At 43.3% G+C, this 288,358-nt stretch overlaps 1 non-coding gene across 1 annotated transcript; it reads right to left on the bottom strand.

The window, feature by feature from the left end:
• Window positions 1-285,727: 285,727 nt before the first annotated feature.
• Trnat-ugu lies at window positions 285,728-285,802 on the bottom strand. Its single transcript has one exon. It is a non-coding gene; the product is annotated as a tRNA-Thr (tRNA).
• Window positions 285,803-288,358: the final 2,556 nt, after the last annotated feature.

Raw genomic sequence — 288,358 nt, 5'->3', positions numbered from 1 at the left:
ATCGCAAGCGGTCGCCTCACCCGCTTCGGCTATCCGATTCAGACTGCCATATGTCACGGAATCTACATCCCTTACGCTCCCACATTTTGTGATTTCCACACAGTGAGACACTTTAAGACAAAGAAAGAAGCAAGAAAGACTTTGCACCATGAAGGAATTATCTGAATAGGAAGGAAAACGGTATCTGATGAACACTTAGAGACAAACAAGTGATTACAGCTTCAGATAAATTGGATGATTTATTCAAGAGAAAGATCTTCACAAATTGAGAAAGTCAATAACGTGTTGGTCCACCGCTGGCCCTTATGCAAACAGTTATTCGGTTTGGTACTGATTGTTAGAGTTGTTGCATCTCCTCCTGAGGGATATCGTGCCAAATTGTATCCAACTGACGCGTTAGATCGTTAAAATCCCAAACTGATTGGAGGGCTCTACCGACAATGCTACAAACGTTCTCAATTGGGAAGAGATCCGGTGACCTAGATGGCCAAGGTAGGATTTGACAAGTACAAAGACAGTTGCAGAAACTCTCACACTGTGCGGGTGGGCATTATCCCGCTGACAGCTACGCCCAGGATCGTATGCCATCAAGAGCAACGAAACGGAGCGTAGAATATCGTCGACGGACCACTGTGCTGCAAAGTTGCCGCAGGTGGCAACCAAAGGGGTCCTGCTATGACAAGAAACAGCAATCCACCAAATGTTTTAGTTACTCCAGTGGTTGACTGAATAATGAATGAAAACGATACTATCGCTGAAACCAGAATTAACGGTACTCTTGCAACGGTATGTTCCATTCGCAAACATCAGTGCCCACCTCGTGCCAGTGCCGATGCCTACTGTTACCAGTCTACTAAGAGTTTAACTGGACCATGCATGGCCGTATGTGAAGAATCAGAATCTCACTCGTCAGGATTCAAGACACCCTGAAGTCCCATCCACTGTCTGAACTCAGTGTTCCCGACGTCTACAACCAGCGATCTTTCATCTTCCATATCCAAACCAAGAGTGTTCGTATTTACTAGTCCTTGCTCCCGATTTTGCTGGTTGCGCCGTTCCGGCCACAACTATCCGTCAGGAAACATGTCAGTTTCCGTCACTAGTGTGAAAACTATCACATTCAATAAATTCCCCCCACAGAATTTCTCCAGCTACGGGCCAACCAGAGCACATCTTACTCTCCAGTTTGCTCTACAAATTCCCATTTGATGCCAGTAGGCTATGGGCGAATCAGAGCGTTTTTGTGGACTTCTGAATTCCCAGAAGCCTAAATAACATGATGGGGATTCTATGAGGCATCCGTGTCCACCATGTAGGCCCAGACATTCCAAGACTTGCCACTACCGCCGTCTGCCGTCTACAGAGCCGACTACTGCGAACCCCACATTAGCCTGATTGACATGAGAGTTCGGTGAGCGCTGTCAGGTGGCTCCTCCACTCGCTTAATTTGGAACAAGGTCTCTGAATGCTGTGTGGTCTCCCCTGTTGCTCTATGAGATCTGTGCAAACTGAGCGGTTCTCACGCATACTTAGAATTGGACTACATGCCTCGACTGAGAACAATTGCATTTTTATAAAATACATTCCCCAGCATTAAATAATGTCATGAACCTTTAAGCACTAAGTTGTCCTACCTATCACCAGTCATGACAAGGGGCAGATGAATTTAGCATATAAATAGAAGGCAGCCGGACGGCTTGTAACCTTTCATAACCTCACACTTACACTGTAATTTTTCGTGGCAGTTGTCCTACTGAAGCATGGTAGAGAGGCAACTCTAAGCACATTTCTAGAAATTACCATCCATCATGATTGAAATGTCCAGCAGGGAATGGAATGACAGGGACGGAAACATAATACGCACTCTATGTCCAACTACAGGATAGCCCTCTCGAGCACACAGCTGGAATAAATATAAACTGGTCTAATGTTAATTATACGCAATATACGCAACAGAAAACTGCTTAGAGTTACAGTTTAATACAGAGTTATCAGCAAAGACTCTGGCATGGTCACTGCGTTGGAAATACGTGTATACTGTACGAAGGTGACAAATAGCTATTCACATATGACTTCACAATCCAAGTTATTCTTGCTTAATTAAGTTATAATTTCTGCCTCTTTCAAGTAGAAGAACGACCGAAAAATGTTTTGATAAGCTTTAAGACCTACGGCTTACTTGTGATTGTGATACTGATTAATGTGCGCATGATATGATTTAGGTAAATGAGACATTACTGCCGGCCGTTGTGGCCGAGCGGTTCTAGGCGCTTCAGTCAGGAACCGCGGTACTGCTACGGTCGCAGGTTCGAATCCTGCGCCGGCCGGAGTGGCCGTGCGGTTCTAGGCGCTACAGTCTGGAACAGAGCGACAACTACGGCCGCAGGTTCGAATCCTGCCTCGGGCATGGAGGTTTAATTAGTTCTAAGTTCTAGGCGACTGATGACCTCCGAAGATAAGTCGCATAATGCTCAGAGCCATTGAATCCTGCCTCGGGCATGGATGTGTGTGGTGTCCTTAGGTTAGTTAGGTTTAAGTAGTTTTAAGTCTAGAGGACTGATGACATTAAATGTTAAGTCCCATAGTGATCAGAGCCATTTCAACCATTTGAGACATTACTAAACTAACAATGTAATAAGAGCTAAGTTTAAAAAATGGCTCTGAGTACTATGGGACTTAACTTCTGAGGTCATCAGTCCCCTAGAACTTAGACCTACTTAAACCTAACTAACCTGAGGACTTCACACACATCCATGCCCGAGGCCGGATCCGAACCTGCGACCGTAGCGGTCGCGCGGTTCCAGACTGTAGCGCCTAGAACCGCTCGGCCACTCCGGCCGGCAGCTAAGGTTACATCAGAAACATACAGGAAACAGCGCCTTACTAAAGCAAATTATTGGTTTACGATTTGTGTATGAAATGGTCACGTATTGGTCATGACGATTGGATGGAGTTGATAATGACAAGATTCATGAGCCTTTTGAGAAGTGTATGAAGGAGATTAGAAGTGTGTCCCCGTCACTCGATAACACAATGGGGCCTGGTTCACTACACTTAGGGCAGTGTGTCTTTTCACAGAGTGTGGTGTTGGAGTGAGATCCAAAGCCTCTATTAGCTGTTGCGTTGTGTAAAGGGCTGGACAGTGGTGGGCGCGTCCTAGGACAGCGCTATCACGGCAGCAGTAGCCATTGAGCAGCTGTGCCCATCAGCCATGGTAGCCGGCATGCACATCAGGATTGTCATCTGGTCTCTTTCCTCTCGGCAGGTAGAGGCTCACCCAGATCGGCAGCACTTAAAAGGTTAGCTCATCTGTACTGACAGAGTTGCTGAGAGCACAGGTGCAAGTCAAATAGGTTATGAAATACACCAGGGTCTTTCCAGGGGCGGTCTCATACAGATGAAATAGGTGGACATCATTGAAAGCACAGAGCTGCAGGGCCGCAACCTGACTAGTATAATGCTCCATAAGGGAGAAAGAAAATATGGGCATCCCTGCGTCATTTATGAATGCCTGTGATCGAGTCGCACTGTCCTTGCCAGCACGTGAGACGGCTGAGGGGCCTGACGTAGTCGGCTGCCATTGTCGCTGTTCATTGATCAGCAACATCTGTTTTTTGAAGGCGGGGGCAACCCCGGCAGCCGCTGGCTGCGCCGCTGCATCCATTTGTCCTCCCTCTACTCTGTGTTCGGGCCAGATTAGTGTAAGTCACCCATGCCGGCACAGCCCTTGGGCGTGCCATCGTCTGGCCAAATCTAGCCAATACGGTAGTTATGCATTGCGATACGGCAACGTTATACTATACATTATCTGACAAACTACTTGAGAAATAATAGAATTACCAAAACCGTAGAACTTATTCTAAAGTTACATAACTAAACGAAGCCATAGCTACATTAGAAGATGCACACGTTCACTCACACATCATTCATACTACTTGGATTATTACTACAGTTGTGATACAAGTACTTACTACTTACATGTTAGACATAATATAAATGCAGCCTTGTAAATAGTGCGACTTGTGGGCAAAGACAACTCAACGAACAACTTTCGTAACTTAATTCAACCTTGTAATGATCCTGTCTTCTGTTCTGACGTTACTATGGAAGAACCTAAATAGAATATATGTTAAAAAATATAATTAATAAATTTCTTAACCTAAGCTGTTGTGAACATGGGTGGACTGATCCAGTAATAAAAACAGATGTAAACGTTGGTGTCTCGTTTCTTCTCATAGGCCGCATCTCCTCACTTACAGTACTGCATACTCTGTCCACCTACAATAGGGATAAAACTCATTTCTATTACATATGATAAGTTCCAATCCTCCCTAGCATCACACTACACAAAACAAGACAAAATCTCCACTCTCCATATATGCATCCATTCAGTGGTGGCATGAATTCATCCCAAATCAGAAATGAATGCCCTGAGAACGGGCCAGCCGCGCGGGATTAGCCGAGCTGTCTCAGGCGCTGCAGTCATGGACTGTGCGGCTAGTCCCGGCGGAGGTTCGAGTCCTCCCTCGGGCATGGATGTGTGTGTTCGTCCTTAGGATAATTTAGGTTAAATAGTGTGTAAGCTTAGGGACTGATGACCTTAGCAGTTACGTCCCATAAGATTTCACACACATTTGAAGATTTGAGAACGGGCTACAGGCGTGGACGTCCACAGCAAACGACGCCTAAACTATAACCTATGATTTAGGAAACTTCCTTTTCGTTGTAAACACAAAGTTTCATCAGTATTATCTACAGGAATCACATGGTCCACTCTTCCGTCACAGCCAACTCAATGATAAATGTTTTACAATCACTGTTATGCACAGTAAAGATAGCGAAGACATCAGACAACACAGCTTCTCTCCTCGTTCATTCTTTATAGCTACAACTGGCACTCCTTCCCGGCACATTATAATGAGGAGACATTATATGGACCCCTACACTTTACTAGTAACTATCTATTTACGTGGACGGCAAACATATATCAATATTCAACTAACACAAGATATATGATAGACACTGGAAAGACAAAATGTCACAAAATTAACTACTTAACATAATTGTACATTATACCATGGATTTTTATGGTTCAATACTTTGCCATTCAATGAAGGGTTTCAAGTGGCTGGTGGATTTCCCTGCTGATGATTGCTGGTCGGGTTAGTGGGGCAACACTCGGAGACCTCCCTCCCCTTTGTACTCTGCCTTTTTCAGAAGCAAACCCATTGTGCCTAAACTGTCTCCTACTACCATAATATTTTTAGGGAGTGCTGGTTGTTCCATCCTCTCGTTTGTCGTGAGTGCCTGCTGTTTTGTCCATTGCAACTTGAAGTTCTATCTCCATTTGCATGCACTTCTTCGTAATTTTTTCTCTTCTGCCAGGTGTTGCATCGGTGATGAGATACACATTATCTTTCAATCGTACTCTGTTCATCCAGCCTGAATCCCAGTCCTCATAGGGTATCTTTAAAGATTCAAAATCGTTACCACATTTACCTATCAATATTTGTTAGTGGTGTGGTGGCAGCTTCATATGGGAGAAGCAGATTATTTTGGTATCACTACACCGATCAAGGAACTAGTTCTTTTTGACCATAGCCTCGAAGAATTTGACAGGACTCAAACCCGGGGGCCACCAGATCTCGGGAACCTTGCCACGGTTCGCGCAGCTTCCCCCCATCGAAGGTTCGAGTCCTCCCTCGGGCATGGCTATGTGCGTTGTCCTTAGCGTAAGTTAGTTTAAGTTAGATTAAGTAGTCTGTAAGCCTAGGGACCTATGACCTCAGCAGCTTGGTCCACAAACTTCCAAATTTCCTTGCAGTAGATAATTTCGTCTTTGATGCATTCCTGCTTCTTGGTTTACCAGTAGTTCACCAAGAACCCATCCCTGAATTCTTTGTACAAGGTGCATGTTCCAGCGATCATACACACTCTTTCTGCTACACTACCCTTGAGATGCCCACATACAAAATTTAATTTGCACTCGACTGGCCGCTGTGCAGCTAGCGAGGGGTCAAATTGTTAGGTGAAGGTGTTGGGATGCAAGGTGTTCCCATTATCTTTGTCATTCTGACCTTTTCTGACAGACACAGAGTGTCTGAAGTCGAGTGTATCGTCCGTTTGTCTGCCCAGTGTCTATCCTGAAAGACCATACGGTGCTGATTCCGCTCTCACAATACCGGCGTCGCTTACTACGGGACTCACCGCATTGATCATGTGCTCGTCGCTTGTTCATCTTGCGATATCTGTTCATAGCACTCCAGTAATTCTGTGAAAGGATTTGCAATTTCGTCACTACAGACGATGCATTTCACGCTTGCCTCATCTATGGCTTGCTCTAACACCTAGTGACCTGCTCTTAGCTTCTTGATGACCATCTGCGTCTTTTTCGCCTCACTATTCGCTCTCATTGCAAACAGTTTAGCCTCTTGTGGTTCCTTCAATGCACACACAGCTAGTGTTCAGTCTTTTTGCCTTCTTTCACTGTTGTTCTAATTTTCTCGATCCCGGCTGGTGCTTTTGTGTCACCCTATTTTCTGCTTCTTTTTCACTCTGTGTCGCCCTTCTCTTTGCATCTTTTACCTCCTTTTTTAGTTTTTCCTTCAATTCTAGTTCGCGCCATATTACCCTTTCTTCCATTTTTCTCGGTGATGTTAACAGATCATCACTGCTCTGTTCGATTTCAATCCTATTGTTGCATGGGGATGTGTGTGAATTTAATCGGGAGCCAGGTCGGGTACGCATACCATAACTAGCTTCATTCTGCTTCATTCTGGCCCTCACCGTCTTATCTATCGACTAGATCATTCTCGCGTCATGATGCGACCGCATCATCGTCCTTGACCACACCATCGTAACCGTGCTGGGCATCGGCCTCACCTTGCATCTGATCCCAACCAGTCGCGTGATTGACCCCCTCATCTGAGCCTGGCTGTACCGCAAGAATGATCATCTGACCTACCCCTGTGTTCGGGACACAGTCATCCTGACTGTACTCTATATCCGCTCCTGCACCAGCTTTTATTAAAGTTTCCTATCCCTGGGCCTTACTACATGGGATCATATGCACTGAACACTAATATTCAAGATTCGTGGCATGACAAAAGATTTGCCCAACAATTAATAACCTTAGAGGTATCTAGATGCCATAAATGAGTGGAGAATGCTTAGCATATCCTTCTAATCATAACGCGGTTATGAAGGCCGCCAAACGACATAGACACACGGGACAGAACCCACGAAACCAGACACGTAGCAAAGATAGATAAATGAAAAATTGGTACCTGAAAACTAAAATGAATCTAATACTAGCACGGATCTAATAAAAACTGCTACAGTTGGTCGCAAAATAGAAATAACAAAAGAACCTGTATACTTGATCTGTTAACTAACTTGATCTGTTAACTAACAATGTTTTATAAAGCTCACAAAATCTCCCAAGCAACAAAGACTAAACAGGTTTCGCCAGTTAGTCCAAAATCCAACAGCATGTGAGTGTGAAAGCGTACCAGGATGATGGAACTGCCCTGACTCCGCCTCAGAGCCCCTTAAGACCTGACGTAAAATTTTAATTGCTCAACGGAATCGCTATCTCAAAAACGATCCTAATGTTGAATCCTCAGGTGCGGAATTGCTATGAAATCCTACTGATTGACTCAATTTTTATTCAATTGAGAAACAACAGTAATAATATTAATTAAGTGAATAAAACTACAAACTACTTGAAATTAAATACAAATAAAATTAGGTTGATGTTTTATTATCTTAAAAGCAGTGACATAGTAACAGACTGGTAGAAAAAATGATTGCGATAAAGGTATGAAGAAAGTGTGAGAACACTACCTTATCCTAGCTGCACAATCAATCACTAATACGAATGCAACCCACCCAATGTTTTAGTTATTCCAGTGGTTGACTGAATAAATGAAAAGGATAATGCCACTGAAACCGGACTTACCGCTACTGTGTCAACGGTATATCCCCTTCGCAAACATCAATGCCCTCCTATTTCCGGTGCTGATACATGCTGTTGCCAGTCTACTAAGAGCGTAACTCGGCGTGTGTGGCCGCATGTGAAGAACCAGAATCTCGCTCTTCGGGACTCAGACATCCCACCGCTTGAATTCAGAGTTCCCGATGTCTAAAACCAGCGACTTTTCATCTTCCATATCCAAACCAAGACTGACCGTTTTCAGTTGTCTCTGCTCCCGACTCTGCTGGTTGTGCCCTCCCGGCCGCAACCACCAATTAGGAAATAAGTTACTGTTTCCGCCAGTAGCGTCAAAACTGTCACATTTCATAAATTACCACCATAGAATGTCCCCAGAAGGAGGCCAATCAGGTCAATCTTTCTCGCCAGTTTGTTCTAGAAATTCCCATATTATGTCAGTAGGCGATGGGCGAATCAGTGTTTATAGATTTCTCAATTTCCAGAAGCATAACTAACACGATGGGAACTCTGTGAGGCTTCTCTTTCCACCGTGTAGGCCAAGACGTTCCAAGACTTGCTATTTCTCACCATAAATTATTGGGTAGCAACTAGCACTTGAGATACCGCTGTCAGCCTTCTACAGAGCCGAATGGAGCCAAATACTACGAACCCCATCTTCAAAATGGTTCAAATGGCTCTGAGCATTATGGAACTCAACTTCTGAGGTCACTAGTCCCCTAGAACTTCCAACTAGTTAAACCTAACTAACCTAACGACATTACACACATCCATGCCCGAGGCAGGATTCGAGCCTGCGACTGTAGCGGTCTCGCAGTTCCAGAGTGCAGCGCCTAGGACCGCACGGCCACTTCGGCCGTCGAACCCCATCTTCACCTGATTGGCAGGAGAGTTCCGTGAGAGCTGTCAGGTGGCTCCTTGACTCACGTAATCTGGAACAAAGCCTCTGAATGCTGTGTGGTCTCCCTTCTCTCTGTGAGTTCTGTGCAAACTGAGCGGTTCTCACGTATTCTTAGAATTGAACTACATGCCTCGACCGACACCCATTGCAGTTTTATAAAATACATTCTCCATTAAATAATTAAATAACCTCTGCTTGCACCACTTCGTTACTATCAAGGTGAAGTTCTTGAAAATGTTCCTTAAGTTCTGAAACACGTGACAGTGAACCAAGGCGTCCGATTGCTGCAGATGTCGCGGAGTTCATGTGTGGTCCGGCATTGTCAGGCTTAAGGAGAGGGCGCTACGTTTATGACGAACTCTTTCAGTCGTGCTTTCAGTCTTTTGAGGGTCTCTCATGTTCTGACATAGTCGGGTCACACACCACTATGTTACACACCACAATTAGGAATCCTGTAACATAGTTGCAGCTTGGGCCAGCGAAGCCGAAAGGATACGAGTAATATGTATTGCGTAATACTTCAACCGATACTGAGAACAGAATAAAACATTCGGAGGCATTTGATACCTCACAACAAGGGTTGCGATAATTTCAAGGAAAAATACATGGTAGGTGGACTCACATATTTCGTCATTTGTCATTTCAAGGAATACAGTTCATTGCTTAACAATTACTATGACTAAAGATTAAAAACCTTGTAAAAAATTAGTAACAACACTCATAATAATTTAAAGAACTTTAACAGGACCAATTCATAGAAAAAAGCTTTAACAAACCATACCATTAAGGACAGGCCTTAAAACCAGGTATACGTAAGTCCCCGACCGCCGCAGTGGCCGTGCGGTTCTAGGCGCTGCAGTCCGGAACCGCGGGAACGCTACGGTCGCAGGTTCGATTCCTGCCTCGGGCATGGATGTCTGTGATGTCCTTAGGTTAGTTAGGTTTACGTAGTTCTAAGTTCTAGGGGACTGATGACCTAAGATGTGAAGTCCCATAGTGCTCAGAGCCACTTGAACCATAAGTCCCCAAATACAAGTAAGTCACAGCAGCTAGGTGTGACTGCAGAATGGTTCAACAAACTGAGTTTTACCAATAAAATGAATTAAAAGTTACTGCCACTAAAGGTACTAAAATGCCCAGGCATGAATAAAAATTTAAACAATTAGACAACGCTCATCCAAAATACAGAAAGGATAACAAGTCACACCACTGATTGTGGCTATTGTAAAGCCCTTAACAATTCATAAGCCTTAATAAAATCCCTTAAGCGATAAAATACACGATCCCCCAAAATACAAGAAAAGCTGGGAATTCATACAATTTATATAAACGTGACTCCCAGCTGGTACACACCAGCAGAACATTAATAATGACCCTTATAAAATACACAATTGTTCAAAAGATATGAAAGGTAACATATTACGCAACCAGTTATCACAGCAAACTGGCAGCAACAACTCAAGCTTGACAATGAATGAAGTTAGCTAATGACTGTGGATAAAATCGCTCTAAGCACTATGGGACTTAACATATGAGGTCATCAGTCCCCGAGACGTAGAACTACTTAAATCTAACTAACCTAAGGACATCACACATATCCATGCCCGAGGCAGGTTTCGAACCTGCGACCGTAACAGCAGCGCGGTTCCGGACTGTAGCGCCTAGAGCCGCTCGGCCACAGCGGCTGGCACTGTGGATAAAAGAACTGAACTGTTCGCACTAAGAAGTAAAAGCCTTTAAAACTTAATAAGCACCAGAACTAGCAAAATAGGGGCTGCAAGATTGAAACAAATTGTTAAATGGCAAATACAGTCACAAGGAATTTCGGACTTCCAGAACATACCTTAACGCTTGTGTGTTTGCTCGGCTCTCAGTATTGGAATAGATGAAGGGTTCCGGAATTAAATGGGCGACACTCCGCCATGGCACGTACAAAACGATCAAATTTACTTAGCTTGAGCTAACAGGAGGCAGCTGATAGAGGCCCCTGGCTGCGTGCACATACACGTCGTGTGACGACGGAAATGTCTCCGCAGCAAGAAGAAAACACGTCTCTGCTCCGGGCCCAGGAAACAGGAAGGCGATGTCCACTGCCAGAACTACCCTGCCAACGTGCATCAGAAAGAAAACAGTAATCTGCCCAAATAAGGCTACAAACGACATTGTCTAAGATGCAGGAAATATTAACTTATTGCTGAAGTGGCTACACATACAAGTCATGAAATTGACGCTGCTTAATATTACATGAAAATTTACGACGTGAGTTAGAACCACCTGCAGATCCAAATACCAGGGCACACCCTCTTTTAACAGTGCATTGCCTTCCACACAGGATATGTTGCAGATCCAATTACATCAACTCAATCTGCAACAGAGTATTCATACAGTTGCAATGAATATGATCTGTAACAAACAGATTAAAATCAGTTACATTGACTGGTGACCATCCACATAATCACTCGGAGGCGTAATGAATATGATGAGTCTAACTTAACATTAACACAGACGTGGGCTTACGATAGCAAGCACCAATAAAAAAAAATCAACATTTAACTACACTCAGGCGCTAAGGAGCCATGAGTTCCAGGATTACAAGTAGGGAAGTTATTGCATCCAGTCCACGCACGTGATCTACAGGTGCCATATTGTTGAAGCCTCCAGAGTTGGCCCAGTGCCTGCTGACCAGGTTGCACGTGGTGTTAGCTGCCCTTCCCGCAACTCGCCGCTTTAAATACTTAATGCAGATGGAAATCTTTGGTGACAACGTGTATTGTGTACAGTTGTTTGAACTGTCTTGAACAACTGTCAGATGTCCCACCAATGAGAACAATTCCATTTTCACGCAGGACCTTCTTCGCTTCGTCACAACCGAACACCAGGATTGTTTTGCCAGTAAAAGAAAAGAAAAGAAAATTACCTTCACTTAAGTTTAAATATCTTCACTCAGTTACTCAGTTAAATCTCTGAACTAGTGCCAGGGTTCTGGGTCGTTTCAGTAGTTTCCCTTCTTGCTTCACAATTCAAATACCTCTTTAAAAATTTGGCAAACACGCACTGCCTTTTCTTCGTAGAGTCTTTTCCTGCATTTAAACATTCATTTCTTAACCTTCACAGCTGCTTCGTCAGGTGGGCAAGAATGCTGCTGTTCATCCATGATTTTACCATTTGCAATTTTTATACGGCCTCGGCACTTACTACGTTCGGATTTCACGGACAACCATTTCGTATAACGTAGTGTCCCTTAGGCGACTTTTACGGACATTGCGTGTGCAATGAATACAAAAACAGTGAATAACATAAAATAGAGATGACTTAAAAAGCATTTGTGAAGAACTATATTAGTAACATTTATGAAAACCTGTAACGTAAATACTCTGATACAAAAAGGACTTCATCGCTGATGATTAATATCGTAGTGAAAAATATATCGAAATTAAATATTTGTGTCTTGGTGTAATTATATATACGATGGACGGAACATATCTTCTTCTTGTGCTTCTTTTGTTCGTTAGAGATAATGCGTAGCGCTCAATGCTTTCAGATGTACATATTGTCTTCTCTCCTAGACGATGTTAAGGTGCGTACGTAAAGTTTTGCTTAAAATATATGTATAAAAAATAGCTCATGTTATTATTTCAGTGTGAAATAAGCACCTCATCTCAATGTTTCATTTGCGGAGAAAGATTAATTAGTATTTTTCAGCTGCTACGAAGCAGATTCAAATATTAAGCTATTTTGCAGATTTCATTCATAGCAGTGGCTATTAATTCATTTTAAATCATTATTTACTTTGAGTCTGACGATTTCAGTAACTCGCATTTACAAGAGTTCAGATATTTTCAGCGATGTAAGTTAAGGCAGATCAGTGAACTATGGCCTGGAACTTCATGTCGTGAAATTACTAACTTGTAGGGAGCCTGGCGCTCGTCCAAAATAAAATCAAGCATTTATTTGTCCTCGTACAAAGTATTCAGCTTATATATTGGCCCCGGCTATGTAATGAAAATAATTAATGTTAAAGTCTCATATTACGTGGTTTAAAGTTGTTGTTGTTGTGGTCTTCAGTCCTGAGACTGGTTTGATGCAGCTCTTCAAATGGCTCTGAGCACTATGGGACTCAACTGCTGTGGTCATCAGTCCCCTAGAACTTAGAACTACTTAAATCTAACTAACCTAAGGACATCACACACATCCATGCCCGAGGCAGGATCCGAACCTGCGACCGTAGCAGTCGCACGGTTCTGGACTGCGCGCCCAGAACCGCGAGACCACCGCGGCCGGCGATGCAGCTCTCCATGCTACTCTATCCTGTGCAAGCTTCTTCATCTCCCTGTACCTCCTGCAACCTACATCCTTCTGAATCTGTTTAGTGCATTCATCTCTTGGTCTCCCTCTACGATTTTTACCCTCCACGCTGCCCTCCAATACTATCCCTTGATGCCTCAGAACATGTCCTACCAACCGATCCCTTCTTCTTGTCAAGTTGTGCCACAAACTCCTCTTCCTTCCAATTCCATTCAATACCTCCTCATTAGTTATGTAATCTACCCATCTAATCTACAGCATTCTTCTGTAGCACCACATTTCCATAGCTTCTATCCTCTTCTTGTCCAAACTATTTGTCGTCCATGTTTCACTACCATACATGGCTACACTCCATGCAAATATTTTCAGAAACGACTTCCCAACAGTTAAATCTGAAGAAACGCTTTCCTTGCCATTGACAGTCGGCATTTTATATCCTCTCTACTACGACAGTCATGAGTTATTTTGCTCCCCAAATAGCCAATCTCCTTTACTACTTTAAGTGTCTCATTTCCTAATCTAATTCCGTCAGCATTACCCGACTTCATTGACTACATTCCATTATCCTTGTTTTGTTTTTGTTGATGTTCATCCTATATCCTCCTTTCAGGACACAGTCCATTCCGTTCAACTGCTCTTCCAAGTCCTTTGCTGTCTCTGACAGAATTACAACGTCATCGGCAAACCTCAAAGCTTTTATTTCTTCTCCATGGATTTTAATACCTACTCGGAACTTTTCTTTTGTTTCCTTTACTGCTTGCTCAATATAAAGACTGAATAACAACGGGGAGAGACTACAACCCTGTCTCACTCCCTCCCCAACCACTGCTTCCCTTTCATGCCCCTCGACTCTTATAACTGCCATCTGGTTTCTGTACAAATTGTAAATAGCCTTTCGCTCCCTGTATTTTACTCCTGCCACCTTTAGAATTTGAAAGAGAGTATTCCAGTCAACATTGTCAAAAGTTTCTCTAAGTCTACAAATGCTAGAAACGTAGGTATGCTTTTCCTTAATCTTTCTTGTAAGATAAGTCGTAGGGTCAGTATTGCTTCACGTGTTCCAATATTTCTACGGAATCCAAACTGATTTTCCCCGAGGTCGGCTTCTACCAGTTTTTCCATTCGTCTGTAAGGAATTCGCGTTAGTATTTTGCAGCTGTGACTTATTAAACTGATGTTTCGGTAATTTTCACATCTGTCAACAGCTGCTTTCTTTGACTTTGGAATTATTATAATCTTGAAGTCTGAGGGTATTTCGCCCGTCTCATACATCTTGCTCAGCAGAAGGTAGAGTTCTGTCAGGACTGGCTCTCCCAAGGCTGTCAGTAGTTCTAATGGAATGTTGTTTACTCCCAGGGCCTTGTTTCGACTCAGGTCTTTCAGTGCTCTGTGAAACTCTTCACGCAGTATCATATCTCCCGTTTCAACTTCATCTACATTCTCTTCCATTTCCATAATATTGTCCTCAAGAACATCGCCCTTGTATAGACCCTCTATATACTCCTTCAACCTTTCTGCTTTACCTTCTTTGCTTAGAACTGGGTTTCCATCTGAGCTCTTAATATTCATACAAGTGGTTCTCTTTTCTCCAAAGGTCTCTTTAATGTTCCTGTAGACTGTATCTATCTTACCCCTAGTGAGATAAGCCTCTACATCCTTACATTTGTCCTCTAGCCATCCCTGCTTAGCCATTTTGCACTTCCTGTCGATCTCATTTTTGATACGTTTGTATTCCTTTTTGCCTGCTTCATTTACTGCATTTTTATATTTTCTCCTTTCATCAGTTAAATTCAATATTCCTTCTGTTACCCAAGGATTTCTGCTAGCCCTCTTCTTTTTACCTACTTGATCATCTGCTGCCTTCACTACTTCATCCCTCAAAGCTACCCATTCTTCTTCTACTGTATTTATTTCCCCCATTCCTGTCATATGTACCCTTATGCTCATGGGTTTCTACAGTCTTTCTACAACCTCTGGTTCTTTCAGTTTATCCAGGTACCATCTCCTTAAATTCCCACCTTTTTGCAGTTTCTTCAGCTTTAATCTACAGTTCATAACGAATAGATTGTGGTCAGAGTCCACATCTGCCCCTGGAAATGTCTTACAATTTAAAACCTGGTTCCTAAATCTCTGTCTTACCATTATATAATCTATCTGATACCTTCTAGTGTCTCTAGGCTTCTTCCATGTATACAACCTTCTTTCATTATTCTTGAACCAAGTGTTAGCTGCCGGCCGGGGTGGCCGAGCGGTTCTAGGCGCTGCAGTCTGGAACAGCGCGACCGCTACGGTCGCAGGTTCGAATCCTGCCTCGGGCATGGATGTGTGTGATGTCCTTAGGTTAGTTAGGTTTAAGTAGTTCTAAGTTCTAGGGGACTGATGACCTCAGAAGTTAAGTCCCATAGTGCTCAGAGCCATTTGAACCAATTTTTTTGTTAGCTATGATTAAGTTATGCTCTGTGCAAAATTCTACCAGGCGGCTTCCTCTTTCATTTCTTAGCCCCAATCCATATTCACCTACTATGTTTCCTTCTCTCCCTTTTTCTACTCTCGAATTCCAGTCACCCATGACTATTAAATTTTCGTCTCCCTTCACCACCTGAATAACTTCTATTATCTCATCATACATTCCATCAATATCTTCGTCATCTGCAGAGCTAGTTGGCATATAAACTTGTACTACTGTAGTAGGTGTGGGCTTCGTGTCTATCTCGGCCATAATAATGCACTCACTATGCTGTTTGTATTAGCTTACCCGCACTCCTATCTTTTTATTCATTAGTAAAACCTACTCCTGCATTACCCCTATTTAATTTAGTATTTATCATCCTGGATTCGCCTGACCAAAAGTCTTGTTCCTCTTGCCACCGAACTTCACTAATTCCCACTATATCTAACTTTAACCTATCCATTTCCCTTTTTAAATTTTCTAGCCGGCCGGGGTGGCCTTGCGGTTCTAGGCGCTACAGTCTGGAACCGCGAGACCGCTATGGTCGTAGGTTCGAATCCTGCAAGGGCATTGATGTGTGTGATGTCCTTACGTTAGTTAGGTTTAATTAGTTCTAAGTTCTAGGGGCCTGATGACCTTGGCAGTTAAGTCCCATTGTACTCAGAGCCATTTGAACCATTTTTTTTTTTTAATTTTCTAACCTACTTGCCCGATTAAGGGATCTGACATTCCACGCTCCGTTCCGTAGAACGCCAGTTTTCTTTCTCCTGATAACGACGTCGTCTTGAGTAGTCCCCGCCCGGAGATCCGAATGGGGGACTATTTTACTTCCGGAATATGTTACCCAAGAGGACGCCATCATCATTTAATCATACAGTCAAGCTGCATGCCCTCGGGAAAAACTACGGCTGTAGTTTCAGCCGTTCGCAGTACCAGCACAGCAAGGCCATTTTGGTTAGTGTTACTAGGCCAGATCAGTCAATCATCCAGACTGTTGCCCCTGCAACTACTAAAAAGACTGCTGCCCCTCTTCAGGAACCACACGTTTGTCTGGCCTCTCAACAGATACCCCTCCGTTGTGGTTGCACCTACGGCACGGCTATCTGTATCGCTGAGGCACGCAAGCCTCCCCACCAACGGCAAAGTCCATGGTTCATGGGGGGAGAGGGGGGGCGGAGTTTAAAGTAAGGAACCAATATAATGCGCATCACTTTTTCCGTGCACCCAGCGGTGATGATCTTGCCAGATAAGACACTGTTCCCTTTCGTTGTTATAATTATTTCGATTGCTCACTTGTATAGAACTCAAATAGCCTAGCCCTGTGAAACTACGGAAACGAATTGCTGTCGGGGAAGGCATTGCCTGACTGACGGTGACAACAAATCCGCTGATAGAGAACGCCTGGTGTGAATCATTAATGGCGGAGGCTACGGTCGGAAAACCGACTATGCAACGTAACTTGATCGGAAGTCTCGCGGTAAATGTAGCATGTACAGCAGGGCTGGAAACGTGAGCCGTTCCATGACCGATTTTTTCGGTGTGAGAAATATGTATGGCGAGCCCATGTACTGGACTTTAGATATTTAGTGCAAAAAAATGACGAAAATGGTTCTCAAGAAGGTGAAACACTTTAGGCGAAAATGTGCCAATTCCAGATGTTAAAACTTATTGTAGAATGCATGTACATTCTGAACGAAAGAAAAGCACCACGAAGAAATTATCCGAATGGGATGGAAATCGGTAGATGTGATATACACTATTGGCCATTAAAACTGCTACACCAAGAAGAAATGCAAATGATAAACGGGTATTCACTGGACAAATATATTATACTAGAACTGACATGTGATTACATTTTCACGCAATTTGGGTGCATAGATCCTGATAAATCAGTACACATAACAACCACCTCTGGCCGCAATAAAGGCCTTGATACGCCTGGGCACTGAGTCAAACAGAGCTTGGATGGCGTGTACAGGTATAGCTGCCCATGTAGCTTCAACACGATACCACAGTTCATCAAGAGTAGTAACTGGCGTATTGTGACGAGCCAGTTGCGCGGCCACCATCGACCAGACGTTTTAAGTTGGTGAGAGATCTGGAGAATGTGCTGGCCAGGGCAGCAGTCGAACATTTTCTGTATCCAGAAAGGTCTGTACAGGACCTGCAACATGCGGTCGTGCATTATCCTGCTGAAATGTAGGGTTTCGGAGGGATCGAATGAAGGGTAGAGCCAGGGGTCGTAACACATCTGAAATGTAGCGTCCACTGTTCAAAGTGCCGTCAATGCGAACAAGAGGTGACCGAGATGTGTAACCAATGGCACCCCATACCATCACGCCGGGTGATACGCCAGTATGGCGATGACGAATACACGCTTCCAATGTGCGTTCACCGCGATGTCGCCAAACACGGATGCGACCATCATGATGCTGTAAACAGAACCTGAATTCATCCGAAAAAATGACCTTTTGCCATTCGTGCACCCAGGTTCGTCGTTGAGTACACCATCGCAGGCGCTCCTGTCTGTGATGCAGCGTCAAGAGAAACCGTAGCCATGGTCTCTGAGTTGATAGTCCAAGCTGCTGCAAACATCGTCGAACTGTTCGTGCAGATGGTTGTTGTCTTGCAAACGTCCCCATCTGTCGACTCAGGGATCGAGACGTGGTTGCACGATCCGTTACAGCCATGCGGATAAGATGCCTGTCATCTCGACTGCTAGTGATATGAGGCCGTTGGGATCCAGCACGGCGTTCCGTATTACCCTCCTGACCCCACCTATTCCATATTCTGCTAACAGTCATTGGATCTCGACCAACGCGAGCAGCAATGTCGCGATACGATAAACGGCATCGCGATAGACTACAATCCGACCTTGATCAAAGTCGGAAACGTGATGGTACGCATTTCTCCTCCTTACACCAGGCATCACAACATCGTTTCTCCAGGCAACGCCGGTCAACTCCTGTTTGTGTATGAGAAATCGGTTGGAAACTTTCCTCATGTCAGCACTTTGTAGGTGTCACCACCGGCGCCAACATTGTGTGAATGCTCTGAAAAGCTAATCATTTTCATATCACAGCATTTTCATCCTATCGGTTAAATTTCGCGTCTGTAGCACGTCATCTTCGTGGTGTAGCAATATTAATGGCCAGTAGTGTACATGTACAGACACATAAATGCTTACTGTTTCAGAATAATTGGCTGGTCTATTCAGGAGAAAGAGCTTCACAAATTGGGCAAATCAATAACGCGTTGATGCATCTCTGGCCCTTATGCAAGTAGTTATTCGGCTTTTCATCGACTGATAAAGTTGTTGCATATCCTGCTTCGGGGTATCGTGCTAAATTCTGTCTATTGACGCGTTAAATCGTCAAAATCCCTAGATAATTGGAGAGCGCTGCCCATAACTCTCCATATGTTCTCGATCGGGGAGAGATCCAGCGACCATTCTGGACAAGGTAGGGTTTGCAGCCATGACGACAAGCAGTACAAACTGTCGCCGTGTGTGCAAGTGGGCATTGTCTTACTGAAATTAAGCACAGGATGGCTTGCCATGAAGGGCAGCAAAGTGGGACGTAGTACGAAGTCGTTGTACCATTGTGCTGTGAGGATGCCGCGGCTGACAGTCAACGGTGTCCTGTTGTGAAAAGAAATGGTACCCCAGATCACTTTGTTGGTCTGTATAGAGGGCGACAGACTGAAATCGCGCAGGAATCGGCAAGCAATCTTATTGACTGGAGTAGAACTGTCTTCAGTGATGAGTCCCGATTAGAATTGCGCGCCCATAAACAGCGAAGGCATGCCTCCAGGCCGGCCGCGGTGGTCTAGCGGTTCTAGGCGCTCAGTCCGGAACCGCGGGACTGCTACGGTCGCAGGTTCGAATCCTGCCTCGGGCATGGATGTGTGTGATGTCCTTAGGTTAGTTAGGTTTAAGTAGTTCTAAGTTCTAGGGGACTGATGACCACAGATGTTAAGTCCCATAGTGCTCAGAGCCATTTGAATATGCCTCCAGGCGCAGTGGACAGCAATGGCACACCAGCCTGACTATCGCCTGCCATATGGTTCAAAACGGTCTAAGTGTCTCTGAGCACTATGGGACTTAACATCTGAGGTCGACAGTCCCCTAGAACATAGAACTACTTAAACCTAACTAACCTAAGGACATCACACACATCCAGGACCGAGGCAGGACACGAACCTGCCACTGTAGCAGTCGCACGGTTCCGGACTGAAGCTCGGCCACCGTGACCGGCGCCCGCCATATGAGCCGACAATCAGGAGTCATGGTTTGGACAGGATCCCTTTGGTTGCCATTCGCGGCACCCTTATGGGACTACGGTACGTCGACGACGTTCTACGCCCCGTTTTGTTTCCTTTCATTGCTGGGCTTACATTTAAGCAAGATAATTCCCGCCCACACACGACGAAAGATTATAATGCTTGTCTCCGTGCTTGCCAAACCATACCTTGGCCAGTGAAGTTACTGATTCCCTCCCCAGTTGAGAACGTTCGGAGCATTTGGGCATGACCCTCCAATAAGCTCGGGATTTTGACGATGTATCGCTGTAATTGGAGTAATTTGACACGATATCCCACAGGAGGACATCCAACAACGGCATCAATCAATGCCGAGCTTGCTGAACAGTCAGAGGTGAACAAACCCGGTGTTGATTTCCTCAATTTGCGAAGCTCTTTCCCTTGAATAAATCATCCAACTTTTCTGAAACTGTAATCATTTGTTTGTCTGTACACGTACATCAGATGTACTGATGTCTGTCCTCTTGGATAAGTCCTTCATGGTGCGTCGCTTTTATTGTCTTACAGCGTGTAAGACGATAAATCAAAAACCTCCGATAGGAATTTGCTAAATCATTGAAAAATGTGGTGTAACAGTTTATAACGGTACATCCTCCCCCAGATCTCATATGAAATGTCCGATACTACCATTTTTATATGCATCCGGATAGTTATCGGACAATTCAGTGCTTCCTAAGGCCTTGTATGTGGGTCTTTATATGTATCATTCTGTCCTATTTGATAAAAAGCTTGATATTCATTGTGTATGCATGTGGAATGTTCTGGAAGGAAGTGTGTTATCGTAATTACTGGTGGATTGTTGTCATTGATAAAAAAACATATGCTAAATTAAGTAAATAATCAAGAAATTGAAGTAATAAGTCCTCAACAATAAATAACTAGAGACTGCAGAGATGTTAGCATGAAAAATCAATGTTTCTAATTAACAAAATGGTAATCTAAAAATTCAGTAACAGAAGACCTCACTATCTTGAGAAACTGTTTAAAAGTTATTACCAAGCGATGTATTTTCATTTGTTATTTATTTTTATGTCTTCCTCTGTAATTAATATTCCTTGTAATTACATTTCTAATTAACTCTCGAATTGATTACATCTCACAGTTTTCCAATTTCCAGATTTTGAGGCCTTATTTGTGCATTTTAGGTATGTAATCGGACAAAGCACGAGTTCTAAGCTACCATTGAATATTAGTAACCAAATCCAAACTGTAATTAATTACGTAATTAAAATAATACAAGAGACATTATTGTAATTAAAGTTCAGAATGATTTTCTTATGGAAAAGTAAAGATATCGCTATAAAATAATTGTCATTGAATATTGTATTTTATACCTTATTCAGCTGTAACATCAGTTTCTTCACGTTTTGTAAATTTTAATTGTAAAATCAAAATTGTGCAAAATTAATAATGCTTTATTTTGGAAGCTAATGTTAAAATCCTATATAAAGCGATGAAGCGATGCAGCGAGACATTAGTTTTGAAGTTACTTTCGGAAGTCAAAGAGATCAGTCAAGTCTGCCCGTTTTTTGTTTATATGACGAGTGTGCAGTTCGGATGTCAATTAATGTGAATAAATTTTGTGAAGCATGAAAATTTCGCATTCATTCATCAATGGACCAGGCAGAAGAAACTTAAGTAACATTCAACAGGAATCGTTACAAGTTCACTGTACACAATGGCCTTCTGTTATTCAGTTAGAAAACTGTTGGAAGAAATAACATTCAACATTTCCTTTCTTGTATTTGAGACTGCATATGCAACCATACTACAAATATTTAAACAGCTTACAGTGTTATTGTGTTCCTGACACTCTGTTGCATGTCCCTAGAGCTAATCCAGGTGTCAAACCGTGGAGATAGTCTTTCAGACATGCGTTAGCAGATGGCACATGGTCACTGGATTTTCTAAATTTAAAATATATGAGAAGTAGTTTTATTGAATACAGTTCTAGGAGTTTATGACTAATACTGTATTTCTGTACACGTACTATCAGATACAAAAAGTAGAGCCGCAGTATTAATGGCACTTCTTGCGTTTTGTCGTAAACTGACATTTTTGAAATCGTGGCTGTACGCAAAATTGAAGCTGACCCTTGCAAAGAAGGAAAGAGTGATCAGCCACTCTTAATAATGCTGTTGATTTACACATGCAGGGCCATTACCGGCTTCGAATCGACAGGTTGATGTTCAGACCGCTGTTCATATTAATATCACAAACAGTATGTTGCTCTTTACATTAGTTGTGCAAAAAAGTCCAACAGCAAGTAGTGTGAACAACAGCAGTTGTAATACGAGTATAAACATGAACAGGCTCCTGAAGATGAACCTATCGCTCCGAAAAAGGTAACGGCGTTGTTTATGTAAATAAATATCGTTAATCACTGTAGCTGGTTGCTGTTTTCCTATTTTCAATAATCAATTTGTAGAAACCTTCGTCTTGGTTCTTAGAACTAGTCGGTTTCCTGATGCGACGCTTAGGACGGTCTCAATAAAGTATTTATTTTCTAATATTTGTCTCAGTACTTTTTGTGGTAATGTGTTAAGCAGCATAATTCTGTGGTATCAAAATATGTTCTCAATTTTTGTGATACAAATCAGTTGCGCACAAACAGGGAGACATTGAAACTGACAGATTAAAACTGTGCGCTGGACCGAGACTCAAACTCGTGACCTTAGCCTTTCGCGGGCAAGTGCTCTACCAACTGAGCTACCCAAGCACGACTCACGACCCGTCCTTACAGCTTCAGATCTGTCAGTACCTCGTCTCCTACCTTCCAAGCAGTGAGAACGGGTTCGTGAGTCGTGCTTGGGTAGCTCAGTTGGTAGAGCACTTGCCCGCGAAAGGCCAAGGTCCCGAGTTCGAGTCTTGGTCCGGAACACAGTTTTAATCTGTCAGGAAGTTTCATATCAGCGCACACTCCGCTGCAGAGAGAAAATCTCATTCAGGGATACATTGTTTTCTCATTCTCTTAACAAATGTCAGTTTTGGCATGTAGAACCTTTTTTCATTTCCACTCTTATTTGTACATACAACAGGAACTTTTTACATCAATAGACACAGGAGAAGAGACTTTGAATTAAAATGTTAATCAGTGCCCTTCTTACGGGTTACTGGTAAGGCTCTTCTTAATCTTCTATTTTTAATACCTTCAAGTACATCCTTAAAGTTTGTAGAAACGATCCACTGTGCTTATTTCTCAAAACACTCCCCCTCAAGTTTTCCTGTGTGGCTGTGTCAAGAATGATTTTCTATGTGCTACATAAAGTTTGTCTTGTCTTTTTGTTTAACTGATAGTTCTTTAGCATTTCTTACAACCGGAGAATCAACTGGCACAACAACTATACAACTACATTCACCCTGAAAATGATTACAGATAAATACCACAGCTTTCAATCAAATAGCCCACCTAGTGATAATGAGGGAAGTTGGTCAAGAAAATCACATTACTTGTTTGTACTCCTGTATCGTCAGTAAGTTTTTGAAAGATTTTCCTAATGCAAGATACAAATTAGTTTGTGAATGAGCATTTCTCTTTTAATGCCTCATACTTGATGACAGCATGTACTATGTACATGACTTGTGTAAATTACAGATCATGGATTTAATATTATAAAATGCAATTTATATGTAAGACGCTTGATGAGTAGCATAGCAAGGTACGTCCGGCACACTTCACGACGTCATGCAGTATTCCCACACCTCAAATGTTCCTATAATTTATCAAAAATACATACGTTTAAACAGTAAAACACACCCACCCACCCACAAACACACACACACACACACACACACACACACACACATACATACATACACACACAATGGTATTTGTAGGTTTAAAACTTTTATTACATATTTCCGACATACTGTCGGTGGAACAGCGACCAATACGATACTGAGAAGATATATTTTTACTCTATAGTCGAAATTTATTCGACAAGCCTGCTTGGGAAGCGACTGTGACGACGGCGTGGTAGGGGATGGCCTGAGGATGGTACCGTGTACCGAAACCGGTAGCCAACATGCAAAAATTAAATAAATTGTGCCTACAGACTAAAAACATTGTTTTATTTATGAAAAATACATAAAGATACTGACAATACTCCTGCAATGTACAGTATTTCCACATCAGAAATGTTTGTATTATTTATCAGAATATGGTTATGTCTCAAGACAATATCCCCTCGCGGAGGACATTAAAAATTCGTCCAAGTTCTACTTTGGCAGCTGCTGGGAGCCTAAACGCCTGTGTCAATGTCCAGTAGAGTGCCAGCAAGGGGGAAATGCTGATCGAGATGCGGCACACACAGAAACCATTACAGCACGAGGGAAACACCGTGTGCCTCGAATTCAGCAAGAAAAGTATAATGCCATCATTTGTTCTGGTTTTCCCTCGGTGTCAGCTCTCCCTGTGATTTCAGACTTTCGCAACTTCACCTTTCAGATGCTCTTTTCTGCTGCTTTGGCACCTGAAAACTTATTGTTGGTTATACCTAGCCCTCCTTATACCACCGTCCATTGTCACTAGTATGACGGTATCTCTCGCCTACCATGATGTCATTACGCTTTGCTTGCAGACTTGGGCACTCTGTCGTTCCCCTGTGCTGCAATAGCTTACGAGCAACACCACTTATGCAACACAGAATATCAACAGGGTACAACGCTCCAGTTCATATCGAGTTCTGAATTGTATGCAAGTGGTAACGGAAGAATTTATTGACCAGCAGATAGCCGATAGTACACTATTGGCCATTAAAATTGTTACACCACGAAGATGACGTGTTCGTCATCGCCATACTGGCGTATCACCAGGCGTGATGGTATGGGGTGCCATTGGTTACCCGTCTCGGTCACCTCTTGTTCGCATTGACGGCACTTTCAACAGTGGACGTTACATTTCAGATGTGTTACGACCCGTGGCTCTACCCTTCATTTGATCCCTGCGAAACCCTACGTTTCAGCAGGATAATGCACGACCGCATGTTGCAGGTCCTGTACGGGCCTTTCTGGATACAGAAAATGTTCGACTGCTGCCCTGGCCAACACATTCTCCAGATCTCTCACCAACTGAAAATGTCTGGTCAATGGTGGCCGCGCAACTGACTCGTTACAATACGCCGTCACTACTCTTGATGAACTGTGGTATCGTATTGAAGCTGCATGGGCAGCTGTACCTGTACACGCCATCCAAGCTCTGCCCAGGCGTATCAAGGCCGTTATTATGGCCAGACGTGGTTGTTCTGGGTATTAATTTCTCAGGATCTATGCACCCAAACTGCGTGAAAATGTAATCACATGTCAGTTCAGTGTAATATATTTGTCCAATGAATACCCGTTTATCATCTGCATTTCTTCTTGGTGTAGCAATTTTAATGGCCAGTAGTGTATGACAACTTGGGCCAGTGTAACAATTTTTGCGTAATGGATTTAAAGAGGATATCATAAACTAGAAGTAGTTCCAGAGGATCGACCACAGACAGCTTTTCCATTCAGACGGGGGCGGGGGGGGGGGGGGGGGGGGGGGGGGGCGGGGGGTGTCATTTCCAGTATCGTTGAATGCCATTTTGACTCAAGAATGTACCACCCACCTTTCAGAGATTATTGGGTGGTGTACTTAGGGGACTGAAAACAGAACAATGTATGACCTATCTTGATGATATTATAGCGTTTTCAAAAAATTGAAAGAGCGTGTACAACAATTGGATGAGGTATTAAAAGACTGAGAACAGCAGTACTAACGCTAAGTATTGATAAACATCGCTTTGCAGTAAGAGAAGTAAATTATCTTTGGCATGTAATTACCAAGGAATGTGTGATAACAGATCCATATTTGGTCTCAGCAGTTCAGAGTTTTTCGCCACCTGAGACAGTTAAACAGTTGCAATGTTTCATTGGTGTCTGTAATTATTATCGTCAATTCATACAGGACTTTGCTGAAACTGCCAGACCTTTTTAGCCCCTTGTTAGGAAAAGGAGTGAAGTTTCATTGGGCCGGCCGGCCGAGAGGTTCTAGGTGCTTCAATCTGGAACCGAACGACCGCTACGGTCGCAGGTTGGAATCCTGCCTCGGAGAAGGATGTGTGTGATATCCTTATGTTAGTTAGGTTTAAGTAGTTCTAAGTTCAAGGGGACTGATGACCTCAGAAGTTACATCCGATAGTGCTCAGAGCCATTTGAACCATTTGAAGTTTGATTGGCCTACTGAATATCAGCATTCAGTACATTAAAGCGAGCACTGGTATGGGACCCAGTTTTGATATTCCTCAGTTTTGAAAAAGAATTTGTTCTGTGATGTAAGTAATACAACTGTTTGCAATGCCCTATGGGAGAATACAGACAGTAAAGAGCATCCTGTGTTAACACATCTTGATAGAGCAAAATTATTCCACAACTCAGAAGGACATGCAGCTCTACAAACAATGGGCAGGAGCATTGCTGAATGATGAAAGTCTCAAACTGCTGATGCTGACTGACAACAATCCAAGTCGCAACCTCAGTTTGTGATACACGATAGCTTGCTGAGTGCAGATTTCAAGTGGTAGTACTCGCAGATTTCCAGAATGAAGTCCCGGCACAATCACATGACCATATATTCTCAGACCATGGAGGACGAAGAGCAACTAATGGACGAATTGCCGGGAAAGTTTGGTGAAGGACGAAAAATCGAGATATCGAACAATACGTCAGGAACTACATACCTTGCACTCAACGAACTGATCTTAGCCACTGACTGATTCCATTACAACGTCTGGTTGAAGTATCTAGCCCATTTGAAATTCTTGGGATGGACATTTCGGGCCCATTTAATAAAATGGCACAGGAAATAAATACATATTGACTATAATTTACCATTTCTTGTGCTATATAGCAATGGTTGCGATTCCTGACCAAAACTCAATTACAGTTGCTCAAGTGAAGGGTAAATAACTGATTGTACATATTTTGCATTCCAAACAAATTCATTAGAGACGAGGGTACCATTTTTATGTCCGGTCTTATGAAGCAATTCTGGCGATTGATCCGAATTCGCAAGCTGCAAAAACGCCCTTTACAACCTCAAGGAAATGGGAGAACAGAGAGAGTTCATCACATGATTTAAAAGATGTTGAGCTATTATGTTAGAAGTAATCATGGAAACTGGGATGTATATTTAAATTTTGTAACCACTGCATACAATTCTGAAGTCCATACAGCTACCGATCTTTCGCCATACGAGATGATATATGGGAGAAAAATGCCTTCACATTTTGAAGTGATTAGCCTGAGTCTTTGGTCAGATGTTAAATCAGTAAAAAAGCTTGCTGATAAATTACGAGACATTTGGCAACAAGAAAAACGCGCAAAGACGAAAGCCCTAGAACGACAAGGCAGAAGGACAATGCCACGTAAGTTACCACAATACAGAGTTGGCAACGGGTATAAGTATGGAGTCCATAGATAACGAAAGGTAAAACAAAGGAACTCCTGGTCTGATAACATAGATCATACCAAATAAAGTCACCTATCAATGTTAAAATACAGATGCCAAAGACGACTCTGATTACTCACATGGAAAGTATTAAGCCTTTTAAGAGAGTTGTTGACGCATTGCCACTGATACCAGATCTGCTGTACAGAATGTGAAGACTTTTATAACACAAAAGGAACAGACGACTTGTGGAGAGTGTACGTCTAAAATGCTTTACGTCCTTAAGCCACATCGATAGATTAAGATTTGAGACTGTTGCTTGTCTGTATGGCACTTCATTTGTTGTTGTGTAGGTTATTCGGGAGTCATCCAGATTTGTTTTGTTCAATTTATGTTATGTTTTAAAGTGTTTGTTATTTTCAGTTTTCATTATCGTGGGACTGACACAGTGTTGTTTTTGTATATAATTGTGTCTTGGTAATCTCAACATCTGAAGGTATGGGAAGATAGTGATGAAAGATTCTCTCCGGTGGCAAACCAGAATGGGGACCCTGGAAGCGTGTTGTGTCGTGGTGATGCCGTACCTCGCCAGGAGGAGACTAACAGCTGCGTTAAAGACCCAGCTTCTCGAGTCTGGAGTACTGTTCTCCAGGCAACCAGACATCCTGTTGACAAACCATCGGTAGGTGCTTCGATTTACTTTCATTGTGTTGGGATTAGGAAAGAAGTGCGTCGATTGCAAGACACATTTGGGGAGTTACATCAGGAAGCACAGAAAGAGGGAATTTTAACTGAGGTTTACACTCTCGTATGAAAAACTAAGGGAGCAACATACATAGGTAACGGTCCCTGTACCATGAACTCTGGTGCATAAGAAGAGGGTTGCTCAGACGCCTGTGAGAAACTACCAAAAACAGTATTTGGCACAGTCAGCTGCAAAGACATCCGTAATTACAACGACACGACGGAGTGAATGCAAGAATTAGGCTAGTAGATCCAGAGTGGGATGGCATACCACTCATCTGTCAACCTAGAACAGCATGAGCTAAACAATATCATGATAGTGTGAAATTAACTGCTGAACTAGCGCAGAATACACGAGATAAGGTACAGGCCTTAAACATTGTCTTACCCACAATGCAAAATTGACTGAATGCACTGCATGCGAGACTGCCCACAGCGTGGTTGCTCCGGGCACTAACAGGTAGTCTGAATGATACAAGAGTCGGTGTAAATACGCTACAAGAAGTAGCGCATCATGCCATCGATGGGCAAGCTAAGTTCTATGTTATTATCACCACAGCAATTCTTAAGCATCCTCTGCAAAGCGCAGAAAGAATTTACAGCATAATTAGGGCACATAGTTGAACCAACAGAAAGAAATTTGTTACTATTCTGTCTCGCATCCATTGTTGAGTTCCAATCATACAAGGTTACATGTGTTAATTCGATTCCCAGGAACAGGCGTCAAGGTGCGATATCAATGTTTTACCACACACCCCTATCCAGTCAGTGTGAAATTGCGGGGAAATGGGTAATAATATCAGAACAAAGAGATGCTTACGCTCAAATGTCTCTAGAAAACCTACAGAGATGCCATGGAGAAAGTGTTGCGGTATGCCCAAATAGTATGATACAGACTGGTGTACAGGCATATGAGATCCAGTTATTCCTAGGAAAAGCCAGAGCAAGTGAATGTCGAAGGGAAGTGTTAATACCATGTCCACATATACAGGGAGTACGCACCCACTAGATCTACTCAGTTTTTTCACCAGAAGTAGTCACACAGATAACAAACATATGTTAATAGAATAGAATTACCAGGACGCGGAATAATATTAAACGGTACGACATGTGACTTAGCAGGTTCGACATTTCGTCTACCAGCTACGACCACTTGTATAATCACACTGAAATGAGAACAACCTATACTGTACTGGTCCGAAAAGCCGCTAGTGGTGCTGCCCACCCAAAACTTAATCTTCCTAAACAATACCCACAATCTAGACATCTGCACTCAATAGACAAACTAGTAGAAATTGAAAAAGGGAGAAGAAACAGCACGTGCAGGAACACGTGATAAAAATCATCATAGTATCACGACTATAAGCTCTGTTATGGTTCTGATTGCGATTTGTACACCCTACTTCTTTGTTAAACAATAGTCAATACACTACTCAGCAGTATATTACCTCAATCAAGGTGACTGCTATTACCCTGAAAGCATGGTGCATAAGATAGGAGAAATGAGGGTCAGTTGACACAGTGACTACTATTACGTCAGACACTTGATTTTACCGAACAATTAAAAAAAAATAATGTGCTGCCAGAAAGTTTCTGCAATGACCACTCTAACACCAGAAGATGACAGTTTATGTGTGTGTGTGTGTGTGTGTGTGTGTGTGTGTGTATCTGTAGTCACCACAGTGCCTGTTCCTTCAGAGATGCACGTATGTCCAAAGCAACATTGCATCGTCATTCGGAACACAGGTAGTATGATCACTGAGCCGTGCGCGGCTCGCGTTTATCCCATTTATTATTTGTCATCTTCTATTACGGTACTGTCGCCTCATTTTCTGGCGTCACTAACTTCCTGCCTTACTTGCCCGTGAGCGGCAGCAGCAGCAGCGCGTATCGATAAGTGCACTGCGTACCATCTCTGGAGCGACCGATATTATTTCCGGGTCATCGTGTGTCTGCCAGTCAGTTCGGGACGGACCGGCAGTGCAGTCGGGACGCCGCAGCAGTGAAGTTGGGGGATGGAGCACAGGTGAGGGCCGACAGCCAGCGCTCGCCGACTGCTGGCGACACACATGTAGTGTCCGACGGAGGGAGATTGGAGAGGGACGACCGTTGGTTGGTCGTTGGGTTGGTCGTCTCGTACCTATACTTGGTACTTTCACCGTTTCCGGGCCTGGGGGTTGGTCGGTTGGCGTGCAGCAGCGAGGAATCTCCGCGGCGCGTAGTTTGGTCGGGCTCGCTGGCGGCCTCTATACGGCGTCAGAGTGTGTGGTGCTGTTCCCATTGTTACGGGGTTCGTGGCTCACCGATCCTGGACAGTGAAGTTGAGTTTTGACTTAACCTACCAGCAAGTCACGACTGTTCACACTGTGCTGTTTGGGGTTCGTTGTTGGATATTTCCGTGAGCAACAACATGTGTTTTCAAGTTGGCAAATTTTAGCAACCCTCCTGTGGAGTTTAACTGTACTTCGCTATTTGAATTGAAGTGCACCAGCGGAATCTTCTGCCATGTGGCCGTTAACGTTCCAGTTACCCGCCCTGGTCGTTGAGGTACATTCAGGCAGTGTATTTTCCTCATCGTGTTGTCGCTGTCCAGCACGGTGTGTAGTTTGACAGCTCAATGTATAATTGGTTGTGGGCGCCATACCTTCTACGTTGTTCCATTGAACTCCCTGTTGTGTGCTGGTCGGGTGAAGCAGAGGTTAGCTTGTCGGTGGTTCCGTTGACTGTCTGTCGGTTGGGTTGTTGTCGGATTGACAACGGTTGGGCAGACTGCCTGTGTCACCTAAGCGAGCGTTAGTGTTTGAATTCCAGGCCGACCCTTGGAACTTCTGAGCGTCCTTCGGTGTACTGCCTTTTCTTGTTTGTTCTTGTTGTTTGTACTTGTATGGTTTCTAGCCGATTTTTAGATTAAGGTTGTTTTGCCCTTAAGGCGTCAGATGGTTTGGGCCTTCAGCATAATTTAAGAACTGTTTTACGTAAAGCCTTTGGCATTTTTAAAATTAATGTTACTGAGTCTTAAGTGTTGGGCTCTCAGCCGATTTTGAATTTAAGTTGTTTGCTCTTAAACTGTCAGATTGTTTGGGTCTTCAGCCTAATTAAGGAACTGTTTTAAGATAAGGCTTTGCCTTTTAAATTTCTGGTTTTGGTTGAGCTTTAAGTTATTGGCTTTCAGCCGTTTTTAAATTAAAGTGGTGTTGCCCTTAAGGCATAATATTGTACTGCGCACTCAGCCACTAATTAAGTTCCAAAACTAAAGTTGTGTTTCTTTTTAAAAAAATTTCTCGGCTGTTGTAATGTTTGATCAAATAAAATGTTGTATGTTCAAATGTAACTGATAGCCGCTTATTTTGGCCCCTTTCCACAACTTAAACTACCTGTCCTGTCCTGTCCTGCGGGCTTATCAGGGCGTCTCAATCACAATTTCGGAAAAATTGGATGATTTATTCACGAGAAACAAATTGGGCAAGTCAATAACACATTGGTCCACCCCAGGCTCTTATGCAAGCAATTATTCTGCTTGGCACTGGGTTGGAGGGCCCTGCCCATAATACTCCAAACGCTCTTAACTGAGAAGAGATCCAGGGACTTTGCAGGCTAAGGACAAGCACGAACACGAGTAGTAGAAAATTTCGCCGTCTGCGGGCGGGCATTACCTTGCTGAAATGTAGGACCAGGATGACTTGCCTGCATGGGTAACAAAACAAGCCGTAGAATCGTTGAATATCATCGACGAGCAGCCGTGCTGAAGGGTGATCAGATGACAACCAAAGCAGTGCTGCTATGAAAAGAAATGGCACCCCAGACCATCATTCCTGATTGTCAGGCTGTATGGTTGGCGAGAGTCAGGTTGGTGTCCCACCGCTGTCCAGCGCATCTCCATTCAGCCCGGTGTCTCAACGATTGGACTAGAATTGTCTTTAATGATGAGTCCCGCTTTGAACTCAACCCTGATGTCTAACGAAGACGTGTCTGGAGACGCTCTGGACAGAGATGGGATACAACCTGACTGTCGCCCTCTAGAGGGCCTGATAACAAGCGGTCACGATCTAGGGTGCTATTTCTTTTCATAGCGGACCCCTTTGGTTGTCAAAAAATGGTTCAAATCGTTCTAAGCGCTATGGGACTTAACATCTGAGGTCATTAGTCCCCTAGACTTAGAACTACTTAAACCTAACTAACCTAAGGACTTCACACACATCCATGCCCGAGGCAGGATTCGAACCCGCGACCGTAGCAGCTGCGTGGTTCCGGACTGAAGCGCCTAGAACCGCTCGTCCACAGCGGCAATTTACGAAGCTCTTTGTCTTGGATTAATCATCCATTTTTTTCGGAAATTGCAATCATTTGTTTGTCTGTACATGTGAATCACACCAGTCGATTTCTGTCCCATTCGGATAGTTCCTTTGTGGGGCATCGTCTCTTTTTTATTTTTATTTTTATTTTCTTCTTTATTCGTTTGGCTCATATAAGAACCAACACCAATTTCAATGCTTCCTTCTTTGTTGTTTTTTCTTTTTCCTCCAGTATTCTTTCATCTTTTCACTATGTATCCTTTTTCTCTCCTCTGACCATTTTGACCCTGTCTTCTTCTCCCTCTTGCCTTGGAATCCCTCCATTTTTAACACTTTCCTCTTGAAAATCTCTCTTTCTGTTGCATCTTTTTCACTTAAGTTGTTTCTTTCCTAACTTCTTGAATCCAGGCTATTGTTGACTTCTTGTCCCAAAGATATTTAGAAATCTGTTTGGTGAACCTGTTGTTGTTCATTCTGTATAAGGGTCCAAAAAATAGCTGTCGCCTCTTCGTAGTGTTTCAGTTATGTTTTCTATGTTGTGATAAACTTCTTCATTGGTTCTTAATTTCCATACCTCTGTATTTTTTGGTGGTCCAAGTATTTTTCGAATGATTTTTCTTTCTAGGACTTCAAGTTTGTGTAATTTGAAGTTCAGTACTAAACATTCACTTGCATAAAGACATTATGGTTTTATTACTGTGTTTTAGTGCTGTATCTTCAAATTTTTAGACAGACACCTTTTGTTGCAGACATTCCTAGTTATTCCATAAGCTCTCTCCATTTTATGTGTTCTTTTTTCTATAGCGAATTTTTCTAAACCATTTTCTTGGATAATTTCTCCCAAATATTTAAATTTATTTACCCTCTTTATCTGGCCAATATCTGTTGCTAGGGATTCAGGAACATTTTTATATTTGTCATTAATTTTGTTTTTTTCTACAGAGACTCTTAAACCTACTTTGTTGGCTATTTCTTCTAAGAGATTGATTTGTATTCCAGCATTTGTTAGGTTTTCAGAAAGAATGACTAAATCATCCGCAAATGCTAAACAGTAAATTTTAATACCTTTGTTTTTAGTTCCCAGTCTGGTTGGTGATGGCTTTTCTTCTTTTAGTTTTTGTTGCCATTCTCTTACTATTTTCTCTAGTACGCAGTTAAAGAGGAGTGAAGACAGGCCATCACCTTGCCTTACACCTGTTATTATGTTGAATTCCTTCGATATTTCACCCTGAAACTTTACGTTTGATTCTTTTATTTATTTATTTGTCTCAAGGTGTATGATGCGCTTGGAGACTGAATCAATTCACACAACTTGTGGTTGTGGCAATGGAGGTTTCACAATTCAGACATAATATAACGTTGTGAAATGTGCTAAGATCAACTTAACTGGCTTAACACATTTGTCGCGGTTGTACCCAACAAATCACGAGAGACCGCCACCAACACAGGCACAGACACTCGCCTGATGCCTTCCAGTTCGGGGCGGCAGCCGGTAGACGGCGCACACGAATTTTGAGCACTTACTGTTTCCAGGCCGTGTCCATCTGCATGTTCTGGTCAGCTGCCAGTAGTGTTCCCAGTCGCCAAAGAGGGCGCTGTCAACCTGGACTAGGTTGTTTCCGCCTTATACTGGCAGAGATGAAAACCTTTCCGCCGACATGCTCACAACACGAGGCTCCGCAAACACTCAGTCAGTTCCCATCTTGCATTCAGACAGTTCAATTCGATACCTACAATTACGCTACAGAGAGAGATCTAAGAGTTCCGTTGAGAAGACAACATTCCAACCGAGCCGTCGCTATTTACGGAGTAATAGGACAATCACGAGTGACTGCATTATCATATCCGGTCCCCCGGTAGCTGAGTGGTCAGCGTGACAGACTGTCAATCCAAAGGGCCCGGGTTCGATTCCCGGCTGGGTCGGAAATTTTCTCCGCTCAGGGACTGGGTGTTGTGTTGTCCTAATCATCATCATTTCATCCCCATCGACGCGCAGGTCGCCGAAGTGGCGTCAAATCGAAAGACCTGCACCAGGCGAACGGTCTACCCGACGGGAGGCCCTAGCCACACGACATTTCCATTTATACTGACAATATCATAGCCGGCCGGAGTGGCCGTGCGGTTCCAGGCGCTGCAGTCTGGAGCCGAGCGACCGCTACGGTCGCAGGTTCGAATCCTGCCTCGGGCATGGATGTGTGTGATGTCCTTAGGTTAGTTAGGTTTAGTTAGTTCTAAGTTCTAGGCGACTGGTGACCTCAGAAGTTAAGTCGCATAGTGCTCAGAGCCATTTGAACCATTTTTTTGACAATATCATAGACTGCCAAGAGACAGCTAAGATATTTAGGTTTCATTGTGTCTGATATAGGATATCAACTGCTATACCTCGAACTGTACCAACGTAACAAACGCTTAATAAATGTTAATAGTTATTTATTATTGTGTTCCCGTATTCTGTTACAACGCTTCCTTGTAAGCAGATGCTTTAGTTGATAGATGTATCGTACAATGTGCCACCTTTAAAACACTGTATCAATAAACTCCTTTTCTGCTACCGAGAGTTTTGGGCTGAATGGATCTTCAGTAACAACATTCCCAACACTAAGACTTTGTGGTATCCTAGGGAATGTTAGGTAGTTATTGGTCTTTCTTGTGCAATGTGTGGATCTGTATGTATTCTATACATGTCTAATAGGATTAAAAGTTCTGCTGGTGTCGTCCATAACTGTGATGGTACTGTATTTAACGCCTGGTTACTTCACCTGTTTTTTCGTCAATGAGATTTATATGTAAAGCGTCTGCGTCTATATTTTACTAACAGCTTTGTGTCTATGTAGGTTTGGTAACTCTTTGCTTTGGTGTATGAATGACAGTCGTGAGGGCTGGTGTATTATTAGGACTGTATCGTAACTTACATCCGGTGTGTCCATTACTATTATTGTCGATCCATTTTGTTGCTTTCTTAATCTATTCTTTGTGCGAGTTGTGTGCGTGTGAGTATCTGATGCGCCTGTGGGTCTAGTGTGTAATTAGTCTTCTGTGTTTACGTGCTGTATTGCGCTTCACATGAATTACTGATGTTAGTTCAGAGCAGTTGGCTTATCTGAAACGTCCCCGCTGTCTCGTGACCTCACGACCAACTGAACCTACCACCATCGTGTTATCAGAATTCTGTGGTAGACATCCTGGATGTGGGCTAAATGTGGACTGTTCCTGAACCGTCTAGGTTTTTTTCCGAGATAAGTTACTTGACTGCAACAACAAACTGCTCTGCACCAGGTATGCGTCCTAATCCCTAGTGGACCCGCATTGTGGGTCACATATCCTGGGCCCTTTGTATATTCCCGTTACTCTCTCGAGCGTGGAGAGGTGGACTTTTCCGGGGTGATGGGATTTTCCAAGTGAATGTAATGCCAAGCCTACATTGAATCTACTCGATGGCCAGCAACCTAAACGTGAATGCTGATGGAGTTAAGGTAAATGTAGGAAATTCGGAGGTATGCCGTTATCTGGTAAGGTGTCAGGCAAATCCAGTACCTTCCATGAAAACCCTGACATGATAGCAAATCCCGCAGTATGTCACATAGCTACGAATAAATCCTGACGTTAAATTAGCCAAAGTAATACGATCAACGAGTGAGCAAATGGAATACCACAGACTAACACAAGAACGCCTAAATGCATGTCATACCTTCCCACCGTGAAACAGATGCAGTTCCGAGGGGAGAAACGAGAACAGAAGCCGAGAGCAGAGTCGTGTAGGCTAGGAGGCCCTACGATAAGGGACGGACACCCACGTCGCCAGCTGACCGCCAAGACCACCCCCAGTGCATGTTAAAAGATAGAGCCCTCCAGAACAACAGTATAGATCTTACGATAACACTAAGAGGGCCACACCAGCTGAAAGTTTTAGTGTGAGACTATCAGCGTCTCTGTTACGTTGCAAACATTAAAAAACATTGCCCCACCACGTAAAGTATAACGTTTCTCATTGGATAGACAGAATTTTTGTAGGTGGAGCTTAATGTTAACATTGAGACCCTGATTGGTCAGTTGAAAACACAGCCAGATAGTTTTTCTTAAACCAACTTCGGTAAATTGTAGTAAGGAGAGGTCAGAAGAGTTGCTTCCAAGATGGTGAGGTGTGTGGAGCTGCGTCACCCGCCACCCCCTGACGCTGCCAAACCAACGACAAGGTAATGAACACACGCAATGCCGCATAAGTGCGCATAAGGCTTCACTCAGAACTGCAGAAGTCTCATCTGCTACACCCCCTTTTTACGTAATACTAGTGTCGATCGTCAATTAAACGTCGTGGTATTCACATTTGCTATTAGAAGTTAAAAATCTGAAACGCGATGATTTTTCTGTTACATAATTAATGAGAAGCCACATCAGCCACCGTAATTTAGGACAGGTTAAATAAGTTATTAAAGATAATTGATTGTCACTGTAGACCATTTTTGATAGTTTTCTCTTTTATGAAACTTAATTTAAACCTACATTATAGATGTGATATGGCATAGGTCATCCTTCGATCCATTGTAGAACTTGGAAACCCATTCAGGGAATATTCGTTCACATTTTTGTTGAACGCAGTTGGTTTTTGTCATCTTGTATTAAAATATTTCCTTTCATCAATAGCGCAGTTTAATAGCGCAATTTACAAACAATGTTTTGTGAGTAGAATAAAAATTCCAGTGGTAAACTTAACTGCTTTTTCGACGTTATTTTACCTGCTAACTATAAATAGGAAAGCCCTGAACCCCTTCCACTAAATTTAGTTAGTATTAAGATTCTTTTACAGGGAGAGCAGTGGAGCTGACACTGAAATCATTAAGTATTTGATTATATCATCGCTAGTCTCACTGTTCTGAACTCTACATGTCATGTGTGGTCTGGCGTCTCCTTACCAGCAACAGGTCCCAGGTTCAAACTAGTCAATTTCCTTAAAAAACACGCTCAGAGCGTCGTTGCGCGAAAGTGATAGGGAGACACGATTTAGAACAGACACCACGCAGAATGTTAGAATCCGTTGCTGTGAAAGTTGTACAGAGATCGTCAGCTGGTTCATATTCAATATTAGGTATTAGAGATAGAGTTAATGAAGATTGTACTGGCTCCATTGTATATCTCGAAAGTGTGTAATGTCTGAGAGCGTGCGTACATAAATGGAGAAAAGTAACAACTGTATGTAATGCACGCAACCACGCACTCTACTGTGTCTTGTGAAGTACAAAATGATGTTGGCGTATACACGAGTAAGAAATGGAGAACATGAAGCGAGGTATCCTCTGGAGTTGCACAAAACACGAAACATTCGGTATATTGCTTCGCTACAAAACTAATTTTACAGATTGGCACCACACTTACTAAAGCAGTAAACTACACAGATTTAAGGGCGGGAAGTGTAGGATCGTGTGCAAGTTAATTCGAGAGCGGATAGGTGGCGGCGGGTGCGAGTGTGGGTCTACCGAGAGGCATGCCGATGCAGTCCGCGCATTGGCGATAAATACTGTGTGCGGGTGGTGTAGTGGTTACAGCAACTGTCTAGTAAACAGGAAATCCCTGTCCGGCACACACTTTCGCTCATCGCCGCTGATTCCGCGTAAAGTCCCGATGCAGCTGACATCAATAACCCCTTCCCTGCCCTTTCCTTTCTGCACCTACGCCTTCAGTTTACATATAATTCGAAAGCAATAAAGTTGAAAACAATATTAGGAGAGAAAAGGATTCGAGCTGTCGATTCCTTGTTACTCTCTACGTTTCGCATACCACAGAAAATTATTCTTTTAGCTGGTATTCATCGCAAACTGCTTTCAAAAATACACAAGTGGAACAAATGGAAAAAAAGACAGAGTTCTCATCCCGAAGACTAGTTTGAACACAGCAGTGCTTTAATAGGCGTGCTCATACTGCAGGCGGGGTGCCGTTACATTTATCCGAAGTATGATGTTGGCCAGCCAGCTATAGGGTGACGCAAAGCTTAGCGTTAGCTCTGAAAAATGGAACAACTTCGAATTTTCGTGTTAGCAAATCGATACTTGTTATGAAAGAATCGATAAATGATAGAAAATTCCTAGGGACGACTGGAGATTGAAAAATAGACGTAGGCATTTGAAGTCGACAAATTACCTACTGATTCACCACACACACACACACACACACACACACACACTCTCTCTCTCTCTCTCTCTCTCTCTCTCTCTCTCCCTCTCTCTCTCTTTTCCGCCGACCGCGGAGGCCAAGCGGTTTCACACCACACCCTGGCTCGCTACTGACTATGGCAAAATTCTCCTTCCGCAAACTTCCGCGCAATGGCGTGACGTCACATGTTTTAAATACTCGAGCGCAACTGGCCGTAGTAGACTGCCGCCGTCCGCTGTTACTATCATCCCATGGTGGAAGCCTGGTACACATCAGCACCGGAATCCGAATTTCTTCCAATGAAAACATTTCACCATTGCATTGCTCAAGAATTGTTATTCGTTCGCTGAGGTGAAAAGAGCGTTAAGACCACCGCGTCGGAATTATACTGATGCTCAGGCGACGGTGAAATCGTGATTTTTTCCCGCCATTTCATTAAGGACGTGACTGACCGCATAGGAAAAATCTTGGGGAAGCGGAACATCGTGGTAATTTAGACCCCCACGCGGAAGAGAAGAGATCACCTAAAATCGGCCAAGGATGCTCGCCAACATCTGGGAAAAGGTGGAATTTATAGGATTCCGTGTAGTGTAGTTGCGTGGATGTGTACGTGGGTACTACAAAAAAGAATGTCAGAAAACGACTCGAGGAGCACAAGAGCAATTACAGAAGAGGGCACATTGACAGATCAGCTGTTGCGCAACATGCCTTACGGTCAGGATACCAACACATTCATTTAGACCGGCTCAAGTACTCGCAGCGACAAACCGTTACCACGAAAGGCTGTACAGAGAGGCCATAGAGATTGCGAAACACGTTGAATTTTTTATAGGGAGGAGGAAGGTGTGAAATTGAATGAAATTTGGATTCCGGTGTTGGAGAAGATGTGTACCAGTCTTCCACCATGGGATAATAGTGACAGCTGACGACGGCAGTCGACTACGGCCACTTGCGCTCGAGTATTCAAAACATGTGACGTCACGCGGAAGCTCGCGGAAGCGGAATTTTGCCATTGTCAGCAACGAGCCAGGGTGTGAATTGGACATTCAACAATGCTACGATCCCCCTTAAAAATGTCCTCCGCACATGGGGACGAAATGTCGGATTTTATAGTGAAATCCCTTCGATCATGGCATAATAGCCCGGAATATTTTATTAATTGTGACAACTCCGACAGTGAAAGTTTACATTTTACGAATAAACACACTGGTCTGTAACCTCGCCGTCTCCACACGAAATCCTGAGGATGGTGGCATTCTGTTACTCGCGCTACTGTTTGCTAGTTAATTGCGAACAGGAACCGACAGTTCTAGCTATATATTTCTGCTTTCTAGTCTGCGTGAGCATTGTATCTTTGCACGAAATGTACTAAACGTAAACTGCTCATAGACTTCTTATCGATTTACCGATTTTTCACTGTTAATGCGGCTTCCGAAGGCGTCCTGGAAAGTAATCTCTCCGAATGTTTATGTGGCAACGTGTAAAGGTTTTTAAATAAAATTTGGAAATTTGAGGTAAGATACTATGGGACCAAACTGCTGAGGTCATCGGTCCCTACTTACACACTACTTAATCTAACTTAAACTAACTTACGATACGGACAACACACACACACACACACACACACACACACACACACACACACACACACACACACCCATGCCGGAGGGAGGACTCGAACCTCTGACGGGGGGTGGGGGTGGGGGGGGGGATGCCGCGCGTTCTTAAATAAAACAAACGTTATTGACGTTCTACATCTCTATTCTTTTCTTCATGTCTACATATTTATTTTTCAACATAGTCACCCTGCACCCTGGCGACGAAAACATTTCTCCCAACGAGAGACAAGTTTGTTGACACAGCCACTATATAGTGCTTGACTTTGTTGGCGTAGCCACAACCTCACCTCTGCTTGCATCGCTTCGTCACTATCAAACTGAAGTCCTCTAAGATGTTATTCACGTTTTGGAAACAGGTGAAAATCGGATGCGGCCATTGAACTCAAGGCGTTGGATTGCTGCAGGTGTTGCAGCGCTCCTGTGTGACCCAGCATTGCCATGTGTGGACGTTCACTGTAAGATGGCTATTTTTTGATGTTGTTATTGGAAGAGTTAATATTTGTAAAGGGAAAAGATATATGTGAAGAACTTTGGTCAGAGAAACAATTGTTAGGCAACAGTTGGGATGGCAGCACTGTTGTGTCGTAGAATCTTTGACAGTCAGTAGCGGATAGCTGCGGCGTGCAGCAGGCAGGATTTGGTTGAGTGTACAGTGTAATGCATGGACGCTCGTTTGTGTGGTTTTATTACGAGGAGGAATGACGACTCAGAACAGTTGCTGGATAGCATACGGACATAAAGGTTCGGAAATGAAGAACAAGGTACTATTTGATCAGGAAGAAGTTTATTTTTATTTTTGTGGACGTGTATTGTAGTTCCACTTCACGTTCGTCACAGTAGATTTTTTGATAATTATTCTATTGATTGATATTCTGGGTTAATTTATTGTACCATGGGAGTTATTAGTTTAAATGAATTTTCGTGTTAGGGTTTATAATTTTTTTTCTTTGAGACGTTTCTTCGTAACTGATCTTTCAGTACTTAAAGGTTCAGTGATGAGTTTCATTGGCATTCTATGTCAAGATTATAGACCCAATTTCCCTGGACCAACTGCAGTTTTTAGCAGTATTTTTTATCTGTTGTGGAGTCTTCTTGTGTTGCTGTTTCTGCCAGTACTTCGTTTTGCAGGTGAGATTCATAATACGTGATTGTTTAGTTTTCTTTGCGCAATGTAGTGTGTGTCATTTTCTTTACTTTACCAGGGCCACATGTCAGTGCAGAAATTTTCGTGTGTTTCAGGTTACATTCTTATACAGGTCGACATTACATTTTTTTTTGTACAGCTACGTTTCTTTTCCCCTCAAAGAGTTCACACTGACCAAGTCTATTGAGCAGGAAATTATAGGTTTGCTTTTTATTTGCTTGTGAATGAGATCGGTTTTCACACACACAGGATTCGTTTCAGTTTCATGTAAGTGATGTGGCTTTGAGCTCAGTCGCACATTCAGGTTGTCAGTCCACATCCCCAAGTTTGTATTTACGATAACATATACACAGGTAAAGGTTACTCAGTTGCAACCCTTCGAATTCGAAACACTCTTACAGCAAGGTGTTTCTCACGCAGCAACATAGTTACGTTACACGCCATTACAATTCTGAACCCTCTAACGGAAAAGTGCTCCAAATGGTTCAAATGGCTCTGAGCACTATTCGACTTAACTTCTGAGGTCATCAGTCCCCTAGAACTTAGAACTACTTAAACCGAACTAACCTAAGGACATCACACACATCCATGCCCGAGGCAGGATTCGAACCTGCAACCGTAGCGGTCGCGCGGTTCCAGAGTGTAGAAAGTGCTCCAAATATGTAGTCATGAAGACTAAAGATGTAGAACGGTAAAGCAGTTTATTTTATTTAAAAAGCTTTAAGAGTTTTCACACAAAAAATTCGGGGGCATTACTTTTCAGCACGACATCATATATACAATAGTGTAATATTCTGATGAATACTTGCACAATACAAAAGATACTGAGCAGGAAATAAAAGATGGCTAAGGAAACGTAACATACTGGCTTTTCCCGGTGGTAAGATCCTTTCTTACAACTACCTTCCGATCGCCTGGTGTATTCTCACACATGAAGGTGTTTTTTCACCATTTCTACATTTGAATCCCATGTTTAAAAACATCATGAAATCATTCGTAAGCTGCAGTTCTATCAACAGCTGGAAACATGTGGAGTCCTCCTCGGCGGCATTTTGTACAGTCTACGCGCAATTAGCTGTAGGAGATGAAAGGTCTCTGTTGGATTCCTTTCATGTTAATTTCTTAAATCTGTTGTCATTTACGACATAAATTCCTCTTCTAAATTTACTATGGTGTTTCTGACTATCTGGGAGGAGACTGAGCAGTGAAACGTGTTACTTTTACACATAAACAAGAACGATCTGTCACACTACTACACTTTAAAACACAGTTTATATGTAATTCATGTCACACAGTCTCATACGAAACCTACATCCGCTTTCTTTTATATACTGTATATGATAAGATACTGTCATCCCCCTTCCCTCCTGTGTGAGAGGATGAATGAGCAAATGTATTTCTAGTTGCATGCTTGAGGGTAGCAGAAAAGCCTGTCTGCTAGAGAACAGTAGAACCAACGTCGGAACAGGTAGCTACGCTTTCTAAAAGCAGAGAGGTTTCTATCCTTAGTATGGTCCTGTCCATCCCTTGTCATGTTGGTACAGGAAGCTGCCCCTCTGACCACTTCCGTTTGTATTTGTGAGCCGCCCTCAGGAAGGGACCACGGCAGTCTGTCTGCGGCGAGCATCTGAAGTGGTAAGATCTCCGGCTAAGAGCGTGTCTGCTAAGTCCGTAGGACAATGGATTTCTTAAGTTCAGCCTAACTGAAAATTTAATCACCTTTATTTCAGGTTTAGCTCTAAAATATCTAATGTTATCTTAAATTGCAGCGCAGTGTAATTCGAGTGTGAAGTCAGAATATATTCCGGTAGTTGCTTTGTCACTACTTTGTGAGTAAAGTGGAACCACGTGTTGATCAGTAACTCTAACTAAGTTCATCAATCTTAAATGCGAATGTGTGTGAGATTATAACGTCTCGTCTTGACAATATTTTTCAATATAGCAACTTTTCTTTATGTTCAACCCACGTGGGGTGTACTTTGTGAGACCAGTACCACGTGGTTATACAATTGTTTGACCCATCAGGTTAATAGTAAGATGATAGTAACCAGTTCGAGGTTTTTCTTTTGTAAATTGCTTTTCGATCTAATTTATTTTAATTATCAAAATTATTGTGGAGTTACACTCTTTGTGTAAACCAAGTTGACCACGTGAAGCATGTGGTGTAATCATCAAAGTAGCCCTCAGCTATTCTTTTCGGGAAGATTTCACAGAGAGTTTGTATGAATTTAGTATACCAGTGTGTGGTAATTTCATGACGGACAGGATTGCGCTACGAATGTAACTTCTTTGGGTGAAAATTGAATCGGTTGGTTGTGGTTAATTTCCTCTTGCATATGTTTCAACGTTCTTCGTGTGTTATTTTATGAATGCAGTGTTGTATGCAGTCTCCCAGTCTTGGCTCCATATTTGATGTGTTCCGTAAGATTACAAACTCACATTTTCCACAATCCTAAATAAGGCACCAGCTTAGTTATAACTCAAGTTTAATATGCTGAAATTTCAATGATCAATGTTAAAATAAATTTCCAAATATAAACTGATTTATTTCTTATTTCTTTTTACTTAAATTCTCTTATATATATATATATATATATATATATATATATAAATCACTGGTGGTCGTATGACTATTAAAAGATTATAATTAATGTTAGTCTGGTTGGGAATTTGGTAAGCTAGACTGAATACCTGGTGAAACAGTTGCTCAGTAATGCAAGGTTAACTTCCCCAGACAACTCACAGCTTTTAACCCGCTTTCATTGTCTATCAGCACCGCTTACACCACAAATTAAAGCAACAACATTACAGAGACACGGTAATTCACTTTTAAATACTTTCTACGGAGTTATGGAATGTGAAATGTCAGAAACGGTACGCAAATACTGACATATCAATATAGAAACTTACACTGCAACAGTCTCAAAACTCAGTCCTTTCCACTACCATCTGGTCAAACATATAACCTTAAAATATATTTCAGAGATATCTACCTACATGGCCATCTCTTTAGCTCCCAGTTCGTAACGCGCAGTCAACATTCCAGAATACCCGCAGCGGTTATCAGAGAGCAACTTTTACCTTTATGACCGCGTGAAAATGCCAGCTGTTAACCAGGGAGGTAGCCAATTAGCGGCCACTCCAGTATCCCAGCAAACAAAACCAAAGGCGCCGGAACTCACGCTAATGGCTGGTCTTGCTCTTCGGTGCCTACTTGAGTTGGCCTAAATTATTAAGTAGCATCATAAACTTAAAAATGTAGCTTTTGCGTAATTAAAACTATAGACTATGGTCGTCAACATCAGCGCAAATACTGCAACAGTGGAGTCTTTATCAGTTCTAAAGCTTTCTTTTGCATCACCGCCTGCACCTCCCTCTTCTGCCTTCCATCGCACTTCAGGAAGCTGTCCTGCTATAGTTGTAACTTGAACAGCGATAGCGTAACACATTGTGGGCAGTTGTATTGTACTTAGAGGTTAATTATGCTCAATGTATTCTTCATCAACATTTAATGCAAATCTACTGAACTACCCGCGATTTTTGTCAGCTTAAGATGAAGTGCAAGCTCTCACCCTATCGCGCTATATCTGATCAAGAGCTTCAGATGAAAAATTTTTGTAACGTATAACCAAAAATTTAACGTAATAAATGTTGGATCTGATGTAACATAACAGACACTTTCTTCCACTAAACAAAATTGCTTGAAATTGTCCGTCTTTTCTATATAACTCTTTATTGTAGGTAGGCTATCAATTTTCTTAATGTGATTTAAGTTTTCGTATTTTCCGCTTTTATAACTATTACAACTCCCTCTTAAACGAATCTAACGATTCTTTAACGAATCGAACTCGCATGTACAGAACAACTAAGGCTGAGGATTCACCGCATGAACAACGAACATGTAGTAAGAGAAAAAATTTTTTCTTTCATTATTTTATGTGGCCGTAAATGACTAAAAGTTTATAAAAGCTTGGAAATTATGTCTAAAGTATGTTGAAACTCGCTAAGTCCTCTCCTCCTTAAATGTGGCATGAATATATTGCGGATAGTTTGTGTGTCGTGAGTTATGCTTCCTCGAGATGTGCCCAGTTTCTAACTTTAAGAACTGACTTAGTGTGTTAAATATTTGACGTAAGGTTATACGTCTTAATGAGTAGATAGCTGGGAGGTCAGAAAATTCATGAGATACCACCTAATATAGTGATGTAGTGTTGGATCTCCTTTCTCGCGGTGTGATGGAGCATCTCGACGTGGCATGGATTCAACAAGTCAAAGTCCCCTGCAGAAATATTCAGTCACGCTGACTGTATAACCGTCCATAATTGCGAAAGTGTTGTCGGTGCAGGATTTTAAGCACGAACTGGCTCTGAGCACTATGGGACTTAACAGCTATGGTCATCAGTCCCCTAGAACTTAGAACTTCTTAAACCTAACTAACCTAAGGACATCACACAACACCCAGTCATCACGAGGCAGAGAAAATCCCTGACCCCGCCGGGAATCGAACCCGGGAACCCGGGCGTGGGAAGCGAGAACGCTACCGCACGACCACGAGCTGCGGACAGCACGAACTGACCTCTCGATTGTATCCCATAAATGTTCGGTGATAGTCATGACGGACAATTTGGGTGGCCAAATCATTCGCTCGAATTGTCCGGAACGTACTTCAAACCAATCGCGAACAACTGTGGCCCGGCGAGATGGCGCATTGTCATTCACAAAAATTCCATCCTTCAGTGGCTGCAAATGCTCTCATAGTAGCCGAGCATAACCATTTTCACTCAATAATTGGTTCAGTAGGAACAGAGATTCAGTCCATCCGAAGTAAATGCAGCTCATACCATTATGGAGCCACGACCAGCTTCCACAGTGCCTTCTTGATAACCTGGGTCCATGGCTTCGCGGGGTCAGCGCCATTCTCTAAATCTACCATCAGCTCTTACAAACTCAAATCGGGACTCATCTGAGCGGCCCACGGGTTTACCAGACGTCTAGGGTCCAACCGGTATGGTCACGGGCCCAGCTCTTAGCAAAGGCACTCACGTCGGTCATGGCTGCCACAGCCCATTAACGCCAAATTGTGCCGCACTGTCCTAACGAATACTTTCGTCGTACGCAGTGTTGCTTGTCTGTTAGCACTAACAACTCTACACAAACGCCACTGCTCTCGGGCGCTAAGTGAAGGCCGTCGGTCACTGCGTTGTCCGTGGTGAGAGGTAATGCCTGAAATTTGGTGTTCTAAGCACACTCTTGGCACTGCGGATCTCGGAATATTAAATTCCCTAACGATTTCCGAAATGGAATGTCCGTTGGGTCTAGTTGTAACTGTAATTTCGTGTTCAAAGTCTGTTAATTTCCGTCGTGCGGCCATAATCACGTCGCAAATCTTTTCTCATGACAGGTCTGCCAATCCATTGCCCTTTCGCATCTTGTGTACGCGATATTACTTCCATCTGTATGTGTGCATGTTGCTGTCGCTCAAAGTATGGTAGTATTTTAAATTTGTAAGTTCGGTCAATGATTGTATCAAACACTGAAAACCAAATATTTGTGCCTGTGTAGCCGTTCGGTAGCCAGCTTCCAACTGGAACTTGGCGACCGGTTTGGTCGTTTATTATTCCTGATCCCCAGCTTTGCTGACTTGTATTCGAAGTCAGAACTATCTCTTATTCGCACTGCTGTCATGGGTTTTGTGGGAGATAATTTCCACCAACTAATAATGCTTAACGTTATCTGAGAGCAATGCTTATCGTATTTCTCACACTTTTTTTTAGAAAACCCTTTTGAAACAATTAGGGTCTCTCAACCGAGGCTCGAGGTCAAAAATCTCGATTCTGATGACTAGTTTTACTTAAAAGACTGGGCTTTAATTACTATTAATTAATTATAACAGCTACAGGGTGATTCCACTATGATGTTATAAAGTTTCAGGTATGATGAAGAACGGTAAATATATCAATCTGAGGCAATGGATCCTATTCCAGAAGAGTGCCGAAAAGTATAAGCGAAAATCTACTCCAGTTCCGCCTTACCCTCGCGCAGCGTTCAAGTTAAAGATATCAACTTGCGAAAACTGACCGTGAAGTTCAGAATTCCTGCGGAATACTCCTCAATACCGTCAGACAATTTCCCCTGTCGATTGACCAGTAACGACGCACCTAACTTGAAGTGAGAGAGACCGAAAATCCGAAGTCTGCGTTTCAGTAATAACAATTCCATTTATCTGCACAAGTTTCAAGAGCTGCTACGTCTACAATAGTTGTTCAAAATGGCGTCCCCAGTGTCAATGCAGGCATGGTTGTGTCGTACCAGATCTAAAACACCCATTGTCGTTTGAACAGTGTCACAGACAGCGAGAATTCTTGCCGGGAGATCGATCCTTTTCAGCGTCTACAGGCGTTTGTACATAAGACTTTCAACTTGGGCCCATCAGAACCAGATGAACGTGCTAGCCACGAAACAGGAACACCTCTCTCTACCCACCTTCAGCGAGTATGTGTCCCATGTGCCACGCACATTCAGTCCAAAGTGAGATGGGGCTCTATCACATTTGAACAACATCCGTTGACGATTAACAAGTGGAATATGTTCCAGAAACGTGGATAGTAAGTCTCTGATAAATACTGTTTACTGGTACACGTATTCCACTGTCAGAGATCTCAGAAAAATTCTCGATTATAACTTTCGATTCTTCAGTTTCCGGACCAAGTTCCATTATCTAAAACTAATACACTTACCATTCTCCATCATTTCTGAAAGCCTGTATTATCCTCACGGAATAAGCGTGTATGAAGAAACATTGATAATTCTCGTAATACTCTCCAAATAAAAAATAAAGAAAAGACGCCCACAAAGGAATTACTCAAATGAGACGGAAATCGGTAGATGTGGTATATATGTGTACTAACATACAAGATGACAGTTTCAGAAAAAATTGGATTATTTATTCAAGAGAAAGAGATTGATCAGCTGAGCAAGTCGATGACACGTTGGCCCACCACAGGCATGTTCGGCTTGTCATTGACTGTAAGAATTTTCGGATGTCCTCTTGAGGGATTTCGTACCAAATTCTGCCCAGCTGGTGCTTTAGATGGTCGGAATCCCGTGCTAGTTGGTGAGACCTGCCCACAATGCTCCAAACGATCTCAGTTGTCGAGAGATACGACGACTTCACTGGCCAAAGTAGGGTTTGGCAAGACCAATGACGAGCAGTAGAAATATTCGCCGTGTACAGGTGGCCGTTATCTTAGTGAAATGTAAGCCCAGGATGATTCGCCATGAAGGACAACAAAAAGGGACATACAATATCTCTGACGTACCGCTATGCTGTAAGTGAGCCGCGGATGACATCCTAAGCGATTCTGCCATAAAGCGATATGGCACCCCAGACCAACACCCCCGGTTGTCGGGCCGTATAGCGGGCGACTGTGAGGGTGGTATCCCACTGCTGTCTGGGACGCTTCCAGACACGTCTTCACTGGTCTTCGGGGCTGAGTTCGAAACGGGACTCATCACTGAAAACAATTCTACTCTAGTCGATGAGTAGTCCTGTTGACTATGCTGCAAATGATGAACTCTGCTTTCATCTCGCAAGCAAGACTGTCAGCCTTCACGACATTAGATAGCCGCTAGAAACCAGAGAATCTTTCTCAATACAAATACACAAATTAAACGACCAAAGCACACTAAATAATTCGCTACTGGTTAGGAACTCGTAAAATGCCACAAAATCGGTTACTTCTCTGTTGCTCTTGTTTCTTGGCCGGCGACTGCTGCCTAACTATGACACATTATGTGCATCGCCCTCCAACCAGCTCGGTATTTTGACCATCTAATGCACCAACTGGACAGAGTTTGGTGCAGTACCCTTCAGGAGAACATCCAACAATTCTGTCAATGGTTGCCAAGCCGTGGAACTCCTTGCATAAGCCTAGAAGTGGACCAACGCGTTATTGGCTTGCGCAGTCTGTAAAACTCTTTCTCTTGAATAAAACATCCAATTATTCTGAAATTGCAATCAGTTGTTTGTCTATACATGCACATCACATCTGCAGATGTCAGTCCCATTCGGATAATATTTTCGTGGTGCGTCGTTTGTCGTCTTAGAGTGTATTTTGCCTAGACCAAATCCAATTTCCGTTTCGTATTCCCCCCATGAACCATGGACCTTGCCGTTGGTGGGGAGGCTTGCGTACCTCAACGATACAGATAGCCGTACCGTAGGTGCAACCACTACGGAGGGGTATCTGTTGAGAGGCCAGACAAACGTGTGGTTCCTGAAGAGGGGCAGCAGCCTTTTCAGTACTTGCAGGGGCAACAGTCTGGATGATTGACTGATCTGGCCTTGTAACACTAACCAAAACAGCCTTGCTGTTGTGGTACTGCGAACGGCTGAAAGCAAGGGGAAACTACGGCCGTAATTTTTCCCTAGGGCATGCAGCTTTACTGTATGGTTAAATGATGATGGCGTCCTCTTGGGTAAAATATTCCGGAGGTAAAATAGTCCTCCATTCGGATCTCCGGGCGGAGACTACTCAAGAGGACGTCGTTATCAGGAGAAAGAAAACTGGCATTCTACGGATCGGAGCGTGGAATGTCAGATCCCTTAATCGGGCAGGTAGGTTAGAAAATTTAAAAAGGGAAATGGATAGGTTAAATTTAGATACAGTGGGAATTAGTAAAGTTCGGTGGCAGGAGGAACAACATTTCTGGTCAGGTGAATACAAGGTTATAAATACAAAATCAAATAGGGGTAATGCAGGAGTAGCTTTAATAATGAATAAAAAAATAGGAGTGCGGGTAAGCTACTACAAACAGCATAGTGAACGTATTATAGTGGCCAAGATAGACACGAAGCCCATGCCTACTACAGTAGTACAAGTTTATATGCCAACTAGCTCTGCAGATGACGAAGAAATTGAACAAATGTATGATGAGATAAAAGAAATTATTCAGGTAGTTAAGGGAGACGAAAATTTAATTGTCATGGGTGACTGGAATTCGAGAGTAGGAAAAGGGAGAGAAGGAAACATAGTAGGTGAATATGGATTGGGGCTAAGAAATGAAAGAGGAAGCCGTATGGTAGAATTTTGCACAGAGCATAGCTTAATTATAGCTAACACTTGGTTCAAGAATCATAAAAGAAGGTTGTATACATGGAAGAATCCTGGAGATACTAAAAGGTATCAGATAGATTATATAATAGTAAGACAGAGATTTAGGAAACATGGACGATAACTTGTTTGGACAAGAAGAGAATAGAAGCCTTCGAAATGTGGTGCTACAGAAGAATGCTGAAGATTAGATGGGTAGATCACGTAACTAATGAGGAGGTATTGAACAGAATTGGGGAGAAGAGAAGTTTGTGGCACAACTTGACTAGAAGAAGGGATCGGTTGGTAGGACATGTCCTGAGGCATCAAGGGATCACAAATTTAGCGTTGGAGGGCAGCGTGGAGGGTAAAAATCGTAGAGGGAGACCAAGAGATGAATACACTAAGCAGATTCAGAAGGATGTAGGTTGTAGTAGGTACTGAGAGATGGAGCTTGCACAGGATAGATTAGCATGGACAGCTGCATCAAACCAGTCTCAGGGCTGAAGACCACAACAACAACAACAACAACAACAGTGCCTTGATCAAACTGAACCGTCTGATTTACATCACACTGTTTCAAGTTTGACTTTTATATTGTAATTTTTCTAGTGGTTTTTGTTTTTATTTATTTTTGGGGCTTCCATCTTCTTACCAACCCTCATCAACCAATATCTTGTTGACACAACCTGCGTGCGAGGAGAACCAGTAATTTATTACGAGCTCCGAATGCCATTTAGGAGCACTGAATTATCCATACAACTGGCCATCAGGAGAACTTAATTTTATACGAAAGAGACGTGAAATTTCTGTCCCTGGGCTTGTTTGACACCTTAAGAATGACGTCGCAAGCCGCCAGAATAAACGGAGCAGCCCCAGCTGAAGATAGCAGTTGTGCATGTCACTCTTGTTTTGTTCTTTACCCATAGAAGCAATATAACGAAACATTATGCAAAGGAGGGGTGGTGGTGAGGGACTAGGTGCCTAGTATTGCCACTTCACATAAACCTATGTAGCTCTCAGGCTTCCCAGACTCACAAGAACGGGGTGTACAATATTCCGCAACACCTACGAATACCGAGCCTAAAATTACATGTGTTGATTGTGTCGGATAAATAAATCATTGACCCTTAAACAGGGACAAAGGAGCGATATCGTTGCACTATACTCCAAAGCGACATTTGCGGTGGATAGACAGCATTACTTTGGTTTCACATACGGGGCCGGAGACATTTTTTCCCAACAAACAAAAAACCTCTAGCGCCAGACCATATGGAAGATACTATAACTAAAGCGACGTTACAGTGTAGACATCGGTTGTCTAGAAGTCCTCGTAATCAGAGATGAGTCTTTCTGCACAGTCTTAACAAAAATTATCAGTTATTACACTAATTAAGATAATACAAGGAAAGCGTGTAAAATCCTCATATTGGCGTTGAAGGGCTATATAAAATATTCATTTTTTTCCGGCATTGCCCTTTTGGAGCAACGTTCTCTGACCAGAGAAAAAAAATCTATCCCTGAAATTCGATTTTGAAAGGTCTGCAAAGTTCATCTTCCTGGTATAACCACATCACTGGATTCAAAACGTGTTCGAACCACAAATTTCTTTTGACATCTCATCAAGCGGTAGTGAGAACGAGTCAGATTTGGTAAATGAGGGGATACGTACCTATAATTCTATTTAAGATCTTTCTGTCTTTCGGAATAAAATAATAACTACACTCTTTTACCGACTTCCGAACTCAGATGTTACAGTTGCTGAAAGGTTCACAGAAGACTTGAGTAATTTCAAACATGTACCGACTCATAAAGTTATAGTTGGTGATCCCTTCAATTTATCCTCGATATAATGGCGAAAATACATGTTGAAATCCGGAGGTACGGATAAAACATCATCCGAAATTGTGCTAAACGCATTCTCTGAAAATTATTTCGAGCACTTAATTCATAAGCCCATACGAATGGTAAACAGTTTTGAAAACACACTTGACCTCTTAGCAACAAGTAATCATGAGCTAATAACGATCATCAAAACGGATACAGGACTAGTGAACACAGGATTGTCGTAGGAAGATTGAATATTCCTCCACAAATAAACGAAAAATTTACGTATTCAAAAAACCAGATAAAAACTGACTTGGCGCCTTCCTGAAAGACGATCTCCACTCCGCTAAGTGTTGATCAGATATCGCATGACTTCAGAGAAATAGTATGGACAGCAATTGAGAGATTTATAGCAAGTAAATTAACAAACACGGAACTGATCCCCCTTGGTGTAAAAAACAGGTCAGAACACAGTTGCAGAAACAACGAGAAAAGCATGCCACATTTAAACGAGCGCAAAATCTCAAAGATTGGCGATCCTTTACAGAAGCTCGAAACTTAGCACAGACATCAATGCGAGGTGCATATAATAGTTTACACAACGAAAATGTATCTCGATACCTGGCAGAAAATCCAAAGAGATTCTGGTCGTATGTAAAGCACGCAGCGGCAAGACACAGTCAATGACTTCTCTGCGCAATATCAACAGAAATACAATCGACGATAGTGCTGGGAAAGCAGAGTAAATATTCCAGAATTCGAATCAAGAACAGCTGCCAACATGAGTAACTTAGAAGTAGATATCCTCGGAGTAGTGAAGCAATTTAAATCACTTAATAAAAGCAAGTCTTCTGGTCCAGACTGTACACCAACTAGAATCCTTTCAGAGTATGCTTATTCCATAGCTCCATACTTAAGTCATATAAAACCGCTCGCTCTTCAAAGAGCCGTACACAAAGACTGGAAAGTTGCTCAAGTCACTCCATTATTCAATAAAGGTAGGAGTAATCCACTAAATTACAGGCCCATATCATTAACGCCGGTATGCAGCAGGACTTTGGAACATATATTGTATTGGAGCATTGTGCGTTTCCTCGAAGAGAACGGTCTATTGACACGCAGTCAACACGGATTTAGAAAACGCCGTTCTTGTGAAACATAAGTAGCTCTTTACTCGCATGAAGTGTTGAGTGCTATTAACAAGGAATTTCAGATGGATTCCGTATTTCTGGATTTCCGGAAGGCTTTTGACACTTTCCCACACAAGCTGCTTGTAGTAAAATTGCGTGCTTTTGGAATATCGTCTCAGCTATGCGACTAGTTTCGTGATTTTTCTGTCAGAGGTCACGTTTCGTAGTAACTGACGGAAAGTCATGGAATAAAACAGAAGCGATTTCTGGCATTCCTCAACGTACTGTTACAGGCCGTCTGCTGTTCCTTATCTGTATAAACGATTTGGGAGACAATCTCAGCAGCCGTCTTAGGTTGTTTGCAGATGATGCTGTCAATTATCGTGTAGTAAACTCGTCAAAAGATCGAAAGAAATTGCAAAAAAGTTTAGAAAACATATCTGAATGGCGCGAAAATTGATAATTAACCCTAATTAATGAAAAATGTGAGGTCGTCCACAAGGGTGCTAAAAGGAATCCTTTAAACTTCTGTTAGACGATAAACCAGTCTAATCTAAAGACCGTAAATACAACTAATACCTAGGAATTAAAATTGCGAACAATTTAAATGGCAAAGAACACATAGAAATTGTTGTGGGGAAGGGAAATCAGACTGCGTTTTATTGGCAGGACACTCAGAAAAAGTAACAGATCTACTAAAGGGGCTGCCTACTACACTTGTCCGACCTCTTTTGGAGTGTAAGATCCTTACCAGACAGGATTAAAAGAATAAATCGAGAAAGTTCAAAGAAGAGCAGCACGTATTGTATTATCGTGGAACAGAGGAGAGAATATCACGGACATGATACAGGAATTGGGATGGACACCATTAAAACAAAAGCGTTTTTCGTTGCGGCGAGATCTTCTCACCAAATCTCAAGCACCAACTTTTTCCTCTGAATGCGAAAATATTTTATTGATGCCGCATACATAGGGAGAAACGATAATCATAATAAAATAAGGGAATTCCCAGCTCGCACGGAAGGATGTAGTTGTTCGTTTTTTCCACGCGCTGTTCGAGAGTGGAATGATAGATAAGTATTATAAAGGTGGTTCGATGAACTCTCTGCCTTGCACTTAATGGTGATTTTCAGAGTATCCATGTTGACAGATGTAGAACTGATGATGTACCTCTATGTGTAAGTGCAGTATTCCGAAAAAAATTCTATGCTTTCATGTGCAGTTCACGCTCGTTTCACAGATTTTTTTCTCCAGTGTCTCCATCAGACTTTTTAGACTTTGCACGGTAGTTTACAAGAAAAGTCTATTTCGCTTCCCCGAAAACTCTAGTGTTTTGTTTCTGGCCTCAAACGTTGGACTCTCATCTCACCTACTGAAACAAATTGGCGCACAAATCAGTTGGACTCTTTCCAAAAGCGGCCAAAACATAGTGACAAATACATTCTCATAGTTACTCCTGGTCATAAAATGTGACACCCATATTTCAGAAACCTTTCTCAAAGTTAACGATTTACGTAAATTAGCCAACCCACTTTTTTCTGCCGTAGTAGTGACGTTGACCATTTCATGTACGAGTACGTTGACTCACTGCTTGTCTAGAACATATTCTGCTCCTTCTCGATGTTTTCATCTATGGTTGCAATCTCTGGCTGCTCTTTACGCGGACGATTATCAAGGGAAGCAGAGCCTGTTTTGAATGTAGCGATTCATTTTTTAACTATTGAAAACTATGCAAAAGACATCTTATAAACCTTCATTAATTTTGTACGACTTTCAGCTAGTGATAAATCTTCCCAAAGAAAGAATTTTATTATGTCACGGTTATTCGTTTTATCAGCTTCAGTGAAATATAAGGGTCATTCAGCTAAGCTATTCACTTCAAATATTTTCCAAAGTGTTATTCTGTTTTCATACAAATACATTGTGAGAACGTCACCACTAAATGCAGTCTCCTGTCATAGCTATATTAATTTTAGGGATATCGGTATCTGCTTTTGAAACGGAATTATAGAAATTTTTGCTGCTAGTATCGCAGTTCTAAAATAAACGAATTCAATAGGGTTTCACTCTTCAAAAATCGATTAGTAATTTCGGAGAAGTTACTGTATTGCAATTGGACATTCAACCAGTTTTGTCCATTGGGAGAACTACCTTCCCTACACTACAATCTTTTTCTAAGTAGTTGGAAGGCAATAGTAACGACCCCCATCGAGGTAAAAGGTCAGTTCAGCACTAGGGTTTCAGTACCAGCATCCCTGTCAGCCTGCAACCTTGTGGTGAACATTACAGGGACCACGAACATTTTAGGTTTGGATCCTTTCAATGCCATTGGTTTAGAAGTCCACGATTCAATGAATTACATGCAATCATTCGTCCAAAGTTCCTACCTCTGGGTTCTCTCTTCAAAATATGCCATATTTTCATGTTTCTCACACCCATCAACTGTGTCACCGATCTGAAGCACATCTCTGTACTGTCTTCGGTGCCGCCCAGTTTTTTAAGGCATGGAACGTTCCATTTTGTTTTTGTCTGCACAATGAGCATCGTCTCTAGCTGCAACGCATACAGGAAAAACGAATTCTGATCAGTATTACAGTCAGTAGGCCACGCCTAATGTGATTGTTGAAAAACAAAATGACTTATTGAGGATTTGTGAGGATTGTAAATCAACTATCAGTGGCCAGTCCGTCATCAACACATACCCGATTCCCAAAGTGAAGGAAAACTTTTGTTAAAAAGTGACCTATGGGACGCTTACTTGCAGTTGCCCTTGGACGAAGCTTCCAAAAGCATCCTGGTCATCAACAAGCCATTCGGTCTGTTTCGGTATAATTGCCCGCCCTTCGGCTTCGCCAGCGTATCAGCCATTTTCCTATACTACCTGAAATACTTCACTAGGATGTTCCAGAGACGAAAAATAATTTAGTCAGTTACATGTTCCAGAGACCATACGCACGAGCCTTCTATCGAAATGATGTGAAACGAGTCACCTTACAGGATATATACATGTATACATGATTAGTGTTAACAATAATGAAAACATCATTTTATTCTCACACGTGTAACTACACTAAAAACTAGCCGTTTTTACTGGCCGCCAGTTATTAAGACGAAATTCCGTGATGGAACGGAAGGAGTTGTCCAGGAGAAATGATTTTACACTACTGGCCATTAAAATTGCTACACCACGAAGATGACGTGCTACAGACGCGAAATTTAACCGACAGGAGGAAGATGCTGTGATATGCAAATGATTAGCTTTTCAGAGCATTCACACAAGGTTAGCGCCACTGGCGACTCCTACAACCTGCTGACATGAGCAAAGTTACCAACCGATTTCTCATACACAAACAGCAGTTGACCGGCGCTGCCTGGTGAAACGTTGTTATGACGCCTCGTGTGAGGAGGAGAAATGCGTACCATCACGTTTGCGACTTTGATAAAGGGCGGATTGTAGCCTATCGCGACAGCGGTTTATCGTATCGCGACATTGCTGCATTCGTTGGTCGGGATCCAATGACTGTTAGCAGAATATGGAATCGTTGGATTCAGGAGGGTAATACGGAACGCCGTGCTGGATCCCAACGGCCTCGTATCACCAGTAGTCGAGATGACAGGCATCTTATCCGCATGGCTGTAACGGATAGTGCAGCCACGAGATCCCTGAGTCAACAGATGGGGACGTTTGCAAGACAACAACCATCTGCTCGAACAGTTGGACGAGGTTTGCAAGAGCATGTACTATCAGCTTGGAGACCATGGCTGCAGTTACCCTTGACGCTGCATCACAGACAGGAGCGCCTGCGATGGTGTACTCAACGACGAACCTGGGTGCACGAATGGCAAAACGTTATGTTTACGGATTAATCCAGGTTTTGTTTACGGCATCATGATGGTCGCATCCGTGTTTAGCAACATCACCGTGAACGCACATTGGAAGCGTGTATTCGTCATCGCCATACTGGCGTATCACCCGGCGTGATGGTGTGGGGTGCCATTGGTTACACGTCTCGGTCACCTCTTGTTCGCATTGACGGCACTTTGAACAGTGGACGTAACATTTCAGATGTGTTACGACCCGTGGCTCTATCGTTCATTCGATCCCTGCGAAACCCTACATTTCAGCAGGATAATGCACGACCGCTTGTTGCAGGTCCTGTACGGGCCTTTCTGGATAAAGAAAATGTTCGACTGCTGTCCTGGCCAGCACTTTCTCCAGATCTCTCACCAATTGAAAACGTCTGGTCAATGGTGGCCGAGCAACTGGCTCGTCACAATACGCCAGTAACTACTCTTGATGTACTATGGTATCGTGTTGAAGCTGCATGGGCAGCTGTACATGTACACGCCATCCAAGCTCTGTTTGATTCAATGCCCAGGCGTATCAAGGCCGTTATTATGGCCAGAGGTGGTTGTTCTGGGTACTGATTTCTCAGGATCTATGGACCCAAATTGTGTGAAAATGTAATCACATGTCAGTTCTAATATAATATTTGTCCAATGAATACCCGTTTATCATCTGCATTTCTTCTTGGTGTAGCAATTTTAATGGCCTATAGTGTAAATTAGATTGAAACTTGCTTCGCTGTCTCTCACACATTTTATGTTATTGGGAAAATGATCAAAAATTTTTATTTCTGCATATTCAAGTCCTCTCTGAGCCACTGACAGCTTCAACAAGGGGTAACGAAGGTCATTTTTCCCACTAGTGATGTAGGTATGCCCGTCAGTGCTCTTCTCTAACTGTGATGTATTATTTATGAAGAATTTATTAGCAGAATTATGTATTGTGACGGTGCATTTAAAATGCCTAGGTCCTTGAATAGGTACCTGCATGACGTCCGTGGGTGAACACTACACTTACTACTCGCTTATGGGCAATCAGGTACTTTCTTTTTAAGTGAAGAGTTACCTCAGAAAATTACTCCGTGCGACATTACTTAGTCGAAATATTCCAAATATATCAGGAGGTTGATACGTTGGTCTCCAAGACTAGCAATTATACGAAGAGCGAAAGTGGCTGAACTCAGTTTGAGGTGCTCAGTGATATGCTTATTCTACTTCAGGTTTTCATCAATACGTACACCTGAAAATTAGGAGCATTCTACCTTACTTACAAACTCCTGCTCGTGTGCAACATTGTTGGTACGACTCTATTTGTTGTGTAGATCTAAATGTAATGCTCTTTTTTTTCAAAAATTAGGGAGAGTCAATTTTCAGAATAATTCTTTCGGAAATATCATTTACTGACTCTTGTTGCTTTGTCTCCAAAGGAATTTATTCCACGCCCGGGTTCCCGGTTTCGATTCCCTGCGGGGTCAGGGATTTTATCTGCCTCGTGATGACTGGGTGTTGTGTGATGTCCTTAGGTTAGTTAGGTTTAAGTAGTTCTAAGTTCTAGGGGACTGATGACCATAGATGTTAAGTCCCATAGAGCTCAGTGCCATTTGAACCATTTTTGGAATTTATTATATCACTAGTATCGTCTGCAGAAAGTAGCAATTTTGCTTCTTGAACGTCAAGTGGAAGATCATTCACTTCTATAAGGAACAGGAGTGAACTCAAAATTGAACCCTACGGGACTTCCTTTGTGATTTCACCCCAAGCACTAAACTTTTCTGCCTGTACTATATTGTGTGAAACATTCTTGGCAACCTTTTGCATTCTGTTTGCCAAATCTGATTCAAACCAGCTGTGTCTAAAGCCAGCAATTGCGTAAAACTTGAGTTTTCCTAAGAGTTTACAGAATCTGCGGCCTTGGATGGATCACAAAAAATAGCAACTGGCGAGATATTATTATTTAAGGCTTGTACTGTCTGCTGAGTGAAGGTATAAATACCAGTCTCAGTTGAGAAATGTTTCTGGTATACAAACTGTGATACGCTAAGTAAATTGTTTGCACTTGAGTGTGTGACAACTCTTGATTACACTACTTTTTCGAATATTTGAAAAAACACATCTGTAAGGAAATTGGACGGTGATTGTTTAAGTCTGTCCTGTCACCTTTCTCATGAAATTGTTTAAAAGATTTTAATATACTCTCTTGCTTCTTCAACTGAACCATTTAATCCTATATTTGCTGCTACGTTCAGAAAATGATTGTTGAGAGTACTTTTAGCTTGTGAGTTATCAGTAATAACTATATCATTTAGTTTGTCATGGAATCTTGTGCACTTACTGGCTTTCCTGTCTCCTACATCCCATATAGTCTCAATCTTATTTTTTGTATTATTGTTTTCTGGACATTTTAATGAATTTCCTTAAAATACTACAGTATTTTTATAGTATGCAAGTAATGTCGCCTATTGACTTTCTCTGGCCCTTACACAGATTTCCTTATTTCTCTTACAAGTGATTAATTCATTTAGTTATTCAGTTTAATTGTTTTTTTAATGGATGTTTTGGATAATGCTATAGGACAGCAGCTTTCCAATATTGAAACAAATTTAGTATGGAGTAAATTGAGTTTGACATTAGTCTCTTTTTCTACATATACCCAAACAATACCACCCCTTTTAGCTTACTCTTAAAACACTATACCCTGATCTCATGAATAAGTCTCACTGTCATGTATGAACCTGCCTCCAGCTTGTAATATGCTGTACTGTTTATTTCCATTAATTGTGCATCATGATCAAAAAAATAGGCCATTAGCAACTGGGCACACATTGTTTCAACCTGAGCACTTTCTACAAAAATGTTATCAGTCAGTGTCCTACTATTTTTCTGCACACAAGTTGGAAAACTGACTATTGAAATTAGACTGAAACATTCAAATAATAATTCTAGTTCATTTTCCCTTTCTATGTCTTCTAAGAAATCTCAATTGATATCTCCACAAACTACTAACTGGTTCTTCTTGTCTGACAGGTAGCTCAGTGCTGCATCTAGATTTCTCATAACTAGCTGACAGTTTCCTAGTGAGGATCTGTAGAATGTTATAATTATCAGAAAGTATTCTGCAGTAACAGCTCACGAGCGCATACTTCTATGTTCTGATCAACACAAAATCCTTTTATTTCAATATTTCTGACTTTGTTTCCAAATTTTACAAATGTTGCAATTGTTCTTTTTTTTATGTCAACTGCATACGAAAATGATGCAAGTCTGAAATCCCTGATTTTATTTCTCCATCCCCGTAGCAACATGGTGTTCAGAGAGGCACACAACATTTATCCCTTCAGAATTTTCCACATCTTCTAGATGTACAATCAGCTCACATATCTTGTTTTCAACCCTCTAATGTTGTGAACAAACAAATTAATATTAGTTTTCTAGAAACTTACGTACACTGTATTATGGGATTGTACTGGTCTAATTCCTTTCAGTACATTCTGTCTGTAACCTGACTCTAACCTAAAAAATGTGCCCCTTTGATTCCAGTAATCACAAGTGTTGGAATTATGTAATATATTTATATTGGATATGAGAAAGTTCCAGAACATCGTTCTAGAATAAGTTATATCGAGTATGTTCGAGAAGTATCGATTGTGGTGACAGCTATGTTTGTGTATATATGCGTGAGTGATGAGGCGCAATAGATAGTCTTCGTGTGTCTTTTGTAAAGTGAACATATGTATATTTTAATAAAGTATTTTATAAGTAAAAGTGTGAACGTGATTCAAAACATGGTAGCAGAGCGTGGTTATTGAAAAGAAAAGTAGAAGTTAAATATTATATTGTTGCCGTCGCCTGTTATTCAGAAAGTTCGACATGGCTGATATAACTATTCCTGTATTTGATGGCGAGGACTATGGGAACTGGAAGCAGCGGATAATCATGTACCTAAAAATGAAGAAATGCCATACAGTGACTACGAGGGCAAAAGTGACCTCAGACAACGAAACGTGGGATGAAGAGGACTTGAAGGCTATCAACTATATTTATGGTGCAATCACAAATAAGCAACTAGAATTCGTGAGTGACAGAGAAAGTGCTTTCGAGATCATGAAGAAATTTGATGAATTATATTCGAAAGTGTCTACAGCCCTTCAAATATTATGGAGAAACAAGTTGGACAAATTGAGGTTAAGTGATTACAGTGATACGGGGACATTTTTCAGTGCATTTGAAAAAACTGTAAATGAGCTGAAATCTGCAAGCGCTAAAGTAACGGAAAAGGAGAAGTTAAATTATATGCTGCGAACGTTACCAGAGTCAATGAGCTATATTGGGGACTTAGTGGACGTCTTGAAGGAAGAGGACCAGACAGTTGAATACGTTAAAAGTAAGATTCAATTATTGAATGCAAAAACTGGAAATGAAGAGGTAAAATCAAATGCATTTCACACAGAAAGAAAATTGAATTCAAGAAATCAGGAGCAAGTATGTTATCGATGCGGCAAAGCAGGTCACTTCAAACGTGATTGTAACCAGGGAAGAACAAGTAACAGAGGCACATGGCATCGTGGAGTACATTTTCAAAGTAGCGACAGAGGTAATGGAAATATGCAGCGTGGAGGCTATAGCAATGTACAGCGTGGAAATTACGGCAACATGCAGCGTGGAGGTTATGGCAGCAGGCAACGTGGTCGAGGAGAGCAGCATGGTTTTAGCAGCGGTCGGCATCACAGCAAGCAAGGTTACCATCAGAGTGATCATGGTATGAGTAGTTTTATAACAGAGGTTAATTCTATGATAGGTCAAAGTAGAACAGTAGAGTCAAGTAACAACAATCAAATTCAAATCAATTGGTTATTAGACAGTGGCTGTACTGATCATGTTATTAATAATGAGGAATTTTTTTCTAAGAGTATAACTTTAAAACAACCTATAAATGTAAAAATTGCTGATGGAAAAATTTTGCAAGCTACTGAAGTTGGTAATGTAATTAGTAATTTTCCTGTCTATGATCAAATGGTTCCAATTAATATGCGAGATGTTTTCTTTGTAAAAGACATAGACAAAAACTTGATCAGTTATGCCAAAATTACAGATAATCACAAAATTGTATCGGTAGGGAATAATGCTAAAATTTTTGATAAAGCTAATGGATTGATTGCGATTGCATGGAAAGAGAGTCGGTTGTATAAAATGAGTAGTACTATTAATAAAGGAGAAGTTAATGTTAATGTTATGACTAAAGACAATAATATGACAACAAAGGAAAAATGGCACCGCATTTTGGAACATGTTAATTTCAATTATCTAAATACTTTATGTAAACATTAATTGTTAGATGGGGTTCCTTCAGAACTAAAATCAGAATTTATGAAATGTAAAATCTGTATCGAAAACAAAATGCATAATGTTTCTTTTAAAAATAATAGAACCAAAGCAAAAGAAGTCTTAGAAATTGTTCACACAGATCTAAATGGGCCTCACTCAACTACTGGAATGCATAGGGAAAGATATTTTCTTTCTTTCATTGATGATTACAGTAAGGCAGCTCGTGTTTACACCATAAAATCTAAAGATCAAGTATACAATTGTTTTGTAGAGTATATTAATGAAGTTGAGAATCTCACTGGGAAAACTATTAAAAAGATAAGATGTGACAATGGGAAGGAATATTTAAATGAAAATGTCTATGAATTTGTGAGACAAAAAGGAATTGTATTGAATGCTTGTCCACCTTATGTGCATGAGCTTAATGGTACTGCTGAAAGGTATAACAGATCCATCATGGACATGTCTCGGTGTCTGCTAGCCGAAGCGAGAGTAGACACGAGATTTTGGCCTGAAGTGGTTTGTGCAGCAGCGTACCTCAAAAACAGAACTCTAGCTAACACCATTGAAAAGAAAACTCCTTATGAAATGAAAATGTTGCAGATATATTCACAAAGTCGTTATGTAAAGAAAAATTCATTAAAATTAGGAATATGTTAAACATCGCGATATAAATGTAAGGAGGTGTGTTGGAATTATGTAATACATTTATATCGGATATGAGAAAGTTCCAGAACATCGTTCTAGAGTAAGTTATATCGAGTATGTTCGAGAAGTATCGATTGTGGTGACAGCTATGTTTGTGTATATATGCGTGAGTGATGAGGCGCAATAGATAGTCTTCGTGTGTCTTTTGTAAAATGAACATATGTATATTTTAATAAAGTATGTTATAAGTAAAAGTGTGAACGTGATTCAAAACAACAGGGATTTTGTCTTGTGCGCTTGTGGTCACCCCTTAAACTTTCTGCAAGGTGCTAAGCTAATCTTTTGTTTCCCTCCTATTCAGATGCAGGCCATGATTGGCAGATTGGCATATCCCCATCTCGCAGTCGCAGCAACGGGCACGGCACAGATATGAGACATTTGTTCAGTCAAAAGCAATTCACTCAGCTCTTTGTTCACACGGCTTGTTAACCCAGGGCTGGTAATGTTGCTGCAAAACCTTGACAAATCCCACACGTGTGCTGTTGTTGTTCCTGTTTCCTCCAGGTTACCTTTAATGCTATGTTCTAAGTTGCTAGCCAGACACTTTCATGTTTGTCCTATTATTAGTACAAGATCCTCGCCATCAAAATCTCTGTACAAGGTACCTACGTTCTGTGTCACCTGGCTAAGCTTGGCGCCAGGTTTCACGATGCTTGTGACCTGGTATTCTACGCCTAGCTTCTCCTGTAGCAGTTGGTCTACATCTCTCCCAAGACCGTTCCCTAGTATCAAGACTTCTTGCTACGTAACTTTTCTACCGACCTAAAGTCATTCCTACGAGTCTGCTGCACCTCATTAAGATCAAATACATTTGAGGCTCTTCTCCTATATCAGATAACGAACCAAACTGACTACTAACGGAAATTTGAAATGTGATTTGAGGTTTTCTTCTTTTGCTGTTACTTGTAACTTTGTCTCAGCTCCCATTGTTTCCTTCACGTTTCACCTATCTAATTCAAAATATGCTTTTTCAGATTCTACCTGGAAGACACATTTTTTCCTGTTCCATGACTTTCTTTTCTCGACTACAAATCTACAACTCTACGGAAGAGTCTCATCTGACACTTTTTTAGCTTCCCCGCTGCATTCTCTCCTATGAAACACTAACCCAGGCTCCTGACGTGTTTCTCCGATACCAATTGACTTACGGCAGCATCCACATTTGTCACACATGAGGCTGCTCTTACAGTAAACTAAAAGGCACCACAACACACTTAAACTGTAATAAAGAAAAAAAAAACAATCAGTAAAGCTTATCTTTCGGTGAGTTGTGCAGCTAATTTCCAAGCGTCACGGAGACGTAGAATAAAACGATCGAAGTTCTTTGAATGTAGGAAGTACCAGACAAGAAGTGAATGAAAACGATCTGAGCACAATATTTTCTACCAGCACACTTAAACCGGCGCTATGAGGAAATTATTTAAAAAACCGTAATGGATTAAAGACAACAATTAACGGTTTGACCGATATAGTTGTCACTGGCCAAAATGTGCAAGTTCTAGCAACCAGTTCAACGCGCTCAAAGGGGCTGATTTAAGATGCAATACGGAAAAATGCTGTTTGTTTGTGCCGCAAGTGGAATATCTGGGATGCGTCAGGGATATGATCCACTCAGCAACATATAAAGCCCATTAAATTCCTACAGGCCCCAAGAGATTCCAAACAACTCAAATCTATGTTACTTCAACTGAACTAGTACAGAAAATTCATTTTCAAGCGGCAACTTGGCTGAATCAGCTCCTTCGGAAGAATATTAAGTGGCAATGGTCATCCACTTGGGTCAAGGCTTTTCAAGGGTTCAAACAGACTGTACTCTGTCAGTGTGGCCATGGGATATGACAATGCCCATTCAAGTATGCCGTCCAGGACTGCTTGACACCCGCAAAGATGGGCACTGTTCTTCTCGGGGTATCAATGACATCCATTATCGGTCCGCAGCACAACATGCCAACACAGACATTCAATGAAATCTCCCAGTGGGACAAAATCCCGAGTTTGAGGTATCTTCTTAAGTCTGTTTTCATCCTGATGCCTGCCACCGTCGTCATCATCTGCCATTCGCAGGTGGACCCGTTCCTCCATGAAATATTGTTATTTCTGAAGAATGGTTGGCCAGGAGATCGCAAGACTCTCGAACATCGAGGCATTGATGCCTGTTGGTACCACCAACATGAGTTGTCCATTCTCAGGAGCATCCTCTTGCTCCAAGAATATAACAGTCACACCAGAGTCGTCTTTCTGCAAGCACTCCAGTGCTGCCTTGACATTACTTCACGATGGGCATCGGAGTATGGTCCAAACCATATGGCTGGCCCACCACATGTCTTCTGGAGGGGCATCGACAAAGATACAGAGGACATTCTCACAGCGCGTATGACACGTCAAAGCAAGCAGGCAGCACAGCCTTAGGCTGACGGGACGTCCCCTTCCCCTCACACTGATTTTGACTTTGCAGGGCATTTTCTGTGTTAATCTTGGTTGATCATGATAGTTAACAACAGCGGTTTTCCATACTTTTTGCAGATGCACTCAAGAACAAAAAAGACCATCCAGGCCTCATCTCCCATCTTCTCAACTGAGGGATTCCCACAAAACATTGTGGCAATTAATGGCATTCAGTTCACATCAGCAGAATTTTGCAGTTTGTGGACATTGATACAGTATTGACACATATGGCACCCTCCTACCCTGTTTCCAACGGACTGGCAGACTGGTTCAGCCACACTTTTACACATCAACTGACAGTTAAACCAACATCATGGCCGACGGAGCAACCAACTGATTTCTTGCCACCTTCCATTCCTCTCCTCAGGACAGATCCACCCCAGCTGAAAAACTCCACATTCAGTGGCATCGATCACAATTGCCCATTGTTCAACCCCCCATGCTTTCACCTTCCATCCGACGCTCATGCCGTCACCACTGTACCCATTAGAAAACAGTCTGGGCACTAGTTCTCTTTAGCGGTCACCAACAGTAGGTACCAACTCGCTTCAGACACCTTTGGGCATAGTGCTGATCGAAGTCTTAATGCGTTATGGCTTCTGTTGCAGAAAGTACAAGAATGTGCGCCCTCGTAGGGAGTCGGCTACACGGACAGAAGAATTCACACATTTTTCTGTTCCATAGTCAATCCCCTCGACGCCTAGGAGAGTCGACAGCCACCGCCAGCTTCGTCAGCCGCAGGATCTGCAGGCCCCAAGACCAAGGGACACCAGCCTTCTGGTAGCCCAGACGCCTATTCCCGTGGACGTTGACAGCGGTCTCCCCGGGTTCTCTACTTCTCCAGGGCACTGACAGCGACTCCCTCACCTTATGTGATGCCGAGATGTCACATCATCTCTCGTCTAACGGAGGGATGAATGGTATGTTGGTGCTCATAGTCCTCCAGCATAACAGTACTGCACCACATGCAGCCTATGCTAAAAATCACAGGGGCTATTTCGGCAAAAACCACTTCTGACATTCAGAGAGCACGCCTCGCCAAAAGGTAGCTGCAGCATCACTCCAAAGAGGGCACAGTCAGCACGAACCTCCTCGCTTTGGTAGGATCATTTGCTCGAAAATAGGTCTCATCGTATCCTGCCGCATCAACGGCATTTACGCCGGCACGCAGCTACGGCCGCCAAGTCAATTATCCACGATGTATAGTATTTGTACAAATGGTGCTCCACGGCTCGTAAAAATTTTAGGGAAGCCATATTTAGGAACCACTGGGAACTGCTAATGAAATATACCCTAACTCACTACGTTTCAGTCGACCAATCTTCATCAGATAATAAAATTATATACATTAGCCTTTATAGTGTCTTTCTATTGTGTCAAAAAGCAAAATAAAAAAGTTACACTCCGTGTGCCTGCCGACAGTAAAATACATTAATACAATCAAGAGTAAAATGTTAATCTCTCTAAATTCAGTTTCCTTCCCCTTGTAAGGCGTACACTCTGCGCAGCGTGTGCGTGAAGTATACAGAGGGCATACCGCACAGGTCAGTGCAACCTGAGAACAGAGTGTGTACTAAGATCGTTTAACTACATTAATCAATATTACTGTTCATAGTATTTGTGTTTAAGTGACACAGGATGGTTTTTATTGCTGCCACAATAAGAACAATAGCGTACAGGCTAATGTCAATAGTTTTATCTTACTTTGTGATGGTCGGTTGATCAAAACTAATAGTGAATAAAGGTTTTTATCAGCAGGGCTTGGTGGTTCTTAAAGATGACATTCTTCAGCTGCTTAACGAGGCCGTATTTACGTAACTATTGCTGCCAATAAATTTATACTCGATAAAAATTCGTTAGAGCTTCCGCATATGTTGTAAAACAAACGAAAAAAGTTTTTTTCGTAGCTTTACGTGATTGCACGTACACGATAAAGTGGTATGGTAGCATCCGGTTGGTTTTTGAGTATCCATGCATAGAAGTATTTCATTGACCTGGGGAAATGCGTGGTAAACACTGTGCTTTCCTAGAATATATTCATTCCCAACTGGTTTCGATCATTGATCGTCGTCACAGTGGAAAAATATCGTGACAATTTCACATGTCACACATGATATTTAACCATAAAAGGTGCCATAGCTGACTTGTAAACCTCAGGAAAAGGTGCTTCACGCCATAGTAACGTCTTAATCAAAAACAAAACATTTCAAAAATGAAACCATGTGAAAGCACTAAGTACACAGCAATAAATATATTGTGAAACATCACAGTGTTTGCCATGTGTTTTTCGAAGTATATTAATGCTGCTGACATGTCCTGAAAAAGAGTTTTGATGTATTTCATTGAATCGATATAGATATGATTGGCTTTCCAGATTTATCTGATGATGGAAAGTGTATTACAATATCGATCGCGATTTTTTGACTGATGATCTGAGAGCAGCACTTGCATCCCATATCGTCATTTATTTGTTGATGTAGCCCAGCCCCTGTCTCCCCCTATAGTTTTTACACTCTATAGCTCGCTCTATCACCGTGGAAGCTATACCTTGATGTCTTAATACATGTCCTATCATCCTGTCCCTTCTTCTTGTCAGTATTTTCGAAATGTTATTCCCCTTGCCGATTGTATAGAGAAACATCTCGTTTCACGCCAGTCCTTCCTTGTATAACATATCACAAACGCGCAGATAATGCATGCTGTGCATTCTCAGAAATCGATACCTCAAATTGAGGACGACGTTTGCTACTGGTTGATTCCTTTCGACCACAAACGCGACCTTTCTCTGCTCTCGTCTGCTTCGTCCGCCATGTGTTATTTTCCTTTCAAGGTAGCAGAATTCCGTAACTTCTGAAAAAATTGAAAATTTGTGGTAAGTTCCTATGGCACCAAACTGCTGAGGTCATCGGTCCCTAGCCTTGCACATTATTTAATCTGACTTAAACTAACTTACGCTAAGGACAACACACACACATCTATGCCCCAGAGAGGACTCGGATACCCGATGGAGGAGCTGTGCAAAGCGTGACAAGGCGACTTAGACAGCGCGGCTATATCACGCGGCTCGTAACTTCTGAGTTCTCAGTTTTTATTTGAAATTTATCACTCATTACTCAGACACGTCACTTGTTTTTTCTTCTTCGTTTTACTATGAGTCTCTATTGTGAGGTCACTAGCCTGTTCTTATCCGTGTTTTATGAACAATCAATTCAATAAAGTGCAGCTTGCGGAAGTCTATAATCTTTCATATCATGATACACATTATCTGAGCAAAATTATCTGGACTTCCCATGTAATGAAGAATTGACCACTAGGTGTCACGGGACGAGGGCGCGCCAGTATAAAAGAAGGCGAGCAGTATTGCGTTGTTATTAAAAATGCAACAACAGCAGCATGGGTCCTTCAGGGGATTACAGTGACTAGTCACTGAATGGCACTGATTACCAAACCAATCAGGGCCAATTCAAACCTCCCAAAGCTGCCCAAGTCCACTGCTGGTGATGTGATTGTGAAGTACAAACACGAAGGAACAACCGCAATTAAACTACGGCCAGGCAGATCTCATGTAGCGATAACAGGGAACGTCAATCATTGCAGAGGGTAGTTGCAAAAAAATAGCATGAAATCAACGGAAACAATCGGTCATGAGTTCCAAAGAGCAACCAACAATCCAGATAGCACAATGACTATGGCTAGAGAGTTAAAAAGAACGGATTAAAATGGTCAAGCAGCTCCTTAAAAGCCACATTTCTGTAGTCTGTGCTACGTGATGGTTGATGAGGAGTAAAGAACAAATCCATCGGTCAGTGGATCTTTGGTAACGAGCGATTCGGAGTAATGAAATACGCTATACCTATGACAATCAGATAGAAGCGTTTGGGTTTGGCGAATGCTTGAAGAACATTACCTGCATCATGTGTAGTGCCAACAGTGAAGTACGGAGGTGGTGATTTTATGGTATGGAAGAGGTTTTCGTCGTTGAGGTGTGGTCCCCTTACTGCATTTAAGAAGACGCTATATGCGGGAGGATACGAATGCAGTTCACGGCACTGTGTACTGCGTACAGCATTGGAACAGTTTTGAGACGATGATTCGTTGTATCAGCAGACAAGCAACCTGTCAGAAAACAGCATCTGTGAGGTAATGATTTGTGTACAACAATATTCCTCAAATGGACTGGCCAGCCAAGACTGCCTACCTGAACCCAGTGGAACATTTGGGAAAGAAATAGAGAGTTAACTTCGCTCTAGAGTCCAGCGTCCAACATCAATACTCTTTGGTTTCCGCTCTTGAGGAAGACTGCGCTGTCATTCTTGCACTGACACACAGGAACCTCATTGAAAGTGTCCCCAGCAGAGGTCAAGACGACGCAAAGGCGAAGAGTAGCCGTAGCCTGTAGTAATTTTCGGAAGTACACTCCTGCTCATAAATGAAGGATTATGCTGATACATGATGAAACAACGCTCTGGTGGGCGGTTTGCCGGTTAAAACCACCTCGGTGTATGACCATGCGGTGCATTTGACCTGCGGTCGTCGCACGGTGGCGCCGGCAGCAGTCCACATACACAAAGGTGTGTTGGTGCATGTCAGAGTATTATGCAGCGAGTAAGTGTGAGATGTTTTCAGACGGTCAAATGGTGACTGTGTGTTGAAAATGGCTCAAAGAACACACATTGATAACGTTATGAGGGGTGGAATACTAGGGCGACTGGAGTCTGGTCAAACACAGCCGGTCGTAGCACGGGCCCTCCGTGTACCACAAAGTGTTATCTCAAGATCTCGGCAACGATTCCAGCAGACAGGAAACGTGTTCAGGCGCTACAGGACGGGATGTTCACCGTGTACAACACCACAAGAAGACCGATATCTCACCATCAGTGCCGCAGACGGCCACGGAGTACTGCAGGTAACCTTGATCGGGACCTTACCGCAGCCACTGGAACAGTTGTCTCCAGACACGCAGTCTACAGACGACTGAACAGGCATCGTTTATTCGCCCAGAGATCCCAAGGTATATTCCACTGACCGCTGGTCACAGGAGATCCCGTAGAGCCTGGTGTCAAAAACACAGTACATGGTCATTGGAACAGTGGTCCCAGGTTATGTTCACGGACGAGCCCAGGTAGAGCCTGAAGAGTGATTCTCGCCGGGTTTTCATCTGGCGTGAACCAGGAACCAGATACCAATCCCTTAATGTCCTTGAAAGGGATCTGTATGGAGGTCGTGGTTTGATGCTGTGGGGTGGGATTATCATTGGTGCATGTACACCCCTGCATGTCTTTGACAGAAGAACGTTAACAGGTCAGGTGGACCTGGACGTCAAATGGTTCAAATGGCTCTGAGCACTATGGGACTTAACTTCTGAGGTCATCAGTCCCCTAGAACGTAGAACTACTTAAACCTAAGTAACCGAAGGACATCACACACCAACCATGCCCGAGGCAGGATTCGAACTTGCGACCGTAGCGGTCGCCCTGTTCCAGATCGTAGCGCCTAGAACCGCTCGGCCAGCCTGGCCGGTCGGGGACGTCATTTTGCATGAGTATGTCCGCCTTTTCAGGCGTGCAGTGGGTCCCACCTTCCTCCTGAAGGATGATAACGCACGGCCCCACCGAGCTGCCATCGCGGAGATGTACCTTGAAACAGAAGATATCAGGCTAATGGAGTGGCCTGCCTGTACTCCAGACCTAAGCCCCATCGAGCACGTCTGGGATGCTCTCGGTCGACGTATCGCTGCACGTCTTCAAACCCCTAGGACACTTCAGGAGCTCCGACAGGCACTGATGCAAGAATGGGAGGCTATAACGCAGCAGCTGCTCGACCACCTGATCCAGAGTATGCCAACTTGTTCTGCGGACTGTGTACGTGTGCATGGTGATGATAACCCATGCTGATGTCGGGGTACATGCGCAGGAAACAGTGGCGTTTTGTAGCACATGTGTTTCGGGACGGTTTTCTTAACTTATCACCAATACTGTGGACTTACAGATCTGTGTCGTATGTGTTCTCTATGTGCCTATGCTATTAGCGCCAGTTTTGTGTAGTGCCACGTTGTGTTGCACCACATTCTGCAATTATCCTTAATTTATGAGCATGGGTGTAGGTATCCGGATGCTGTGGTTCAGTTAGTTTATATGGAGGGTGCGTGGTATCGTTAACAATAGTTTACATTGCGATTGCGTGATATCTTTAACGACAATGGAGACATTAGAATAAATAGTTTACGACAGTTCTGCCTCATTTTCACGATTGCACACCGTGTCCTCGTACGTTTGGGGCTTGTGAATATTAACCGACATCATTGGCTAATTGGAGATCAAAGAGAGCGGGTCGCTGTCGCGTTATCTTCCCGGCGGCCGCGTTTCTCCTCGCCGCAGAGAGTCAGGTGACCCGCAGTCGGCCTTAATTAAGATGCGGGCGACAGACGGCGCTCGTCGTCGCCGGCCCAGAGGGGCGTGCCCCGTCTTGCTCTGCCGCGCCGTTGCCCCACAGGGCGGCGAGTCCGACGCAACCGGCCGATAGGCCGCGCCGCACTAATTCCGCAACCCCGCGCCGCCATTACGTCACGCTGCTGTTTTAATAAGTTACCAAGGCTAGAATTATGCTCAGCCTTGAGGAATAACGCGGCATTGTGTTCGCCCGTAATGCGGCGCGCGCCGTTATGTGGCGGCGGCGGCGTCGCCGTCACTTTGTAGCCCCCTGCCGCCCTCGCCGCGGCTTCTGCTCTCGCTGCGCACACACACAGCTGGTCCCCGAAATGTTGCTCAGACTCTTACCTCCCACTGTCCACTGGCCGAATTCGCTCCCCGAAGATATTTCGCTTCATAACGGTGCTTCTGGAGGAGTAATCGAGCTTCCGTACCAGGGTAGACGTAGCTGTGGAGCGGTAGTCATAAAATTTTAATTATGGCTTCGGAAAAATCGAGTTGCGACTGTGATATTTCGTGATGCTGTTGGTCGTCCTCTCCATATTCATCCTTCACTGCGAAACATTTTTCTCATCGACGGATAACTTGGTAGATACGTTGATTGTACCGTAAACCGGGTATACTTTGTCCGTTGTGGTTACTTTGACCACTCATACACCAAATGTTGTACAGCTCTCTGCTGGCAGTCAGTTGGGTGTTTAGTATGTACTGTTTGGTGCTAAACGTCCATCAATATACGCTAAATTCCACCATGTAGTGCCGACTTTAGTACGTAACAGTTGGCGAAAGCTTGCGAGTTGTAATTGTGAACGAAAAAGTGTGTTAACTCTGGTTGTGTGAAATTCACAGATATTATTTAGTGCAAAACGATCGGTGTTTTCACCTATATCATGGACGTTGCTCGATTAATTCTCGAAACAGATCACAAATTAGCTGTTTGTTCACATGGTATATATCTGCCACTATATTACGATTTCTGATCCCTTGCGCATAATTTCTCTTTTTCAGGGTTATTTTGACCACTGGTCATTGTTACACCAGGATTACAGATCCACAATTTACTAAAAAGTGTTGATGCTGACGACAATGTGGAACTAAGGAGTAAACACATTAACCATCGGCATACAGATGAAGGTTCATTGGCAACTGTTAATGCGCCTACTACTAAGAAAAACAGATGTCAGTCATATATTGCTCAAAGTGCGAGCTGGTGTGGTTCAGGCAGTGATTAAGGTAAATCACATAATGTCAAATATCTCCGGAAACAAGTTCTTAAATTTGAAACTTCCTGCAAGATTAAAACTGTGTGCCGCACCGAGTCTCGACCTCGGGAACTTTTCCTTTCGCAGGCAGGTGCTCTACCCCTTGCACTTGCCCGCGAAAGGCAAAGGTCCTGAGTCGAATGTTGGTCCGGCTCACAGTTGTAATCTGGCAGGAAGTTTGATATCAGCGCACACTCCGCTGCAGAATGAAAATCTCATTTGAAGTTCTTACGTTTGTTTGGATTCAAGTGCCAGATATTGTCTCGATAAATGTGCTGTGTCGTCCGAGCAAGAGACAGCCAGGGCAAAAGCACCACGGGCGCAAAAATGCGAGCTGCTGCCAGTGCTATGGAGACTAGTCACTTGTGCGAGATCTACCTGCGCCATGAGCGTCACTGAGGTTGAAGATATCGACTTCGCTTCGGGCAATTGCCGGCCGAGTACAATCCGCCAACGACCGGACGACAACGGAGAAACCTAGTCGGAATATAGGAGAGCAGCTGTCGCCCACTTGGTTATATATCATCCTCCAGGGCCGACTTAGTCAGGGAACGTCATTTAGTGAACTCTTACAAGTCAACAGACAGTTGTTGTAAATTGAATTTACTACGTACTGTGAAATTTACTTACGATTATTTGCACTTAGCCATTGAGGCCCTTTTTTGTGTTACATTACAAGCAGTGTTGGGACTTCGTATTTCACCAAGTCACAAAAATAAGTAAACCTTTGAACTGTTTTGTGTAACTGTTACTAGTTTGTTGGAGTGTTGTAGAACCTTCGATCTCCTATCCTGGTACCGACCCTGGGCCATAGCTGTGTAATAGTGGCAAGCAGAAATTGTCTTAGCGGTGCACTGCAGCCGAAGCCGTTTCACGAACTCACAAACTCGGCCTATCGTATCAACTCGGTCTCCACAGCACTAGCAGCACTGGTGACGAGGGTTTACAAAAATGAAGCACAGATAAGCTTAATTGTAACTCCAATAGATGTTTTGAAACGAGGATTTCGGTGGAAGATGGATGAAATTGAGGGTATTATGCTCAACTACATTTTGAAGTATGTGTATGATACCCCATCCTATTACCTTTCATTATATTTATAAGTTTGATGATGGATCACAGTGTTTGGTTTATGTGCCGTAGTAGGTTTTTTCTTTGAGCCTTAATGAACCACTTAAAACTGTGGATCAATGTTTTTATTTTGGGGGGTTAAAGTTTTATTGTGTTTTTTAAATATTGGCCGCAAGTGGAATGGTAGTAGATGGTTGTTGTCGAAGCATAGGCCGATCAGTGTATCCTCAAATCGGTGCTAACTTGTCTACCTACATTTTTATATTACTTTTTCTGCATTTTAGAAAATGTATTGTACTAATCAGTACTTAATCGTTTCATACAATCCCCTATGTTCGCTAACATAAATACCACAGAAGTTAAATAACAGTCATGATAGGAACATTCGAATCTGACAACCGGTCAAAGGATACCCGGTTTATGCGACAAGTAGAAGCTTCTTACATTCTTATTTCGACAGATTATGAGACGACAGCTGTAACCATATCTTGCTGTATAAGGGGCGATCAAAAAGTTTCCTTTCTAAGGCCGTGCTGTCTAGAATCGGTATGCCACTCAGGTGAACCGCATTGAACATTGAGGCAATCATCCCTCAGACGCACCAAGTTCGTAAAACACCATGTCTTCCTACGCGAAGAAGCCTGTACCTGCCTGCTGCCCATTCTGATCCGCCAATAATCGTCGATCATTCAAGGCCTTCCTTAAGGGACTGAAGGTGTGATAATCGCATGGGGAGAGATCAGAACTATAGGACTGCTCCTCGAGTGTCTCGCACTTGAGTTGGCGTAATTTCTGCGTTACGACATTCGCGATATGGGGACGCGAGTCAAGATGAAGCAGCGGCAGCTGCATCCCTTGGCGCACCATTCCACAACGGTGGTTTTCGGTTGTAATGCTACCCCATACATTCTTTATTCATTGATGGATATCACCCGTGTTTATCCATCGACAGCTACAAAAAGAACAGCACGTTTGTCCTATTGGTCGCATCTGGTAATAGTCACAGTTTACTTTTTCGCAAAAACCGCACGCACGTCGGAAAGACGAATGCCACGCTAATCCCTTGCCTAAATGTCTGTGCTTATACACCCGCATCGGAGTCGTGCTGCATTGTATATACGCTGCAGTAATGCCCTCAGACTGAAACTTTTTGATCACCCCTTATAGAAGCGACGAATTCTACAACTCTATTTATAAATCACATTTTTTTTTTAAATCGATTTCGGTGTTACATTACACCATCTTATGCCCCCTCTGTGGTACCACGTGGGACGGTTAGAATGACATCGTTTCAAGCTAGAGTTTTATTTTAAAATAGTACTTTATTAGCAGTGCTAGCTGGTTTCAAGCTTTACTCATTCTACGAATGCCTGTTTGTATACAATTTTGTTATGTAAAACCAATGCATCAATAATCATGTTATTAACGTGAATTTTATCAAACTGTTTCATAACAATTAATGTGCTGCCTTTCTGACATAAAAATTCATAAATAAGAATATTAAGTAGTTAAGATGAACATAATGTATATTTACAGTTATGTTGTGACATTTAGAAACATAAGTGATTTGCAACATATTTTTTGTGCCTTACCGAAAACGTGCATTCATCCCCAGACTAAAATCCAACAGTAAGTACATAAAATGTAGCGAAAGATGTTCATGCACTGAAGCACATAAGTACATCATCAAGACGAGAATTGAAGGAAAAAAAATTCCGTGTAAGAGTTCCACCGACCATATATCTTACGTTCAGCTTACCACATACTCTATGAAAAAAGCAGAATAGCAAAATATCTCAAAAAGTAGATATGTTAATCACGCCATTCTACGAAAGATCAGTCTTAAAGTTACTGTTAAAAGTGCTGTCGATAAAAATTTGTGGACAAAAATTTAATATATTTGCGCCTCAAAAAATTGTGAATTAATTTTGCAAGAATTGCATAATGAAATATTAGTGCAAAGAAGAAATAGTAAAACAATAATAATGGCATTTATCGGAACTACGGTACTGACAGTTACAGTTCCGTAAATAAGCTATTTACGGAAAAAATACTGCAGTATACATCTTCCGACCAAAGGTTTTCGAGACTGATTTTATTCCCGGCGTATAAGCGACGTCAACGCAGTAACTACGGTGGCATCTTGAACTAACAACTGCAAACAACGGAAAGGCATTCGACCACAAACGACAACGTACAGAAGTTCACTTAAGTCAACGCTGTGTCAGCATAACTGACATTCAGTCCAATGTGACGCGTGAGTTGAACAACATACCAAAGACGGACTTTTCTTACAGTCTCACTTGGTTGTGTGAACGTTCTCTGGGTTTTACTTAAGCGGGGAGAAAATATGTACAACACTTGAAGCATTAAAATCACTATTTCTATTTTTATAAATGCAGTCTCGAAAGTATTTATACCGTATGTAATCTTTACCTTATGATAAAAGACAAATAACATACATTTAACCAACAAAGTAATATCCTCATTCTATTTAAAATTCGTGTCTTCATATCGCACCCCGGGAAAAAGTAACACAAGTTCAAATGGTTCAAATGGCTCTGAGCACTATGGGACTTAACTGCTGAGTTCATCAGTCCCCTAGAACTTAGAACTACTTAAACCTAACTAACCTAAGGACATCACACACATCCATGCCCGAGGCAGGATTCGAACCTGCGACCGTAGCAGTCGCGCGGTTCCGGACTGAGAGCCTATTATTCCACACGGAAAATAGCAGATATGATCTCATGTTATGATCTGGCAAATGCAAGCAACCGTGGAGCCACCGCGGCCGGCAGCAACACAAGTCAAAAAATCGCAGTTTTTACTTTTTCTCACTGAAAAATATGTTTGAAGTGGCCCAAAGTGCACAAAAAACGATGTATCTCTATTCCGTAATGTGTCCACTTCAGGAAAGTTGTTTTAGTTTTGTTGTAGGTTAATTCACGATTCGCCACGACAAGAACAGTGGAATTTTGTGGTAAGTTCCTATGGGACCAAACTGCTGTCATCGGTCCCTAGCCCTGCACACTACTTAATCTAACTTAAACTAACTTATGCTAAGGACAACACACACCCATGCCCGAGGGAGGACTCGAACCTCCGACAGGGGGTTCCACGCGAATCGTGGCAAGGCATCTGAGACCACGCGGCCACACCGTCGGACAAAAACAGTGTGTCTCCGGCGTTGCTCTCGGCAGGTGTGCACGGGTCATTGAAGAAGAGCGGAACATTGATAATTGTGTAACTTTTCATGTATAAAGTAAGTTTAATGTAATTTTTTTATGTCATTGTCTGTGTTTTTATATCGTTGACTGTGTTTATACAGTGTCTGTATCTTACAGAGTCCTTCTGACATGCATGCATGTCTGAAGGAACATAAACTGTTTTTATGATTACAGCTGTTGTAAATATTACGGAATTTAGTGCGTTGCAGCGTCAAGGAAAAAAATGAAATTTCTGCTGTAAAGAACTTCATATTGAATTCCTGTTTTCGGCAAAAGTACTCCTACGTTATAGAAGCCCATTACGATACTATGTTTTTGTAAATTTTGTTCCTAAAATTGCACATAACTGATGTTCCTTGTTACACTGTATTAATTTTCATAAATTTCGATTTTTCTTTTTGTACTTTTCTGGTACAATTTCAACTTGTTTATCATTTTTTTAATTTTAAATTAAGTACTAGTTTTATCTGACGGAAGTTAGAATGACGTATTACAACACAGTAAATAAAACAAAACGAAGTATTATTTGGGGTGAAAAAAGGCAAAAGTATTACATGAAGAATCATAACAAAAGCAAAAAGGTTTCTAGAAAACCAAGGAAAAAGTCAACAAGTAGCTGATAACGCCTCACATTGAACGAGTACAGAACTACATGTTTAAATTACTGTTTTATAGATTTCAATGAAATTTACTGGCAAAATTTCTTACTTGAAAATCAAAAGACATTTATAAATTTCAATATAAGTGTTACAGAATTCTTTAAGTCGATTTTCTCAAGTATTGTATTTTGGAGTTTGAAGCTTCATGATTCAAGTAATGTTACTGTTATTACCTGGGTGCGATATGTAAAACAGTCTTAAAAGTCTTGTTCCCCTTCAATAAATTCTTTATTGAAGTATCCGTGCAGGTGGGAAGTTCACCGACATTAACATTCTCGATCTAGAGATTAAACGAGGTTTTAAAATCATATCCTGTATACACTACTGTGCAGACGTTTTAAGAGTCAGAGGGTACCTTACATTCTCTTGGCATTTCGTAATAGGTGGCGTTTAGCGTTTTTGAGCGACGTTGGCTTGATTAATTTTTGTTATGGATCTTGCTCAAGGCTTTTTCCACTGATCGTTACAAGCCAGTGTCTTTCGTATTAGTGTGTCTTTGCAACACAGTGAATTCAATGTTCGGCGTATCCTCTTTCTTTACTTTTTTTGGCAGCTGTATTATTGCACAAGAAGCGTTAAATTATGTGGTAGTGTAGGATGGATATTCCGACACAACTTCACACAGTGCCACTTCATTACAGCAAGTGTATATATACGAATTGTGATTCACTTTAAACTTTGAGCTTTAACCTGACTTCAGCGCAACAGACGCCCACGGTCATGAAACATTCATCTGATTTTGTCATAATGGATGTATGAGGGACACAGCGATTTGTCAAACAGTTGAGCGCTGACAAAATTAGCTTTGAAATCGAACTGCGTAGATATGCGTGGGGCATGGAGCTCCCTATCTGGGCTAACAGTCTTTAGCAACCAGTCAACGACTATGGTATTTGCAACATTATAAGGTATATACAGCGTCACTGGAACTGCATTAATTCTTAGTCTCGGTGCTTGAAATGGCTTGGAAAACAAACCATGAGCTCAGTAAACTGCACATCTCACGCAAACGTCTCGAATTTGCTTACAGGAGTGACGTATGCCTAAAACTAGATTCTATATGACAATCTTTTCCTCTGACCGTGCTGCACAATACATACATAATGATAAATCGCAAAAACAGGTTTGGTACCAACTCTTCATCCGAAGTAGAAAAGAGAAACTGCGTCGCTTCTAGTTCTCGAAAGTGAACTAAAATATTTCTACAGGTAGTATATGTAATAGGATTAGCTGCATCAAAGTCTCAGACGTTATGCGTCACCGGTTCGTTAAATAAATACTGTTTGCAGCAATACCGAGCTCTAATCGTAAAAAAAGCGTAATATTCATTCAGCTTATTTTTTCCTCTATATTTTCGGTAGTCACATAACATCTCATGGATTTACGTTCACTTTAGAAACTGTGAAGATTATTATCTTGCTGACTGACTAATAATCAATGAAACTACACTCCTGGAAATGGAAAAAAGAACACATTGACACCGGTGTGTCAGACCCACCATACTTGCTCCGGACACTGCGAGAGGGCTGTACAAGCAATGATCACACGCACGGCACAGCGGACACACCAGGAACCGCGGCGTTGGCCGTCGAATGGCGCTAGCTGCGCAGCATTTGTGCACCGCCGCCGTCAGTGTCTGCCAGTTTGCCGTGGCATACGGAGCTCCATCGCAGTCTTTAACACTGGTAGCATGCCGCGACAGCGTGGACGTGAACCGTATGTGCAGTTGACGGACTTTGAGCGAGGGCGTATAGTGGGCATGCGGGAGGCCGGGTGGACGTACCGCCGAATTGCTCAACACGTGGGGCGTGAGGTCTCCACAGTACATCGATGTTGTCGCCAGTGGTCGGCGGAAGGTGCACGTGCCCGTCGACCTGAGACCGGACCGCAGCGACGCACGGATGCACGCCAAGACCATAGGATCCTACGCAGTGCCGTAGGGGACCGCACCGCCACTTCCCAGCAAATTAGGGACACTGTTGCTCCTGGGGTATCGGCGAGGACCATTCGCAACCGTCTCCATGAAGCTGGGCTACGGTCCCGCACACTGTTAGGCCGTCTTCCGCTCACGCCCAAACATCGTGCAGCCCGCCTCCAGTGGTGTCGCGACAGGCGTGAATGGAGGGACGAATGGAGATGTGTCGTCTTCAGCGATGAGAGTCGCTTCTGCCTTGGTGCCAATGATGGTCGTATGCGTGTTTGGCGCCGTGCAGGTGAGCGCCACAATCAGGACTGCATACGACCAAGGCACACAGGGCCAACACCCGGCATCATGGTGTGGGGAGCGATCTCCTACACTGGCCGTACACCACTGGTGATCGTCGAGGGGACACTGAATAGTGCACGGTACATCCAAACAGTCATCGAACCCATCGTTCTACCATTCCTAGACCGGCAAGGGAACTTGCTGTTCCAACAGGACAATGCACGTCCGCATGTATCCCGTGCCACCCAACGTGCTCTAGAAGGTGTAAGTCAACTACCCTGGCCAGCAAGATCTCCGGATCTGTCCCCCATTGAGCATGTTTGGGACTGGATGAAGCGTCATCTCACGCGGTCTGCACGTCCAGCACGAACGCTGGTCCAACTGAGGCGCCAGGTGGAAATGGCATGGCAAGCCGTTCCACAGGACTACATCCAGCATCTCTACGATCGTCTCCATGGGAGAATAGCAGCCTGCATTGCTGCGAAAGGTGGATATACACTGTACTAGTGCCGACATTGTGCATGCTCTGTTGCCTGTGTCTATGTGCCTGTGGTTCTGTCAGTGTGATCATGTGATGTATCTGACCCCAGGAATGTGTCAATAAAGTTTCCCCTTCCTGGGACAATGAATTCACGGTGTTCTTATTTCAATTTCCAGGAGTGTAAAATGTAGCGACTGCTTAAAGTTTTTTTTTTTTCCTTTTTCTCCTTGTACTCACGAACGTCGGAGTGAGGAACGATGCTTCTCTAGTTTAACACAGAGGGCAGGCTAAGGAATTCTGTACATATTATCTCAGTTTTTTTAAGGTACTCAATTACTTTTGTTTCAAGTTCCTAGACCAAGCATACCACTGACTGTGGATTATGCTTAATATACGGGGTAATTTTAAAATATATATATGTATAGGAATTTCCTGCTGATTAGCTAGCTTAAGGCAGCACGTATTTGCCACGACTACCGTAACTACGCGGAAGTGCATTTCCCCTTTTACGCACTCTTCAGTGCGGAGCTTCAAAGTGGTGAACACAGACCAGTTATAATGAGTGAGTGAAACACGCGAACCGCCTTGCCGCCGCGTTTCGCAAGTCAAGGTCCTCCTACGCTCAGTAGTCGTTTGCCTCTGTCGTTCTTGTTATTCGTTACACATCGGTAATTACCTTAAGATTACTAACACGGCTTTTTTATTTTAGATAATCTGTAGGTCAAGTAATCCCAGGTAATAGCTTGTTACGTATTTCATTTTTGAAATCTTCGGCTGGCGCACTCACGCATTATCCGCCCTCCATTGTACATTTCTGTACGGGCCTCTTACTCTGGATCTAATATCAGTTTGGCCCAAAGTTCAATGTTACATGCTCTTGCAACAGCGCAGCGAAAGTGGCCATTTCTATACAAAGATTACTCCTAACTGAAGCTTGTTGTAATGCTACGTGCGTTGTATTGCTACATATTTAAGTAACCTTCTTTAGTTTTCCATTAATATAAGTTGTGTAATTAAACTCTGCCCATCAACATGCAGCTGAAAAACTCAATGCAGTTCAAGAAATGTACTCCAAGAAAAGATCCCTGCTATAATATATAGTTAATTACACACCATAACCATCTACACTCATCAGCCAGAACATTATGACCTGCTATCTAATAGCTGGTATATCCACCTTTGGCAAGGATAACAGCGTCGAAGTGTCCTGACATGGGAGCAATGAGGCCTTGGCAGGTCGCTGGAAGGAGATGGTATCACGTCTGGACATAAGTCACCAAATTCCCGTAAATTCCAGGGAGAGGGCGATGAGCTCTGACGCCACGTTCAATCACATCCAAGATGCGTTCGATCGGTTTCATATCTGGCGTCTTGGCGGGCCAGCACATAAATTGGAACTCGCCACTGTGTTCCTCAAACCACTCCATCGCACTGTTTGTCTAATGACATGGCGCATTATCCAGTTGAAAAATGCCACTGCCGTCGGGAAACATGATCGCCATGAAGGGGTGATGTGGTGTGCAACCAGTGCACGATACTTCTCGGTCACCATGGTGCTTTGCACGAGCTCCGCTATACCCATGGATACCCAAGTGAGATTCCCCAAAGAATCACAGAGCCACCGCCAGCTTGTCTCCACCCCACAATACAGGTGTCAAAGAGCTGTTCACCTGGAAGACGAGGGATTCGCGCCCTCCCATCGACATGGTGAAGAAGGTATCGGGATTAATCAGACCGTGCAACGCTCTACTACAGCGTCAAGGTCCAATGCCGATTGTCACGTATCCATTTCAGTCGTAGTTGCCGATGTCTTGGTGTTAACATTGGCATGTGCGTGGGTCGTCGGCTGCGGAGGCCCATCTTTAGGAGTGTTCGGTGCACTCTCCGTTCAGACACACTTGTACTCTGCCCAGCATGAAAGAAGTCTAATGCTAGTTCGACCACAGTTCTCCGTATGTCCCGTTTTACCAGTCTGCACAGTCTACGACGCCCGACATCCGTAATGAGAGGCGACCACCCAACCCCACGTCTGGACATGGTTTCGCCACAGCGCTCCTCGAACACCTGACAAGTCGTGCAATTTCCAAAACACTCGTGCCGAGCCTCCGAGCCATAACAGTTTGCCCTCGCTCAAACTTAGGCAGATCGCGCGCCTTCCCTGTTCCACGCACGGACAGCACGCTCGCTGATTTGCATTGGCGTGTGTCTGACAAGTAGTCATTCCTTCCCGGATGACGGTGCTATCACCTGGACGGGTTTACACCGATAGTAGGTCGGTTGTCATAATGTTCTGGCTGATCACTATATCTTCCACAAGCCTCCTTATGGTGTGGGGAAGTGTTCTTATGGTACCATGACCGTTTTTTGCCCTTCTTTGCTGTTCCATTCACGAATGCCGCGTGAGAAGAATGTCGGTAAAACTCCTAATGAGCTATTGTTCTTCTGATCTTGTCGTTGCGTACATTTATCGTGACTTGTATGGGAGGAAATAATACGTTTCCGGAACGGACGCTTTCGAAATTTCAGCAGTAATGCTCTCTTGTAGCGTCTGCCACCGGAGTCTATTGAGTATCTTCACAACTCACGTAGACTAGTCGATTACGTGACGGAATGCTCAGCTCTTCTACGTCGTCTATCAGTCCCATTGGGAAAGACTCCCAGTCTGAAGAACAGTAGTCAAGGATTGGCCAACGTAGGGTTTAGTAAACCATTTCTTTCGTGGAAGTAGATTTCCTTAAAATTATCACAGTGAATGCCAGCCAAGCAACTGCTTTTGACACTTTTTTGTTGTCAGTCGACTTTAGGTCGCTCTGGATGGTTACTCCTAGATATTTTGCGGTAGTTTCTGTTGCTAACGATTTGCCAAAAATGCTCTTATTGCACAATGGAGTTCTTCGCCTATTTATACGCAATGCGTTAGTTATTTACTGTCAGGGTCCACTGCCAGTACCTTCATCGTCAATGCTTACCAGGTTCTCTGCATTTCGCTACAGTCCTCTGACGTAGTAACTTTTCTATAGACATAGCATCGTCCGCGGTTAGCCTCATGGAATCTGCACATTTATGCAGTAGATCATCATTACTATTATTATTATTATTATTATTATAGTAGAATATTGTTAAGTCTGAATTACAGTCACTTAACTTTGTACACCCTTTTAAACGTTCTGTGTTTATGATCGAACCAATATTATGAGACAGACTCTTTCTGGAGACGGCACGATGGATATCTTACGCAAACAGGCGTCCAAACAGTCTTTTCATTAGTAAAGCGGGCTATGGCTAGTGCTTCCCTTCTTTGCCTATCAGGCACTACCGGGTCACCCATGAGGTTATTCCAGATAAATTGAAATTTTACTGGATTGCTTCAATTATTCTTAAAATGTGTCGTTAACAATGCGCTTCGATGCAAAATACAAGTTAGTTTCTAGAATCTTTAATTTTTGTGCCTTTTTCTTGGACAGAAAATCTGCTTTTCCATTACCATCTAAGTAAGATAGTATGCATTGAACTGAAGTTGTCTTATTATTCTGTTGTGGACTTCCTTAACTTGAATGATTTTGGATCTTGCGTATTGATAACTGCCGATACTGCTGCTATGGTATCTCAAAATACAAATCCTTTGTCGATTGAGTGTAACTAGTTGTTTACATGACTTGGTGTTATTCCGATGGCTTGAACTTCACCTTAGAAATTTCAGTTGTATGGTTTTTTTCGACTTCTGCCATAAATTTCTTTTCTCTTCAATTTGATTCAGTGGACTGCTAAGCGGGAGGAAATTTCAAATAATAAGACTGAATAACCAACGAAAGGGAATATTATAGGAGCCAGAACGTCGAAAGTGAGAAGTCAGAAGTCTGAATGCAGAAGCGAATTTATAAAATCTTAAAAAGCAAATGGAAATGCTCAAACTAGATATAGTAGGCGTCAGTGCAGTGAAATGGAAAGATAATTTTTCAGGAAAATATAGAATACTATGCATAGCAGTAGGAAATGTGTAACGGGAGCTATCCCCGTTGTTTGTGATGAATTGGGAAGTAGTTTGTGACGAATAGGTAAGAAGGGCAGAGAGTGAAGGGCTTCTCTCGTCAGAATCGGCAGCAATCCAACGCCTGCAACAACAGTTCAGTTATACATGCTTACCTGACAAGTAGAAGATGAAGAGAGACAGGAAATATAGGATATTCAATGGGTAATTCAGTATGTAAAGGCATATGATAATCTAAATTATTCTAAGAAAAAAAAGAAAAGGAAAGAAAACTACACACCACAAAGGAATTATTCAAGTGAGACTGAAATCGGTAGATATGATATATATTTACAGACAAAGAAATGATTACAATTTCAGAAAAACTTGATGATTTATTCAAGAGAATGGTTTCACGAATTGATTAACTCAATAACGCGTTGGTCCATCTCTGGCCCTTACGCAAGCAGTTATTCGGCTTGACATCGATTAATAGAGTTGTTGGATGTTCTCCTGAGGGATGTCGTGCAAAATTGTGTCCAACTGGCGCTTTACATCGTCAAAATACCGAACTGGCTAGAAGGTCCTGTGCTTGCCAAACCCTACCTTGGCCAGTAAGGTCACCGGATCTCTGCCTAATTGAGAACGTTTGGAGAGTAATGGGATCCTGAAGATGTAACGCGCCAATTGGACAGAATTTGGCTCGTATCTCTCAGGACATGCAAGACCTCTCTCAGTCAAAATGCGTTATCGACTTGCTGAATTTGTGAAGCTCTTGCTCTTCAATAAATCATCCATTTCTTAAAATTTTACTCATTTGTTTTGCCTGTGCATGTACATCACAGATACCGATTTTCGTTGAATTCGGATAATTCCTTAGTAACACATCTTTTTTTGTCTTAAATAGTTTCATGAGGGGAATGGATCGTGGTAGAGGGAAATTATAGGAGATAGAGGAATGGAAGGATACGGAATTAGTAGTAGGAATTAGAGAAAAAAAGAATAATTGAGGTTTGCAGTAAAGCTAGTAAAAGCGAATATTTTATTCAGAGTTCACAGGGGAAGGCGGTTTTCTTAAAACAGGCCTGGAGACACGGGACGATTCCAGGTGTATTACATCATGGTCAGACAGACATTCTGAAATCAGATATCAGCTTGTTAAGTCTATATCTAGAGGGTAAACAATAAAGAACAATAATACAATTCAAAACGTACTGTTTATTAATAAAGACAAACACGTAACTTGTATAGTAGATGTAACCAGTATGTGAGACGGTAAAGAAGTAAGAATAGATCCACTATTAACACAAAACTCAGTGTCCAGTTCACTGGTATTACAGTACAGTAGTCAGGCATACACACTCTGTGTAGACTACATAGACAGAATTTTGTCTATTAACACTTTTTGTCACACTCGTGTACCTCCATGGTACAAGACTCATGGCCAATTGCAGACTGAGCGTAGAGTTGTGTGAGCCTGGATATAAATAGTGGCTGGTTTCGGCAGCGCTGCAGAGCTTTCTCGTAAGTGTGGCCCTTGCTCAGGTCGCAGTTGGCCCCGCCAGCTGGCTGCTACGTTTTCAGTGGTTCCTGTGGTTGTGCCAATCTTGAGCCTCATGATGACAGATACCGATGACGCTCGATTCCTCCCCCCACCCCAAGCCTTCGCACGTGGGCTTCCAGGAGGAGGGAGAGGGGTGGGTGGGGAGGTCTGGACGCAGAATTTGCTGAGGGTATAGGATATGTGAGTATAACGGATGGCAGGCCCCTGTATACATTCTGGTACATACCTTGCGAGTGCCTGGGAACACCGGCCGAAAAACAGGCCATCGGGTGCACGTCTGCATCCAAGAATGCAGATGCTGTTGAAGGGCCATCCACGACTACAGCTGGACCCTGCAGGGCGACCAGACGTGATTTCTCGACGGACATCGTCTTGGGCTGTGCCGACACTGGAGGTGGCTGTTCCACTTTCATTTACATGGGTGCCACGACCAGAGGTGGTGACTGCACTGAGTGAAGAGACAGAAGAGACGGCTGTTGCTGTGGAGTCCTGCGGAGCACTTGATCTGTGGATAAAGAACCTGCATCAGAATCAAATAGCCAAGAATGAAGTATTTGACACTGATGCCGCTGGTATAGCCCCATCAGATACAAAAATGGTTCAAATGGATCTGAGCAGTATGGGACTTAACATCTGAGGTCATCAGTTCCCTAGAACTTAGAACTACTTAAACCTAACCAACCTAAGGACATCACACACATCCATGCCCGAGGCAGGATTCGAACCTGCGACCGTAGCGGTCGCGCGGTTCCAGATTGAAGTGCCTAGAGCCGCTCGGCCACAGCGGCCGGCCATCAGACACAGAACGGTATACAAAGATATCCAATATCTCTATAACAACACCTTGTTCTCATTGACGACCACTGCCGAACTTCCTGAAACGCTACGGGGCGTGACGGAACGTAGGACTTCTGTGGTGAACACGGAAGATAAAGAAGCATGCGGTGGCAACGGCCATGCAGGAGATCCGCCAGCGACTTGCCGTCTCGAGGCAAGGAGAGATAGGACTGAATAAACGGTGCTATCGTGCTGTGTTGGATCCCACTGGCCTGGAAAAACTGACGGAAGTCCGACGACGTGAATTATGATCCGTCGTCAGAGACAATGACTTCGGGTAACCCTTCAAAACAAAATATCGGTGTGAAGGCCGACACCGTACTGGTAGTTATTGCGGACTGCATAGGGACAACACAGGGGACCTTGCTGTACACGTCCAACACAGAAACTGTGAAGTATCCAGAAGACTCCTGCAAAATCTACTTGAAGACATCGCCATGGTCCGTTGTTCATGGCCAGTCAAAATAACATTGTAGTAGAGTGGACTTACGCTCCACACGGTCTGCACAGTGGATGGTCAACTGTTCTGTTCGGGCATCCATACCCGACCATCTACAGTGGGCCGAGATAATTACTAGTCAGTATTCCCAAGTGACTGTGGTAGAACAACTGCAGCACCTCCCACTGGAGGGACTGAACGATCAGAACACGCACATCATCATTCTTTCATGTGGAGCAGTTGAACCCAGATGCAAAGAAATAGCGTGCGATGCGCAACACAACAGCGCACCAGAAGGTGGTTAATCTCTTTCAGACTCCAAGGCCAGCCATTGGGAAATTAAATTACTACAGAATCACCTGAAGAGCCGGGTCAGATCCAGAGCCACGTGCAATGTACCGACGGGAAGCCCATGAAGTGTGTCTAAATCCTGAGAATCTATGTAACAGCAGGAATTCTCAGACAAATTAAAGGCAGAATTAGCATTCGTTGGTAATTGAGATAACATATCAGTATTGGAACGCTGAGCTGGGATATAAAGAAACTCATACTTGTAACTAGCCAACAACAGGCCCCATCGTTGCAGCTTTTGCGGTGCTCAGGGTGGGACAATCTTGGAGGGGCTGAGTAGAACTTTCAGCAACCTGTTGTGTGATATGGTGCTACACAAAAGTCGACACCATGAATTGATACCACGGACATCAGCGAGGGCTTGCTGCAATCCGCAACGATGTATGGGAGATGCTCCAGAAGATCATGCTTCCCTCTCAGCAAGAGCAGCGCCCTCACATTGAGGTCAACATGGTATCGAGCTTGCAAGAACTATGCTTAGAGACCTCTGCTACGGCAGTCACAGTCATAATGTAGGACCAATGAGTAGTTAAAGATTCACATGAATGTTGTAAACGTTGCATTTTGTACTGTAAGGGAACAGTTTTTTACTTAGTTCATAGGCAATGACAGTTGTAAATTATCCAGTACTCTTATGTCAAGGAACTGTGCCAAAGTTAAGTAAACGATTTATCCTTTTATGTAATAAAGTGAACTAATATTTCATCTGTTAAATCCGTACCATCTCCCAGAGTACTCAAAGAACCCACAGTTGTGGATGGACGATTGTAGTTTTGTCTGATCACAACAAGACAAAAGTTTCGCCGACACAAGTATTGATGAAATTTGGTAACTCCACAAATAATGGCGAGCACCTTTTTTTTCAACTAACCATAATTTTCCTGGGATTTGTTCGAGGTTTTTTAAGGAAAAGCAATGTGGAACAGAACCGCTGCACTTCCACCGGATGACGCATCCACTACGAGGACAACTGGCTTATTTGGGTCGAAATGAATCAGGCAGCGATCGCTGAGAAGGACATGCTTTAGATGCTGAAAAGCTTGCTGATATTCCTTGGACCACACAAACAGAACACCTTTCTGGCATAGCCGGTTTAGCGGAGCAGCAATCTGTACTGCGTTACAGATAAATTTGATATAATATGTGAGTTTGTACATCACTGCCTGCAGCTCCTTAAATTACAAGGTGCTACCAAAACTTTGATAGGAGACAAATGCAGCTATGCTTGTTGTGTCTAGGCAAGACAGCCTAGACACAATGAGAGGAAGCCGAAAGGCACGCGCTTAAACTCACGCAGGCTGGCGTGAGGTCTGAAACAGGATACGTAATGAATGCTATAAAGAAAAGTACGTAGCTTCTGGAATACTTAACTTTAATCCATAATTGTAGAACATCGCTCTTGATTATACATGCTTCATAATATTAATTAACAATTGAATACGGCGATTTGCTAGGTCGTAGAAAATGTAGCTGAAGGCTAGGCTAACTATCGTCTCGGCAATTGAGAGCGTAATTGTCAGTGATCCCCTTCTGGCAAAGTCGTCTGTACAACTGGGGCGAGTGCCAGTACGTCTCTCTAGACCTGCCGTATGGTGGCGCTCGGTCTGCTATCACTGACAGTGGTGACACGCGGGTCCGACGTATACTAATGGACCGCGGCCGATTTAAAGGCTACCACCTAGCAAGTGTGGTGTCTGGCGGTGACACCACAATGCTGGATTAATACCCTGATAATTAATGAAAACCCCGATATTCGATTTCCGTGTGGTACAATGAAAACGCCGGCCGGTGTGACCGAGCGGTTCTAGGCGCTACAGTCTGGAACCGCGCGACCACCACGGTCGCAGGTTCGAATCCTGCCTCCGGCATGGATGTGTGTGATGTCCTTAGGTTAGTTAGGTGTAAGTAGTTCTAAGTTCTAGGGGACTGATGACCTCATAAGTTAAGTCCCATAGTGCTCAGAGCCATTTTTAAAATGAAAACTTTTTGTAATGGTTGAGGCCTGCTTCTGAAAGCACTTTTTAGTCACTCCAAATTGTATAAATTTATGCCTTTGTGCGACCAGAAACCACACTGTCATCCAGGTAGTTGGAACACGAAGGATCCTTTGCTTTCAGCTGTTCCAAAAACTGTTGAATAACAGCGGGAGCCGATGCACTGCACTTTTTAGATCCAGGGTGGAAGCCAGCTGACTCACGGAAACAGGTTGAATTACCCCAAAATCTTGACACATTTGAGTTACTAGACGACATTATCGCGAGTGCCATGTGGGACAGGCTTAGTACTACCAAATCTTGGCTGAGCATTTTCCTTAACTGTTATATGAGTCTCGAAATACCGATCTTTCCCAAGTCCTTCTTGCAATAATTGACTGTACTTATGAGACAATTCATTGAAATTGTTTTGGGGCGATGTAGAATTCACCTGAAATACATTATTTTGAATAGCAAGAACAAAAGACCAAAGAATCAATACCAAAAATGTTTGGGCTGTCCCTGGAACACTGTATATCGCAGAACTTTGCCGGCCGGCTGCAAACACCTATCACAGGATTGTTGTTGTTGTTGTTGTCTTCAGTCCTGGGACTGGTTTGATGCAGCTCTCCATGCTACTCTATCCTGTGCAAGCTTCTTCATCTCCCAGTACTTACTGCAACCTACATCCTTCTGAATCTGCTTAGTGTATTCATCTCTTGGTCTCCCTCTACGATTTTTACCCTCCACTCTGCCCTCCAATGTTAATTTGTGATCCCCTGATGCTTCAGAATATGTCCTACAAACCGGTCCCTTCTTCTTGTCAAGTTGTGCCACAAACTCCTCTTCTCCCCTATTCTATTCAATACCTCCTCATTAGTTTTGTGATCTACCCATCTAATCTTCAGCATTCTTCTGTAGCACCACATTTCGAAAGCTTCTATTCTCTTCTTGTCTCAACTATTTATTGTCCATGTTTCACTTCCATACATGGCTACACTCCATACAAATACTTTCAGGAACGACTTCCTGACACTTAAATCTATACTCGATGTTAACAAATTTCTCTTCTTCAGAAACGCTTTCTTGCTATTGCCAGTCTACATTTTATATCCTCTCTACTTCGACCATCATCAGTTATTTTGCTCCACAAATAGCAAAACTCCTTCACTACTTTAAGTGTCTCATTTCCTAATCTAATCCCCTCAGCATCACCCGACTTAATTCGACTACATTCCATTATCCTCGTTTTGCTTTTGTTGATGTTAATCTCATATCCTCCTTTCAAGTCACTGTCCATTCCGTTCAACTGCTCTTCCAAGTCCTTTGCTGTCTCTGACAGAATTACAATGTCATCGGTGAACCTCAAAGTCTTTATTTCTTCTCCATGGACTTTAATACCTACTCCGAATTTTTCTTTTGTTTCCTTTACTGCTTGCTCAATATACAGATTGAATAACATCGGGGACAGGCTACAACCCAGTCTCACTCCCTTCCCAACCGCTGCTTCCCTTTCATGCCCCTCGACTCTTATAACTGCCATCTGGTTTCTGTACAAATTGTAAATAGCCTTTTGCTCCCTGTATTTTACCCCTGCCACCTTTAGAATTTGAAAGAGAGTGTTCCAGTCAACATTATCAAAAGCTTTCTCTAAGTCTACAAATGCTAGAAATATAGGTTTGCCTTTCCTTAATCTTTCTTCTAAGATAAGTCGTAGGGTCAGTATTGCCTCACGTGTTCCAACATTTCTGCGGAATCCAAAGTGATCTTCCCCGAGGTCGGCTTTTACCAGTTTTTCCATTCGTCTGTAAAGAATTCGCGTAAGTATTTTGCAGCTGTGACTTATTAATCTGATACAGTCTGGAACTGCGCGACCGCCTCGGTCACAGATTCGAATCCTGCCTCGGGCATGGATGTGTGTGATGTCCTTAGGTTAGTTAGGTTTAAGTAGTTCTAAGTTCTAGGGGACTGATGACCTTAGAAGTTAAGTCCCATAGTGCTCAGTGCCATTTGAACCATTTTTTTATTAAACTGATAGTTCGGTAATTTTCACATCTGTCAACGCCTGCTTTCTTTGGGATTGGAATTATTATATTCTTCTTGAAGTCTGAGGGTATTTCGCCTGTCTCATACATCTTGCTCAGCAGATGGTAGAGTTTTGTCAGGACTGGCTCTCTCAAGGCCATCAGTAGTTTCAATGGAATGTTGTCTACTCCCGGGGCCTTGTTTCGACTTAGGTCTTTCAGTGTTCTGTCAGACTATTCACGCAGTTTCGTATCTCCCATTTCATCTTCATCTACTTCCTCTTCTATTTCCATAATATTGTCCTCAAGTACGTCGCCCTTGTATAGACCCTCTATATACTCCTTCCACCTTTCTGCTTTCCCTTCTTTGCTTAGAACTGGGTTTCCATCTGAGCTATTGATATTCATACAAGTGGCTCTCTTCTCTCCAAAGGTCTCTTTAATTTTCCTGTAAGCAGTACCTATCTTACCCCTCGTGAGATAAGCCTCTACATGCTTACATTTGTTCTCTAGCCATGCCTGATTAGCCATTTTGCACTTCCTGTCGATCTCATTTTTGAGACATTTGTATTCCTTCTTGCCTACTCCATTTACTGCATTTTTGTATTTTCTCATTTCATCAGTTAAGTGCAGCATCTCTTCTGCTACCCAAGGATTTCTACTAGCCCTCGTCTTTTGACCTACTTGATACTCTGCTGCCTTCACTACTTCATCCCTCAAAGCTACCAATCCTTCTTCTACTGTATTTCTTTCCCCCATTCTTGTCAATTGTTCCCTTATGCTCTCCCTGAAACTCTGTACAACCTCTGGTTTAGTCAGTTTATCCATGTCCCATCTCCTTAAATTGCCATCTTTTTGCAGTTTCTTCAGTTTTAATCTACAGTTCATAACCAATAGATTGAGGTCAGAGTCCACATCTGCCCCTGGAAATGTCTTACAATTTAAAACCTGGTTCCTAAATCTCTGTCTTACCATTATATAATCTATCTGAAACCTTCTAGTATCTCCAGGGTTCTTCCTTGTATACAACCTTCTTTCATGATTCTTGAACCAAGTGTTAGCTATGATAAAGTTATGCTCTGTGCAAAATTCTACCAGGCGGCTTCCTCTCTCATTTCTTAGCCCTAATCCATATTCACCTACTATGTTTCCTTCTCTTCCTGTTCCTACTGTTGAATTCCAGTCACCCATGACTATTAAATTTTCGTCTCCCTTCACTACCTGAAAATAATTTCTTTTATCTCATCATACATTTCATCAATTTCTTCATCTGCAGAGCTAGTTGGCATATAAACTTGTACTACTGTAGTAGGCGTGGGCTTCGTGTCTATCTTGGCCACAATGATGCGTTCACTATGCTGTTTGTAGTAGCTTACCCGCACTCCTATTTTTTTATTCATTATTATACCTACTCCTGCATTACCCCTATTTGATTTTGTATTGATAACCCTGTATTCACCTGACCAAAAGTCCTGTTCCTCCTGCCACCGAACTTCACTGATTCCCACTATATCTAACTTTAACCTATCCATTTCACTTTTTAAATTTTCTAACCTACCTGCCCGATTAAGGGATTTGACATTCCACGCTCCGACCCGTAGAACGCCAGTTTCCTTTTTCCTGATAACGACGTCCTCCAGAGTAGTCCGCGCCCGGAGATCCGAATGGGGGACTATTTTACCTCCGGAATATTTTACCCAAGAGGATGCCATCATCATTTAATCATACAGTAAAGCTGGGTACAAGATAGGTAGTTGCGATAAACAGAATATTAGAAGTAACACACTATCTGATCAAAAGTACACGGACATACATTAATGGACGTTAATAAGGGGAGTGTCCACCCTTTGCCTTTACGATGGCTTGAGCTCTAACGGGAACACTTTCAATGAGGTGACTGAATATCTGCGGAGGCACGACTGCCGATTTTTCTTCAAGAATCTAAGCCAGAGAAAGTTTGTTGAACCGTGGGTTTTACAGCGATGTAGACGTTCTAAGTCATCCCTAAGATGTTCCGTTGTGTTCAGTTCATGCCTCTGGACAGGCCAGTCCATTTCAGGAATGTTATTGTCCATAAGCCATTGAATCGCTGACGCTGCTTTACGACAGGGTGGCCTGTCATGCTGTTGTAACACGAGAATCGTCTCCGAACTGTTCCTCTACTCTACGCAGTATACAATGGTATAAAAAGTGTTCATATCGTGCTCCATTTAGCGGTTCCTTAAGTACAGTAAGGGGACCACACCAGAACCGCAAAAATAACACCCCTTACACCACCTCCTGCACAGTGCACTGGTGGCACTACACACGATGGCAGGTACGATTCTCCAAACATTCGCCAATCCAAAGCGCTTCCATTGGATTACCACAGGGTACAGAGTGATTCATCGCTACAAGTCACTCGTTCTAGCCACTGTTTCCACGACCTCAAAGGTTCCTTAGCACTGACTACAGAAATTTCGGGCTTTTGAGGAGCTGCTCGACCGTTGTACACGATTCTTTTTAACTCCCTATGCATAGCCATTCTGCTCGCTGGACAGCTGGTAGCACCTTGGAACTCACGAGTGGTTCCTTCCTCTAATTTCATGTCATTTTTTACAACCAGCTTCCGCAGAGTTCGACTGTTCCTATCCCAATGAGCTGTCGTGAATTTGAAAATTATCAAACTACTGCTTCTGAGGATCTGGAGCAGAACGTCCTTATCTGATCGCTGAAAAATGCTAAGAAGCATAGGTTGTGCATGCATTGTAAAGTGAACAGTGTTTTACTTTCAAAACCAGACAGGGAAATGGGATCCATGAGGTCACCTTGTATCAATATGAATCGACAAGGCCACGTGGCTGTATGCATGGATAAATGAAATCCTCTACTGAAATAAGTACGCAAAATATGGGAAATGAATGCTAAATGTTTCAGAGTAATTCTGCAGAAATGTTAGTCCACACGGACAGTATAAATCATCAGTACAAGTGTGTACAAGTTCGCAGATTACATGCTCAATTCACGAGACCTAAAGCGGATGCTAAAAAATGTTTCTCTTATTTTATAAGAGAGAAAGAGATTGTAAGCCATTTATATTCACGGAAGCGATAGTTACCAATGAATATTGCCACTCAGCTGTGAATGTTAATTCAAACAAATGACAACGTTGAGGCCCCCTTGCAAATCCAGTGTAAAAGTGGCACGGGACCCCATTCTGAATCAACATGACTTACAAAATATACTTGAGAAGCACGAAAAGTACTTGGAAAGCGTATGAAATGCACGACTAAAGCCTTCAGCAGGCATGCTGAAGCACCGAAACGGCCACCATCGTCCCAGAACCAGAAGCGATGCTTCCTCTTTCACCCCAGGCATATACAACTAACTTTGGCGGGTTGTGCTCTAATAGCTTCGCGCCAGTCAAAGCTCCTGAAGTGACACAGATATATTATACCCGTAGGCGGAAAGAAAGCAGCCACTTGCTGGTCGGAGTCGCTAGGCAGGCGACACTTCTCAGACAAGCTGTTCGCACTCGACGTGCTTGCGCACAGTACATGAAACTATTAAGTAGGGCGATGCGCGTGGTACCAAAGTGTCTCAAAGTATCTACCGCAAGGAATAAGACGCAAAGTGCACAAAATAAATGTTTCATTGGCTATGTAGACAAATATATTATTAGATACCAATTTCTGCCATACTATGAACAGTACAAGGAAATGCAAAATTTGTAAAAACTTAACAATTTTTGTCAAGCAGTAGTGATTGTCAAGAGTAGCAAGGATATTCTCAGAAAAACTGTTCGTCTTTGGGATTTGACTCTGAAATGTACCAGCGTAAACAACTAATCACCTGTGAATGAGTTACAGAAAAGCATTACTCCACTGAATTTTTACGAAAAAAAAAATGAAGTATCAGATTTAAACTGGCTGCTGATTCGCTCAGATAGATCACGTCATGAACAAATTTTGACACCATGATGGTGCATGAGGAGTACTAATAAACAAAAATCTTGATCATTGTGCAAGTGTTATGCTATGCAAAGCATTTGCGTATTGATGTTTGTCAATGTTTACAAATTAGCGACTGACTTGGCATCGCAAGGGTACAAGTGCAGGGCGGTTTTAATTAAAATTCAGTTACATGAGAGGGTTCCCATTAAAAAAGAGTGATCGTAGGTGTTGTGTACATAGTTCCGCATAGTCAGCACGTACACAACTTTCCCACTAGAGCGCGCCCCGCTAAGCACAACAGCGCAGGCGCAGCGCTCGTCCGTCTCCGCACTACGAGATGGCGCTGCCTTAGAGACAGATCAAATTCTGCTTCCGCCGATCCGCGTATTAATATGTAACGCAGCCAATGAGATTGCTGCTAACGTAGAACCTTTTCTCCTTGCGGATCACACTTCCGCAGTGATACCTGAACGTGCGAGCTACTATAACGAGTGTACAGACCTCCGATTGGTCAGTCTGCATCAGTCTGTAGTCAAGTTTCAGTCTGCACCTAATAAGATTATCATATTCCTGTACATAGCCATGAAGAGAAATGTATAGACACTTTGTCAAGTATCAGAGATACGTGAGAATAAGATTAACGTACCAAGACCAAAGGAACTTCAGATTGTCAATTGTAAACAGCATCCAGAATCAAGTTACGTAATGTCTATGCTTTTTATTATTTTAATAAATGTGTGTGAAAATTAATCAAGTTCTGTTTAAAGTTGGTCACCGTCAATCTGCTACTCTAAGCGTTCAAGTGGCATTTCTGTCGTCTGACCTAACGGCAGAAGATAAACACGCCACGATAAGATCACGAGACTTATTGCTGACACTCGCCTACTTCGTTAGAGCGACAAGTCAAATAATCTGATGCTGTGTGTACCGAAGGTCTTACAGTACGCACACCACAGTAGGACAATGAAACTTTGTAAAAACATTTGTAAGGACGTGTGGAATAGGAGGGTGACATTAGTTAATTGCTTACCATGTTTACATTAGAGGTTAAAAATGTTGCTCTATGTGGCGACCATCTTAACCCACGACAGCCTGTAACCGCACTGGAGATACAATTCCACAATATTGCTCACAACACTTTGGACTACGGAATGTTCAACTCTCGTGACACCAAGTCGTGCACAGCTCGGAGATAGCACATTGCGTCCAGGATTCTCAGTCATGGCAACAGTAACTTCATCAAGCTGTGGCGCAGTTGGCCGTCGGCTTCTCTCAGGAGTAATTCCCAAATATCCAGTTAATTCGAACATCCGAAACGTGTTCTTCAACCCCAGTACGGAAAGAGGACCTCTCCGCATTCCGTTAGTGCGTCGATACTCGCAAAGAGCAGCCAGCACTATCGCTGTTTTGATAAAACAGCTTTCCGAGTGGTGCCCTGCTCACTTTGTCCAGACCCATGACTGCTTGCAACTGTAGTGCACACTTATGCTTGTGTTCCGACCCTATGTCACCATTCCATTACTGGTGCCTAACGACAAATCTTGCTACCGTAAAAACGCAAATCCTTCCGTGCACTGTTTGAACATCATTGGTATTTTTTTAGTTTTTAACGCACAATTCAACAAAACCTGACGTATTAATTTCACAGACTGGGCATACAATTAGTGAAACTGACAGTTCATATTTCTAGGTGTTCAGATAGTGAACTGTCGTGGAAAGCCGACGTTCAGAATCTTGTTCAAAGACATAATGCTGCCATTTTTACTATTGGAACGGTATCTGAAGTAAGTGATAGTTCGACACGAAAAGTAGTTTACTTTATTTTCATTTGATTATGAAGTATGGTTATATTTTGGTGAAACTCTCAAAGGATATTTTTGGCTCAGAATTGGGCGGTGCGAGCAATATGTGGTGTAAGTACACGAACCTCTTTCCGACCCCAGTTCATTCATTAGTCTGGGTACTCTGACACTGGCCCTTCAATATATACCTTCTTTACTGTCGTTTCTTGTTAACAATACCAGCTTACTCCCAAGAATTAGCAGTTGTCACTCAGTTAATACTAGGTAGAAATCCAATCTGCATCCGGATCGCACTTCCTTGACTAGTGCAGGAAGGTGGCCACACTGCTGCATTCATTTTCAATAAGCTGCCACAAGAATTCAAAAATCTTATCAGTAATCCAAGCGCTTTCAAATCTAAACTGAAGAGTTTTTTCATGGGTCGATATTTCTGTTCTGTCGAGAGTTCCTTGAAAAATTAAGCAGAGTCCTGTGTTATTTTGTTGACTACGTTTGTCTTTTTTTGGGTTCATAAATATTTTATCTGTTATTATTTTTATGTTGTAGTTCCATGTGCTTCCACATTCCATGACCTTGGAGATTTGCTCCTCAATGTGGTCCTACCGAACTTGACGGATAACATAAAATAAAATAAAGTTGGGTGCCCATATGGTAAATAGTTCTGCGTTTACACTGCCTCAAGCAGCGAAAGCCTAATTATGAGCGGACTGCATCTACATATATACTGGGGGTATACTCAGCCTCATGATGGCAACTAAGGAACTAATTGACCGAGTAGTAACGGCTTCACGATCTGGAAATTTTGCGAAACGTCCGGGAGAACGTTGTGCTGCCTGCATCCCCCTCCATACCGCATCCTCATGACGCCGCAAGGAGGAGGATGACACGGCGGCCCTAGACATCCCTTGGGCCCTCACGACCTGGCGAGCAGCTCGTCTCATTTTGTATGCAGATATAGAAGATATGTATAGATATACAGATTCTGGTGAAGTTCGCTGCTCTCTAAAGTTTCGGCAGTTGTTCACTGCTTTTCTCAGCAGATACCGCCTCATCTGTAGCTGATCAGCTCAAAGGTCCCTTAACTGTCACAGAATGTCACTCCAAACACCAATACATACATTACACATTTTTCGTTACTATAATTACAAATTATATACACAAACCTTCCTTGTGAATCAGACTACCTAACAGTGAAACCCATAGCGAAATCCGTACAGTAGTTTCTGGAAGCAGCTTTCACATACAGTCAGAGAAATATGGTGGAGGGCTTTAAATTAATTGTAGGTATACATATATATATATATATATATATATATATATATATATATATATATATATATATATATATATATAATCACTGCTGAAATACATTGAAGAGCCAAAGAAATTGATACACCTGCCTTATATCGTATAGGGCCCCCGCGAGCACGCAAAAGTGTCGCAACACGACGTGGCATGGACTCGACTATGTCTGAAGTAGTGCTGGAGGGAACTGACATCATGAATCCTGCAGGGCCGTCCATAAATCCGTAAGAGTACGAGGGAGTGGAGATCTCTTCTGAACCGCACGTTCCAAGGAATCTCAGATACATCCAATAATGTTCATGTCTGGGGAGTTTGATGGCCAGTGGAAGTGTTTAAGTCAGGAAAGTGTTCCTGGAGCAACTCTGTAGCAATTCTGAACGTTTGGGATGCCGCATTGTCCTGCTCGAATGTCCATCGGAATGCACAACGGACATGAATGGATGCAGGTAATCAGGCAGGATGCATAAGTACGTGTCGCCTGTCAGAGTCGTATCAAGTCATATCAGGCGTCACATATCATTCCAACTGCACACGCCCCACACCATTACGTAGAATCTACCAGCTTCAACAGCCCCCTGCTGACATGAAGGGATTATTTATTCATGAGGTTGCCTCCATATCCGTACATGTTCCTCCGCACGATACAATTTGAAACGAGACTCCTCCGAGCAGGCATCAACAGCCCAATATTGGTGTTGACGGACCCAAACGAGGCGCAAAGCTTTGTGTCGTGCCGTTATCAAGGGCACACGAGTGGGCCTTCGGCTCCGAAAGCCCATATCGATGATGTTTCGTCGAATGGTTCGCACGCTAATACTTGTTGATGCTTTCTTCCACGCAGCCACTGTTACTGCTGAAAAGTGAAGCTCGCCAGAGGCAAGAGTTCATCTCATGACAGTAAACTTGTGCATTACGGTACGAACCTCGTGCCTCCAGCAGAAAGCTACACTACGTGATCAAAAGTATCCTAACACCCGCAAAAACATAAGTTTTTCATATTAGTTGCATTGTGCTGCCACCTACTGCCAGGTACTCCATATCAGCGACGTCAGTAGTCGTTAGACATCGTGAGAGCAGAAGAGGGCGCTCCGCGGAACCGACGTATTTCGTACGTGGTCAGGTGATTGGGTGTCACTTGTGTCATACCTGTGTACGTGAGATTTCAACACTCCTAAACATTCCTAGGTGCACTGTTTCCGATGTGATAATGAAGTGGAAACGTGGAGGGACACCTACAGCACAAAAGTGTACAGGCCGACTTTGTCTGTTGAATGACAAGAGACCACCGACAGTTGAAGAGGTTCGTAATGTGTAATAGGCAGACATCTATGCAGAGCATCACACAGGAATTCCAAATTGCATCAGGATCCACTGCAAGTACTATGACAGTTAGGCGGGAGGTGAGAAAACGTGAATTTCATGGTCGAGCGGCTGCTCATAAGCTACACATCACGGTGGTAAATGCCAAACGACACTTCGCTTGGGGTAAGGAACGTAAACATTGGACGATTGAACAGTGGAAAAACGTTGTGTGGAGTGACGAATCACGGTACACAATGTGACGATCCGATGTCAGGGTGTGGGTATGGCGAATGCCCAGTGAACGTAATCTGCCAGCGTGTGTAGTACCAACAGTAAAATTCGGAGGCGGTGGTGTTATGATGTGGTCGTGTTTTTCATGGAGAGGGTTTGCACTCCTTGTTTTGCGTGGCACTATCACAGCAAAGAACTTCGTCGAATGGTTCGCACGCCCATACATGTTGATGCTTTGTTCCACGCAGCCACTGTTGCTGCTGAAAAAACATTGATGTTTTAAGCACCTTTTTGCTTCCCACTCTCGAAGAGCAATTCGGGGATGGCGAGTGCATCTTCCAACACGATCGAGCACCTGCTCATAACGCACTGCCTGTGGCGGGGTGGTTACACGACAACATCCCTGTAATGGAATGGCCTGCACAGAGTCCTGACATGAATCCTATAGAACACCTTTGGGATGTTTTGGAACACGTGCCAGTCCTCACCGAGCGACATCGATACCTCTCCCCAGCGCAGCACTCCGTGAAGAATGGGCTGCCATTCCCCAAGAAACCTTCCAGCACCTCACTGAAAGTATGCCTGCGAGAGTGAAAGCTGTCATCAAGATTAAGGGTGGACCAAGACGATACTGAATTCCACCATTACCGATGGAGGGTGCCACGAACTTGTAAGTCGTCTTCAGACATACGTCTGGATACTTTTGACCATATAGTGCATCTCTACATTTGAATACGCATGCGTATACCAGTGTCTTTGACGCTTCAGTGTATATGTAGGTACAGATATCACTGATGAAATATGTAGCAACGTTAACAAGGGCAGTTGATCAATTTGCGCCGAGAACAGCAGCCTACTACCTCAATCCGCGGAGGTGAGAAGTGGCCCTCGGCAGTGGGCGGGCAGGGCGTGCAGACGAGCGCCTGTCAGAGGGAGAGCCCACGCCTACAGCGCGACAGCGTAGCGTCCACCGCGCGCCTTCCTTTATGTATGCACGCGACCGCGGGACGGGTCAACGGCCGTGCCGTGACATATTGTTCGCCAGCCCCCGTTACCTGAGCATCTCCAAGTCAATGAGAGCGGCCGCCGCGGAGCGCCCTCGCACACAGCTGTCGTCGTGGCGACCACTGATAAAGTCGCCAGCAGCCGCTGCCTCCTACCTGCTACCTGCTGCCTCCCGCGAGACGTCGGCGGCCTCTTTGCGAGTTACGCCGGGCGATTTCGCGGAAAGAACATCCTCCGTCCGCGGATGCTGGCTGACATCGTGTTGTCTCCTTACGTATACGCTCCCTCCGTGTTGCCTTCTAAACTACCGTTACGCAGGATGCGAACGTGGAGACCATTATCTATAAAGGAAAGATGTGCGACTGGATTGTAGTCTTTTTGTGGTAGGACTAGTCCGGCCGGAGTCGTCTTCTACGTCACGGCCATGATGGTCAGCTAAGTCAACAGCTGGTTATTGCTAGAGATACCAAGCACCTGGAGATACTTTGTTGCCGTTGTTTTGTGATGTTTAATCCGAAGACAGGTTTGACACACCCCTCTACGCTACTCTATCCTATGCAAGCCTCTTCGTCACTCCGTAACTACTGTAGCATCCTTCCAAGCGAGTCTACTTACTGTAATCAAGCCTTGGTCTCCCCTACATACTTCTCTCCTTATCCAAACTGACCATACCCCAATGCCTCAGTATGTGTCTACCGATCCCTTCTTTTGGTCAAGTTGTATCATGAATTTCTGTCCTGCTCAGTCCGATTAAGTGTCTGCTAATTGGTTATCCGTTCTATCTTCAGCGTTTTCTTGTAACATCTCATTCCAAAAACTTCAATTCTCTTCTTTTATGAACAGTTCATCCTTCACGTTTCACTTCCACAAAGACATACACTCTAGACAAACATCTTCAGAAAAGGTTTGTAACCAAATTTCTCTTGTTCAAAATGCTTTCCTTGCTCCTGCCAGTTTTCAGTTTATATACTCTCTACTTCGTCCACCGTCAACTACATTACTGGCCATTAAAATTGCTACACCACGAAGATGACGTGCTACAGTCGCGAAATTTAACCGACAGGAAGAAGATGCTGTGATATGCAAATGATTAGCTTTTCAGAGCATTCACACAAGGTTGGCGCCGGTGGCGACGCCTACAACGTGATGACATGAGGAAAGTTTCCAACCGATTTCTCACACACAAACGGCAGTTGACCAACGTTGCCTGGTGAAACGTTGTTATGATGCCTCGTGTAAGGAGGAGAAATGCGTACCATCACGTTTCCGACTTTGATAAAGGTCGGATTGTAGCCTATCGCGATTGAGGTTTATCGTATCGCGACATTGCTGCTCGCGTTGGTCGAGATCCAATGAGTGTTAGCAGAATATGGAATCGGTGGGTTCAGGAGGGTAATACGGAACGCCGTACTGAATCCCAACGGCATCGTATCACTATCAGTCGAGATGACAGGCATCTTATCCGCATGGCTGTAACGGATCGTGCAGCCACGAGATCCCTGAGTCAACAGATGGGGACGTTTGAAAGACAACAACCATCTGCTCGAACAGTTGGACGAGGTTTGCAAGAGCATGTACTATCAGCTTGGAGACCATGGCTGCAGTTACCCTTGACGCTGCATCACAGACAGGAGCGCCTGCGATGGTGTACTCAACTACGAATCTGGGTGCACGAATGGCAAAACGTTATGTTTACGGATTAATCCAGGTTTTGTTTACGGCATCATGATGGTCGCATCCGTGTTTGGCGACAATACGGTGAACGCACATTAGAAGCGTGTATTCGTCATCGCCATACTGGCGTAACATCCGGTGTGATGGTATGATTACACGTCTCGGTCACCTCTTGTTCGCATTGACGGCACTTTGAACAGTGGACGTAACATTTCAGATGTGTTACGACCCGTGGCTCTACCCTTCATTCGATCCCTGCGGAAACCTACATTTCAGCAGGATAATGCACGACCACATGTTGCAGGTCCTGTACGGGCCTTTCTGGGTACAGAAAATGTTCGACTGCTGCCCTGGCCAGCACATTCTCCAGATCTCTCACCAACTTAAAACGTCTGGTCAATGGTGGCCGCGCAACTGGCTCGTCACAATACGCCAGTTACTACTCTTGATGAACTGTGGTATCGTGTTGAAGCTACATGGTTAGCTGTCCCTGTACAAGCCATCCAAGCTCTTTTTGACTCAATGCCCAGGCGTATCAAGGCCGTTATTACGGCGAGAGGTGGTTGTTCTGTGTACTGATTTCTCAGGATCTATGGACCCAAATTGCGTGAAAATGTAATCACATGTGAGTTCTAGTATAATATATGTGTGCAATGAATACCCGTTTATCATCTTCATTTCTTTTTGGTGTAGCAATTTTAATGGCCAGTAGTGTATTTTGCTGCGCAAACAGCATGTGTTACTTTTGTGTCTCGTTTCTTCATTTGATTCCGCCAGCATCGCCTGACTTAATAGCCTACTTTCCATTATCCTTGTTTTACTTTTATTGATATACTTCCACATCTTATAACACAAGAGACTATCCATTCTGTGCAACAGATCTTCCATATTCTTCGTCGTCATAATAACGATGTTATCGGCAATGTTCAAAAATTTTATTTATTCTTCTGAAGTTTAATTTCCTTTAAAATTCCTCTTTTTTCTTTTACTGTGTGCTCACAAGCAGATAAAATAATATTGGGGGTAAGATACAGTCCTGTCTATCTTCTAAGCCATTGTTTCCTTTCACGTCTTTCGAATCATAGTTCCAATCTGGTTTCTTTAAAGTTGTAGGAAACTTTTCCTGCTGGCATTTTATTTCCGCCATCTGCAAATTTTTAAATAGAATCTTCCCCATCACTCACCAACGCACAAACGAGCATATTTTTCATCTGTGTTTCAGACATTACTGATATTACGTTGGATAATGAAGCCGTTAATAAGGAAATAAATCCAGACGGAAAAAATCTCAGCACCAAGAAGGAGTTATGGACGTAAACGAAAGTTGGTAGGAGTGTTCCTACACCTGAAAGATTATGTGTATTCAAATTTCACGCCAGTCGCAAAAGAGTGGCGCTAGTAGCGTCACATCGCATTAAATACACTCAGTAAGGGTCGTGAACGTCCATTACCTTGGAGATTGGACGTGGTGAGTTGATGTTAGTTAAGAAAGAAGGCTATGAAGACTCAATTATCAATACCTCACTGAGTTTGAACGAGATCGTGTAACACAGCCACGAGAAACTGGATGTTTCTTCCGCGATATTGCAGAAAGACCTGGCAGGAATGTAGCCACTGCACATAACTGTCATCTGTGGCCATGGGAAATGTACGGTCGTAAGAAGACTGGGATGCGGACGCCACCTGGCACTACCATCGTGTTCGACGTAAGGCTCTGGTGCATCGTACAGCACCTGCAGCAGCAAGCTCAGCAGCAGTTGGTGCGATGTGACATAACGAAGCGCTACACATCGGTCACTTCCAAGGACAGCTCCGAGCCAGAAGCCCTCTAGCGTGCACTCCACCGACCCCAAACCACCGCCATTTGCGACTTCAGTGGTGTCAAGTGAGAGCTCATTAGAGGGGAAGGTGGAATTGGGCTTTGTGATTAAAGCTGCTTCTGCATCTGTGCCAGTGATGGTCGTGTGTTGGTTAGGAGGAGGCCACTTGAGTTTAAAAACTCAAGTATTTACAAAACCAAGTGTGGTTCTTGTGATGGCACATATGTAGGCCAGACGGGGAGAAACTTTTTAAGGTTTAGGGAGCACTTGGGGCTCATTTGAGAGAGAATGGTCATGAGTTGCCTCCCCCCGCACCCGTCCTCCCCCCATTAATGATGGTTTAGTTACATGTTGAAGCTAAGGGTAGCGATCTCGACATTCTTGATGTGTTGGAAATTTACGTGCATCGGTGTTTAGGTCTATATCGTTGAATTATTGAATATGTTTTTTGCACAAAAATTATGACTCTTTTGGAGAACTAAAATCATCTATAAAAATCAACATGGATACCGCTAACATAGGTTGATGCCGTGTTCCTTGTCTTCAGGAAGGTTTTTGACACCGTCTCGCGCTGCCGTTCAGTGAAAAAAATACTAGCTTATCGCGTATCGGACCAGATTTGCCACTAGAACCAAGAGTTCATTCCAGATAGAACACAATACGTCGGTCTTAAGGGAACAATCCAGAGATGTAATTTCTGGAACGCCCCAGTTACAGTTTACAGTTAATGTAAATGATCTAGCAGAAAGAGTCGGGTGCTCTTTAAGACGGTTCGCAGATGATGCGGTTGCCATAAGGAAGCAGCAACGCCGGCGGACAGTACCGATTTGCAGAAATGACCTGCAGAGTTTGATGAATGGTGCAAGCTCTGTCATTTGACCCTAAATGTTAATAAATGTAGCACATCGCGCATACACAGGAAAAGAAATCAAATCCACTTCTATACAACTACACTACGGACGAGAAATTGCTGAAAAAAGAATATTCTGTAAAATTTCTAGGATTAACTGTCCAGAGCGACTTTAAGTGGAACGATGACATAAAAGAAATACCAAGAAAAGTGGATGCCAGACAGACATTAATTGGAAGTATCTTAAGGAAATGTAGCTCATCGCTGAAGGAAGTGACTTGTAAGACGCTTGTTCGGCCGATTTTTGAGTATTGGTCATTAACCTGGGATCATTACTGGGTAGGAGTGATAGAAAAAATACAGAAGAGCCGACGAGAGCGGTACGTTTTGTCACGGGTTCGTTTAGTCTGCGCGAGAGCCTTGTAGATATGTTCAACAAACTTCAGTGGCAGGCACTACAGGAGAGCCATTGTCCATCACGGAGTGGCTTACATTCCGGGAAAAGTCCGACAGCACATTACTTCCTCCCACACACATCTCACATGATAATCGCGACGAGAAAATTCGAGAAATTAGGGCTAATACAGAGGAGTACCAACAGTAATTCTTCGCATGCACCTTTCGCGAGGGGAACAGGGAAACGGGGGATCAGTTAGAGGCACCAGAAATACCCTCCCACACCATTAAGTGGCTTGCGAAGTATCATGTAGATATAGTCACCAGCGAGCAAGTGGCAAGTAGCAGGCATTGCTTTCTTAATATTTTGCGATTCATTAGTTTGTCTTTCATCTCTCCCTTGCTTGTATGAAATTTATCAACAGTTATTTCAGATTCATTTATTTTCTCTTTTTATTATAATATTGTCTGTAATATTATAGGAACTTTAATTAAATGTCCACCCTACTTATTCTTTTATTTGGCTTTCTTGTTGTAATTATTGTTATACTTATTTCATTCAGTTTGTAATTGCGTCATTTTGCTATGGTGTCCTTTTACTTGAGACAAGTTTGAATGTGTGTGCTTCATCAGTTGGTAGGCTGAAGCACATCTCTCTCCATATGGGAAAGCAATGTATGGCTATGTTCTTCTGTATTGTAGGCAATTCATGTGTTTCCCCACTTTAATACTTTCTTTCATTTTTTTATATAAAAGACATTCGTATTTTGTGCTTTTAGCGTAGTTTCTCTTCAACATCGCAGTGACTTGTATAATAGCACCTTAACTGTTGTTCTGATGCTTTTATTTATTTGTCTTGTACTAATAACGGTGTGTGTGTGTGTGTGTAAGTTTCCTTGGTTTCTTTGCTAACAGTCTAACAGTTATGGCATATTTATAATTATAGATATAAAAAAAGTGAATAAAGTATTTCCTGGGCGTAATGCAGCCATTTGGTGTGTGTAATGTTAATCTTAGTTTTGGATGCATCACTTCCATCACTTCTGTACTGAATCTAAGTTGATCCTTGACACTGCTACCTTATCATTGTGGATGTTTATGTGTGAAATTGCTCGCGACAAAAAAAAGTTTTTTTCATCAACGTTGTATCTTATGCTGCCATGTGTTATATATTTTTGTATCACGACTTCGAGTGGATTACCTATGCTCATATGATTAATTTTTCGACGGATCATCTGATTATGGGCTATGCCCACAACATGTAATCCAATAAATAGGTTCTACTAAAACCTTGTAACTGTTATTAGCAACCTGTTAGCGTTGGTTACACACTGAAGCGCCAAAGAAACTGGTATAGGCGTGCGTATTCAAATGCACACATATGCAGACAGCCAGAATACCGTTCTGCGGTCGGCAACGCCTTTGTAAGACAAGTATCTCGTACAGTCGTTAGATCGGTTACTGCTGGTACAATGGCAGGTTATCAAGATTTAAGTTAGTTTGAACGTGCTGTTATAATCGAGACGTGAGCGATGGGACACAGCATCTCCGAGATAGCGGTGAAGTGGGGATTTTTCCGTGCAACCATTTCACGAGTGTACCGTGAATATCAGGAATCCGTTAAAACATCAAATCTCCGACATCCTGCAAGAACGGGACCAACGATGACTGAAGAGAATTGTTCAACGAGACAGAAGAGCAACCCTTCCGCAAATTGCTGCAGATTTCAATGCTGAGCCATCAATAAGTGTCAGCGTGGGAACCATTTGACGAAACTTCATCGACATGGGCTTTCGGAGTTGAAGGCCCACTCGTGTACCCTTGATGACTGCGTGACACAAAGCTTTACGCCTCGCCTGGGCCCGTCAACACCGACACTGGACTGTTGATGACTGGAAACATGTTGTCTAGTCGGACGAGTCTCGTTTCAAATTATATCGAGTGAATGGACATGTACGGGGTGGAGACACCCTCATGAATCCCTCATGTCAGCAGGGGACTGTTAAAGCAGTTGGTGGCTCTGTAATGCTGTGGGGCGTGTGCAGTTGGAGTTACTGGGACCCCTGATACGTCTAGATACGACTCTGACAGTTAACACATACGTAAGCATCCTGTCTGATCACCTGCATCCGTTCATATCCATTGTCCATTCCGACGAACTTGGGCAATTCCAGCAGGACAATGCGACACCCCACACCTCCAGAGTTGGTACATAGTGGCTCCAGGAACACTCTTATGAGTTTAAACACTTCCACTGGCCACCAATCTCCCCAAACATGAACGTTGTTGGATATATATGAGCTGCCTCGCAACGTGCTTTTTAGAAGAGATCTCCATTCCCTCGTACTCTTACGGATTTGTGGACAGCCCTACAGGATTCATGGTGTCTATTCCCCGCAGTACTACTTCAGACATTAGTCGACTCCGTGCCACATCGTGTTGCGGCACTTCTGCGTGCTCGCGGGGGCCCTGCACGATATTACGCAGGTGTACCAGATTGTCTGGCTCTTCAGTGTAGATTTTCATTTCCGCCTACATTCAGGAAGCCAGACTTCCTACTTTTTCTCTTAAGGAAGGATGTTTCTATCTTAAGGCCCTCATACACAGACAGACGAGTCTGGTCTGATCTGCCCCGACTCGTTCGCCTGTATCTGGGTGATGGGCTTGGACTTGTGGTCGGGTCCATGTCCTGGGTCTGTAGTTTCGACTAGCGGCCGGCCGGAGTGGTCGTGCGTTTCTAGGCGCTACAGTTTGGAACCGAGAGCCCGCTACAGTAGCAGGTTCGAATCCTGCCTCGGGCATGGATGTGTGTGATGTCCTTAGGTTAGTTAGGTTTAATTAGTTCTAAGTTCTGGGCGACTGATGACCTCAGAAGTTAAGTCGCATAGTGCTCAAAGCCATTTGAACCATTTTTTTTCGACTAGCGTGCCTCTCTACCTCTTTCCCGCGACCAGCACCTCATATCCCACACTCTGTGTAGGGAAGTAGGGTTCGCCAAGCAGTTGCCAGTGTCCACATACAGTTGGGCGGATCGGCGTGCGAGCCGGATAAGGGTCGCCCAACCTGTAAATGGGCTCCTATACTGAAAGCTCATGCATGTGGGGGGGAGGGGGGGGGGGGCGGCATCACGCAAACAACTGAAAAATTTGTGTTAAAAATAGGGTATAATTTCTAGAATTCCTTGCCATTTTCGAGACAATCTGTTTTCATTCTAATTTATTCTCTGAAATTTAGCTGAGCATTTCGGAAATTTCTATATGTAAAATTACAAACACCTTTACTATTATTTTTTTTAAGGGCAAATGGAGAGGGTGAGGTGTCAAGACCCGAACGATTTCCACTTGGTCGGCACATGACCTTTGAACTACGGAATAGCCGTCAAACGCCTCACGAACATGTGGCGAAGATCGATCATGTTTAAGAACGGCTTTTAGTGTCGATTCATTCGCGTGACTGCTCGAGAAAAGAGGTGCGTCCTATCGAACAATCTGCGCACAGGCGTTCTAGCCGGCAATTGGCGACCTATATCCTGACGTTGAGAATAAGGTTACCTTCATTATGGTTGCGTGTAAGACTGGATATCGTCGGTACATGCAGCCCTTATCCAGTATCACAAAGGCGTTTGTTCCTAGCGCAAAATGAGAAATAGCACGAAATAGTAGGCACAGCAGGTTCATGGTTTCTATCTTATCTGATTGAAATAAACAAATGTGCATTTTTTTCATGCCAATTACACAATCAAAGTCAGAATTTGAAGTAAACAAATATGGTGTACCGTAAGGTTCAATTGTTAAGTTTTTGGGACTGCAGGTAGGTCACAATCCAGTCCGAAAACCTGCAAATAATGAAGCGCCTTGGTTTTTCTATGACCGCACCACCTATGATTACTGCTACAGGCGATTTAAAAGTAAAGAAAATAGTTTATTCTGCATAATTCCATTCACTGATGCGTTATGGAATTATATTTCTGGGAAATTTAAGTTACAGGAATAGTATTTTCAGAATACAGAGCTCGTTATGAGGATTATATCTGATGTTAATTCTAGAATATCCTGCCAAAATCTCTTCAATAAACTGGGTATTGTAACAACTACTTCACAGTATATAAATTCAAATTCGTCAATGTCCTTTGTCATTACTAATATTACACTTTTCACAAAAGCTAACATTAGCACAGAAAGGAGTCAGATACAACGGTACTCATGTATTCAACCAGAACACATTAATTGTCACGTACATAAAGCCGTGTAGTTTATGTCTGACTTTAAGAACTATCTATCGGGCCATTCCTTCCATTTCATTCAAGTGTATCTTCAGAGAAACTCTTCAATTTAATAAATGATAATTAATTGAAACCCGCATTGACAATTGGAAGGGGAAAGTGGGGTCGTCCAGTCTTGGCTGGCACGTTTCGTTGAGATTCCAGCTCCGAGGCTATAAATAGTTTCTTGAAAGTGGGCCGATAGTGTCGATGTCGGCGAAGGATGTGGTGATGTACTTGAAGATGTGTCCAAAAGTCCGTCGGATCGACAATGTCGTCCCAGAGGAGGTAGTTTAATACAGGTACTGCGAAAAATCAGCTGTGGGCGAGCTCGGAGTGTTAAATAACGACAATATTTTGTGGAACAAACGAGAATTCTTGCTCATGTGTTGAACTATTGGGTCTCTAAACAGTTTTTGATGCTGCTGAGCAACAGTCACGCCATTTGACTGTATTGTTGTTTATTCAATTGCGACCCACGTTTCGGCCTTTTATGCCTTTTTCAAGTGACTGAGTTTATGTCATTAACACATGTTGCAGGAGACATGTCCTTGAGTAGTAATGATAGGAATTCACTATCATTACGACTCAAGGACATATGTTCCTCTTTTATATACATAATTAAACCTGTTTTTATTAAATATGACGCGCTCCCACTATTATTTACTGATATTTTTAGAAGATGATGATTTTACATCTGGCATTTTGTGAGGGGCGAATATTTTTAACTTGTGGTCAATTTTGAGCTTGATGTCCTGCAATATGTGTTAATGACATAAAGTCAATGACTTGAAAATTGCGTAAATGGTCGAAACCTGGGTCGTAATTAAATAAATAATAATACCGTCAAATGGGGTGTGTTTTTTTTACAAATTATTGGGAGTCTGTGATCATGGAAACAGTTGAAATTAGACTATAGGAAATCAACTTTAATAGAGACACCGACTATGCACTTAGTAATTGCATGAGAATGTGCACTTGATAAAGAGAGCACAGAGGAAGACTTCTCGCAGTTTGCCGCACGATGCGAGTGGCGACGCTGTATCAAGAGCTCAAACAAGAGCTCGCCATTTGCGTAATGTCATCATGATGTAATCCAGCCAATGAGATGCCGTCCTTTCTAGATAAAAGTGTGAGCCTCGCCAGTCCCACGACAGTCATGATTAAGCCCTCAAGACGATGACGGAGACAGTCACTGAAAGATCGGGACTTTATCCGAATTTGTCGCAGCAAGTTCAAAATGGTTCAAATGGCTATAAGCACTATGGTACTTAACATCTGAGATCATCAGTCCCCTAGACTTAGAACTACTTCAACCTAACTAACCTAAGGACATCACACACATCCGTGCCCGAGGCAGGATTCGAATCTGCGACCGTAGCAGCAGCGCGGTTCAGAAATGAATCGCAGAAAGTAAATTGAAAACCTTTTATCCTTTGAAACTTATTGTTTGTAAAATGCTTCTACCAGCTGTATTTAAAAGGTCTAAAGGTGACAAGCTGGAGAATGAAGCATAAATAGTAATAATCGGAACAGTTTATTAAGAAGTCAAAAAATGACGCGTAATACAAGTCGCAAGCACTAACTTGCTGAATTGCAAAACAAGTCTCATCACAGTGGTACCTGTGGTTATTCTTCCTCTCCAAGATATCAGCCATCAAGGGAAGCATACACCCAACGGGTTAATGAGTTTACGCATCTTTCGCACAAATGTTGAAAATACTTAGGTGTAACAAATGCTGCTCTAGCATGAGTTTTCGGAAAAAAAATCGGTGTTTACTGGCCAGTTGAATTCCACAAAACGGGGCCATCGGCGGCATCAGCGTTCCAGCCTCGACACTTTTTCCCGCTAATCTTCCACCAGATACCTGTATAACTACAACGAACCATGTTTTTCGGAAACGAGGTGCAATAACGAATCGTGAATAAATGGACGTTTATTTATCGATACATCCATACGAATACTAAAAATTTATCACAGTGAAGTTATTAAATCATAGTTCTTCGTCGGCATTGTTATAACGGCAGTATCTAGGGTGTGATACGTAATAAAATCATGGTAACATAGGTAAGACATCCGCCAGGGAAACTGTATGACTGCGACTTTCTAATACGCTCATTTGGTTGTTACGATGATACCTCATTAGTATTTGAGAGCCGCGCGGGATTAGCAGAGCAGTCTTAGGCGTTGCAGTCATGGACTGTGCGGCTGATCCCGGCGGAGGCTCGAGTCCTCCCTCAGGCATGGGTGTGTGTCTTCGTCCTTAGGATAATTTAGGTTAAGTAGTGTGTAAGCTTAGAGACTGATGACCTTAGCAGTGAAGTCCCATAAGATTTCACACACACACACACACACACACACTCACAGTATTTGAAAGGAATGGACGTTCAGATTTTTCATGAAGACTGTGCGTATTTCGATATTGTTACGATTACCGGAGTTGTAAACTGTTGCTGTATCAAGTGGTTAAGAGTAATGCAGTCTTCAGCAGAGGAATTCCATTATGTCAGTCTCTCTCTAACAATGTCGAAATATTCTGCAATCAGGAAATTTGTAACTTGTTATGCAGACACAACGGTTCCTTTCCGAAGAAACAGCATTTATTGTAGATAACGGGAGTTTGGTGGAAGATCAGGGAAAAAATTTACAAGGCTCGAACGCTTCCTCTCCTCCAGCCCCGCCTTGCGCTAGCCAAATTGGCCAAGACCTGTATTCGCTGTCACAATCTTGTTCCACGAAATAAGTAGGACGATGTCCTTCTTCTAATGATGGCACTTAATAACTTGTAGGAAAAAGTCTACTCGTGAAGTGGTACCTGTAAACGAAATTAAGTCTTCCAGACGAAGATGAAGTAAGGTACAGTTTCACGAATCCCTACTAGATAAAAACTGTGTAAATATGAAAATGGACCTAGATCACGTGAAAAGGACAACTGAAAATTTCTTAGTGCCTATAAATCCAATCTACTGCGCTTATTCTGCCGCTAGACAACTGGCGCTCTACTTTGGTACTCAACTGCCTGATAAAACTTTGAACCACGATTCCTCAAAAACGTTTGAGAAGTACACTACCAGATCAAAAGTAGCATATCATCTATTAGTGGAGAGTAATGTGGGGTTTGTCCTCTTTCCGCCTTTATGACAACTCGACAGTTTCAGTAAGACGCCTGAATGTCTCAGAAAGAATGATAGCCCATTATTTCACAAGACCCGAAACCAGAGATGGTACAGATGTTTGACGCTAGAGTCTGGAGCAAAGTAAACGTTCTAATCAGTGGTCGTCAAACTGCGGCCCGCGGGCCGCATGCGGCCCTAGTCAAGTATTCCTGCGCTCCGCGGCTCTCAGCCGTATTTCATAGGCGTCTGCACCTAGTGACTAACAGCCGAATCCAAAAACATCAGCTAACGTTACTAGCTTCTTAAGAGTGTAGTTTTCATTCCCAGTTGAAAACAAAAATACTTAGAGAGACAATAATATTTCGAGATGTGCTTCATTTTAATTTATATTGGTTCTTTCGATCGTAAACTGAGGAAATTGGCCTCTTACCACTGGACAGAGGGGTAAGTACCACAACTTCTGCGGGGTGCGAGACAGGAAATGTTTTGTTGTTTCTCTTCCCGTACTGACAACACACAGGCGCACGCAAATCTACCGATCGGCTGTCATGGTATGCATTTTGACATGGAAGTAACGTGGATTAGTGACTGCTCATTATAGAGACGATAATCTTCAAAGGCGGTCGGTATTTGCAGCAAGGATTATTAAATTACATTAAAGCTGTTGTAACAAAATGCAGTGAGTAGAAGGAAAATTACATTCAAAATATTTAGCAAACATTTGCGATCGTCTCTCATGCGGCATAAGGCATTTAAATATGTTACAGTTAGTGTTATTAATCAATTAATCGCCCGATCGCACGGACAGCACAACAACATTTCGTCAGTGTCACAACTTTAAGGTCGCTGAGGGTAGCAGCAGTACGAAACAGAGAGCAGTCTACACAAAGTGTTCCGAATGGAGACGACTTTTAACGGTCCGTACTAAAGCGCCGGTTGCGAACTTACTACGCTCTCACTGTAGCTAATCTATTGGGGATTCATAAGAAACTAAATTATGTTGCTTATCAATTAATAACACGATCTGTGCATATGCGGCACATGGTGCCGGCCTGTAGTCTGAGTATTGGCTCTTGAGCATGAAAGTTCGACGACGGCTGATCTAACTCATAGCAAATGTGCTCCATTGGGTTTAGATCTGGACTCTGGGCAGGCCAATCGATTTCGCGAATGTTAGTGTCCACAGATCACTGCCTCACATTTGTTGCTTTATGATAGGGAACATTGTCATCATGACATAAACAGTCTTCGTCTCTGAATTGATCCCTGCTGTATGCGAAACATAATACTGTAAAATGTGTTCATTCCCTCCGCATTTAGCATTTTCTTAAGCACAATAATGAGACCATACCCTAACGACGAATAGCATCATTATAGAGCAACACCACCTTCTGCATATATCCCTATTTCCCTAGTGGATAGTAGGTAACGTTCTTCAGGCATTCATGAAAAGCGAACCATTTAGTCGACTTGCATGATCCATCACTGCAAATCACTGTTTCCCAGTTACCCGCTGTCCAGTGGTGTCGCTGTTTACAGCATCTCAAGAGTGTTGCCGATTTCATGCAGTTTTTACAAGCAAGCACCACAATGCTCGACAGTCCCTGTACGTTAGGTCGGTATTACACTATCAGATTTCTTTGTCAAATATCTTTGTCAAAAATATTTGTCAGATATTTGATGGTGCAATAGGGAACTTTGTCAAATGTCGTCCATTATTTGATCAAATCTAGGGCCTCCCTGTAGATTTGATCAAAGAAGTCGCTAGTTTTCTGTTCACTGCAATGTGACATGTTACCACATGGAGCGCTAGCATCGCTGCAGCTTTCTGTCGTCTGTAGTGTTTATATTTTGCCGGTAAATACAATTGGTGTGTGCCGACAACTACAAAATTAATAGAGCTGTATGAAACTGATGAGGGGCTTTACAACATGAGGCACCCTGAATACAAAAATAGATTAAGAAAATTGGAGACCTGACCTAACCTCACCTAACCTCACCTAACCTAACCCTCTCCTGTAGCAAGGAATCGGAGTGTTACAGTGAGCCTGTCTTCTACAGATGTGGCAGTTCTTAATTGAATATTGTGCTTTGTGATATGAGGATACACTTCACTGAGCACATACAGAAATGTATTCTCATCCATTCTTAAGTAATTGATGTACGACTTGACGTCCTCCACTATAAGCTCACATAAGTTTTGTTGAATGCTTTTATCGTGTCGTCGTAAAACCCACGGCCTCACCCAGGTATGTTTCCATTTTTTCCCCCGCTTCTCTTCCGCATGTGGACACAGTGCAATTGTGGTACATGCAACTGCTGCGGTTACCAACAAGTCGTTGTTGTCAGCCATCTTGAACTTTGACGAAAAAATGTTGACAGTGTAATACCCCTTCTAGCGCTACGTCAAAGATCTTTGTCAAATATATTTGATGGAATATTGGATCACATCTTTGATCAAATCTTTGACTAAGAAATTTGATAGTGTAATACCAGCCTTAGTAGATGAGCTCTGGCTGGTCTTGGTTTAGCTGTGATTGTTCCTTCGCGTTTCCACTGCACAGTCACATCACCGACTGTCAACTTGGGCAGTTTTAGAAGGGCTCAATAGTTCCTGAGGTATTTGTCACTCAGATGACATCCAGTGACTGGTTTACTTCGGAAATCAGTGAGCTCTCCTGACCGATCCATTCTGATGTTGTTGCTTGTCTCTTGACAACACAGAACTCCCCGCCTCCTTTTACTTTAGCAGCTCTGCCTGTCGTGACATCTAGTGGTCATTTCCGCGTTACACAGACGTGCCTGGGTACTCTTGATGGTACTGTGTGTGCCACTGATGCACGAAAGATAAGCACAATCAGTGAACCGTCTCGTGTACGCTTCCCTTGTAAAACGAAAATAGAATTGGAGCTTAGAAAAAAGACTTCCCACTCTCCACCTGTGAATGCAATGGGGCGAAACATTAATACGTACCGCAGGGAAAAGTAGCCGTTGTCATCCACTTTGAACTGAGCTGGTAGCTTGCGGACATTTTTTTTCCACTGTTGGTAATTCCCATCCTAACGCAAAGCTACAGGAATGTGAGTGTGTAGCCAGGTGTCTACTACCTCCGCACAGTGAGGGAGCCGTAGGCTGCTTCGGAACGGGGAAGTAGGCGCCTCGATGAAAGGTTTGCTACCCTCGCGGGGCCTCCCCCGTTGACCAGGGGGCGGTGTGGGGCGACGCCCCGGTAAGACCGTTACCTTGCGAGGCGAGGCGTGGGAAAGGAGGCGTCGCCCAGACAGCTACGCAGATCCCCCACACAGCCGGCGTCGCAGCGCCCGCTGATGCGCCGCCCGGCGCAAAAACTGCGCGGGAAACGCCTGGCCGTCATTCTCTCAGCCCGTCACCAGCAGTAAACAACTAGCGAGATCTACATCTACATCTACATCTGCAGGCCAATGTGAAGTTCATGGCAAGCGGTACTTCCCATTGCACCAATTACACTACTGGCCATTAAAATTGCTACACCAAGAAGAAATGCAGATGATAAACGGGTATTCATTGGGCAAATATATTATACTAGAACTGACATGTGATTACATTTTCAAGCAATTTGGGTGCATACATCCTGAGAATTCAGTACCCAGAACAAGCACATCTGGCCGTAAAAACGGCCTTGATACGCCTGGGCATTGAGTCAAACAGAGCTTGGATGGCGTGTACAAGTACAGCTGCCCATGCAGCTTCAACACGATACCACAGTTCATCAAGACTAGTGACTTGCAAATTGTGCAAGGTTCGCAGGAGAGCTTCTGTAAAGTTTGGAAGGTAGGAGATGAGATACTGGCAGAAGTAAAGCTGTGAGGACCGGGCGTGAGTCGTGCTTCGCTAGCTCAGATGGTAGAGCACTTGCCCGCGAAAGGCAAAGGTCCCGAGTGCGAGTCTCGGTCGGGCACACAGTTTTAATCTGCCAGGAAGTTTCTAGTGCATACCCGTTTGCAAGCTCCCATTCAACTTCCTGACTGTTGCACCGATTATTAATGTACATTAATGTACACTTAACTCACACTTACATTAACCTGTGATCTTGCAATGTTCATCACTTAAATATGTTTCCTTCACAAACATATTCCCGAAATTTCATTGCTCCACATTTATTATTTTTTGAAGCTACGATCTTTCCCGTGAGTGTAAATAAACAGTTGTGAAATTTGAGAGCTGTGGAAGGCGATTGTCGAAGACTTCACCCGGCTCCATTAACGTAAACTATTTCAAAAAATAAACAGTTGTTACGCGTTCCACACATTTGAGTAGGCCTAATATTCTAGGGTGGGTTGCAGGAATGATTTGTAAGCAATCTCCTATGTTTTGTTAATGTCTAACAACAAACCGGAGCCTATCATTTGGTTTCCCTACAACATTCCATTTTACATCCTCACATCCAACTATTTATATAGCTGATCAATTCCATTTGTGAGTGATGTTGTAGTCATACAACACTACTTTTTTTGTGAGGAGCACAATTTTACGTTTCCGAAGATTTGAAGCAAGTTTCCATTCTCTGTTCACTTACACCTACATCTCTACTCTGCGAAACTACTGTGAAATGTGCAAGGCAGAGAGTACTTCCCAATGCAGTGTTGGAAGGAGGATTGCTTCAATGCCTGTGTGTGCGGTGTAATCAATATCATCTTGTTATAAGGAGCGTTACGTAAGGAGTTATGAAATATTCCTAGACTCTTGTTCGTTCCCGAAATGTTTGAAGTAGGCTTTCGCGGATAAAGCATTTTAAAAGGATCTGGGAATTCAGATTTTTCGGCATCTCCGAAGACACTACCATGGCTCAAACTCGCCACCATACATGCTGCCCTGCTTCATATCCCGTGATACTCCTATATGGTACGCATGAGCTATATATTCTGTGACGAATCGCACGATTGTTTCGGAAGTAACCTCTTTTGAAGTCTGATTGTGTGTTCCCAGTAGCCTATCAATAGATCGATGTATGCCTCTTGCTTTACCTATGACTTGGCCTAGTGATCATTCCACTCTTGCGTTTCCACTTTTGTCAAATGCACAGTTTTACATTTCTGTACGTTTGCAATTAATTGCCAATCGTGGCAACGGGTTGAAAACTTTTCAGGATCGAAACGAATACCTGTACAGATTTTTGTCGGACAGTGCTTCATTGTAAATAACAGCAACACCTGCAAGAAGTCTGAGGTTACTATTAATATTGGTTGGCAGGTCATCGATACACAACACGAAGAGGATCTCGACAAACTTATGTGGAACACGACTGAAGTTACTCCAGTGAAACGGCTTTTGGTGCTGAGTATGATCGTACTTTCGTTGATAGGGTTTGGTGTGGTAGTGAATTAAAATAATACTTTTCAGAAGTTGTGAAACATAGTCTCCACCTGACTGCCATAATCCATGTCGTGTGAGAAAACCGCGAGTTGTGCTTCGCATGGCCGAAGTTTTCGGAATCTGTACTGGCTGGAATGAAGGACGTCATTATGTTTGGAAAACTCAGACTTTGTTCCAATATTCAACAACAGATATGCGGAAACAATAGTGGACGGTAATTTTGTGGATCACTTATGCTATCCTTCTTCTAGATGGGTGTGAGCTGTACTTTCTTCCAACGATTGTGCACACTTTTCCGTCGAGGGATTCGCAGTATTAAAACAGGGGCTAGTTCAGCCGCAAATTCTGATGGGGACCCCACTGGGTCCTAGAGCGTTGTTAAGTTTTAGCGATTTCAGATGCTTCTCAACGCTACTGACACTATTGCTGGACTGCACTGATTTTACTGATTTTGGGGGAAGAGACCAAAGAGCGAGATCAGCGGTCTCATTGGATTAGGGAAGGATGGGGAGGGAAGTCGGCGGTGCCCTGTCAAAGGAACCATCCCGGCATTTGCCTGAAGCGATTTAGGAAAATCACGGAAAACCTAAATCAGGATGGCCGGACGCGGGATTGAACCGTCGTCCTCCTGAATGCGAGTCCAGTTTGCTAACCGTCACTATCGCCTTCCTTACATTTGCTACTCAGTTCTCTGCCGTCAAGGAAAACTGAGAGGGTAACTTTGTTTATTTATTTATTGTATGTTTAAGCGATCCCACGACATCAGTCCTCTGACGGATTTGACGCGACCCATCATAAATTCCTCTCCTGTGGTAATCTTTTCATCTCAGATTCGAACTTACAGCAGATACTGCTGGCCGGCGTGTCCGAGCGGTGCTAGGCGCTACAGTCTGGAACCGCGCGACCGCTGCGGTCGCAGGTTCGAATCCTGCCTCGGGAATGGGTGTTTGTGATGTACTTAGGTTAGTTAGGTTTAAGTAGTTCTAGGGGTCTGATGACCACAGCAATTAAGTCCCATAGTGCTCAGAGCCATTTGAACCATTTACACCAAATATCCTCGATTTTTTCCTCTAATGCTTTCCATACGCTAAATCGGTTTTTAAATTAACAACGCTTTAAAAATGACATTACTTCATAAAGTACGCCAGGAGCGTCCAGTTTTAATCTCTGCGACAGTTTCCTTATAGCCTAAACTGGACGCTCTCTAGAAACTCGATACGAGGAAAACTTTCGCAGAATAAAACGGCGCCTGGCAAGCATATGACGGCGCGAAGTCACTAACTGATGAACATGGTATGAAAGCAGCCAATTGTACACAGAATACCGAAAGAAAGGCTAAAGGAACTAGGGGTTTTAAGTGACCGTATTCGGACCGGATCTTAAACGAGAAAAGTGAATTTAACGGAAACTTTTGTTTAAAAATTTTTGAGAATTTATATCTCGTGTTCAGTGATTTTCCGGCTAATGGAATGTCTCATGGCAAGACGGTTGTTGTTTGCTTTTCATGGTTTGCAAGAAGTGACGCCGCAGTTCACAGTTGCCGTTACGTTCCGTGGGCGCGCGGTAGATGGCAGGCACGTTCCTCCTCGCCCATCTACACGTCGCTGTCGCACAACTCCAAAATTCATGATGCTAGTTTGTGGATGGTCATCTTTCAAAAAAATAAATAATAATTTTTATGTTACAATCATTTAAATGTTGATAATTTTTACATTGCGCTTCTGGCCCTCTTCACACTTAACTGCCCCAATTTTAAATTCCGACGTACGAGCAGGCACGGCATTATCGTCAGTGATTTTATTTTTATTGCAATACAAAATCATCTAACTTTTTTTAAATTATAAATGTTCTGCACCAGTGTGTTCCTTTTTTTAAAAAATCTTAATTTTGCCTCCCGTTTTTCTGTTAAAATATTACCTACTGTCTACTAATGCGTTTTTAAAAAATCATCACTTATTTCCTATTGTTTTCATACATTCCAAGCCATCTTTTCAATGTGTAGTGCAACCAGACTCACATAAAAAGGGGGGGGGGGGGCAAGGTGCACGTGCCACACCCGCCCCGCCCCCCCCCCTCCAACCTGGAATATTTTGGCTTAGTAAATGCAATGGAAATTTTGTAGTACCAAAATGCTTTCTTAATATTATTCATTCTTGAACAAGACTCAAAGCCAAGTGAAAAGAGTTTCAGGTGTAAAGAAATTTATGAAAAACAGCAGAGGGAACATTCACGAAACTATATGAGGCTTCAACTCTTATAGAGCGGAGGAGTAGATGGTGAACAGTTTCATAACATAATTAAATCTGCATTTGTGTACAGATTTCAGTGTAGTTGAAAATGTCGTCAGTATACTAGCTGGAAGAAGGCGAAATGCTGTTGATGAATTCCACCAACTGTTTCTGTAAGTTGCAGAGCTCTGTAAAGAGCTTGATGTCGACCTCCGATTGCCACGTTTGGTAGGGAGACAACTATCCAGTGAGAGCACTTCTCACTCAACACTTGAACACTTCTGCATTAGTCTTTACACCCCTTACGTTGAGATGTTACACAATTAACTGTCAAAACTGTTTTTTCAGACATCAGAATGAGTGTCTTAAGTTTAGCAACACCTTGTCCGGAAATCCATTGTTAAAGTCGAATTTTCAGATGTACAGTCCATTAATCGCCCCTACAGTAGTGAGTCCCCGAGTTCAGAAGTGTTTTGAAAAATGAATTCGGGAGACGGAAGAAGGAATGGGGAAATGTCGACCAGATAGACAAGCCGCAGAACGCAGTCGAGATATCAGGAAAGTTCTCGGTGATTTTCTTCCCAAACATTTGAACACTGCTTCAAGTATTTGTTGTCCTTCTTGTATCAACCTGCAGTTGTGAGCGAAGTTTTAGCGGTCTGTGCTCGTCCGAAAGCTCACTTGCGCTCGGCAGTGAAAGCCGAGACACTGAATGGACTAGCACACCTGTCCATCAACTGTCGTATTAATGCGGGCCCTGACGTTATAACTGACATTTTCGTTCGATCCCCTCGAAGATCTGAATTTACTTTGTAGCCTTCTGTTAGATTCCTTGAATTTTTCTAGGTATTTGCTTTTCTACTGCGTACTATGTGACACTGATACTTCGTTAACATTGCTGTCAATTAAATATTTATCTAGTATGCGGAATTTGAGCTGTTAACACATTTATGAATCACTTAAGGTGAATGAAAACACAAAATCAATTCTTGTCCGCCTGTATGGTCTATTAAAAAGTTTAATAGAATCTGTAGAAATATACACTACTGGCCATTAAAATTGCTACACCACGAAGATGTGCTACAAACGCGAAACTTAACCGACAGGAAGAAGATGCTGTGATATGCAAATGATTAGTTTTTCAGAGCATTCTTGGTGCCGGTGGCGACACCTACAACGTGCTGACATGAGGAAAGGTTCCAAGCGATTTGTCATACACAAACAGCAGTTGACCGGCGTTGCCGGGTGAAACGCTCTTATAATGCCTAGTGTAAGGAGGTGAAATGCGTACCATCACGTTTCCGACTTTGCTAAAGGTCGGTTTGTAGCCTATCGCGATTGCCGTTTATTGTATCGAGACATTGCTGCTCGCGTTGGTCGAAATCCAATGGCTGTTAGCAGAATATGGAATCGGTGAGTTCAGGAGGGTAATACGGAACGCCGTGCTCGATCCCCACGGCCTCGTATTACCAGCAGTCGAGATGACAGGCATCTTATCCGCATGGCTGTAACGGATCGTGCAGCCACGTCTCGATCCCTGAGTCAACAGATGGGGGACATTTGAAAGACAACAACCATCTGCACGAACCGTTCGACGACGTTTGCAGCAGCACGGACTATCAACTCGGAGACCATGGCTGCAGTTACCCTTGACGCTGCATCACAGACAGGAGCGCCTGCGATGTTGTACTCAACGATGAACCTTGATGCACGAATGGTAAAACGTCATTTTTTCGGATGAATCCAGGTTCTGTTTACAGCATCATGATGCTCGCATCCGTGTTTGGCGACATCGCGGTGAACGCACATTGGAAGCTTATATGCGTCATCGCCATACTGGCGTATCACCCGGCGTGATGGTATGGGGTGCCATTGGTTACACGTCTCGGTCACCTCTTGTTCCCATTGACGGCACTTTGAACAGTGGATGTTATATCTCAGATGTGTCACGACCCGTGGCTCTACTCTTCATTCGATTCCCTCGTTCTGTTTGGGAGTGGAACAGAGAGAGAAGAAGATAGTTATGGTACGAGGTACCCTCCGCCACGCACTGTATGGTGGATTGCGGAGTATGTATGTAGATGTAGATGTAGATGTATATCCCTGCGAAACTCTACATTTCAGCGGGATAATGCATGACCGCATTTTGCAGGTCCTGTACGGGCCTTTCTGGATACAGAAAATGTTCGACTGCTGCCCTGGCCAGCACATTCTCCAGATCTCTCACCAACTGAAAACGTCTGGTCAATGGTGGCCGAGCAACTGGCTCGTCACAATACGCCAGTCACTACTCTTGATGAACTGTGGTATCGTGTTGAATCTGCATAGGCAGCTGTGCCTGAACACGCCATCCAACCTCTGTTTGACTCAATGCCCAGGCGTATAAAGGCCGATGTAATCACATGTCAGTTCTAGTATAATATATTTGTCCAATGAATTCCCGTTTAACATCTGCATTTCTTCTTGGTGTAGCAATTTTAATGGCCAGTACTGTAACGTAAAATGTCACACTAGGTAAGAATTGATTTCCGATTTGCACCCTTCCCCCCGAAAAATAATCCTGTGTGCATGCATGAGCGTAACCTATGGTTGAAGAGTGGTTTTATCCGCTGTCAAAGCGTCCATTCGTGGGGAAAAAAATAGGCACGGCAGTTAATTTTAAGTTATCACAGTTAGCGCTAAATGGCGACCTGGCGTGTTAGGATCGTAACTAGATGTTTTTCTCTCTAGCTTGCATTTTTTAATATTTTATTATTGTTGTTTGTATGTAGCAGTATTTCAGTATTTTTTGCATTCTTGTCTCAGCTAAGGTGTTTACGTGTAAGAATGATCATTTAGTAAAGATGTAACAGGATAATTGTAAAATAACTGCAGAATGTGACCAAGACATTTAAGAATAAAAACGCGTATTATACACTCCTGGAAATTGAAATAAGAACACCGTGAATTCATTGTCCCAGGAAGGGGAAACTTTATTGACACATTCCTGGGGTCAGATACACCACATGATCACACTGACAGAACCACAGGCACATAGACACAGGCAACAGAGCATGCACAATGTCGGCACTAGTACAGTGTATATCCACCTTTCGCAGCAATGCAGGCTGCTATTCTCCCATGGAGACGATCGTAGAGATGCTGGATGTAGTCCTGTGGAACGGCTTGCCATGCCATTTCCACCTGGCGCCTCAGTTGGACCAGCGTTCGTGCTGGACGTGCAGACCGCGTGAGACGACGCTTCATCCAGTCCCAAACATGCTCAATGGGGGACAGATCCGGAGATCTTGCTGGCCAGGGTAGTAGACTTACACCTTCTAGAGCACGTTGGGTGGCACGGGATACATGCGGATGTGCATTGTCCTGTTGGAACAGCACGTTCCCTTGCCGGTCTAGGAATGGTAGAACGATGGGTTCGATGACGGTTTGGATGTACCGTGCACTATTCAGTGTCCCCTCGACGATCACCAGTGGTGTACGGCCAGTGTAGGAGATCGCTCCCCACACCATGATGCCGGGTGTTGGCCCTGTGTGCCTCGGTCGTATGCAGTCCTGATTGTGGCGCTCACCTGCACGGCGCCAAACACGCATACGACCATCATTGGCACCAAGACAGAAGCGACTCTCATCGCTGAAGACGACACGTCTCCATTCGTCCCTCCATTCACGCCTGTCGCGACACCACTGGAGGCGGGCTGCACGATGTTGGGGCGTGAGCGGAAGACGGCCTAACGGTGTGCGGGACCGTAGCCCAGCTTCATGGAGACGGTTGCGAATGGTCCTTGCCGATACCCCAGGAGCAACAGTGTCCCTAATTTGCGGGGAAGTGGCGGTGCGGTCCCCTACGGCACTGCGTAGGATCCTACGGTCTTGGCGTGCATCCGTGCGTCGCTGCGATCCGGTCCCAGGTCGACGGGCACGTGCACCTTCCGCCGACCACTGGCGACAACATCGATGTACTGTGGAGACCTCACGCCCCACATGTTGAGCAATTCGGCGGTACGTCCACCCGGCCTCCCGCATGCCCACTATACGCCCTCGCTCAAAGTCCGTCAACTGCACATACGGTTCACGTCCACGCTGTCGCGGCATGCTACCAGTGTTAAAGACTGCGATGGAGCTCCGTATGCCACGGCAAACTGGCTGACACTGACGGCGGCGGTGCACAAATGCTGCGCAGCTAGCGCCATTCGACGGCCAACACCGCGGTTCCTGGTGTGTCCGCTGTGCCGTGCGTGTGATCATTGCTTGTACAGCCCTCTCGCAGTGTCCGGAGCAAGTATGGTGGGTCTGACACACCGGTGTCAATGTGTTCTTTTTTCCATTTCCAGGAGTGTAGATAGACAGTGTGAGGCAGTGTGACGCTGCCAACTTTGAAAGAACTCCTTTCCAGTGAACTATTGTTGCTGAAATCTTCGCCATAAAATCAGACTTTTATTGTGCCGTCGTTTCATAGCTTTGATTTACCGCTATTTTTGCAAAATACTTCGTGCCAGTGCTGTGATGGATACTCTACGATGACGAGGCTTATCCCATCACACTAACCGTGCCCTGTTCAGGGACTGCTCCGCGTGCAATAACCTCGATGGCGACGGGACGTTTAACCCTCTCCTTTCTTCCTTTTGAGCATATTTATGTTACATGGAGATACAAAAATTTACTATCCCGACGACAAAATTATTACAGACGTATCACGAGAGCTCATTTAAACGTGCGAAGAAGATATTCTACTATTGCTCTTGATGAGGAAAGGTTTCAGCATTTGAATTTAGAGGCTCAGATCAAAGCAACTTCGGGGTAAAAGTGGCCGTTCGTGCGAAGTGGAACTATCAAATACTTCAAGGACCAGTAAGCAAAGGCAGACTATGGTTCATTGCTAAGTCCAAGTTCATTTGCAAAGAAAACTTGATATGTAACACTTACTAGCGAAATGTACTCTAAGGTATGAATAAAGGGAAACTAATGTGGATCGACAAGACTTGGTAGATAGAAATATAAATTGACGAATGGTTGAAGTACGTTTGGAAAAAATGTGTTTAATATTTTTCAGGCAGCAACATTCAGTTGCGAATTAGAAATATTAAACAGTCTCCTACATACGGGCGTCCCTGGGGGAACGGTCAATATTCGAGGATATGACAAAAACGATCATTCGAAACAAAGAATTCTAGTTAACATGGGCTCTAAAATCTTCGATACTGTGGAACAAATCTCTTCTACAGTAAGCTCTTTCTTTTCATATTTTGGGAAGAGGTAGTATGGACCAAAGCAATAAAAAATTGTCAGATAATGATGAAATCTACAATGTATACCGTAAGAACTATAAGCGCTTGTTAGTTTTCGCTACGGTGAAACGCATATCTTCTGCTGAATATGGACCATTTCTCCTGGGACACCGTGTGAAGCTCATACAGTAGTTAACTACACCAGTTGCGAAGATATGTAAGTAGTCATTTTTTACGCATTTCTTCACTTAGTAAGTGGTTGCATATTTACTAGCATGGCACAATTATTTGCGTAAAACAGAGTCCTTTCGACCGTCAGCAATTGATTATTGGACAGATGCTGGCCTATCGTGACATCCGAACGAACGATACTGTGTATGTTTTTGTCACCTGTCTCATACACGCACGCCCAGTTTCTTGAGAGCGTTTAAAAATTATGTAACAAACACAGCGCGTTCCAACCTTCCAAGAACGAGTGGCAAATATATTCAGTGACACCTGCAGTAGAAATGTCGTCGACCCTCAGGTTCACATCGAAATATCACTGAATCGCTGCCGGAATATTTAGAGGTCACCTTGACGTTGTGACGGCAAGTATTCATAATCTGATGCAAATCTCTGTCTCACGTCTTGAAAACATTTCCGAGCGTACGACGGCCAGCAGTCGGACAGGCGCATTATTATAGGTTAATCAACCAATTTTTAGCATATTTATGAGACCTCGTGAGCGTTGTTATTCTGGGACCTTGAATAAACGACTCGAGCTTCTGTTTCAGTTGCTCTCATTTCTAGTACGGGAGACGGGCGACATTCAGGCGCTGATATGGTCTGGCGATAAGGGCACATGTCGGTGACCTCTGTGCATATTGTTTGTGTGTGATTGCTTCAAGTTCATCAACCTGGTGAGTGTCATAACAGAAACGACATGGGATCACTCTAGAAATAATACCAACTTAGAATACACGAGTGCTTACAAGACTTTCTTTGATTATTTTGCTCCCTGCATTTGCAGTGTACACATGTGTATGTTAGTAGTAAGTCTCAACCACTTTGCAAGCTCTGAGAGATATGGAGCACTCTTAAGACACCGAAAGTGTATTCCAGATAAACGGAGCTAAAAATACAGACACTTGGCTACTTTGTATTGAAGTTTTTTCGTGGCTGCGGCAAATTACTCCAGATGCATTGCAGAATTATTCCTCTGCTAATACGACGGCCGTTTTCTCCTTCTTTTGTTCTTCAAACAAACCGGCGCTGTCGACGTGTTGTTCATTTATAACAGCTTTTCCCCTCTTTCTGGCTTTCGAAGCACAATCTAAGAGAGAAAAAGGAGAAGGAATTATCCGAATGGGACGGAAATCGGTAGATGTGGTGTACCTGTACAAACAATGAAAATTTTATAAAAATTGGACGATTTATTCAAGAGAAAGACCTTCGCAAATTGAACAAATCAGTAAAGCATTAGCACACGTCTTGCCGTTCTACAAGCAGATATTCCGATTGACGTTGATTGGCAGAGTTCTTGGATATCCTCCTGAGGGACACATGCCACATTCCGTCTAACTGGAGCGTTAAATCACAAAGTTCCAAGATATGAAGATGGTATCTGTTCTTTAGGACATGTCCGAAGGAACAGATACCATCTTCATATAGTTAAGGCTAACCGGCCATTGACCTTCTGCTGTGCAGGATGCACACGCATTGCCCGAACTCTTACGGGACTCGGTAAGATTGTCTGCCGCGAGTAACGAGTGTAATGGGCAGGGGCACTACGAATGTAGTGTGTGGACATTAAGTTGGGAATGTGAGTCTAACGGGGAGCGTGCAAGTGATAAATCCCTGCAGTCGCACTATCCTCTGCACCCTCGGTGGCTCAGATGGGCCGGTCGCAGTGGCCGTGCGGTTCTAGGCGCTTCAGTCCGGAACCGCGGGACTGCTACGGTCGCAGGTTCGAATCCTGCCTCGGGCATGGATGTGTGTGATGTCCTTAGGTTTAAGTAGTTCTAAGTTCTAGGGGACTGATGACCTCAGATGTTAAGTCCGGTAGTGCTCAGAGCCATTTTGATTTGGCTCAGATGGATAGAGCGTCTGCCATGTAAGCAGGAGATTCCGGGTTCGAGTCACGGTCGGGGCACACATTTTCAACTGTCCCCGTTGATGATTATGAACGCCTGTTGACAGCTTAGGGTCTTGATTTAATTACCATTTCAAGTCCTAAGATAGTTCGAGAGCCCTGTCCATAATGCTCCAAATGTTCTGAATTGTGCTGGCCAATGTAGAGTTTGGCAAGGACGAAGACAAGCAGTAGAAACTCTAGCCGTTTGCTGGCTGGTATTATCTTGCTGAAATTTAAGCCTAGGATGGCTTGATATGAAGAGCAACAAGACGGGATGTAGAATATCACGGACATACCGTTGTGCTGTAAGGATACCGCGTATGACAACCACAGGGGTCCTGCTAAGAAAAGAAATGGTACGATGAAAGAACACTCCTGGTTGTCTTGCTGCATGGCGGGCGACAGTCAGGTTGGTATCCCACCGCGGTCCGGGTCGTTTTCAGACACGTCTTCGGTCTGGAATCTCATTGAATAGAGTAGAATTGTCTTCCGCGATGAGTCTCGCTTGAAATGAGCCCCGATGATCTCGCCATACAGAGGCTGACGTCATCTCCTTCAACCTCTCTATTAGTCCCTTACTGCCCTCGTGTATTCCTGTTATATATTCTCTCGGATATTTATAATTTTCCGACGGTGCCTTCTGGTGTTTTCCAGTTCCCAGTGGTAATCAGCTCTCGCACTTAATCAACTATGTCAATATACTGAACGTATAAATTAACTTATAATTATGTTTCCTGGAGAAATTTAAGTCTCATCTTTATATATTATAATGACGAAAGCTGAATAAATAAATTAAAATTTCTGCCACGGCCGGGACTTTATTATCGTAGATAGAGATGAGACTTAAATTTGCCGAGGAAAATTTAATTATAAGATCTATACAGTCACCTGAGGTACAGGACTTCCCCATTACGTCCACTGTTGGGGTGCTATTACAGTGACGGTGAGCCCCGGAAAAAGTGACGATTTGGGGGGTAAATAAGCTGAAGGTGTGAAATTTGTGTTGGGGGAAGGGAACTGGGCGTCGTTAGTCCGAGCAGCAATGTTGGACAGGCTGGCACGGTAGCTCATCGTGTTCGGTCAGCGCGCTGGCTGGCCTCTGTAATAATAATAGTAATAATAATAATAAAAAAAGAACTTCCACGGATGTCATCTAACGTCCGCTCCGACCAGTTACGACGAAAAATTTTGAGAAAAAAATACGTGGTGCTGTGGTCATGTACTGGTCAGCATCCATGCCTAGTAAGCAAGGAGACCAGGGTTCAAGACCCGGCCGTAGCGGAAATTTTAATTCATTTATTCAGCTTCCATAATTATCGTAGATAACGATGAGACTTAAATTTCTCGACGAAAATTTAATTATAAGATCTATACGATCACCTGAGATGCAGGATTTCCCCATTACGTCCAATGCTGGGGTGCTATTCCAATGCCGGAGAGCCCTGGCAATACTGACGATTTAGGGGGAAAGTAAGTTGAAGATACGGGTTGAAGTTTGTGTTGGAGAGAGCACTGGACTTTGGTAGTCCGCGCAACAGTGTTGACCATAATGCTGTGGTGGTGTAATGGTCAGCATTCATGCCTAGTAAGCGAGGAGACACTGATTCAAGTCCCGGCCGTGGCAGTAATTTTAATCCATTTATTCAGCTTCCACCATTATCGTATAAATTAACACAACAGCTCTCATAACATATCGGTTCCAGGCGGTTTTGGCTTCGGTCACACAGCTTGAGGCTGTTGCCAGTGGGTGTCACTGTGGGGGCCGGACGTGGGGATCCGTGGGACGTCCAGCAAGTCCCCCGTATTCTCCTATCGGCCTGCTACTGTGGCTGCCCCGGGTACTACCCACACTGAAGTTGACCCCTACCCCATGCTCGAGTGGGAGATCGCACCGAGGAGGGGCAGATAGCGAAAGGCTTTTGGGAGGTCACTACAAGGAGAGGCAGTCAGCGAAAGACTTTCCGGGGAGCCGATCGGAGGGCCACCCCAATTTGTCTGACGAACAGGTTTCGGGCACTATCTGCGTACTTCCGGATGCCATGAATAGCACAGGTTGCAGCTACTGCAGGTGGCGGCTCACGTCGGTCCCAATGATGTGTGTCGCTTTGGATCGGAAGAGATTCTCCTTGGTTCTGAGCGCCTAACAGAAGTGGGAAAGGCTGCCAGTCTTGCTAGCGAGATGAAAGAAGAGCTCGCCATTTGCAGCATAGTCAACAGGACCGATTGGGGACCTCTAGTACAGAGCCGAGTGGAGGGTCTGGATCAGAGACTTAGAAGGTTCTGCAACCGTGTAGGCTGCAGATTCCTCGACTTGTGGCGTGGGGTGGTGGGCTTCCGGTTTCCGCTTCATAGGTCAGAGGTCCACTGCTCATAGGAAGCGGCTATACGAGTAGCTGGGACTGTGTGGAGGGGTCTGGGTGGTTTTTTAGGCTAGAAGGTCTCGGGAAACTACAGAAAGAGCGTCAGTCGAAAGAGGTGCACGAAAAACACAGGAAAGCAGACCTAGAAGGAATCGGTACTGTAGTTGTAAATTGTCGTAGCTGTGATGGAAAAAAGTCAGAGCTCCAAGCCCTAATAGAAAACATTGAATGTCAAATGGTTATAGGTATGAAAAGCTGGCTAAGACCGTAAAAAAGTTCAGTCGAATTTTTGCAAACGATGCACTTGGTGGCGCCCTGTTTACTGCCTTGTAGTGAAATCGAAATAGATAGTTCCTGTGAGTTAGTATGGGTACAGGTTATACTTGACAAGAAATTAATGATTGATTCCATTTACCGACCCCTCAACTCACATGACACAGTTCGAAAGAAAACATGAGTCTCCTTAATTTCTTGACAAGAAATTAATAATTGATTCCATTTACCGACCCCTCAACTCACATGATACAGTTCGAAAGAAAACATGAGTCTCCTTTCAAAGAGGTACCCCATTCATACAGTCTACCCTCGATATGAAGGCGAAAATATATGTTTAAAATCGGAGGCAGGCATAGAATGTCGTCCGAAATCTTTGTGAATGCGTTCTCAGAAAATTATTACGAACAATTCATTCGGGAGCTTGCTAGAAGTTGTAAGTGGTTGCGGAAACATCATTGACTTCTTGGCAACAAATAATCCTGATCAATTAGGGAACATAATCACGGACACAGGGATTATTGACGACAAGGTTGTTGTAGCGAAACTGAATACCGTAGCATTCAAACCCACCAAAAATAAACACAAAATATACCTATTTTAAAAAAGCAGATAAAATTCGCTTGAGGCGTTTCTGAGAGTCAGTTTCCACTCCTTCCAATCTGAATATGAAAGTGTAGACCTGATGTAGTTTAAATACAAAATTATATAGAAAACTATAGAGAGACATACACCAAATAAATTAATAAGAGATGGTACTCATCCTCCGTTGTACACTAAACAGATCAGAACATTGTTACAGAAGCGACAAAAATGTATGTCAAATTTAAGAGGACGCAAAACCCTCAATATCAGCGATGTTTTACAGGAGCTCGAAATGTACCGCGACCTACATTGCAAGATGATTTTAACAGTTTCCACAATGCAAGTCTCGAAATCTGGCAGAAAATTTAAAGAGATCCTGGACGTACGTCAAAGTACACCAGCGCAAAGGTGCAATCAATATCATCGCTGCGTGATAACGATGTTGATGTTACTGATGACAGTGCCAGTAAAGCGGAGTTACTAAATAGGGTTTTCCGAAATTCCTTCACCAAAAAGACGAAGTAAATATTCCAGAATTCGAACCAAGAACAACATGAGTAACTTGGAAGTAGATATCCTCGGTGTACCAAAGCAACTTAAACCATTTAATAAATGATTCGGTTCTGACTGCATGCCAGTCAGGTTCCTCTCAGAGTATGCTGATGCAATAGCTCCACCTTTAACGATCGTATACAACCGATCTCTCGTTGAAAGATCCTTACTGAAAGACTGGAAAGTTGCACAACTCATACCAGTACCAAGAAACTAAACAGAGTAATCCGCTGATTTACAGACACGTATCGCTAACGTCGATTTGCAGCAAGACTTTGGCATATATACTGTGTTCGAACATTATGAGTTATCTCGAAGAAAACCATTTATTGGCAAACAGTAAGCACGGATTCAGAAAATATTGTTCTTGGGAAACACAACTAGCTCTTTATTCTCGCGAAGTAAGGAGTACTATTGGGTGGGGATGTCAAGATGATTCCATAGTTTTAGATTTCCAGAATGATTTTGACACCGTACGTCATAAACGACTTCTAATCAAATTGTGTGCCTATGGACTATCGTCTCAGTTGTGCGACGGGTTTCGTGATGTCCTGTCAGAAATGTCATTTGTAGTGGGTGACGGAAAGTCACCGGGTAAAACAGAAGCAATATCTGGCGTTCCCCAGGGAAGTGTTATAGGCCGTTTGCTGTTCCTGATCTACAAAAACCATTTGAGAGACGATCTTAGCAGCACTCAGATTGTTTGCAGATGATTTTATCATTTACCGTCTTATAAACTCATCAGATTAGCAAAACAAATTGCAAAACGGTTTAGACAAGATATCTGTACGGTGCTAAAAGTGGAAATTGACTCTAAATAATGAAAAATGTTAAGTCTCCCGCGTGAATACCATTAGGAACCCGCTAAATTTGGGTTACACGATAAATCACACAATTCTAAAGGCCAAGGCACCTCGTTTTACACTATCGCGAAGTAGGAGAGAGAGCTCCACGGAAATGATACGTGAATTGGGGTGTCAGTCATTAAACAAAGGCGTTTTTCGTTGTGACAGGATCTTCTCATGAAACTTAATCACCAACTTTCTCCTCAGAGTGGGGAAATATTTTTTTGCCGCCCATCTACGTAGGGATGAATGATACACATAATAAAATAAGAGAAATCAGAGCTCACACAAAATTTTAAGTGCTCATTTTTCCTGCGCGCTGTTCGAGAGTGTAACGGTAGGGAAAGAGCTTGAAGGTGATTTGATGAACCCTCTACCAGGTACTTAATTGCCAGTTGCAGAGTAGTAATGTAGATTTACAATGAAGTGCCAAAGAAACTGGTTTGGGAATGCGTATTTACATACGGAGATACGTAAACAGGCAGAATATGACGCTGCGGTTGGCAACGCCTACATAAGACAAGTGTTTGTCTCAGTTGTTGTATCGGTTACTGCTGCTAGAATGGCAGGTTATCAAGATTTAAGTGAGTTTGAAAGTGCTGTCATAGTCGGGAAGCGAGCGATAGGACACAGTATTTCCGAGGTATCGATGAAGTAGGGATTTACCGTACCACCATTTCATGAGTGTACGTACGGTGAATATGAGGAATCCGGTAAAAAAAAAAAAAATCAGATCTCCGACATCGCTGCGGTCGAAAAAAGATCCTGGAAGAACGGGTTCGATGACGACTGAAGACAATCATTCAACGTGACAGACGTGCAACCCTTCCGCAATTTGCTGCAGATTTCAAGGCTGGGCCATCAGCAAGTGTCAGCGTGTGAACCGTTCGACGAAACATCATCGATTGGACTGTTGATGTCTGCAAACATATTACCTCGCCGGACGAGTTTCGTTTCAAATTGTATCGAGCGGATGGACGTATACGGTTATGGAGACAATCTCATGAATCCATGGACTCATGTCAGGAGGAGAGTGGTTACAATTACATCACAAGATGTGTAATGGCGTTGGGCGTGTGCAATCGGAGTGATGTGGGACCCCTTTACGTCTAGATACGACTCTGACAAGTGACAAGTACGTAAGCATCCTATCTGATTACTTGCATCCTTTCATGTCCATTGTGCATTCCGATGGACATGGGCAATTCCAGTAGAACAATGCGACACCCCACACGTATAGAATTGCTACAGCATAGCTCCAGGAACACTCTTCTGAGTTTAAACACTTGCGCTGGACACCAAACACCTCAGACATGAACGTTATTGAGTATATTTGGGATGCAACGTGCTGTTCAGAAGAGATCTACATCTCCTCTTACTCTTACGGATTTATGGACATCCCTGCAGGATTCATGGTGTCAGTTCCCTCCAGCACTACTTCAGACATTAGTTGAGCCCATGCCACGTCATGTTGCGGCACTTCTGCGTACTCACGCGGGCCCTACCGGATATTACGTACGTGTACTGTTTCTTTGGCTTTTCAGTGTATAATAAGAGAATTCAGAGTGTTAGTTTTTCCCGCACTCCGTTTGAGTGTAACGGTAGGAAAATAGCTTTAAGATGATTCGCTGAACGCGCTGAAAGGTACTTAATTAACAATTGCACAGTAGTGATGAAGATGAAGATATCATAAGGTGAGTGAGAAGTGGCTCTTGGAACAGTAGTTAGGAAAGGAGGTCCCATATCGCCAAAATTAATGTCAGTAGTTCTGGAAATAGTTTAGACTGCTAAACTGCGATAAAGAAGGAGCATGTTTCTTTGAGACATAACATCTCTGTTTGCTGATAACGTTGCACTGTTTGCCAATACTGCAGATAAACTTCAAATACTAAGAGAATAACTTAATAGAGTACGTTTTTACACTAGGTCTGAAAATCATTTATAGCACTATAACGAATAATCTGCACATGCAGAAGAAAATAGGACAACTTGTCAACTAAGTCAAAGAACAACTTGGTATTTTTTAATTTTTTTGTTTTTGGGAGGACTGAAAAAATTACTACTGCGTGGACAACAAAAAAAGCGCAGGATAGTTTAGGTACGATTCAAGCGTTGTCTTGGGCATTGCACGGAACGAATATCGCTGCAGAGCCCTACTGCACTGGATGCCGAAGCAGCTCTGATGGCAGAAGCGTCGGATACGACATGAGACACAGTGAAGCCTGGCTCACCTGCCACCTAGCAGATACGCCAACACGTGGTTCTGCCGGCAGCCGCTCCCACACCAGGACGCCAGCAGACATGGCAAGAGCTGTGTGTCACTCACCCGTAGACGTACTTTCGTCCACGTGAGTGCTGTGGGCAGATTTGACACGTAATCTCTTGTTGTTGTTGTGGTCTTCAATCCAGAGACTGGTTTGATGCAGCTCTCCATGCTACTCTATCCTGTGCAAGATTCTTCATCTCCCAGTGCCTACTGCAACCTACATCCTTCTGAATCTGCTTATTCATCTCTTGGTCTCCCTCTACGATTGTTACCCTCCACGCTGCCCTCCAATACTAAATTGATGACCTATTCTTGCCTCAGTACATGTCCTACCAACCGATCCCTTCTTCTAGTCAAGTTGTGCCACAAATTTCTCTTCTCCCCAATTCTGTTCAGTACCTCCTCATTAGTTATGTGATCTACCCATCTAATCTTCAGCATTCTTCTGTAGCACCACATTTCGAAAGCTTCTATTCTCTTCTTGCCCAAACTATTTATCGTCCACGTTTCACTTCCATACATGGCTACACTGCATACGAATACTTTCAGGAACCACTTCCTGACACTTAAATCTATACTCGGTGTTAACAAATTTCTCTTCTTCAGAAACGCTTTCCTTTCCATTGCCAGTCTACATTTTATATCCCCTCTACTTCCACCATCATCAGTTAGTTTTCTCCCCAAATAGCAAAACTCCTTTACTACTTTAAACGTGTCATTTCCTAATCTAATTCCCTCAGCATCACCCGACTTAATACGACTACATTCCATTATCCTGGTTTTGCTTTTGTTGATGTTCATCTTACATTCTCCTTTCAAGACACTGTCCATTCCGTTCAACTGCTCTTCCAGGTCCTTTACTGTCTCTGACAGAATTACATTGTCATCGGCGAACCTCAAAGTTTTTATTTCTTCTCCATGGATTTTAATTCATACTCCGAATTTTTCTTTTGTTTCCTTTACTGCTTGCGATAGCAGCGTCACCTGGCAAGAAATGACTGCTCGTCATAAACACGCACGGTGCAGTAGTATTAGTGAGCGTGCTGTCCGTGTGCAGAATGGGGAAGGCGCGCGATCTGTCTGAGTTTGTGGTGGTCCGCAATCTCGGCACGCGCATTTCGGAAACTGCACTACTTGTCGGGTTTTAGAGAACTTCTGTGTTGAGTGCCTTCAACACATGACGAAACGAAGAAGAAACCACGCCCAGGCGGCGTGGGGTTGGGCGGCCACCTTCATTATAGATGTGGACATCGTAGGCTGGGCAGACTGGAAAAACAGGACAGGCGGCAAACTGTGATCGAACTAACACCAGACTTCAATGCTAGGCAGAGTACAAGTACGTCTGAATACACAGTATACCGAACACTCCTAACGAAAGGCCTCCACAGTCGAAGATCCATGCATTTGCCAACTGATAACACCACGGCATCGGAAATAGGGCCGCTCGGGATTAGCCGAGCAGTCTTAGGCGCTGAAGTCATGGACTTTGCGGCTGGTCCCGGCGGAGGTTCGAGTCCTCCCTCGGGCATGGGTGTGTGTGTTTGTCCTTAGGATAATTTAGGTTAAGTAGTGTGTAAGCTTAGGGACTGATGATCTTAGCAGTTAAGTTCTATAAGATTTCACACACATTTTTCGGAAATAGGACTGAAATGGGCACCTGTTCGTAGGCACTGAACGAAAGCGAAGTGACAGAGTGTTGCATGGTCTGATGAATCCCGATACCTTCAGCATCATGTCGATGGCAGGGCGCGAATCCGTCGTCTTTCAGGTGAACAGCCACTTGGTACCCGCACTACACCTGCAGAAGCTGGTTGCGGCCCAGTTATGCTCTGGGAAACATTCACATGGCATCCATGGATCCAGTGGGGCTCGTGTAAGGCACATGACGGCCAAGGAGAATCGTACATTGGTTGCAGACCACGTACACCCCTTCATAACGTTCATGTTTCCCGAAGGCAATGCGCCATGTCACAAGGCCAGGGCTGTGACGGAGTGGTTGAAGGAACACAGGGAGTTGCAGTTGATGTGCTGGCCCCCAACTTGCCAGATATGAACCCGATCGAACACGTCTGGCACGTGACTGAACGTGGCGTCAGAGCTCATTGCCCCCTAACCGGAATTTACGGGAATGAGGCGACTTGTGTGTGCAGATGTAGTGCCAACTCCCTCCAGTGATCTACCAAGACCTCAGTGCTTCACACCTTGCCAAAGTTGGACATTTCGGTTCTTAGGTAGGTGGTCATAATTCTCTGGCTGATCGGTATATTCCTTTTTTAACGTCCTGCCGAATATTGAAAAAAAAATGGCTCTGAGCACTATGGGACTTAACATCTATGATCATCAGTCCCCTAGAACTTAGAACTACTTAAACCTAACTAATCTAAGGACAGCGCCGGCCGCGGTGGTCTCGCGGTTCTAGGCGCGCAGTCCGGAACCGCGCGACTGCTACGGTCGCAGGTTCGAATCCTGCCTCGGGCATGGATGTGTGTGATGTCCTTAGGTTAGTTACGTTTAAGTAGTTCTAAGTTCTAGGAGACTGATGACCACAGCTGTTAAGTCCCATAGTGCTCAGAGCCATTTGAACCATTTTTTTGAACCTAAGGACAGCACACAACACCCAGTCATCACGAGGCAGAGAAAGTCCCTGACCCCGCCGGGAATCGAACCCGGAAACCCGGGCGCGGGAAGCGAGAACGCTACCGCACGACCACGGGCTGCGGACCCGAATATTATTATTCTATATTTCCCCGGGCAAAGCATTGGCGCTGTTCTTCAATTGATATCTTTGTCACATGTACCGGAGTTATCTATTATTCTTCCTAAATATTTGTAGCTTCAGCAGTATTTTCTCTTGCTCTGTGTCAGTTTTCACCAAATCCTGTACCATATGCGTACACTCCGCCTTGCCCAGATCTATTCCCAAACCACATCTGCTATACTCCTCTTTAGGCTTTCTCAGCATGCGTTCCACATCCTTTCCATCTTGAGGAATATTACGTCGTCGTCATCCGCAAATAAAAGAGTGTCTATTTCCATACCTGAGCATCTTCTGTACCAACCACTGGGTACCTGCTCCAAATAGATGTTAAACAGAACAGGTTACATTCCACAACTTTTAGTCAGTTTATTTTGGGCTAAAACCTATCCTCCGTCTGCTGTGCTGTGTCTACGGGCCGGGTCGCAGAGCGGTAACTAGCACCTGCTTACTGGGTTACTGATTTCCGTGCGATGCCGGAGGCAGCGCTTGAGTCGTGCCTGAAGCACTCTGCACTTACAAGAGTAAAAACTGTTTGCTTTACTTCTGACAAAATTAACGAAATTTTCAAAGCTAAGCGTCTGATATGCGAGAAGAAGAGGGTTTACAAACAAGCTATGCTACTAATTTTAACTTACGAGTTAGTTACCGATTTCGGTAAGATACCTCAATAAAAGCGAGATGTCAGCGAGCACTGAAGAAATACATGACGACCTTTACTAATCAGGTCAAATTCTCATGCTCGCGGAACGAGCGTAGAGGAGCTGATGAAGGAGCGGTGTATCGCTGCTCCAGGCAGGCTCCTAGTGGGGATGGTTTGCCGGTGCCTTTCTCCGACCTGTTATGAAATATCAAGTGTGTATCTGTGCCGCGTGGATGACTGAGTGCTTCTACACTGCAGTGTTTGCTTAGTGTCTGGTTTGTGTTGTTATGGATGAAGGGAAGGGAGAGTACGAAAAATCCGGTGCCGGCACACAGCTTACTCCTCTTGGACAGCACCAAGGAGACCACCGGGCTTAAACCAGCCCACAATCTTAATATCAACCCAGAGGGTCGGATCAAACTTTCACTTTTTCTACTGGTATTCCCCATCTAATTGCATCAACATGGCTCCCATAGATCAAAATATTCACTGACGGCTCCAAAATAAGGTAGGGCATCGGCTTTGTTTACTTCTACGGAGATCCAATATCTTGGGCCATGTTTAAACTGCCGACGGAAGCCAGCGTCTTCACTGCCGAAGTTCTTGCAATTAAGGAAGCCCTTCAACAAGCGGCAAATCAATTAGACGACATCCTTATTGTCACGGAATCAAGGAGTACACTGGAAAACCTCGGAAAGCAGCAACGGGGCTCCAACACCAACCGCCATGTGTTCGACGTAATTAAGTTAATCTATCAGTGTAAAAGTCAAGTCAACGTGTTCAGCTATTATGGGTCAAGGGACACTCTCGATATCTCATGTAAAGAGATGGCGGACCACCTGGCGAAACAAGGTGTGATTGATGACAAATATTACTACACTTTCCTTCCACAAACAGACTGTATTACTGGCGTAAAGAAAAATGACCATAAGAACGGTCACCGGAGACATTATTCCGCAGTACAGCCGAGTAATCCGCGAAAAACCTGACTCCCCCAAATCAAGCTATCCAGACGTCAAGCTATTATCATAACGCACATCCAGCTGCGTCACGACTGTCACCCTTCACATCTTTGTAGGATGAAAGTTCAGTCATCTCCATACTACAAGTTGGCCCAACTGAAATTGCAGGCGTCAGCCATGTGATACTAGGCGGTTCACGCTATAACAGACAACGCCACAAGTTTCTTAAGGCCTTGATCAGAGTAGGAATTGTCCAAACTACATCTGTAACGGACCTGTTTCAGCAGCTGCCCAGTTTCTGCAAGAAGCAGATATCCAGTTATAAGTTCGACTCAAAGGTTCCAGAGTATGAAGTTGTGATATATGGACTGTGTTGAGTGCGTGAATGTATAGAGTGTTTACCTGGAGTTAATGTACAATGTTTATGCTGTATAGGTGATATTGTGTACCAGGTGTGTAGTTACTCACTTCTCTGGCTAAATGGTTAATGCCAAAGGCCAATAAATTATGTTAAAAAAAGTCCCATGCGACGGAAAGATTACACTAATTACCCTCATCAGTTTCACAGGCACTTACTCCATAAGACACTGAGGAGAGGTTTGAAATTTAATCCGGGATACTGGCGCAAAGACTGGTGCTCAGGAACTTTGCGCCAGCAACTGTCCTCCCACTGCCGGTCAAATACCGTCAGTCAGAATTTTGCATCACCAGGATTCGAGCCGACTTAACCTTCGAGTCGAGCTCAGCCACACAGGCGTGAGTTGTGATCTTGGCTACAGAGTCGACTACCTTTAGTAGTAGAGACCGGAAAACAAATAAACGAATCCGGAGTAGACTTGAACTGAAGACAGAATGCAATTGAAATGGTCAGGTCATGTAGCCACACGAATGAGTGATCCACGGACCAAGTCATGGACAACGGAAGATAAGAAACGACTTACCAGATTGCTTAGTGTGAGAGAGGCAGGCCACAGAAACAGGTTTGATGCATGAGCCGGAGGATCTTAATGCATGGAGAAGTATGGAGTGGGCGTCGCTTAGCTGCTGCATTTGTTGATGATAATGAGTAATTTCCAGACACGGAGGATTCCAAGTGTGGGTCAGCTTCTCGGTGTAATGTGTAAGTGACACTGAAATGGAAAACGTGTCGCAATATTTCGTGAACCGAATGGATGGTGCTTGGGGAAGCTACTCTGCATTACCGTAACTCGATGAGTGGACATTATGAATGCCTATTGTCCGTGAGCTCCTTGTATTCGGCGGAGTTATTTATTGTCTTCATTAAGGACAGCACCGAAAGACCAGAGCAGAGGGCTAAGACAGTAAAAATACTTACTGCAGAACACAGTATACAAAATAAGTGCGGTGCGTGCAGAACCTTGCAGTTTTGGACTGCGTTCCGTAGAACGTGCCCATCTCGGCATACAGCCTACTACAAGCGAAAAAACAGCACTGTCTTCTGCACAGCCGGAAACTGAAGGCGTTATCTCGCAAAACGTCTGTCAAGAAGTTTGAGAAAAATATTCCTCAATGACCGAACTTCCACTGCTTCCTCAAGACGGAGGGGAGACTGGTGCGCAATTATGCGGATTGCTCTCCGTTTTTAAAATTTTTTTGTTAGGTTTATCGTGTTTAAAATTGTTTAGTCCTTTAACATGGATACTAAAGTATTAATTGGTATATATACTTCTAACTCGACATTACATTAAGAGTCCAAAATAAATTTATATAGCCTCAAATCGTGTGCATAAACGTACCCCGGCATGAAGCAGCTTTATGCACCTACGGGGGCACGTTCGCATACCAGAGAACACAATAATGAGTAAATAAAACACACTACCAAAATCTGCAAAACGTGTTTTATAGGCAGTGAACAAAATTACGGGCTTATTTACCCCAATTAGTATGGTAAAACACAACACTTTTACTGGCAGTAAGAAAAAAATTTGGCGAACATCCATCTGTTAGTATAACATGGCCTACAAAGAAGTTTGAACGTTGATTAAAGACCTGTTCATCATCAGCGTCAGAGTAGCAAGTCATATACACAAAAATGTTTTTCCTGTGACACAATCGTCGTGAGCCCATCTTTTACATCTAAAATCTAGAACTACCCTTAGTTTCTTTTTGATTGGTTGATATCGTTTCAAGCAGTAAATACAAAGGCAATTTTCATCCTCTTCATCAGACTGCTGCAGGTTGTAAGAGAAAGGAAGAAGCATTTACAGGACATTCGATGAGACGAAAGTGCTTGCAAACAGACGCTTTGAAAGGACTGCTTTGTGAGAGGAAAGAGGAAATACAGATTGAGAGACGACATAAGGGGAAGCGGAAATTATGCAGAAGACATGAAATCATGGCGAGTTACCAGGTGAAAGCCTGCCTTTGTGCAGAACGCTGATGATGTCACAATTAGGCCCATCTACATGTTTCCTTTGCTTGCTTTTAGCATTTTTTTTGCCTTTACCTGTCCTTGCTCTCATAGAAATAATTCTTTCTGCTTGAGGTTCACTAGATTCAAAGAGTTTTTTAGTAATTCTTAGCTTTTACTATCCTCTGCCTTAATTTTTTTAAATGTAATTTCCTGTTGTTGTCGTCCGAAAATTTCCATCACTGGGGTATCATTTAGGAGGCCAACGCAAAATAGTGCTTTAAGGTACACCAACAGAACTGCGAAAACATGCCCCATCCCCATGTTTCGATTGTTTTGGTTGGCAGGAGAGCCAACACCGTGTTACTAGAAGGAGGCCGAAAGGCACGCGTTTTAGCTCACGCAGGCTGGCGTGAGGTCTGGAACAGGACAAGGAAATTAGAATTTAGAAAAACCGACGTAGCTGGTGGAATACTTAACTTTAATCCGTTAATGAAGAACGTCGGTCTTGCCGGTACATGATTCACAATATCAATGGTAACTGATAATGGCGCCTTGCTAGGTCGTAGCAAATGACGTAGTTGAAGACTATGCTAAACTATCATCTCGGCAAATGAGAGCGTATTTTGTCAGTGAACCATCGCTAGCAAAGTCGGCTGTACAACTGGGGCGAGTGCTAGGAAGTGTCTCTAGACCTGCCGTGTGGCGGTGCTCGGTCTGCAATCACTGATAGTGGCGACACGCGGGTCCGACGTATACTAACGGACCGCGACCGATTTAAAGACTACCACCTAGCAAGTGTGGTGTCTGGCGGTGACACCACATCGATTAGGTTCAAAAATACAATAGTTACTTCCAGGCTTTTAAATTACACAAATGTACCTTGTAAAGTGGAGCTATTTCCTGTAAACGAACATAAATTTATGTGTTCACAGTTCTAAGAGGTATGCTCCCTAGCACCTTCGTCATTTGAGTACCAAAATTTACTCAGCTTGCGCAAAAACACAAATATGTTCCTCGCGCTGGTGCCGTGAAATTGTGAGAGACCTTAGGAAATGGCAGTATTAATCTTCTACTGTCGGTAGCGCTCTAGCAAGAGTGGTTCCCAAAACCAATTTGATCCTTCTTCTGAATGTGCGTGAAGTTTCAAACAATTCTGATAAATGATTAGAGCCTTAATGAATCATCAAAATGTCAGCTGCACGAGAAACTCGTTATAAGCAATGTGCTGCAAGTGAATCCTTGGTTGCGGAAAAAGAAATCATGGTGATCACCTACAAAAGACTGTATGGAGCGTACGGCAACGATGTAGTTGACTACCATTGGGCGATAGGTGAGGAAGTTTAAAGCCCCAGGAAGTAACGAAGCTGAGCTTATAATCGGTCACGTTCGGGACTTCCTGTCACAGCCACTGCTTCGGACATGGCATTATTCGTGCAGACCGGTGCAACAAAAGTCGCTCAACAGCTACCTGTGAGCACTGAAAGTGCATGTGTAATGGATATTCAATGGTATGCTCAAGATGGGTTCCACGAATGCTCACAACATATCACAATATTCAAGAAAAGCCACTGCAACGTGAAGCAGTTTGACAGAGAACCTTTCTGTCACGGAACCTGTGGCAGCACTTTGAACCGGAAACAACAAGGCAGTCACTGATTGGCACCAGTTACGATCACGAAAAAATTAGGAATTCAAGGCAGGGTCGTCTGCTGGTAACGTCATGATGACAGTCTTTTGGGACAGCACCGGTGTCACTCTCGTGGATGTGTTGCCAAAAGAGTCAACCATTAATTCAGAGGCGTATGTGAACACTCTAAACAAATTCAAGAAATGTCCCAAACATATACTGTCTGACAAGAATAGAAAAGAAATATTGCTTCTACGCAACAATGTATGATCACAGGAAAGTCTCAGGACCCAGAAATAAATCGCCAAATTGGATTGGTCATCATTTCGTGGACCTGAGGCCCTGACACTTCCGTTTTCTCTACTACGTGGTACACACTTCTGAAGATGACGAAAGCGTAATTCATGAAGTGAAAATATGGTTTCGTGCATAGAAGAAAAGCTCTTAGACAAAGCTGGCGTCAGGTCATACAACGTGACTGAGACTACGCAGAAAAATAGTACACTGAGATAAATATTTACTGATACTGTCACCAAATTCTGAAACTTCAGAATAAAAACGTTCAGAGGAAAAAAGTTGAGGTGCCTTAACAGTTGAACGACCGTCGTACAACAGTTTTCTGCGCCAGTCATTTGTTTATTGTACCATTAGGCGCTTCAGTAGTGGAGAGCTATGTATTCACATGGTCCGCCCCGATATCTGGATGGTTAGCGTGACGGCCTGCCGTCCTAAGGGGCCCGGGTTCGATTCCCGGATGGGTCGGGGATTTTCTCCGCTCAGGGACTGGGTGTTGTGTTGTCTTCATCATCATTTCATCTCCATCCGGCGTGCAGGTGGCCCAATGTGGCGTCGAATGTAATAAGACCTGTACCACGGCGACCGGACCTGCCCCGTAAGGGGGCTTCCTGGCCAATGACGCCAAACGCTCATTTCCATTTCCATGTATTCACATTCTGGGTGCGAAAAGATTTGTGTGCGCTCCACTAACACCAAGAATGCGGTACAGAGCACAGACATCTTTTCCGCCAACAATTACGTGACTTTTCGCTTGAATATGACGATGTGAACCACTGGAACATTTAATGCAATGATAAGTAACTTACGCAGAAAATTATTATACTACAGGCACAAGACTTGTGGGTTTACAAAATAAATGCAAATTTATAAGCTTCAGCTACTTCGGTAATTCATTGAAAATCAGCCTATCCCTTTTGGAAATCGCCATTCTTAGCGAGAAAGAGAGAAAATAATATTCTTATCGAGCTATTTCAGCCAATTGATCTGACGCCATCTGAGACGACTCGACGTTTAGAAACTGGATTTCCTTACAAAGATTTAGTAAAGGCAATTATTGACAAAAAATTACTTTGCCAATTCCGTTTTTTTCTTCATAAAAATACTGAAAAACAATTTAATTATTTGGTTTAGAAAACGTGAATTACCAGCTGATTGCCGCGTGGAATGGCCGCGTGGTTAGAAGCGCCATGTCACGAATCAGGCGGCCACTCCCACCGGAGGTTTGAGTCCTCCCTCGGGCATGGGTGTGTCTGTTGTCCTTAGAGTAAGTTAGTTTAAGTAATGTGTAAGTCTAGGGACCGATGACCTCGGCAGTTTTGTTCCACAGGCATTTACACACATTTGAACATTTGAACCAGCTGATTACGTAACATGATGTAAATGCAATGAAAGGAAAAAGAACTCAATACTAAGAAGGAATTGTGCGACACACACGAAAGTTGACATGTGTATTTCTACCTCTGAAAGATGATGCCTATTCCAATTGCGCGCCAGTTGCATAAGAATGGTTCTAGTAACGCTACTATGAGGATGCAGATAAGGTTTGCTTTGAATACACGTTGTAGCTGTTGTGAGTGTTAGTTACCTTTGAGTGGACACGATAAATTGATGTTAGTGAAGAATGCCTTTAAGGCGACACAGATGCCATTACCAATACCTCACTGAGTTTGAACGATGTCGTGTAATAGGGCTACGAGAAGCTGGCTGTTCCTTCTGAGATATTGCAGGAAGACTTATCAGGAATATAGCCACTGTAAATGATTGCTGGCTGTGTGATCAAGGGAATGTACAGTCGCAAGAAGATCAGGATCTGGGAGTCCATGTGGCACTACAAAGAGGGAAGACCATCGTGTTCGACGTATGGCTCTGGCGCATCGCATTGCATCTGCAGCAGCTATCTCAGCAATAGTTGGCACCACAGTGACCCAATGAACTGTTAAAAATCGGTGTTCCAAGGAATTCTCTGAGCCAGCCGCACTGTAGCGTGCATTCCACTGACCCCAAACCACCGCCATTTGCGACTTCAGTGGTGTCCAGCGAGAGCTCATTGGAGGGCAGGGTGGACGTCTGTTGTGTTTTCTGATGGAAGCTGGTTCTGTATCGGTGCCAGTGATGGCCGTGTGTTGGTTACGAGGAGGCCAGTTGAGGGCCAGCAGCCAGCCTGTGTCCGAGAAAGAGTGGACCTACACGTAGAGTTGTGATCGGGTTGCGGTTTCATATGACAGCAGGGGCACTCTTGTGGCTACCCCATGCAACCTGTCTGCAAATTTCTACGTCACTCTGGTGATCCGATCTGTTGTGCTGCCATTCCTGAACAGCATTCCAGGAGGTGTTTTCCAACGGGATAACGCTCGCCCACCACCGCTGTTGTAATGCAACACCTTCTACAGAGCGTCGGCAAGTTTCCTTGGCCTGCTCAGTCACCACCGTCATCCTCAACCAGCATTAACTGTCCCTTTATTGACCGACCGAGTAAAACAGGTATGGAACTCCATCCCAAAAACTGACATCCGGCAGCTGTACAACAGAATGATTGCACAGTTGTATACTTGAATTCAACATTCTGACGGTTACATCAGTTATTAATTTAGCAGCAATTCTCATTTGCAATGGCTTATTACGTAAAGATATGTATTTCCGAATTTTCGTCACTGTATATTAATAATTTTTTGGTGTTTGCAATTTTTTCTGACAGTGTAGAAAGATTTATCGGTTTTGTCAGTGCAAAAGTTGCGGATGTAAAAATACTCGCTGATTATTCAAAAAGCCAGTCTCAATTTTTTTTCTGTTTGCTCGACAAGCAGAGAGATTCTGGTCGTATGCGAAGTATGTTAGCGGCAAGAAACAATCAATGCCTTCTCTGCACAATAGCAATGGAGATATTACCGAAGACAGTGCTGCCAAAGCAGAGTTACTAAACACAGCCTTCCGAAATGCCTTCACAAATGAAGACGAAGTAAATATTCCAGAATTCGAATCAAGGACAGCTGCCAACATGAGTTAACGTAGAAGTAAATGTCATCGGAGTAGTGAAGTAACTTAAAAAAAAAAAAATGTTCAAATGGTTCTGAGCAGTATGGGACTTAACTTCTGAGGTCATCAGTCCCCTAGAACTTAGAACTACTTAAACCTAACTAACTTAAGGACATCACACACATCCATGCCCTAGGCAGGATTTGAACCTGCGACCGTAGCGGTCGCGCGGTTCCAGACTGTAGGGCCTAGAACCGCTTGGCCACCATGGCCGGCCAAGCAACTTAAATCCCTTAATAAAAGCAAGTCTTCTGGTCCAGACTGTATATCAATTAGGTTCCTTTCGGAGTATGCTGATGCGTTAGCTCCATACTTAATAATCGTATACAACCGTTCGCTGGACGAAAAATCCATACCCAAAGATCGGAAAGTTGCACAGGTTACACCAATATTCAAGAAAGGTAGTAGGAGTAATCCACTAAATTACAGGCCCATAACGTTAACGTCGATATACAGCAGTATTTTAGAACAAATATTGTGTTCGAACATAATGAATTACCTCGAAGAAAACGGTCTATTGACACACAGTCAACATGGGTTTAGAAAACATCATTCTTGTGAAACACAACTAGCTCTTTATTCACATGAAGTGCTCAGTGCTATTGTCAAGGGATTTCAGATCGATTCCGTATTTCTGCATTTCCGGAAGGCTTTTGACATTGTATCACACAAGCGGCTCGTAGTGAAATTGCGTGCTTATGGAATATCGTCTCAGTTATGTGACTGGATTTGTAATTTCCTGTCAGAGAGGTCACAGTTCGTAGTAATTGACGGAAAGTCATGGAGTAAAACAGAAATGATTTCTGGCGTTCCCCAAGGTTGTGTTATAGGTCCTTTGCTGTTCCTTATCCGTATAAAGGATGTGGGAGACAACCTGAGCAGCCGTCTTCGGTTGTTTGCAGATGGCGCTGTCGTTTATCGACTAATAAAGTCAACAGAAGATCAAAACAAATTGCAAAACGATTTAGAAGAAATATCGGAATGGTGCTAAAAGTGTCAGTTGACCTTAAATGACGAAAAGTGTGAGGTCATTCACATCAGTGCTAAAAGGAACTCGTTAAACTTCGGTTACACGATAAATCAGTCTAATCTAAATGCCGTAAATTCAACTAAATACCTAGGTATTACAATTACGAACAACTTAAATTGGAAGGAACACACAGAAAATGTTGTGGGGAAGGCTAACCAAAGACTACGTTTTATTGGCAAGACACTTAGAAGATGTAACAGACCTACTAAGGAGACTACCTACACTACGCTTGTCCGTCCTCTTTTAGAATACTGCTGCTCGGTGGGGATCCTTACCAGATAGCACTGACGGAGTACATCGAAAATGTTCAAAGAAAGGCAGCACGTTTTGTATTATGGCGAAATATGGGGGTAGAGTCACAGAAATGATACAGAATTTGGGCTGCAAAACATTAAAAGAAAGACGTTTTTCTTTGCGACGGAATCTTCTCACGAAATTCCAATCACCAACTTTCTCCTCCGAATGCGAAAATATTTTGTTGACACCGACTTACATAGGGAGGAATGATCACCATGATAAAATAGGGGAAAACAGAGCTCGTACGGAAATATATAGGTGTTCATTCTTTCCGCGTGCTGTACGAGATTGGAATAATAGAGAATTGTGAAGGTGGTTCGATGAACCCTCTGCCAGGCACTTAAATGTGATTTGCAGAGTATCCATGTAGATGTAGATATATGTAGAAGCAGGATAGAAAGAAAGATTCAGCTTTGAGTGTAAATGAATAGCACATTCTGTTTCGAAATATAGTGTCTCGTCCAGGCTCGATAACCGATTGTACCACGTGGTGCGTAAAATCAATCACTTTTCATCGTTAAGAGATGCCGTGATCAGTGGAGGTGAAAGCTTGCATTTGTAGAGGAGTCGCGCAACTCGCTGTCATTAGCAACGGTCAGAGGCTGCTTAAGTGTACTTTGTATGCTGTTAGTGTTTACCCGGCAAATCCGTGAAATTGCAGATATCATCTGGTGGGAGATACCCGCCGGAATGTACGTGAGTGGAATGAAATTGTAAGTTCATAGCCCTCGCACTTGTTCGCAGCTGATGGGTGTCGCTAGGAATGGAGATGACGGACTGACGTCACACCGTTACCTCGGAGCTTGAGAGTTCCTTGTTTCTATTAAAGGAATGCAAACGGCTAAGGTATGTTGTCGCACTCGCGATGTTATATGAAACAGCTTCACAAAGTTGTACGCACGTAACACGGATGTATACCCTAATCGATTATTATATTCGCACAGGAAACGTATTCGCAGCTGCGAATAGTGATAACTGTTAGCTGTATAAGGAAGTGACGACATAGAAAATGTATGCTGCACCGGGACTCGAACCCGGATTTCCTACCTTATTCGCTTTGGCTACCCATGCAAGATTCACGACCAGACCAAAACTTCCAAACGTCGTTGTTGCTGCGTCACAGCCTGTACTCTTACACGCATGAAACCTCTGCCATGCACTTAATTGTGAATTACAGAGTAATCATGTAGATGTAGATGTAGAAATCTATCTCTAGATGACTGTACACAGAAGGGAACTCCACTCTTCTCACAAACGAGTCAAGTGTTTTTACCGCTGCACCACGTCGATCAGTGCTAAATTAAGGACATTTAATTCGTTCTCTCCAAAACAACATTGAAAGTATTGTCATGCCTAACTTAACTACATTATTTCGTTCGGGGACTGTCTGAGAAGTGAGGAGCATTACAAATAAAACAGTTTCTGCGTCAATCACTTGTTTATTTTAACAATACGCGTTTCGATGGTTCACACCATCGTCTTCAGGTTGGAGAATTGTTTATTTACATTGCTGGTGTTGGTGAAGAGTACAAACGTCTTTTTACGGTCGCTGACCAAAGGCAGTATATATTATCTTGTGTCTTTTAATAATGATAAAAATTGTTGATTTAGCAAAAGCAGTGAATTGAAGCTTGTTGGGACGGTAGATTTGTAAAATGTCTGTATACTGTTGCATTATGTATGGAGAAGACATAACATCAGACAATAGTAAGCAGACCTTTTACAACTCTACTCTCCGTACAAGTGCAACTCACTGTCAGAAATTCATGTTATTAACCTCTAAAGTGCCTTTTCGAAATCAACAATTAGCATTAGCAAAAGACGTAAAATAACCTACATTTCCCGTGGTCTGCGACTGTAAAAAGACGTCTGTGTTCTTCACCAATATCAGCCATGCAAATAAACAGTTCTCCACCTGAAGATAATGGTGTGAGCCATCGAAACGCGTAGTGGAAAATAAACAAGTGATTGAAACTGTTTATTGTATTGATCAACAGCCGGAGCCCTCGTAATGCTGTCCCTTATGGACGAAATATTCTTTCACGCGAGGAGCTTGTTAACGCCGACTGGGACGTCGAGTATTTGTGAGTAATACGCATTAGGTAAAATTTCATGTCCATCTCCGCATTCTCTTGCGCAAGTGTCAAAAGTCGCTTGCATATCGCTAAATTTCATTACGCCACACCTGATTAGATATATAATTAGCGCTCAGTTGCACACCCATTCTGACAGGCACCCATTATGTCTCCGTGATTCTAGATGTACAAATGAATTTCAAATATTAACCAAACTGAGCGCCCACGTCAAGAAACAGAGTACAGGAAAACACAGTGAACAATTCCATCAGAAAATCAGAGATGTCGTAATGTCGTTAAAGCGATAGGCTTACTTTATGAGGGGAGGTTCAATATCCATTCACAGCGTGACGAAAGAGATTTCCACTATTTATCCAAATCCCTACAGGTTATTCCTCCAAAAGACCGACACCTGAGCTAGCACTCCATCAACCATACTTGTCCTCCCTTCCTGCCACTCTTTCGTACTCAAATTCTCATTTTTGCCTCTCATTGACATTGTTCAGAAGGCTAGTATAACGCCGCACAAAAAATCTTTATTTTCTCTGATAGTACATATACAGGCTGTAACGGGTAGAAAGGCCGACAATTCTGCTGGCGACAGAGGACGGTGTACGGAACAACGTTACATCAGTATTTACGTTATTTGCAGTCTAATAATTATAGCTATAACAAGTCACATGGTTTTAGGTGGGATAGTACGTCGAAGTATATGTGGCATGAGCGAGCCATTAATACTTATTTTCTCCTTGACACAAGACCGGTTGGACACAAAATGGTTAGTTTATACTGCGAGGCGTACTGCATTTAGTGTTTGAGTTAAGACTTGCAGAAAACTTCGGTTCGTAAAGTTCGAGACGTGTTACAAACACTAGATGCAGAGAAAACAGAACCAATATTTTGATGAGTGTATATATTAACATGGCACATATAAAAATATCTGCACTTACACCCGTTACTTGCTGTGTTCTTCTTTAACACACAGAAAAACTCGTAATTACAAGTTAATTGAATTTATGATACCTACAAAGCACAGAAAATCACAAACATACACTACTGGCAATTAAAATAGCTACACCAAGAAGAATGTACTCGTAGATGATAAACGGGTATTCATTGGACAAATATATTATACTAGAAATGACATGTGATTACATTTTCACGCAATTTGGGTGCATAGATCGTGAGAAATCAGTACCAGAACAACCACCTCTGGCCAAAATAACGGCCTTGATACGCCTGGGCATTGAGTCAAACAGAGCTTGGATGGCGTGTACAGATACAGCTGCCCATGCAGCTTCAACACGATACCACAGTTCATCAAGAGTAGTGACTGGCGTATTGTGACGAGCCAGTTGCTCGGCAACCATTGACCAGACGTTTTCAGTTGGTGAGAAATCTGGAGAATGTGCTGGCCAGGGCAGCAGTCGAACATTTTCTGTATCTAGAAAGGCCCGTACAGGACCTGCAACATGCGTTCGTGCATTATCCTGCTGAAATGTAGGGTTTCGCAGGGATCGAATGAAGGGTAGAACCACAGGTCGTAACATATCTGAAATGTAACGTCCACTGTTCAACGTGCCGTCAATGCGAACAACAGGTGACCGAGACGTGTAACCAATGGCAGCACCCCATACCATCACGCCGGGTGATACTCCAGTATGGCGATGACGAATACACGCTTCCAATGTGCGTTCACCGCGATGTCGCCAAACACAGATGCGACCATCATGATGCTGTAAACAGAACATGGATTCATCCGAAAAAAATGACGGTTTGCCATTCGTGCACCCAGGTTCGTCGTTGAGTACACCATCGCAGGCGCTCCTGTCTGTGATGCAGCGTCAAGGGTAACCGCAGCCATGGTCTCCGAGCTGATAGTCCATGCTGCTGCAAACGTCGTCGAACTGTTCGCGCAGATGGTTGTCGTCTTGCAAATGTCCCCATCTGTTGACTCATGGATCGAGACGTGGCTTATCATGCGGATAAGATGCCTGTCATCTCGACTGCTAGTATACGGCTTTCCGTATTAGCCTCCTGAACCCACCGATTCCATATTCTGCTAACAGTCATTGGATCTCGACCAACGCGAGCAGCAATGTCGCGATACGATAAACCGCAATCGCGATAGGCTACAATCCGACCTTTATCGAAGTCGCAAACGTGATGGTACGCATTTCTCCTCCTTACACGAGGCGTCATAACAACGTTTCACCAGGCAGCGCCGGTCAACTGCTGTTTGAGTATGAGAAAACGGTTGGTAACTTTGCTCATGTCAGCACGTGGTAGGTGTTGCCACTGGCGCTAACCTTGTGTGAATGCTCTGAAAAGCTAATCATTTGCATATCACAGCATCTTCTTCCTGTCGGTTAAATTTCGCGTCTGTAGCACGCCATCTTCGTGGTGTAGCAATTTTAATGGCCAGTAGTATATATCCAACTACTAAATGTGTTCATTTGATGTCTCATGTTTTAAATTTACAGTATTTGCAAATCTCAGGAAGTCACAAATATCCAACTGCTCAACATATTCAATTAATGTCTGTGTGCACATCTGAATCACCAGGAAATGATCGTTTTGGGCACGCATACAGGGGAAAGCGTTGCATCTTGCAACGATTTGCACACTTTCGCCCCGTAATAATAAAAGCTTAATAAGCTTAACTTGCCATCTATGTTTGTGAACTCCCGCTTGAAAGCAGATTCTCGCCCAAAAATGGAAGAGCTATGTGCCTGAGAATAGACAAAGTTGGATTGTTTCTGATTGTTCCTTTGATGGCACGCAAAATTTGGATGAGCTATTTTCACACTTTCGCCCCGTAATAATAAAAGCTTAATAAGCGTAACGTACAGTATTATTTTATTCCATATTGTTGAAATGATAGAATTCACTTTATGTGTGCTGGAGTCTTTTCCTGAAATTACAAAAACTACTCCAGAAAAGACCTACACGTTATTCTAAAATCACTAGACCGAAACACCGACCAGGAAGCATCGTGTGCTTTTAGGTGCACTGTCCCCCAGGTGAAACACTCCCCCTGCGATGTGTTGAACAATTTACGGTTTGCAAGACAGTCACAACTGGGCCATGTTATTAATCTCGGTTTGTACACTGAGTCAGTGCATCTTCTGCTATTTGCGCTTTCAGTGCTCCTCAAAAGTAGGTGGCCATTATGAGATGCAGGACATTTTAAGTTCTTCTGAGGTACCAGTTTTCTGACACATTTCTGCCCATTAATCTGTTATTATTACTACGTTGTCCATCAAAAATTTCACACTGCCTAGAAATGGATGAAGGGAGCGAAGTCTGTACAGGAATGTCATCGTGTGGAGGGAAATAAGGATTGCCATCTATGTTTGTGAACTCCCGCTTGAAAACAGATTCTCGCCCAAAAATGGAAGAGCTATGTGCCCGAGAATAGACAAAGTTGGATTCTTTCTGATTGTTCCTTTGATGGCACGCAAAACTTGGATGAGCTATGTGTTAACGCGTCTGCTGTGTGGGCTTTTGACGAAACAGCTTCCAATAGGAGCAGGTTGTCTCGCCTATGATGACTTTTATGGACACTGAGCAAGGCCTCTGTAGCAATTAACACAAGTTTGTGAGCACGAATCCAGAAAAACTAAGCTGTTTCGCTCGTTCATCAGATACAAAAGGTCACACACAGCAGATCCATAGTGTGTTGATCTACATCTACATTACATGGATACTCCGCAACTCGCACTTAAGTGCTTGGCAGAGGATTTTTCAAACCACCTTCATAATAATGCTCTATTGTTCCAGTCCCGAACAGCGCGAAGGAAAAGCAAACAATTATATCTTTTCCCTATTTTATTTTGATGCTTGTTTCTCCCTATGTAGGTCGGCGTTAACAAAATATTTTCATATTCGGAGGAGAAAATTGGTGATTAAAATTTCGTGGGAAGATTCCGCCGCAACGAAAAGCGCCTTTCTTTTAATGATGTCATCCCCGGTTCCTGTATCGTGTCAGTGGAATTCTCTCCCCTATTTCGCGATAATACAAAATGTGCTCCTCTTCTTTAAACTTTCTCACTCCATTAACCCTATCTGGTAAGGATCCCAGGCTCGCGCAGCAGTACTCCAGAAGAGGACGGACAAGCCTAGTTTAGCCAATCGCTTTAGTATATCTGTTGCATTTTCTAAGTGTTCTGACAATAAAACGCAGTCTTTGGTTTGCCTTTCCCACAACATTTTTTATGTTTTCTTTCCTATTTACGTTGTTCGTAACCGTAATTTGTAGGTATTTAGCTGAATTTATGGCCTTTGACAGATTCATCGTGTAACCGATTACCAGTGTTGTCGTTGTTGTTATTATTGTAATGATTTCTAAAGATGTTTTAGTGCAGGTGTCCATGCTTCACACATAAACAAAAGTGCTGCATCACTCCGAATTGTCGAACAGGTATTTTCCTACTGTGACAATTCCTGTAGCGTTGGGAAGGCCCCGTCTGAGCGCTATCCACAGATATAACGCTGCAATCAAATCAATGGCAGCATTTCACTTGAAAGTAAAGCAACAGTAGGAACGCACTAAAGACGTCTGTGGAACTATAAAGTTAACATTCATCGTGCCAAAAAGGACAATCGCGACCAATATCGGGTCGGCATCATCACGTTACACGCAGAAAGCCAGAGAAGTCCCTCAACATGTGCCCCAGAGTCAAAGTGATGCGGTGTGGATATGGAACCGATTCCCGTTGACAGCTTGTGTTGAGGACTTACACCGACAGGCCGTCGACGTTCGACATGTGCACAAAATGATCTATATCTAGGACTATTGAACCAAAGGAACTCTGGGCTTAGCGCTCCAGAACTGAATTCGACGTCCGAAGAGGGTACAGAACATCATGTATCGCATCAAACCATTCCATGATGCGAATCTCCATTCGGGACGGCCATAGCGAGCAACACGTCGTACACAACACAATGGACTCCGTTACAGAGCGCCAAAACATCATGCAGAATGATCTTCTCGGTTTTCAAGCCATGTCAATTAGAATAAAATTCTCGAGCTTTCGATGGCTAGCTCCACCATCGTCGTCAGGAGTAAAACTGCTGACTGCCAGGTCTGTTTTTTTTCCTTTATTGTAATTTCGTGCCCCTGCCCCATATGGGCACCCCAAGAAAAGAGGGGGATATAAAAATACAGTAAATGGAGATAGTGGAAGTTAAAATATACACTAACACAGGGACATTCACTGGGGCCGGGACTGGCACTATTTCCCGCTTATATAACTACGATTACGGTCGCTGGCACCAATCAGAGAGAGTCGAAACGACGCGCGTGCGGAAGGTGAGTTGGACAGCTCATAGCGGTTCTGGCGCGCCGCGGGACCGAGGCCTGCGAGAAAGACAGGCCGCTGCGCGTGTGCCACGAAGGTACGCCTGCGCTCGCTCAGCTTAGCAGACAAACTACGTTTTTACCCCAGTTAACTCATAACTAGATGTCTACGTACAAGCAAGAATTGCATCTTCAACTGGAATCCGCTATTATGGAGTCTTACTGTTATTAGTCCTTCATTGATGGGATATCCATAATCCTACTCATAATTTGTTACGGCTGTACTAGGATACAATAGAATTAAAAACATGTCAAAATAATTATCAGTTTCATAAGGCATCACTTCTTGTGTGAAATGAGGACTCTTAGGCAGAAGAGACTAATTGCTATAAAAAAGCCGTTATACCATTTATATCGAGCATTGAACTTAAATTTTGTTGTAGTACTGTCAATGAGTAAGACTTCATAGTAGCAGATTGCAATAGAAGATGCATTTCTCGTTAGTACGTACACGCCCAACTGCGAGTTAACAGGTTTGGAAACGCATTTTGTCTGCCGAGTTGAGCAAGCGGGCAATTTCAGGCCTACCTCCGCGACGTCCGCGCCACGGCCTGTCTGTCACGTGGGTCTCGCGGGGGACTGTTACGTCAAGTATCGCGACGGGCTGGCGCCACGTTTGAAACTGCCGCGCCGTCTCCCTATAAGCGTTAACTGTCCGCCGTTGCTTCCTTTCGACATCAAAAACCCGCCCCCACACCCAAGTCAATGTGCAGCTCTAGTCTCTGTTGAAATTGTCGCTGTTCATTCTAATTCCAGCCGCCTCTCTTACAACTGAGTCCCAGTATGTTGACACATGAGCCAAGACTCTTGTGTTCTCAAACTGTATTTCGTGTCCATTTTCGAGGCAATGCTCAGCTATCGCCGACTTGTCGAGCTCCCTTTGCTTAATGTGTCTCTTGTGGTCGTAACAACGCTCCGCAACTGTGTGAATTGTCTGGCCTATATAGATGCTGCTGCATTCGCTAGGGACGCCATGCACACCGGGCACACAAAGAGCTATGTCGTCTTTAACAGGGCGCAATATATCTCGCATCTTGGGGGCGGGCCGGAACACTGCTCTCAATCCATGTCTCTGCAGTAGACGTCCTAACTTGCTGCTAGTTGCTCCACAGTATGGCAGGAAAGCCGTCGGCTTGGCTTCTTCTGCCGATTCACAAAGCGTCCTTCTTCGGTGACGCCTGAAAGAGTTTGCAATTTCTCTTTTATTGTAGCTGTTCTCCCTCAACACATGCCTCAAGTATTGTAATTCGGACTGTAAGTGGTCGTTCGTCACAAATAACTTTAGCTCTGTGTATTGACGTGTTGAGGACTACTTTAATGTGTACAGGATGGTGAAAACTACCGTAGTTCAAATATCGATCAGTGTGCATCGGTTTCCTGTACACTGAATGACCAAGCCGGCCTCCTGGCCACTCTTGCAGTGACGATCCTGCGTAAGTCGAGCAGAGGACGTGGCCGCTGTCGTCATCCAAACATAGCTCGTTTCAATCGATACCACCCATGTTCGACTGGGTTAATGTCCGGGCAGCAGGCACGCCACCTTATGCTCGTGCTCCTAGTATGCTGAAGGGACGTGTTCGCGAGAACGGTACGACGAGCACGCATAATCCATCGAGATGAAGGTGTTACTAAAATGTTGCCGATACGGTCTCATTATTGGTAGCAAAACTTTGTCCCTGTGACGTAGAACAGTGAGATTGTATTGGTTAAAGAACTTCGTCCCTGTAACGTAGACCAGAGTTCAGAGCCTGCTCCTCAAAGTGCTCGAGACTCGCAGAATTTGTTGAAACGCTCACGAAAATGGAAATAGGTCTAAAGGACGTAATGGTTATTCTGGACGTGGTGTCAATCTTTACGAGGGTGCCAGTACAAGACACACTGGATCTTTTAGCCCCATAATTTCCACCTGGAGGCGTGAAGTTGTTTCGTCATGCTATATCGACGACGTACTTCTTGTACCGCGACGAATATTATGAAATGACGGATGGCACAGCAATGGGCTCGTCACTGTCTCCTGCAGTGGCGAATTTCTTCATGGAGCACTTCGAGGAGCGGACTCGGAACTCTGTGGTGTTGCGTCCGTCTTTCTTTCTTAGGCATGTCGATGACACTTACCTGATATGGACTCAAGGTGAAAATACACTGAAGCAGTTCGTGGATCACGTGAACGGTGTCCAGCCCAACGTCTTCAGGACAGCTTTCTTGTGTACAGGGTGCTGAAATCTACCGGAGTTCAAATATCTATCAGTGGCTTGAGGAACATTATAGTGAATTCACGTTCATGTCTCGGCGGCCTAATTCGCTTGATGTAAATCTCATGGAACTCATCTGGGTTGCTATCGGGTGCCATCACCGAGTACTCATAACAGCGGCCTGTTATTTATGCGAATTACGTGACCTGGGTGTAGACATCGAATGCCAAATTCCTCCACAAACCTATTAACAAACTATCGGATTCCTGACACGCATAATCAGTATAAAGCTGTTAAGCAGGTGGTCATAATGTTTTGACTCATCAGTGTACATTTCCATGCATTATTGCGTGCAATTTCTAACTTTTGACTGTGATATTTACACTTACCTGTTCCTGAACAGAAATTTAATGTCAAATGTATAGGTTAGAACGTAAGGTCAGCCACTTACCTGGTGTATCTGTAAGACCGCAATAAACTCTTACTGTACTATGAGATTTTAAATGCACTTCGTAATTTATGTAAGCTCATTAGGCTGTGGTAGCAATAGGTAAATCATAATTCAAGGTGACGATGGCAAATATGTTTTTCGCTTCGGAAAGTATACTCGTTTAGAAAAGTCATCTTGTCCAATGGGTAGAGATAATGAACTACCACAGTGGTAACAGTTATTATCTATACAAGCTATATACAAATTACCTATTTAATAAGTATTTAAAACAAATAAAGTGGTATTTGAAATAAGATAATATGAAAAGGGTTTCTTTCATTCGTCATTAATAAGTTATCCTCGTAAAATGTAGGTATCAAGCTGGTTATCCATGATCGCTATGGTAGTTAAAGGTCCCATTTATGTTAAAATTTTCCATAAAAGGTAATATTTAGAGCAAAATTGGTATGCAAAGTCAGAAGCCTGTTAAAAACCCTTTCTAACGGTACCTTGTTCATCCCTGTACAATTAGTATGAGTTGAGGAAAAGGGATGTTGGCTTGAGAAATAATATACAGAGTGGTTATAATTAAACTTGCCCTATTTAACACGTTCTAACACGGAAACTAATTACAGTACGAGTACCAAACTTGGTAACATTAATGTCCAGAGTATGGAGTGCACGATTTCCATACGTCACAGTGCCACCGTCCAGTTCCAACTATGGCCACCAGGCGCTGTGATCAGTCATCGTGATTCATAATCTCACACACCTGACCAGTCGTTGTGCACTTGTTGATGTGCCTTCATGAGTTTGGACAAAAGGAGCAGGGCGCTATTGGTGAAACTCTATTATCAAAACAACAGCAATGCTGAAGCTGCATTTCGAGAATATCCCCGGATGAAAGGATTACGGTAGAGTCCTCTTTCTCCACCTGCTGTGCAGAGCATGATGAAGAAGTTTGAATCAAGTGGGGAACTGGGCATCGCTCCGGAAAGAGGCCGACGACCGGTTGCACCACAGTTGATTGACAAAATAGCTCCTGTTATGGCAGACAACGCTGCTCGCAATCCTGGTCGTCAGGCTGTGTCACTGCAGTTGAACATCACGTGGTCCACTGTACGGAAGGTGTTTCGAACCATTCTCAAAAGGTATCCGTACAAGATTCATATCGCACAGGAGCTTGCACCACAGGACGCACAACGACGTGTTGACTTCGCTCTGCGCTTTCTGGTTTGAAGTTGACGAAGGCTGGCCCTGGACCATCCTATGCACAGATGAAGCTCATTTTTCTCTGACGTGGGAAGTGAACATACAGAACTGCCGAGTATGGCAATCGTCACCTCCAGCCAGTGTGGATGGAGTTCCTGAGTATGGTGAACGTGCCACCGTATGGTGTGGCCCCACGGCTGCGTTTTTCATTGGCCCATTCTTTTCTGAACAGATTGGCACTCAGTGACCAAAGACGTGCAGTATGACTGCCAGCGTTACTGCGATGTGCTTCGCCAGCATGTCATACCTGCCCTACAGGAGAGAGACGCATCGAACTCAACAGTGTTCATGCAAGATGGGACCCGCCGTATCACCTGAAAATCACCTGCTTCTCCGAAGCACATTATCGGCCGAATTATCGAATTATCAGCCGATCGTTTGCAAATGCTTGACTGGCACGATCACCTGATCTCACTCCCTGTGGTTTCTGGTTGTGCTGATCTGAAGCGCAGCGTATCAAGAGAGGTAGCCAGCATACCTACAGACATGCTTCGTTCTGCTGTTCAGAATGCAATCCTGCGCTTTCAGACTCATCTGGACATTGATGGGTGCCATTTTGAGCCCATTTTGTAGCAGTAATGGTACAGGTATGTAATGGTATGATGTACCGTAGCAGCACATTAAAAGTATTTCAGTTGAATTGATTCTGGGTTATTTCCCTACCACATATACTTGAAATTAATGCTACCGTGTTTGGTACTCGTACGGTAATTACTTTCCGTGTTGTAACGTGTCTAATAGGGGAAGTTTACTTATAACCACCCGGTATGTGATAAATAATCGTACCAACGTACACACAACGATTATAATTTTGTCTTTGTCCTTTTCCTGTTTCTGCCACGTTTCCTACATCACAAACGAGAGTCATACCAAGTCCACTTCTGGGCACAGAACATTTCTCTATGTTGTTGTGGTCTTCAGTCCTGAGACTGGTTTGATGCAGTTCTCCATGCTACTCTATCCTGCGCAAGCTTCTTCATCTCCCAGTACTTACTGCAACCTACATCCATCTGAATCTGCTTAATGTATTCATCTCTTGGTCTCCCTCTACGATTTTTACCCTCCACGCTGCCCTCCAATGCTAACTTTGTGATCCCTTGATGCCTCAGAACATGTCCTACCAAGCAATCCCTTCTTGTTGTCAAGTTGTGCCACAAACTGCTCTTCTCCCCAATTCTATTCAATACCTCCTCATTAGTTATGTGATCTACCCATCTAATCTTCAGCATTCTTCTGTAGCACCACATTTCGAAAGCTTGTATTCTCTTCTTGTCCAAACTATTTATCGTCTATGTTTCACTTCCATACATGGCCACACTCCATACAAATACTTTCAGAAACGACTTCCTGACACTTAAGTTTATACTCAATGTTAACAAATTTCTCTTCTTCAGAAACGCTTTCCTTGCCATTGCCAGTCTACATTTTATATCCTCTCTACTTCGACCATCATCAGCTATTATGCTCCCCAAACAGCAAAACTCCTTTACTACTTTATGCGTCTCATTTCCTAATCTAATTCCCTCAGCATCACCCGACTTAATTCGACTACATTCCACTATCCTCGTTTTGCTTTTGTTGATGTTCATCTTATACCCTCCTTTCAAGACACTGTCCATTCAGTTCAACTGCTCTTCCAAGTCCTTTGCTGTCTCTGACAGAATTACAATGTCATCGGCGAACCTCAGAGTTTTTATTTCTTCTCCATGGATTTTAATACCTACTCCGAATTTTTCTTTTGTTTCCTTTACTGCTTGCACAATATACAGATTGAATAACATCGGGGAGACGCTACAACCCTGTCTCATTCCCTTCCCAACCGCTGCTTCCCTTTCATGCCCCTCGACTCTTATAACTGCCATCTGGTTTCTGTACAAACTGTAAATAGCATTTCGCTCCCTGTATTTTACCCCTGCCACCTTTAGAGTTTGAAAGAGAGTATTCCAGTCAACATTGTCAAAAGCTTTGTCTAAGTCTACAAATGCTAGAAACGTAGGTTTGCTTTTTCTTTATCTTTCTTCTAAGATAAGTCGTAAGGTCAGTATTGCCTCACGTGTTCCAACATTTCTATGGAATCCAAACTGATGTTCCCCGAGGTCGGTTCTACCAGTTTTTCCATTCGTCTGTAAAGGATTCGCTTTAGTATTTTGCAGCTGTGACTTATTAATCTGATAGTTCGGTAATTTTCACATCTGTCAACAACTGCTTTCTTTGGGATTGGAATTATTATATTCTCTTGAAGTCTGAGGATATTTCGCCTGTCTCATACATCTTGCTCACTAGATGGTAGAGTTTTGTTAGGCCTGGCTCTGCCAAGACTGCCAGTAGTTTCAATGGAATGGTTGTCTACTCCCGGGGCCTTGTTTCGACATATGTCCTTCAATGCTCTGTCAAACTCTTCACGCCGTATCATATCTCCTATTTCACCCTCATCTACATTCTCTTCCATTTCTATAATATTGTTCTCAAGAACATTGCCCTTGTGCAGGCCCTCTATATACTCCTTCGACCTTTCTGCTTTCCCCTCTTCGCTTAGAACTGGGTTTCCATCTGAGCTCTTGATATTCATGCTGTTAGAAACGTCCAACGACAGGAGTAAAACGATCTCATGGAGGCGTTGCTTCGGCGCTTCCGCCAGCACTCCAGTTTGGCAGCGTGTTTCTCGAGGGCCGACTCACCCGTTACGGGTCCTGTCAGGTCAGCAGACGCCGGACATAGGCGCCGCCCCGCTCCCCGAGTCCTCGAGGTGATCGCCCGTGTCGCCGACGAGTCGCACCTCGCCGGCCCCGCTACGCAACAGCTCGCGCCTGACGGCCGCCACAAAGGCGATTCCGGCCGCTTTTTGTAATCTCCGCAGTGCGCCGGTCCGGCCCTTTGAGAGACGCTTTCATTAAGTTTGTTAATGAAATTAGGCGGTCGGGCGATGGCCGCAGCAGTGACTGCGCAGTTTTCGGCCGCGGCGCCGACTGCTCAATCCCGTGGCGCCGCGCTCGCCCGGTCTGGCCCACACCTAAATTGACGGCTCCTCTCGTAGACCGCAGACGGGGAAAAAAGCTGACCGGCAATTAATCCCTCGGCACCCAGACACCACTCAGCGCTCCCACCTCTAGAGAGCACAGCTTCGCCATCAGCTTCATATTTTTCTTCGAATTTCCAGGCAGTGACAGCGTACCTGCATCATGTCGTGTGCGTATCGTGTCATTGGTCCGAACTGTGATCTTGTGACTAGTAAAACCGCCGTAGGCTACAGTAGACTACGGTATGCAAGCGAAGACTACGGTAGTCTTCCTTGTAGCTTTCATCAGGTAAGATTGCAACTGCGTTACCTGTACGTTAGGTGTGTTGCATACCTATAGGGCGTTACCTCATTTCGATTCCTTAGCGTATGTGATCAGTTTCTTACAAGGTACCTCTAGAAACAGGAAGCGGTGAACTGTCTGAGTAAGGAAAAGGGCCGCGTAACCTACGGAACATTCTTGTTTTGCATAGCTACCCCGCTATCTGTTCCTTAACAATAAACAGTATTCATAGAAAAATTGAAACTGTCAATGTTTAAGTCCGATTTTATTCTAAAATTCTTGATCTGTAACGTGAAACAGAGGGATGTTGTAAAAATAAAAAAAAGCATTACAGATTTATTATATAGCGCTTTAATACTCAATTTCCTAAAAAAAGATGAAATTTTAAAAAACACACAAAACAAAAATATATCGAACATCGCTTCAATACTTTGTCGAGCTTATCTAGAACATATTTGTGTTATTGCTAAACAAGTTTCGCACTTATCACTAAGGTCACAATAAACTCTTACTATACTTTGAGATTTTAATTGCATTTCGTACTTTGTGTGAGCACGTTATGCCGTGGTAGCAATAGGTAAACCACAATCGAAGGTGACAATGGGAAATATGCTTGTCGTTTCTAAAAGTACATTCATTTAGAAAAGTCATCTTGTCTGACGGGCAGGGATAACGAACTACCACAGTGGCCATGGTTATTATCTATGACAATGCTGTATACAAATTAACCAGTTAATAAGTTCAAATGGTTCAAATGGCTCTGAGCACTATGGGACTCAACTGTTGTGGTCATAAGTCCCCTAGAACTTAGAACTACTTAAACCTAACTAACCTAAGGACAGCACACAACACCCAGCCATCACGAGGTAGAGAAAATCCCTGACCCCGCCGGGAATCGAACCCGGGAACCCGGGCGTGGGAAGCGAGAACGCTACCGCACGACCACGAGATGCGGGCAGTTAATAAGTACTTTTAAACAAATATAATGATATTTGTAATAAGATAATATGAAAAGGGAGTCTCTTTTGCGTCATTAATAAGTTACCTTCGTAAAATGTAGGTATCAAGCTGCTCTTGCCTTTGGTCATGATGGAGAAAGTTCTAATGGTTCAAAATGCTTCAAATGGCTCTGAGCACTATGGGACTTAACAGCTGAGGTCATCAGTCCCCTAGAACTTAGAACTACTTAAACCTAACTAACTTAAGGACATCACACACATCCATGCCCGAGGCAGGATTCGAACCTGCGACGGTCGCGCGGTTCCAGACTGAAGCGCCTAGAACCCCTCGGCCACTCCGGCCGGCTAAGTTCTAATGAGCACAAAATAACAATAATAATTACATAGGTTATTTTTGTTTGCGCATGTTAACTGTACTTGCGTCAAAAGACTCTGATTTGATTATATAGAAACGTAGAATGTACACAAGCAGCTAATTTTTATTACTTGCAAAACACAATTTATGTTATGTAAGGATACTAAATACAAAATGGACTAACACTTAACGACGTGCAGTTCTAATAAAGGGGAAAACAAACACATAAATAAACAAAAAACAAAGAGAAGCCGTCGGCTCTCAGTTCCTCTCCAACACATTTATTCATGTTGCTGTCTATACCAAAGCTGCCGCTATAGCGGTAATCCTACCTCTCACTACGTCATTTACGTACTGTAACCAAAATAATACCGAAACATAGCTGTGGCAGAACACTATTCTACTTGCGACGCATTATCATTTATGCTCGTCGGACACACACACTGCCTCACTAAAAAAACAAAACAAACAAAAAAAAATCATCCAGAAGACATGGTCGACTGTCAACATAACTTCGTACATATCACTCCATCGTTGGGTATGTAAATGATTAGAGCAACAGTGCTCTTTGACAACTAGAACGACGACCAGAATGCATTCATATTGTTTGTGCTTAGTGTTACCAGGCCGATGATAGGGCATGTGAAGCGTGAGATGTTGCGTGATCACTGTGAACGACACGCACATGCCACATCTTCTGTGAGACAGCTTTATCAGCACTTGATAAAATTTGAAAGGGGCCCCGATGTGGGTTTCCATTTGGCCGTTTGGTCGGATCGTTCAGCATCCAGATTTGTGGGGTATTCGAGTGTCACAGTGGGTCCCATGTTGCACTGCATGGGAAGTAGGATAGTAGGTAGGGTACGAGCCCAAGGAAAGGGGGATAGACAACGAGCACGTCTGATGACATCGTGACATTGTAACTGACAATCAGTAGGTTATCAGTACCGGTACTGGGCCAGGTAGAGATCTTATCTCAAGGTCATCGATAAGGACTTCTGGTGTCAGGTCACACACCTGGGCTAGTTACATTCACGTAGGTAAGCAGTAGGTTATCAGTACTGGTACTGGGCCAGATAGAGATCTTATCTCAAGGTCATCGATAAGGACTTCTGGTGTCAGGTCACACACCTGGGCTAGTTGCATTCAGGTAGGTATGAAACGTGGTTACGGCAGTGGGCGCTTGGATAGGCCCATGCCGATACATGCATAAAGGTGGAGCAAAACCGTTTTGAGCATCATATTTCTTTTCCGTCTCTGTGCAGAGTGTGAATTTTTATTTTATACTGATATCTGTGATTATGAAAATGAAACATCTTGGCATATTAAAACTGTATGCTGGGCCGGTAGTTGAAACCGGAACCTTGCCTTTTGCTGGCAATGTTTTCAGTGCCTGAGCTATCCAGTTACACATGTGACTCATACCAGCAGCTTCACTTCTGTCAGTCTGTCTCTCCTCCCTTGAAACCTCATAAAAATTTCTTAGCATGCCTTGTGAGACTCCTAGAAGAAACTGTGATTTCGTCTGAAGAGTGAGGTCCCAGGTTATAGTTGGTACCCCACAACGGCACCGCGAGCTACAGATAGTGGCTGCCAGACGAAACCACGAATGAGAGTAGTAGGGCAAGACACACCATCATAACGTTCCAAACGCCGCCGCCGTCGGAAGGCTACTCCGACAGTCAAAATGACATTCGATTAAGAGAACAGCATCAATATAGCTTACATGCGGCAAAGCGAGTATTGTTAATCAGACTGTGGGCCAAAGTTCGAAGTTAAATATGCATTAACATGTGGCTGTACTTCAGTGTATTAATGTATATAAACAGAATTCTTGTACTCAACGAAAGCGATAAATATCTATTGTCATTAAAGTGGAAATGGACTGATAGGTTAACCACTAGCGATTAAAGTGTTTGTTGTAGTAACCGAAAACCATCACATGCGAAAGGCAAGATTCCGACTTTTGGCCGCTGACCGGCAACAGTTTGTCTGCAAGGAAGGTTCAATTCAGCGCAGACTCCGCTGCAGAAAGACTAATTTATGGTTTATTATAGAAATGGATGGAAGAGGGGTCACTCTCCCTGTATACCCCTAAGGGGGCCGCCGGAACAAACTTACGTACCTTTTAGACGATTCGTAATCAAGTGTCACAAGAACTCCTTCCTTGAGACATTAACAAGAGGTTACGATTTCATCCAATATACACTGAGGAAAAAAAGTCGCAATATCATGAAAGAGGTGTGCGATATGAACGAAAGTTGGCAGACTGACTACGTCTATTCAAATTTCGCGCGAGTTACATGAGACTGGCGCTAGTAGCGCGCCGCTAAGTGGATGCGAATCATGTTCGGCTTTAAATGCAAGCTGTAACAGTCGTGGGCGTTAGTTACCATTGTATTGGACGTGGTGAGTTGATGTTGGTCGAGAAAGCCTTTAAGGCGATAAAGACGCCATTATCAACACCACACTGAGTTTGAACGAGGGCGTGTAACAGGGATACGAGAAGCTGGATGTTCCTTCCGCGATACTGCAGAAACATTTAGTAAGAATGCAGTCACTGTACATAAATGCTGACAGCGTGGCCACAGGAAGATATGGTCACAAGAAGACTGGGCTCCGGACGGCCACGTGGGCCGGCCGCTGTGGCCGAGCGGTTCTAGGCGCTTCAGTCCAGAACCGCGCTGCTGCTACGGTCACAGGCTCGAATCCTGCCTCGGGCATGGATGTGCGTGATGTCCTTATGTTAGTTAGGTTTAAGTAGTTCTGAGTTCTAGGGGACTGATGACCTCAGACGTTAAGTCCCATAGTGCTCAGAGCCATTTAAACCATTTTTTTGTCCATCCCATTGACTCAAAATTACTGTTGTTTGTGACTTCAGTAGTGTCAAACTAGAGTTCATTCGATGGCAGGGTGGTGATCTGTTCTGTTTTCTGATAAAATCTGGTTCTGTTTCGGTGTGAGTGATGGCTGAGTGCTGACTGTAAGGAGCCCAGTTGAGAGCCTGCAACCAACCTATCTGTTTGCTAGACACACTGGACGTACATGTTGAGTTACGTTCTGGTTTGCAATATCGTGTAACAGCAGAAAGCACTCTCGTGAGTATCCCATACACCCTGACTGCAAAATTGTACGTTGTGCTGCCGTTCCTAAACAGCATTCCAGGAGGTGTTTTCCAGTAGGACAACGGTATCCCACATGCTGCAGTTGTAACCCAACACGCTCTACAGAGTGTCGACATGTTGCCTTGGCCTGTTCGATCACCAGATCTGTCCACAGTCAAGCACATTTGGGACGTCACCGGACTCCAACGTCATCCAGAACCAGCATTAAGCGTCTCCGTATTGGCCGACCAAGTGCATGGTGCATGTAACGCCATCCCACAAACTGACATCAGGCCCCTGCACATGTGCGTGCTTGTATTCGACATTCTGGCAGTTACAACGGTTATTAATGTACCAGCACTTCACATTTGCAGTGGATTATCTCGCGATTACTTTAACCTGCCTCTCACAGTGTTGATCACTTAAATATTTTATCTAGACAAATGCATTCCCGAAGTTTCATTACCCTGCATCAATAATTTGTTGCTGTTGCTACTTTTTTCCGTCAGTGTATTATCGCACAGTGTGCTGATCTGCGTCGTAACACCTCTATCTCTCTACCTGAGGACCAAATACCAACGATAAAAATGTCTTACTCCGAAATGATAGGAACTGACTATGACGATTACAGTGCCGCTTCATTGGCGTACGTTTACGGTTTAGGCTGAGGCTGTCTTAGCAGTGTCAAGATAATGAAGCGCAACGAGTATGTACAGCACATCATTCTTCATGAGCCAACAATTAGGTGAACGATAACATTGTGAAGACAATCACAAAACATAGATATTAAATCGCTACCCTGTTGTTTTCTTTAGAAATTTCGTAGTAGCAAAGGAAGATAAGAATCCCAAAAAAGCACTGAGACGCGTAAGTGATCTGTGTGAAGGTTTATTTTCAGAATTCTGAATGCGAACACCTGGGATATTCATTACGAGAGATCGACGTATAGGCTTGTAGCATCTTAAGACGTCACAAGCGAAGGCGATGGAACTTACATAGGATGTGCAGTGTGGTAAAACGATATTTCCATATTACTGACTGTTGATCTCCGTGGGTGTGGATTATGTTACTTTAAGAAATAAAGCAACCAGACTCTTTTTCTGTACATTTGCTTATACCAATCGCCATTTCGAGGTTTTTCCCATCATCAGTTAGCGTCACACCCATTTAAATCTTCACTTAGCACACCATTAAAAACATTGACTACAATTTGGATCCTGCAGCTGCCCAGTGCAAAATAATTATGTTTATCTACCACACTTCGTGAACTGTACATTGAAGTGCCGAAAGTCATGGGATGCCTCCTAATATCGTGTCGGACCTCATTTTGCCCGGCGTAGTACAACGACTTGACGTGTCATGGACTCAACATGTCGCTGGAAGTACCCTGCAGAAATACTGTCCCAATACTGCTTCTATAGTCGTCCTTAGATGCGAAAGTGTTGCAGGTGCAGTATGTTGTGCACGAACTGACCTCTCGATTATGTTCCATAAATGTTTGATGAGATTCATGTCGGGCGATGTGCGAGGCCAAATCATTCGCTCGAATTATCCAGAACGTTCTTTAAATCAAAAGCGAACAGCTATGTCGTACGTGAAAATGCCATCGTTGTTTGGGAACATGAAGTCCATGAAGGCTTGCAAATGATTTCCAAGTGGCCGAACATAACCACTTCCAGTCACTGGGCGGTTCAGTGGGACCAGAGGTTCCAGTCCATTCCACGAAACACAGCTTATACCGTTACAGAACAACCACCAGCGTGCACAATGCCTTGTTGACAAATGGTTCAAATTGCTCTGAGCACTATGGGACTTAACAACTGCCCCCCAGAACTTAGAACTACTTAAACCTAACTAACCTAAGGACATCACACACATTCATGCCCGAGACAGGATTCGAACCTGCAACCGTAGCGGTCGCGCGGTTCCAGACTGAAGCGCCTAGAACCGCCCGGCCACAACGGCAGGCCCTTGTTGACAACTTGAGTTCCAGACTCCGTGTGGTCTGCACCACACTCGAACCGATATAGTCACGAGCCCAGAAGAGGCGCTGCAGGCAAAGAAACACCCGTCGTCGGCTGCTACCATACTTCATTAACGCCGAATTCCACCGCTTTGTCCTAATGGATACGTTCGTTGTGCGTCCCACATTGATTTCTGTGGTCATTTCAGGCAAAGTTAGTTGTCTGTAATCCTGAAAACTTTACGCAAACGCCGCTCCTTTCGATCGTTATGTGAAGGTTATCGACCATTGCGTCGTCCGTAATGATATGTGATGTTTGAAATTTGGTATTCTCGGCACACTCTTGACACTATGTCTCTCAGAACAGTCAACTGCCTAACGATTTCCAACATGTACTGTCCCAAGCATCTATCTCCAACTACCATTCCGCGTTCAAAGTCTGTTGATTCCAGTCATGTGGCCATAATAATGTCGGAAACCTTTCCACATGAATCACCTGAGTACAAACAACAGCTCCGCCAACGAAATGCACTTTTATACCTTGTATACACGACATTACCGCCCTCCTTACACGCGCATATAGCTATGCCATGACTTGTCACCTCACAGTCAGTGTATATTTACAATAATCTCATTGTTCTTGCTTTATTTTACGCGTTTATAAGCTTGGCAAAAACACTTTCACTTTGTGTGAGACGCAAAAGTAACGCAGAACCCGCCATGTTGTCGACTTACCAGTTAGCTTACACCGGGAAATTAGGTCTACAGTAAAAGTTACACTTCGCTTACAGACGTGAAAGTACTGCTAAACTCAGTTAGATGCACAATTAAAATATTTTTAATTTAAGCTTCTGAAAGACTAAAAACTAGAACTGCTTAGCAAGCAATTTACAGTGCCCTAATTACTCGTCAACTAAACTATACGTGCATATTATAAATATAATACAGTAAATTTTATACAAAAGTATTATTAGTACGTATATGTAAAACGTGCCGCATTATTTTTGTAATATTCAATGTAGTTTACTAAATCAGTCACTAGAGAGGTCTGTATAGGGCATACTAACGAAAAAAAGAAGTTTAACATAAAAATATGTAAAGTATATACCCAACTGACTTCAGCAGTACTTTCAGATTTTGTAAGCAACGTGTAACTTTGACTGTAGGCCTACTTCTCCGATGTAAAAAACGAACGCTGCGCTGTTTTTGTACAGCACACAAAGAAAAAGTGTTCGCGCGACGCTTATAAATGCAAAAATAAGAGCAACAATGAGCATAATAGAAATTCAGTGCATCTATCTAGTAATATGTCGTCAATATACAACTCACGAAGTGTAGCACATAAACAAAATTCTTTTACGTAGGCCAACTGTAATATCCAAATTTTATGCTGATTGAAGATTTAAATGTGTATGACGCCAACTGAAGATGTGCTGAAGCCCGAAACCCATGTTGGCACAAATAAAAACACGTGAAAAAGGATCTGGTTGCTGTACTTCTTAAAGAGAAATACGTGAGTCCTAGATGTGTATAATGAATAATGTAACAACTGCTATCGGGGTTTCCTCTCTCTCACGGTACAAGTCATACTTTTTGTACCGACGAGTTCCACTGTATTTGCAGAGCATCGTCTTTCACCGTTTCAGTTTGCTCACTGTATATACTACCTTTCCAATAAAAGGAAATCCCTACTCCTTTACTGCTTTTGCACAACTGTAAAAACAACTTCTGCTTCAAATATTACGGCACGGATGCACTACAGCAGGTTGTTACCTCTGATAAATGTATCTCGGTTTTCTTGCTGCGTCTGTACCTATGTGACTTCCTTAAGTCATTGAAGGGGAATGCCGAAATGGTTCGTTAAGCGAGAAACGGCCGATTCCTTCCCAATTTTGTTTTAACCGAGTTATAGTCCCGTGTTAAATGAGTTTGACGTCGACGAGGTGTTATTTTTTGATATGCTGCACCTATACGAGGTCAAGGCGGAAACAAACTAGGCTATTCGGTGAAATACTGTGTCCGCTTTTTAAGTACGTAGGTACTTTTTTCTACGTGGTTGGCTTTTTTTATTGTGTAGATTTTCTCCGTGAAGTATGATCTTCAAAACTCTAAATACCCATATATGTGTGGCATAAATTCTTAATTGGACTCAAAACGATTCGAAGCTGTATGTTCTTCACATATCGTAATAATAGAAAGTCACTTGTCATATCTAATGAATATGGTGTTTACTCCAACATTTCGACCTTAAAAGGACTTAGATTTACCATTTAAAAAGCTGTTTTTTGCCTCCTAATATAATAACTTTTTTACTTTTGCAATCCACCCTCGACCCAAAACAGCTGCGTAGTATTAACCATTATTTTACTCTCTACAAGGTAATGTTTTCAAAGACTGAATATCGCATACAATAAAACTTTGTCCGAAGTATTTCTGGCAGAATAAAACGTTTTAGTATTTTTTGGTGCACGGTCATCGGTTTACAGTATGCGTTGATAGCTGTTTCGTTTCTTCTGTAAAGAAGTGGACCAATCCCAGTTTGACAGTAATGATTCGGTACTTGAATAATTAGAGTTTAATTTAAAACCGATCCACACATTTCGGAGAAATTCGTTTCAAAATTTTGGCTATATCCAACAAATACGGAACTCGTCCTGAAAAAAGCACTTTTTCAAAATTAATTATTCAGTTAAATGTGTAATACTGTTTTAATATCTCCATGGCGTCAACTAAGTCGTATACCTATATATACCGATTGACCACCACCCCATCATGCATTTTCTCAATTGTTACATAGGTGTTGCTGCTGCAGAAATTAGTCCAGAAGTATCAGTTTCAAGACATGAAAAAATACTAAGAAGGATATGGTAGGAAAAAGTCTGTGGATGACCGTGAACAGAGGAAGGGGCAGGGTAGAAAGAGATCTGTTAACAACATCCAGGAATTGTTAGTTTAGCACTGGAAGGAGCAGTATAGCAGAAATGTAGTAAAACCAGAATATGCAAAATAGATTACACAGCATGTAATCTGCCTAATATCGTGTAGGGCCTCCGCGAGCACACAGAAGTGCCGCAACACGACGCGGCATGGACTCGACTAATGTCTGAAGTAGTGCTGGTGGGAACTGACACCATGAATGCTGCAGGGCTGTCCATAAATCCGTAAGAGTATGACGGAGTAGATATCTCTTCCGGACAGCACGTTGCAAGGCTGGGGAGTTTGGTGGCCAGCGGAAGTGTTTCAACTCAGAAGAGTGTTCCTGGAGCCATTCTGTAGTAATTCGGAACGCGTGGGGTGTTGCATTGTTCTGCTAGAATTACCCAAGTCCGTCGGAATGCACAACGGACATGAATGGACGCAGGTGATCAGACAGGATGCTTACGTACGCGTCAGAGTCGTATCTAGAGATATCAGGGGTCCCATATCACTCCAACTGCACACACCCCACACCATTACAGAGCCTCCACCAGTTTGAACAGTCACCTGCTGACATGCAGTTTCCATGAATTCATGCGGTTGTCTCCATACCCGTACACTTCCATCCGCTCGATACAATTTGAAACGAGACTCGTCCGAAAAGGCATCATGTTTCCAGTCATCACCAGTCCAATGTCGGTGTTGATAGACCCAGGCGAGGCGTAGAGCTTTTTGTCGGACAGTCATCGAGGGTACACGAGTGGGCATTCGGCTCCGAAAGCCTATATAAATGATGTTCCGTTGAATGGTTCGCACGCTGACACTTGCTGATGACCCAGCACTGAAATCTGCAGCAATTTGCTGAGGGTTGCACTTCTGTCACGTTGAACGATTCTCCTCAGTCGTCGTTGTTCCCGTTCTTGCTGGATCTTTTTCCGGTCGCAGACTTATCGAAGATTTGATGTTTTACTGGATTCCTGATATTCACGGTACACTCGTGAAATGGTCGTACGGGAAAATCCCCACTTCATCGCTAACTTGGAGATGCTGTGTCCCATCGCTCGTGCGCCGACTATAACACCACGTTCAGACTCACTTAAATTGTGATATCTTGCCGTTGTAGCAGCAGTAACCGATTTAACAACGGCGCCAGACACTTGTTATCTTATACAGGCGTATTCTGCCTGTTTACATACCTCTGTATTTGAATAAGCATGTCTATAACAGTTTCTTTGGCCCTTCAGTGTAGTTCTTATTTCATCAAAAGAAAACTTCACACAATATAGAAGAAGTGCACAAAGGTTGCTTCACACACAATTAAGTATCAAAAGTCACAGAACTGATATTAGTCACAAATATTGTTCAAATGATCTTCCACATCTTTTGATCGTCTAATGCTCATTATTGTAAAACAAGTTCTCTCAACCAGGTTTGCACGAACGGAGATGTAACTCAAAAGGTTCTCGAGGCTGGGCTTGTGAACAGCCTAGCTTTTCGAACCGAAGGCTGTGAATGACACGAACAGAACGACTGAAAATCGCGCGATCTTGGGCCTTATAAAGACTCGCTCCAGGATTGTACTAAACTTAGTTATTTTATAACAGTTTGCAAATATCATATGTAAAAAAGTTCATCTTTTATTGGTTACCGATTTTGTCGTTATAGTTTGTGTTTATATTATTTCTCATGAGCAATATCTACTGAAGTATGCAGTACTAGTTTGTGTCTATAGACTGGGAATCCGGGGTTTATGATCTTGGGATACCCTTTACATGGTAAAATTTAGCAATTGGAAATCTAGTAATTTCTAATTAAGTACTCTTGCACATTAATGTGGTTGTCAATAAATTCAGAAAAATCAGGTGATCAGAAGCATGTCAACAGACCCCGGAAATTTACAGTAGTTTAGCTATAATTGACATTGAAAGTTTGGACTAGGTGAAATCTTTAATTAATAATATCTTTTAAACTAATGATGTTTGGGTAAACGTCATCAGTTTACTGAAATAGGAAAAATAGCTCTTTAATTTGGTAGTGGCCTTTACTTGTGAATTTACCTATTAGCTCATGAGATTTTTCCCATGGATAGATGCACGAAATTTTATAATTGCAATAACATTTGATGCCATAATTCCTGACCAAACTAATTATCTGATTGCAACCAGGACAACAAAGTGATTGATCTGAATAATGAAGTTTTGTGGGGCAAATTTGTTTCTGTCGCTTTGAATATATGCGTACTATGTGCTAATGTAAGAACTTTAATATGACAATTTTGAAAAGAATGTTAGCGAAAATTTTATATAGACCTTAATACATGAAATATGAGGGCATACAAAGTAGGACGGTGGGGACAGCCTCCTCTGCCACATGTCTTTGGCTCCATGCTGCATAGCATGTTGTTAGTCTTCGTGCTGTACAGAAGAACTGCACCACGTACGTCTTTCATATTGGAAGTTGTGATTTTACGACTGAAAATGCATCTAAAATGTTTAATAAAATTGTTAATTAAAGACAGTGAATACTATCAAATTTGAATAAGCTTGCACGAAGACTCTCTCTAGCAATGTGCAGAAAGCTGGCGCCTGAGACCCATTGTCTGCCATGTATGGATGGGGAAAAAAAGTACAAGATCATACAAACCTGAATAAGTATTGTCACTTTCGTTCCAAAAATCTCAACCTTTACATCATCCCCTCGACAACACGGAAACGATATTAGGAAATTGGAAATTTGTGGTAGGACCTTATGGGACCAAACTGCTGAGGTCATCAGTTGCTAAGCTTACACACTACTTAATCTAGCTGAAACTAACTTACGCTAAGGACAACACACACACACACACACACACACACACACACACACACACACATGCCCGAGGGAGGATTCGAACCTCCGACGAGGGAAGCCGCACGAACCGTGACAGGACGCCCTAGACCACGCGCCTACCCTACCCTCTGCGGCTCGATATTAGGATACACAACTCTATCGATGAAGCGAAATGAGTATTAAAAGTGTTTGCTCGTTGCAAAAACCATTTTAGAACTGTTTTTGTACACTGCTGTTTCCCGTTATGTGCCACTACGCATTTAGCTATCTGAAGGAATGCAATACTTCATAAACAAACTACGTAATAAGGACTTTTGATGGGATTTAAGGAAGGCAGTGGTAGAAGACGAAGCACAGCATCAAACCAGTCGAAAGACTGTGTATAAAGAAATTGCCCGTAAGTAAAACAAACAATTAAGTATACCTTTGTAGTAATCCACTTGAACGAAAAGCTCTAAAGGACTACTTCAAAACACCGTATAAATGAAATTGTTATTTATATTAAGTCGGTCCTCGACTCACATTATTGCGCAATATGTACCAACATGGGCAGTGCCAAGACATGTGGAGCCCCACGGACCGCAAATACCGTGTCGAATGATGTGGTTTGCCGTGACGCAGCAACAGAAAGAGGCGCGTCGGCACTCGTGCTCCGAACGATGAGAAGGGCGCCAACGAAGGGCGCGAACGATGAGAAGGGCGTCTTTTCAAAAGAGTTCCAGTTCCAGGTATCGCATAACGATGGACTTATCCGCGTCTGGAGACTCCGTGATTACAATTACTTGTTATTTTAACTTCAAATGCGAACATTTTAGGTTAGGCTTTACCGTGACTGTTATAGGCATTAAATCAAACAACAAGTTTACTGTTACCAGTCACCGTTCTATTAATTTCCACGACGCGTTTCAAAGGTTTAAACCTCCATCATCCGGTGGATTTACATTAGTTAGTATGACATTTATGTGTGTGTTGTGTTATGATTTTTTGGAGGAACTTGTGGCACTGCCAAGTGGAGATAGTGTCTTGTTTCTCCACTATGCAGTGCCGCAAGTTCCTCCAAAAAATCGTAACACAACACACACACAAATTTCATACTAACTAATGTAAATCCACCCGATGATGGAGGTTTAAACCTTTGAAACGCGTCTTGGAAATAAATAGAACGGTGACTGGTAACAGTAAACTTGTTGTTTCATTTAATTACTTGATAGTTGGCACTTCACGCGTGCCGGCCAGAGTGGCCGTGCGATTCTAGGCGCTACAGTCTGGAGCCGAGCGACCGCTAAGGTCGCAGGTTCGAATCCTGCCTCGGGCATGGATGTGTGTGATGTCCTTCGGTTAGTTAGGTTTAATTGGTTCTAAGTTCTAGGCGACTGATCACCTCAGAAGTTAAGTCGCATAGTGCTCAGAGCCATCACTTCACGCGTTGGGGCTCGTTTCCTCAAATCAAAGCGCTGAGAGTCACTTTTGAACCGTTTACCGATACCAGACTGCCACAATAATTGGTCAGTTCACGTCTAATTCCTTGTCCGGCTTCCTTTCTTTGACATGTTTGCATCCCGAATCCTGCCTCTGGTTAGGGATGAGGGAAAAGTATCGTTGTGTCAAAATATCGATAATTTCACATAGTAACATCGATTTACATCGGCGATGTCTTATATTGAAATATTGTTAAATCGATATTAGATACTATGTATCGAAAGTGATAATCTTTAGTGTTTGTCTTTTCTTGACTCGCAGGCACTATAGTTCTCATCGGCAGATTTATTGCCCGCTCCATCTACTTTGCAATCTAACAGTAAATGTCTTACAGTGGGCCTACTTTAATTTCATATTCAGTACTACAAGTGAGCACCAGATTTGAACATGAAAGTATCTGTATTGTATATTTATGAAAGTTTGTTTCTTCCGTGTCATTTCCTCCATTGCAAATTATAGATAAAAGCTGCGAAACGAACACGCTTGGTGACAGCACTGTATGATAATGGTGAAAAGTTACATCTCTTTGCTCCCAACTGCTATACACTTCTTAACCTATGAGTGACCGGATCAAGAAAAGGTAACTAAATTCGGCACAAAAGTCACGCACAGTACTGCACTTATGGGTAGTGGAAAATGGACTCTTGTTGTCTGAAATGATTATGATAAGTTCAGTATTTCATGCAAAGAGCTCATATCAGAAGTGTTTCACTCCCGAGACTTCTCTCGCGTAGGATCGGCCAAAATATCGATATTTCAGAATGTCGAAATTTCAAAATATCAATATTTTGCCTCGATAACACGACATCTTTTCTAAAAGTCTGCACATTACACATTGATATTTTTCAGATTTTCCCCTCCGTGAGTCTGGCCTTTAACTTCGTGTTTCATTACGCATGATAATTACACCAAAAACAAAACACACCCACAATGATATTAACGAAATACTCAGGTTTCATACACGGCACTACCCAACCGCTGATGGATCCTTCCGCACAAGACGCGATTCAGCGTCACACGTACAGTTATCACAGTCACAGAAATCGGCTTACATTATAAAGCTTCCCGTGACACCGCCTGACGCCGAATTTTAAATAACTGCAATTCGTCGTTGCAACTGGGTCACCAAGGAGATAAATGTAACAACCTTACACAGATAGAGAACTAGTGTATAAATTCTATGTGTAGAAGATCGTACATTCGAATGTCGTCAAATGCACCGATTTTTTTTATATTTCTAATGTGCTGAAAATACTTTGATTATTACTTTTATTCCATTAATTGGTGTAAATGTATTTTTTATCTGTATTACTTTATTGTATCATTTTCATCATTTTATTCACTTTTTATTGGCTCTTAGTTTTCTTCCTATCATTTTGTTTTTGTTTGGAATATGCAACCAAGTGCCAACCAGGTTGGCCAACGCAGCTGCTAGTGCAGCCAGCGTGAGGATGGTTTCAGGTAACCAATGATAGCGAGAAGTTACAGTCTACTCTTCGCGCTGAAACTGAATTTGCTCGTAGTGGTTAACATTAACCGCCATGAAAAAAGCGATAGTCGTTTTAGTTCTGCCACAGATTATTGAGCCCCGTTTTCTCGGATTTTTGCTAATCACGTTGCTGTGGTTAGGTTAGGACATGAATTAAAATTCAGGGCTACAAAACGTGTCGTCTGCCGCAGTTCAATCACTGGTCATTTAAAATCAGCTGTCGACAGGTCATCTCGCATATCTGTCATACCTCGCGGCAGCCGCTTCCAACTTTGCTCTGCGTTACACATTAACAGGATTTGTGAATTTCTTCCAATCCATATGTGGCATACGGCAAACCAGTGCTTAACAGTATTGTTTAAAAACAGTCTTGGTTGCAATTTCAGTTTTTTATTTTTCAACGATGCGTTTCGCCTTATTTAGGCATCTTCAGGTTATCTTATTTGGTATTTCTTAGAAGAATCATTTACTCAGTGTAGCCAAGGGCATCGTCAAATATATCAGGCCAACATTGCATTCGTTAAACTGTTTACAAAGGCGATGTTGGCCTGATATATTTAACGATGCCCTTTGGCCACACTGAGTAAAGGATTCTTCTAAGAAATACCAAATTGAGATAACCTGAAGATGCCCAAATAAGGCGAAACGCGTCGTTGAAAAATAAAAAACTAAAATTGCAACCAAGACTGTTTTTAACCAAAAGAATTTGTGAAGTCTTCGTACGTGCTTGTGTGTCGCCTCTAACCGAACGGTAGCCGGCAGCCGATGTGGGAACAATGTAGCGGCAAATGACAGGCGTCGACTGTCAAGTAATTCCAATCGGACTGTAGGTACACAATATGACCACTTCTGGTCCGCATAGCCAGTAATTTGGACAACAGGCGTCACATTTCTGACGTGTTAAGGCTGGTAGCAGAGCCCTAATCTCCAGATGTCCACGTCATTATCTTTCAATGAGATAAAGTTAGTGAACTGCTTATAGATGTTGACTCTGAAATTATTGGTATATCTGAACACTTCTTAAATAAGGAGATAATTCAGAGGCTTCCTTTACCAGGATACAGGTTGGCTGGCAGCTTTTCTAGGAGCTCTTTGCGGTGTGGGGGAGTAGCCATGTATGTGAAAAACGGTATCCCATTTGAGTCAATTGATGTTTCAAAGTACTGCACTGAAAAGGTGTTTGAATGATGTGCAGGTGTGGTTAAATTTAGTGGAGCTAAACTTCTTACTGTTGTTATTTATAGATCCCCAGACTCCGATTTCACAACATTTTTGCTAAAGCTAGAGGAGGTTCTTGGTTCACTTTATAGGAAATACAAAAAGTTAGTTATATGTGGTGACTTCAATATTAATTGTATAAGTGATTGTGCAAGGAAAAGGATGCTGGTAGACCTCCTTAATTCATATAATCTTATGTAAACCGTATTCTTTCCAACGAGAGTGCAAGGGAACAGTAGAACAACCATAGACAATATTTTTGTTCATTCGTCATTATTAGAAGGGCATTCTGTTAGCAAAAAGGTGAATGGCCTTTCAGATCTTGATGCACAAATTTTAAGTCTAAAAGATTTTTGTGCTGCAACACATGTTAAATATAGTTCCCAACTTTTTAGGAAAGCTGATCCAGTTGCTGTACAGACTTTTGTAAACCTTATCAAGGAACAAGAGTGGCAAGATGTTTATAGTGCTGATTCAGTAGACGATAAATATAATGCTTTCCTCAAGACTTTTCTCGTGCTCTTTGAAAGTTGCTTTCCGTTAGAACGTTCAAAACAGGGTACTAGCACAAACAGGCAGCCTGGGTGGCTGACTAAAGGGATAAGAATATCTTGTAGAACAAAGTGGCAATTATATCAAAACGTTAGAAACAGTCAAAATCTAAATGCAACAGCCCATTACAAACAGTATTGTAAGGTGCTTAAAAAAGTTATTAGGAAGGCAAAAAGTATGTGGTATGCAGATAGAATAGCTAAGTCTCAGGATAAAATTAAAACCATATGGTCAGTCGTAAAGGAAGTGGCTGGTCTGCAGAGACAGGTCGATATATGTACAGTACTTAATGATCACTTTCTGAATATAGCAGGTGAACTAAATAGAAACCTAGTCCCAACAGGGAATCATATAGCGCTCTTAGAAAAAAGTGTTCCGAGACTGTTACCTGAAATGCTCCTCCATGATACTGACAAGAGGGAGATTGAATTAATAATTAAATCTCTAAAGACCAAGAACTCTCATGGATATGACGGGGTATCTAGCAGAATACTGAAGTATTGTTCCACGTATGTTAGCTCAGTACTTAGCCATATCTGTAACTTTTCCTTTAGGAGTGGTCGGTTTCCTGACCGATTAAAGTACTCGGTAGTGAAGCCACTTTATAAAAAGGGAGACAGGGATAATGTTGACAATTATAGACCTATTTCTATGCCATCGGTGTTTGCTAAAGTTATCGAGTGGGTTGTATATACAAGGTTACTGCAGCATTTAAATTCACATAATTTGCTGTCAAATGTACAGTTTGGTTTTAGAAATGGCTTAACAACTGAAAATGCTATAGTCTCTTTTCTCTGTGAGGTTTTGGACGGATTAAATAAAAGGTTGCGAACGTTAGGTGTTTTCTTTGATTTAACGAAGGCTTTTGACTGTGTTGACCACAAAATATTACTGCAGAAGTTGGAACATTATGGAGTAAGGGGAGTAGCTTACAATTGGTTCGCCTCCTACTTTAAGAACAGAAAGCAGAAGGTAATCCTCCGCAATATTGAGAGTGGTAACGATGTTCAGTCCCAATGGGGCACTGTTAAATGGGGCGTTCCCCAAGGGTCGGTGCTGGGGCCACTACTGTTTCTTATTTATGTAAATGATATGCCTTCTAGTATTACAGGTGATTCAAAAATATTTCTGTTTGCTGATGACACCACCTTGGTAGTGAAGGATCTTGTGTGTAATATTGAAACATTATCAAATAATGTAGTTCATGATATAAGTTCGTGGCTTGTGGAAAATAATTTGATGCTAAATCACAGTAAGACTCGGTTTTTACAGTTTCTAACCCACAATTCAACAAGAACTGACAGTTTAATCAGACAGAATGGGCATGTTATAAGCGAGACGGAACAGTTCAAGTTCCTAGGCGTACGGATAGATAGTAAGCTGTTGTGGAAAGCCCATGTTCAGGATCTTGTTCAGAAACTAAATGCCGCTTTATTTACCATTAGAACAGTATCTGAAATAAGTGACATTTCAACACGAAAAGTAGTATACTTCGCATATTTTCATACGCTTATGTCATATGGTATTATTTTTTGGGGTAATTCTTCTGATTCAAAAAGGGTATTTTTGGCTCAAAAACGGGCTGTTCGAGCTATGTATGGTGTAAATTCGAAAACCTCTTGTCGACCCCTATTCAATAGTCTGGGAATTTTGACACTGCCCTCACAGTATGTATTTTCTTTAATGTCGTTTGTTGTTAGCAATATTAGCTTATTCCCAAGAGTTAGCAGCTTTCACTCAGTTAATACTAGGCAGAAATCAAATCTGCATGTGGAATGCACTTCCTTGACTCTTGTGCAGAAAGGAGTGCAGTATTCTGCTGCATCCATTTTCAATAAGCTACCACAAGAACTCAAAAATCTTAGCAGTAGCCCAAACACTTTTAAGTCTAAACTGAAGAGTTTCCTCATGGCTCACTCCTTCTATTCCGTCGAGGAGCTCCTGGAAGAGCTAAAAAATTAAGCAAATTCCAGTGTTACATTCTTGATTTTCTTTATTTAAACTAACGACTTGTCGCCTGAATATGTTTCTTATATTTCATTTTATCTGTTTCTACAATCGTGTTATAATTTCATGTATTGACTCGTTCCATGACCATGGAGACTTCTCCTAAATGTGGTCCCACGGAACAATAAATAAATAAATAAAATAAAACGCATGACTGCGTGTTATTGGTCGTGTTCTGACTGACCTCGTTACAGAGCCTTTTTGAGTGTTGCCCTGGCCAGCATGTTATTCAGACCTGTCAACCACAGAAAACATGTGGTCACGAGGTGCCGAGAGAACGGTTCGACTCCGCTCGCCAGCCACAGCGATCGGTGGACTCTGGTATAGACCTGCATCCATCGCCTGAGCTCACTATGGCACGATGCCTAGCCGGGTTAAAGCCGTTGTTCCTACCAGATGTGGCAGCTCTGTGACTAAATTTCCCTCCCTGTATACGCCCAAATTAAAAAGGCGAAAGTAATTCTGTTTGTTATGTTTTCGCAACCAAACCATTTCACGAGTCTTAACATTTTTAAATATGGTATACGTGAGTCCAAGGACGTAGCCAGGATTTTGTCAAAAGGGGTGGGGGGAGTCTGACTTTTTTAAAGAAGACCTAAAGAAGGCTCATGTTTTTATCTACTGTGAAAAAAATTATTTACCCTTTTAATTTTATGTACATAACTCACTTTCGGGAGGTCTTCATACATATAGTATTTGGTCTATAAAATGAAACAAGAAAAACTTTTCTAAATAAGTATAACATATATTGGCAAACTGCCCGTTTAGCTTCTGTCTGGTCTTCTTCCGCCGACGTTTGTTTGACGATTTTTCTGGCGTTTCGCCAGCACGAGTGTTTGGCATTGTCAAACTTCACTCTCCATTGTTGGTGGTGGACTGGAGTCGAGATCACGGCCGCAGATTATGAAATGTACCCGGCGCGCCAAAGTGCACGGGCTTTTCCGCGGTCATTTCCGGTGCAGCTCTCTTGCTGCCTGCAACGGTTATTCGCTGTAGCACGGGAATCCAGAACCTGTTCACCTTGAGGCTTTCTTCTTTCTTGTTGAGGCTGTTCGCATGTTTATGCATTTCTATAACTTCTCTGAACAAGCGGGCGCGATAACCCTTCTCTGCAGCCAGAACTTCCGTGTCGCACATAGTAAAATATGTGGTCGGCCTCACACAGCGCGTGCTCTGCCGCGGCCGATTTCTCAACCTGCACCAACCCGCAACGCCGCTTATGTTCTGTGATCCTGGTGTTGACTGACCGTCCAATCACTCAAACACAAAGTTTTCGGCATATGCGTGGTATGCGGTATATTCCCGACATTGCAGGTGGGTCCCTTTTCTCTTTTGCCGATCTGAGATACTCTTTGATCTTCTTTGTCGATAGTCTTTATGTCACGTTTGCGCAATATGTGCCCGATTCTGTCCATCACAATGGGAATGTACACAGAAAGGCAGTACTTGACATTTCCTTTTCCTATGTGTCGCTTCACCGAGTGTTTTACTCTGTTACACTTCTTATATAACTGGTGGAGTACCGATTGCTCCTCAGATCGCTTTCCAGATGTTGCATCTCGCGCTTGAGGTGCTGCGGCTCACATATTCGCCTTGGTCACACTACGACGGAATAGCGGATAACAGCTAGTCACCTATAATTTTAATCAGTGTAAACTCACTTCCGTTACTTGGTATTCTTCCTGGTGTTGCAAATTTAATGGCCAGTGATGTACTGAGCTGTCCGATTCATTAGCTATATGGCCGGCGTGTCTGACTGCTATCAGCAGGACCTGGGTTCGATTCGCGGTATTGCCTGGGACTTTTCCTTACCTGGAGGACTGGATGCCAACTGATAAACTACGAGGGTTGAATGAAAAGTAGTGCCTCCACCTTCATTAATTGGGTTTGGAAGGGGAATATTTTAATAAATCAAACGCAGAAATAATCCTTAGAATGTGATATTTAATTACCAATATTCATCTTTCCACATAATTGGTTACATTTCTGCCAACGTTGAACAAGTTTTCTGAAGTCGTCACAGAAGAAGTCGACACTCTGTTTCCGCAACCACAGTCTCACAGTTCTCTCAATGTCTTCATCAGAAGCATAATGATGTCCCCGCACATCGTCTTTCATTACTGGGAACAGATGGAAGTCAGACAGTGCTAAATCTGGACTATATGGAGGATGCCGTACGGCGGTGAGATTCAGTCTCTGAAGTTCTGCTGTGGTGGCACGTGAAGTGTGTGGCTTGACATTCACATGTTGCAGGAAAACATTTCCCTTTTCTTTTCGGACCCTTGTTAGCCGTCGTTTTAGAGTTCGCACCGTTGTGATGTAACGCTCTGAATTTATTGTTGTTCCACGATCAAGGAAATCAACATGGATAGCACCATCTACGTCCCAGAACACTGTGGCCATGATTTTTCCAACCGAGGGCTGCGTCTTGAATTTCTTTTTCTGGCGCGAGTCTTTGTGTCGATATTCCATAGACTCACGTTTCGTCTCCGGATCGTAATGGTGTACCCACATTTCCTCTCCTGTCACAATTGAATGGAGAAAGGCGTCACCTTCATTCTCGTAATGCTCCGGCAAATTTGAAGTCTGTGTGCCTTCATTTGCATCCGGGCTACCCATCGATCTTTCGATAGCCAAGCAAAGCAATAATGTGACCCACACGTTCTTGTGAAACGCCGATTGTGCTTGCAATTTCTGAGTGATACGACGATCGTCCTGAATCAATCTGTCAACATTTTGCTTGCGAAACTCGGTGGTTGCTGTCAAAGGACGTCCAACTTTTTGTCTGTCATGCATGTTCCGGCCTCAACATCTTTAAACTTACTCGCCCAATGACACACAGTACTCACATCAACAAAATCACCACAAACTGCTTTCAATCTCTGATGAATCTCCTTTGGGATGACACCTTCTGCTGTCATGAATTCAATGACTGCACGTTGCTAAAATGGCATTGACCGACCGCCTGCGCAGGGTTCCATGCTTAAAACTGTAACAACAGAACCGTTCAATGCTAAGGCTTCCCGCCAACTGGAGCTGTAGAGAAGAAGCTACGGAACAAGCCAGTACCTACCGCATACCAATGCTGCCAACTGTTGAAGAGTTACGAAGGTGGATGCAATATTTTTCAGACAACCTCGTACTTGAATGTGAAGTAGCGGCTCCAAGGTCTGGGAACCTGCGACAATCGCGAGAGCAGTGTGGTGATGACGCACCCCTCCATAACGCACCCGAGTAACGGCGTTAGCAGAGGATAACACGAAAGCCCGTTGGTGCTGTATTGCCCGATAATTATTTAGCTGAAAAAGGGGGGGGGGGGGTTACGGCCCACCCATACCATACCGCAGTTTTGATAACGTGACCCGCAGGTATCAGAATGTCGCTTACCTCTGCTTCATACTACTGACACAGTTTTAACCTATAAGTGTGCACCAGTGTCAGTTTGACCCTAGGCTCCTTTAGTTTGTTACTGTGCATGCTCCACCGTACGTACACAGCTCGGTACCACAAATGTAAATTCACCATTGAATGACACCTAGTAGAGGACGTACGGTTGAAATTGTGACATACCGTTGATTAATTAATTTGACAGAAATTTGTTCTGAAGGGCCACTGTGACTCTGGAGTACACACTTTGTAACTAACCAGTCGCTGATTGAGAAGTGCATTATATGAAACTAGCATGTAGAAACGACATTTAACTAACGGTAGATGCTGTACGGGAAGCACTGTCAGAAGAAGTCAATGGGAAAGTGACATAGTGACTTTCCTGATGAAAGTGATTATGAAGCTGACAATCCTGCTGCAGGTATCGCTGATTGAGAAGTGCATTATGTGAAACTAGCATGTAGAAACGACATTTAATTAACGGTAGATGCTATACGGGAAGAACTGTCAGAAGAACTCAATGTGAAAGTGAGGTAAGTGACTTTCCTGATGAAAGTGATTCTGAAGCTGACGATCCTGCTGCAGGTATGGGCAATACAGAACCTGATCAGTCTCCCGAATCTTCGGACAGCTGTGAAGAAAATGTAGTTGCCCAAGGTAAGAATGGTCATTGTTGGATCACACCTGTCCCTAATAGAAGAGGCCGGCTGATAACTTCGTAACACACATTCCAAGAGTGTGGAAGTAATCAATGAACGGATTTATGGATAGTTTAGAACACCTCAAAATAAATGGATAGCACCTTCACCTAAATAAACTACAAATAAAATCTCTAGAGCTGGATCACTTTCAAGTTCCATCATTTATCTCGAATTCTGGGTGCGTTAATACTAATATTAATTGAAAACGTACATGACAGAGATGCCAACTAGCTCTGCAGATGACGAAGAAATTGAAGAAATGTATGATGAACTAAAAAAAACTATTCAGATAGTGAAGGGAGACGAAAATTTAATAGTCATGGGTGACTGGAATTCCGCAGTAGTAAAAGGGAGAGAAGGAAACATAGTAGGTGAATATGGATTGGGGGTAAGAAATGAAAGAGACAACCGCCTGGTAGAATTTTGCACAGAGCACAACTTAATCATAGCTAACACTTGGTTCAAGAATCATAAAAGAAGGTTGTATACATGGAAGAAGCCTGGAGATACTGACAGGTTTCAGATAGATTATATAACGGTAAGACAGAGATTTAGGAACCAGGTTTTGAAATGTAAGACATTTCTAGGGGCAGATGTGGACTCTGACCACAATCTATTGGTTATGACCTGTAGATTAAAACTGAAGAACCTACAAAAAGGTGAGAATTTAAGTAGATGGGACCTGGATAAACTGAAAGAACCAGAGGTTGTAGAGAGTTTCAGGGAGAGCATAAGGGAACAATTGACAGGAATGGGGGAAAGAAATACAGTTGAAGGGTAATGGGTTGCTCTGAGGGATGAAGTAGTGAAGGCAGCAGACGATCAAGTAGGTAAAAAGACGAGGGCTAATAGAAATCCTTGGGTAACAGAAGAAATATTGAATTTAATTGATGAAAGGAGAAAATATAAAAATGCAGTAAATGAAGCAGGCAAAAAGGAATACAAACGTCACAAAAATGAAATACACAGGAAGTGCAAAATGGCTAAGCAGGGATGGCTAGAGAACAAATGTAAGGATGTAGAGACTTATCTCACTAGGGGTAAGATACTGCCTACAGGAAAATTAAAGAGACCTTCGGAGAAAAGAGAACCACTTGTATGAATATCAAAAGCTCAGATGGAAACCCAGTTCTAAGCAAAGAAGGGAAAGCAGAAAGGTGGAAGGAGTATATAGAGGGTCTATACAAGGGCGATGTACTTGAGGACAATATTATGGAAATGGAAGCGGATGTAGATGAAGATGAAATGGGAGATATAATTCTGCGTGAAGAGTTTGACAGAGCACTGAAAGACCTAAGCAAACAAGGCCCCGGGAGTAGACAACATTCCATTAGAACTACTGACAGCCTTGGGAGAGCCAGTCCTGACAAAACTCTACCATCTGGTGAGCAAGATGTGTGACACAGGCGAAATACCCTCAAACTTCAAGAAGAATATAATAATTCCAATCCCAAAGAAATCAGGTACTGACAGAGGGGAAAATTACCGAACTATCAGTTTAATAAGTCACGGCTGCAAAACACTAACGCGAATTCTTTACAGACGAATGGAAAAACTGGTAGAAGCCGACCTTGGGGAAGATCAGTTTGGATTCCGTTGGAACACGTGAGGCAATACTGACCCTACAACTTATCTTAGAAAATAGATGAAGGAAAGGCAAACCTACGTTTCTAGCATTTCTAGACTTGAGAAAGCTTTTGGAATTGTTGACTGGAATATTCTCTTTCAAAGTCTGAAGGTGGCAGGGGTAAAATACAGGGAGCGAAAGGCTATTTATAATTTGTACAGAAACCAAATGGCAGTTATAAGAATCGAGGGACATGAAAGGGAAGCAGTGGTTGGGAAGGGAGTGAGACAGTCTCTCCCCGATGTTATTCAATCTGTATATTGAGCAAGTAGTGAAGGAAACAAAAGAAAAATTCGGAGTAGGTATTAAAATCCATGCAGAAGAAATAAAAACTTTGAGGTTCGCCGATGACATTGTAATACTGTCAGAGACAGCAAAGGACTTGGAAGAGCAGTTGAACGGAATGGATAGTGTCTTGAAAGGAGGATATAAGATGAACATCAACAAAAGCAAAACGACGATAATGGAATGTAGTCGAATTAAGTCAGGTGAGCTGAGGGAATTAGATTAGGAAATGAGACACTTAAAGTAGTAAAGGAATTTTGCTATTTGGGGAGCAGAATAACTGATGATGGTCGAAGTAGAGAGGATATAAAATGTAAACTGGCAATGGCAACGAAAGCGTTTCTGGAGAAGAAAAATTTGTTAACATCGAGTATAGATTTAAGTGTCAGGAAGTCATTTCTGAAAGTATTTGTATGGAGTGTAGCCGTGTATGGGAGTGAAACATGGACGATAAATAGTTTGGACAAGAAGAGAATAGAAGCTTTCGATATGTGGTGCTACAGAAGAATGCTGAAGATTAGATGAAGTATTGAATAGGATTGGAGAGAAGAGAAGTTTGTGGCACAACTTGACTTGAAGAGGGATCGGTTGGTAGAACATGTGTTGAGGCATCAAGGGATCAACAATGTAGTATTGGATGTCAGCGTGGAGGGTAAAAATCGTAGAGGGAGACCAAGAGATGACTACACTAAGCAGATTCAGAAGGATGTAGGTTGCGGTAGGTACTGGGAGATGAAGAAGCTTGCACAGGGTAGAGTAGCATGGAGAGCTGCATCAAACCAGTCTCAGGACTGAAGACCATAACAACAACAACAACAACATGACAGAGGTGAAATAAAATGCGATTAGTACATTAGAGTAGAGTTTCCAGCAAATAATTTGTCATTATGACCCTGATGTACACTTAGTGTGTCAATTTCAGAGGTGTCACTAATAGGATAAAGTCTTAGATTCAGTTAAATAATTTCTAGTGCAGCGTCAGTGAGGCCGCAGTACGTCTGTCAAGTATATTCCCAACCGCTTGCATCTCTGCTGTATGTCTCTCGCCGCAGAACACGAGCGCGTTTACTGGTGTGGAGTAATGTCTGGCAGACACGGAACAAGCCGACCAGTCGCTCTGTTCCCGCCGCCCACCCCTGCGCCTCGCGCTGTAACTCACCGACGTGCAGTAGGTACGGTACACTACTGCTGCTGCTGCTGCCAGATATAGATCCTGTCCACAGCTGCTACTGCTGCAGCTGTCAACCGCAGAGATACGACCCTTGTCTTGGCGTGGCTTAACGCTGCTAGCTGCTGCTGTTCTCGTAACCGTCGGGACATATCCAAGGCTGAGTCCAGAAAACACTAACTCTCACCGTGTTTCTCTCTGTTTCCTACTGGACGACGTAGCTGTGACCACTCGACACACAAGAAGTTGCTAGTTCATACTTATTGTAACCACCCTCCATGAACCATGGACGTTGCTGTTGTTGCGGTGGCATGCGCGCCTCAGCTATACACATAGCTGTACCGCAGGTGCAGCCACAACGGAGGGATATCTGTCGAGAGGCCAGACGAACGTGTGGTTCCTAAGGGAGGACACCAGCCTTCTCAGTAGTTACAGGGGCAAAAGTCTGGGTGATTGACTGATCTGGCCTTCTAACATCAACCAAAACGGCCTTTTTGTGCTGTTACTGCGAACGGCTGAAAGGAAGAGGAAACTACAGTCGTAATTTATGCCAAGGGCATAGTGCTCTAATGTATGATTAAATGATGTTCGCTTCTTGTTGTGTAAAATATTCCGGAGACAAAATAGTCCCCCATTCGGATCTCCGGGCACGGATTACTCAGAAGGATGTCGTCATCGGGATGAACAAAACTGGCGTTCTACGGATAGGAGCGTCGAATGTTAGATCCCTTAATCGCGTGGGTAGGTTAGAAAATTTAAAAAGGGAAATGAACAGGTCATGGTTAGACGTAATGGGAATTTGTGATGTTTCGTGCCAGAAGGATCAGGACTTCTGGTCAGGTGGATACAGGGTTATAAAGTCAAAATCAAATAGGGGTAATGCAAGTGTAGGATTAATAATCAATAAGAAAATATGAATGCGGGTAAGCTGCTATTAAGAGCATAGTGAACATATTATCGTAGCCAAGACAGACACAAAGCGAACACCCTCCACAATAGTACAATTTTATATGCTAACTAACTCTGCAGATGGTTAAAAGAGATTCAAGAGATGTATGATGAGATAAAAGACATTATACAGATAGTTAAGGCAGACGAAAACTTAATTATTATGAGGGGACTGGAACTAGGAGAGGGAAGAGAAGGAAAAATTGTAGGTGAATATGGACTGGAGAAAGGAATGAAAGAGGAAGCCTGGTAGAATTTTGCACAAAGCGTAATTTAATCATCGCTAACACTGGGTTTAAGAAGGCTGTATACGTGGAAGAGACCTGGAGACGCCAGAAGACTTCAGACTGATTATATAATGCCAAGACAGAGATTTCGGAAAGAGATTTTAAATTCTAAGACATTTCCAGGTCCCAATGTAGACTCTGATCGCAATCTATTTTTTATAAACTCTAGATTAAAACCGAAGAAATTGCAAAAAGATAGGAAATTAAGGAGATGGGATCTGGATAGGTTGAAAGAAACAGATGTTATTGACAGTATCAGGGAGCATTTGGCAACGCTTGATTAGAACAGGGGTAAGGAATACTGAACAAGACGAATGCGTAGCTTTGGGAGATGAAATAGTGAATTCAGCAGGGGATCGAACATGTAAAAAGGCCGTACCTAGTAGAAATCTTTGGGAAACACAGAAGATATTCAGTTTAACTGCTGAAAGCAGAGAATATATATATATATACAAACAAGAAATGAAGCAGGCCAAAATGAACACAAGTGTCTAAAAATGAGACTGACAGGGACTGCAAGAAGTCTAAGCAGGACAGGCTAGAGGACAAATTTAGGGATTTAGAAGCATAATACACTAGGGGGAAGACAGATACAGCCAACAGGAAAATTAAAGAGGCCATTGGAGAAAAGAGAATAAGCTGTATGAATGTCAAGAACTAAGGGAAAGCAGTTCTAAGCAAAGAAGGGAAAGCTGAAAGGTAGAGAACTATATAGATGGTCTACACAAGGGAGATAAAGTGGAAGGAAATATGACAGAAATGCAATAGGATGTAGGTGAAGATGTGGTGAGAGACGTGACACTGCGAGAAGAATTTGACAGAGCACTAAAAACCAAAGTGGAAACAACGCCCCGGGAGTAGACTATATTCAGCCAGAACTACTGATAGCCTTAAGAGAACCAGCCATGAAAAACTCTTCTTTTCTTTCCGGTGAGCAAGATATATATGAGACAGGCAAAATACCCTCAGACTTCAAGAAGAATGGAGTATTTCATTCCAAAGAAAGCAGGTTCTGACAGGGTGAACATTACCGAACTATCAGCTTAACAAGCCATAGTTACAAAATAGTAACACGAATTCTTTACAGAAAGTGCAAAAGCTGACAGAAGCCGACCTTGGGGGAAGATGAATTTGGATGCCGGAGAAATGAAGGAACAGCGAGGTAATACTGACACTACGACATATCTTAGAAGATAGGTTAAAGAAAGGCAAGCCTGCGTTTACAGCATTTGTAAACTTAAGGAAAGCTTTTGACAACGTTAACTGGAATACTCTCTCTGAAATTCTGAAGGTAGCAGGGATAAAATAAAGGGAGTGAAAGCCTAGTGTGTCCGAGATCGCATTTACATCTGCTTGAAAGGTTCTGGGACGTTACGTCGGAAGTGCTGTGCAGACAGCCCAGCAGCTCCACAGTTGCACCTGGAGTGACTAGCAGATTTCTCGTTCAAATATTGTGCAGTTTCCACAACACCGTCCGTCGTAACGCCCGACAACTCTCAAGCATTTATTTCGACGGGAAAGCATCAAAAAGTATACCGTTTCGTTTATTGAGGTCGTCCCGTTATTCCTTGGTTACTAACAGTTCGTAATTACGATTGCAGTAGGGTGTAAAATAGGACATTTTGTTCTTAATTTGGTATGTAACATACCGTAGGAAATCTAATGAATTGCGTAACCTATAACTTATGAAAATTCCAGTCTTAGATCGCAATGTTTATTTGTAATCAGGTTATTATTCGGTCGGTAAAGACCATCTTCAGACCTCTGTGCCGATTTTATGTTTCAGTTTACAAAGCCCTTTAAATTTGTCGTATTCCTGACTTAGCACCAAAACGAGTTGTGACACAGTCACGAAAAAAAAAAAAAAATGTGTACTGAAACAGAAAATTAGCGCAGAGGTCTGAAGATAGCCATCAACGACTGAAATTGTTAACCTGATTAAAAATAAACATTGTGATCCAAGACTGCAATTACAATGAGGCAAATATTTTCCTGTATCGCTGGACACTTTTTCATGTCTATGTCACAACTTGAATAAATTATACGAGGCGTGCGTTTTAAGTAAGTACCGTTTCGAAATTAAAAAAAGACGTTTACATGAAAGCCTGTACCTTAACCTACTTTTCTACATAATTTCCGTCAATACTCAGGCACTTGTCATAACATTGTACCAGTTTTTGAATACCCTCCTCATAGAAGTCTGCCGCCTGACTTGTTAACCACTGCATCACCACTGTTTTGATTTCGTCATCGTCTTGAAGACGCTCACCGCCAAGGTGTTTCTTCAAGTGCAGGAACGGATGGTAGTAACTGGGCGCAAGATCGGGGCTGTACGGAGGATGATCTAGAGTTTCTCATCGAAAAGATGGGATGGGATCTTTGGTCTGATTCACCACGTGCGGACGGGCATTGTCTTGCAGCAAAACGGTGCCCGTGCTCAACTTCCATGGACTGTCGCTTTGATTCTGGTGTGACGTAGGCCACCCATGTTTCATTATCCGTAAAAATTGGGCTTAATAAATCATCACCGTCGTTGTGATACTGCTCAAGGAAAGTCAATGCACTGTCTAAAACGTTTGGTCTTGTGCACATCCGTCAACATTGTCGGTACCCAACATGCGCACAATTTTCGGTGAATCAAATGCTCGGTCACAATGCCATACAAAACAGTACGAGAAACATTAGGAAAGTCATCCCGCAAGGAGGAAATCGTAAAGCGTCTGTTTTCTCTCACTTTATTGTCCACTTCCTGTACCAAACTTTCATTAACGACCGAAGGACGCCCGCTCCGTTGTTCATCATGCACATTTGTGTGGCCATCTTTAAATGCTCTCACCCACTTTCTTACCATTCCATCACTCATTATGTTTTCTCCGTAAACTGCACAGATCTCACGATGAATATCGATCGCTTTTAGGCCTTTAGCACTAAGAAATCTTATAACAGCCCGTACTTCACAGTCGGCGGGACTCCCGATTATCGGAGGCATCTTAAACACTCAGTACACAACGTAAACAAGGAAGAATCAGACTGTAATGGCGTCAGTGCGTAGATTAAGGTGCAGGCTTTTATGTAAAAATAAAATTATTGACATATCTTAGCACGTCTTTTTTTAATTTCAAAACGGTATTTGCTTAAAAAACACGTCTCGTAACTTCCTTTGAATGAATTTGGAATGGTGTATTTCCCCCCTTTAGGGGGGATTAAGAACAAAGTGAGATGAATTCTGTGCGCAAAAAAATCCTGAATCGTGCTTTGGTTACTAAATAGTATTAAATGGAAGAGTGTACTAGAGGTGTATGTGAAATATTGATGGACCTAAGATGAAACCTTGTGGAACCCCTTCAAAGTTATTATGTGCTGGCACCAGTGCCATGCTGACAGGGAGAGTGCCTTCCCCTGAAGAGCTCCAGTGCCGCGAAGATGCAAATGTGGATAAGTAGGCCAGGTCGCCTTGCTGTCAGGTGAGGCGGCGGCGGCGGCGGCGGCGGCGGCGGTCCAGAGCAGCTGTCGCCGAGCGCGGGCTCTGCTTCCGATTTCCCGCGCTTTCCCACGTGGGCAGGTGTGTGCGTACGCGCCACAGCTGTCCGGCTGTTGCGTCACGGCCGTTTCTCACGCTGAGCCCCTCCTCGTGACGTCTTGCGCCCACGTCACGGCCGGCGCTGACTCGCAGTACCGGCGCGCAGCTCCACAAAAGGGCAGGGCGCGCCCTACACCCTTGCGCACCTTGCCTGCCTTGCTTCCTTCCTTCCGCTCTTTCCCACGTCGCGAGCCGGGGGCAGGCTGCGCACACTGTATACAAAATCTCCCAGGCCCGTAATTTACGGGACTCCCCAGTCCCCGGCTCACAGCTTTCGTTGGCCGTCGCGGAAGTGACATACCGGTAATGCCCTAATGTCCGCCCGCAGGCGACAACGGCAGCCCAGATAATATCGCCGTAGAACAGAACCGGAAGGACTGCGCCGACCGTGCTCGGGATTTTCCCCTGTGTCTTGCCACTAACCACTGGTGTATACAAAGCTTCAGGCTGCGTCGCCCCCTTTTCTCCGTAACGCTTCCTCTTTTTGTCGGTATATACTGCCTGCGAAATTCCCACAGATTGTGTCTACCTCGTTTAGAGGGAGGTGGAGCACCGTCTCTCTAGTTATAACATTACCACCTGCTCCGTGAAAAATGAAGTTCATCTGTTGTAACACATGGCGGTTCGTAAGCAAAACCAAAGCGGTGATGCTGACTTATTGTTTTCGACATAGTACTCGCTTTCACTTCCGTATCTCTTACTTATGACAGCGTTGCACTAACATAAAATGTACTGATTCATTCACAACTGCGGTAGAGTATTTTTAATTGGTGTTGCAGGTAATTTAAATCAAAAATATCCTGCCTAGCTTGATTCACTATAGCGGCCGTCACGAAAATAGGCACCTCTGGGTCAGCTAACGGTATGACAGCATTGCCAGTTAGTGATAATTTCAAATCTTAGTAAAAATTCCGTAAAACATAAGACATCTCTATTTTCATTCTCGAATATGATGGTGTCTTTCCAAAAGAAAATTCTCGCCAACTGCTAGGGATAAAAAATTAACGTCACAAGAACGTTTGGAATAAAATAGTTTCTTATTTCAACATGTGGGGAAAAACAGAGCCATTGATATATTTGGATTGAAAAAAATCTAGGAGCATTCACAAAGTTTATACATGCATTTGGTAATATTTTTTGTCAAAACATATAAGTTTTCCGAGGTAAAAAATAAAATAGGGTAATAGGTGTGAAACTGTTCTGCCTGTGTAAAGAAAAATATCGGCACTGTTGAATTTGTGTTCTACTGAACCTTGTAGAAATTTCCAGCAAAAATTTGTTACGAAAACTATAAAATTAATTTTGGTAACTTGTGGGACATCATTATTGTATCATGTCACCCATGAACGCATTTTATTTACGAGAGACTGTGCGCGACAGCGGTCGAGTACTTGTAAGCCTCTGCCATGAATGAAGTTCCGACAGCTCGCCCTATTACGACAGAGAATTACCTCACAAATGTTTCTTTATTTGCATCCGTTACAGGCCCTTCGTCACTGCACCCATCACCCATATCGCCGATATACACTATTCAAAGGAAACTGTAGGTATCTTCGCCCACAGTTTTCGTTGAAGTCGAGCAAAATATATTTGTTCGTATTGTTTTTTGGTGAAACGCAAATTTTATCGAAGTATACTACAAGACGTCCTCAGAACATAATAAGTGCATTGTACACAAAAACTTTGCTCTTGTGGCTACAAAGTCTCTGCATTTCATTAAAATTTTCTGAGCTGGAAACTAAGAAAGCCGAGAAGACGAAGAACAGAATTATTTCGTGGAGATCACTCTGTATTTTTCCATCCATCGGATGCTGTCCAAGTACTGTTCTACCCACAAAATTTTTGTTAAAATCTTCAAGTTCCGTAGATTTCAGTTTTCTTTTGTATCGCTTTCTTGGAGGATCAAAGCAGGTGCTCACAACTGGATAATCCGCCGGTACTACTGCAATGTTAACACGGAATTCACTCGTTAGTGGAACACCACGAGGCATTGCTCTCAGTTTATGAATTTGTACAAAATTTATGTTATTGTTCTTAGTTTATTTCCAGATGTCTTGTCACCTTTTACGCACACCAACCAGTTGAGATCCTTGCTCCTCCATTACCCCCACTACAAAACGCGAACTATGGCATCTTTCTACGGAAGACTGCAACCATACTGGAACACACATATCGCACGCGAACACTGAAAATACAGCAGGCACGACCTCCATCATTGCTACAGCGCTTGTATATGGCAACAAAGCTGCGAAGCGGGCAACTCACAGCGGTGACGTCAAGCAGTGGGCCTGACGTTGGGGGTACCTATTTTGGTGATGGACACTTAAAAGAGTTAGTGATTTATATTTTGGAGAAACTTAACTAACAGGGACAGTATTTTCAAAATGCAGAAGTGTATTATAAGAAGTTTATCATGAGTTAGTTTTAACACATCTTGTACAGATGTGTTCAAATAATTTGTGATTTTAACAACCGATTCAGAACACATAAACATTTATAAGCTAAAACTTTATGACCACTGCCCACCGTGAGAGTGAATATCGCGTGGTGGGGTTGCGGGAACGTAAAGCGGTAAAGCAAATGCAGTGTATACGTCGAGTAAAAGCGAATGGTGAATCATTCAGAGGACGGTAAGAACCACAAATCAGACGTACGCGACTTAAGCGAACGGCAGATTTTTGTGGCCCAGCATCTGGAAACGATCGTCTCGGAAAAGGCGAGGCTGGTCGGCTGTTATCCTGCTACTACAATGAACAGCTACAGAAACTGGTTTCAGGACTGTGAAACCACAAGAAGACAAGTAATGTAGGTTATATCCTAGGAGACCCAGAAATAAAGACGACAACATGTATGAGACAAGATGTTGGAAGTCCATTCCTCATTACAAAACGTCGAAGTCGAAGGCTTGCCCGCCCCATGAAGTAGGAGGATACGCGGCAAATGTGACAGATTTAACGATAGAGTACAATGCTGTTGCAGACACAGCTGTTGCCGAGCACACTGTTCGTTGTATAATGTTCAACACGGGACTCTGTAACAGACGATCTTTACGGGTTCACATGTTGACTCAGCAACTTCACTTACGATTACAACGGTCGTGATATCATCGAGATTGGACCATGAATAAACGGAAACGTGTCGCCTGGTCGTATTAACGTGTTTCTTATTACATCAGGTTGATGGTGGTGTCCGGCATCGAGGCCGGTGGGTGCAGTATTACACTACCAGCAGAAATGTGCACCTACCGGAGGACAAAAAACACCTACGTGCTCATGTTTTAAAATACTATGACTGAAAAGTGGAGCAGCAGCTGCCTCATTCTACTTTCCTCAGCACTTTTAAAAAATTTCCCAAATATTTTGACATTCGAATATATTCGCGCTTTTTTTTTAACATGCAACTCACATCATACTCCTGCAACTTCCCGTGACTAACCATCCTCTCCCAATTGCCCATTCTCACTCACTCATTTAGTGCAACTAATTGTGGTTATCTCTTTGTGTCTCTCTAACTTTCACTTCTTCCTGTGGTGCAGACAGTGTCCTTCTTCCTGTTCTAAAAGAACTTTCTCCTCTCGTTGTCACTATCTCCCCCTTGCTTTGTCTTAAAGCTGCTATCTCATTCATTACTTTTCATTGCTGCTGTCTCTTCTCACTGTCACCATCTCTCTCTTCCTCGTTGACGTTGCCATAGACTCTGCCTCGCATTATTGCTGGCTCCAACGACATCCAGTTTCCCTTTCTCTTTATTCCTCTCCCACTGTCACTCTCTCTTTCACTCTTTTCCTACCACTGCTCTCTCACTATCATCATTGTTCCACTGCTACTTCGTCGCTCTCTTTCAGTCACACTGCCATTTTTCCTTTGTTCTTTCCATATCACAACCACTGTCTACTATCTTCCAGAATTTGTTACTTTTCTGCCTCTTTGCCACTGCCAGGGCCTCCTATCTCGATATAAAAATGCGCGAATGTATTTGCACGCCCAAAATTTTGGGGTGAATTTCAAACGTGCTCAGGAAGGTAGAATGAGGCAACCGGTACCCCAATTTTGCAGAGTCCTTTAAACAGGAGCATTTTCGTCTTATTTATGTTCCGACAGCAGCATTTTTTCGCTGGATCCCCTCTTTTCCCTGCCACAGCAGCGCATGTCACTAAAGATAACTTTACAATTCAGTAAAATTTTGATAGTTTACTCATGTGAAACTGAAATAACGCAAAACTAATTTTACTCCTCAGACCGGAATTTACGTGTACAAAAATTTTGCATGTTCTTCAGTACTACAAATTGGATTCCGAGAACCCTTCTGATAATAACGGAGATACTTTACATTCTCCATGTTATGTCACTTTGGAAACTGCATGTTCGCATCACACCGGATTTTACGCGTAGAGGTCAGGTGAATTGGAACCTCTGTATCTAGGTATATGTCTTATATCATGTCAATTTTCAAGTCGGGTTCTTAGGACTATATCGTAAAAATTACACCCATTTGCTGTTTATGGCCGTCATGGAATAGGAGGTTCAGTTTTGGTACGGAAAGACCATGATTTCAGTTTTTTTTTCTCAATAACGGAAGGTTGGGACTTCTAGATAAACGTCTACACAAAATAGCGTTAAAATTTTACCAATTTTCTGCTGTTACTTGTTATTTAGATTTCAACTCACCCTACATTTTGCGTGCATATTTCACGTGTGCAACTGGGTTAACATTGAACCTCCATATCTCGGTAACGGTTAAAGATATCAACAGAATTTTCAAGGATGTTCGAGATCGGGATCTTAGGGATATTTTGTAAAAATTTTAGCCATTTGCTGGGCATAGTCGTCGAAGAATCTGCACTCGGTTTTGGCACCCAAAATCGGGTTTTCTCAGGAACTGCCAATGAGCTAAATGGTGTCTCCATAAGGTTCTCATGGCGTACCATAGACCACAAATAATTCAGAAAGAACCAACCGATTTGTTCCATTAGCCTAAGCTGGAGGAAAAGTGCGATGTTCAAACTTTGACCCTGTACTGTAGGGTAGTTACAGAGTTACAGTAAGACGACCCTTGTGTTGGGTGTACAAATAGTCTCTAGCCCAAGGGCTACTCAAAACACTTGACCCTATATTTCTGTCACCATTAAAGCCTGTGTTGTAACTTTTGCATTTCTTGCTTTTATGTTTTCGTTTTCCTCAGAGGCAAAGCGAAATGGTGAAGCTGTAACCCAGCGTAGAGCCTGCGCCTACTGTCATGTATTTTTGATTTTCAAATGTTAAAAAACGTAAGACTTTTTCCTGTTCCTCCGTGAGAGGAAGGACTCGCTCTCTGTTAATGAACGAAGGTAGACACACATTATTTTAGAAAGTAACCGGCGGTAGCCATTTTGGTTCTAAAAGGTCCGTAGTTTTTATAGAATATAGCTTTATTTTACCAGTGAGGTTGTGTGAGACATTATCCCAAGTAGTAGTGTAATATATAAAATCAAATGGCTCATATGGCTCTGAGCACTATGGGACTTAACTTCTGAGGTCATCAGTCCCCTAGAATTTAGAACTACTTAAACCTAACTAACCTAAGGACATCACACGCATCCATGCCCGAGGCAGGATTCGAACCTGCGACCGTAGCGGTCGCGCGGTTCCAGACTGAAGCGTCTAGAACCGCTCGGCCACTCCGGCCGCCTATATAAAATCCTAAGAAGCCCAACTGTGACTGATTACAATATCATGGACATGGTCAAGATTTTGTAAGTGGATACGGCGATCGGACTTAGTATTATTAATTGGTAAGCATAAATCTACAGCAAGAGAAAGAATATTTCGGCTATGTAGTACTAACATGAAAAGATTCTTTACCCATTTACAAGCGTAGCCCAGCTTATTGTGCTTGTCCGACACACCGAAAAACAAATCTCGTTAGCTCCATATATCTAAACATTTATTATACATTTTTATTATACTATAAACCCGAGGTATGAGTTCTGGAAAAATTCCGTTTTTATGCACGACTTTTTGGAACACGTTAGGTAGCGTACGATGGTAGACAATGAAAACCTCGTGAATCCATCAGTCTGTGAAAACCTGTAATTCCAGTAACTGGTAACTCTATTATCAAAGACAAATCTCAATGTGCATGAATTTCTCTAATCTGTCAAAATAGGTTTCTGCTATGTAGTTACACTTGTTGTAATTTTATCTGTATCACTTTACACTATTTTTAAGAAATCGGTTTTGCTTCTCATGTAAAATCTATCATAATGGAGTTACGAGGTTTTTATTGCCTATCATCTATGCTGTCGCAAGCGTACCAATGGGGGACGTTTAGCTGGGCTTCTTTGGAACCTGTGGTAATAATCGAAAGTACCATCACAACTATAGACTACGTGACCGTTAATGTGGACCGCATGCAATCATTTATGCTTTGTGTCTTCATCGTTGGCGATGCCATCTTCCAGTAGGATAACTGAGTCACAACACCAGAATCGTGCTAAATTGTTTTAAGGAAACTGGCTGTGAGCTCAGAGTGATCTCTTGCTCACCAAATTCGTCTGTCTGAACCAGACTTATCACATCTGGGACGCTATTGGGCGCTATCTCCACACAAACAAACCACTCGTGCGTTATACAGAGTGTTACAAAAAGGTACGGCCAAACTTTCAGGAAACATTCCTCACACACAAATAAAGAAAAGATGTTATGTGGACATGTGTCCGGAAACGCTTAATTTCCATGCTAGAGCTCATTTTAGTTTCGTCAGTATGTACTGTACTTCCTCGATTCACCGCCAGTTGGCCCAATTGAAGGAAGGTAATGTTGACTTTGGTGATTGTGTTGACATGCGACTCATTGCTCTACAGTACGTTTGGGCAGGCATTGTTGGTGATGTCTTGATTGGGCCCCATGTTCTTCCATCTACGCTCAATGGAGCACGTTATCATGATTTCATACTTGCTGCTGCTAGAACATGTGCCTTTACAAGTACGACACAATATGTGGTTCATGCACGATGGAGCTCCTGCACATTTCAGTCGAAGTGTTCGTACGTTTCTCAACAACAGATTCGGTGACCGATGGATTGGTAGAGGCGGACCAATTCCATGGCCTCCACGCTCTCCTGACCTCAACCCTCTTGACGTTCATTTATGGGGGCATTTGAAAGCTCTTGTCTACGCAACCCCGGTACCAAATGTAGGGACTCTTCGTGCTCGTATTGTGGACGGCTGTGATACAATACGCCATTCTCCAGGGCTGCATCAGCGCATCAGGGATTCAATGCGACAGAGGGTGGATGCATGTATCCTCGCTAACGGAGGACATTTTGAACATTTCCTGTAACAAAGTGTTTGAAGTCATGCTGGTACGTTCTGTTGCTGTGTGTTTCCATTCCATGATTAATATGATTTGAAGAGAAGTAATAAAATGAGCTCTAACATGGAAAATAAGCGTTTCCGGACACATGTCCTCATTACATATTTTCTTTATTTGTGTGTGAGGAATGTTTCCTGGAAGTTTGGCCGTACCTTTTTGTAACACCCTGTATAAGGGAACTGTGTGACCTGTGCGTACAAATCTCGTGCCACATTCGTCCGGAAATCTAGCAAGGACTTATCTAGCCCATGTCATGCAGAACCGCTGTTTTATTGCGTTACCATGCTGCACCAACACACTGCTAGGCAGGCGGTCACAATGTTTGCGGTCATCAGTGTATCTTGAAATGTCAAGTTCCTTTCTCGTGAAACGAGAACGTTCAAGAAATAATGCAACACATTTTTTTCCTGAAAGCAGGTTGCTTTTATTCAGGGTTCCAATCAACTACATTGTTACGCATTCTTTTGGCTGTAAAACCCAATTTTTCATCATTTTTCAGTGGGACGGCCTTACGCCACCCTGTATGCCCGCATGGCACCACTCTACCTATAGACGTGGGGACCAACGTCTTGCTGCTTCAGTAATCTCCCCATCATCCACGTACTGCTTCCCACAGAGTGCAGCCTTCATTGGGCCAAAAATATGGAAGTCGGAAGGTGCAAGGTCTGGCCTGTAGGGTGGATGAGCAAGAATAGCCCAATCTAGTTTTGGGAGCTCCACTTGGGTGCGCAGACTTGTCTAGAGCCTCGCGTTCTCATCGAAAGGAAGACGTTGGTTTGCACTTTTATTTTTGCGATGAACATACTGAAGCCATCTCTTTAATTTTCTGAGGGTAGCCCAATACACTTACGAGTTGATCGTTGGACCTAGGGAGAGAACGTCAGACAGAATAACTCCTTCAGAGTCCCAGAAGACCATCACCATGACTTGAACGGCTGAAGGTGTGGTTTCGAGCATTTTCTTCGGAGGGGAGGTGACATGGCTCCCCCTCCCCCCCCCCCCCCCACACACACACATTGCCGTTTTTCTTCCGGTTCTAAGTGATGAACACGTGTCTCATCGCCAGTGACGACGTTCGACAAAAAACTCCGCACTTACGGTCCTTCGTTGCTCTTGATGATCTTCTGTTAGGCGACGAGGAATCCAGCGTTGCGTATCCCAAATGGTGGACGAGTGTGTCAGACCTACCAACACAGACGTCCAGTTGTAAAGTGAAGTGTCGATCACCTCGCATGAGAGTTACCACACGTTCCAACATAAATGACCTAATAGATAGTGTCGGAAGTTCCATGCGGCTTTCGCGGATGATGCTGTAGTATACAGAGAAGCTGCAGCATTAGAAAATTGCAGCGAAATGCAGGAAGATCTGCAGCGGATAGGCACTTGGTGCAGGGAGTGGCAACTGACCCTTAACATAGACAAATGTAATGTATTGCGAATACATAGAAAGAAAGATCCTTTATTGTATGATTATATGATAGCGGAGCAAACACTGGTAGCAGTTACTTCTGTAAAATATCTGGGGGCAGGGGTACGGAAAGATTTGAAGTGGAATGATCATATAAAATTAATTGTTGGTAAGGCGGGTGCCAGGTTGAGATTCATTGGGAGAGTCCTTAGAAAATGTAGTCCATCAACAAAGGAGGCGGCTTACAAAACACTCGTTCGACCTATACTTGAGTATTGCTCATCAGTGTGGGATCCGTACCAGGTCGGGTTGACGGAGGAGACAGAGAAGATCCAAAGAAGAGCGGCGCGTTTCGTCACAGGGTTATTTGGTAAGCGTGATAGAGTTACGGAGATGTTTAGCAAACTCAAGTGGCAGCCTCTGCAAGAGAGGCGCTCTGCATCGCGGTGTAGCTTGCTGTCCAGGTTTCGAGAGGGTGCGTTTCTGGATGAGGTATCGAATATATTGCTTCCCCCTACTTATACCTCCCGAGGAGATCGCGAATGTAAAATTAGAGAGATTCGAGCGCGCACGGAGGCTTTCCGGCAGTCGTTCTTCCCGCGAACCACACGCGACTGGAACAGGAAACGGAGGTAATGACAGTGGCACGTAAAGTGCCCTCCGCCACACACCGTTGGGTGGCTTGCGGAGTATAAATGTAGATGGAGATGTAGATGAAGGAGTCGCAGGTGCATGGGGGCTGCCGGCACGCGGGAGATCGGACAGGTTGTGATGATGGCAGACAGCTCTTCCAGCGACTCACAGTGCTTTTTTTGACTGCTGGTCTGCGTAGACACTCTGCACGCACCTATGACTATGTACGGTGCTCTGGATTTACGTCAAAAGAAACTCGGTAACAGCTCTTTACTTGGCACGCACCTCTGTTACAGAAGTGATTTTGAAGGCTACATATAGCGCCGCCACCTATTCGAACTTGATGAAACTGTAGGGGCTGAAGCAGTAATATTCCATGATGTTGCGTAAGAAATTCCGCATTTTTTGCAACACAAATTGTCAGAGAAAAAATGTGTTGCGTTACTCGTGTAATTAGGGGAAGCAATATTTTGTTTGACTCTTCTGGGAACGTACGCTCTCGGAACTTTAATAAACCGTACTGTGATTTAGAACGACGATCCCTGGATTTGGCTTTTATCTCCGTGACGGTTTCACGCTCCTTACGCTTAGTGCTAGATATTTTGTGGATGGAGCTCCATCCAGTGGTTGTTCTGAAATTTTGTAATCATACGGTAATGCACCTACCTGCCTATTTGTATGCAATTAGTTATGCTGAAGGTCAATTGTCAATGGCTCCACAAAGCGTCGATTCTCTGCAGGTCTTCCTCTATTTCGCTTTGATTTTCTAGCATTGCGACTTCTCCACACACAATAGTATCATCTGTGAAAAGCCTCATGGCATTTCCGACATTAACCATTAGGTCGTCTGTGTGTACCCTCCCTTGGGGTACATCCACAGTTACTTCTACATCTGAAGACTTCTTTGTAGAGAAAGACACTCTGTGTTCTGTTTGCTGCAAGCCGTTCAATCCACTCGCACAACTAGCCTGATATTCCGTACGCTCGAATTTTTTTCATTAGGTGAGAGTGCGGAATTGTATCAAATGGCTTCCGGAAGTAAAGGAACACGGTATCAACTTGAGTACCAGTTTAAATATCCGTTATTTTCTGGGTTCCGTGGACGAACAGAGGGAGAGATGGGTTTCAGACGATCGTTATTTTCGGAACCTATTTTGATCCTTGCAGAATAAATTTTTCATTTCCAGAAATATGATAACGCGCGAGCACGAAAATGTTTCAAAACTCTACAACATACCGACATCAGGGATATGGGTCTCTGCGTCTGTTCGATATCCCTTCATGGAAACGATAACGGCCTTCACTTTTTTTTCCAGTCATTAGGAACGCTTCGCTACTCCAGCGACGTAAGGTGCACTGCTGCTGTAAGAGAAGCAAGTTGTTTCGCATACTCTATGCAGAAGCATTGTAGAATAGGCATTCATGGGGTGGAATCGGTCAGTTTTCGACGTTGTACGTACCAACGATGTTTTATGCGCGATGGTCAGTCGATAAGTGGAATTGTACAACAACATGTAGGCCTTAGAAAGAACAACATGAAAATAAATTAAGTGGTATTTAAAATATAGGACGAGGCAGAATGACACACAACTGCTGATTGGCAAAACACAAACGACGGACTTTTCTAACGACGATCGGTAAGGCATACCTGTAATGTGGCGTTATATAATCGATTGTGGCCCTTATCGTAACAATTTCACTGAAACAGGGCGTAATAACCCAATCAATGCATACAAAAATGGTAGAATATGGTACATAATTCGTTCTGTTACAAATTTTGTGCAGTAGTAGGAGGGACTGCCATGAAAAATATACTAAAACTCCGGACCGATGGCAGGTAGGTTTGGGGCTCGGAGTGCGTTTGAAAATCATATTTGTACGTTTTTCCTGAATAACTTGAAAACCGCGGCCTCTAGTAAACACCTGCCCCAGTACAAATTAAACTACATTAAATTAGTTAAAAAATGTGCGATAAATTTTTCTCTAGAACCAACTTGTGCGCAAAGAGAGAGAGTATATTGCAGATCTCATGCACGGTGGATGCACCGTAGCCTAAATGGTTTTTGTAGGGTAATTTGTGAAATTTTTCCGAGCTGATAGACCACGAGAGTCTTGCATCAAACTGTTCATCTCGACTTCCTCTACACCCCTGTGGTGCGGTGTAAACATCGAAAACTTCAGTTCAAATTAATACAGGGGGTAGAGAACATCAAAACAAACATGTTTTGATAAGGAACATATGGTACCTGAAGTCAGTTTGTAATGTTAGGGAACATTTTGTTAGTGGCGCTGACGGAAACTGACGTACAGGTGTCGCTGACTGTGAAAGTGTACGTTCACACAAACATTATTCAAAACTGCTCTGTGTACGGATGGTTGGCTTTACTCGTTGGATATACCTATGAATGTCAGACAAAAGATGCACTTCCAGCACGATGGGACGCCAGCCCATTTCAGCAGTGACGTGAAGAACCATCTGAGAACTACCTTTCGGAATCAATGGATCGGCCGAGATGGCCCTATGGCCTGGCCACCCACGTAAACTGACCTCCTCTGTCTGGAGCCACGTGAAGCAACTGGCATACGAAACCGTTGTGAAAACAGACCTCACCGCTAGAGCTGCTGTCTGTACTGCTACTATTGCGGACGTGCCAGGAATCTTCGAACGGACACAACAATCAATGGTCCTGATATGTACTACGTGTATACAGGACAATGGCCGCGCATGCGGAGACGGGAGGTAAAGTGAGTAGGGGCAATTTCTACTCAACTTTACTGGACAGAATGGACCACGGCATTTCTGACAAATCTTGTGTAGTCTGATGAAGCAAATTTTCCTCAGAACTGGTTTATCAATGAATATAACTTGTAGTATTACTCTGACGTAAAGCCGCTACTCATTCCTGAAAAAGCCAAGGGTTGTCGAATGGTGTCAGTCCGTGGAACAGAGCTGGCTGTGATTTTGATGGGCGATAGTGGCGCGGGAATAACTAACAAGAACTACGCCTTGTCAGTACTGAACAGAAGGCGCCATTTGACGGTTCAGGTATGCAGAATGTCAGAAGCGAACCGTGTTCGACGATGGAGAGCGTTTACAGTCACGCAGACTTTATTATAGCGCGTGCTGCACACAGTCACTGTTCGGCGTGACAGCGGTGTAGGTCGTTTACAGGATCGGTTCAAGGACTGAGCCCTGTTGCACGCCAGCACTTCTTTCGCTATTTCCGTTACACAGTCAGTTAAATAGTTGGGCGCCTTTTTTGGAGGGGGTAACAGCCGACTAGTGAGCGTAAATTCGGGGCGAAACGCGGCGCTGATTAACAGTTTCTTCATTTCGCAGCTGCAGAAACGTTGCAGTGTGAACGTGATATGTTTTCAGCAAGATGGGGCTACAGCCCGTACAGTCCGTAATTCAGTAACTACACTGAGTCGCCGCTTTCCACGCCGATTACTCTCACGATTCGGTGATGTCCCATGGAAGGCGAGACCCTGATTTTCTTCTATGAGGCCATCTCAAGAACAGAGTTTTTTAAGACGACTCTGCAATAATGATGAGTTGAAAGCCGTCATTCCTCAATAAATGACTGGCAATATACTGAAGAGCTTCTATGGACGTCTTCAGACTGCGACACCAATCATGAAAACTATTTGTGTGATGTAGTTTCTGAGGAACGAATTTGTGTTAGCTTTTCAGTAATAGCAATGTATATAGAACTGTTGTGTTAGTGCAAATGTACTCCAAACCTCATAGTAACCGAAGAAAAATGTACAACTTCCCGAGGGGTACCCTGTATGAGGGCGCTGCAGTATGTTGTTAGTCACGTGACAATACGGGCATAGCTCTGCTTATAGCTCCTTTTACACGTTGAACCTAGGCTCGAATCCCACTCCCGCACAAATTTTCAACCTCCTCATTGATGTAAATTAATGCCCACTAGCAGCTAAATCTCATTAATTCCTTTGTGTCAAAAGAAACAGTTTCCCAAATTGAGGAAGTCAATATCCAGTCGGTCCATCCCTGATCCTTACGCATGACTGATGTCCTGCTGAGGGACACCGAGCCAAATTCTGTCCAGTTGGCGCCTTAGAAAGTCAAAATCCCGGGCTGGTTGGAGGCCCCTGTAAGTAATGTTCCAAACGTTCTCAGTTGGGGAGAGATCCAGTGACCTCGCTGATTAAGGAAGGATCTGGCAACCACGAGGACAAGCAGTAGAAGCTCTTGCCGTGTACAGGCAGGTATTATTTGCTGAAACGTAAGCCAAGGATGGCTTGCCATGAAGGAGAACGAAGCGGGGCACACAATATTGTGGACGTAACGCGGTGCTGTAAGGGTGTCGCGGATGATAACCAAAAGGATGCTGCTATGAAATGGAGTGGCACCCCACACCGTCACTCCTGGTTGTCGGGCGACAGTCAGGTTGGTATCTCACCGCTGTTCCGGACGTCTCCAGACACATCTTCGTTGGTCATCGGGGCTCTATTCGAAGCGGACTCATCACTGAAGACAATTCTACTCCAGTCAATGACATTCCTGGCCGAATGTGCGCGACGTGTACAGTGGTCAATGGTAGTCAGCGCATGGAGTGCTGGGAGGTCTGCCCTCTTTCTTTGAGCTACCTATTAATGGTCCTTGTGGTCTTGACGCTGTGTTCCGCCGTGGTTGAACCATTCCTGTCAAGTGACATAGCTCCTCTTCAAATATCGAGCGATTCGCCGATTACTCCAATCGGCTCTTTTGAACCAACTACATGTCCGCTTTCAAATGTTAGCATCTTCGTATACTGTTCACGTGCCTATCTGCGAGGCATAGTTACTGTTCAATCGAGTTCACGGAATGAAATTCGGAAAGACTGTATGCCCTGGAATCGACGTGTCCCCTGTTTTCTATCCTTGCCATTTGTGAAGTGAAATTGCGCTGTAGTGTCACACAGTCATCCACCGACCGCCAAAGTTTAAAATTTTGCGAACCTTCAACATCGCAGTTTTTTAATATATTAAAATTTTGCATTTTCCGGTGATACGTGTATGAGTATCAGTTTGTGACCAATTAGCATAACTATTTCGTGCTGTGTCGTTTTTTATTCTTTTTTTACCCCGTTTATGTTTGAATTAATTCATGACGTTTTATTTTTATTTCTGTACTGCTACAGTTTGTATCTTTGTCACATTATGCTCACTTTTATAGTATTGTATGTCATTTTTTCTCTTGTTTGTATGTATGGATCTGAGGATGAGCTGTTATAACAAACTGAAACCGGTTTTGCTAATGGAGCGTACCAAGTGACCCAATTGGTGTCTTTCTTCGTTACAATTACAAGTGGTCACGTTTCGCTGAACGTTACGTCTTTAAGTGTGGTATCCGAAATTATTACGAATTTTCGTAAGTGTTTGTGTTCTGGCCAGTTTGTTGGCCACGTAGGATGTGGTGTTCAGTTTTCCCAAGTACCAAAGGCATGTTGAGAGCTGTGGCGCGAATTTAGATCTGGCTGACGCGAAGGTACATGAGCGACGAGGGTGCAGCAGTACGGCAGATGGAGATCAGAACCGCTGCAGGGATAATGTGGGGGTTGGGTCATTAGGATGAATGGGCGAAGACGGTTGCCGTCAGGAGGTCAGCCGCGAGGGAGTAGCGTGGGGCCCGAGCAGACTGCGGCGGCGGCGGTGGGCGGTTCTCACAGCGCAGGTTGGGGGGCGCCAGGAGCCGCCGGGGGGAGTTGAGACAGGCGCGCATTGTTCCGCGCACATTGTCGTGGTGTCGTCGAAGGGTGGGGCCGCCTAAGTCGCAGCTGCCGGCCGCCGGCCGCCGGCCGGGTTCCCACGGAGCCGCGCCGAGCCGCCACCTGTGCGATGCCGGGACTCGAACCCTCGGGTGTGGCCAGCTGCCCGCGCCTCCACCTGTCCGCCGTCACTGCCGAGATTCACAAAGAGCAGCTTATTAACGCGGCACTCCCACTTCCCGCGCCTTTCACCGCGCGCTCTAATAGCTTCACAACCCGGCAGGCATGACCTCACATCCGCGGACGAAGCCAGCTTCTGGAGGACGCCCGTAACTCAAGGCACATTACAATAGTCTGTCCTGCCGTTAGCCACCAATGTACCACAACGTACGACGTAACGAAGTTCCTCCAAGACCCATACATTGTTGCATGTGTATTTTCTCTTACAGTCACAATGAGTTACAAGTACAGGGGGTGGGCAAAAGTGAAACACTGCAAGAAAAGGATGCTTAAACATATAATGGGCAGTCAATTGAAAACGAGACATGGAAAATAACTGGCCAGGTGCGAGTACGACTAGCGCAATGAGGGTTCCGTACATTATTATATATACGGACAGTTAATCCATTCCGGAAATATAGGATCTGGACCATTTTTGCCTGCTATTAACACTGATATTGGCAAGGGATCCCAAGACTTTCGACAGTGTTTTAGTTTCAAATTTGAATTAGGATAACAAATGATAAAATAAATATTTTTTCGGGTGATATAATTACAGATTCACAATTATCAAATTTTTTTCTTTACTTGTATAGCGAAACATAACTTCTTGCCAAATACGTCAAGGGGAAGTACACTACAGATTTTTATGAGTGAGATTGCGAAGATAAAGTCGTGTACGTAAATGGCCGTCTCTCTTAATTGTCTTGACTTAGAATCTAAATATTTTTCCATTACCATGGGACAACAGAACTCAGTATGTGACGTAAAGTTCGCCTTGTGTTGTGTGATGTCCTTAGGTTAGTTAGGTTTAAGTAGTTCTAAGTTCTAGGGGACTGATGATCATAGATGTTAAGTCTCATAGTGCTCAGAGCCATTTTTTTGTATGTGCACCACTCGGATTTTACGTGCAAAAACATACAAAAAACCACTTTTTTCTGGGAAGGTTTTGAAGCGCGCCACTTCTGTACTTTAAACTCGTACGAATGGGCTCAAACTTGGCACGAAGGTGATAAATGGATAAAATCAAAACGAAAATCTTTTTGCCCAATAATCTCTAACCGTTGTCGAGATACGGTGGTTGAAATTCGTGCTAAGTGTAACACGTAAAATTGGTTCCTATGCGAATTGAATGCGCAGATACGGTTTAAACTAAGATAAATAAAAAATACTTTCTTAGATGGAATTGGAAACTCGTTTTCAGTCGAATGTTACGTGCAAAAAATACGTTATTTGTGAGTTTCATTACGCGCGGAACTTCTATGTTTCAAATTTGTGTGAAACAGTTTAAGTTTTGTAAAAAGATAGACAAAGACATCTAATTAATCGTCGTCCTGTTGCTTTTTCAAAGCTTTATCCGTTCCCACGATATAAAAAACATGATTCGAAAGACAAAAGAGAAACCTATACCGCATCAGTCGTTGCCCGACTCAACAAAAATCTACATCAGTTGCCAAGCTATGGCCATCTAATGTCAAAATTATGGTAGAGTAAAAGTTGGGAATCAGAACGAAAAATGCTCCTATCATAGCACAAAAAGGCTAATATGTCCTGGTCAGAGTTAAGGTTGTAAAACAAGGGAAGTAGCTTTTCAAGTTATCTCGCAGCTTCAAATCAAAAGATCTTGACATATTCTCGCTTTTTTACGAGTTAGCACGACTTCTTCAGCACAGTGAGCTCTCTTAACTGCAAGGTGTTGTCACATCTGCATCCCTGACCGTGTGCCAAAAATTCAGAAGATTCGGCAAGCATAGTAAACATTACATGATAGCAAGCATCAAGTTACAAGACATGACATCATGTATTATGTGGCTTTACTTGACAGGATGCATTTGAGACGAGTACGAATACCATCAAGTAGAAAGGCGCGATTATGTAAAACTGTTTTGATTTAAATGTTTTTGAAACTTCCAGATAAGTCGATAAGCTAGTTCTCATCTTTTACATGCCTAACTCTGCCAAGGCATACTTGCCTTTTATGTGCTATAATAGGAACATTTTTCTTTCTGGTATGAATACGTTTCGTTGGAGAGAACGTGTAAAAACAAATATTCGAGCCAGACATTTCATGTAAGCAAGCTGCATTCCAACACAAATCTATAGTCTAAGCATCTTTATTATACGTTTTTAACAGTGAATAACTGTTTATCCTACGCCAACTCACCAGTAAACCAACAAAATATATGTTTTGGTGAAAGCATAAAAGCCATCTAATGCTGAACTGTATTAATTCGAAACCGGTAACGGTACTTTTTGAATAAAGAACCTAAAACCAATTTGTGACTGATTGTTGTTCTGCATCGACAATCTGAATGATGTAACAGCCACGATTCCAATCAACTCTTTATTTTACGAAATTGCATGACCTCGTCGCCATTTCGGAAATGTCAGTCACTCAATGGTTACCACATCCGATGAAAGAGAAGTAAGTCAGTGGGTACCATATCAGGAGAATAAGGGTGGTGAGGCAAAATCTGATAGGCCAAAGAAGTAAAATGAAATGGGGCGCTGTCGCGATGAAAAAACACTCTCTCTGACAGCTTCTCGCTTCATCTCTACAGCATCCCGCAACTTCATCAAGAGATTTTGGTGGTATGGGAGAGTGACAGGTTGTCCCTTACGAGAGTAATCTATTAACACCACACCATGGCAGTCCCAAACAGCACTCAGCGTCATCTTGTCCATTGATGGTTGGGTCCTCGTCTTTTTCGGTGGTGGTGAACCCACATACTTCTCATTTTTCTCTTAGGGTAATAGTGGTACCCTCAGCACCCATAAATGGTTATTGGGAGTCTAAGGAAGTTACCTTAATTGACCTGACAAAGATTCAAAAGTTTCCTCGGCTCAAATGGCTCTGAGCACTATGGGACTTAACTTCTGAGGCCATCAGTCCCCTAGAACTTAGAACTACTTAAACCTAACTAACCAAAGGACATCACACACATCCATGCCCGAGGAAGGATTCGAACCTGCAACCGTAGCGGTCGCGCGGTTCTAGACTGTAGCGCCCAGAACAGTTCGGCCACCCCGGCGGGCAAAGTTTCCTCGGTTCGGCGGACTTTCTGAACTGGTCTGAGAATACGCAGAACTTATCCATAACTGATTTTCCCATAAATAAACCATGTAAGTGGGAGGCACAGTTACTCATTTCATCTGCGGTCATCTGACCGGGAAACAGTGCGAAAAGGCAGCTTGTTACCTTTGTGGGGTAAACCAACCTAACTCCGTGACGTACTTTATTTCGTGAAAGCAGACACTTCCTTTGTCCTTAAGTAACGTAGGCTCTCTATGCACAGTTCCAACCCTCTTCAACAAATGGTAGGAATGCCTTCACACGAGAAAGACATTGTGAGCTGGAATGAACGCTTTGTGCGGAAGAGGTTGTGTGGAGGGAAATACGTCGTTTGCTGCACGGGTCCTGTAAGACCATTTCGTTAAAGTAACTTGTTGTATTGATGGAACATACTTATAATCTTATTCGTCATAGTTGGATTTAAGTGCCTTATTATTGAACCATTCGCTTAGGAAAAAGGCGGCAACTCTCAAGGTTTGTGTCCATTTCAAAAACAATAGCTCCATCTCTAAGCAAATGTGCGAAGGAGAAGAAGCGAAAAATGGGTTATGTGAACACGAGAGGATAATCCCATTGCACTTACGACCTTAGTGGAGTACTTCAGAAGGTTTTGGAAGAAAAGTGATCGATATACAAACAGGCCAAACATTTTTCCATTCCATGGAGTACTCTAAGAGACTATGTAGCCCTCAGTGATGGTAACACAGACAATGTGACCATTGGCAAAATGAGTAGACCGTTTGCCTTACTAGTGATTTGGAAGTCAGTTACTTTCGTAATAAAAATGCAGAAAATAGTATTCGGCCTGAACGTCAACCGAATAATCTACTAAGCATTGTAGCACTAGGAAATCACTGTTTAAGCGAAAACAAAAGTCAAAGACAAAAGAAATTAAGAGACCTGTGCCAGTTGTAAAGAGAGCTACAGCTGTGGAAAGAATAAAAGTGCTCGGAATCAGTGCTGTCTTTGTCTGCGATGGTTCAATGAAAGTCGATGTATTCACCTGATGCAGCGGTATTTATATATAATATTTGTGCAAATGTTAGTGACAGTGACACCGATGCTGAAAATGAATGAAAAGTGCGTTATGTGCACTTTAACAATGAAAAAGAAAATTATCCCCCAATTAAGCACATTATGACGAAATTAAGTATATAGGCGTCAAGAATTAGGTACGCTATGACGAGATTAGGTAGCAACCCCACTTTGTTTACTAAGGTTTATAAGTTCAACAGTTCCTTTTTTCTTAAACGTTCTTTGCCATGGTTTGGTAGAGGAACGAATTGGTTTCTTACATGTAAAATATACAATCTCTTGATTAAATGATTGTTTTGCTTTTCCATTTGCAATCCTTAATATCACGAAGTTGGCAGGCTTACCCTATGCAGGGCAAGAGCTCTTTGTTTCTCGCTATGGCGCAACCGATGCGAACGTCAGTGTTTTGTGCCGAGGACCGGCTGTGGCCACGCGCTTGACGGTTTTAGCTTCACAAAATATGCTTCCTCTACGAGACACAATGTTGTGTCGCCTCACTTAACGCCGCAATCGATGTTAAAATGCGGTCTGAGACACGATCTGAATCACACTTTCTTCGTCCCGTTATTGGCTTTTTATAGTCGCTGCTTTGTAATTCCAAGCAGGGCTCACCGATTTCTCTTCGATGTAGATTATTGCTACTCGGGCCGCCAGCCGCGTATCATAAAGGCACCTCAGCAGGCACATTACCAGCCGAATACATCAGGAGGCAGCCCCGCCGTGTAGCCGCGTCGGAAGCTTGTCAGGTGTTTTAATGGTTCTTGCGGTTGTCGTTCGATGAAACACTACTATCATCTCCAGGAAGCAGTGTCACGTATACTTACCGAACTGCACTACAATGAACGTAATTTTCCAAGTGATAGGAAGAGCGCAACGTTTTCACGCTGTGTCGCACAGGTATCCACATTCGCATTCTGTGTTTGGTTTCTACGAACTGATATTGTTACGACGTTTCATTGTGCTACCTCAAAATGGTAATACGTAAAGCATGATTAAGAAGTTTAAGTAATTGATGGTCCCTTTGTTCTTTTGCAGTCTCTTTTCCAGCAGCTGAAAGCTGCTGGCGTAGAATAAGCTTTATATTTTGTTTGGACTGTTCACTGGTCGTCGCAAAAAGAAAATCTTCACACAGCAGTGATAATCCAGTTCCGAAAAACAAACGAAGTATATTTTTGCGAGGTGAATCGGTATTCATCACAGTACTTTAAGCCTGGCTGGAGCATTTAATGCGGTCGCTCCACAGCCCCTCACATTGTGCCCTCTGTCCTGTCGCACAAATTATTAATGTACAAAAAATCAGATAGCTCCATATTCTCGAAACCAGAACATAACCGAATCCATATAAGCAGGGAATCATATATGCATTCCATTGTTACGAGTGCTGCATCACGTAATGAGTTTTGTAGGTGTAGAGAAGGGAAAAAGTCCAGGCCTCGTTGTGGAACAATGCCACCATTCGCCTGAACTGTTTTAGGAAAATCATAGAAAGTTTAAAAGTAGCAGACCCGTAAAGTTTTCTGATGCTTATTGCTCCCATTTACGGAACTATCATAGTGCCCATTTATCAGCATTCTTCTTTGTTCACAATTTTATGACGCCATCATCGTCCGAGTATAGGTGTCGCACACAAATTGACGGAGCTGATAGGGGAGGCGAAATGCAACAACTTTGGAACAGGAACTTATGGTCTGAGCCAATGAAAGCTTTTAAATGTCAAGAACAACAATGACAATCAATGCACGTCTCCAAATTTCACTCAACAAAGTTGAACATTACAGAAGGTGTCCAAAGTGAAGGCCACAGCATTCGATACAGGCGTAACATCTCCGTAGGGAATTCTGGTGCATCCTACCTTGTATTCGAGGTACCTCACGAACATCATCTACGGCAAAAAAAAGAGGCGTCAGGTCATGGGAGCAAGGTAGTCATGCAACTGGGCTTCACGTTCTGGTTCAATGCATGGGGTATGTGGCGTTGAGTACGTCACGTACTAGCACAGAAAAATGTGCAGGTGCTCCGTCTAGTTGCGTCGAGCTGCACGCACACAGAAGCATCACATCATCTTTGCTGAACGTAAGGCACGTGAGCATTCATTCTCTTTGTTGTTCCTGACGTTCCAGAGATTTCACTGGCCCAGTATTCCTTACAAGAAGTCTATAACAGGAATAGTGAAACACACTATGTATATAATTATGTCAGAACCCCAGTATGGTGAAAGTTATGGTGATTGTCGTGTACGACTGTGATAGTGTTATCCTAACGCATTAAGTTCCTCCACGGCAGACCGTCAATGCACAGTATTACTGGTCGTTTTTGAAGTATCGCCTGCGACCAGCTTTGCGAAAGAGTGGCGACACTTTCTGCGCAACACACCCATCATTTTGAACAGCGCAAGCTGTGGCTGCTCTATTCGATCGATGGGACTGGGAAGTACTGTACCATCCACCATATTCCCCGGACTTAAGTCCTTGTGACTTTGATTTGACTCCGAAGATGAAGGAACCACTTCGTGGCATTCGCTTCAGAACTGTTCCAGAGATTCGACAGGCAGGAGACCGCTCCATTCTCACCATCAACAGTACAGGATCTGCTAACGGTATACTAAGCCTTGCACATCGCTGGCAACGGGTTCTGCACAACGCTGGTGACTACTTTGAATGACAGTAACAGGTGCAAACAAGTAACTCTTTTGTATCGGTTGTGAATAAACAGTTGCCACTGATTATATAAAGTCTCTCTCTCTCTCTCTCTCACACACACACACACACACACACACACACACACACACACACACACACAGAGAGAGAGAGAGAGAGAGAGAGAGAGAGAGAGAGAGAGAGAGAGAGTGTGTGTGTTTCACAATTTCTGTTATAGACTTATAGGGATTGTAGAGTAAAAGACACGGAGGCAAAATAAGTTTGAAGATAGGGTCACTTTCAAACCTCCCGCTTCACGGTAGACTCACAACTACACAGCTGGTAGCGCATGCTGTCGCATGCGTACCAATAGACCATCTGATTACTCGGCACTGATAGAGACTAATTTTTATGTCCCTGAGATCAGGGTCTGAAAGGCTTTCATAATCATACTAATATTAGTCAGTTCTGATTATTTTCCATATCACCACCTACCTACCCTCACGCTTGGGGGTGGGTATCTTTCCAGCTAGTAAGTGATATATTTGTTGAAATTGCTTCAACCCATGCTGTACATGTAACTATCTACGCATCTCACCATATCGATCCCTATAAATCACTTGTCATCAAGGCTGTGACCATTCAGCTTATCGAAAGCCGAATACTATACATTCTACTCTGATATTCGTCGTATTAGATTGATTTTATGTCACCCATATCTCATGTCGTCCGCTATCGCCAGCAAAATCCGATGAATAAAATGACTTCGTGACTTTGACTAATCAACCTAAAAACACCAAAAACTATGGATTCCAGACTAATATCAATCATTTTGGATTATTTTTACCTTTCACGTCCTTCCCACCCCCATCCTGGAGGTAGCTGTGTTGGCTTACTTGCTCCCCAATCTACATACCACTCTCCGTCCCAAGCACTTTTTCCGTCAAACATTAAGTCATACGCGGAGTAACTTCTATTGTAATATCTTCACGTGTTCCAAAGTTATGCTTACATGTGAACCATTTTCTCCCCTATCCCAGCTTCCAACCCTCATCCATGGGAGTGCTAGGGGTGTTAATTCTGGCCTGGTATACGTATGTGTACTACTTTTGGTTGAAATTCCTCCAGACAAAATAAGTGTGAAGATCAGGTCACTTTCAGATGTACCGCTCAAAGATACACACACGAACTGAGCAGAGGGCGCCTTTGGCAGGTCCTTTCGTAATTATGACATCACACATCATTTTCGTCCGACTGCAACAATGACTGCGAGAAACTAGTACGTACGCAACTATGAAGGAAGAATGTGGTGTCCCACGGACGTTGCCACTCTCGTCTTTGGAGATGACGTCCTTCGTCACGTAGAAGAGAAACCGACGATGAATATCCGAAATACTACCCATGCCATGGGCTCCTGTGTAGCACACAGGTAACAGCTCTCTCTGTGTGCTCACCGTGAAGCAGGAGGTTTGAAAGTGATCCGATCTTCAGACATATTTTGCCTCAAAACTCTATACTTCTTGACATGAGTTCTTTGTCAAAACTTTATCTACTAAGTCTCCTCTACAATCCCTAGTAGTCTATAATAGATATTGCGAAACACCCTATACACATGGTGATTCAAAATGTTGCTCAAGAATTGATAGATGAGCCGAAATACAAGAAGTTTGGAACAACAATTTGTGGTTTTGCAAGGAATCCCGGGCCAGTGAAACCTCTGGAACGTCAGGAACAAATAATAGAATGAATGCATACGTGTCTTACGTTCAGCAAACATAATGTAATGGTTCTTTGTGCGTACGGCTCGACACAACTACACGGAGCGCGCTTAGAAACGGGATTTTACCGGGCTCGTGCTCTGGTATGAGAAAAGCAGGGTCAAGTGTTTTGATAGTCCTTGGATTAGGGATCATTTGTATACGCAACAGAAGGTTCATCTTCTGTAACTATGCTATAGTACTGTGTTGAAGTTTCAATACTACACACTTCCTGTAGCTTAGGCAAATGGAGAAAATCTGTTGGTCTTTGTTGCATTAGATGTGGTCTAAGCTCCTAAGGGGCTTATGGAGGTACCATTTAGTTCATGGGCGGTTCCTCAGGAAACCCGAAAAAACCATTTTCCACCTTTTTTGCAGTCAGCAGCGAATATCTTAATAACTAACTGCAGCAAATTGCTCAAATTATAACGGTATATTCTCTAGGTATTTCTCTAGAAGTGCTATTTTCCCATTTTCAAAGGCTTTATCGGTCATCGAGAAACCAAAAAAACATGGTATTTGCGTACCTAAACTGAACTGCAAATTCCAAAATGGCTATGGACAGCAGATGGCTGAAATTTTTACGATATCTTCCTAATATGCCAATCTATAACAACTTCGAACTTTTTATTGATAACTTTATATCTTTCCGAGATGCAAACGTTCCAGTTTACCTACTTATACACCTAAAATACGAGCGTAAAATACAGTGTGAGGTGAAAACGTAGTTTATAAATAGTGCAGCACGAATAAATATACTTTAAAGTGTCTCCGTTATCACCAAAAGGGCAATCCCATGTTGTAATAATGAAGCGCAGACAAAATTTTTGTGCACGTAAACGCCGGCCTGAGGTGTAAAATTAGTTTTGCGTTATTTCAATTTCACATAAGTAATATCAACATTTAAGTGACACATAAAGTTCTTTTCATATGAGTGCCATGCTCAGATGTAGCAGGGAAAAAAGGGGAACCAGCGGAAAAGTGCTCTTATTGGAGCACAAAAAAAGCGAATATACTCCTGCTTAAAAGACTGACTGAAAAATGGGTCACCAGGTGCCTCATTCCTCTGCACCTCTCCAGTAGTTCTGTCATGCGAACATATTTGCGCTTTTTTTGCATTGAAAGAGAAGGAGACAGTGGCAGTGGGAAAGAAACGAAAAAGTAATGCGTACTGGAAGATAGTAGACACTTTGTAGTGTTGAAAGAGCGAAGAAGTGAATGGCAATATGGGAGAAAGGGAGGGATGTATTTGATCTTGACAGAACAGCGGCAGGAAAAGAGTGAACCAGACAGTGAAAGTGAGAGAGGAAAAAAGAGAAGGAGAAAGTGGAAGTGGCTCAGAGTCATTGATAATGAGAGACAGGGTCTATGATAACTACAACGAGGACGAGAGAGATAGTGACAGCAAGAAGAGAGAGCTGCAGTGCGAAGGAATGAATGGAAATGGACATGGCCGTTTGGCGTCATTGGCCGCGAGGCCCCTTACGGGGCAGGTCCGGCCGCCTTGGTGCGTGTCTTATTACATTCGACGCCACGCTGGGCGACCTGCGCGCCGGATGGGGATAAAATTATGATGAAGACAACACAACACCCAGTCCCTGAGAGGAGAAAATCCCTGACCCAGCCGGGAATCGAACCCGGGCACGTAGGACGGCAATCAGCTATCGGGGCGGACGGAAGGAATGAATGAGGCAACCTAAGAGGGAGTAAGGGAGACAGTGACAATGAGAGGAGACTGTAGTAGTAGGAAAGAACGAAGGAGACTGTGGTTGTAGGACAGGAGACAAAGAGGCACAAAGAGGTAATAATAATGAGGTGGGCTGAATGAGTGAGAAAAGACAACTGAGAATGGATGGCAATGAGCGACTTACAGTGATGGACTAGTGTGTGTGAGCGTGTTACAGTTAGGGGAGATTGTGGTAATGAGAGTCGAGTTACATGTTAAAAAGGGTGCGAATATGTGCACAAGCCAAAATATTTGGAGAAAATTTTAAAGATGCTGAGGAAGGTAGAGCAAGGCAGCTGATTCCCCACTTTTCAGTCAGTCTTTTACTAAACAGGAGCATATTCGACTCTTTTCTGTCTCACACATACACTGAAGTGCCAAACAAACTGGTATAGGTATGCGTATTCAAATACAGAGATATATAAAAAGGCAAAATACAGCGCAGCGGTCGGCAACGCTTATATAAGACAGCAAGGGTCTGGCGCGGTCCTTAGATCGGTTACTGTTGCTACAATCACAGGTTATCAAGATTTAGGTGAGTTTGAACGTGGTGTTATAGTCGGTGCACGAGCGATGGGACACAGCATCTGCGAGGTAGTTATGAAATGGGGATTTTCCCGTAAGACCATTTCACGCGTGTACCGTGACTATCTGGAATCCGATTAAACATCAAATCTCCAACATCGATGCTGCAGGAAAATGATCCTGCAAAAACGGGACCGACGACGACTGAAGAGAATCGTTCAACGTGACGGAAGTGCAACTCATCCGCTGATTGCTGCAGGTTTCAGTGCTGGGCCATCAACAAGTGTCAGCGTGCGAACCATTCAACGAAACATCATCATATGGGCTTTCTGAGCCGAAGGCCCACTCGTGTACTGTTTTTGACTGCACTACACAAAGCTTTACGCCTCGCCTGGGCCTGTTAACACCGACATTGGACTGTTGATGACTGGAAACATATTGCCTGGTCGGACGAGTCTCGTTTCAGATTGTATGGAGCGGATGGACATGTACGGGTATGGAAGACTAGCTCGTGAATCCATGGACCCTGCATGCCAGCACAGGACTATTCAGGCTGGCGGAGGCTCTGCAATGCGTGTGCGGTTGGAGTGATATTGGACCCCAGTTACGTCTAGATACGACTCTGACGGGTGACAAGTACTTAAGCTTCCGGTCTGATCACCTGCACCCATTCATGTCCACTGAGCATTCCGAAAGACTTGGACAATTCCAGCAGCAAAATGTGACACTTCACACGTGCAGAATTGCTGTAGAGTGGCTCCAGGCACACTCTTCTGAGTTGAAACACTTCCGCTGGCAACTGTACTCCCAGACATCAACATTATTGAGCATATCTGTGATGCCCCGCAAAGTACTGTTCAGAAGAGATCTCCACTCCCTCGTTCTCTTACGGATTTATGGAAAACCCTGCATGATTCAAGTGTCAGTTCCCTCCAGCACTACTTCAGAAATCAGCCGAGTACATGCCACGTCGTGCTGCGGCACAACTATGTGCTGTCGGGGGAGCTACACCATATTAGCGAGGTTGTAAGTAGGCTGTTTAGGTTTTTATATTGGTAACGCCACGTAGCACTCTGTATGAAAATCACTGGCTGTGCTGCGCGCAGTCTGTGGCTGGTTGGCATTGTTGAAATGTTCTCTATTGTAGTGGGCAGTTGGCTGTTAACAGCGCGTAGCGTTGCGCAGTTGGAGGTGAGCCGCCAGCAGTGGTGGATGTGGTGAGTGAGATGGCGGAGTTTTGAGAGCGGATGATCTGGACGTGTGTCCATCACAGGTAGTAAATTTGTAAGACTGGATGTCACGAACTGATATATATATATCTTACAAATATATATATATATATATATATATATATATATATATATATATATATATATATATATAATGACTTTTGAACACTATTAAAATAAATACTTTGTTTGTTCTTTATCAAAATCTTTCATTTGCTAACTATGCCTATCAGTAGTTAGAATCTTTTATTTAGCTGGCAGTATTGACGCTCACTGTATTGCAGTAGTTCGAGTAATGAAGATTTTTGTGAGGTAAGTGATTCATGAAAGGTATAGGTTATTGCTAGTCAGGGCCATTCTTTTGTAGGGATTATTGAAAGTCAGACTGCGTTGCGCTAAAAAATATTGTGTGTAGTCTAAGCACAGTCATTTATAATTTTTCTAAGGGGCGTTTCAAGGTGTACCAGTTTCTTTTGCTCTTCAGTTATATGGAGTAATAACACCGAAAGTAAAATCAGAGAAATTAGGTATTACACAGAGACGTTATAACTGGAATAAAATTATTGTGGTACACTATGTATGCCCTACCATATACGTACAACACAATGGCTTGCAGATTAGGCATGTAGTTGCAAAATGTAAGTTCCGTTGCAGTATTTTTGTACCTTCCCGATCAGCGCCGAAGTTCAGGTTTATCGGCGTGTAGTTACAGAAGCAGGGAGACAGAAATCATAACAACGGGGACAAGGACAGAAAGTCCAGATGAGGAATAGTGTCAACATGATCCTCACGCTGTGGCTGCACTGTACGTTATTAGTTCCCCGCAGCTCGGCACCTCCATCCCATTGCTGCGCGCTTAATGTGGATGGTCGCAGCGGGAGATGTCGGTATCGGAACTGCCGCCACCGTCGAGTTGCGCAGTGAAGAGGTGTCCACCGGCGGCGCGCGGCCAGTGCTCCCGGCGATCAGTCCGCGAGAATCGTCAGGCAGCCGGCGCTGGCGGAATGGCGGATGAACCAGGAACTGCGCCTCTGGGGCGCCCCGTTGAATATCATTGCAATTATAATGGCCGCGGGCCGTTAGTGCATCTTGCGTAACGCTGGCTCCCGCACTGCCCCCTGCCGTGGACCCGGACACGGGAGCCGTGGCTGCAGGCGTAACGGAGCAGCTGCAGTTCTGTGTCGCACCGTACCCGTACAGTTGCCACTGTACCAGGGGTAGCAATAAAGCATTAATTATCATGAACAGTTAACATGAACTGCAGATTTGACTGTCGCATTAAAGCGCACTTAGATAGTTATTTCTGTATATATACAGATGGATCCAAAATGCCACAAGAAGATTCTATATCTACATCTACATATATAATCCACAATCTACCATACGGTGCCTGGCGGAGGGTACCTCGTACTATAACTAGCATCTTCTCTCCCTGTTCCACTCCCAAACAGAACGAGGGAAAAATGGTTGCCTATATGCCTCTGTACGAGCCCTAATCTCTCTTAACCTATCTTTGTGGTCATTCCGCGAAATATAAGTTGGTGGCAGTAAAATTGTACTGCATTCAGCCTCAAATACTGGTTCTCTACATTTCCTCAGTAGCGATTCACGAGAAGAACGCCTCGTGTCCTCCAGAGACTCCCACCCGAGTTCCAGGAGCATTTCCGTAACACTCGCGTGATGATCAAACCTACCAGTAACAAATCTAGCAGCCCGCCTCTGAATTGCTTCTATGTCCTCCCTCAATCCGACCTGATAGGGATCCCAAACGCTCGAGCAGTACCAAAAATAGGTCGTATTAGTGTTATGTAAGCGGTCTCCTTTACAGATGAACCACATCTTCCCAAAATTCTACCAATGAACCGAAGACGACTAACCGCCTTCCCCACAACTGCCATTAAATGCTTGTCCCACTTCATATGTTACGCCCAAATATTTAATCGACGTGACTGTGTCAAGCGCTACACTACTAATGGAGTATTCAAACATTACGGGATTCTTTTTCCTATTCATCTGCATTAACTTACATTTATCTATGTTTACAGTTAGCTTCCATTCTTTACACCAATCACAAATCCTGTCCAAGTCATCTTGTACCCTCCTACAGTCACTCGACGACGACACCTTCCCGTACACCACAGCATCACCAGCAAACAGCCGCACATTGCTATCAAACCTATCCATAAGATCATTTATGTAGATAGAAAACAACAGCGGACCTACCATACTTATTATTATGCGATATTGCTTCTCTACACCCTCATATTCAAACCAGTGAAGTCTACGGATTAAAAATTTTTCAGTTTTTACGGCGAAGGCTGTGGAAATTTTGGAAGCAATTAAGTTTCTATCTTCAACTTCTTAAAGATATTACACGTGTTCCGTTGTCAGAGTATTCTTAACAGTATTCAACACCGAAGATGGAATAAAATACGTAACCATAGTAAAGGACAGGTAATCATTCAGCTGTTGTGCATTCCTATCCTGGCACCTGCTACAATGAGGAAGTCGATGTCTTAGTGAAGCCAGCTGCAGCTACAGATACTGTTCTTGATTTGCAATTACCGGCATACAGATTATTTACGTTAAGTCAAGGGCAACGGGAAATAGCAATGGCAAGAGATGGGGAATGTGTCCCAACAAACGAAACCTGGATATTACGCTGTGTTATAAACTTTTAATTCTGAAAAGTTGAATAATGATTAATGTTATATTTCTTCCTTAATTCTTCAAATTCTTTGTTATAAAATTCTTTACCATGATCTGCTACAGATTTTTTGGTCTCCTGGAGCAGAATATTTTTTCGAATGCATCAGCCACATTCTTACCTGTTTTATCTTAACAGGAACAGCCCAAGCAAATTTTGAAAATACATCGATCACAGTCAATAAATATTTGTATCCTTGATTTATCTTCGAAATACCTTTCAACTTGCCCGAATCCATTTCGACTACGTCGGCTTGCCATAAATCATTTATACCAGGAGAAATTACATTTCTTCTTGTAAAACTTTTTCTTATGGGCTTATGTAATTCATTAATTATTTCTTCACGAATATTACCACTTACAAATTTTTTTGACGAATTTACTTTTCTTCGTTTTACGAATTGTACAAAGACCTTCAATTCTTTGTCTATCATTTTTAGTTGCTACTCTATGTGGATTATGTGTACCAGTAAATTTTTTACACTTCAAGCAATAAATGTGATAGTCATGCGAGGTGTGTTTGTCCTTTTATATATAGATAAAATTCATTTAACATTTAAATTATTTCACCAAATACAACTATCTTTACATCCACAGGAACAGTTTTAACAGAATCTTTCAATATTACAGTTATAAAATTTGATTTGTGTACCATTATTGATTGATTATTATTATTTATTTGATATAGCTTATCAGCTACACTTGCAGTAATATCAAAGTCATCAAAGTTCAAGTCTTTATTTATATTTTTACCATTAACAATAATTCTTCTAAGCCTGAAATCGTATTCGAAAATGTGAATTTTTTTGTTCGCCTCCTGTCAAAAAAGAAAATTCAATTATTTGTTTATCATATACTTTTTCTTTAAGATTACTTAACTCTTCTAAGTATGGAGTTAAATCTACTTTTGAGAAATAATCCGAAAAAGCTTTTTCTACTTCTTTTTTGGTAAAATACTTATTAAACTGTGCAAGATTTACGAGGCCGCATTTGGACCGATCCACGATTCCCACTATCATTCGACTCCGCTTTACCCTTTCCCTGTTTCCTGTGCACCTGCATAGAATCAATATCTATGTTTCCCACAAGTGAGTGTGTTTCAGGTCGGAAGCTGATGTAAACCACATCTTGTTTTCCTGTTCCAAATTTGAAGATGAACGATCGGAATTTCTAAACACTTAGCTGAGTATGGGTTACCTCCTGCCTCAAACAGTCTTCTCTTTTGGTTTCTGAAGACATTCACCAGGTCAAAATGATTTCTTAAGAGTGTAGGTAAAAATCTGTACGACTCATATTATCATTTATCAGTATACTGATAACATAAATATGTCTAGTTTACTTATCATTCTATTTGTTAAACACTTGTTGTGGGAAAAAAATTGAGGGCTTGAGCTTTCAGTTCTGTAAATATGCATTTATGGTTCAAATGGCTCTGAGCATTATGGGACTTAACTTCTGTTGTCATCAGTCCCCTAGAACTTAGAACTACTTGCCGGCCGCGGTGGTCTAGCGGTTCAGGCGCTTAGTCCGGAACCGCGCGACTACTACGGTCGCAGGTTCGAATCCTGCCTCGGGCATGGATGTGTGTGATGTCCTTAGGTTAGTTAGGTTTAAGTAGTTCTAAGTTCTAGGGGACTGATGACCATAGATGTTGAGTCCCATTGTGCTCAGAGCCATTTGAACCATTTTTAGAACTACTTAAACCTAACTAACCTAAGGACATCACACACATCCATGCCTGAAGCAGGATTCGAACCTGCGACCGTAGCGGTCACGCGGTTCCAGACTGAAGCGCCTTTAACCGCACGGCCACACCGGCCGGCATGCATTTATGTATTTTCTCTGTACAGTTATTTATTTCATGTAAATATAATAAATAATAGAATACAAATTCTGGAGGCCAAATAAAACAAACAAATAAACGATCACAGAAAGAATGAAGTTGCACCCATAAAATCTGATGTTGGAGTTAATCCATCTCTACACAACTACGCTTCAATACAGCGCATTTTTCCCGATGATAGATAACTTGGTGGAGACGTTGTTTGTTGGAAGTCTGCATTTTTCCTGTCCAGGAACGTTCCACCACGAAAATATCTTCGTCGCCGTTCTGGAAATGCATGGCACGCAATTATTTCTCCATCTGAGGAAAGTGAGAATAGCTGGTTGCCTGTCAGGAGAATACGATAGGCGAGGTAAATTTGATAGCTCAAAGAAGCAGCACGTGAAACTGTGTCCTTTGCCGAGTAACCTAGGGCGTTCTTATGGAATTTTGAAGTTGCCCCTTACGAGAATAATATGTTAGCATCACAGTATGGCAGTCCCAAAGACAGCTTTAATACCCTTGATCGTTAGGTCTTCGTAGTTTTCGGTGGTGGTTAATTCACATACTGCCTGCTTTGCTTATTTGCGTCCGGGTCCTGCACTCGTCCTCCATGGTGATTAGGCGCCTAAAGAAGACATCTTGATTTTTCTGAGCGTTGCGACATTTCAGATTCTGCCTTTCGACGATCTTTTTCAACAGGTATGAGGAGTTGCAGAGCCCAGCAGCCCGGTGACGTAAGTCACGTTCAATGTGAAAAGTGCAAAGTGCTGAAAATTGATCCCTGAAGGATTTTCAGTTTTTCTTGCGATAACCGGTTCCTCACAGTGAGACGGTCTGCCACTTTGTTTTTCGCCATTCAGACTTGTTTGACTACACTGGAAGCTTCTACGCCACTTGAGCACTGTGTCATATCATGATTCTTTCTTGCAGCACATTCACGCCGTCACACGATTGGGCAGACACCCAAAAAAGTGGCCATAAATGAAAAAAATTTGGACTTAAAAAGTTTCGTTTAATAGATTTGCTAGAATAACGATGTGACTAGTGAAGTTCGGTCTTAGAAGCGCCCAGTTGTTTCTTCCGAAGGCTGAATTTCAGACCAACGCAACATTCATTCAGCGAAATAAGACCGATTTTTTTTAAGTGGAGGCTACTCCAGGAGGTATGTACTTAATTAGTAACACTTATTTCATTATTTAATCGCTAATCATGAATTGGCTTTTACTAATTAACTTCTTACCGGAATGTAAGCATACAAATTGTAAAACGCTAGCTAAAAAACAGGTATGTTTTACATCCCAGGACATTCCGCCTTCTTTTTCATTCCGTCCTTAAGTATGTAAAAATTATCTTCGCGAATCAGCCTTAAAATCCACCTACTACCCGCAACTCTGACTTTGCGGCACTTTTTAAGCGGCAGTTGTAAAATCCCGTTATTTACATTGAGAAACTAGAATTTAAAATTTTACTGCAATGGGAATAAAACAAATTGTGTCAAAGAGTACTCATATTGCAGTATGCCAACAGGTGTCCATAGATCATAACTGCATCTACAATTTTACCAGCCGTCAACTGTCGGACGATGCACAGAAATCAACAAGCGAGTTGATAAAGCAGTATCGCCTAAGCTTTGCATGGAATTCTCGCTTGAAAAATATGGAGAATATGTTCCGGGGACTTCCGCCAACCGCTCATTCCTATATTTCTTCTTCTAAGGTGCCAGATAATCGTCGAGTAGCCCCCTATGTCTCAACGTACCTCATCAAACCCCAAGAAAGTTCTACCTGCAGCTGCGTCTAAATCATTTTGGTCCCTTGTGGAAGCTTGCACTTCAGAGCTGCTACTCGCCTTCTTACAACACTCTGAACCAGTTCTTCTTCTTCATTACACACTAATGGCGAAACACGTGAGCAGTGACACAAAATCAACTTTGTTTAAAAAGATCTCCTGATGAGGCTCTCCCTAACTGTTAATGACATTCGCTTCTCATTCTTTAGTATATATTACTTAATATCACGACTCTAGCGTACTACGAAGGCTTCAGCAGGAGGCTGAAATTTTTGTTTGACTACAATGAACGGGGAAAAGCAGGAACAGATGTCTGAGCGGGAGGACTATTACTTGAAGCGTTGTTAAAATAGCTCTTACATCATCTTAGTGTTAAATTCGTTGCTATAAAATTTCAAAACGTACTTATTTTCAAGACTTGTCTGAGCAATAAGATGTTCCATGGATTTGTTTACCTGTACACTTGTTAGTTCAGTCCATTAGTAACGTTGGGGATAGCCGAGTCGGTTTTGTTTTGCGGGTTGCCGAGAGCTGCCGCAGTAGGCGCTACGGTTACAGCTTGAATGCTCAGAGCGAGACTACCATGTGCCCGCCAAATTCCTTAGGGGCGATACCTGCTTGAACAGTCGGTCTTTGAAGCTGCTTCATGTGCATCGAAATTACTTCACAGCAAAACAGAAAATATTGTTATGAAGATTTAGGTAACGATTACACTTTTCTCAGGGATTTTCTCTGCCTCGTGATGGCTGGGTGTTGTGTGCTGTCCTTAGGTTAGTTAGGTTTAATTAGTTCTAAGTTCTAGGGGACTGATGACCATAGATGTTAAGTCCCATAGTGCTCAGAGCCATTTGAACCATATAAGAAAGAAATGACAAAATTTGACCTTCATGTTATTCACCAGCGAGGAGAGGTATCTGGGTGAAAGTACAGAAAAATAATGCAGTATGCTTGACTGTGGGTTCAATTTCAATACTACAATTTTCGGCCGGCCGAAGTGGCCGTGCGGTTCTAGGCGCTGCAGTCTGGAACCGCGAGACCGCTACGGTCGCAGGTTCGAATCCTGTCTCTGGCATGGATGTGTGTGATGTCCTTAGGTTGGTAAGGTTTAACTAGTTCTAAGTTCTAGGGGACTAATCACCTCAGAAGTTGAGTCCCATAGTGCTCAGAGCCATTTGAACCATTTTTTTTAACTACAATTTTCGAAGGAAACCTGTTCTTATCAGTAGGCATTCTTGATGCCAATATGTGATAGGTGATTACCACCAAACTGATTACGGAAGAAAACTAACGGCTCCTGATTACACGAATTTCCGAAAAACTTCAAGCACATTTCAAGTCCTGTGGTTCACTGGATGAGTTTTAAGATGTTAAGACAGAAAACTTCAAAAATACAAAGTAGGAATAGAAAAGCTTCTAACAACCAACACTTTGTGGGGAACAATGTTCAAATCAAATATATGCTGTCTGTTACATCCGAAGTGTACTTAAAGAGATACGTCCCATTTCACTAGATTTAGGAAAGGCAGATTTCTGCATGTCACGCTCTCGACACAGAAGCGGTGTACGATCTAATTTCTTGCTATATAAAAATTGTCTTTGATAGTTCTTGAAATTCAGAAGAGCAGAATCCTGAATATTCTTTCAAGAAGGGTGGCTTAATAGAAATAAAAATAATTTTTGTGCTATTTTGTCGAAAACTGACATTCTGAGCCCGTGGCCGTGTTCAAAATATAGGTTGACTTTTACAGGGAAGATAACAGCAACCAGCCACTTTTTACAATGCTATTTTTTTATTTAAATATCGCCGATACCGGTTTCCAACCGACATGTTCATTTTCAGACGGCTAGTTCGCGTTAAGATACATTTTACATTAGCTTTCACGTTTTGTTTTCCCAGATGATGAAATGTCGGATGGTGGTGCCCTACAACCCCAAACAAGATGTGAGACAATGTCTTTTTAACTGCAATTGTGCCTCGCCAAGTTTTTGAATGACGTAAACAATTACAGTTAAAAAGACATTGTCTAACATCTTGTTTTGGTTGTAGGGCTCCACCACCCCAAGGAAATTTCATCATTTGGGAAAACAAACAATGAGAGCTTATGTAAAGTGCATCTCAACATGGTCTATCCGTCTGAAGAAAAACCTATCGGTTCGAAATCGGTAACGGTGCTATTTAAAAAAAAAATAGATAGCATTGTAAAAAGTGGCTGGTAGCTGTTATCCTCCCTTTAAGAGTTAACCTATATTTTTTTGCACATCCACGTTGTAAATTGAACCATTGTCCATATTCATTTCTTTATTCATTTTAGTCCCACATTTTAGCTCTATCAACAATGTAAATAGTTATGACAGTCACTATTAGTATGCACTTTTACACATAATCTGATTTTACGATATTTTAGGTATTTCCCTATTCCTTATTTCCTTTATTTCTGATTATTCCTACTATAAACACTAATATTTCGATGGTCGCCTACAACCTATTCCACGATTTTGACATTCTCAAAATGGTATACGTTTCTTATCACAAATAAAGATCCATAGGTTTTCGCTGTGTTGAGTCTGTTTTAACTGACTTCATCATTGTCTTTGTAATGTTGTCTGCAGAACAATATCAACGCTTAATGACAGCAGAGACTGCAATGAGATCTAGAAATGTTAAGAGAAAATTTTCCTACAGCGTGACAGAAGTCGGCTTTTAGCCTCTGTAAATGATTATCATCCTCCACATCATCATCATCGTTATACTTTTTCATCATTTCCTGCGAACTAGTCGTCCAGAATTCTTCAAGAGTTACGTTACGTTAGTTTTACTGGTTACGTTTGTCGTGTTTCCTAATTAAATCTATCTTCCATTAATTAGGTCTTCATATGGCAATTTCCTCTAGCATAGAATCTACTGAAGAATCTTCGTCCATCATCTTTCACTTCTTTTGGCCGCATACCATTCCCATATTCGTACAAATTTCGCAACCTCCACTGTGCCTTCCTTAACTCCTGTTGCTCCTTAATTTGTTTTCTCATTGTATTGTATCATTTCTAACAGTCCTCTTTCCATTTATCATTAAAGATCTTCACTGTCTAGATACTTTGCGCATTTAGTGTTCACATCCAGCATCCGTAAATTATATCTGACGGTACACATTAAAGAATAACTCAAACAGTTTTACATAAGCACATGCTCGAGAACTGCTTTGTTGTTTTCCCGCTTGCTGCGCCACATACAGAATGACAGTTATTGAACTATACGAAAAAAACGTAAATTTGTTACAAACTACGGCGTGCACACACTTTAACATGTAAACAACCCTACAGATATTCGTATTTATGTTATGACATGTCAGTATGCCTGTCATCATTGCCGATGACATGTCGCAGACGAATAACGAAATTCTACATGACCCACTGAAGTGACGGAATATCTATGCTGTCGATGATCTCCTGAATTGCTTTTTTTCAGCTGAGCAATAGTTTTGGGGTTATTGATGTACACCTTGTTTTAATAGAGCCCCACAAAAAGTAGTCGCATATGTTCAGATTTAGAGAATATGGCGGGCAACCGAGGCCCATGCCAGTAGCCTTTACATACCCCAGAGCCAGAATGCGGTCCCCAAAGTGCTCCTCCAGGACATCAAACACTCTCCTGCTACGATGGCGTCGAGCACCGTCTAGCATGAACTACATTTTGTCAGGGTACCTTAGGATAATGGGGATGAAATCATCTTCCTAAACCTTCACGTACCGTTCGGTAGTCACGGTGCCATCAAGGAAACATTGACTGGACATTGCACACCACACAGTCACCCGCTGAGGGCGAAGAGACTTCTCGATGGCAAAATGCGGATTCTCAGTCACCCAAATGCGCCAATTTTGCATATTGACGAACCCATCAAAATGAAAGTGGGCTTCATCGCTAAGCCAATCCATGTTGTTGTTGTGGTCTTCAGTACAGAGACTGGTTTGATGCAGCTCTCCATACTACTCTATCCTGTGCAAGCTTCTTCATCTCCCAGTACCTACCGCAACCTACATCCTTCTGAATCTGTTTAGTGTATTCATCTCTTGGTCTCCCTCTACGATTTTTACCCTCCACGCTGTCCTCCAATACTAAATTGGTGATCCCTTGATGCCTCAGAACATGTCCTACCAACCGATCCCTTCTTCTAGTCAGGTTGTGCCACAAATTTCTCTTCTCTCCAACTGTATTCAACATCTCCTCATTAGTTATGTGATCTACCCATGTAATCTTCAGCATTCTTCTGTAGCACCACATTTCGAAAGCTTCTATTCTCTTCTTGTTCAAACTATTTATCGTCCATGTTTCTCTTCCACTACATATAAATACACTCCTGGAAATGGAAATAAGAACACCGTGAATTCATTGTCCCAGGAAGGGGAAATTTTATTGACACATTCCTGGGGTCAGATACATCACATGATCACACTGACAGAACCACAGACACATAGACACAGGCAACAGATCATGCACAATGTCGGCACTAGTACAGTGTATATCCACCTTTCGCAGCAATGCAGGCTGCTATTCTCCCATGGAGACGATCGTAGAGATGCTGGATGTAGTCCTGTGGAACGGCTTGCCATGCCATTTCCACCTGGCGCCTCAGTTGGACCAGCGTTCGTGCTGGACGTGCAGACCGCGTGAGACGACGCTTCATCCAGTCCCAAACATGCTCAATGGGGGACAGATCCGGAGATCTTGCTGGCCAGGGTAGTTGACTTACACCTTCTAGAGCACGTTGGGTGGCACGGGATACATGCGGACGTGCATTGTCCTGTTGGAACAGCAAGTTCCCTTGCCGGTCTAGGAATGGTAGAACGATGGGTTCGATGAGGGTTTGGATGTACCGTGCACTATTCAGTGTCCCCTCGACGATCACCAGTGGTGTACGGCCAGTGTAGGAGATCGCTCCCCACACCATGATGCCGGGTGTTGGCCCTGTGTGCCTCGGTCGTATGCAGTCCTGATTGTGGCGCTCACCTGCACGGCGCCAAACACGCATACGACCATCATTGGCACCAAGGCAGACTCTCATCGCTGAAGACGACACGTCTCCATTCGTCCCTCCATTCACGCCTGTCGCGACACCACTGGAGGCGGGCTGCACGATGTTGGGGCGTGAGCGGAAGACGGCCTAACGGTGTGCGGGACCGTAGCCCAGCTTCATGGAGACGGTTGCGAATGGTCCTCGCCGATACCCCAGGAGCAACAGTGTCCCTAATTTGCTGGGAAGTGGCGGTGCGGTCCCCTACGGCACTGCATAGGATCCTACGGTCTTGGCGCGCATCCGTGCGTCGCTGCGGTCCGGTCCCAGGTCGACGGGCACGTGCACCTTCCGCCGACCACTGGCGACAACATCGATGTACTGTGGAGACCTCACGCCCCACATGTTGAGCAATTCGGCGGTACGTCCACCCGGCCTCCCGCATGCCCACTATACGCCCTCGCTCAAAGTCCGTCAACTGCACATACGGTTCACGTCCACGCTGTCGCGGCATGCTACCAGTGTTAAAGACTGCGATGGAGCTCCGTATGCCACGGCAAACTGGCTGACACTGACGGCGGCGGTGCACAAATGCTGCGCAGCTAGCGCCATTCGACGGCCAACACCGCGGTTCCTGGTGTGTCCGCTGTGCCGTGCGTGTGATCATTGCTTGTACAGCCCTCTCGCAGTGTCCGGAGCAAGTATGGTGGGTCTGACACACCGGTGTCAATGTGTTCTTTTTTCCATTTCCAGGAGTGTACTTTCAGAAACGACTTTCTGACACTTAAATCTATGCTCGATGTTAACAAATTTCTCTTCTTCAGAAACGCTTTCCTTGCCATTGCTAGTCTACATTTTACATCCTCTCTACTTCGACCATCATCAGTTATTTTGCTCCCCAAATAGCAACACTTATTTACTATCTTAAGCGTCTCATTTCCTAAACTAGTTGCCGCAGCATCACCCGATTTAATTCGACTACATTCCATTATCCTCGTTTTGATTTTGTTGATGTTCATCTTATATCCTCCTTTCAAGACACTGTCCGTTCCGTTCAGCTGCTCTTCCAGGTCCTTTGCTGTCTCTGACAGTATTACAATGTCATCGGCGAACCTCAAAGTTTTTATTTCTTCTCTATGAATTTTAATATCTACTCAGAATTTTTCTTTTGTTTCCTTTACTGCTTGCTCAATATACAGACTGAATAACATCGGGGATAGGCTACAGCCCTGTCTCACTCCCTTCCCAACCACTGCTTCCCTTTCGTGTCCCTCGACTCTTATAACTGCCATCTGGTTTCTGTACAAATTGTAAATAGCCTGCCACTCCCTATATTTTACCTCTGCCACCTTCAGTATTTGAAAGAGAGTATTCCAGTCAACATTGTCAAAAGCTTTCTCTAAGTCTACAAATACTAGAAACGTAGGGTTGCCTTTCCTTAATCTACTTTCTAAGATAAGTCGTAGGGTCAGTATTTGCTCACGTGTTCCAACATTTCTATGGAATCCAAACTGATCTTCCCAGAGGTCAGCTTCTACCAGTTTTTCCATTCGTCTGTAAAGAATTCGCGTTAGTATTTTGCAGCCGTGGCTTATTAAACTGATAGTTCGGTAATTTTCACATCTGTCAACACCTTCTTTCTTTGGGATTGGAATTACTATATTCTTCTTGAAGCTTGAGGGTATTTCGCCTGTCTCATACATCTTGCTCACCAGATGGTAGAGTTTTGTGAGGACTGGCTCTCCCAAAGCTGTGAGTAGTTCTAATGGAATGTTGTCTACTCCCAGGGTCTTGTTTCGGCTTACGTCTTTCAGTGCTCTGTCAAACTCTTCACGCAGTATCATATGTCCTATTTCATCTTATCTACAGTCTCTTCCATTTCTATAATATTGTCCTCAAGAACATCGCCAAAGCATATGCACATACTATTTCCCATCATGCCCCATGGTCAACCGTGCTGTTTGGACGTTCTAACGCAAACCATTTTATTTCAAATGTTCCATAATTGTCACCCCGTAGGACACATATGTAAATAGGGGACTTCTAAGCCGGCCTGTGTTGCCGAGCGGTTCCAGGTGCTACAGTCTGGAACCGCGCGACCGCTTGGGTCGCAGGTTCGAATCCTGCCTCGGTCATGGATGTGTGTGATGTGCTTAGGTTAGTTAGGTTTAAGTAGTTCTAAGTTCCAGGGGACTGATGACCTTAGAAGTTAAGTTAGGTTAGGTTAGGTTAGTGTTGTTTAACGTCCCGTCGACAACGAGGTCATTAGAGACGGAGCGCAAGCTCGGGTTAGGGAAGGATGGGGAAAGAAATCGGCCGTGCCCTTTCAAAGGAACCATCCCGGCATTTGCCTGAAACGATTTAGGGAAATCACGGAAAACCTAAATCAGGATGGCTGGAGACGGGATTGAACCGTCGTCCTCCCGAATGCGAGTCCAGTGTGCTAACCACTGCGCCACCTCGCTCGGTTTAGAAGTTAAGTCCCATAGTGCTCAGAGCCATTTGAACCATTTTTTTGGGGGACTCCTAAGCATAAAGCGTTTTGCGCTCTGCAGTTTGGCAATTTCAGTTCAGGCTTCAGAACTCGAAGTATGTCGTGCTTTAAACAAAAAAAAATGTTTGTGACTGAAGGCGAATGGTTTTTCTTCCCTGCTTGACTCATTATTGGGGCTGTAGCGTTTCAGGGAAATCGACGACGTAAGAGACGGCGGACGCTGCTCAGGTGGGAGCCGTTCAGAGTGCAGCGGCAGTAGCGAGCTAGGGGCCATCCGTCGCCGCGGCTGCCATTTAAGGGCGGCTGCGTCAGCCCGCATGCACGGCAGGCGTGTAGCGCGCGCGCAACGACGCGCCCGCCGACTGCAGCAGTAGTGGCGCAGCGGCGCCGGCACTTGTCCGCCGCTGGCAGCTCAACAGTAAGTGCCGTCCCGGGATGGCGGCGATCGGCGCGCCGCCTCCGCGTTTAGCATTCAATAGGCGGGCGGGCTCGGGGGGACACCGGCTGCTAGGCTACGGCCGGGGCTCCGTACTGTCCGAAGCGACACGGCGGCCCAGCCGGGACACCCTTCACTGCTGCCAGCCCAGCCACCTCCGCCGTACCTCACTGCGCCACGGAGGCTGCCTCACCTTTCACACACAGTTATCAGATACACTGTAACTGGTCGCAAATCGAGTAGAACTCTGTACATACGAAAGTCGCTTCATTGACTTTCAGGGTTGATGCCCAGTTTTACGTTTCTGAGCAGCCCAACTTTGGGATCACAGATTTATTTCAGACTTTGTACACCTTTAGTAGGCCATTAAAACAACATGATGTAAGAGCGCCACTCTATGATGACAAATTCTGAGAAATCGCGAGAGAAGTTTGAAAGGGTCCTGTAGCCACCTTTCATTAGTCCGGTAGCCCGTTTTCACTAGCATTTCTCTTTCTTTTCCTTGTTTCTCTTTTCTCATAACTCTCATAGTGGTGTGATTGAATGAATGTGGTTGTGTGTCACGTTGCTAGACGGTGGCGTAGTCTGCTGCAGAAAGTCTGCGATAGTCATATAGATTGTACATCTACGTCTACATCTACATCTACATTTGTACTCCGCAAGCCACCCAACGGTGTGTGGCGGAGGGCACTTTACGTGCCACTGTCATTACCTCCCTTTCCTGTTCAAGTCGCGTATGGTTCGCGGGAAGAACGACTGCCGGAAAGCCTCCGTGCGCGCTCGAATCTCTCTAATTTTACATTCGTGATCTCCTCGGGAGGTATAAGTAGGAGGAAGCAATATATTCGATACCTCATCCAGAAACGCACCCTCTCGAAACCTGGACAGCAAGCTACACCGCGATGCACCTCTCGAAACCTGGACAGCAAGCTACACCGCGATGCAGAGCGCCTCTCTTGCAGAGTCTGCCACTTGAGTTTGCTAAACATCTCCGTAACGCTATCACGCTTACCAAATAACCCTGTGACGAAACGCGCCGCTCTTCTTTGGATCTTCTCTATCTCCTCCGTCAACCCGACCTGGTACGGATCCCACACTGATGAGCAATACTCAAGTATAGGTCGAACGAGTGTTTTGTAAGCCACCTCCTTTGTTGATGGACTACATTTTCTAAGGACTCTCCCAATGAACCTCAACCTGGTACCCGCCTTACCAACAATTAATTTTATATGATCATTCCACTTCAAATCGTTCCGCGCGCTAACTCCCAGATATTTTACAGAGGTAACTGCTACCAGTGTTTGTTCCCTTATCACATAATCATACAATAAAGGATCCTTCTTTCTATGTATTCGCAATACGTTACATTCAGCAGCAGTTGTACAGAATAGCCAACTCTCGTAGTGGTCAAGTAGGCGAAGAGGTTTGCGCTACTTGTGAGAAATCCACCTGCGTTAGGTTGGTGGCAGAAATGGCATCTTTGGGTTTTCCGGGCCACACGGAGCGTGGAAGAGGCTGGAGAACAAAAAGGGAGGCAGTCTGCCGCCGGTACGGGAAGCGTCCACAGCTGTGCTCCAGTCGAAGAAGGCTGAGTTAGACTGACTGCGTGGCGCGTTGTTACTTGGCGGGAGGAGAGCTGTTAGCTTTTGGTCTCACTTTTCAACTCTGAAAAATGCTTTGCTTTGTCGCAGCAAGGAATGCAAAACTTTGGCAGATTTTTCTTTTAGTAAATTCCTGTAGCAGACTTGGATCCACCCGAAGAGCACCATACAAAGGTGTGAGCACTCGCTTCTGTATGAATGAATGTCTGTTTGCCTTCAACTGTGCCTGTATAAGCTTCCATTTTTCTAAATATTAATAGCTTTACCTTCTCGTAAATTTTCCGTGCGTTATGTATCTTTCGTCCGTGGGGAACCAACCACGTGGTTGAACATTAGAGTTTATTGGGCTACCGTCATCACTGCTGTCCGATCTCATGTTTGTTTTTAAAGAATGTTAACTGTTCATGATTGCGTGATGTGATATTGTTGCAACTTGGCCACAATACCTAGAAATTGCATCTCCACGAACCACGTGGGCACGCTGGTGTACTGCGAAAGGTGTACCGTTTCACGAGTTATTGCGATCAGTTATCATGCAACAGCAGTTGTGTGAATGATTCACACCAGTGCTTTTAGGTGTAGGTTACAACGGTGAATGTATCGATGCTTTTCTTTAATCTTTTAGGAATTAATGTTATCAGGAATTGTGTACATGCCTCACATCCATATCTTAGGAATAAATGATTTTATCCACAATTTTCTCTTGTACTCCGAGGTTACGTTTTTGCACCTAAGCCACTCACCTCGTAGCTTTCCTGTTAGCACATCCAACGCGTTTCCTTACGCACAGGTCCAGTGATTAGTTTCCCCTTTTATTTTAAAACAAATGCTTTAGATTAATTCTTATTTTCAGGTGTGTTGCTGGGAGCTGATCTTATGCACAATGTTCATGTATTTTCTATTTTATTTTAAATGTTTGATTCTCGTGAACAGTGCACGGGCAATACTATTAATTACATCGCATCCCCTATGAGCGATATCACGACGTATGCATTTTTATGAGTTTTGGTCTGTGATCAAATTAATTTATTTTCCGACTCGATCAAACCTTTGATTAGTTGTATGGTTAGAGTCGGTGGCGACCCGAATCTTAACGTAATAACCCATAGAAACAGGTTAGTTACAAGTTTTTACACCTCTATTACGTGGCGTATGTACTTGTACGTAGGTTTCGGACGATAGTATTCATCGTGGTCAAGCGGTTAGCGTTCGAGCTTCGTAACACGAATGAGGCGACGGTTTGACTCCAACTGACATAATTTTTAGTCCATACTATCGGAAAAAATCTTTGTGTTAGGCCTTACGGCAGGTCTTGTCATGGGGGAAGCCTAGTCAGAGAGGTCCACCACATGAGAGTCTAGGAAAGTGATTTCAGTGGTGGTTTCCCGTTGCCTTCCACTGATGATGATGATACGATAATGAGGACAACACAACACCCAGTCGCTGAACGCAGAAAATCTCCGACCCAGCAGGAAATCGAACCCGGGCCCCTTGGCGTGACAGACCGCCGCGCTGACCACTCAGCTATCGAGGCGGACATACTATCGGAAGAAAGAAAATTTTTTTCAAAGTGTCAGCGAGGTGCGTTTTCTCTCAGAAACTCTGAAGAATGCGGGAAAATTGTATTCATTCGCTGTAGAAGATGCCGTTTGAAATTATGTTTTACATGTTTGTATGACAAATACCATCCTGCAGCGTGTGATGTCGAGAGCACATCTCAGGAGTAATAGTACATTACTCTTGTGGTCTGGCACATTGTGACTTACATTATTTATCGAGTTTTGACTTGGGCTTTCCAAGCATGCCCCATAACCTTCAAATTTAATTAAAGATAGTAAATAGTCAAATAACACATGAAATTCACTACAGCTTCATGAAAACGCGCTTTCTTTTTTTTCATTATCTTACCTCTCAAATGTCACAGGCAATGAAAAAAAATTAGATTAAAAAATAAATGTTGACAGGATTCGAGCCGTCGTCTCGTCCACGACCTCCTTACCTAGTGCGAACGCTAACCGTTTTTTTCTTTTTTTTTTTTTTTTTTTTTTTTTTTTTTGCACACAGAAAACACACCGAAATATACACTCAAATGGCAGTGTATTCCTTCAAAAAACGAAAATCTTCACTCAGTTTTTTTCTCCAAAGCACAATATTGAAGGCAATCAATTAAAATACAGCAAAAGAAGTTCAAATGGTTCAAATGGCTCTGAGCACTATGGGACTTAACATCTGAGGTCATCAGTCCCCTAGAACTAAGAACTACTTAAACCTAACTAACCTAAGGACATCACACACATCCATGCCCGAGGCAGGATTCGAACCTGCGACCGTAGCAGCAGCGCGGTTCCGGACTGAAGCGACTAGAACCGCTCGGCCACAGCGGCTGGCAACAAAAGAAGTCATTTCGACAAAAACAAAAAGGTTAAATCAGTAAAACGTCATGTGAAGGAATGTGGCGTTAATTTAACGTGCCACATCTTCTTTCCTCCGTCATCTAAATCCAAACAAGAGTGACCACAAAAAAAAGGGGGAATGTCAACTCATCCAACATCTTGTCGATGAAAAACAAGATACAATGTATTAGAAAAAAGTTCACGATAACGGGGCATCCTGAGCCACGTCCAGTGGGCTCTGGCCATATATTGGGAAAAGGCACACGAATTTGCGTCATATCCGCTCACCATCACGTAGTGGACATAATGTCCAACAAGCCACATGATGGCATTGTTCTTCGGTCGGGGAAAGAAGGTTGAATCGGGACGCACAAGAATCTCCCCTGAGATAGCCGCCTCCGACGTTCTGAGGAGAAAAGCCAGTTGTCAGCGAAGCCATCCCCAATAGTCATGACCGCAGGAGATCAACCGATGATATAATGTATCAGTTTCATGGCAAGATTGCAACGATCCGTCACATTGAGACCAATACGAAAAAGTCGCACGTCGGTAGGTACAATCTCAGGAAAAAATTGTTAGGGATGGATAGGGGGAATTGGCCACCGTCCATAAACAGTTGGAAGCTGTGTTGTCCGTGGTTGACAGGCTCCAGGCTGCTGCCCTGGGCCACGTTGACGTTGGGACACCCGAGGCGAGAGCTTTGGCGCCTCTGGAACCTGTAGCATCGCCTGGGATCTCTGATGATGCCACTGCGCCCTCGGATTCGGTCGTCCCTGCCAGTCGTCACTTCCGTGAAGGTGATTGGCGAACCGTGGAGGGGTCGCGAATCCCTGGGCGGAAGGCGAAAGTTGGTGCTGGCCGCAAGGCTGTACCCGTACGCCTCCGTAACAGGTTTGAGGTACTGCCCACTGCTGGAAGTACTTCTGAGCCAGCAAGGGCAGCCTCGCCTGTTGCGGCAGTGGCCGGTCTTCCTGAGAGGTCCGGACAAGCGCAGAGGATGGGATTGCTTGTCGTTGGGAGCTCCAATGTTAGGCGGGTGATATATTGGGGATATGACAGCTAAGGGCGGGAAGAAAGCCAATGTGCAATCCGTGTGCATACCGGGGGGAGTCTTCCAAGATGTGGAAAGGGTCCTTCCGAATGCCATGAAGGGTACAGGATGCAGCCAACTGCAAGTGGTGGCTCATGTCGGTACCAATGACGTGTGTCGCTATGGATAGGAAGAGATTCTCTCTGGTTTCCGGCGGCTATCTGAGTTGGGGGAGACGGCCAGTCTTGCTAGCGAGATGAAGGCAGAGCTTACCATCTGCAGCATCGTCGACAGGGCCGATTGCTGACTTTTGGTACAGAGCCGAGTGGAGGGTCTGAATCAGAGGCTCAGGCGCTTCTGCGACCGTATAGGCTGCAGATTCCTCGACTTTCGCCATAGGGTGGTGGAGTTTCAGGTTCCGCTAAATAGGTCAGGTGTCCACTACACACAGTAGGGGTGATACTCAACAGCCGTACCTAAATAACAACTGATTCCTTCTAACGACCCTTATTTTCTCTTATCTCTTATTTTATTATGATGATCATTTCTCCCTACGCAGGTGGGTGTCAACAAAATATTTTCGCATTCGGAAGAGAAAGGTGGTGATTGAAATTTCGTAAATAGATCTTGCCGCAAAGAAAACCACCTTTGTTTCAGTGACTGCCACCCCAACTCGCGTATCATATCAGTGACACTCTCGCCCCTATTGTTCGATAACACGAAACGAGCTGTCTTTCTTTGCAGTTTTTCGATGTCCTCCGTCAATCCTACCTGGAAAGGACGCCATACCGCGCAGCAATATTCCAGCAGAGGACGGACAAGTATAATCTAGGCTGTCTCTTTAGTGGGTTTGTCGCATCTTCTAGTGTTCTGCCAACAAAGCGCAGTCTTTGTTTCGCCTTCTCCACAATATTATCTATGTGGTCCTTCCAGTTTAAGTTGCTCGTAATGGTAACTCCTAGGTATTTAGTGGAATTGACAGCCCTTAGATTTGTGCGATTTATCGTATACCCAAAATTTATCGGATTTCTGTTAGTACCCATGTGGATGAACTCGCACTTTCCTTTGTTTAGTGTCAATTGCCACTTTTCGCACCATACAGAAATTCTCTCTAGATCATTTTGTAATTGGAATTGATCGTCTGATGATTTTACTAGAAGGTAAATTACAGCGTCATCTGCATACAATCTAAGGAAGCTGCTCAGATTATCACCTAGATCAGTTATGTAAATCAGGAACAGCAAAGGGCCTATGACACTATCTTGCGGAACGCCAGATATCACTTCTGTTCTACTCGATGATTTACCTCTATCACTACGAACTGTGACCTCTCTGAGAGGAAATCACGAATCGAGTCACACAACTGAGACGATACTCTTGTGAGGAACGGTATAAAAAGCCTTCTGGAAACCTAGGAATATGGAATCGATTTGAGGTCCCTTGTCGACAGTACTCATTACTTCATGGGAATAAAAAGCTAGCTTCGCTGCAGAAGGACGATATTTTCTGAATCCGTATTGGTTATGTATCTTATTGAAAAAATGACTTATTTGTTCAAGGTGATTCATAATGTTGGAGCACAGTATATTCTCCAAAATCCTACTGCAAATTGAGGTCAGTGGTATGGGTCTGTAACTCAATGAGTTACTCCTATTTCCTTTCTTGAGTATTGGTGTGACCTGTGCTACTTTCCAGTCTTTAGGCGGTATTGTGTCTGCATACTCTGAAAGGAACCTGATTGGTATAACATCTGGACCGGAAGACTTACCTTTCTTAAGTGATCTGTGTTGTTTCGCAACACCTAAGATATATACTTTTATGTCACTCATGCTGTTCTGGTTTCGGATTCTGAAATATTTACTTAGTTTTTTTCGTGAAGGAATTACGGAAAGCTGTATTTAGTAACTCCGCTTTCATGATACCGTCATCGGTAACATTTCCATCGTTATCGCGCAGTGACGCTATTGACTGATTTTGCTACTGGTGTACTTTACATACGACCAGAATCTCTTTGGGTTTTCCACCATATTTTGAGACAATGTTTCATTGTGGAAACTATTAAAAGCATCTCGCATTGACGTCCACACTAAATCTCGAGCTTCTGTGAAACTTAGCCAGTCTTGGGGATTTTGCATTCTTCTGAATTTGGCATGCTTTTTTCGTTGTTTCTGCAACAGTGTTCTGACGTGTTTTGTGTACAATGGTGGCTCAGTCCCATCTCTTATTGACTTATGCGGTGTGAATCTATCTATTGCTGTCGATACTCTGTCTTTGAATTTGAGCCATGTCTGGTCTACACTTACGTAATTAGTTTGGAAGAATGGAGACTCTCGCTTAGGAAGGCATCAAGCGAATTTTTGTCTGCTGTTTTAAATAGATGTATTTTGCGTTTATTTTTAGTGGTTTTGGTTGATACGGTTTTAAGCCACTCTACAATGACCTTGTGTTCACTAATCCCTGTACCGCCATGCCCTCTCTATTCGATCAGGATTACTTATTGCTAAGAGGTCAAGTGTGTTTTCACAACCATTTACAATTCGTGTGGGCTCATGAACTAATTGTTCAAAGTAATTCTCAGAGAAAGCATTTAGTACAATTTCGGAAGATGTTTTCTGTCTTCCACCGGCTTTGAACATGTACTTTCGCCAACAAATCGAGGGTAGATTGAAGTCTCCACCAATTATAACTGTATGAATGGGGTACTTATTTGTAATGAGATTCAAGTTTTCTTTGAACCGTTCAGCTATTATATCATCTGATTTTTCTCAGATGTATCGTCGGTTTCCGGACAGTTGCCACGCCGGACAGTTGCCACGCCGGACATTTGCCACGCCGGACATTTGCCACGATTTTACCTGCTCCGAATGGTTGGGTCCCTTGTCATCCCCTCCTCCACCTCCGTCTCCTCCTCCTCACCCGCCCGCCCAGTTTGCTTTCGAAGTTCCTAACGTGACCATCAGTATGGAAGTTATTGCAACGAACAAGGGCAGCCCTCCTGCTCATTACAAAGGTTAGGCGTATCTTAAACAGAGGGAATCTAAAGAAGGTGTAGTTACATGGATATGCTTACGCCGAAAAGCGGATCATTGCAAGGGAAAGCTGCTTTCGAGGAACGGAGAAGTGTTGAACGTATTAGAACATCTCTGTGGACCACCTGACGATGCGGCTCTGAAAGTGAGAAAGCAAGTGGAAAGGGCGAAGAGAAGGTCTCGAGAAGAAACTACACAGTTATCGGAGATAAGATGAAATAGGAAATCTATATAATAAAGTGTATGACTTTGTTACACTGATGCTTAATTCAGAATCTATGAAGAGAACCATGCGTCGCCGATGGAGTCAAGAGCGGGGGAACCAACAAGAGCCTAAGAACTCTTATGAAATTGATCTTCATGAAGATCTATTAAAAATGGGAGATGGCAGTAGTTTTCTTCTGGAAGACGATAGATTAGAGGTGAGAATAATGATTTTTAGTGGAAGCAAAGGAAAATAAAGTTTAAAAACATGTTCCCATTTTTTTATGGATGGAACATTTAAGAGATGCAGCAAGCAGTTTGCACACATCTACACCATACAAGTAGACTTAGGAGGCCCGATTAAAGAAACAAATATTCTTCCTACTGTATTTGCACTGCTCCCTAATAAGAAGAAAGACGCATATGTTTGTCTGTTTCATCTGATAAAACAGGCAGTCTCTGAGTAGTGTCCTAAACAAGTAAAGGTGGACTTTGAGGCAGCTGCGATATCGCCCATTCGTCAAGTTTGTCCCACAATTGAAATAAATGGATTCTATTTCCATATGAAGAAGAGTTTATGGAGAAGAATTCGAGTTCTCGGTCTAACTGAGGAGTACCGCTAGAACGAGGATTTAAGACTTCACGTCAGCATGTGTGCAACGCTGGCAGTTGTAAAACCGGAGGATGTAAGCAATGGATGGATTGAGATTCATGCAGAAGCTCCTGGTAACGGGAGGTTCTCTCAATATTTTGACTACTTTTTGGATAACTAGCTAGAGAATGAGGATATCGCAATAGAAATGTGGAACTGTTACGGAAAAAGGCACCGAACGACGAATGCTGTTGCAGGGTGGCACAACAAAATGAATAATATTATTGGAAACCCTCACCCTAGAATCAGCTATTTGGTGGAGTGCTTGACAAAGGAGGCAGAGCTCACAAACTGCATGTACATGAAATTGGAAATGAATCTTGAAGGTAAGAAGAGGAAGAAGAAGTACTTGAAGCTGGACGACAGGATAGAGAGATTCATAAAGAATTATGAAGAGCCCGGCAACATTAGGCATTTCTTGAAAGCCATTGCCAATATCCAGAAACTGGACTGAAATACGTTAAAAATAATATGTTAAAAACTATGAAGACCGCTGTGGTAAATGTTCATTTATCATTTTGACGGTCCGAAGCCTGTGCAAAGTGTGATGCGAATCATCCTTTAATGTAAAAATTAAAAAGTGTTTCAAGCCTCACAAAAGTATCCCTATTGTTGTCACGTTAAGATGACTTTCTTCTACCTTCCAAAATTATGGCCATACTATTAAATAATTGTGAGTTCTAAAATTATTTTCTGAAGCTTCAGAATCGCAACTATCACCTAAAATATCATGGTTTGTTAAACTGATAGTATACGCTTTTGTAAAAGAAAATGGGAACTGAACCTTTGAATGACACCTAAAGTTGACATCCCAAAACTGATCTGATCCTATGGTTGACAATTTTGGCACCTCAAATATTTTTCATTTAAGTTTAGCTGCAAACATTTATAGTAGATGTAAATCTACTTAAGTACATTTAGATATAGTCCTTTAAAAATTAAAATTTCTTACTAGATTGTTGATTATCTTTAAACAGGTCAGCAAAAGCAAGGAGCTTACTACTGAAAATTAATTGTTACTAAAGAACATCAGAAACAAATGTATTAGACCTACTTTTCTTATACATTAGAGACTTTTTGAAAAGATATTTGATCATTTCCCCTGTCACTGAAAGTGTAATTTCAGTTGCTTTGCAACACCAGGGATATCAACTTCTAAATTATGTTTGCAGCTGTTCTCATTTCGAATTCTGGAATATTTACTTCGTCTTCTTTGGTGAAGGAATTTCGGAAAATGCATTTACTAACTCCACTTTAGTGGCACTGTCATCAGTAACATTACCGTCGCTGTCGCGCAGTAAAGGTACTTACTGAGCCCTTCCGCTGGTTTACTTAACATGGGACCAGTATCTCGTTGGATTTTCCGCCACATTTCTAGAGCGAGTTTCGTTGTGGAAACTATTAAATGCATCTCGCATTGAAATCCGCACCAAATTTTGAGCCTCAGTAAAACTGCACCAATATTCGAGATTTTGCGTTCGGCTAAATTATACGTGCGTTTTGCGGTGCTCCTGCAACAGGTTTCTGTCGTGTTTTTCCTACCATGGGGAATCAGTTCCGTCTCTTATTAATTTATTTGGTATGAATATCTCGAGTGCTGTTGATACTATTTCTTTGAAGTTAGGCCACATATGGTCTTCACTTACATGGTTTGGTTGGATTGGAGACTGTCTCTTAGAAAGATGTCTACCGAATTTTTAGCTGCTTTTGTAAATATATATATTTCGCGTTTAGTTTAGGCATTGAGCCTCGCTACGACTGCGTGTTCACTAATCCCTGTATCCGTCGTGATACTCAGGATTATTTGTGGCTAAGAGGTCAAGTGTGTTTTCGTAACCATTTACAATTTGAATGGCCTCGTCAACTAATTGTCAAAAATAATTTAAAAAAATCACTTAGAACAATTACGGAAGTTGTTTTCTATTTACAATAGGGTATGAAAGTGTATTTTTGTCAACATGCGGAAGGTAGATTGAAGTCACTGCCAATTATAATTGTTATAATTGTATGAGGAGGGTACCTATTTGTGATGAGACTCAAGATTTCTTAGAACTGTTCAGCAACTGTTTCATCTGAGACCAGGCGTCGGTAAAAGGAGCCAGTTATTAATTTATTCCGGTTGTCGAATATAACCTCTGTCCATACTAAGTCACAGGAACTATCTGCTTCAAAGTCGATTGTGAGCTTACATTATTTTTCCTTAAGTTGTCCTTGTTTCTGTTGTAGTGCAGATAATTACAATTGCAGCTTTTCCGGAGCTAAACAATGTAGAACAACAACGTACGTTACATGCATAGCTTTCTGTATTACTTCATTTCCTTATTTCTAACATTTTAAAATCGTAAGTCGACTTTAGATGACATGTCAATCATAGATGTTCTGCCGGCCGGTGTGGCCGAGCGGTTCTAGGCGCTACAGTCTGGAACCGCGCGACCGCTACGGTCGCAGGTTCGAATCCTGTCTCGGGCATGGATGTGTGTGATGTCCTTAGGTTAGTTAGGTTTAAGTAGTTCTAAGTTCTCGGGGACTGATGACCTCAGATGTTAAATCCCATAGTGCTCAGAGCCATTTGATCCCATAGATGTTCTTATCTCTATTTAGTGAGCGTGTTTTCAGTTATGTTTTGAACATTGTCCCGCTACACTTTATTAACTATTGTTTCTAGAGAGTAAATTAATATGGAATATGTCGTTCTTCTTTTCAAACATTCACATACCCATTTATTCTTTCCTTATTGTCTTTTGGGTATGCAGTTGTAGTAATTAAAGTAGGCACAAACGCAGTGATCAAAAAGAAATGATTAGCGTACATTCGCATTCTCGTTACATCGTGCCTTTCTTGTTGCTCCCATGGAGATGAACCGTTTCCATCGCAATTAGTAAGCGTGAAAGGAAGCTACCCTACAGACAGAGGAATCTGTATTTATACTTGGCAGAACTAATTACATACTGACATAATCGTCGGTATTGCTTTCGTTTCCAAAAAGTTATAAATATTTCGATTTCAGAAAAGGAGCTCTGTATTTGGCCAAGATGTCGAAGAAGAAGGTCTCTTACGTACTGGTTGTACCGAGTAACATGTGGAGACGGCGGTTTGGAAGCGGACAGAGGTAGTACGAGGAAGGGCGTCCCTTGCCTGAGGGATCGCTACTCAAGCTAGCTGGCGAAGGGGCAAGTGTGGCAAATGTCCGGCGTGGCAAATGTCCGGCATCCGTATCGCCTGGACAGTGATACTTGACGGATTCGCATCTGGAGGGAAAGTCGAAAACGATTTCGGGATCGAACCGTTGTTGAAAGAGACCGATATCGAGGAAGATCCATTATGGTGTGGGCAGGGTCAGTGTTTACCACTCGAACGCATCTTCATGAAATTGTACGCGTGAATCGGCAAGGTTTAACTGGTGTCAGGTATCGCGACTAGATCTTGGGACCTCAGGTACGGTTGTTGCGAGGTGGTGCGGCCCAGACTTCGTAGGTGGACGATGCTGGACGTCATAAAGCACGGGTCGTCGACGTTTTCTTGGAAATGGAAGATATCTCACGCATTGAGTGGCCTGCTCTTTCTCCCGATTTGGATCCCATAGAACATGTCTGGGTTCGACTAGGGACAGCCGGCCGGTGTGGTCGAGCGGTACTAGGTGCTTCAGTGTGGAACCGCACAAACGCTACGGTCGCAGGTTCGAATTCTGCCTCGGGCATAGATTATGTGATGTCCTTAGGTTAGTTAGGTTTAAGTATTTCTAAGTTCTAAGGGACTGATGACCTCAGATGTTAAGTCCCATAGTGCTCAGAGCCATTTGAACCATGTGAATTACTAGGGGGACGGGCTGCATCACGTCAGCATCCACCAACCACTCTCCAAGATTTGTGAGCATCTGTACAGTAATAATGGTCGTATATGCCCCAAGATGAGTCTCAGTACATCACTCACAGCATGCCCTGACGTTGTCAGGCCTGAAATGCTGCCAGAGGTGGTCACAACTCATACTCAGCACGTTAACCAGTTGTCGGAATATATATGTGCAAATCGGTCGAGTTGGAAAAAACAAAGAAAATTTTTATCTAACGTTGTGCGTGTTGCGGCTGTTTACGTTCTGTATTATTTACTTTGTTTCTACTTTACTATCACATTTTTATACTGTTTTGTGGCAAAACCAAGCACAACCTTGCAAAATTTCCGTTTGTTGCTTCAATTTTGGACGTCAGTGTGTGTCTGTATTCAACAAACAATGTGGTGGCGAGGGCAGTGTACCACTGTCATTTTCCACATCTCCTGTTCCAGTGACGACTGGTGCTCGGAAAGAACGATGGTAAACCAGCGTATGAGAGATTCCCTCCAACTTTACATTCAAACTGTTTTAGAGAGTTACATGCAGCACGAAACGATATGTTGTTGACTCTTCTAGCAACACATGCTCTCTGAACATTGAGCCATACCGTGATGCACAACCTGGAAGTTCTCTATTTCATCTATCAGTTCTGCGTGGTAAGGATCCTAGACTGAGAAGCAATACACAGGTACCAGTCAAACGAGTGTTCTGTAGCCTACATACTTTTTGGTAGACTACACTTCCTGGGATTTTCTTCCAGTGAGCATCAGGCAGGAGTTTTGTGTGAGTACTTTTACGTAATCGTACCACTTGAAACACATCTAATCAAAAGTATCTCGGCACATGTTGGTGCACACTTATAAGGAAGGGGGGAGGGGGGAAGCGGGCGGTCCACTCTTCACCATTAAGAAGGCTTGAATTCGGATGGGGATATTTTCAGAAAGGTGAATTTCTATGGAGGAAAAGGCGAAACCTAGGAGCGTGGAACGCAGAGGACTTTCTAACGCATGACAAAGCTGTTCTATTGAGTCCAGGTCGGGAATCCGAGCAGACGAGTCCATTTCAGGGACGTTCTTGTCCACAAAACATTTCCTCACAGAGGCTACTTAGTGGCAGGATGCACGGCCATGCTGATACAGTCGTCGTCTCCGACCTGTTCCTGTACTGTACGCAGTACACAATGCTGTAAAATGTCATTCAGCGTTTACGGAAGGGCAATAAGAGGATCCCCCTTAGCCACGAAACACACCCCGATGCCGTAAGACCATTTCCTCCGTACTTACTGTTGGTACTACAGATGATGGCAGGTAACGTTCTCCGGGCATACGCCGAACCCAAATCCTTCCATAGGATTATCACGAGCTATAGCATGATTCATATCGCTAAGTCACTCGCCAAGTCATCCACTACCCAGTGGCGTCGTTCTTTACACCATGATTGTCGCTTAGCATTAACTATAGAAATGAATGGCTTATGAGGGATTGCTCGACCACTCCCTATGTATAGTCACTGTGCTAGCTGGGTTGCTGGTAGCTCTTTGGATCTCAGGAGTGATTGAGTGTGATCTGCAATGCTTGACGGTCTCCGTGTGTCAGTACGTGAAGTCTTCGTTTGCGTGTGGTTGTTCCTTCGCATTTACACTTCACAGTGACAACAGTAACAGTTTACTTGGGCAGCTTTAGAAAGGTCGATGTATCCTTGACGGATTTGTTAGTCAGGTGGCATCCAATGAAATGAAATGATCGTGTGTCATTGATGGCCGGGAGGCCCCATCTGGGGAAATTTGGCTGCCGAGTTGCAAGTCTTATTTCAGGTGACGCCACATTGGGCGATTTGCGTGTTCAAATGGCTCTGAGCACTGTGGGACTTAACATCTGAGGTCATCAATCCCCTAGAACTTAGAACTACTTAAACCTAACTAACTTAAGGACATCACACACATCCATGCCCGAGGCAGGATTCGAACCTGCGACGGTAGTGGTCGCGCGGTTCCAGACTGAAGCACCTAGAACCGCTCGGCCACACCGGCCGGCGCTTTTGCGTGTCGGTGAGGATCGAATGATGATGAGGACAACACAACACCCGGTCCACGAGCGGAGAAAAATCTCAGACCCGGCCAGGAATCGAACCCGGGCCCGCTGCAAGATACAAAAACACGATTCACCTAAGCAAGTGGACATCCAATACCTACTCCACGTTTAAAGCCACTGAGCTCTCCAGACCGACTCATTCTGCTGTTGTATTTCTACTGACAAGATATTACTCCCTGCCTTTTTTCATACTGGGAGGAAGGCCTCTCGCGACATGTAGTGGTCAATTCCGCATTGTATAGGGATATCCAGTACTTCTACAGCTGTACTCACCTGAAGATGGACAAAAGACTTTGTGCCGAAATATCGTGGCAAGATGTTACTGACTTACGGCACTTCTCCCGTGTTTTTATGGAACGATATCCAAATACTTTTGATCAGGCAGTGTAGCTCCTTGCTTGCACTCAGATTTGAAATGGTAGTGGTACCGTCCGTCGCAAACCGTAAACTGGTTTTGCAGAGTATTTACGCAGTTGTATAGGTGTCGGCGGGTAGAATCGGTGCGGAGGCGAGCGCGGCGTTGTACTGTGTTCGTCGTGTCGGTGCTCGGTCCTTGGCGGAGAGAGCGTGCATGTGCACATATATGCACGTGTGGTAGTTTTGAGGGCGGTGCTGCGGCGGCGTGGGCCGCGAGACAATGGTAATGTCGGGCGGGGCCGGGCACGGCGCGGCGCGGGCGGCAGCGGGCGGCGCGCTCAGGCGGCCACAGCCGAGGCTCCGCCGGCGAGCAGCCGGCGGGCCCAGCACCCAGCTGCCGCCGCACACGTGCCGCCCCGCAGCCCGCCTGTTCACCCGGCTCTCTCACGGCCTGCACCTCCCCTCACCCCTCATCCTTCTCCTCTCCTACGCCTCCGCTTCTCCTCAGAAGTGCGTAAAGCAGCGTAGTGCACTTCAACTCTGACAATACTTCAGGAAAGAACGGCAGGTAGAAGCTCTGCTGCATATCCCCGAGTTTCATGGCTGCATCTACACACGAGGTGTGGCTATAAAATAACGGGACGGATGCTGTCACAGAATAAGTATGCATCCCCCAAAGATGAACGACCAACAGCTGTGAAGCGCGAAGCCCTCTCAGTCGAATGCAGCATCGCTGCTGTCTGTAGAGTAGTGTGGTCGTGGCCTTTGTTTGTGTAACAGTTGTTACTTTGAAGCTTCCTGACAGATTAAAACTGTGTGCCGGACCGAGACTCGAACTCAGGACCTTTGCCTTTCGCGGGCAAGTGCTCTACCATCAGAGCTACCCAAGCACGACTCAGGCCCCGTCCTCACAGCTTTACTCCCACCAGTACCTCGTCTCCTACTTTCCAAACTTTATGTAGTCCTTGTCATTTCCCTCAGAAGCCTATCGAATACACAACCAACGGTCACACTGGATCAGATTACCTACTTTTCCGGTACATACAGCACTTGCCCGCGAAAGGCAAAGGTCCCGAGTTCGAGTCTCGGTCCGGCGCACAGTTTTAATCTGCCAGGAAGTTTCATATCAACGCACACTCCGCTGCAGAGTGAAAATCTCATTCTAGTTGTTACTTTGCTTTGCCAGAAAAATAGTAAGTGTAATAATAGCACGACGAATTGTCGTGGAGTTTCACACGAAGCTTGGAAAAGCTGTTACTGAAAATTGTCTTTTACTAAACGAAACATATAGGGAAAATTGTTTACGCGTAAGCGAGTTTTTGAATGGTTCAAGCGTTCCCAAAATTGCGGAGAAGACGTTGAGATTGACTCACGCCTGAGACACCCTTCAATATCGGAGAAGTAGGTCATCTGATCCGATGTGACCGTCGGTTGAGTATTCGATCAATTGCCGAGGGAAGTGACAAGGAATACACAACGCACACGTTACGTAGCGAATTGAAAGTAAGAAATTGTGTGCAAAACTGGTGTCGAAAATTCTCACGATCTAATAAAAAGAAGGTCGTGAAAATGTTTGTAGTTACATTTTGAGTATTATAGAAAATAATCCTAATTACTTGGAAAGAGTGATAACATGTGATCAGTTTCGGATTTTCATTTATGATCCAGAAAATAAGCGCCAGCTCATGCGTTGGAGAGGCCCAATATCACCGAGAGCGAGAAAAGCTCGTATGAACAAATCAAGATTCAAAGCGATGACTCTTTTTCGATATTCATGGAATTGTGTATCTTCATTAGGTTTCTGAAGGTCAAACTATTAGTCAGCATTAATACCTTGTGGTCCTTGCTAAACTGCGTAAGAAAAAAAGAAAAATAAAAGACCCGATTTGTGGAAGAACAAGACGGGTTCTAAGTACAGTGTCCCAATGTTAGACGACCCACCTCACCCGCCTGATCTAGCATCATGTTACTTTTATCTATTCTCCAAGATTAAATCTGCATTAAAAGGAACAAGATTTCAGTCCTCTGAAGCAATGAAAGAAAAAGTGCCACGCATCTTCAAGGAGCTCACGGAGGAGGACTTCCAGTACTGTTCCATCAATGGAAAATTCGCATGGGCCGTCGTAGGCATAGAGGAGAGGAGTAAGGAGTATATTCAGGGTGACAATAACTAAGTATGTATGTTTTTAAACAAAATGTTTTACGGTAATATTCCAGTTAATTGATAGCCACAATTTGTATAAGACAGGTTCACCCATCTGATAGTGGAGATAAAAGATCCTTGACAGCGACCCCGGTGTCAGCACCAGGCAGATGGCCCGCCGGACAACCGTGTGGAACGTTCTACACAACTATTTCTCTCTGTATCTCTTACAACGCTTGTAGGCCTTATTACTTACGGACTTACCTCGCGGCGCTGAGATTCCCGCCATCCATCCTATTCACAGATGAGGCTACCCTTACAACGTGCGTTGTTGTAAACCTTCACAACACCACCTGTGGGCTATAGATAACCCCATCGTATGGCGACAGTGCACCACCGTCACCGGTCCAGCCACAAAATCTGAAAGGCGGTTATTGGCGACCGCCACTGTGTGATCCACAACACCTCGCAGGGGAGGTATATGTGCACTTCCCCCGGGTGACCTTTCCCTCTCTGGTGGAGAACGTAGTTATGGTGGTATGAAGGGATATGTGATGCTCCCACTCATTATCCTCTTGGGTGCAAAAATGGCTCTGAGCACTATGGAACTTAACATCTGTGGTCATCAGTCCCCGAGAACTTAGAACTAGTTAAACCTAACTAACCTAAGGACATCACACACATTCATGCCCGAGGCAGTCTTGAATGCAGAGCTAAAACACTAGTACACACTGAACATTCCCACTTCCCCGGTGTAATGTCATGTGTGCTTTCAATCACTGAAACCTACATTGTCAAAGATCTTTTATCTCCACATTCAAGTGAGTGTGCCTCTCTTGGAACGCTTTTCCGGCCATACGTCCATATGTCTTTTTTCGTTTCTTATCCTCTAAGGTGATGTTTCCTGCAGTTTGTCCTCTTTTAACAAACTCGTTCTGTATACTTCACACGTCACTGTACACGGTTCCGCAAACATACTTGACCTCTAAGGAACAAATAATCGCCAGGATATAGGGACCATTATGGCGGATGCAGAGACTACTGACCGTAAGGTCACTGTAGCGTGACAATACCATAACCTCCAAACCCACCAAAAATAAATTCAAAATATATCTGCTTAAAATAGCAGATAAAAATTCTCTTCGTGCCTTCCTAAGAGACATCCGCCATTTCTTCCGAACTAACTGTGAAAGTGTAGACCAGATGTGGCTTAAATTCAAAGAAATAATACAGACGGCAACGAAGAGCTTTATACGAAATTATTTAGTAAAAGACAGTTCTGACACCCCTCCCCGTCCCATCATGGCACACAAAGTGGGTCCCCACTATTGCAAAAGCAACGAAAAAAGCATGCCACATTTAAAGATTGAAAAATTCACAAGATCTGCAAAGTTTTACAGAAGCTCAAAATTAAGCGTGAACTTCAATGCAATGTCCTTTTAATACTTCCCACAACGAAACTATATTCGAAATCTGGCAGATAGTCCAAACAGATTCTGGTCGTATGTGAAGCACGCCAGTGGGAAGACACGATCAATAACCTCGCGGCACGACAGCGAAGGAAATGTTACCCATGAATGTCGGACTGAGCGCGTGATGTGGTGGAGTGGTTAGTAGACTGGACTCGCATTCGAAAGCATGACGGTTCAAACTCGTGTACAGTCACAGAGTTTTAGGTTTTCTGTTAATTCCCAAAATCGCCCCAAGCAAATGCTACGATGGTTCCGTTCCAAGGGCACGGCCGACTTTCTTCCCCATCCTTGACATCTGAGCTAGTGCTCCGTCTCTCATGACCTCGATGTCGACGGGACGTTGAACACAATCTTCCTTCCTTCCTCCACAGTGATCCTACAGCGGTGTTAGTAAATATGGTTTTCCGAAATTACCTCACCAATGAAGTTGACGTAAGTATTCCAATATTCAAATCTAGAACTGCTGCCGACATGGCTAACTTACAAGCCAAACTCCCTATCGCACTCCCCTCAGGTTTAGTGGCAAGATGGCCCAATGGATAGCCTGTCAAAAACTGAACCCAGATCAAGCATGAAAACAGGAAAAAGTCTAATGAAATGTAAAAAGAAAAAGAAAGATAGAAACAGTGAACGGTCCAAGATCAAGACGTGTAATATCGACTGAGTTTGAATAGCCGAGGCGTCGTGGTTATGTGGTCACGGTTTAGGACTGCGTGTTCAAATATTTTTTTCACAGAATAATGAACCGTCCACCCCGTCATTGACGTGCTTGTTCGCTAACTGTGCGTCCGGTCATTGACTTGTTTGTTTGTTGTATTCAGATTTGTGTCTGTGTCTTGATATACCCTTGGTTTGCAAAAGCGAGATGTAAGGAAGGGACATCCAGACGTACGTACTCCCTATTTGTTCCACACAGGTACCACATGTTATGACTCTTGTTCCGGTTTGAATTCCTATGTTGTAACATAGTTCACAGACGTTTATTTGTTATTTTCATTTATTTGGGAGCTCTATGCGGCATCTCGCCTACTCTGACTATTCATCATATTTACTTGTGATGGTAAAATTTCTTACCATATGACTCATATTCTACACTCCTGGAAATTGAAATAAGAACACCGTGAATTCATTGTCCCAGGAAGGGGAAACTTTATTGACACATTCCTGGGGTCAGATACATCACATGATCACACTGACAGAACCACAGGCACATAGACACAGGCAACAGAGCATGCACAATGTCGGCACTAGTACAGTGTATATCCACCTTTCGCAGCAATGCAGGCTGCTATTCTCCCATGGAGACGATCGTAGAGATGCTGGATGTAGTCCTGTGGAACGGCTTGCCATGTCATTTCCACCTGGCGCCTCAGTTGGACCAGCGTTCGTGCTGGACGTGCAGACCGCGTGAGACGACGCTTCATCCAGTCCCAAACATGCTCAATGGGGGACAGATCCGGAGATCTTGCTGGCCAGGGTAGTTGACTTACACCTTCTAGAGCACGTTGGGTGGCACGGGATACATGCGGACGTGCATTGTCCTGTTGGAACAGCAAGTTCCCTTGCCGGTCTAGGAATGGTAGAACGATGGGTTCGATGAGGGTTTGGATGTACCGTGCACTACTCAGTGTCCCCTCGACGATCACCAGTGGTGTACGGCCAGTGTAGGAAATCGCTCCCCACACCATGATGCCGGGTGTTGGCCCTGTGTGCCTCGGTCGTATGCAGTCCTGATTGTGGCGCTCACCTGCACGGCGCCAAACACGCATACGACCATCATTGGCACCAAGGCAGAAGCGACTCTCATCGCTGAAGACGACACGTCTCCATTCGTCCCTCCATTCACGCCTGTCGCGACACCACTGGCGGCGGGCTGCACGATGTTGGGGCGTGAGCGGAAGACGGCCTAACGGTGCGCGGGACCGTAGCCCAGCTTCATGGAGACAGTTGCGAATGGTCCTCGCCGATACCCCAGGAGCAACAGTGTCCCTAATTTGCTGGGAAGTGGCGGTGCGGTCCCCTACGGCACTGCGTAGGATCCTACGGTCTTGGCGTGCATCCGTGCGTCGCTGCGGTCCGGTCCCAGGTCGACAGGCACGTGCACCTTCCGCCGACCACTGGCGACAACATCGATGTACTGTGGAGACCTCACGCCCCACGTGTTGAGCAATTCGGTGGTACGTCCACCCGGCCTCCCGCATGCCCACTATACGCCCTCGCTCAAAGTCCGTCAACTGCACATATGGTTCACGTCCACGCTGTCGCGGCATGCTACCAGTGTTAAAGACTGCGATGGAGCTCCGTATGCCACGGCAAACTGGCTGACACTGACGGCGGCGGTGCACAAATGCTGCGCAGCTAGCGCCATTCGACGGCCAACACCGCGGTTCCTGGTGTGTCCGCTGTGCCGTGCGTGTGATCATTGCTTGTACAGCCCTCTCGCAGTGTCCGGAGCAAGTATGGTGGGTCTGACACACCGGTGTCAATGTGTTCTTTTTTCCATTTCCAGGAGTGTATAACCAATGTATAGTATGACGGTTGACAACGGAAAGAGAACAGACACGTCAATGACCGGACGGGAAGTTCATAATTTTGTGAAAAAAAAAGGGCACACAAGGGGCATTTGAACACGTGTCTCCCGTTTTTCAGTCCAACACCATGACCACACAACCACGACGTTGTGGTTCGCGCACTTCGCTCGATGTTGCTCATCTTCTTCCTGAACCGTTCATTCTTTCTATTTTGCTTCTCTTTCCACAGTTAGGTTCGCCTTCTTCCTGTTTTCATGCTTGATCTGGGTTCAGTTTTTGATCGGCTATCCACTGGGCCATTTTACCACTAAATCTGATGGGAGAGCGATGGGGAGCTTCTCCTGTTAGAAGCAGACATCATCCGGCATAGAAACGTACCTTAAATCAATAAAGGAAATTCCTCCGTTCCAGATTGTATATCAGGTAGATTTCTTTCAGAGTACGCTGACGTAATATCTCGGAACTTAAAAATCATGTACAATCGCTCGCTCGACAAAAGACCCGTACATAAAAAGTGGAAAGTTGTAATAGTCTCACCAGTACTCAAGAAAGAAAGTAGGAATAATCCGATGAGTTGTAGATCCATATTACTGACGTCGATTTTCGGTAGGGTTTTGAAATATATACTGTGTTCGAATATTGTGAGTGACCTCGAGTAAAACGATCTGTTGTCACACAGTCACTGCGGAGTCAGAAAACATGGTTCTTGTGAATCAACTAATGAGTACGATCGACAGGGGATCTCAAATTGATTTCATACTTCTAGATTTCCAGAAGGCTTTCGACATCATTTCTCACAAGTCCAATCTAATCAAATTGCATGTCTATGAGTATAGTCTCAGTTGTGCGACTGGATTCATGATTTCCAGTCGCAAAGTTCACCGTTCATAGTAACTGACGGAAAGTGAAACAAAAATGATACCTGGAGATCCTCTTGGAGTTTTTATAGCCTCTCCACTGTTCCTGAACTTCATAAATGTTTTAGGAGACAATCTAAGCAGTACTCAAACTGTTTACAGACGATGCTATCATTTAACGTCTAATAAATTCATCAGAAGGTGAAAATCAAATACAAAATGATTTAGACAAGTTACATGTATGGTGTGAAAAGCGGCAATTGACCGTAAACAATGAAACATGTAAGATCATCCACCTGAGTACCAAAAGGAATTCCTTAAATTTCCGTTATACGATAAATGGCACAAATCTGAAGGCTGCCAATTCAACTAGATACTTAGGGATTACAGTTACGAAAAACTTAAATTGGAACGATCACATAAATAAAGTTGTGGGGAACACAAACCAGACTGCGTTTTATTGACAGAACATTTAGAAGATGCAACTGGTCTACTAAAGAGGCTGCCTGCACTATGCTTGTCCTTCCTCTGCTAGAATATTACTGTGCGGTATGGGGTCCTTACCAGATAGGATTGACGAAGGGCTTCGACAAAGTTCAAAGAAGGGCAGCTCGTTGGTACTATAGCGAAGTAGGGGAAGAGTGTCACAGATTAGATACGCGAGTTGGGATGGCATTCGTGTTTTCATTTCGGCGAGATTTTTCAGGAAATTTTAATCATACAATTTCATAATGCGAAAATATTTTGTTGACCCCACCTATATAGGGAGAAATGATCATTTTGATAAAATAAGGGAACGAGAGCTTTCACAGAAAGATTTAAGTGTGTACTTTTCGAAAGTGAAAAGGTAGAGAAATAGTGAAAGTGGTTCGATGAACCCTCTTCCAGCCACTTAAGTGTGAATCACAGAGTAATCATGTAGATGAATGCGAAATCTACGCTGTACCAATATTACCCATTTTCTGTCCTGTTAAATTTGGCATTGAGCAACTGCAAAAATGACTGCCTATGTACGCCGCGTAATCTCTATTTATCTTGTCATGATCTTGAGTCGAGAAACACGAAGGTTTCAGCGTAACAGTCGTACAGTTTTCTTCGAATATACGTTCTCTAAATTTACGCAACAGGGTTTCGTGAGAAGTGCGTCGTTTTTCTTCCAAGAATTCCCATTTAAGTTCGCGAGCTTCTCTGTTACACTTTCGACTGGGCTATATCCCGGACTGCTTCGGTCCTATCTGCGCGTCCCTGAATTCGTCTGACGTCTGCTGCCATGCCTACTAATAAGGAATTTTAACACTGGAATGTTACAAAGTTCTTAAGGCTTTCGTGGCTACTTTTTGACGTACTTCCATTGGTTTTAGTCTCGCGATCTTCATCCGACGTTTGATTAACTTTTTTTTTTTTTTTAACGTTTCGGCAGCACGACTGGCTGGCGTTGTCAGAAATTCTCCCTCCATTGCTCATGGCGGACCGTTCACGGAGAGCTAGCTGAATTTCATAGCGTTTGTGTTGTTAACTTCTGACGCATCTTTCGACCATAATTGTTTTCCTTCTTCCATAATAACGATGTATGGATTGATGATGTCATATGCCATGCTCGTCCCAGATCATAAGCAACCACTTTGTATCAACGTGACCTTGTTTTATAAACCGGAGGAATACAGAGTGGAGAGTACTGATAGACGTGAAGTTACATTCTTATCACGAACAACATATCCAACCAGTCGGACCAAATGGTTTTTAACCCGGAGTTTTGTTGTGTCAGTGGAGTACCCCGTGCAGTACTGCAGCGCCCAACTTGCTACTTTTTCTACTGACTACGGATGAGACCTGTCTCTGAACTGCCGCAGTAGCCATCTCTAGAGTGATGAAAACCCTTACGCCGTGCTAGTCTCATGTGTGTCGACCCGTGGGCTTTAACTGTACGAGAGAAACTAGTAGGACCTTAGATGCTGCCACTTCGTTTGGACGGTGCACGTGCAGTGCGCTGAGTTGCAGTTCGAACCCTGGTTAGGTCTCGCCGGGCCCCCTGACCTGATTACAAAAAAATACTCAATATCCTCGTTAATTTATTTAAAAGACAGTACGTGCGCCATAAAATAATAATTTCGACAAATGAAGCCACGTAAAAAAAGACCAATAATTACAATTGAGTATAACAATGGGTCCACACAATAACTCACGCATTAGGAAATTACGTAGGTTGTAGCGATTTAGAGATCTATAATTTCTGATGTGTGGCTCAGAGAGTCAGAGGTAAAGTACTACACTAGGGATCCAAAGGTTATGGGATTCTTATGTGTCACTTATCACTTCTTTCAACTGTGACAATATTTCTTGAAGTGATAAGCGGCGAGTTGCAGCATGGTTCGAGGTCCCCCTATAACTGATTGGGTAAGTCAGATCAAAGGTTGAAAGACGTCTAACCCCAATTTAATGCTACTGTTATCCTCCTATGGCTTCAGACCTTTTCCAAGTATACCTCCTGCTCTTGAGATTTTAGGTGATTCTATGTTACCAGCTGAAGTTTATTTCAGGACTCTATTCGTCTTTCTTCTCTCTCTTTCCTATTACCAATCAGAGGGTGCCCAACGCCAGCCAAAACTGGGAATTTCGTTAGAGATAAATGTGACTGTGCCGGATAACTAAACTATTCTCAAAACAATAAAGCACTGTTGTCTCTGCCTCGAGAGAAAAGTCGTTCTTTCCAAGAAAGAACAAAATTTACGCGACTCACAGATAGGCTGCGCGCACAACTTGCCTCTAATGACCATGGCGATTGGGAGGGCATCCGGCCACGGAAATAAAATAAATATTTTTAGCATGGTGCAGCAGAGTCAGCAACTGTAAAATGTAATTATATTAATTTTCAGCCTCCAGCAGCATAAGCAAAGAAACTTTACCTAGGCTTCGGCTATAATAATGCAGCCTTCTTCAAAAATGTCACAATATAAAATTAAATTAAATCGTGCCAGATATTGGCCTTGTGAAACTTACAATGTTAGTGCTACAGTACATAGTCATAAGGCTGCGTCACTTCTACTAATGTTTTGCCGATAGGCCACACCAGCGGGCCAGACAGGTGGGCCGCGGGCGCTGAGTCGTAAGTGGGCGCCGCGGGCAGCGATACAGCGATCTCAGCTAGTGGTCGCGCGCATTTGTGACATTTCTGAAGGCTACATTATTATAGACGAAACCTGGGTAAAGTTCCTTTGCTTATGCAAGTGGAGGCTGAAATTTAATATAAAAACAAAATGAATTCAATTTTTCAAGTCCTAAAAAAAAGAAAAGAAAAAAGAAAACCGCGAACCTCGTATGACGTGAAAAGCGCTAAAAAGGGCAGTGTTTCTTATTTCAAAGTACTCAGTACTGTCTACCAGCTTCATAATTTTGACCCTAGAGTTTTGGCATACACCATATGTTCAGCGAACTTCGTAAAAGATAAACATAATGAAATATCAGTAGCGATATACGCGATTACCTGTAATTAGGGTACATGCAAAAGCGCGAGGGGTCGCAGTTGCGGTCTGCACACAAAAAACTGTTTTCACAAAGCACTGCTAGGCGAACGCCCCGCAAGCAGTTTCTCGTTTCTAACATTTTTCAATCTGTTCTTTGGGCGAACAATTTTACAACAGAAAGCACAAATGAATATGAACACCAAGCGTAAACTGCATATTGTGTTTGCTGCATCATGTATTTGTGTGCATTTATTCGAAGTCAGCTTAGAATGGTTTTAAAAAGTATGATACACATTCTAAGTATTACCGTCGGCTTGAGAACTGTCAGTTTCCGTATAATTAACAATCAGTCTTTTCGAAACTTAATGGAGGAAGGGAACTCGGGATTTATTATTTATTTACTTATTTATTATTTTGTCTTATCCGATTAGGGCGTTAAGGCTCTCTCTTACATTGTACCAAGAGCAACACATACCAAAAAACGTTACAAAACATTCTCAATTTTGTGCTTACAACTACATCTAATGAACACTTGAAAAGTTGTTATAAAATAATTGTGACTGTCGACACAACAATCACAATGACTAACAATAACTGGCAATAATAGTTAGAATAACGACGATAAGCACTACAACAAAGAGCTCAAAATAGAGAAAATGGAGGTATCCAAGAAAAGAACGTCTAGAACAATCAGAGAATAGAAAAAAGAAATATAAAAATATCAGAAAAATCAAAAGAACCCTCGAAAACCCTCAGCATATAGAAATACAAGGTAATTTCACCAATCGTAATACTAAATGAGCAACTGGAGCTAGCCAGTAAGCAATTTCTAAATAATTTTCTAGGATTGTTCACAGAAATTAGAACTACTAGAACCCCTAACAATCATAACTCTGCACAAAAATAAAGCCTGTTTATGCTATCAGTATGTAATATTTTAAATATAAACTATCATCGTAAACAAATGGTTTGCTCTCATCCCACCCTCTCCTTTTGTAATTTTGCATTTCTCTCAACAAACATACAAACTGTAATTATAATCAAATGTCTGCATATATATAATATGTAATCAAATGGCTTTAAAATGTAAAACTATAAATTGTAAGTGACCTCCCCTAATTTTTTGAGCACTTTTGAAAACAGAAAATATTGCAGAAGAAAGAAAAATAGCATTAATCTACCTGCAATGAAATGTCAGCAACTGCAGAGTGGCATGCAAAATATTACAAAAAATTCTCCTGAAATGAGTTGAAGAAATTCCAAACAACTGGGAGAATATCATGGCGACTTTCGAAAGGAAAGTCCCTGTACAAAACAAATTTTTAACTAAAAGTCAATAATTTGCAGCAGAATGTTAACCAGCAATACTATAATAGTATCAATTATTGCTTTCAAGAAAGCATTTCAATCGGTGGACAGAGAAAAAGTGCATAGCTTCATTAAATAATTTAGTTTTAAAGCCAAATTATCTGTGATACTCTGACAAATATGATATTTAAAGTTAAATTTATGGGAGAAGTGCCTCAGTTATTTGAAATAAAAACTGGGTAAGAGAAAGGGAGAGCCTTTGCCCTTTACTGTTTAATTGCGTTTTGGAAAAAAATTACGAGAGTGCAATTCTGGGTTAAAAAAACACAAAATGTAACCAATAATCCCGGAAAGGAAAACGAATGGAATTAATATAAACTGTCTGGCTAATGCAGAGGATTTTGCTATATTTTCATAAATCATGACGGAAGCAGTTACTCAAATTAAACTCCGGAAAAATAGCGAGCAGAACTGGTCCCAGAATTGTTGCAGAAAAAGTACACGGATAATATAAAATTGTACCAAAATACACAGAAACACAAACAGGTAAAATGGAGCTAGTTAGTAAATCTGTAAATCTTGGAAAACTGTACAGCAGTATGGACTACAAAAATATGCAGTGGATGTATAATGTAAAAGTAGATACCATGGAAAAGATTTGACAAAAAAAAAATGTACAGCAAGAAATTCATATCTATAAAAACGCTACACCACATGGGTAAGACCAGACTGTTTATATGCATGTGAATACTTAACTACAAACTATAAACTAGACTGTATAGAGGTACTAGAAAGAAGAATTTATAGAAAAATAATGAGTATATTACAAACCACAGATGGTTTAAAATGAGATCTACGAAAATATAGAAAGAATATTCAAAGTAACTGGACACGTCTACCGAACGAAACAGGCTATCAATATCGACAATAGCATGAATTACAGCAATCACGAAAGAATGAGAAAGAAACATCCTCAAAGATTCGTAAATAACAGAAAGAAACCTTTTAAAGAATACAGTACTAAATTTAGAAGGCTTTTGGAAACAAGATGGAAAAAGAAAGAAAAAGACCACATAAGGAGAAGATGAGGGAGTACTGGACGTACAGGAAACAACAAAGAAAGAAGCGGGAATTGAAGTTGTTGCGTCATCTTAGTTGGTCAATACGAAGATAAGGAAATGGTATGAAAAACAATAATATTGATTGGTTTACCATATTTTAAATCTTGTTTAGCACCAGGAACGGAAGGGACAATGAAACAGGAGAGATTGAAATGGCAGTAACAATGGCTGTTAAGAAAGAAAAAGTGCTCAATAGAGCGTAGACAACTGGGAGAGGAAAGTGCCAGTAGAAGGGGGGATTACAGGTATGTGGTAGATAACAGCTATTTTGATAAAAAATGAATCAGAGGCTTAACGTCCCATAGGACGTGTCCATCCAAAGAAAACATACATTAAATGTGCATACATTAAATGTGAAGAGAGATTTCTATATCATGCACAAAACAGATCAACGAATTAATTACTACGAAACATCCATTGCTAATCTCGTTCATTTACTGGAATGTGACTGACTATATCAGTCCAATAGCCCTTCTCGGATACTGGGGAAGAAACGATGATTGAGCAACAACATGTTTTTCTCGGTGAAATGAACAATTGATGAAATGTTACACTTACCCCAAGGGTCTAATTTAGTTACTGTATTTTCATTCCGGTTATAGATTATCATTTCGGTTATAGATCTTTCTATTCATCTTACGAGTTGTTCGAGAATTTTTCTGTAGTTCGAATATTGAAATTTATGCCCTTACACTACGGTAAAGTGCAACGACTTCTTCGTATAGCTTAACGCTTGACGAATCACCCTTGGAATGTTGTTGAGAGACGCCTTCCCGGAGTGGCATGGTCTGCTGTGTGGCGACCGATTCAACAGAAATATTTCACGACGGAGATCGGCGCCACCTGGTGCCTCGCGGTTGGCTGGCCGTTGTGGCCGAGCGGTTCTAGGTGCTTCAGTCCAGAACTGCGCTGCTGCTACTGTCACAGGTTCGAATCCTGCCTCGGGCATGGATGTGTGTGATGTACTTAGGTTAATTAGGTTTAAGTAGTACTAAGTCTAGGGGACTGATGGCCTCAGCTGTTAAGTCCCGTAGTGCTTAAAGTCATTTGAACCATTTGCCTCACGGTCAACGAAAAGTTTCCGACAGTAAGTAAATTCCACGACATTGCTCTGACTGACTCCCCGATGTGTATGCGGTGTCTTTTAACCTACGGTGATGAACATCACCTGGACTTTGGATCTCCCGCGGATGTGTGTAAGAAGATTCTTGCTGTTACCTTCGAATGCCGCCTCACAGCATCGAGCCCGGAATGCTCCATCGCCCGGTTAAGACCTACTTTCCCCAATCGAAGAGACATGCGATGAATTGGATCAAAAAACTTTCTGTGTACTATCTCTTTTTGGCATGATCTCAAAATGTGCTTGACTTTTGAACTTTTTTACATGAACGACACAATCAATTGCAGTAGTATTCCAGATATCGTCAGACTTTTGCTAATTACTTAAACAGTGTATTCAAGTATCTCCCACTCCACTGGGCAGTACTGGATAAGTGAAGATGATTCTGGTGGACACTGATTTCAATCTCACAATGGACCAATGAACAAGATTGTATTCTGAAAAGACGTACCCGGGTCCCCCCCCCCCCCCCCCCCCCCTGTGGAGAGTAAAGACTGGACATCGTTTCTTTTCCGATGCTTTCGTGATCGTCGTTCTTAATTGTACTATCGGAAAAGTGTCCCCAGATTGGGTGTATTATGTTTTATATTGTTTACTAGTAAAATACAACACTGTCACACAGTTTTCGTTTTTTATTGTAATTTTATTATGTTCACTATTGTTAGGACCATGTGAGTTTACTAACTTACGCACTAAAAAGGAAAGGAAAATGCACAGCTACTTCGCTTTCGCGAGAGAAAGAAAAGCCAGTTCCCGATCGAATACGCGCGACTGATTAACAAACGTTACTCTGGTACATCAGCAAGCCCGAATATGTTTCTACAGCGGTTTATTACGCTTATTTTTCCCATGCTGCCCCAATGTCTGCCTCAGAGAATGTGATAAACACACAGTTAAAACACAATAACACACAGAACAAAGTTTACGCGATTTACAAACAGATGGCTCACACGACTAATTTTCTTCCTTCTTTATTGGTTTCAGACAAAGCACCAGATACAATTATTTCACATAATGATAAGAACAGGACATACTTATGGCTTCTTTACGAAATACGGAACGCAGTTTATTACTTAACCAAATACTCTGAATGTAAACGACCAATTGTACTACAAAGTACGTTAGTCTGACTGTACTACTATAATAAAAGCCACACATTTTAATATAAAATCTGTTTATGAAACATAGGAAAAGCTCTTTCAATTTTAATGCTGCCTTTCACAACTACGGATGAAACGCCAAATATATTTGGCAAAGGACCTATTCGCAGGACTACCAGTTACAGAAAAATTGTTATTTTGTTTAAAGTATTGCACAGTGTAATTGTTCTTCCCTTATACAAACACGGATGAAATAGTGAATAAATTTGGCAAAGGTTCTGTCGTAGGACTAAGAGCTATAATTAGACAAAAATAATTGTTAACTTTTAAAATATTGCACAGTATAATTTTTCCTGGATGATTACATTTGTTACATTCTATTAATGTGTGTGTAAACGGCAGTCAAAATAAAACGAGAGAGATGGAAAAAAGTAAGTACACTGTTTATTTTTTAATTTATTGGCTTTCAGAACGTGCCCGCACAACCATAACATTAGTAGTGTTATATTACAGTTCGTTTCGACAATTCGGAGCAGACTTTAAGTCGTACCCTGGTACAAAGTTACATAGGCTTAAAAAAGGACTGATTCCGACATAAAGCAAGTTTTAAATCACAGAGGACTGAAACCAATAAACAAGACGAAAATGTAACACGGGATACACAGAGGTAGTTTGGTATAAAAATCCTACTGGTAACACAATAAGAAGAGAGAAAATCGCCGTTGGCACACATGTGGGATATTCCCAGTTCAATTCATTTTGATGACTATGTATCTGAATCAACAATAAAATGTTGTTTTATGCATCCTGTAAGAATTGTTTCAGAAGCTGCGGATAGAGAAGTGAATATATGTATAGGTCTGTAAGTATTTAAGAACGTTAGAACTGTTTATAAGAGCCACATTTAGCTACTACAACAAAACGTATACATAAACCAATATTGGGACACATACATACTCTGCTGAGTAGCACGTGGAAATATAGTCAATTGAGTCAGCTTTTGGTTTTGCCCTGGCATCGTAATTACAAAGAGCAGTAGATTAGATGAGCAGGGAGCTATATTTGGATGTTGGTAATGTTGACGAACTCGTACAGCAGTTTATATATTGCTGTATCGTTGGATGCTAACAAGGTTTGGAGGGAAGTGATGACCAAGAGCCCGAAGATTACTTGCCAGTACGTTTATGCGACATGTGTACCGAAAACATTGTACGAATATATGGTTCGGATCTTCCTCCTCTCCACAAACACACAAAAGGGTGGCGCTCAGATTGAGCCGATAGAGGTATTTGTGGAACTTCCAGTTATTAAATTTAAGCCATGCTATAACTGTCGTGAAGCTTCGTAATGTTTGTACCTTATTATACCATGGTACTCTTAGAATCGTGGGATGAAGTAGTGCGTAGTGCTGCCCCTGAGTTTAGATGTCCTGGACCATTCCTCTTGCTGGTCCGAGGATAAACGCTTTCTGAGCATGGGTATCATACCTATGAAAAGGAGTTTATCGTGTTTAATAGCTCCAGTTTTCATTACTTCAAAAGTAGTCGCCAAAACTGTTAATGCATTTATGCGACTGTGAAACAAAATGGTCAATACATTCGTGGAAAAAAGCTTGCGGTTGCCTACGGAACCGTGATTGTACCTAGGCGAGCACATCTTCGTCCGATGCCAATCGACGGTCACGTATGTCCTTCTTCTGGGCTCCAAAACTATGGAAATCGCAAGGGGACAAATCGATAGCGTGTGAAGGTTGCGTAAGGACTTCCAAGCGAAACTTCTTCAGCGTAGTCGAAACAAGGTACGGACAGAACGCACGCCCGCTTGTTGCTAAGGTTGTTTCCAGTACGCTGCAGAAGTTCCGCTTGGAAATCTTTTCACAACCTGCACTCTATACCGATTCCTCCCCTTGTTTCCTGGCCTTAGATTTGCTTCGGACGAAAAGGTGCTATGTACAATCATGTCTGCCTAGGCAATCGCAAACATTTTTCCACGAACGTATTGACCATCTTGTTTCACAGTGGCATAAATGCATTAACAGTTATAGCGACTACTTTTGAAATAATGCATTTACCTTTTTCCATACATTCTGTTTTTGGATGCTTGGCGTATGTACGACGAAAATCATTATACGGTATAGGGGTATGTTGGTGAGAATTAGAGCCTGCAGTACTTTCGCCAGTTGATCTTCACGTTCGTTGTCCCGAATACCAACACGTCCCCTATCCACTCTAGATGAATCAGTTGGCGCAGTTCATTTTTTATGCTGGGAATTCTAAGTATGTCATGTGCCAAGGGATTTACACCTTTTCTTTCGGCTCACCCGTTAAGAAACTGTAGGGCATCCGTCAAGTTAGTAAATGTATTTTGTTGACTTGTAAATCTACTACGTAAAGAATAGCTTGACGAATGACAAGCAACTCCGTAGTTAATACAAACGCATTTGTCGGTAACAAGTGTTTGGTCAACAAAAAAAGGGCAACTCCGCCCTACTTTTTGGAATGATGCATGTATCACTCAGACTAGTTGCGGTCCAGTTTTGACAGTGAAGAGGCACTCAGTTCAGTCGAGAGTTCGTCCATTATATACACACAATTGTCCTCTCTTGTATTACCTGCCGACCAGGAGAACACCCAGTCGTAAAGATTAAACAGAAACAGACTGCCTTACAAAAAAGCACACAGAAGACATGGTCGAATGTCAGTATAACTTGTCAGTCGTACACAACATCGATCGCTACGTAGATGATTGTATTTGGAATGCTTTGTGTCTGGTAGAATGTTCTCGATAGTGTTGTTCGTCTTTAGTGTAGTTAGCTGGCGCTCTAATGTAATGTAATGTTAGTGTATATAAGGGCGTAAAGAGCATGATATGTGCAGTGGTCACTGTGAACGACACGGAAATGACGTGTGCTCCTGCGAGGCAGCTTCATCAACGTCTGGCTGAGTTCAAAAGGGGGTCTAATTGTGGGTCTGCAATTGGCCTGTTGTTAGAATACTGCAATATGCAGGTTTGTGGGGCATTTGGATGTGGCCCGGTTTTGGACTGCCTGAGAACACTATGGCAAGCGTATTCGTCGTCAAGTGTCCGATCGACCGTGTTTCACCACTATAAGGAAGGATTGCCGCATTGTGCACCAACCACATCATAATCCCTTGACATCTACGTTTGCTATCCAAAAACAAGACATTCTGTGTCGTCTCACACCGATGGTCGGGAGACTAGCAGCTGCTGGACTACGGAATTATCGTGCCATGCGTAGGCAGCCTCTGACACCACAACACAAACGGGAGCGTTTTGAGTGGTGCCGTGATAGGAAAGCATGGCCTGGTGAGGAATGGTGCCGCACTGCTTTCAGCGATGAACCGCGCTTCTGCACCACCACGGATGACCGTGCTGATCTGTGTAGAGATCCCATTTGGCGTCGTGGAGTGTGGAGCCATCGTGTATGACTTCAGGTCACGACTCGTAGTGATCGAGGGAACACTGACGATCCTAATGCGTCAGCGCTCATATGACGGTATCTTAATGCCATGTTCCAGCACGACACTTCTCGTCGACGCACGGAACGTGTCTCTATGTCTGCGTGATGCTGGCTCATCCCGTGGCCAGCGAATTCCTCGGATTTTTCCCCCATCTGTTGGACCAGCTCGGACGTCAGCTATGTTCCACTGCCAGTATCGAGCATATGAAGGACCAGTTACAACAGTTGTGGACCACTTAAGACGGAATACTAAGGCTTTAGGACTCAGTGGATGCATCCAAGTCAGATTAGGTCCAACGTCATAGTGATAAGTGGGCTCGTACTGCCGGTTACCTGCGATTTTGTAATCAAAGATGTAACATCATATACCGTCAACCCCTGAACGTTTATTTTGTTTCCCTCTTTTAATTTATTAATTTATTTATTGATTTCTTGTTGTTGTTGTTGTTGTGGTCTTCAGTCCTGAGACTGGTTTGATGCAACTCTCCATGATACTCTATCCTGTGCAAGCTCCTTCATCTCCCAGTACCTACTGCAACTTACATCCTTCTGAATCTGCTTAGTGTGTTCAGTTCTTGGTCTCTCTCTACGATTTTTACCCTCCACGCTGCCCTACAATGCTAAATTTGTGGCCCCTTGATGCCTCAGAACATGTCCTAACAACCGGTCCCTTCTTCTTGTCAAGTTGTGCCACAAACTCCTCTTCTCCCCAATTCTGTTCAATACCACCTGATTAGTTATGTGATCTACCCATCTAATCTTCAGCATTCTTCTGTAGCACCACATTTCGAAAGCTTCTATTTTCTTCATGTCCAAATTATTTATCGTCCACGTTTCTCTTCCATACATGGCTAAACTCCATATAAATACTTTTAGAAACGACTTCCTGGCACTTAAATCTATACTCGATGTTAACAAATTTCTCCTCTTCAGAAATGCTTTCCTTGCCATTGCCAGTCTACATTTTATGTCCTCTCTACTTCGACCATCATCAGTTATTTTGCTCCCCAAATAGCAAAACTCCTTTACTACTTTAAATGTCTCATTTCCTAATCTAATTCCCACAGCATCACCCGACTTAATTCGACTACATTCCATTATCCTCGTTTTGCTTTTGTTGATGTTCGTCTTATACCCTCCTTTCAACACACTGTCCATTCCGTTCAACTGCTCTTCCAAGTCCTTTGCTGTCTCTGACAGAATTACAATGTCATCGGCGAACCTCAAAGTTTTTATTTCTTCTCCAATTAATCTCTTAGGAAGTATAAATTTGCATTGTCACGTGCGCCGAGATAATCACTAGTAAAGAGAGACTGCGAAAAATGCATACCGTTACTACTATTTATCTAGTATATGGGTCTCGCGTATGTTGCCGAATCACATTTTGTAAATCACACAAAATTTCTACGAGATACCTGCTCGACATCGTCAGGTTCCCGCTACTTGTTACTGCTGGTAAGTAGCAGTTGCAGGTACCTGCAGAAATATTGTGATATTTGCAAACTGTGGTCCAGCGGCAGATCTGGACGCCATTTATTGAACATACCTGCCGGGAAAGCCTGCACGTTGTTTACTGCTGAACTCTACTTATCTGAAGTGCATTTGCTTGCACATCCTCTTGGAAAGGAACCAGTGCTCGGCCCCTACTGACGTCACTCCAACCTTCGTCCCCTCGACGGGCGTTGGACGTGGAGGCAACAGAAAAAGAAGTGAGGTTCCTAGGATCACCCAACTGTTGTTCGAATTTACGCCTCGTCCGTGCACGAATTCCTCGGCCGAGGGAAGGGGCCGGATAGAGTTTAGCATGTAGTTGGGAGGCAGCTGCTGCGTTTGCGGCGCTGATTTACAAGGACGCCAGCGCGGGGGTAACGCAGCAGGAATGCGCGCCCGGCCTGCGTGGCTGCTGGCTATCGGTGCGTTGCAGACGACCGCCGGCCGGCGCGCCGCCGCATACAAAGCGGCCGAGGCGGCGACGGCGGCGGCGACGGCTGCGGCGACACGCGTATGAGCGGCGGCGGGCGCGCGCATTCCGCTCCACTGCCCTGGCGCTGCCTGCCTGATCAGGCCGGGCTGCTGCCTGCCAGCGCGTCCTCCTAATGGCCGGCGCTCGGCGCTCGCCACCTCTTCGCGGAAACGCCTCCGTAACCTTTCACGCGACGCCGGGAGCGAGAGTTGCAGACGTGCCTCCCACAAGGAGCTGTTCTGCGAGGTCCATTCAGAAAGAAACGAGCCGGACGCTCTGATATGAAAACCACTGAAAGGATCGTAATGTTTAAAATGAACATAAACTGTCTCGACCGCGAGAAATCTTTATTTTTGTGGTTAGCGGGTACGGTCAGTTTCTCACCATCTTGAGACCTGATGCCACGTTGTTAGGCGGTGGCGGTGAACGGAACAGGCTTCACGAACTCCACGGACGTCAACTGCTTAGTTGACGATACTCATACTCTTCCCAAACCTTGTACAGCATTTCAGTGGCGTACCGGACGGTCGAAGCGTCGGCGTGGTCGCTCTGTTGTCACGCGGGTGAGCAACAATGTCCCTCTCGCGTTCAATCTGCGACCTGAGCGTACTTATAGGAACCGCACCATCTTCTGCAGGCAAGAAAACCACGATCAGTAATTTTTGAGAACTTATCTCGTGGAGAACAGCCGTTTTCCTTAATACTTTAAAATGGACGCTGCCAGGAGAGAGCGGTGGTTCAAATGGGTCAAATGGCTCTGATAAATAGTTCAAATGGCTCTGAGCACTATGCGACTTAACTTCTGAGGTCATCAGTCGCCTAGAGCTTAGAACTAATTAAACCTAACTAACTAACACACATCCATGCCCGAGGCAGGATTCGAGCCTGCGACCGTAGCGCCCAGAACCGCTCGGTCACAGCGGCCGGCAGAGCGGTGGTTGATAAGCGTTGGGCAAAAAGGAGTTTAGAAGAGAAGACGTATCGTGTTCGACCGTTAGGGATGTTTTACTGCTCTAAACCGAGGGGAGAGGAGGCAGCGGCTTTATAGCCCTGCAGGTAGTCTCCCCGCTCAAAAATGGTGAAAACAGCTAGGTATTAGAAGCCAAGGGAGGAGAACGACAGCATCTTACAAGAGAAGGAAGCGTCCTTTTAATAAGGAATGTGCGAGGTCATGAACGCCGGACGCGAGTTGACCTTCTGCTGATATTCTCTAGTACGTCTTAGGACACTGTTCTGTACAGAGTATGAAATGCGGGTGGTTTGCTGGTAGCTTCATGGCCCTGGAGTGGGAGGCACTGCTCTTGTGATGGGATTCGTTGCCGAGAGCGCACACGCGGACACCGGGAGCGTTGCTGGAAACGTGCATGCTGCGTGTAAAGGCTCATTTACACCTGTGCGCCTTGCGGCTAGTCGCCGTGTGGCTGTAGCTTGCCCAATGTGAAGAGAGGTGTAAATGGAATCACTCGCACGCACATGTTGAAGAAGAGGCACGTACCTACATGCGTGCCTCTACTTGCAAGTGGGGTAAGCACAGTCGCACGGCTACTAGCCGCAAGGCGCACAGCTGTAAACGCATCTTAAGAGGAATTCTCCTGCGGGTATTGAAAGGGGACGCATCGCACCGTGAGCCAGAGATTTTGCTGACAACAGAATCCGTTATAATTTGCAAAGTGTCGATTTCGTCACCAGGAGCGAGTTCAGTCACTTCTCTGTAAGCAGAGTGACGATTCTTTGCTTTTCTATCGAGTCTGCGGCATATTGAAGTGCTTTATTACGAACAAATACTTAAGTTGAGTTTCTGTTTCTGGCTTATGAGCAAACAGAAATCTCGACTCGTGTTTTGTGTCGTACTGAAGTAGTTTCAGCTCTAGTAGTTTGTGGGCTGTGTATTACGTCCACTGTGTTGACAGAATTTATAGGTACGCAAGGTGCATCCTCTGCACGGTGAACAACGGCACCGAGCAGATCGACGCTGCAGAACCACGCCTCCCAGAACTGTAATCGGCGATACACGGGCCACGGCTCGGCGGGCAGGGAAGCGGTCACGGTAAATGTGATGACTTCCATTTGCTTGTTCTCTGAGATCTTTGCTGTCTGTGCCAGTCAGGGTGGAGGTCCTCCGTTTCCCAAGGCTAATCAGTATCAGCCAACTTAATATGTCCGTCTGACGAACAGGGGTGCGATTTTGAGGAAAATCACGGATGTTCTCCCAATCTCTAAGCTAGATTAAGATTAGAATTTAATATTGTGTAAGTAATTTTACGGTTTCTAGTTGTATTCATTCTAGTATGTTATTTTTTCAACATTATCGATCTTCTAAGTACGCTAGAGTAAAATATCATCACGACTAGATATCTCATCTAATGTATTTGGACAGTTCACTTCGCTGTTTGGTCCCCTCCCCCAAATTAATCAATCTAATGTATTCCTCTAGGTGTCGGTTGTCAGTAGCAGCGCTGTTTTTAATACATTTATAGGTGTGAAATTTCCGTTGCAGGCACAAAATTAGACAACCATACATACACACACCGTATTACACAAAAACACCGGGGTTTTCAACGGAATGAGCGTTGTATCTTCTGGTGTGACTGATTTTTGTCCGCTGTCCTCGTGCAGACTTGTGACGCGTACTATAAGCATTATTTATTATTTAGTTTTTGTAAGTTCTGTCATCACTCTCTTTTGATTACACGATATCTGCTATGGTGACTGGTTAGCTGCAATATTAGGCGGTAGAATACACTGAGTAGCTGAAAGTCATGGGAAGCCACAGGAGGGGACGTTCGGTCACCGTTTGCTGAAGCCTATATTATGCGTGTGTCTCCATAGAGTCTTAACAGAAATGGGTTTCTGACGCCCTACATACAAATCGACGGTGACTTGACACGCAATATACCTAAATGTTAATAAAAACCACCAGGCTGTATTTTGGTACTTTCGTTACTCCTCTGTTGGTTTCGTTCTAAACGAAAATCTTCAGCTGACGCTGAAAGAGCACCAAGTCTTCATAATCAATTCTCACAAAATGGCAGAAGTGTGCCTCTGTCATGATTCTAATCACCACACGTAATGGTAAAAGCCACGCTTGGTTTTCTAAATTCCTTTATGAGTATCGAGAAACTTAGAGAACAACTTCTTCGTTGCGATGTACAAGGAGACGGGCTACTGAACGAAATCGTGACCGGTGATGAGACGTGAGTTTCCTATGTTAAGGTACAGATGAAACATTATTCAACGGCGTAGAGGCATGCTGCCTCATCCAACAAACCAGTGATAGAACACCCAATTCTGTCAGTCAGAAAGGTTTTTGGCTATCGTTTCTTAACGAAGCTCAAGTAATTTTGTTTGTGGATTTTATTCAACGTGGAAGGGGAACTAGTTCTGAAGGATATTATGAGACACTGACAAAAATGAGAGCTGACGCGGTCTCTTGACTGCAAGTGTAGTGTTCTGTCACGACGATGCTCGGCCATACTCCATCCGAAAAACATAAGACTAACTGCGTCGGTTCAAACTGGATATTTTGGAGCATCCGCCCTGCTGCTCAGATGCGGCCCCCATGGTATCCACCAATAGACGCACGTGCAAAAGTGGCTTAGTTCCCAGTGCTTTAACTCGACGAAGAGCTCCAAGGTACTTCCACGGTCAGACAGAAATCTCAAGTTGCCGAAGTCATGGGACGTTCGGTCGTCGGATTCTGAAGTCCAAGAAATGGATTTGACTCCGTACAGTTCTGGTAGGAATGCGTTCCTGACCCCTCATTTTAAATCAGCGTCGATCCAATCGACTGGCTCTTGCGGGGGCAACGTGACGTCGGTTCGTCAAGCACCTTTGGTCGGCTTGAGCGGCATTTACATGTGTGGAAACATTAACTCTTCGATACTGAAAACGACCCTACACACTGCTGGCCCTCGAAATCCAAATTCTTATGTAATCTGTATATATTATAAAAACTTATGTGTGCTCGACATCTTTTCCCAAAAGCACTCGACCGATTTCAACCAAACTTGGTACACACCTCTAATCGACTCACCCGATTAATGGCACCCGACTGCAGCTGCAGGTTGCCCATCTACCGGCTTCCAGGAGTAAGAAACATTTGATTTTCAGTATTTCGTATAATTATTGACCGTATTTGAAAGTCTAAAATCTGTCATAACATAGCCAATAAGAGGTATTGTCTTACGTTCATGGTTTGACACTGCAATACAAGTATTACTGTTAGAAACCATGTACACGCCTTGAGGCAGCGTAACTCAAGGCGCGCAAATTCCCCAGTCTACATTCGTCCACTGTTTGAGAATGAGAGCGATTAGCAACTTCCAAAAAATTTTGCACAGAATTTCAAAGCTGTACGAAACCTTTTCTCGCTGACACCCTGCACAAAATCATGAAAGGAAAAGAGTTTATCGGTTACTATATTTTCAGGCGGTTAAAGTTCAGCACACCAGGCATGACGTTTTAATTTGTTACTTCTTTACTACTAACTGTATTTGAAACTCATTTTGCAGACAAAAATGGTTCAAATGGCTCTGAGCACTATGGAACTTAACTTCTGAGGTCATCAGTCCCCTAGAACTTAGAAGTACTTAAACCTAACTAACCTAAGGACAACACACACATTTATGCCCGAGACAGGATGCGAACCTGCGACCGTAGCGGTTCCAGACTGTAGCACCTAGAATCGCTCGCCCACCCCGGCCGGCTAAGTTTAAGTAAATGCAATCAACAATACAATACAACAAGAATCAGCTTAATTTTTCAAGGAACTGCTCGACAGAATAGGAGTGACCCATTAGGAAACTTTTCAGTTTCGATTTGAAACCGCGTGGATTAAAGCTAAGATTTTTGAATTATAGTGGTAGCTTATTGAAAATGGATGCAGCGATATACTGCACACCTTTCTGCACAAGAGTTAAGGAAGTCCGATCCAAATGCAGGTTTGATTTCTGCCGAATGCCGGCCGCAGTGGCTGTGCGGTTCTAGGAGCTCCAGGCCGGAGCTGCGCTGCTGCTACGGTCGCAGGTTCGAATCCTGCTTCGGGCATGGGTGTGTGTGATGGCCTTAGGTTAGTTAGGTTAAAGTAGTTCTAAGTTCTAGGGGACTGATGACCACAGCAGTTGAGTCCCATAGTGCTCAGAGCCATTTGAACCATTTTTTTTTCTGCCGAATATTGAGTGAAAACTGCTTATTCTTGGGAATAAGCTAACAAGAAATGACAGTAAGGAATATACAGTATAAAGTGAGAGGCCAACGTCAAAATACCCAGACTCGTGAGCAGGGGTCGACAAGAGGTTCATGAACTTACACCACTTATTGCCCGAACCGTCCGTTTCTGAGCCAAAAATGTCGTTTTAGAATGGGAAGAGTTACCCCAAAATATAATACCATACGACATAAACGAATGAAAATAAGCAAAGCAGATTGATTTTCGTGTGGAACGATCACTTACTTCAGATATAGTTCAAATAGTGAAAATGACAGCATTAAGTCTTTGAACAAGATCCTGAACGTGGGCTATCTGAACTCATAGAAATTTGAATGTTCAATTTCACCAGTCATATGCCCATTCTGTGAAATTAAAACGTCAGGTTTTGTTGAATTGTGTGTTATATCTACATCTACATGGATACTCTGCAAATCACATTCAAGTGCCTGGCAGAGGGTTCATCGAACCACCTTCACAATTCTCTATTATTCCAATCTCATGCAGCACGCGGAAAGAATGAACAACTATATCTTTCTGTACGAGCTCTGATTTCCCTTATTTTATCGTGATGACCATTCCTCCCTATGTAGGTCAGTGTCAACAAAATATTTTCGCATTCGCAGGCGAAAGTTGGTGATTGAAATTTCTTGAGAAGAATTTGTCGCAACGAAAAAGTCTTTCTTTTAATGATGTCCAGCCCAAATCCTGTATCATTTCTGTGACACTCTCTCCCATATTTCGCGTTAATACAAAACGTGCTGCCTTTCTTTGAACTCCTTCGATGTACTTCGTCAGTCCTATCTGGTAAGGATCCCACACTGCGCAGCAGGATTCTGAAAGAGGACGGACAAGCGTAGTGTAGGCAGTCTCCTTGGTAGGTTTGTTACATTTTCTAAGTGTCCTGCCAATAAAAAGCAGTCTTTGGTTAGCCTTCCCCACAACATTTTCTTTGTGTTCCTTCCAATTGAAGTTATTCGTAATTGTAATACCTAGGTATTTAGTTGAATTTACAGCTTTCAAATTAGATTAATTTATCGTGTAACCGAAGTTTAACGAGTTTATTTTAGCACTCATGTGGATGACCTCACACTTTTCGTTATTTAGGGTCACCTGATACTTTTCGCGCCATTCAGATATCTTTTCTAAATCGTTTTGCAATTTGTTTTGATCTTCTGATGACTTTATTAGTCGATAAAAGACAGCGTCATCTACAAACAACCGAAGACGGCTGCTCAGATTGTCTCCCAAATCGTTTATGTAGATAAGGAACAGCAAAGGGCCTATAACACTACCTTGGGGAAGCCAGAAAGTGTAAAAACTGACTCTTACTATAATTTAACGTTAGTTTATTTTCTATAAACCATGAACTGCTCTATTTGCAACAGAGTCAATGTTGCTCACAACATCCTTTACTACCAAGCTAGTGTCATCAGCAAACAGAAATATTTTAGAATTAGCCATAATACTAGAGGGCATATCATTTATATAAATAAGGAACAGGAATGGCCCCAACACTAATCCCTGGGGCCCCCTTCTCATTTGACCGTATCCTGCTCAGACCCCACACCACAGCCATTCTCTACACTGTGAATAATTACCTTTTGCTGTCTGTTGCTAATGTAAGAGGTGAACAATTGTTAGCTACTCCCCGTATTCCGTAATAGTCCAACTTCTGGAGCAATATTTTGTGATCAACACAATCAAACGCCTTAGTTAAATCAAAAAAGTATGCCTATCGTTCAAAACCTTTTGTTTAACCCATAAACTAACTCACATAAAAAAGAGAATATAGCGTTTTCAGGTGTTAAACGGCTTCCAAAATCGAAGTGTACATTTGATAGCAAATCGTGATCAATTATCCTTACGTACACAGCCTTTTCAATAACTTTAGCAAACACTTCTGTCATAGGAATAGGTCTAAAATTGTCTACATTATTCCTTCCTAGCTTTTTATAAAACGGCTCTACTACCGAATACTTTAATCTTTCAGGAAACTTACCATTCCTAAAGGAAAAATTACAAACATGGCTCAGGGCTAACAAGTGCATCACAGTACTTTAATATTCTGCTAGGCACTCCATCATATCCCTGAGAATTCTTAGTCTTCAGTGATTTAATTATTGACTCAAGCTCCCCCTTGTCTATATCACAGAGGAGTATTTCAATCTCGGAAAGGCGTATGCCATGAAAGTTATATGATTCCCTGTAGAAACTAAATTTTTATTTAATTGCCCAGCAATGCTCAGAAAATGATTGTTAAATACTGTACATATATCTGATTTGCCTTGCTAATAACATTTTTAAACACCTTGCAGTACTGTTTGTAATGGGGTACTGTAGCTTGATTAATAGACACATGATTCACTTTTAGTATATAAGTATTGTGGCAATAAGATACCCCTGCTACCCCAAGGGATGGGGATGAGAAGGGGTGATGTATAAAAGTGTTCTAAAACGACCTGTTCGCATTTCTTTTATATACTGAGTTGACTGGACATACTTTAAGACAATGAAGTGCAATTTGTCTCCTACTTCTGCTGTTCAGTATGCCAACAAGGTAGAGAGAATGAGCACTGAGCGAGCCAGTAATATTTTCAATCTGTTTCGATACGTAAGATCATGCCTCACGGCTGAACACGATATATATGGTTCAAATGGCTCTAAGCACTATGAGACTTAACATCTGAGATCATCAGTCCCCTAGACTTAGTACTACTTAAACCTAACTAACCTAAGGACATCACACACATCCATACCGGAGGCAGGATTCGAACCTGCGACCATAGCAGCAGCGCCTAGAACTGCTCGGCCACAGCGGCCGACAACACCATATATAAACTCATTGTCATCTATGGTGTATTGTGCAAAGCAGCAGAGAATCAGACAACTCCATGGTAGACAATGAAAACCTCGTAACTCCATTTTGTTAAATTTTACAGGAGATGAAAAAATAGTTTCTTAAAAAATAATGTAAGTGGTGCAGATAAAGTTGCTACACGTATAACTAAATGGTAGAAGGCTAGTTACTTACAATTAGAAAAATTCATGCATTTTCAAATCTCTCTTTGATAATGGAGTTACTCGTTACTGAAATTACGAGGCTTTACATAGACATGAAGTTACCAGGTTTTCATTGCCTACTATAGATATATGTCTGCAATATACGTGACATATGCGAATGTCGGCGAAGCCGCGGGTAAAAAGCTAGTCTATATGCTACGACCTATGTGTTTTGCACCGATTATCATCCCAAGTTCGAAATCGGATAAGCCCACGAGCTGGTGCCATGTTCATTACTCACCTGTCGATAACAGACTGTCAGACACCGTTTCTACACGGGCGCTACAAGCCGCATCTATCCGCAACATTCGAACGTCGTATACGACACATCCTCAAATGGGACAATCCTTCCCGTAACTTTTGACCCCTCAGTTACGTATCTACAGCTAATCTGTAAGCTCGTTAATAGATACAGTTAATGCTTAAATCTGAATGATGCTTATGAAGAGAAGTAATATAAAGATGTAAAGATCTTGATAGTATGTTTGTTTTTAGCTATTCAGGTATTTATTCGTAGGCTACTGGAGGTCAGTATCCGGAGAGCTTTCGTAAATCTACTACAATTTGTGGAATTTACCACGGAGAAGTAGAGGGATGTGGCGACAGGTTGGTTGGGAAGAAGACAGTGGCAGGGGAGGAGAGAGGGGAGAGGTTATGCAAAGCGTCGCTGCATAGAAGACGGGCCTGGCGCTGGTAGAGATCCGGGAATTTCCAGCGGCCATCGCAACAGTGCAACGCCTCCTGATGCAGACGAGTAGCGAACACTCTTCCTCAGCCGCATCCTACGGCGTGACTGACGCCTTTGACGACCATAAATAAACTCTTTACCCTGTGGATGCAGATATTGCTATACCCTCGTCACTGTGACGTCATACGTGGAACTAATGTACACAGAGAACTACAGTGCCTGACAAACTGAACGTCCTAGAAGACGTGGTTAGACGTCATTGTAACTTCGTTGACGCACACACCGGCGTTGGGTATGTAGATGATTAGTTCTGCAATTCGTTGTGACATGTGGAACGGCCACCAGTACACGTTAGTGTTTTTCGTGCTCACTTTGTTGCTAGGGATAGAGGGTGTACAAGGAGCATGAACAGTATCACATGTACAGTGATCACTGTTGAGGGTACAGAGATAGTGTGTGAGAGACAGCGTCATCAGCGCATGATTGAGTTCAAAAGAGACCTAATTGTGAGACTCCGCTCGGCAGACTGGTCGAATGGGGCAAGATACAGATTTGTGCGGCAATCGGATGTGACAGTAGCCCGATTTTGGACTGCATGGGAAGGTGATGGCAGTCATACTCGTAGTCTAGTTTCTGTTCCACCACGTTGTCGCACTGTGCACCAACCACATCATAATCCCTTGACGTCTACATCAGATGACCACAAAAGAAGATTGCTGTATTGTGCACCAACACGTCGTAACTCATTCACATCTGGGCCTGGAATACAAGAGCATGTAAGGGACGACCAGCGAATTTGTGTGTCATACCGCACAATTGGTCGGAGACTAGCAGCAGCCGGGCAAGGGGATTTTCGTCACACGTGTAGGCTGCCATTAACATCACAACATAAAGGGCTGGAGTGGAGCAGTGGTCGGTAAGCGTGGACTGCTGATGCATGGTGCCGCACTGCATTGAGCATTGAATCGCGGTTCTACATTGCCACGGATGACCATCGTCGACGAGTATGCCGGTGATTTGGGGAGAGGTCCCATCTGGCGTCGTGGTCTGGACAGCCATCATGTAAGGCTGTTAGTGACTGACAATCCTAATGAGTCATCTATGACAGTATCATAGTGCCTTGTTGCAACACGACAATGCTCGTCCACAAACAGAAAATGCATTGTGAAAAGCAATGGGTCGCGGTTCTGCACTACATGCACAACCATCGTCGGTGAGTAAGGCGGCAGCCTGGGGAGAGGTCTCAGTTTTCCATTGTTTTGGAGAGGCACAGCGGTGTGTCACCTGGCTTTATGTTGTCACTGCTGGTGGTGATTACGGTAATACTGTCGGCACAACGGTACGTCATCGACGTCCTGCGTCCTCGCATATTACCTTCCACGCGACGGTATCATGGTGCCAGTCTTCAATATGATCATGCTCCTCCACACATGGCACGTGTTTCTATTGAATGCCTGCTTGATGTGGAGATATTCCCTGGGCCAGCGTGATCCCCAGACCTGTCCCCGACGGAAGGTGTGTGGAACTGGCTCAGTCGTCTACTATGACCCAGTGGCGGTATCTAGTATATCGAGAACCATGTACGACAGTTGTGGGCTAGCTTGCCCTAGGATAGGATACATAGGATTTATCAAATCCTTCCCAACCGAATGAGGGCTTGCATCCAGGCCACAGGGGGTGCATTGCCTTATTGATAAGAGAGCTCTGCGACCAAGTTCTTTATAAATTACTCTCTATTTTGGAACCACTGCAATAACATCAGATCCCGTTTCGAGACATGAAACTTTATCTTGTTTCCTCCTCCCCTTCTACGATCTTCTTTTTTCTTTTCTTCTCCTCTTCAGCCAATAAACAAAATTTGTGTGAGCATAGACTAGTACCCTTTATAGCCAAATTTAATCAACCCACGGACGCTCTCTGCCAACAGTATGACAAATGACAAGTGATAACTCTTCAGACGTTATAAGTTTCAAATACCTGTCCGTCTGTCCTAATGTTTCCTCCGATCTTGTCCAATTTAGCTAATGCTTTGTCTAACCAGCTTAACTTCGATGAAACGTCAAAGTTTCCATCTTTTCAGTCAAAAAGAAACCGATGAGTATGAAAGAAAGTGCATTAAGCGAATTTAGCATCGTACGGTCGGGGACCTTAACCGTAAACCACACCGTGACGATCAACGCCTCTTTTGTAGCGTCTGACACTGGGGCTGAATGAATATGTTCATGACGCTTTCGTGCTTACAAATAGTACCCGTCACGAAACAGGCTGCTCTTCTTTGAATCTTCTCTTTTCAACTTACCTACACGGTAAGAGTCCCAGAGCGATGAATATTATTCAGGTATCTGCCGAACGAAACTGTTGTTAGCTACCTCCTTCCAGTCTCTTCCAGTGACTCTCGTACTGACATCCATCCACCTTCTACGCAGCAGTTCCGCTTAAAGTTGCTCCATACACGTACTCACAGTTATTCAAAGGATGAGGACGTTTCCAGTGATTGTTTGGCATGTCTTCATGCATTTCACGATAATTTTCTAGCGTTGCGACTCTCTGTGTGCGTTGGTATTACTCTCGGACAGCTACATAGATCTCCCGATGTTATCCTCATGTGATTCATACATATTATGTTGAAACGACTACCGCATTTTCCTGTCCGTATTTGAAGACGAGCCTCACGTATTACTGCAAGGCCTTTGATACACTTTTCTCTAACAGATAGACGGCTTCACGGGGAAGGTTCGGAAATTCCCATTACGAACTTCTAGGACTTGCAGAGGGAGTGAATACATGATATTTTGAATAGCGTACCATTTCCGTTCTACGACGGTTTCAATTCAGATGTTTAACTCATCCACTTCTGCTTGGGAAACTGAATTAGGCGTGACGTAGTACAATTATTAGGTAACAGTTCGAATGGAAACATAACGGATCATCCATTTATCACTTAGGCGCATTTGTTTTGCTTCACCGCGTAAATATTATATATGTCTGCATTCTTACAAAACAAAAAAGAACCCAGCACACTGAATGTACAGAACAGTACTGATGCGTTACAACAGCGGTTCGATATGGCAACCTCCAATGTTGTTAACAAACGTTGTAACTACGAAGCATGTTCTGGTACGCAGTCTCCATCCCACCTGTTGTCTCTTCAGTGTATAGTGCAAGGACCAGAAATCGTGCCAGCAGATCTTCCTCTGTCTCTACAGGAGGGTCGTGAATCGAACTTTGCATAAGACCCCATAAGAAGTAGTCCATAGGAGTCAAATTCGGCGGTAGCAGAGGCCACGCGGTTGGACCACCTCGGCCTATCCATCTTTCACCGTATTGTCTCTTGAGATGTCTCCGAACCGCACGTGAGAAGTGAGGTGACGAGCCATCATGCTGAAACCATATTTCCTGACGGACATTCAGTGGCACGGCTTCCATGAACGGGTCCAGTACGTTTTGTAGGAAGATCAAGTATGCAGGACCAGTTAGCTTGAGTGGTTGGAGGTGTGGCCCAATGACATGATAGTCCAGCAACAAGGCAGACGCTAAGTGACATCACGTGACCGTCTGACGTCGTATACGTCATCCTGTCTACATTATTGCATTCCAGGACAAACAGCTCAGATACTTTTCTCTTTCTCTCAGCAGATGTACACGAGCTACACATCTGAACTGAAACCGTCGTAGAACTGAAACGGTACATTTCCGGACATGGGTTTCCATTGAAAGTATTATGTACTCCCTACGCTCTACAAGTCCTAAAAGGTTGTAACGGGAATTTTCGAAAACCCTGTATATTTTACTACCGCTGCGCTGGAGGTGTGTGTGTGTGTGAAATCTTATGGGACTTAACTGCTAAGGTCATCAGTCCCTAAGCTTACACACTACTTAACCTAAATTATCCTAAGGACAAATACACACACCCATGCACGAGGTAGGACACCAACCTCAGTCGGGACCAGCGGCACCGTCTATGACTGCAGCGCCTGAGACCGCTAGGCTAATCCCGCGCGGCGCTGGAGAGGTCTCCCGGTCGGAGGGTGTCACTCGCTTACAGATATTGTGAACAGTTATGAACATATAAAACTCCTTCGGTGAGCGTCTGAAGTTACTTTAACATCCACAGATATCTCTCCGTTAAGAATACCATTATTGGAAAATGTTCAACCTAATCACAAGACTATGCTGATATTCCATATCCCCGCATTTGGTTCACTAAGCGGCAAGTATATCAGACGCTTTGCGGAAGTCAAGGAAAATGGGGGCAACCTTCGCGCCGGTATCTACTACCTTTAATGACCTGTAACGTGGGCATAGCGTTTCTTCCTTGGATCAACCGCGGTTAATGGAACACCTAGATCGTGGGGAATGATATATTGCCAAGCAGCGATGGGATGTAACGCACACTGCTCGTCTATTGTTGGAGATGTAGCCTGGGGTGGGAAGGGGAGGGGGCACTCACTTCTGAGTCTGGTGGCCAGGTGGAAGTCGCGCCCCTGCCCTGGGAACCAGTGCCGTAGTGGGAGCGGGGCTAGCAGGCATTCTTCAGGTGCAGGGAGGCTCCGTCTCTGTGAGCCGCCAACGTCGAGAACAAATGGCAATTGTTCATTGGGCGTCCTAACTCCAGATTAACCCTCTTCTGCAACGGTGTCCCGTAACTTGCAGGGATGGTATGGCGTCGCTTTAGTCTTCTTGTCTGTGATACAGTTTATTCTTAGGAAAAGCAAGAAAGATTAGGTTTTAACGCTCCGTCGAGACATCGTCATTAGGGATGGACCAGAAGCTCGACTGGGGGACGAGATGGTGTATGGACCGTGCCCTTTCTGAGGTAGCATCCCGGCATTTGTATTCATGCAGTGCAGAACGTTCGATAAAACAGCGAGTAAACAGTGCGAAGGTGCGTAAGAGATGCGATTCAGGAGCAATGAGGATCGAGACTGATGACGCTTGTCTGTGAACACAATTACAGAAAACTCTAACCTTATGAAACAAGCTGTGTAAACTACCTGCAGTTGAAATACTCCATTGTACAGCAGCAAAGATTTTATGGCATTATCTGGAGGCTTCGTGAAAGTTCGCACTGTACAGTTTTATTTTATTGGTATTTTTATTAACAAACGTGATTTTTAACTATTCTTGATTTTCATTACCAAATGTGATTTTTTCCTTACTCGTTTTCGAAAGACACTGATTACGACGTACAACTCATTCTTTTGTTATTACTTGACAGGTTCGGTGTAATTCTGGCAAACAACATGGTGTCTGATAATTAAACTGACACCCTAGCTGCAAGCAGGCGTTGATACACTTCATTGGGGACATGTTGAAAATGTGCGCCCCGACCGGGACTCGAACCCGGGATCTCCTGCTTACATGGCAGACGCTCTATCCATCTGAGCCACCGCGGGCACAGAGGATAGTGCGTCTGCAGGGACTTATCCCTTGCACGCCCCTCGTGAGATCCACATTCCCAACATGTCCACAACACTACATTCGTAGTGCGCCTAATAGATGTTTGCCCATCAGGAGATCCCGGGTTCGAGTCCCGGTCGGGGCACACATTTTCAACATGTCCCCAATGAAGTGTATCAACGCCTGCTTGCAGCTAGGGTGTCAGTTTAATTATCATTTCATTTCTAGCAAAGCTGCATGGTCATCGACGGTAACTGTTCTTTCGGGAACAGATACTACCGTCATATATAGTTAAAAATATGGGTTTCCGGCCTTTGACCTTCTTGTGCGAACGCACACGCTATGCCCGAACTCGTACGGGACTTGGTAGATTAATCTGCCACGAGTAATGAGTATGATGGGCAAACATCTATTAGGCGCACTACGAATATAGTGTTGTGGACATGTTGGGAATGTGGATCTCACGGGGGGCGTGCAAGGGATAAGTCCCTGCAGACGCACTATCCTCTGTGCCCGCGGTGGCTCCGATGGATAGAGCGACTGCCATGTAAGCAGGAGATCCCGGGTTCGAGTCCCGGTCGGGTCACACATTTTCAACATGTCCCCAATAAAGTGTATCAACGCCTGCTTGCAGCTAGGGTGTCAGTTTAATTATCATTTCATTTCTAGCAAAGCTGCATGGTCATCGACGGTAACTGTTCTTTCGGGAACAGATACTACTGTCATATATAGTTATAAGCATGGTGTCTTCTTTGTTTTTCGACCTATTTTTTTCTGGAGTCTCTGACACATAAGAATTGTGTAATTTAAATACCGTCTTTTGCAACTGTAATGAAGTATCATTAGGACCAAACGCGTTTCGCGTGATTCTAAAGCATGTCCAGAGGGCACTGTACCAATATTATTTTTTTTAATAATTTTGTTTGCTAGTCATGGACAGATCGCATGCTTTAACTCGTTACTATAAACAGTATTAATTACTATCATTACTCACGGTTTCTTGTTGCCTTCGTCATAATTCCTGTTCTTCTACAAATGTGCTATATTTTAGCACACAGTACTTTCAATGACACTAAATATATTCATGTTTTTGTTTTGTGAAGACCCACTGTCATCTCGCCGTTTCGGGTGCTTTGTTTTGCGGGATGCGTTCGTGTTTTCTTTTTGCTGTGGTACTAGTGGCAGCGTCTGCTATTGTTCTTTGTGTGTTGGTGTTTATATTTTCTGATTAGTGTTTGCGTCTGTGTGCGTGTTTATGTTATTCCACAGGTTGTGTGTGTGTGTGTGTGTGTGTGTGTGTGCGCTATGTTTCTAGATGATTTCATTAATTCATGGGTTACTGTGTTTGCTTCGTATCTTATAGTGGTGATATATTTTATTCTTAGGAAAGGCAAGAAAGATTAGATTTTAACGCTCCGTCGAGACACCGTCATTAGAGATGGAGCACAAGCTCGACTGGGGGACGACGGGATGGTGTATGGGCCGTGCCCTTTCTAAGGTAGCATCCTGGCATTTATTTTGAGCAAATTAAGGATATCACGCAAAACCTAACACTGGATGCTCGGATGGTGATTTGAACCGTCGTCCTACCGAGTAGTAGACCAGGGTCTTATACCTGCGAGATCTCACTCGGTGTTTAGTTCTTGGTGTATGGAAACATACTCCCCTGCAATGTAGTCATTTATCTCTGTAACTCTTTCATCTACAATTTCTTCGCTTAATAGCGGTACCGTTCACACATTTGTCGAAAAATCTCTTTGCAGCTTGGCATGACGTCACAAGATATGATTCTATTTGCTGTTATTTAATGGCGGTGGTCTGAAACTTTAATCCCTTACGCGAATCAAGAGTGTTATTATGCAATACGCCGTGCGGAGTGGCCGCGCCGTTAGAGGCGCTATGTCACGGATTGCGCGGAACCTCCTGCCGGAGGTTCGAGTCCTCCCACGGGCATGAGTGTGTGTGTTGTTCTTAGCATAAGTTACTTTAAGTAGTGTGTAAGTCTAGGGACCGATGACCTCAGCAGTTTTGTCCTGTGGGATTTCACACTCATTTGAACACATGCAATACAAGTTTCTAATATCTCACACCGCTGCATGATGTCGCTATTTTTAAGAGGTTTTTTCTTGTTTCCACAATGTTTTAACCTTTTACCAGAAGCATCCTAATACTTTTGATAAGAATGTGTTTGTTACGAAATTAACTCTTCGTGCTTCTAGTACCATGCCCCACCAACTCCACTTTCTACGTGAGGTTCAGGGACGCAAACTGGAGGGGCAAATGTTGGGAAGCAGTGGGGTACGTTTAATGTGCATGTCAAGTTTTTTTTTCCGGAATAACCCTGTTTCCGACGGGACAACAAACAATAATCTCTCTTCCTTTCTTTCGAAAGGACAAATGGCCGGTGCACTGCTATCCTGACGTGAATTACTTTTGGAACGGGAGCTGGCGCTTCATCTCCAAGTATCTCCTTTGTTGTCCTCGCGTGTCTGACCACACACCTCTCCAGTCATTCCCCAAAAGAAAGTTCGTTGATTATTCCGGGGTTCGATA

This window comes from Schistocerca piceifrons, chromosome 4 (assembly GCF_021461385.2).
Source record: "Schistocerca piceifrons isolate TAMUIC-IGC-003096 chromosome 4, iqSchPice1.1, whole genome shotgun sequence".
Lineage (NCBI taxonomy): Eukaryota > Metazoa > Arthropoda > Insecta > Orthoptera > Acrididae > Schistocerca > Schistocerca piceifrons.
Note: the sequence above shows the minus strand (reverse complement) of the source record. Positions and strands in the feature narration are given on the sequence as shown.